The following is a 288,358-nucleotide window of genomic DNA, read 5'->3' on the forward strand; positions in this document are numbered from 1 at the left end:
TTTTGGCCCTGGCAAGATACCAACATCTTGTGTTCTTGTCTCTTTATTTTGGTAGCTATTTGATGAACTAACGAAGACACACTCTAATAATAATCAATAAATATTGGAATAAGAAGGAAAATTGAAAAACACCTCACAATAATTATCATGCTAAGAAGAATTATATTAACTACATTTGCCCTAGATTCTTCAACATTTCCACCATGATATGTTTGTACTTCTACATTTTGAAAACATGTCGGCCTTGCCAACTATGAATAGAGTTCTTCCCTTCCTTCTCCAACTCTCAATGCAAGAGTAAATGGATCTAGTTATGACAATGGAGTGTGGGTGATTAGCCATGCTCAACAGATGCTAGGTGGAGTGTGTCATCACCTCCATGATGCTCACTAATTGACAAACCATCGACCTTAATATTGCATTGTACACCAATCATCAGGATTAGTATTTGTACATTAAAGCCATTATAATATTAAAATATATAAAATGTTAAGATTTATAGAATGCATTAAAATCAACATTATACAATAAAATGGAAATAGAATTATGAGGACCATATGATGTTGGAGAAATAAACTATTAATATTGAAAAGCAAGAGACAGATTATGACCTTTACTACAATATTATATATCTTGGGTTAAAAGTTTGAAGTGTCTTCCAAATCAACTTCCTTTCTCATTTGAGAAAAGATAAGAAAACTAATACACGTTTAAAATAAAATTGAAGAACACATTGAGATTTGTCACAATGTAATCAATCTACAATATTTTATAGGAATGCTATTTTTTTCCTGACTCGCCTTCACCATTGAACACTGTTACTTTATTACGGGTTACTTTAATCGTCATGTAACCTAAAAATGATACTTAATAAATTTCTCAAAACTGAAAAACATATGCATATACATATTGATGATGATCTAAAGTTTTGACAAAGTAGCAAATAATTGACACCACCAAAGATCCATCTTAACCCTAGATCTGTCATACATCAAGAGGATCAAATCCATCAAAATTCAAACATTCTGGAAGCTCTGCTCTCTTTAGAGGTTTGCACTCCAAAATATTTGATCCCTCTCAATGCACAATGAATCCAAATTTAAGATGAATCTACAATGGTGTAAATGTACAATGAAAAAATTTAAGATGAATCTACAATGGTGTAAATGTACAATGAAAAAATTTAAGATGAATCTACAATGGTGTAAATGTACAATGAAAAAATGAAAAAATAATGTTCAACTATATTTTGAGCAAATGGTTACTTAAAGATACAACCTTCTTTGTAAACAGAGTTATATTGAGTAAGAAATAATTTTAAAAAAAGGAGAATACAATTTTTTATTTTTTTTTAAGGAAGAAAATTAAGACATATATAAGGAAAAGTGGGGGATAAGGATCTCCTCCACCTAAGAAAGAAAATTGTGCTTGTCATAAGATATCTAATAAAAAATGATCACAAATAGACCTGACTATAAAATTCTCAGATAGATACCCTACACAATTTACTCAACTTTCATCTTCCCATTTACTGATGGGTATTTCTCCCGAGTCAATAATCTTCACTTTTTTTCTAGGTTTTCCACTGTAGGTTCCAGCTCCCCCCTCTACTGCATAAACGGTATCCATGCCTTGTATAACCCTTCCAAACACAACATGTTGACCATCCAACCTGGTTACACCGAAAATGGGACATTGATAACGGTTATGTTTATAATTTACAATTGAATTTTATGTACTGCAATGAAACACACATGCCTTTAGAGTTTCATATTTACTTGCATAAGGTCTAACATGCTCAATGCTTACCAGCTTGCTTTCACAGTGGTGATGAAAAATTGTGATCCGTTTGAATCTGGCCCTGAGTTTGCCATAGAAACCACACCTGAAATAATCAACACTTTCGTCAGGAATTTACAAATCATTCCCAAAATATTTAATGTCAGGAATTTACAAATCATTCCCAAAATATTTAATAAGTTAACTGTAAAGCTAAAACTGAACTTTTATAACAAGAGCTCTGGTGAGAGCAGTTGTCAAAAAAGAGGCTTCGTAAACAGGAGACAATCCAAAAAGAGATTCATTCTGAGTCAGAAAATGTAAAGATGGTCATTGTCAAGGCCTAAAATATGGTTTTAGAGTTCAAGTGCCACCCAGGCTACATTTCAAACAGTAAGTCAATCTCTTGAGCCAAGTGTTGCATTTATTTTGTGCAAGTGGTTTAGTTGGCTTGTATCAACTCCACAAAATGTGTATGTTTCAGCAAAGGCATTGGACAAATATATCCTCTAACCTCAGCTTCAACATCAGTTGCAAATATTTTTCCTTCCCCCAGTGGGATGATTTGAAAGCCACAACAGATCACACCCTTGGGACCTGTTATCTTATAGGCTCTACAGGCCGACAATACCATTCTTATGACTTTTTTTTCTTATTTGTACTCTGTTTCTCTGCTATTGTATATGTAGGGTTTTCATTTTGTATTTGCAAGAGATGACTTTTGCACTGGTATATTGCTCAATTTTGTGGCAGTTTATATTTTACAGTCCAATTGATCTATCTTGGTTACGACTTTTTATCATGTTTGCACTATATTCCTCTATTACTTTACTACTTCCAGATTTTATATATAGCATTTTTATTTTGAGATTGTATATGTAGGGTTTTCTTTTTGAGATTGCATGTGGGTTTTTCATTTTGAAGTTTTAGAAGATAACTCCTGCATTTGTTTATTATTCAACATTTTTTTTGCAAGTTCTATTTTATAGCCCGTTGGCCTCTTTAGATGTATTTTATTGTCCCCTTAACCTCTTTTAACCAATTGGAGACAAATATATATATATATAAATTCAATTCAATCTTATGTCATTAAAAGAAAAAGACATAAACCGCCTGAAATCCAATTCAAACATTAAATTTCTATCCATTCCAATATTTGCAGATGTTACAATTATTTTACACAAGAAAAGTTCTCAAGTGGGAATAGGCGCGCAAAGGCATGCTAAACGCTTATGTTTGCCTTCAGATGTCAGTTAAACAAACATAAACCCTTTGCATAATACAACTGCAGAATTGAAACACACAACCTGTCGCTAGTGTATATCCGAGAGAAGACAACAGCGAAGCCTTCAAATATGTCAGGTTACAACTTGCAATGGGTTGTTACTCCTACAGAAGACAGAAATTGTAAGCCATTGCTGAAAAGCCTGGTGGATATTAAATTCCTCAGCAAAATTGTTGATTGCAGACTTAAAGTCTATTCTGTTTTCAAGTTCATCATTTCAGAGATCCCCAGAATGTTTCGTGTGATATGTAAAAAGAAAAAATTCACAAAAAAATTATTGTAAAGGTGTGAAGTGAGAAAAATAAAAAATACCTGGAAAGAATTGTTTAATGGGCAAGTTGGAACTCAGAACCACCAATATGGGACATCCAGCAATTAATACGCTTCTTTACAAATTTTTAACATTTCCATACCAAACACAACGCTGATTCGGTGGCAGATAAATTGGAAAATATGGGTGTTAATAACTTAATGTAATGACCCATCAATTAAACGGAGCATAGGGATACTAGCATGCATACGAGGCATGCATATGATAGCTACATATGCATGCATCGTATGTACTGCACTAGTATACATGCTGGCTAATATTGAAAAATGTCTAAGATTGGGGTAATGAGTTGATTATCAAAGCAAATTCCTAACTCACCAGAATATCATGAATATATCAAGTGGGGTACTTGATATGTATACCACCGTCATAAATATATAATTAATGCATTATTCAAAAAATAAAGTAAATGCGATAGGTTATGAACTATGTTGCCAGGAAACGTGGGTGCGGGGACGGGGACGGGGACGGGGACGACATTTTTGGAAACAGGGTGCGTGGGTTCGTCGAGTAATATAATAATATTAAATTTTAATAATTATATTTTATAAATTATAAATTTATAATTAATAATATACATGAAATTTGAATTTGTATATTTTTTCAACTTTAAACAAGAAAACTTTAATGATAATCATTTAAACATGTTTAGTCTCTCCCATATAAAAACACAATTTTTTCATAGGAGATTCTTCTCAACCTAATAGTGGTCTAGACTTTTCTTGATGTCTAATCATCCACCTGCCCCATGCATGGTGTGCTCTGTGGTAAAGAAATCCCAAAAAGTTAAAACAGTGGCAGCCTTACCCTTCCACAAAACACGCTTATTCATTTAGGCATATTTTCCTAGTTTTAATCTTAACATGATGTTATCAAAATGCTATGAGAAATTGGCAGATTTTGATACTTAATTTAGCCATTTTCCAAAATAGCCCTTCGCCATTTAACAGCATCAGCTGATTACAGCTTATGGCTGGTCTCAATCCTACTTTCTATTTGACCGAAAATGTCTGAACCTGTATGTGTGCATTTACAGTTTATAATTTGATGGTTATTAACTTATTTGGCTCGGGAATGAATGTTTCATAAATTCATTCCAAATTGATTTACAAGAATCTGCAGGCTCAAATTACAGAGTAAGAGGTCTCTTTTCCAGTTCTGGTTTCAATGCCATATAATATTAAAGGCATTGAAGATCCACAAATACAGGAGATTCATAATTTACATTGAGACTCTAACAAACCTTGGGCATAAGTTTTGAAATTGTTTTTATAAATTTATAGCATAAGACTAATGGAGAGACTGATCATAAGAGTCTCCTGCGGTAGGAAGGGACTCATGAATATGCAAACAGCTACCCTTTTTTTTCCAACTATGGTCATCGCCTTATTAAATATTTCCACAAAGCTACAGCCAATATGATATGATATTCTGCTTGTGGGATTGTACACCCATAATGTTCCTTTTATAATATTGAGATATCATAATCATATATGATTTCAGAATACTGTTTCGCTCATAAGTTTTGAAAAACTTATCACTGTTGATAAATTTTTACAATGATTCATTACCCTTGAACAGCACGTCATGCCCACAGAGCAATGCTAAGGCATGTGAACAAAGACAGTCTTTGGAAACTGTAATCCTTGGAAATGATGGCAGAAAATTTCCTTGAGAAACATTCAGAAGACCTTACAACCATCTCTGAAGGACAATCCAGACCAATGACCATCAATGACTCCAAAAATGATATCATTCGTTTATGGCATATATTCTATATTCTATGGCATATCATTCGTTTATGGCATATCATTTTTTAAATTTCAATAAAAAAAATTATTTGAAAATTAAATTGTTAATATAGTTTTTTTATGAAGAACCCAAAGAACCCGAAGAACCCAAAGAACCCAACCCGAAGAACCCAAGCACACGAAGAACCCGAAGAACCCAAGAATCCAAGCACCCGAAGAACCCAAGAACCCGTTAAAGGAAAAGAACCCAAATTTTTTTTTTGAAGAACCCGGTTCTTCATGGAAGAACCCGGTTCTTTTGGGTTCGTCTGGGAAGAACCCGTACCCGAATCCGGTACTTGGGTACGGGAACCCGGGACGGGTTCGAGAACCCCACCCCCAGGTGCGGGTACCCGTGCAACATAGGTTATGAATTAAATTGATTTAAAAGTAGTTTATTTAATTTATAAATAAAGTAATTACAATGAAATATGAGTTAAATTAACAAATTATAATAAATGTAAGTTCAAAGTATTAAAGTATTAATAAAACTTGAATCTCCTTAAGAATGCATGGTCTTGTGAACTTAATACAAACCTTTGACAATCACTAATAAAACTTAAATAAATATGACTGCCTCCTTAGAACCTTCGGGATGCCCGGAGATTGACAAAAGACAAGGGAATTGTTTTTTAAATATGGAAGGCGGTGATCCTTGGGAATATAAAGGGGACGAAGAAGGCATAAAGGAGGAGAAAAAAAATGATGAGGGCCTTTCATTTGGATGCAGAGAGGAACTTTGAACCAGCAATTGTTTGAGAGGAACATTGAGCCAGCGATTATTCTTGGAGTTTTGGGAACAGGGGCCAGAAGACCTCAATTTCTAAGTCTTCTGGATCTAGGAACCGGATAGGTTGATCCCAAATAGGCTGGGAGGAAACGGTCGGTTTGGTAGCAAGAGCGGGAGCAACAACAATCCAAAATCACTTTCAAATAGAATTTCCAAGTACTTGCAATTACATTCTCAAATTTACGTTAATTTTTAAATGTCTGGTTAATTCATGTTGTACAAAATTTATGTTGTCTCGGTAACTCCTAAATCTAGGGCATTAAACTTAATACCCATGTCGATATACAATTCATTGAGTTTATGAGCAATAATAAAAAGAAGTCTTCAAACCAAAGAAATGAAGAGCTTGAAAAATTGGGTTAGTTATGCTATTAGGGGTCAATGTATAACTTATCTGCGTTGAGCATGTAGCGAGACACCTTGGCATCTGATTTAGAACTTTCCTAAATACCAGGTTCAACAAAAAATTGTTATGCCTATGGTTGCTTTACTGAAAATACATGAACTTTGTTCATGTTCTGATTATTCTATCCAATTTATGTATAAGAATCATTGTGGCCATACATGGAAATGATTTACAACAGAGATGTGATTTTCAAGTCCTAGATGTTGAAAAGTGTGCAACAAGAAATTCTTGTTGAGATTGCAACAAGATGATGGAGCTTAGTGAAAAGAGTCGCCTTCACTAAGTGGGCCCGCAGGCTATTTTTGGCGCAAGTCTATTTTTAGACTATGTCTATTTTTAGACATATGGATCATGTCTATGTTTATGGATGATTGATCAAGTTGGGAAAAATAGATGGACTTCTATTTTTGATGAAAGTGTGAGCGATCACAGTGTGAGTGATCAAAGTCTATTTTTAGACTGGCTGTCAAAAATAGAAAAGTCAAATATTATTATCTCACAATAATATTTGGACTATAAACTTGATCTTATTCTCTTGGAGCACTTCAGTTTGAGCTACAGAGGTGGCACATGCAGCTGTCAGAAGGAAATACGCTTTTCTTATGAGTCAGTTGAGTTGTTGCATGCATGACTTCAATTAGAACTCAAGTGAGTTGAGTTTAGTGGACTGGAGGTACAGTTGATGGAGTTGTGTTCAGTTTGACTTAGTTAAACTAGTTGTAGTTAGTCTAACTGCAGATAGACTAATGATGAGTTGTTAAACTAATTATTAACTCATAATACAACTAAAGAATACATCAGTTAACTCAGTTGCATGTCAGTGCATGTTCAGTTCAACAGGGACAAGTGGTGGAGAATCAGATTGCTATCAGTTGTGACTATAGTTGTGCATCAGATCTTGCACAATCAAGGGATTGAGTATGCCAATGAGTTTGCTCACGTATTTGGCCCACATTTTAGCCTTTGCTCACATCCACAAAGAGTGAGGGACTATTTTGCAGGTGAAAAACGAGTTTGGGAAGCCATTCTCGTCAGTTCTTGAGCAGGTATTGAGCAGTGGAGGCAAGCAAGCAGTGGAAGAGATTTGGAGATCAGATCTGAGCTGTATTGTGTGTAACAGAGGTGGAGATACTTGTGAGAAGTATTATGCTTTGTAATGTTACATGATTCAATCAATATAATATACAAATAGTGTGGGGTTTTTAGCGAGATGCTTTCCCCGGGATACATACTGTGTTAATGAGTTTGATTGATGCTTCTATGTGCGCCTGTGAATGTTTCTGCTTCTGTAAATTGATGATCAACGTAGAGGAGATTATGTATTATACATGTTCCGCTTATAATTGTATGATCAGGATAATCTCTGTGAATATGTGTCATATTATTCAAAATTTCTACACTAGATGTGTCAATTGTTGGCTTGTGACTCCCCATGCAATCATGAAGTCCCACACCACCTCTATGTATTTCACATAATAGGATATAGTTTTTATTCTATGTATTATTAGATTCTATTTTGTCTCCTAACCTTATCTCTTGATTAGGTGTTGGTGTGAGAGTAAATCTAGTTCCTGAGGTGGTTATATACACATACTATAAATTTGTATCAATCAAGGAATATATTGTTAAGAATGGCTTAACCCTTTCCTGCCAACATACTGTATTTGTGTTTCATTGCATATTCTTCAACTAGTATCAGAGATCCTTATGTTCTTAATGGCCATCACCCAGTTCCGGAGCACATGTTGCTCTTCATATTATGAGAAGGAACCCTTGCATGTCTGAATCCTCACCCTTAAGGGGGTAATCACTATTATACATCATACAAAGCAAACTCTGACCCTTGAGCTACGACTAGTAATACAAAGAAAAATCAAGAAAAAAGTAAAAGGCGCACAAGAAGGGTGGAAAAACAAAGGCTGAGTTGGTACATCATGCATCCACGATTGCTCCCTCCCCACATATATACACTCAAGATGAGAAGCCCATCATAGCTAGTCCCTTTGACCATGGCACTTAGCCATGAAGTCTTTTCCCTGTCGTTCCATCATTATTCACATGACAACTATCAATTGAAGGGTGGATCAGGGACATGTCACTCCCCTTGGGGGCTAGAAACACCTATTAGGGCAGTCTATTAGCCACTCCTACCTAGGGAGGTAACACTCTAATGAATTCAAAGCCCTAATTTTCGAAGAGAAGCCTTCTTTGAAGTGTCATATTGTCCACTACTTGCAAGTTTGGTTCACTTAGATGCAAAAATGAATAAATGTACAAGATGATGTAGATGTTAGCACTAGATATTGTGTGTAATTGTTAGGTGGTTCCACATCCATGGCTTGGGCAACTTAATTGGGGCTCAAGTCCTTTAGAGGAGTGTATTGACACCCACAAGTGAGGCGTTGAGAGCCATGGGTTTCTGAACTGTATAAGAGCATCACACATAGCCATGGGCACCTCCGGCACCCACAATGTCCTAGGACTTTGCCCTACATTGATGACCCTTATGGGATGATGCACCTCGGCCAGGCATGCCCCCAATTAGCGTAGCACTTCATGAGGGATTGGCAGTTGAATTTAGGGCCTAAAGGAGGATAGTCTCACACCTTTAGACATGGGAGGGCTAGCACCACCTTGAGAGCCCTCAGCGTTGGAGCAGAGTTAGGCATTTTGACCACCTGGAGACCCATGAGACCACTTTTGTGCCCCAAAGTGAAAATTGGGGTCCACAGAGGGAGATTGACGAAAACCTAGGGGACAACCCCTAGGAGATGATTTTAGAGGACCCTTACACACATCATGGCAACTTGATCCCTCAACACTTGCCTGAAGCAAGCCTACCCACAAATGACGTCAACATTATCACTCCTACTGTTCACGTGTGTGTGCTAGTTTGAGTTTATTTCAATGGCTACTAGGTTGGCTTGTGACCTAGCTTGTTTCTTGCACATTATTTTATTATTTTAGGGGCTAGTAGGCTAAAATTAGAGTTTGAATCCCTTATATAAGTAGAGGAATCATTCATTTTAACATTCATCATCACATACTTGGGATTTTCGGCCTCTTTAGCTGATTTCGACCTTATTTCTTGTGGAGAATTTGGAATCTATGAATGCATTTTGATATTTGGACCTATTCTATGGAACTATGGATGGAATCTTTGCATGTTATCTTGTATGTGTACCTAAGTGTTGAATATTTATTTTCTGCATGTCTAATGTATGGAATAATGTTGATTCTAGGTTAAGCAAATTGTGCCCTAATTTGTTGAATATGTATTGAATGCTATCTCGATGATCTATTGCATGCGTTGCACATACATAACATGTGAATGAATTTCCTATTGGTGAACTCTTCGTAACTCTCCCATGAAAATTCCATTATCTATTGCATAGGTAAATGCTTGAGGTTTGTTGCTAGGACATCAAATTTTTGGCCTCCTTGGAAACTTTTTAGCTGATTTATCACATCATAAACTCCATGCTCCCAAGGGACAAGGAACTAGTTGATCTTATTGGTGATTAATTCTGCCCCTTCAAGGCCAAGCTTACTAATTAGGGCTTGGTGTGAATCCCTAGGAAAGGTGAATTTGTGGCATTGGAGAGCTTAAACATCAAAGGAATTGCATTTGCCACAAAATCTATCCTTTTGGTGGGCATCCACTTCAATATTTTCCATAAATTTCCTTTCCCTAGTTGTTTTCCCTAAAGGGAACCCTAGTTTAGCCTTGCTTCAACTTAGAGGCTTGTTTGAGGGTTTCATGCACCTTTATTTCGTTGAAAATCTATATTGGAAACCCTTTCCTTACATCTTGACCCTAGGTCTCTCCAATACACAACCAATCAATCAAACCCTAGGTAATATATTGCCTACCCTAGGTCTCTATATAGAAAGTGAATTGTCTCCAGCTGGAGCCTTGAGCCATCATTGTGTCTTTCTTGTAGAGTGCCTATTCAAGTCACCTTATACCCTAACCATTGAATATCTATCTTACGTGACCTTCTCACATAACAGGATTCCTCCCATCAATGAAAATCCATAAAGAGCAGGGGGTTTTGGTTGTGGTGACAGTGGGCCATCACCCCATTTTTGTCACTTAGTCTAGTTGTAGCCTTATAGGGTACCCCTCTCCAAGGCCTGCTAGATTTTGCGGCAACAAACACTAACCCTATATATCCATTGAAATTCCTCTAAGAACATAGTGTGCCAAGACAAAGATAGATAATACAATGAATAGTACACAAGAGAGAGAGAGAGAGAGAGAAATTAGTGTGTGCCACTCCTCACATCTCTAATACAAACAAGTGTGTGATGAAATGAATTAAGGAAATAACTCTCTCCTCCTATTTATATTAGGTAAGGGAAGATGAAAATATAAATTGGACCTAGTCCACTGCAAGCAACCTAACTCTACACAAGTAGGTGCAAATGTGTGAGTGCTCCAACTCCAAGTGACACGTGTCATGATCCAAGATGAACACGTTTAACAAGCAAGGCTCCAAGGCATAAGCGTTCCACCTCGTCAAGGCTCTAAAGCTCCAACGCTCTTCTATGCCATGTGCTCCTCAGGTCCACCCCACCAACATGATCACTCCCTCAATCCCAACATCCTCAAGTTAAAACCAAGCCTCCACACAAGTAACCAAGTGTTCCTATGTCATCTAAGGCTCAACACCCTCCTTCAAGATTCTCGATGCTCCTCCTCCAAAGAAAGTCATTTGTTGGATTTTCCTTAGGCCATAGATCTAGTCCTAGGCTAACCAAGCACACAAACACACTGGGAACCCCCAACTTACAAGCACTTTGCAGAGCGGAAATATACAATAGTGAAATCAATTAAGTACACAAAGATTTGAGCCCAAAGCTCAATTTTTTATTAGTCCATCAATAAAAGAATCATGGGGCTCCTATACCATGGATCATGGCCCTCCAGATCACTAGTACAACTAATATACATAGTATACAAATAGATCAAGGCTTAAGGTCAAATCTGTTAGATCCTCAATCTTCCCACAACATCAAGAACAAAGATACATGACTTACTTGTTATAGGTGCCCATCCCTACCAACCCTTTCTGTCCTCTTGTTATTGGTGTACCTGGCTATCCATTGCCTCCAATAACCATAGAGAAATTGCTCCATTAATTCCTCTATCCAATCAACTGCTCACAATGTATTTAATCCTTCAAGTATATTGCATGTATCAACTCTAAACAGCTCTGCTACTCACAGTGAATTAGTCCTTCTAGATCACTGCATATCATCCCTTAAAATATCAACAACTCACAATGGATTTCGTCCTTCAAAATCATTGTATACTCTTCCCTAAAAACACTCAGTTACTCACAGTGATTTAGGTCCTTAAAGGTGACTGTATGATAAGCTTTCCTGTTGTTCAAGGGTCCCTTTCTTGAACAAACTTCAATAGTCATGCCTCTGCAATTACCTACAACAAAATAGTAGCCCGTATACCCTTCGTTGGCCTCTACTTAGGCCTAAAGCTTCTCAACCCTGTGCCACTAGCCCCCACAAGCCTCTTGGCCCTCTACTACTTTGCATACTTCAACCCACTCTCATTACACAAAACTAACCTCAACCTAGTATCCTTTCTCCACCAGCAAACAAAGATCCAAAAATGTTCCTTTTAGCACAGACCCATCATGTCCAGAAGACATATCTAGAAGGATATTCGACCTCCTTCACAAGACCAAACTCTTCCTTCCTCAAATCTGCGACTTCTTTACTAGGGCTAATATTTATCATAAGATGAATTGTAATGTTTAGCTTTGTTCTTATTCATGGAAACCCTCTTACTTGCCCTCAACCCTCTTCTTCAAACTTTTGTTCACAATCGGCCTCCTTCAAGACTTCAACAACATTGATGGATCTCAATCTGTGGCCTTGATCAGGTCCTAAATCAAACTCGGGCTGATCTCCAGCCCTCAAAAACCTCATTCCTCAACCGATCTTCGACTTGGCCTTCACAAAACAAGAGTTGCGTCTTCTCTCAAGGGTAATCAGCCTCCATGAGCAGAGCTCGGCCCTCCTAAGGCACTCCTTGCACAAGAGAGGTCACATCTCTCTTACACACAATGAGCCTCTTTGGCTCTCATCTATTTATTCTTTCTCTTAGGTCATTTAGGAAACCACAAGAACTTAGGTTTTTAGCCTCTCAACCTTTTATAATTAACAATTAGTTCTTTTCGGTCCTAATCGGTCCCACTACTTTGGGTCCAAAACCCCACTATTGGGTAAATTGCCCAACCAATTCCTTTAGGTGGGTTTTACCTTCTCGGAAATACCTTCCGAGCTACCCAAAATCTAATATCATTCTCACAAGCAAGTAACCAACCTCCATTTGGCCATCGCAAAGAAGTTAGCAAGCTCCATAATCTCCAATGCTCCAAGGGAGAAATCCACTCAAGCACCAAGGTGAGGTCTAGCAATCAAATGAGCAAGTCAGCTCCTAGGGCATTCCTTGCACAAGAGAGTTCATATCTCTCTTTCACACAATGAGCCTCTCCTTTGGCTCTCCTCTGTTTATTCTTTCTCTTGGGTCATTTAGGAAACCACTAGCACTTAGAGTTTTAGCCTCTCAACCCTTTAAAATTAACAATTAGTTATTTTAGGTCCTAAACCCAGTACTTTGGGTCCAAAACCCCACTTTTGGGTAAATAACCCAACCAATTCCTTTAGGTGGGTTTTCCCTTCTCGGAAATACCTTCCGAGCTAACCAAAATCTAAAATCATTCTCACAGGCAAGTAACCAACCTCCATTTGGCCATCACGAAGAAGTTAGCAAGCTCCATAATCTCCAATGCTCCAAGGGAGAAATCTACTCAAGCACCAAGGTGAGGTCTAGCAATCAATGAGCAAGTCAACTCCAACGTGTCTATTCATCATAGAAGAACCAAAGGTCATCCATACACCATGCACCCCTCATTGCATAAAGCACCCCTAAGCATGGTGTAGGCACTTTTAAAGTAACCCTGAAAGCTAATAGAAAGTACATTGTGGAATAAAGTCAATTTATGATTTTAGATTAGATATTTGACTATTATACATAATGGGAAAACAAAGTGAAAAATTTGTTGTTGCACAAACCAGCAGGCCTAGTATATAGGCTAAAGCTAGAGGGCACAACAACACCTTGGGATAGAGTTCCACTGTCACCACAGCCTAAGTCCCCTTCTCTTCTCGGATTTTCACTAACAAGAGGAGTCCCAATATGGAGGAAATCACTTAGGATGACATGATCAATGACGAAATACGAAATTATTTCCAAGGTCCATTCAAGGAGAGGCTTAATTAATGGTTCAAACTTCAATGCTTCAAAGGAAGCTGAAAGGCTCCCCAAGAAAGACCTATGAAGGATAACTAGACCTCGCGCCTAGGAATGTTCAATAATGATGAGTGCCTAAGATCAAGACGTCCAATATTTCTCACTTGTGATTAATATGTCTATACCAAGGTCCAAAGTGAGGCAGGGATGGCTCATTCAATGGAAAGATTCAATCAAAATGTGAGCTTTGGGAGAAGCTAGGATGACTTTCCATGAAAAACCCTTGAGAGAAATACTATAAGAGACCTAGGGTTGAGAGATATATCGAGGTAAAAGCTCATCCAATGGTCAACTATAGTTAAGAGAAAAGGTTTTGAATGATGAACTACAAAGTGAAAACCTTCAAGAAATCCCCAAGTCAAAAGCAGCTTCAAGGGTTCCCACATGGTGAGATAGCTAGGGCATCAATTTATTTGAAATTCCACCATTAGAATTTGTTCAAAACTGGAGGATGCCTAGAGGAGACATAAATGAAGAAATTTATCCGAATGAAATCAAAAAATTTCTCCTCCCTAAAATTTCGCACCAAGTCGTAGAAAATCTCCTTATTCTTAGAGGGACAAAGAAAAGAGGAAGAAAAGAGGTGACATAATAATATTCTCTTGAGTCGATGTGATCACCAAGGATCTAGGACCAATGCCTAGAAATTGGGAGGATTGGAATCAAAATGATCTCGATTCGGCAAACTTCACTCTTCAAGGAGGCCTAGAAGCAACTCCACTGTCTATGGATGCAACGACACGACAACTTTAGACTTTTACACTTTGATGGCAATTATTATGGAGTTTCAAGGATGTAAGTGCAAATTATCCCCTAGGAATATTCATTCATTCTTTGTCCAATGAGTAACAAATGCAAAAACTCTCCACTAGTATCAATGATTCCACTAATTCACAATAATTAGGGCACATTATTTCAACATAAGAAAACAATTCCCTACGTTAGACACCCATTAAAACAAAAATAAAACATTATATTGCACTTACAAGAAAAAGAAGATTATATCCATCCACAATCTTGCCAACAAGAAGCTCCAAGAGAGATAATGAAAATTTTCCATACATCAAAATGCATTTAATCATTCAAATCACTCCACAAAGTGCAGACCGAAATTCTCTAATAGAGAGGTTGAAAATCCCCAAGTTTGATGATCCAATACAAATGAGGCTCTCTTTAATTTATATGAGCCTTTAGAAGTTCAAATTAGCCTAATCGGACTAATTAAGCCCCTAATAACATTCTAATGTGCAAAATACCAATAACTTTGGTGATAATCCCACCAAATAGCTCAAAAGTATAAAATAAGCCTTCCTAATAAGGCCAAAATGATAAAATAATGGTGCAAAGGGTCGTTGGAAGGCTAAGATAAGTCCTCCATGTGCCATGACAAAGAGGGCTCCAAAATGATGATCAAGGGGGTGGCCACTTAATTTTCAAGCAAAACATCTTGTGGTTCTCCCAAGTGGTTGCAGGGGCACAATCAATGATCTCACGGGTCTCCAGTGGCTCAATGACAAGTCAATGCCCCATTAGTGAGGGCTAGAAGATAATTCAAGCCCTCTCATGTCTCTCCGGATAAGACACAACCATCTGGGCCCTAGATCAGCAGCCAAGTGACAAGTCCAAATGTGTGGCTCACTGAGCAACATGGTCCAAGTGCATCATCATCTTTGTATGACTGGGGCACGAACAAGTAATGCGTGGTGTTGAAGAATCTTGTGGCATGGCGATCAATGCTTTGCTGTGGTGGAGGCCCATGGCTCTCAACGCTCATGCTACAAGTGCCATTATGACCCTCTAGGGGGCTTAGACCACGTATAAGGAGACCAAGTCCAAATGGAGACCCACCTACAATCTTGTATAAGATCCAATGCGTCTCCTCACCTTCCAGTACGACAATTCATTAGTGCAATTGTGTAAATAAGCTTGCAAACTAGGGGAAAAGTGGACACTTCACAATGGCATGCCCCTCCAAATGGGCTTTAGAATGTACAGGTGTCACCAAGTTCGACAAGAGAAGTTAATAAAGGACTCTATTAGGTGGTTTCAACCTCTAAGGGAGTGACAGGTCCATGGTACATCCGTCAGATGGCAGGTGGCATGTGAAATAATGATGGAATGGAGTGGGGTAATAGGGAAGGCTCCAAGCCACATGCCATGGTACAAGGGTAGCTATAATGAGGGAAGCCCACACATTGGGTGTATAGATGTAGGAGGGAGCAATCGTGGTACATGAGTTACCCCGACCTTTGTTTTTCCACCCTTCTTCATATGTCTTTTTCCTTTTATTGATTTTTCTTTCTTTTAACTATGCGGGGCTCCAGGGGGTGAGAGCATGATGCGTATGATAAAGCAGTGAATACCCCCTTGAGGTTGGGCGGTTCATCGCCCACCAGGGGTTGGGACAATCATGGGTTCCTCAATGAAGCAAGGGGCACTAATAGGGGCCCTCGGAACGAGAGTGATGGCCATAGTGATAAGGGGTAGAGCTCATGTTTGGCTTTTGCCCACGCGCTAAATTTTTATGTCCCGACTATCTTTTACATTTTGTGGTACATTTCCTGTTGTAAGTGGCCAAATTATGCTTTTAACTTTCTTTTTAACTGTATCAACCTCAGGGGCATTGTTCTAGGCCTGACCCAAAGTGTGGACAAGGGAAGGGGGAGGCTAACTCCCTATGGAACCGAATGGGAAAAGTGTGAAAAAGGGTTAAAAGGAGCGGAGGGGACTGAGATATATGGTATTGGGAAGCAGGACCATGCAACCAAAATCGGGGTTTCCCATGTAGTGCCACTCCTAAAGCTAATAGCCAAAAGAGGAGATCACATGAGACTAGGATACAAGATTGACCACCAAGTTTGGACAAGGTAACAAGCGTACAATCCAAGCCCATTCTTTCTGTCAGATCCCCCCGCTAATCCACGTCCAAATGTGTCCAATAAAAGCAAGCATAAACACCCAATTTCATAAAGAAAAATCATACCTTTGGGGTTGGAAGGCCCACCTTCAAACATACAACCATAAAAGATGAGCAAGGGCACATAATGGCTATCTGAGGTAGCAGAGAATGGTGGCACATCGAGCTATCTGGTGGCCACAAGGGGCTGCTGGCTGCCAACTGAAGACAAACCTAGGAGAATTTCTCCTATAGGGGTCACCCACTGGTGGTGGGTAACACAGCCATTCCCTCATGTACTCAAAAGCATTTTTGAATAATGAATCAGAGGCTATTCAAATGGTTTCTCTCTCAGATATTGTTGTGAATTCTCTGCTATTATTTTATACAAATTACAAACATGCATCCCACATGAGAAAACAAGGTGAACAGCCATTCCCTCATGTACTCAAAAGGTTTTTGAATATTGAATCAGAGGTTATTCAAATGGTTTTTCTCAGATGTAGTTGTGAATTCTCTGCTATTGTTTTATGAAAATTACAAACATGCATCCCACAACTTTGAATGCCCCTCGTGTTTCTATGAATGTATACAAGATATTTTTTCATTGTTGATGCCAACCTATCTCTCTTCGCAGATGAATAAACCCATGAGTCTTCCCATTTCCCTCAGCAGTGAAAGTGTTGGCAACTTGTGAAAGAACTGAAACTACTAATGTCTGCAACTCATGGACATTAGATTCATAACATGAACACCATGAGATTAGTTTGGGGGTGAAATGATATTCACTTGCAAGTGAGTATTGTACTTGTCCACCCTGCTAATAAGCATTTCTGTGATAGTGTTAAACAGCTGTGTCATTCTAGTCCAACTGTCCAACACATGGAATTTTCCCTCGTAACCATCACCCATCATAAGCACATCCATATCACAAAGCCACATTATCTGAGACAACATGCTCAATCACATGTTTTTTGTTCATCCATTTCAAAGCAAAAACTACTCTCAAGAAATATGGCCGTGAAAAAGACATGACCATCTAGTTCACAATGGCCTACTCATTGTATCAATCCCACCTTAAGAATAGAGCTTACTGCAATTGAAGCATGAAACTCAATATTCACTGAATTTCAAAGTGCAGTTGAAATTCAATCAAATTCAACAAACAAGTTCAGCCAGTCAAATTAGTATGAATTGTTGTATGAATTTATTACTACAAGGTAGTTATTTTCATTAAATTTCTTTTGTTAAAAATATTTATAAAAAAATGAAATGAAAAGAAAACCCAAGTACTAAGTCCTAACCTATTAAGTTGCCCAATGCTTCACTTTTCTCTAACCTGATACTCAAAAAATTCTCCAAAACTTCTATTACCCACATCTATCCTGAATCTCAACTCTCGGTCTCACCACAGTGCTCTTACCAGGAAGCACTTGCCATGCTTGACAATCTGGCGATGTTCAACTGTCCAGTGATGCGATTGTCTCAGCCTTCACCAACAGAGCAATGCAACTATCTACGAGACAGTCACACAACATTCTTAGTTCTGCATTTGATTCACAAGTGACTCAAAGACACCACCAGCAGTGAATGAGGTCTGAAACATCAGGAGAGTCAAGGATTATCTTTTTTGCAGCATTATTCTCTCTCCTAGGAAACTTACTCTGGTTCCTCTATATAGAAAATATGTATATATTAATATATATTGATATGAAAAGCCTTACATATATCAGATGGTTATAGAGGCTATAAAATTTAAAACTTATATATTTTAAATCTTAGATATAATTTATATATATTGTGTTGATATATTTATATATAACTAACTGAAATCTCCCCTTTCGAACTTAATGGTGAATTTACCAAATGTTTTAGGCCTGGGTGAATTTCTTCCTAATTACAGTGTTGTCGAACTTGAACATGAACTAGGTGACTATGAGTCCAACCATCCATAATTATAGACAACCCAGTAGTATTCTAATTGAAACGAATCAGTTCCAGCAACCTTTCAACCGTATATTTTTCCCGCAATATGAAGGCGGTGCATAATTTTTCAAAATTGGGTTTTGTAGCATTTAGGTGCTTCATTGATTGCTCAAAACATATGCTGCCAATATGGTCAGAAAATAATATTAAAGCAAATGCTGCACCCCAGGCATACTCCAAATAAAACAAATCAGTTCCTGTAATCTTGCCTGTGTTGGTATCTTTGTAGGAAAAACACTAACATGAAATCTTGTATTGCAAAGATAAAATGTGTCTAGATAAAATTCAGTATACACCCATCCATTCAGCCTTATAAAGCATTTCACTTTTAAGTCACGTAGTTGAGGGTCAGCACATTTGCTAGCCTTTCAATCTTTTCACTGTATACACATGCTCTTACAACTTAGTTACTGTTAAAACCTTGTTGAACCATCCAAGGAGTCAAGGAGTAAGTCACCTTGAATATATGCATTTATGAACTGCAAAAGAGACAATAATATGCATTGACAAAATTTAATACAACTTCTAAATTAATGAAGAAAGGTAAGGTGCCACAAGAGATAGAAACGGTTTACTGACCTGCACTGGAATGCTTCAGCTTGAAATTTTCATCAGGAAAAGTGCTTCCATAAATTGACTCACTACCCCTACCGTCTCCAAATACTATGTCTCCACCTTGAATCATGAAACCAGGTATGATACGATGAAAAGGAGTTCCCTTATAATGCAGATCTTTTGCAGTGGTTCCTTTCCCTTTCTCACCTATAATAAACAGGGCTTCATGAATCCCTTAGACATTGAAAATGATATGTCCCATAATTCATATAACAAGACTACTCTGTAATTAATGCAGAATTTATAAATGCTGAAAATGGATTGATGAAGCACTGTGTCATACTTACCTGTGCAAAGAGCCCGGAAGTTTTCTGCAATAAGAAACATTTTATCTGTCATCAGTAGTAACGTACAAGGGACCACCAAACAACACCTAATTGAACTGGACATATAGAAAACAGGGATTTTGGTTGTCCTAACAAAAAATCATAAGATCCATTCAGCTATGACCTTATTAGCCCTTAACATTCAGACCCAAATATGGCTATATAGCATGTATTAAAAATTATCAATAAACCCGAGGTTTTGATAAAAAAATTTAACAGTAGAATATGTATGAGGAAATGAACAAATACAAGAATCAAAACAGGAAAGTTGAGCCTATTGAATATACAAAGTTTATTGTACGAGTCTTTACCACAAAATGCCTTCTGAATGCATTTAATTAGAAAAGAAGATTAAGTCACTAAACTTAAGACAGTCAAATTTTACTACCATCTTATCTGAAAGGAAACCCATCAAAGACAGCCATATATTAATATAACTCTAGGAAATAGCTACAAGTTAAAGAACTTAATATTCAAAGGCTTTTAGATTGTATGTATCTTTTAGAGACAAATAACTTAATAAGTATCGACATATAACAAAAAAAGCAGTGTACACCATGAAAACATCCACCCCCACATAAATTGCATTTGCCCAAAGCTAACTGAATCAGAGAATCTAGGGCACCAAAGAACCAAATGCATATAAAGACATGACTTCATTCAAAGTCAACCATAGATCAACACTCAGCACCTTTTTAATATCAACTTGACCACAGTCAATCACAAGGTTGAGGTAGGTTCCTAAGGTCCAACATCAGAAAGGAAGTGAAACCAGTGTTGCACGAACCCCCCCCACAACAAGGATCCAAACCAGGAATCGCGTTCCGTAAGGATCCATCGTCGGATCCACGATTCGGAATTTCGGGATTCGGAACCGCGGATCGGGTTGGCGAAGACGGTTCCTAGAAATTCAGAACCGTGCCAACCCGATCTGCGGTTCCGGATTTCCAAATTGCAGATCCAACGACAGGTCCTCCCCTGATCCGCGACGGATCGAGCATGGATCCCAAGCAGATCCAAAGGGAGATGGGCAGTTCCACACGGTTCTAAATATTTTTTTACTTTTTCTTTGACTAAAGTTGGGTTGGGGCTTCTCGGACACTCCCAATGTGCTCCCTTAATGCTTCCTAGATGCTCCCTCATGTTAATGTTAAATTAAGTAAAAGTGACATTCTCATTTATTTTTCATTTTCATCCTTTTACTTAAATTTTTAACATTACCATGAAATGACTCAGGATGTTTGAGAGTGGTTCCAGCCTCTTAGACTTCATATGGAGAAAATAGAATTTCATATCCTATTCAAAATTTAGCAGACTTAACAGTTTTCAAAGATTCAAGATCAAAGGGATTGTGGCATTTCATTAGATTATATCATGTATGAGGGTATGCGATTAGCATTTAATCAAGGGCACCAAGCCCTATATGTACCCTAGTGTTGGTGGTGTTAATTGTTGAACTCCTTTGTCATGCCCTTAGCAAAAAATTACCTTTCAATCAAGTCAAAATCATCAATCAAGCATGTTAAGCTTTTTCTACCATATTTTAAGGCTTGGATTAGGTAGTTTGATAAATTGGGCAATGTTGACTACTATCCCTAGACAATCGAGGTAGAGGAAAAGGCTAAAAAAGAGGAGAAGAATCTAGATTCTAGATGGTTGATGCATCTAAATGGTTGATGCTCAAATAGTTAATCATTAATGTACAATGGATGCCATATCTATCTTGATTTATGTACAAATATGCATGCTTCCACATCTTCTACAACTAATTTGGTATTTTGGACGTTTTTTTAATATAAATGCAAAATATATATATATATATATAGTAGACACTTTCGAGACGCTTCGCTTCTGAGATTTTTGGGAAATGACGCTTCAGTGTCCCCACTTCGTGCAACGTTGGGTGAAACCTCCTTTGAAGTTTATTTCTAATTTTCACACAATAATCATGACCAACAACGGGTCGGAGGAAATTAGCAACGTGGATCGTAAATCCTAACCTGAGGTAAGTTTTGATCATCAATAGAACTTGAAATGGAAATTGAAATTTTATTAATATCACTAGTTGACCAAGCAATCAATGGGACTCGTAGGCATATTGACATTATCATGTAGGGTGCAACCAGTGGGGTATTGCCTAAGTGATATTCCAAGGCTAAAACATCTGACATAAACAAAGAGAAACCAAAATTGAACCTAACTGAATCAGGACATGTAAGGCAATAAAAAACCAAACGCCTATCAAATACATGACTCCATTCAAAGTCAAACAGAGACTACCACTTGCACATTTTAACATCATCTTCACCACACTCAATCACAAGGTTGAGGTAGGTCCCTAAGGACCAATATCAGAAAAGAGGTTGAACCTACCCTAGAATCTATTTCTAATTTTCACACAATAAACAAGACCAACAATAGATTGAACAAAATAAGAAAAAACATGCTAAAGAAAGACCACAATTTGAAATGGAGTAGTGAAGCAAAAGAATGCCTTTGAAGTATCAAACAGAGCAATGTTGAGATAATCGCGATCAGGATTGAATTAGTGAGGGTCCGAAAAAATAAAAAATCGTAAAAATTGGGATAAGATCAGTAAAAATCAGCAAAAAATAAGCAAAATACAAAAAATACGATTTTTTCAAAATGAAAAAATCATTGATTTAATCGTTTCAGGGAAAAACTCGCAATTTGATTTTCAAAACACTGAAACAAAGTTTAGACCAGGCTCCCATTTTGTTTAGTGTTGATTATGGTAGGGATTTTCAAGTCCTTTCTCCTGCTTCTAATGTTACTATGGTTGTTTTGTTATCGCACAAAATTCGGGATGAAAGTGAGCATCTAATCGCTTTCATGAGCAAGGCAATCCAGGGAGCAAAGAGATATCTTACTCCTCCACGGAAAAACAACCATACACCATGGTGAAAGCACCAAATACTTCCATAGTGACTTCTGGAATGCCAAATATTTGGACTACATACCTCATCATATGGTTACAAACATACTCTTGTAGTCTAAATGCAGCGAGATGAGGGGTAGGTGATGTTGATTTCGGGTAGCATCAGATGTGCTCTAGGCCTCAAATTTTGTAGGGAGGCTTGGGCACATGTATTCCAAAGAACCCAGAAGCGTTTTGGGAAATTCCACCCACAGACAATTTTATTAAAATAATTAATATTTTATAATGGGTCCCTAAGTCTAGACTTAGGAAATTAAAAATATTAATGGGTATTAATCTAATTGTGGGTGTAACTTCTAGAAGAAGACAAGGATCAAGCCAAAATGATCTTAACTATTGATTAGTTTTTAATCTAGGTCGTTGAATGTCAACGAGAAGATTATTTTAGGGAGCTTGAGGGTCATTTGGAAAAGACATAGAGAGATCAAGAGATTGAATTTCTGAAGTGAGAAGTTCTCAGGAGGAAATTTTGATCGAGGAGATTTCTTGCAGAGAGGGGCAGTGAGTATCCGGAAGAAGGAAGTTTTCATGGGCCAAACAGTACAAGGCAAAGAGAGGGCAAAACGACATCCAGAGAGAGGCAGACGCTAGCCCATGCAGAGCTGACGCAGTGGCAGCGCAGGCCTTATAGGGAGATCGAAATCCTGCTGAGGAAATCGAGTTTTAGTAGCCGGGAGCCGGGAGGCAGAGATTCAGATTTTCCAACCAGCAGAAGGTCTAGAGAAGGAGCAGCGTGATACCTAGTAGGGGTGATGCAGGAACTGCATAGGAGTGACGCAGTTCTGCGCAGAGGCTCCTGTTCAGCGTGATCAGACTCAGATTTTCCCAGTGACAAGGTGAGTGAAGCAACAAAACTGATAGCTTGTTGGCTTGAATGTAAAAATACACAAGAGTATTTGTAATAATAATTTATTATATATATAAATGTATAAGTGATGGTTCAATGTTACAATGAGGGCCTGCCTTATATACCGAGGCAGGTGTCCCTTTATGAACGGTCATGTCCTCTGGGGACACACCTCTTCACTAAATTTATCACTAATTAATCATTGTTTTGATGTAGTGTTATAATCTATGTTTACATTATTTTATACAATTTATGTTCGTAACATTGTCCATTCCTTCAAAAGCTTTGTCCTCGAAGCTTATTGTTGGCAGTTTCCTTCCCTTTAACCTTGAATAATTGTCTTCGCTTGGTTCACGTCAATTTTGATAACCTCGAATAATTATCTTCACTTGGCTCACATCATTTTTGATAATTGTCTTCTTTGGTGATATTATTTTGGAACTAGGGTTTTTTTTTAATCGTCGATAGTACCACCTTGGGATTAAGGTCATTCCATTTTTATTATATATATATATATATATATATATATATATATATATTTATTATTTTTATTCTTTATTTTTTTAATAAATTTTTTTTAATAAAAATTATTATCATTATTTTTAATTTATATTAATAAATTTATCAAACCATGTTAATGTTATATAGTTTATAGCCAATCAATTTTTTTTTCTCTTTAAAAACAGACGTCAAAATCGGGTTACAGATTTCCCAACCAACGTCACCATTTGATTTCCAAACGCAGTGTTTGATTGTAGTGTTTAATCTCACCGGGATGGTGGAAAGGTGTCGTCAGCTGGGTAGCGGGGAGATTTTGGTGAATAGCCGACAACACTGTCTACATTTTCCTTCCTTGACCAGCAATTGTTTGTTGTCTGCTAGACCCCTGCATTGTCTCTCCTCGACTGGAATCGAATAGCAAAATACGGGTAGCAGTATCGTGATCAAGCAAAGGGAGGAGCCATGACGCAAGGGAACAAAACTCCTTAGGCATACTGTGAGCAGAATTCTGAGGAACATTTGGCATTTCCTCTCTGTAAAGCGGAGAACCCATTTCAGCTAATGACTCCCGCAAGGCATATTTACAATGTTCTATTGGGTATACATCCACCAAACCATATGATGTATCACATAGTGATTGAACAAAATCCAAAGACACATGGTAAGTGCCTTTTCGAATTTGGGATGTAATGGCAAAGGTGGTTTAGTGGATGACCTGTCACTCTGCTGCCTTGGAGATCCTGGCTGGTTCTCCCGTTGCTGTTTTAGACTAATTCATTCAGAATCTTCAACAAATCGATCACGATCCCTAAATAGTCTTTTAAAAAAAATCTCGGTTCCAAGACTATTTTTAGGAGTACTTAAGGAACAATTCTCAATAGAAGTCGACAAGGTCTTCTCATCTTCTGGGTGAATCCTGAATATCCTCTGAAACGACAAGAAATCTGAACCCTCATCCTTATCCCAACTGGTATTTCCCTTATCATCATCCTCACCCTTATCCTGCCCATCTCTCCTTTCACGATCGTCGCTTGTCTTCCTGAAGAACTTGCAAAAAAATCCATCTTTTTTTGTGCCCCTTTCGTCTGTCAAACTTAATTGGAATGACAATTCACTGGGTACAGGACAGCTTGAATGGCCATTGGGTATTGTCTTTCCGTTATCGTTTAACAAGCTCTCAAAATCATCACCTAAAGTGCCATTGCTTATACTTAGTTGATCATTAAGATCTCCCATTTGCACATCTTCACCAGCCTCTACTTTATGACCATTTTCCTTTGCAATGTTCATCTGAGTGAAGGATGGCAAGCTTTTAGTTCGCAGCAAAGGAGCAAAGCAACATCTGAAATTTTTCCTAAAGGTCATCTCCATTGTGAACATCATCCTGCAACCTTGTTATTAGAGGTGTACCAAAAGGTTTCCAATATCCAGTAGTTTGAGTACTGAACTAATCTTCCTCCTTCCGACAATGCATAAATTCCAGCAAGGGTGATTCTTCTTGACAAAGCCTATATGTTGCAAGGTGTTGATAATCCCTTATAGGAGACAGTGGATCAAATGGATCTTCTAAGAAACGAATTATTGTATGATTATATATCTCTGCCATTAAAATCTTCTCATCGTTTCTTAAGGGACAAGCAATGCTTACAACCTTCACAAGATCCATGCATTTTCCCTGCTTGGGAACAGTATCAGTATAAGGTTTAGGTGGGGTAGTACCATTCGTACTAAATACTGTTACTGTCATTGTACGAGTCATGGTTGACGATAATGGCAAGGATAAGTAGATAAGGGGATCAAATGTCATTGAGATTTTATCACACACTGGGTAGACCAATGTTGACTTGAACTGACCTTGGCACAAATCAACAATTACAGAGTCATTGCGAGCTCTATGATTTTCCCAATATTCCTCTTCTTCATCACCACTGTCTTTTTCTGCATCTTCCTCATAGTTATGATATTGTTCATCTTCTCGTTTCTCAAAATAGTCCTCATCCACATCATCTTCATCTGGATCATCATCTTGATCTATATCATTCTCATCGGAATTGTCATCTTGATTGATATCCCTTTTATATTCATCATTATCTATTACATCTTCATTTTCATTATCCTCAATCTGATCACAATATTCTTCTCCTGCTTCACCTTGTTTCGTTTCCACTGTCGCTATCATCTTCTTTATTATCAATTTCCTTTCGACATGCTTTAACTTCTGCAACAGATTTTTCTAAATGCTGAAATGCTTATTGAATTTTACTAAACTGCTCCATGAATTCAGGACGTGAACGTAATGGTATATTGTGCGGCAAACAACATTCAAAGACCCGCATGATTATATTATGCAGCATGGCTCTGATACCACTGAAGCAACAAAACTGATAGCTTGTTCACTTGAATGTAAAAATACACGAGTATTTGTAATAATAATTTATTATATATATAAATGTATAAGTGATGGTTCAATGTTACAATGAGGGTCTGCCTTATATATCTCGGCAAGTGACCCTTTATGAACAGTCATGTCCTTTGGGGACACACCTCTTCACTATTATAATCTATATTTACATTATTTTATACAATTTATGTTCGTAATAGTGAGATCATTTCACCATTCATTTTGTCCAGTTTGTCCTTGTATCATATTGCTAGTTGAGCATCCATGAATTGTACTCAGATTTTCTCCTGCATAATAATAAAACACTCAAATTTGTTGCACCAGTTTTCCCGCATTAGATTTTTCTAGGAACATTTGTCCAAAAATAACGGTGTCAATTGTGTTGTATTTTCTTTCTTGCTCAGTCTCTTGTTTCCGCATAATATTTAATTACGTGAAGGTTGCAGTGTATGTATTATGATATTCGTCGTAGGAAACTACAAGTAATTTGTTTAAAGGAATTTAACAAATAACAGTAATATCATCGGTTGCTGCAATTGGGATTCTGATTGAGCAATTTTCACAGGTGAATCATTAAGATCCAAGAGTTTGACTTGGAACTTAAACCAAATAAATTGGTTCATGGCCAATGATTGGCCAAAGTGATGACTGAGGGTAGCATTTGAACAGTAGAGAAAGCCATCATTGAACATCCACATACAACTAGTCAGGGAAACCCAACATTATCTTCATTAGAGCAACATGTTGATATTCTGGCATTATTTATAATTTGGAAAATGTATCATGTCCTCCTAACTATTGAAAAACTAAGTAGCAATATTTTTGAACAACTGATAATTATTTGTTAATATATTAGGTCTTCTTTCAGTTGGTTCTACTTCATCAAATAATTACACTTTAGAAATTCAATCGATAGAAGTGATGAGAAAGCAGAGATCACAATGCACAATAGCAAGAGACACCAACAATTAGGTCAGAGACCAAGGCAAAACTCCACAAAGGGGGAAACCAAATCAAGCTTTTCCTTAGAGAGATCCTTCAACAAGACATCAAGACATAGATAATAAAGACCAATTAAGATGGCTTCCACAAGTGCTAAGGTCTTCGTCTGCCAACAAGATCACAATTGAGAGATTGATTCTCTCTCCATACCACCAAAATAGAGCTCGAATCCCTTCCTTCTAAGGCTCGGACTTCGAATAGGATACAGATCTAAGTATGCATGAAACTTGGACCAAATCACAGTCTTGAAGTGACTTGAATGTCGAACTAGAGAAAAATTTGAAGTGACCTCAGGCCTTGGCCTAATCACAACCCTGAAATAGTTCAAAACTCAGACTCAGAGAAATAGATCAGAACTCGAACCAATATATATGCCACAAATCTAAGAGAAATATATCAGAACTCGTAATAATATATATGCCACAGATCTCAAAGAAATATATCATAACTCTCAACAATATATATGCCACATATCTCAGAGAAATACATCAAAACTCGGATCTCTCAGATCTTTGCTAGGATCTCAGTCTAACCTTAATTCAATAGCAAGTATGAACATGGACAAGTGTGTGACTTCGAACCACAGAGTGTAAGGCTCAAATTTCACCTCTAGATCTCGATCTAGATGCACCCTTCAACTGTCAACAAATTCCAACCAAAACAGATCATCTCAAACCACAACAACAGGCTTGGTGTAGCCTACTAGTTCTCGGCCTAGTAGCATATCTCAAACAATAGGAATCTCAGACAAGGATCAAACTATATTGCCTCAAGATTTCAGACTTTGGATCCTCCAACAGTAGCACAAAGCTCAGACTTTGAATCATCAACGATAGCCACAGAACTCGGACTAGATCAAGTCTTGCCCTTGAACTCTTCTTTTTAGCCCTTCCCATAGGAGAACATAAGACAAAAGTGAGTAATCAAATTGACTTTCAAGGAGGACGAATGGAACACTTTATAGAGCCATCATGAGATCCGAATGGGTGCCTTTCTAGGCAAACCGACTTGACCATCTAGAAGGGATGATCTGATCTAAATGAGTGAGTTTCTAGGAAAGCCGACTTAGCACATGTGGAGCCACTTGTAATTACAAATAAAATAGTATTTTTCTTTACAAAAATACAATTTTGACCAAAACAAAAATATGAAGAACATGCTAATGACAATAAATAATTTTATGAAGACTGACCATAGCTACAATTTCAACACTCCCTCTTAGCAAAGGAGGTATTCATAATCACAATCAAGATGTCAAACAAGTTGAAAGGTTCTTTAAGGAAGAGTCAAAATTAGATCAGCATCATTAAAAGTTCATCATTACCAGCATCATTAATCATCCAGTACTGAATCACCATGGTACTAACATATCCATGCATGGTCTCCCCAAGAGACATCAATCAACCAGTGTCTCATAATCATGGTACCAATCATATCCATACATAGTTTACAAAAGAGACATTAATCATATCCATGCATGATTTCCATCAATAAGCTCTCCAAGACGAGATTCGACGTAGATGTTGGGAGGCTCATATCCAACCAGATAGCCTCTAAACCCATTTTCCTATAGTGGTCATTGTACTAGACACAGACAACAACCCTATATTGGTCTCAGTACAAGGACAGAGGAAAATTTCCATCTTCCCATATTGGTCAATGTGTTTGACACATGGATAACATCCTTATATTGGTCAAAAGTAGAAGACACAAGAAGATGCTCATTGGACCATTCTCCCTATACTAGTCAAGGTACAAGACACAAAGAGAATGACTATCCACAATGTTGTCTAATCTATCAAATCATTCTTCCTATACTAGTCACACTGACACAAGGATAATGTCCCTATACTGGTCAAGTGACACAAGAAGAATAACATGATCTTGGTCAACCATTGCTCCCTCTCAGCCACAGAGGCATTCTCCACAAGTCCCAGCTTATCTTTGAAATACACGAACTTTCCTTTGGGGAGAGGCTTCGTCAGAATATCGACTGCTTGCTCATTAGTGGAGATGTACTGAAGCTTCATTACTCCCTTCTTCACCACGTCACAAATATAGTGATACTTAATGCCAATATGTTTTGACTTGCCATGGAAAACTGGATTCTCTGACAACTTCATACAACTTTGATTATCACAAAATATTGATGTAGCTTCTAGTATCTAATCAAATAAACCAATAAGCATTTTCCGAAGCCAAATTGCTTCTTGAGTCACAACAAAAGTTGCCATGTATTCAGCTTCAGCAAAAATAAGTGCTACAGAAGACTATTTTTTGCTCATCCAAGAAATCATTACCAAGCCCAAACAAAAACATCCACCAGTTGTACTTTTTCCATCATCAGTACTTCCAGCCCAGTCAGAGTTAGAGAATCCCTGCAACGTGATCTCATCACCTACAGCATACTTTAGACTTCAACAATACCACAAAGATATCTCAGCACATGCTTTGATGCTACCCAATGATCATGCTTGGGCTCCATCTAGAATTGACTCAATGTGTTTAGTATCCCAAACGGGATATTTTGCGGAAATCTAACTCAACCAAAATTACTCCATAAAAATTAACATTTCTTTAACAGAACATTGCCATGTAAAAACATGACCAATAAAATACGACAAATTAACAACAAGGTGAACTAGAACAATCTCAACTTTTATTATAATAGAAAACTAGGGTTTACATGCTGATACAACAAAATCGCTAAAATGAAAAATTGGCCTCAAGAATCTACTCAAATGTTGTGTTGGCACTCCAAAACTGAACTAAAATGCTACTGCTAAGCTCTCTTGTGAATTCTGGATGAATTCACCGATGGGAGATCGGTACTCGTGTTAAATTTTGAGATAACCTATTCTTTGTTTAGATCAGATACTTCCATTAATTCATTAGCATTAACCATTAACTTATGACAGTAACTTATGAAAGAACATTCAACATAAATGTAGAAGACAAGCCAAGATAAGAGAACACACTAACTGGCACAAGCCACGGTAAAACCCTTGAGCAATTCATCTTATTATTATCATCGAATGTTCAACAGAGAGAGAAAGAGTACAATGATTTAGAGTCAGAAAGGCTTGCCAATTTGAAGATCCAAACAAAAGTCCACTAGGGTCTGGATGGAGCTGCCCAAAAACCTTCCTTACTACTGCGACTTCTTTGACAAACATGAAACTGCCCTTCGTTGGTACTGGGGACTAATCTAAATCCATCTTAGGCTTTTCGGTCCATGCTAGTGCAGGCCTGAAATCATATATCTGAAGTGCGGCTACATGAAGGGAGAACTTTCTGAATATAATACTCAAACTCGGCTTCATTTTCTGTTCATGAAGTCAGACCTGTGATGACAAATTTGCCCATACAAAATGCTCAGAGATTTCTTCAAGATCTGCGGCTATCCTTCAAAAGAATCTTGATCCTTAACGCAGAAGAAAGAACCAGAACAAACAGCGATTCGACCTCCTCAAGTGCATGCCTACCTTAGACACAAACTAGAGCTCCTTTGATGTGTAAAATGGGGATGGAGGTTGCCCTTATATATAATTTGACATGACGATTTGTCTTTATGGAGGTGAAGTTGACCTTGACATTTGGAGGCAAATTCAAAATTTAAATTTTCAATTTTTCCCGCCTTGATAGGGTTGTGACTTATGGAATTTAATTTGAAAAAATAAATATTTTTCCTCATCCAAATTTGATGATCTTTAAGTCTAATTTGGTCCTCTCGAAAATAGGAATTCAATGCCACAGTTATCTTCCCCCAAGGAGTTGTCCAAAGTGGAATTTGGCCCTAATTTCCCAGTTTAACACTCCCTCTTAACTAGGGAGAATTCCACCCATCAAACCATCAGCGATCGTCACTGATCATCATGCCATCCTGTCACCATGAACCATCTTTGTGTCTCGTCTCTGCTCTGCTCTGCTCTGCGAAACACTGATGTAATAATGAAGAAGAATTGTGAGAGAGTCACAAGACCTTATCACCCTCCACTAACAAAAGTCAGTCTAGAGGTAAAACCTCAATCAGACTTGATCCCCGATTAAGTTGAAGAACACCATGCATCCTAGTCATAGGGAGTACGACAATACCCAATGCATCCATCGGTAGTGCTATGGTCCCTAACCACTTTTCCCAACTCATTGGCCAGATGAGAGGTACTTCCCATGTGTCCCAGACTACATGGGTAGGATGATACTAAATCAATAGCAGGGAAAGAATGTATCACATCCTGCTCACAACCACATGTAGGGAAAGGACGAACCACATCCTACAATCACACATCACAATCACATGTAGGGAAAGGACAAACCACATCCTACAATCACACATCACAATCACACGTAGGGAAAGGACAAACCACATCCTACAATCACACATCACATGTAGGGAAAGGACGAACCATATCCTACAATTACACAAGGCACAACAATAAATCATAGGAAGGATCCTACACGTGGGGAAAGGATGAACCACGTCCCACCAACATGTCAACCAATAATCGTACGGAATAAGCATCCTACATGTGGGGAAAGGATGAACCACATCCGACTGACATGTCAAGAGATGCCTATATGCATCTCTCACTGAGGTATCAATAGGAGAAGGTGAACCACTCACCCTACACACATGTGTCCGCAATCATAGGGAAAGGTGAACCACTCACCCTACACACATGTCAACCACCACGGGGTATCACAGGGGAAGGTGAACTACTCACCCCATACACAACGCACCACTAGGGGAAGGTGAACCACTCACCCTATGGTCGCTCATAGCTCAATAAGTACTTCAAGCCCCCAAGAGCTCCTAGAGCTCAATGTTTTCATCTTAACCAAAGATCCTTTCGTAAAGGAAATAGTGCCAGGTTGCTCTCTGAAAACCGGGGTTATTTCTGACCGGTTCGTCAATGGGAGCCTCATTGCTCCACCCTGCTGCATATAGATGTATATATGAAGGCACATAGTTAACTTACAATTAGCCATTCTAGCAGCAAAGATCTTAGCAGTGTTTAGCAATCCTCTGATCCTAGCATATCTTGATGAAGAAAATATTTGACTGATCTTACTCCCTCTTACTCAAGGAGACCACAAGCCTAAGCTTGTTTTTGTAAATTGTCTATCAGGCAACCTGTTCATTATGAGATCTATCCACTCAAACATGCCATAAAACAGGAATGACCATTGCTGTACCAAATAAAGTGGTATATGGTATCAACATGAGAAGCAATGGAATCTCTGAATTCTATTCTGCAATATACAACAATATGTTCATAAATGACTGCTGAAGAGTTTCCTTAAATTTATACATTCAGCTTCGATAGTGCTTTAGAGTAACAGACTTCAGACTTTAATTTATTTAGGGAGTAAGGGTGGTCCTCAATACTTAGATGTGTTCTTTTCATTTGATAGATCCACAGCGTCCTTTAGATAATCTGAATGAGTAGCTTATCCAATATATACGGCTAGACCATGTATCAAGATATACCCCAACGTCCTCACACGTAGTCTAAAATAGCTGCTGCATTCTACCAGACTTTTAATGCTTAGAAACAAAGCTAATTTTATATCTTAAAATCATCTGATGGAGATCATCAAGTCTTGATCAGTTTGTACTTCATTATTTATGACTTTATGAATACTAATGAAGGTGAAATTTTAAAACTGCTCTTACTGATAACTGTTGTTGTAGTCTGCCAGAATAATGAGATGATGTAGTTGATTCTGAATCAATACCTTTGGTGTCATTCCACACAACAACTGCGATCTTATTCCTTGCAAAAAGGAGTGCCACTATACTTTTGATTAGCGGGTAATGGTGATAAAGCAGCTGTTGACACGCATCCAAAAATGCAAGATAAATATACTTACTGCCATGCAGACCTTGATGTAACTATAGCTGTTACAGTCATTACTACTGGAGCCTCAAATCAGGACTGAATCTTAAAAGTTGAATACTTCACACAGGTCATAATACTAGCTAACTGATGAGATGATGCCTAGATCCACTGTAGCTGCTTTAAAGCTAAGGAATCCATGATTTACATCTGTCTTGTTCACAGCTTCGATTGTGAACAAGACTGTAACACTGTTATCGATATATAGGGTTGGCATAATGTTGAACAGACCATAAGACATGTTGAGCTGCCATTCATAGAGTATACTGAACCTGGAGTCATAAACAATAGTGAGATTTATGGCTTCAGATCTTCGAACATTTAGGAAAATTTATTTCCTATTGACATAATCACGGCCCTGCCACTTCAAGCTTCTTCTAAGGACAGATTCCATTATAAAAATCAAATGTTGCAGAGAACAAGCTACTTCTAGGTCAGCTCCACAAATTCTCAAAAGGATGTTTCAGGAAAACTTTATACTGGCATAACCCTTGGCTCACAAGAAGTTCAACGCCTTTTCAGTTGCAGTGACTAGCACTGGTTTTGAATTACAACAGTCATTTTAGAATGCTGCCATTCATAGGGTGGTCAAGAAATTTGAGAACAATCAGTGTCAATAATTATTTTTTTTTAATACAACCCTCACATGCAGCTTAAATTCACAAGAAGACTACTTCATGACTTCAACTGTAGGCCATAAGTATCAAAGATGTTGCCAGGAAACGTGGGTTCGGGGACAGGGACGGGTATGTCATTTTTCAAAACAGGGTGCGTGGGTTCGTCAGGGGTATATTATATATATATATATATATATATATATATATATATATATATAATTTTATAAATTATAATATATATGAATTTGTATATTTTTCAACTTTAAACAAGAAAACTAAAATATTTATGATTTAAACTTTAAATATTTAAACATGCACATCATTGAACATTCAACATTCACAATGAAATTTCAAAATTTCTAGTTAGATATCAAGTGCAAATTGGAGTTTACATATTAATAAGAATCATGATATATGTCCATCGTCATACTACATTCAAAATTTGTCTTAAGACATCTCCAAACAAGAACTGGGAAATTTTAAAATACTAAAATAAAAGTATCTAATAGTGAACAATGGCTTCCTCAAGCGATGTCATCAACATCACTCAGATCTTCAGTTAGCATGCTCTCCAGGTAGGGATCACTCTCATCTTGAGGCTCTTGCTCATGCATAGCAATTGGAGGTAGCTCAATAAGGCCATCTGGTTGTATCCACTCATCCACACACATAGCATCGTTTGTGTATTGGTCCCATCTCTTGAAAGGACCCTCGTATCCAGGGTCTTTTCGAGATATGAGATGAAGTGTGCTATGAACGTACACTAAGTTCTCTGCCTTCTTTGAGCCCAACATATTTCTCTTTACTAAATGGATAAAGGCATAAGTACTCCAATTCCTCTCGCAAGATGAAGAACTAGCTACTTAGAATATTGGGGGAAGCCCATTAAATTAATTAAAAAATAAAATATAAAAAACTAAAATGAACCCCAAAGAACCCAAAAGAACCTGATTTTGGGGTTCCAAGTACCCATCATCAAGGTTGTTCGTACCTGTCAAGACAAAATAACCCATTTTTTTTAATGAAGAACCTAGTTCTTCATAGAAGAACCCAGTTCTTATGGGTTCTTCTCAGAAGCACCCGAACCCGAATCCAGTACTTGGGGACGAGAAGCCGGGATGGGTTCGAGAACCCCACCCCTGGGTTCGGGAACCCATGCAACATAGGTTTTTGTCATGTGAATCGATCTTATGTATGATTATATACAGGATGTTCCCTTTAATGCAAATTTTTCTGTGCAGATGAATCTGCCCTGAAATGTTGTCACAGAGTTCTGTCGTATAGTCTCCACTTGATGAAGGTCCAGAAGGAGGCGTTTCTTTAACTAGGGTCACTAACAGGATTGCAGTTCTGCACAGCTGGACAACAGGTCAAGGATTGAATATTTTGAGAACATGCTTCAGAAACTTCCTTCAGAATGAAGACGATAATGGCACTATGAAAACTTCAGATTCAAATGGCAACAAAATAGATCATTATATCTGGACTTACAACACACAATGAGGCTTTTAATGTTGTCACTATTTTAAATGAGGTTCAAGGTTTCAGATCTTGACACCAACAGTCATATCTCCTCATCATTATTCCTTAGAACTGAAATTGCCATTGAGTCGAAACTTTTCAGACTTAAAACCCAAACAATGCCACACTATATCCAAGAGTCGTGCACTCGACAGAAGTCTGCTGCAAGACTGCCAGATATCAGATCACATGATCTCTGATTGAAGAAGCTGCAAATTAACTAGATTTCAGATTTCTGGGACTTATCGAGAAATGCTTGCAACTGCCGGAGAGAAGGTCATCAAATTTTATGTTGTGTCGACGGAAAGACAAATACGCCACCAACGACCAATTGCATGCACCACTTTACAGGCGACATCTGTTACAAAACAAAGTATCCTACCTCTTCGCACTTGGACGGGTTATGTGCTCGAATCACCTTGTTGACCATCTCAAACTCGGATACTGCACGTGGTTTCTTCAGGAATGGGTACTTCCAAGGCGGTTTCCAGGACAGTTTCCAATGCTCCCTCTGCCTTTCTTGCGCACAGAATTAATCCGAGTCATGATCATTCACCGATTTAAGCTGTAATTCTTATATTCTCAAAATCGAAATTTTCTGGTCATTAAAAAAAGAAATTATACGGAGAGAAGGTCTGCAGGAGTGCTCAGCATGGTAGTCTCAGTTTCTCAACAATCTGAAGGAGAACGACTCGAGTGTATGCAGTTGAGATGTGCCGCTGAAATCTGTCAACCAGATCGATTCTCTTCCCTGGCCTTCAATGTATGGAGTTTAATAATTTATTTAATAAGGAAGCCGACTTGAGATAGCATAACCACACACATATATCATTTGGACATTCACACTTACCCTCGATATATAGATGTGAGATAAGAAAATCCTGTAACCTTCAATGCAAGAATAGCAAAATCGATACGTGATTGAAACTGAGTGAATCCAGCAACCATCAATGCGTGAATCTAGCAACCATCGATGTATGACGATAATGAGAGCAAGTCCAGTTCTGTAATTAAAACAAGTTGTTGACGCTGCTCCAAAGGAATTGAACTCGGGTCGTGCAATACTAACCAGATTTGACTGAATATAATAGTTTCATCGTCCTCGAGGAGAGTTTAAATTTTTACAGAATTATATATCAGAAAACCATCGATTTTACGAGAAGAATAAATTTATCAATGGTACCTCATAGCATTAAGATTCGAGAATAACCCCAGATTCAAAACCCTTTAAATTTCAACGAATCGATTAAAAAAAAAACCCAGGAAGCTCAGAATTCGCGAAAGTCAGCCTGAACGAGATAAATTGGCTGGTATGGAGAATTAGTGGTGAATCGAGGGTTCAATCTGCCTTGGACTTGATTCATCAGTGTATGATGCCAGAGAGAATTGTCAATACTCCTTTTGAGATTGCTCAGTACTCTTGGGCTTGTCCTCTCCTAGCTCCAATACCATGTTAAATTTTGAGATAGCCTGTTCTTTGCTTAGATCAAATACATCCATTAATTCATTAGCATTAACCATTAACTTATGACAGTAACTGATGAAAGAACATTCAACATAATTGTAGAAGACAAGCCAAGATAAGAGAACACAGTAATTGGCACAAGCCAAGGTAAAACCCCAAGTTGGGGAAAACCCTTGAGCAATTCATCTTATTATTATCATCGAATGTTCAGCAGAGAGAGAAAGAATACAATGATTTAGAGTCAGAAAGGCTTGCCAATCTGAAGATCCAAACAGAAGTCAACTAGGGTCTGGATGGAGTTGCCCAAAAACCCTCCTTACTACTGCAGCTTCTTTGACAAACATGAAACTGCCCTTCGCTCGTACTGAGGACTGATCTGAATCCATCTTACGCTTTTCGGTCCATGTTGGTGCAGACCTGGAATCATATTTCTGAAGTGTGGCTACATGAAGGGAGAATTTTATGAATATAATACCCAGACTCAGCTTCATTTACTGTTCATGAAGTCAGACCTATAATGACAGATTTGCCCATACAAAATGCTCAGAGATTTCTTCAATACCTGTGGCTATCCTTCAGAAGAATCTTGATCCTTAATGCAGAAGAAAGAACTAGAAAAAACAACCATTCGACCTCCTCAAGTGCATGGCTACCTTAGACACAAACTAGAGCTCCTTTGATGTGTAAAATGACGATGGAGGTTGCCCTTATATATAATTTGACATGATGATTTGCCTTTATGGAGGTGAAGTTGACCTTGACATTTGGACGCAGATTCAAAAGTTAAATTTTCAATTTTTCCCACCTTGATAGGGTTATGACTTTTGGAATTTGTTTTGAATAAATAAATATTTTTCCTCATCAAAATTTGATGATCTTTAGGTCAAATTTGGTCCACTCAAAAAAAGGAATTCAATGCCACAATTACCGTCCCCAAAGGAGCTGTCAAAAGTGGAATTTGGCCCTAGTTGCCAATTTTAACAACTAGCCCAATCTCACTGAACCAACCGAGGGTTTCTGTCCTTGGGCTACTGAAATAAAGAACTGGGTCCTCAAGGCTCAAACCTCTCACACAAGATAATGCTCAAATCCAAGATGTCCTCCAATGGCCTCCTCCTCTTTTAAAAATCTGATGGACCCCTCTGGAACCTCCTATTTTATTATTATTTAATCATTGAGCACATATCCCTATTTTATTTCAATTAAAATATTCTTTTTAATGTAGGAAAGTGGTAAATTGGCTATGTTGCATGAAACTTCTAGGAACCCGACGTTTCGGGATGTACTCGTACTCGAAACTCCGAAACTTGACGAACACTCGACCATTATGTAATCATCTATGAGAGTTAATATAGACTTGGTTTTCCTTCTAAATTGTCATCTATGGGTCTTATTCCCTTTTTTCTTGCAAGATAATGTGTTATTCACTTATTTATAAATTATATATATATATATATATATATAAACATATATGGCATTTCAGCCAAAGTTTCCATTTTTGAGAGGTGACGTTTCTAAACGTACCCGTTTCGGAAACTCCAAAACGTTTCAGCATTTCGTGCAACTTAGTAAATTGGCCACCATAGTTCCTCAAGTCACTGAAAATCACTTCTAACCATCCCATCTTGTAGATCTGCCAGCTGCATGTGCACCTATTTGCACCTGATCCGTGGGTTGGCCCAAAGGTGGATGCACCACCATCTCCAAAATATCCTCCATCTGACCAAAAACTCCAAGCTCCCCCAGTCTACCAACCCCTTGCCAAACTGATCTGTCAGACTCCAACACCCCCTAACGACTAGTGTCTGCAAGAACTACAACCTTGCTGCTTAATTGTGCATTTGTCTTCTCCTCATCGATGGCTACTCCAACAGATAGTTTCTCATCCTCCTCTATCATGGGCTTAACATGAACCCCCAACTGGCTTGTCCCCCTCAGCTGACTCCTGCTCCTCTATGCGTTCTCAATGTTGAATCATCAGTCGTTCACTTGGCAAGTCTGCTCCCCAGACAATACGCTGCTCATCGTACTACATCTCACATGATTGCATACCTGGTCCGCTACCATCATACCCACATGACCACTCATGCTCCTCTGGGTATCCTCAACCTGAAAATCAAAAGGGAACTCCTTCTACTCTACCCCTGTCATCTCCTTAGTGTCACTTAAGCATGAGTGGTTAGGGCCCCAAGGTTCCTTGCAGATGAAGCAAAGACCCTTCCTCCTCAGCTCATTCTCGTTGCATGGTTGGTCACCATACCTGAGCAACTCCTCCCTTGTCAATTGTCTTCTGAACAACCCAATGTTCTGCTCAACCCACCTTTTGGCTAGTTCATAAGCATCAAGTGAGACCAGTTGTTCTCTCCTCAAAATGGTCAACAATCTAGTTTGCAACTCCCTGCAAATGGCATCACGACCTCCCATACATGAAGACAAAATGGACTGCAGATGTGTTATGACCACGTCATAATGATGATTTCTAATGCTGACGAAGCATTGGAACCTTTGGAGAATCAGGTCATCACACTCCAAATCAAACATGATGTCAAAAGATCTAACCAAGGCCATGACTTCTAGAACCTCTAGCCTCTTCCCAAAGGTAGGGCCCTCATTGTTGTCCAAATCTTAAAAGGTCTCCACTATCAATTTGAAGATTCTCCTTATTATGTCAACATTGTAACGAGGTATGGATGCGGTCAACATCATGATACTACAGAGATAAGAGGCAATTAGAAGTTTGATTCCTATACAAGGGCCCTCCAAATACTTGCTTTGTATTATGGCAAGCATGGTTGGTTTTAGAGCCCAAATCAAGCTCTACCCATCTAACTAGTCTACCTGTGAAGCAAGTTCTTCTAGTTTTAGAAGGGATTTTACTGAAACCCCATGATTCTCAAATTTGTCCCCAGTGTAAAGATTGTGTATCCCAACTCATGCTCTTTTTGTGGTTGCTGTTGTTGCAGGATAGTAAGTATCCCTTTTGAAAAGGATCTGTTGATTACTATGAAGGTTCGGTCCATGTTTGCTCAGTTTCTTCCTTTTTTCACTGATCTAAAGGTGTTATTGAAACCAACAATTTGATGATAACTTGTTGTAGTTTCAGCTTTAGTAAATGAATGCAGTGAACCATATGTATCAAAATTATATCTCCCAGTGGTTCAAATGATGTATCTAATGCTTCAACATGTGCCTGTTACACACCACTTGTGGGTAATATGCGCAGGAGAATTTTTTTTTTCTCCTAGATGGTCCTCATCCAGCAACCAGTAGCGCCCAGATAAATCAATGTGCCACTGTCTTCGCCACCTGAGCCAACCATGTGGTCCCTCGACCACTTGTCATGAATGTCTGTTTGAAGATGGGCCTCCCGACCCCAAAGGTATGGTTTTTCATTGGTATAGTGGAGTAATTACTAATTTTCCATACTTGTCATGGGCACTTTTGGGCTTGGATTGGTGGGGGGGTTCGGCGGAAAGAGTGGGTTAGGCTTGTATTCTTGTCTCCACTGCCTGATTAGGTGGTTACCCTTGTATCCTAGTCTCGTGGGATCTCCTTTACTGACCATTAGCTTTAGGGTTGGCACTACACGGGAAATCTCAATTTTGATTGCATAGTCCCGCCTCCTGATACCACCTACATCACTCTCCTTCCACTATTTTTAGCCCCATTCATCTTTGTTCCCATCCGAGTCCACATGTGTCCACTGGGTCCACATAGGGTTAGCCTCCCCCTTCCCTTGACCACACCTTGGGTCGGGCCTCAAACAATGCCTCGGAGGTTGATGCAGCTAAAAAGAACAGAAAAAGCATAATTTGGCCACTCTCAATAGAAAATGTACTACAAAATGCAAAAAATGGTTGGGACACACAAATTTAGCACAGGGGCAAGAGCCAAACATGAGCTCTACCCCTTATCCATGGCCATCACCCTAGTTCCTATGGGCCCTAAATGAGGCCCCTCTATCATTAAGGAACCCATGATTGTCCCATTCCCTGGTGGGCAATGAACCACCCCACCTTAAGGGGGTATCCACTGCTACATATTACATATCATGCTCTCATCCCCTGGAGCCCCGAGCATTTATGAAGAAAAATCAATAAAAGGCAAAAGGCATATGAAGAAGGGTGGTAAAACAAAGGTCGAGGTAACTCATGTACCACGATTTGCTCCCCCTTAGACTCACATACCCAGGTGTGGGCTTCCTTTATTGTAGCTACCCATGAACCATGACATGTGGCCTGGATAATTTCCCCAATCGCCACTCTGCTCCATTATTATATCATTGCCACCCATCATTTGAGAGACGTACCATGGACATGTCACCACCTTTAAAGTTCGAAACCACCTAATAGGGTTCTTGGTTACCCACTTATTGAGCTTGGAGACACTTGTACATACCAAAGCCCACTATGGAAGTGCATGCCACCATGAAGTGCCCCATTGATTCCTTGACTTGTAAGCTCTTTTTCTTGATTATTCTAATGATTCGTTGTATTGGAGGGCACGAAGATGCATTGGATCTTACGCAGGATTGCAGGTGGGTTTCCATTTGGGGCTTGGTCTCTCTATACAGGGTCCTAGCCCTCCAGAGGGCCACATTGGCACTTGTAGGATGAGCGTTGAGAGGGATGGGCCTCCACCATAGCAGAGATTACTTCCTGGATCCCCAGCAGTGATCATTGATTACTCGTGTTCCACCTTTTGGATGAGGATGATGCACCTGGTCTACCATGCCCTACGAGCACCACACTTGCACCACACACTTGGCAGATGTCTCCAACTGCAGAGGGAGGGCTTACATCACCATCCTAGCCCTTACAGAAGGTCTAAGGCATTTTCCATCCACTTGGATACCCATGAGGATGTCCTTGTGCCCCCACACCCACTTAGGAGCACCACAAGTTCCTGCTTGGAAAACAAGGGGCCAACCCCTTGTCCACTATGTTGGGAGTCTATTTCTACATCATGGCACCCCTTGGACTTCATTAGGCCTCCTCAAAGGCCCAACGACTCACTTTATTGATCATTTGACCCTCTTGAGAGGCTTATTCTTGTATTATTGAGCTATTTGGTGGGCTTGTCACCAAAAGTATTGTTATTATGCACATTATTTTATTTTAGGGGCTCAATTAGGCCAATTTAGCTAAATCAAATTCATTAGAGAGTGTATAAATAGAAGTGAGATGATTCATTTTGATCATCATCACTTGGATTGGGTTATCTCCTCTTGTGAGAATTTCACTATCCTTCTTGGAGGACGAGTTTGGATGAATGGATGAATTTTGATGTTTGGATCTCTTTCATTTTGTCTTGGAGCTTCTCTATTGGCATATCTTGATGATTGGATATACTCTTTCTTACATGTAAGTGCTCTTTTAATGCTATTCTTGTTATTTACTTTTGTCACATGCATGTTGCTGGGATTTTTGCTATACTAGGCTGAAATTTATTGTTTTTCTTATGCGAAATTGTGGGAATTTGATCTTTTATAGCGTTGCATCATGTCATGGGCCATGTATGAATGAGTGAATGTTCCTAGAGATAATTTGTGTCAAAATTTATCTTGATAAGTCATCAAATATTGCAAATCGAAGTGTAAATACCTTGAAGCTACTTCGCTCATGCCATGCGAAATCGTTTTCAAGGCCTCCTTGACCAAGTGAATCTATTCCAAACTACAAATTCTCCTTGACTCCTCTCCCAAAGGACAACCCACTATTCCACCATTGGTGATCATTTTCAACGCTTATTCTTTTCACCTCCCTCTTTTTCTAGGCCTAGCCTACATAGGTCACCTATGGTATCAATTATCTCACAATCTAGCCATCCAAACACCTCGATTTTTGGTCCACAATTGCGTTGATGTTTGCTCTAGAGGCCCTCCAAATTTGAAGCAAATCCGACGATGGGATCTCGAGATATAGCAAGCCCTAGCTAAAGGACTATTTCTTGCCCTAGGTTTGCCTTGGCTAGTGACGTCATTTGGATCATTTCATCAAAATCAAAGAAATTTTTCCTTTTGATCCACTTTTCCACCTCAATTAGGTCAAGCACACCCTTGATTGATCAATTCCATCCCCTTGACCTAAGTTTGGGTCCACTTGGTCCCGTGTGATCCCAAACCTATTGAAGTTAATTTCACAAAGACCACTTGGAAACCTAGTTTTCACAAGGGATTTTTGGGACTAGGCATCTTCCTAACAAGTCTTATCCTCAAACCCTAGACCTTGAAATCCCCTTGGTCCTTCCTAGGGAGCCTTATACTTTGCTTCTCAAGCAAGCAAACCATACAATTGAGTCTCTCTTGTGAATAGGCCTTAGGAATCACTCCCCATCCTTTCATTGACTCATTGATCTAGTAATTCCCTTTATATTGGGTCTCCTCCCATCGGTGAAAGTCCGTAAAGAGAAGGGAGCCTTAGTTGAGGTGATAGTGGGATATCGCTCCATTGTTGCCCAACCTAGCAGCTGCCCTTTTAGGATCCCCTCCTAGGACCCCTGCTAGTTTGAGTAGTAGTAGTGCCCACAGAACTCAAAACAATTCTATGCCTCTTATATCAAACCTAGAAAACTACAAATTACTGATATATTGGAAATGGTACTCATAGAGCAGTCCTCTCTCATTTAAATTTTGAATACACAGGAAACAGATAGGAGAGACAGAACCTGATATTAGATAGCAACACAATTGTGTTCCCAATGTGCTCCAAATACACTCTTCAGGTCAATCTAGTGAATAAAATGAAGTAACAACACTTGCTTCTTAATTATGTATCAGTCAAACAATAAGTAACTTGTGACCCTTTTGCCCCATAAACCTTCAACGCAACAGATATGAGTCTGTCTATCCAGCAAGCAACAAAACAGCCTCTTTTTTTCTTAGCTTATAAATTCAACCTTTTAACTCCTGTAGCAGACCAGCGACAATTATATACTCTACTCTAATATCTGAGTGTTATGGTCAACAACTGATATAAAATTCAGCCTCCTATTAGCGCACCGGTAGATATTGTCTCCTTCAGGAAATTCACCATTCTAGCTCAAGCAATGCCAATGTTGACTCTGCCTTTAGGAACACTAAATATTTGTGATCAATAGTTACCTCTGGTCTTGATCTAGCAGTGACCCCGACCATGGAATACAGAGATATGCTCCACCAGAAGATCTCTTATTTCCAGCGATCCGCCCCATTTCTCGACCCAAGGAAATTACACTCGGTACTTGTACCCTAATTGCACCATAGACACTGCAATCTTAACTCGGATCATGCACATCAATGTGAGCACTCAGCCTGGTATGCACAACAAAGAGGAGGTAAAATACCAATGCTCATCAAATGATTCGACTAACTTCACTGCTGACAACAATCCGTTAATGCACATCTCAATGCTTTCAAACAATCTCTGAATCAGTCACCGCTACAGACAAATTCTGGTTTTTTTTATAGAAGCTTGGATTGGCCTACGCCCTTCCGCCGTCAGCAAATTCAGCCCTATGGCCACTCGCAGCCGCTATCTCTACGACCGGTTTGGTCCACACAAAACTTGATTTTCAATTTGCACGGCACTCCTCCATCGTGGCAATGATGGTATGTTCGGGTGACACAGCCGCTAGCCCGCTGCCCAATTCCACCTGCGATTAAGACAAAAATTTATTTCACGTGCTTGCTTAGATCAGTTGTCTAGTTCCTTCAATCAATGGATTCGACAGATAGATCCAACGCATTCCCTTGGGTCGGCGTTTCTCATGTTACATCCTTCAAATTCCCTGGACCTCCACTCGTCTCCCTCGTGGCACTCTTGCATGACGGCTATGTCTCTTTGTTGTGTGCAGCGCTGCATAGGGATCGGGCCCCCACCAATACTCATTGTCTCGCAATGTGCGTAGACATTCACTATGGATCACACCCACGTTGCTTTGTCACTGTCGACTCCACACCCTTCTCGAACCGAATCCCCCAAGTCGTCAAGTGGTTAAAGGCCCACCGTCAATCATGATTGGAAGCACATTCATTGGTCAACCTTCAACAGATCAGCAATTTGACATCCTCTAAGCCGCAATTTTGCAATCGATGACCGATGTACTCGGCCTTGGTGATATCTCGCTCACTAGAATCAGCTCCCAAGCGAAGTCACGAATTTGATTTAGAACGACGATCGCAGCCCAAACTGTGTATACAAATGAGTATTATATGCACTAGATCCGTTGACAACTCGCAAGAAGTCACGCAGTCATTCCACAAATTCGAGTGGTCACCAAGATTGACTTACCTCCCCCACGACTGAACAATAGCTCAGCTCTAAACGATTGGTTGTTGGCTCAAATTTCCACCAAACTGTTCCCCACCTTTGCTACAGTAAACTTGAATTTTCTAGTGGAAGAGTTTGACTGGGTTTTCCCTATATAGGGGTTTTAGCTCTCCCAGAGTGCCTACATCTAGTGTCTCTAATCTTCGTGTTTTGTTTTTGGTAATTGCTTGATGAAACAAAGATAAAGGAATAATATAAGAAAGTTGATAAGAACTCAAAGATATCACAAGTAATTATCAAAATCACAAAATATTTCTGCCTTTCCGATTTTCTAACATTTAAGGGTCAAGTCCTTCAAATTGAATAGTGGAGAAGGTTGTCCTAAATTTCTCTTCAACCAAGTTTATGCTTGGAGGTAGATTTTAAGGATGAAAATTGAATGCAAATGCAATTGCATCAATAAGATTCAACAAGATGCTTCAATAATGGAAATGCTAAATTTCATATAATCAAGGCTTATGATGATGACTTAGAACACAAGATTATTAGCTTACAACATTGATTAAATGAAGCAAGATTAAGACTACCCAAAGAAACAATAGAAATGCAAGAGGTGACAATTAGATTTCAATGTTAGAAACAATTGCTCAAATGCCTTAGGTCAATAGTGCTTCTTTTGATGTTCTTTAATTATATTATGACAGTTAAAACAAGTAAGAATTATATGATGGCAGATGAGATTGCTAATTACTAGAGACAAAATACTTAACAAATGAGATCACAATAGTAATTAGACAATCTAGATTATTTCAAGAGACAAGAATGCAATGCAAATGAAACTAATCAAATAAAAAACCAGTTAGAAAACCAGAACTAATCTAAGTTAGTGAGACAAGAGACCCTCCCTTTAATCCCAAGCTCCCTAGAAGAATAAGATCCTTTTTTTATATTAAGATTACAAGGATAGAGACCCTTTAGACAGTGATAAGGGCTCTTGAAACCTTGAAGAGACAAACAATAAAGACCACCCCTCAAATCACAATGAGATAAAGATAAACTTCAAGGCAAATGTCAATAGGTTCTCCTTGAAATATTTGACTGAAACCTCTTCCAAATGAATTGATTCAGATCCTCTAAGACTACAGACCTTCACTGCCCACGGCCAGTAGAAAAGAAAGCCTAAAATCCTCATGACCTTGTAGAAAAAAAAGGCTAGAAATTTTTTATTAAATTTCAATAAAATTAATTTGTGAAATTTTTAAGCCTTAAATTCCCAAAAACAATTGGTGACTCTCCAAGACAAGGAACTCTTCAAATCTGCAAGTGATAGATGGCCTTCTTGAAGTCTCGGCTAGCAAACATAAGCCTCCAAGGCCTGCGACTTTCTCCAAATGACAGACTCAGAAATAAACCTTTTGAAAGACTAATTCCTTAATGGATCCTTTCTGCAAAAATACCAAGGGTCAATGCATATGAATTAAGAACAAATAACAAACCCCAGAGGGCTTGCGGCTATGAGGATTAATGTCAATATGGCTCACTACCCTCCTAAAAATTGACAATTAATTTTATTTAAGCCACAAAAATAGTAAAACCCTTGCAAATTGCCCAAGGCCTTCCAAGGCTAGTGGCGTCACCAAAGAGAGATTTTGGCTTGCAAAATGACAAACCCCAAGTGAGATCTGATTTATAAAATAAGCCTTGAAAATTTTGTGAATGAGAGCCCTCAAGAAAATTCAATTTAGATGTGAGGGGAAACCCTTAATTCCTTGCAGCCTTGAAAAGAGAAGGCTCCAAACCCTTACAGCCTTCTTCAAAAAATTTGCAAAGAAATTTCATATCTCAAAAAAGGCTTGCGGGTCAGAGAAGGAGGCCTACAAGGCTCTCAGCTTTCCATAGAAACAAAAAAAAAAAAAAAAAAAAAATGGAAAATAAATTTTAAGGGCTCCAGAATGGTATATCTTGCTAGATCCGAGCTCAATCTACTCCAAACCCTAGCAGCTAGGGTTTATGCAGTAGAGGAGAGTTCGATGGGGTTTTAGGACCACAAATAAAATTTGATCTGTCTTCCAAGCTCAAAATATTCACCTGCAATAAACATGAGTTGAGCTTTTTATTTAAAACAATCTTCTTGGAGTATCCTTGTGAGAGCCAAAGAGAATATACAGAATATGTAATACCAGACGAACAAAATTACATATATACAAGGGTAAGATATATACAAGACTATTTACAAATTTACAAAAAAAATAAGCTCTTTAGTGGCAGATTATTCAATAATAACTCTTAAAAGTAAATAATTTTTTATTTAGAGCAAATAGCAACAAAACCCCTTTCTTATTTCAAATGATAAGTCTTCAGATGATCCCATACTATTGGTTCCTCAGCTTCTATGCCCTAAATAGTTGGTTGATTCAACCAAGAATGTCTCCAAGCATTCAAGATCTGATAAACACAATAAACTTCTATACACTTGAAAAGATTTTTGTTAGATCCACAGAGATTTGAATAGCACAATGATAAAGTCTAAGGGTTTAACCAAAAACCAATAGATCTAATCTATCTAAAGTGTTTCTCCAAATCTAAACAACGATGCAAGATAACTATATATTGATGAATCTTCAAGAGGAAACGGATATAACACTATTATAACATTAGTAGAACATGAAGCACAATAGATCAAAAAGATATTACCATATTGATATAACTAAAAAATAACACCATAGCTTTGCCCCCAAAGACTCTACTTTATTGCTCAGAAAAAAATATTACAAAGTAGCAGAGCTTGACTTAGCCAAGAGCTCAAGATTTTTCATGTTACAAATGAGGAGCTTAAGCCTCCTTTTATAGAAAATGAGAGAGATGAGATCCATGGCTTGATCCCTCTAGCAAAAATTTGAACCCTTGATAATATTGCCCAGATCCAGAGGAGAATTAGTTTTCCTTGATTTAGGAGTTGGGTTGACCCAAAAATTAATTTTGGAGAGCCTCTAGACCATGAAAACATATTTATCCTCTTTTTCTAAAAAACTCACATTCAAAATAACCTCCTTGGACTAGAAATTTGAATTTCTTGGGACATTAGTTGCTTCTTTGGTCCAACAAATATTTTTGGGACCAATTTTTTTGGAAATGAGTCCTTCAGATTTATTCTCTCTCGGGAAAGTCCATCTTTTCCAAAGATTCGATTTTCCACTTGGAGAGAATTTGTTATTTTCTCTCTTTTTATTTTTTGACTAATTTCCAACTAAGTATTTTGTCATTTTTTGCGGGAAAATAAAAATAATGACTCTAGAGGAGTTTAAACATATTTTTCCATCCTCAAAGTGTGTCTAGATAGAAAGTTTAGGAGTTGAGGTGTAATTTTGAAGACTCATACCCCTTATAACTTCTATAGACGACAATTTTTACATCTTAATGTTAGATATTAAATAGAAATCTTGTTAGAAGGCGAACTTTGACAAATTAAAAAATGACCTCTAAACACAACCAAATTCTGTGAAATTTCGGACATGTTCTAGTATGATAATTTACATTGAATTTACATTACGAATACAATTTATATAAAAAATAAAATAAATATGGGTGAATAAATAAAAATCATAATTATAGTTAATTAATGATTAGTTAATGAAGAGGCATGTCTTAATGGACATGACCATTCATGAAAGAGCACCTGCCTAGGTATATAAGCAGGCCCTCATTGTAACATTCAATCATCCCTGTACATTTCATATTATTAAAAAAATATTATTTACAATACATTTGTGTATTTACATTTTAAAGCACAATAACTCTTCAGTTTTGTCGCTACAGAGGTATCAGAGCATTCCTTTGAGTATACGAACTTTGTTCGCTACAGTGGTATCAGAGCCATGCGAACCTTAGGACGTTATCTGCCGCACAATATGCCATTAAGTTTATGTCCTGAAATCATGAAATTAAGCAAACCTCATAAATCTATAGTTGAGTAGTTAAGTGAAATTCGAGAATCATTATGCCAAATAAAAAGATCATTTACAGAATCATGAGAGGTTTTCAAAACACTGGATTCAACACCTACAATAGAAGTTGACATTAATGTCAAAGAGGATGAGTTTGAGCCAAGTGCTTTGACAGAGAAAAATATGACAACTAAGGATGAAAGCAGGCAAGAAAAAAATGAATCTACAGAAATTATTCATGACGAATCACTACATTTTGTAAAAGATCAGGAAGAGGTTATGTAAATTTCAGAGTGTGATGAGAATGAAGATGACCTTAAAGATGAAGATGGCTTGGATTACGATAATGATGAAGATGTCAAGATTACTGATTTTTATAATGAACAGGGAGGAAAAATAGTTGACGTTGGCAATGAAAAGAAAGATGTGAATGACATGTTCAATATGGACATGTTTGATTTTGGTCTTAACAAGACAAACTCCGTTCCCTTACTGGACATTGTTGGAGATGTGCCAACAATTCTCACTTCATGGGAGAATGTTAGGGAACGTGAATGCCGGAAATCATACGACTCATCTATTCAAGTATACACAAAAGCATTTGATAAATCAGAACTACTTGAGGTGTGGTCTTTACAAGAAGCACATGATATTGCATTGCAAAAGCTATTCACTGTTTTCAAGAGTATTGCAGTAGGATCAACTGCTGCAAGACGAGAACATAAGAGAATGCTTCACTCTACTTTGAAGAAGCAATTTGAGAAATACAAAGCCAATGTGTTCAAAGAAGCTAGGATGAAGGGCTCAAATGCTTGTGAAATTATTTCCAAGAAGTTGAGGGTTGCTTGTAATATGCCTGAAACAACATTAGAGCAAGTGTTAGAGGTTTTGGGACATGTTTTGGTTGAGTATAAGAACCTGGCTATTGGCCCAACAAAGACAGAGAGACTGACAAGTTTTCTGCAACCAAGCTTGGAGGGTCCTATATGTGACCTCAATCACAAGATGGCAAGTCAAAATGAATCCAAAAAGATTGATCTTCATTTGAAATTTTGATCAACTGAGAGCAAGATAGAATTCCTTGGGCAACAACTTGAGATTCGTAAAAAAAATGGAAATGTCTATCTCAAAAAGTATGAACAAGCAATTTCTGAAAGAAGTAACCTTGCCGATGAATATGTATCCTGTATAGCTAGTATCCAAGACCATTATACCACCGAGGAAAGATGTGACAAGGAATCCTCAGAATGGGAGAGAAAATGTGATCAGTTAGTTGCTACTCAAAAAGTGGAAGCAAAGTCCACTATTTTGGATTCACAGCATGTGAATGATGATTTTAATATGGATGAGTCTAGTGAATTGGTGTTTATAGGGAAGAAGAAATCAAAAGATTTCAGGATGGCTGCAAATCCGGAGAACTGTAAGCTTTTACAAATTAGGAATATTGATGAGAATTTGCAGGAGGAGGGGTTTTTAAATTATTGCCAGAGTTATGGTTCTATGACGAGATACATTTGGCTACCCATTAAGCATGAGGCTCTTGTTGAGATGGAACGCAAGGGTGTAGAGAATTTCATTCAAAGCAATCAAAACTAGAGCAATCTGCAGCCTGAAAGGATCGTGACAATGATAGTTACAGAGGCACAAATCCAGAGTAAGGAGCTGAAGAATTCACTGTTTCATCTATTGACTACAGATACCTCATAGCAATCTGGCCAGTTCAAGCCCAAGGGAAGAGTTCTGAACGTACATGTCTGGGACCGAAAATGCGTGTTACAGCACATTCCATTCAACGAATATTTGAGAGTTTCGGTAAAATCAAGGTCATTGCAATTACAGGACTCAAGCCCTTCAATAAGAAACATGAAGTGATTCCATATTTTGTTCAGAAACGGGAGGAGAATGGTGCTCATATTGTTGAACCTGAGCATGGAGGTGGCACAAGTATGGATATGGATAAGCCAAGCGAGTTAGTGTTCACTGGAAAAAAGAAGAAAAAAATATAAAAAGAGTGCAATTAAAGAGCAAATCAACGTCAACCGCTGGATGCAACGATTCTTAGACGGCACGTACTTTACAGTTCACATGTTTTCTTATATAGCTATGTCTAATCTCAATCCTCGAAAGCAAAGAGGAAGCAGGAGCCCAAGCCCATGCTCAAGCTGAGGCCCAAATATAAATGAAAGCGACCTGAGTTACGATGAAATTCCCCAAAAAGAAATTGTCCCATCTCAGACACATTCATAGTGAATCATGTTCGAATTCCTATGTCCACCCTCACCTACAATTGAGATTCTGTAAAAGACTCGCATAAGCCAAAAGGTTTGAGGCCGGATTTCTGAATGAGAGCTACGAAAGAGGACTGGTTCTCCCACTACGACCTCGACCCTCCCTTCGATCTCATGTCCAACTTAGACTACTGCATGCTAGTCACTAACCCTGTAGTGAAGCGACATAGATAGGACCTCCTTTGTGACCTTGTGATGTCCATTATATCCAAACCCTGGTTAGTGACCAACGAGGGAGGGGGGGTCTGGTGCGTAGCCACGCTCTTATCTTGCACTATTCCCTCCTCCATCCAAATGCAAGACCATGCTTTTCATATGGATGTTCATCGATTTCCAAAGAGGGAAGAAGTGTCAATAAAGACAACTTCTATATTCAAACCTTCAAATTCACTTATGGAGCCTTTGCTTGGGAAAACAGCGATTCCAAAAAGACATATTATGCTTAACCAAGTTAGCAAGGATGAGGGATATTGTGAACGTCTGTTCCAAATTGTCAAGTTCGCAGATTTAACCACGCCGATGAATTTAAAAGGGGACACGACCATAAGAATGACAATATCGGTAGTACATATAAGTAATTTTAATAAACTATAAAGGTGCTTTATGAAAATCATTAAAGTTACTTTATTAAAAATATAAAGTTGCTTTATATTAAATTTTTATAAAGCTACCTTAAAATATATATATATAATAATAAAATGAAATAATGTTAAAATTATACAGAAAAAACAAAACAAAACAAAAAGAGAAGAGAAACAAGTCTAATTCCAAGGTGGCACTGATGATTTACACACATCGAAATGATGTGGACGAAAGAAGAACTTAATAGCGCATTAAGCTTTGAGGACAAAGCCTCTTGAAGAGAGGTGCAATGTTACGAATACAATTTATACAAAAAAATAAAATAAATATGGGTGAATAAATAATAATCATAATTATAGTTAATTAATGATTAGTTAATGAAGAGGCATGTCTTAATGGACATCACCATTTATTAAAGGGCACCTCCCTAGGTATATAAGCAGGCCCTCATTGTAACATTCAATCATCCCTGTACATTTCATATTATTAATAAAATATTATTTACAATACATTTGTGTATTTACATTTTAAAGCACAATAACTCTTAAGTTTTGTCGCTACACTTTATACACTAAGACTCACCTAAGACTTCACCATCGAGCTTCACCCTAGCTTTGGGGCATGCTTGGGAGAAAAACTCAACCAATTATTTGCAGTTAAAAAACATAAATAATTCGCTGAGGAAAAAAAACTCCCTAGCATGAAACTCTTTAGCAAAATTTCTTAGGCTTAACTAGGTGCATTACATGGTTTTATTTGCAGTTAAAAAACATAAATAATTAACTAAGGAAAAAAAATCCCTAGCGTGAAACTCTTTAGCAAAATTTCTTAGGCTTACCTAGGTGTGTTACATGGCTTTATAAACATAGTAGAATCATTTTTATTTAATGGCCCACAGGGATGCAAAATTTGGATTACATGACTTTGACAAATTGTTGAAAGATAATGATAGCCTCTGGATGTTTCACTGCTTTGACCATGATGGAATGCTTGAAAAAAAATGTACTCTGCTATAGGGTTGTTGACACTTTAGTGGTCAATAGGCATCATTCTCAACAAGTTTCTTACCATTTTCATCTGTTGGAGGAGAGGATAGTGCAATGTAACCATTTTCAAAAGCATCCCAAATATCATATCTTTGTGCAAGTATATATGCATGCATCCTTCCACACCATAGTGCATAGTTTTGCCCATTGAACAAAGGAACTCCATTCTTGGTGTGTTCCATGATCTCCCTTCAACGGTTGCACTGATTGCACAGGGCAATGCTCTGATACCAATTGTTGGAAATACTGAGAGGGGAGGTGAATCAGTGTTTCACTTACAATTAGTTAATTTTTCCTTTTCAAATCATATATTAATTTAACCATTGAATTAGAACCATAAATCAATAGTGCACAGAATCAAAAGATAGTAGCCACCAAAATTTTTAGGTGGAAACCATTCAATGAGAAAAACCATCGAGCGCTTCATTAATAATTTATGAGTACATCAATAATTCAGCTCCAACTGAAAGGGAAGCCCCAACTCTCTAGTATTCTAGAAAAGCATTCTAGTTTTATCAGGCAGCTCCAACTCTTGAAAGGATGCTCCTACATCTTGTTTTACCAAAACCCACTGGAAGGACGCTCAAACGCACTGCAACCTCCAACTTTCCCTAGCACCATCCTGCCACCCTAAAGTATTTTCAAACTAGAATCTAAAGGTGACTCCAATCACCTGCCTAGAACCACCCAACCACCCTAAAAATGATAGTAAAAAGGTCACGCAACTGTGGATTCTTGTACCAGAGATAATGACCCACTTACAATGATCTTCAACAAAACGCTTAAATCAATTTATTTCAGATGTACAATGAATCCATTAAAACGACAAAACCCTTACTGCAGAATTTGAACTGAAGATTATGAGACTCTTTCTGTCAGGCAGTTATGGAGTAAAAATGTTGAATGGATGTACCTTTAACAACAGATGCCTTGAAGTAACTCCCTTGATATAGTGAATGCCAAAACGATGAGAATGTTGGAAGGAATGTTACTGTAGATGACATTGTGCTTCTATTCCTTTACTGTTTGAAAGTGAGACCACTAAAAGCTCTGAAACCCTCAACTGTTGTGCACAAACCCTTACTTCAACTAATGAAACCCTTACTTTCTGCTACAGATAATAGAGCATTGACAATGAAGACTCTGTTGTAGCAAACTGATGATATAGCCCAAACTGCTTACTGTCGAAGATATGAAAACCCTAAACACAGACTTCTTCAATGATATAGTGTCACAATAGTAGAAACCCTTACTGCTGATGGTTATCCCTTAATTCCAAACTAGGGCAGCAACAATAAATCTTGCACAAGTTTAGAGCTTCAATACGCTGGAAGGTAAGTTTCAGAATTGTATGTTGATACCTTTGTTCTTGCTTGTAGAAGATTCATATTTAGAAGAGCTCAAAACAAGAGCAATGTATCCAGGGCTACAATACTTCATCAACTGCAAGAATCCAATATAGCTGTGCATGTAACCAAACCTCTGATTTATGAATGATGAGACACTGTTCACTGTGATATGGCCACAAAAGACTACGCCCCTGCCTTTTATGTCTTAAAAACTTCACTTCAGTACTCAGAACCGAACTGAATATTTAGGCCGAAACTTTCAGAGAAGTTGCTTCATCACAGATCATAAGTATGTGTGTGAGACTTAGTACAAAAAGTCGACTTTACATATGGCAAGATAAATGTGTATATATATAGTCAAACATCCTTGTTGGTGCTTGTCATAACTTTGTCGCAGAAGTATAGATGATTAGGCCATAGCTTTAGGCTAAAAGGTCTTTGTGTGAACAACTGCAAATCATGCCCAGATATTTTCACAGGTTCTTAGCTTAGGTCTGCCACAGAGGAATTAGACTTTATTCAACTTTTGTTCTAGGCTGCAACTTCAGAGACTAGGCCGCAAGAGATAACACTACGTCTCTTCCCTATATCAATCTGGATCTTGATCAAACTACTCCTGCTGCTTCGCTGGAATAGAAGGGCCACATAGATTGATGATCGAACCTTTTATGCACGGTGATGATGTCCTTCAATTAGCCTCTTTCTTGATGCTCAAACCGGCTGCAGAGATGGAGACCTTGGTTGCAAAGCTACTTCAGAATAGGCCGCAACTCCTCGTGTCCAACAGACCTCGGTTTTTTGATGTTTGAGCTCAGACTTGATGCCCTAATGAGGGTCGAAGCCTTTCCTCCTATATGAGACAACTCTGAAACCTTGATCCTTGGTCTTTTAAATCCTTCACTAATACTGCAATTAATTATAAACGCTTTGGATAAACCCCAAGCGGAACCCTTAACCAATGCAATCCAGCGTATCAAACATCAGACCAGGCCTCTCGTCCAATCTGGCAATACTCCACAGGGCCAAAGAATTTCAGATCACTCTTGCTTTAATGATGTGCGTTTGAATTGATGCTAAGGAGATGCATTGAGATGCCTTTATATAGTATATGGAGATCTCAAATTAGGGCAGCCAACCTAATAGATTTTAGAAGGGAAAACCTTAATAAAAATTTGAATTTTGAATTTTTTGGAGCCAAATATTTGACTTGATTTTGGGAGGGAAAAACCCCTTTTGAAATTCAACGCCTTTGGTGCCAAAATCCTCTATTTCATTTAAAATTTAAAATAAATTTGAAAACCCCTCCAAAAATATCCTTTGTCATAAGAAGCATTATTTTAATCATTGGAGAGAAGCCTTATTACTGGACCTAGCCAAAGAAGAGCAGCCACATAATTATTCTTTGGGTTTTTGCCCACAAGTGCGGACCTTCATCTTCAAACAGGAATATCTCCCAAACTGTGAGGCCTCTCGTGATGTGCTACATACCACTAGAATTGGCATGACGAGGAGAATCCAATGAAGATGACATTGATAAGAAATACCTTAACTCTCCGTGCCATTTTTGTCCTTAAAGGTGCGGCTCCACTGGTTGTTGCTTGGGTTGACATCAATGAAAACCAGATTTCAACATTCTTATCCCTTCTCTTATGAGATGGTTCATTTAGATAAGTAGCAGAAGCATGATGCTACCCTCTCCTTTTACGATCATCATTCCTTTGATAGTCATCCCTTTGATTCCTTTGAGTACAATGAGCTTGATAATGACCATGCCTAGCAACGAAAACATTGAACATTTGTTAGGTCGTTTCTATCTCTTCTATCTCGAGAGGGAGGACAACCTCTTTGTGGAGCAGATTCCCTTTTTGCAGCAAGTCTTGAATTTGGTCTTCTACCTAAACTTCTTTGAAATCTTCCAAAATTAGGTCTTCTTTTCTTGTTGCTTGTTAAATGAGCTGAAAAAGCTTCTTCATTTGGATCTTCAATCTGTGAAAATTCCTACACTGAAAGAACCCCTTTTGTAGCAAATTTGAATCTACTTCACCTACTTGATTTTTTAAATTACATTCATCAAGTTATTCTTCTGAACGCTGAAGCAAATTACTTATGCAGCCTACACTAAATAAATATTTGATCTCATGAAACAAAAAACAAAGCAAAGAACAAGATACATAGGACACACTTATTTTTGGACACAATAGTCCCTAGAAAAACCCAATGCGGGAAAACCGGTGTAGTAGTTCTGAGGGCTTATTATTATGCAGAGGAAATATCTGAATACAAATCTAGGATGCTCATCTAGCAATCCTTTACAAAGAAAATACTGGACAAAAGGCTGGTGAAATGATCTCACCCTGTCACTGGAGAAATAGTGACTAATCCTTAGCTCTAGGAGGCTCTGCGTCACCCTCTGATGGCCTCTGCGTCACCATGGGTAGCTTTTACGTCACCCCTACTGGGTATTACTGCCTCTCTGCTCTGGATCTTCTACTAGCTGAGAATTCGATTTTCTTGCCTCCAGTCTCATATCCTGGCTCCCGACAACTACAAATCGAATTCCCTCTGCAGAATTTCGACCTCTCCTCAATGACTGTGTTGCCTCTACGTCAGCACTGCGTAGGACAGCGTCAGCCCTCCTCTGGACGTCTTTTTGTCCTTTCTTTGTCGTGTATTCTCCAAAAAATCCTTCTCTCGGATTCTCAATGCCCCTCAGCTGCAAGATCTCCCAAATTGATTTTTCTCCTAACAACTTCTCACCTCAGAAAATCGATTTCCTCAATCTCTCTATGTGTGTTTCCAAATGAACCACAAGCCTCCATTTTACACTTTTCCTGTTGAGTCTTCAACAACCAAGATTAAGTCTCTAATCAACAACTAAGATTAAAACATGACTTGATCCGCCTTCTAGATCATTCTCACCCATATTTTTATTAATACCCATTAATATTTTAATTTCCCTAAGTTTAGACTTAGGAACTCCATTAAAAATATTAATTATTTTAATAAAATACATTCCAGGTGGAATTTCAGCCAAACGGTTTCTAGGTTCTTTAAAACTCATGGGCCTTAGCCTCTCTGCCAATTTTCAACGCTAGAGCACTTCCGATGCTACCAAAAACTAACACTCCCTCTTAGCGAGGAAAGTGCTCTAGCAACAATGTCCACCTGCATGTTGCTCTGTTTCTGAAGCACCTCCTTTCTGCACTGCTACTGCCACCAACATTGTGCTCTTGCTACTACTGTACAGCTCCCTCTCAAATGCTACTAGCACTGCCACTGCTAACACTGCATCCATACCGCAACTCAGCTGCTGAGAGAAGCAACTAAAAAACATCCAAAATTAGTTGAACTTAACTGTGTTCAACATAATACAATGAATGTTGGAATCTGACTGTTGTTGACCCTCTAAATATTCTGCGCTGTTGCTGACCTCTGCACTGTGCCATCTGCACTGCTGCCAACCTTGCTCTGTGCTGATCAGTTTCTGGTTCCAAGTGACTGCATCTGTCCTCCAAACAATCCACTACATCATCTGACACTAAGTCCATCTCGCTACTGCGGAATCTTGGGCTCCTGTAGCAAGGAATTGATCCAAGAGTTGGACTCCTCAAGGATCCTTCCCACATGTAGTCCTCCCGACTACAACTCAATATCACCCCATCTCCCTCCTGGAGATGCGTGGGCACTCATGGCAAACTTATCCTCGTCAATCTTTGCTGAAGCGGCCTTAGGATCATGTTTCTCATCCTTGTCCTTTTTCTTCAAAGGACACTGGGATGCATAGTGGCCCATCTCACCACAACTGAAACATTTCACCTTTGAAATGTCCTCCTTTCGCTTCGGCTTTTGTTTTTCTTTTGATGCTAGAGCTGCGTTTTGCTCCTCCTCCTTCGTCTTTGTGCCACTCCCACTGCTGCCATTGAGGTTGACCTTCACTAGGTCCCTCCTTAACTCCTCCTATTGAAGAGCCACCCACATCTCATCCCGTGAAGGTAGTTTTTCTCTACCCAATATGCTTTGGATGAAAACTTGCCATTCATCTAAGACTCTATTCAGGGTTATCCTCACCATCGCGGTTGGCTGAGGAGTGGACCCCACTGCGACAAGTTGGTCTCTAGTGTCCTGAAGACACTGAAAATAGAGGTTTACCTCTTCTCCTTTCTACATCAAAGTCCGCTGCAACTTCTGCTCTAAATACATCTACCGTTGTTCTAAAGAGCCTTCATACAAAGAAGACAAGGCTTCCCACATCTCTCGGGTTGTATCCTTGCCCTGCAAGTGTGAGACCACATGATCTCAAACTCCATCAAGAATGAGCCTCTTTGCCTTCCCCTGCTCAGCTTTGTACTTCTTCTTTTGATCGTTTTTAGCAGGAACAACTACAACACTTTTGACGTAGGCCTCGAGATCATATTCCTTCAGAACAGCTAAGATTCTGGTCTTCCATATGACATAGTTAGAGGCTTCGTCCAACTTGTCCTAATCTTTGGGCCCATGCGATGCCATCTCACCCAACTGTCGAACTGACTCCTCTAGTCATTGCTTAGCAAGTGAGAAATTCGAACTTTGCTGAGGAGAAAATTTCCCTTCTATGTGTCTTCGTTCTTTTCCAGCAGATTTCTGCCCCGGTAGAAACTGCGCCCTTCAAGCACTGCGCTAAGGCTCTGTGTCACTCCCTCTACCTCTGCAAACTCACGAACTGGAAATCGTACCTCTTTGTCGTCTCACTCAGAGAGAGATTTCCTCGGATCTGCTTCCCGACAAAGACTGCACAATCCCTTCAAGGGGATTCGAATTGCTGCAAAGTGCAGCTTTCGACCTCACTACTCAACACTGGATCTGTTCTTCTTGTTTCAAAATCAATCCTCTGATACCATGTGAAAATTCCTACACTGAAGGAACCCCTTTTGCAGCAAATCTGAATCTACTTCACCTACTTGATTTTTTAAATTACATTCATCAAGTTATTATTTTGAATACTAAAGCAAATTACTTCTGCAGCCTACACTAAATAAATATTTGATCTCATGAAACAAAAAACAGAGCAAAGAACAAGATACATAGGACACACTTATTTTGGACACAATAGTCCTCATAAAAACCCAATATGGGATAACCGATGCAGTAGTTTTGAGGTTTTATTATTATGCAGGAGAAATATCTGAATACAAATCTAGGATGCTCATCTAGCAATCCTTTACAGAAAAAATACTGGACAAAAGGTTGGTGAAATGATCTCACCCTATCACTGGAGAAATAGTGACTGGTCCTCAGCTTTAGGAATCTTTGCGTCACCCTCTAATGGCCTCTGCGTCACCCTGGGCAGCTTCTGCGTCACCCCTACTGGGTATTACGCTGCCTCTCTGCTCTGGATCTTCTACTAGCTAAGAATTCGATTTTCTTGCCTCCAGTCTCACACCCTCGCTCCCAACAACTGCAAATCAAATTCCCTCTGCAGAATTTTGACCTCTCCTTAATGACTACAATGCCTTTGCATCAGCACTGCGTAGGCCAGCGTCAGCCCTCCTCTGGTCGTCTTTCTGTCCTTTCTCTGCCTTGTATTCTCCGGAAAATCCTTATCCCGGATTCTCACTGCCCCTCAACTGCAAGATCTCCCCAATCAATTTTCCTCTTGAGAACTTCTCACCTCATAAAATCGATTTCCTCAATCTCTCTACGTGTGTTTCCAAATGAACCCCAAGCCTCCATTTCATACTTTTCCTGTTGAGTCTTCAACGGCTGAGATTAAGTCTTTAATCAACAGCTAAGATTAAAACATGACTTGATCTGCATTCTAGATCATTCTCACCCATATTTTGATTAATACCCATTAATATTTTAATTTCCCTAAGTTTAGACTTAGGAACTCCATTAAAAATATTAATTATTTTATTAAAATACATTCCGGGTGGAATTTCACCAAACGGTTTCTGGGTTATTTAGAACTCATGTGCCTTAGCCTGTCCACCATTGTCTTGAGTGCACGCAGCCCATAGCTTATCAAAAGTAGGTGCATTTTCTCTTCCACAAACACTTGATGCAAAAGGATACCATGATATAGGCAAACCACCCAAAGCCACAAATATTAATTCTTTGTCCGGTACTTCTTCAATAGCCTTGAGATGATCTCTTATATGAGAAAATTTAACAAAGTATGATGCCACAGTATTATTCTTTATCATCTTGATATTGCGAAGTTGACCACTTAGATTGATGGATAGATTTACATTGTTAATCGGATACAATCTATTAATGGCATCATACATTCCCTTGGAAGTTTGATGATCAGCAATAAAGGGAATTTGATTATCCTTGACAGATTCTATAATGATACTCCTTGCCAAGTGTCGTCTTCCTGAAATTTTTCTTTCCCTGCTTGATCAGTTGGTTCAGTAACTTTACCTGTAACAATGCCCAAAACTTTGTGCCTTGCAAGTATTAGGTCTATCCTAGCCTTCCATGCCCTGTAATTTGTAGCTCCTTCAAGCTTGTTCTCGGTCTTTGTGAAAGAATTCATGATTAAGTTTTCCAACCAAAAACAGAAGGCAGAATCCCAAACTTCTCCAGGTGCTTCTCAATGCTTTTCAAGGTGCTCTTGAGGTGATCTCACAGCTCTTCTCCTTCACCAAAGCTCTCATACCATGTTGATTTTACTAGTTAAGTCAAGATAGTATAGTCTTTCACAATTGATAACTACTAATATATGGTCAGTCTTCTTTTAATATTCCAATCAGTAAGCAGCTATACATGAAAAAATTCAACCATATACATTCATCAATAGAGCAATAGATATCACAGTAGGCAGTAGAACAAGAGACACCAAAATTAGGCTCACAGCCAGGGCAAACCCCACAAGAGGAAAACCCAACTAATCTTTACTTATGAGAGAGAAAAATCTGTTTATCAATAGTACATCAGAATATTCCAACAAGATTCCAAATCTGACCTCAACAAATACCAAGTCAAACCAGTCAAGAAAGAGTCAATTCTGGTCAAAGTCTTATCTGAGACAGAAGGGCTGAATTTCGGTCTGTGGAAGACAGTCAAACCTCAGTCAATGAGCTGAAATCTTCGGTCAAACCCTCAATCAAACCTGCGGTCAACATGCCCATAACAGAGATGAAAGTACAGTCAAACAGAGTCAAAGTCTTCCCGAAATACTCGGCCTCCAAGACAGTCAAAGAGTTCAGTCAAAGCAGAAACAATCTCTCCAAGTCAGCGTTGGTCAAACAGAAGAAGATTGGAAGAACAAATTCTCCTCAGATTCCTTCGCACGTGTGGATGTTCTCCTTGCTATTTCAGAGCAGATGTGATTATGTTATGTGTGTCCAAATGAAGTTCAATGAGCCTCTATTTATATGAGGTTTTGAAGGTGGGTTTTCACACATGTGGGGCCGACTTGGTCAAAGTTGAAAATATGAATTTTCTCCATCATTTGCCAATGAAAATACTGACCATAGCTACCCAATTTTCCAACAATATCTACCACATTAGAAGGGTTTAATGTGAGGAGTTTTTTCTCTCTTAATCTCGATTCTCCTTTGATGTCTTATTCTAAGAGTAATATATTGCAGCTCTCATCTCGTTGAGAGTTGTTGTTGAATTAATGTTTCATTGTAAGGCACACCCTCATATCATATAATTTAAGAGTGGTACCTCTAGGACCCTCCAAATTTATTTCTACAACATTTAACAAGTTACAACATATTGTGGCATGCCTCTAAACGTCTTAATCATTCATAAATTTGCTCTCTTTAGTTCGATCTTTTGACTTCATTTTGCCCAATATTGGATAGGCAGTAGTCCCTTGTCCTACCACCTACTATAATGTTGACCAGAACCTAGCAGTAAATATCTATGGGAATAGAATCATCTGTGGCTGGGAAGACATCATGGATGTTATCTCTTTATAGGACTCCTAGAGAGAACTGTTTCACTGCATACACTAGCATTCCTAGATTTGATCTCTCTATACAACTCCTAGAGGGAACTGTTTCCCACATCTAGAAATGGAAGTGTATGCAGTCTTACATCTAAGAAGATCCTTGCTTCTGCCACTGTAAATCTAATAATTCCATAATATATATCAAGAAATGGAAATGAAGATTCAAATATTGTAATGTTTAACTCTGAGGGTTAAAAACATTAGAGTAATGGTTGATGGCACCACCTGAAAAACAACCTTTGAACAAAGGATATCTGCTTAAAGTCCTTTAGGTGACACTCATTTGAACCAAAAGTTAAAATGGAAAACAGCCAAGATATAGCAGCAATTTTATGGACAATGGCCATGATATAACAGCATCAATTTTTAGTATAGATATATTTAATAGAAGATAGCCCTAGTATTGGTTTCAATGGAAGTGCATTTCTAGTATTGATCCCAAGTAAGCCCAGACAAGTTACCCTAAATTTTGATCTTGGACGATGTCTATAAGCAATGGATGCTGTATTGAATCTAAAAGAAATATATATTGCAGAATGTTGATTGCTTGCACTGAAAAGGAGTTTCACCAACATTGATACTTCGATATGCTGATATGAACTGGTACATACTGAATATTATTAGGCAAAGACAACATGCTTCCTCATCCCACTAATTTACTTCAAAGTGAACAAGCAATGTATAATACAGTGTTTTACCCGAAGTTTCATCAACATGTTACCCATGCTTAGCACTTCATTAATTAGATTCACCTTAACAATGCATTGACATTTTGGTCCAATTCCATGTACTGGATTACAGCCTGTAACAATATTTATCATAGGGCTTTGTTTACAACGTTAAATGAGTATATACTTTGAACTTTAATTGAAGAAAAAGGAAACAATGTTATTGTACATACCCACCGTTTTGGGTACAACCTTGCCAAACAAGCCAATAACAATCCGACCTGCAAGGCACACCAATTATAGATTTTAGGCACAAGTTAGTAAAGTCTCAAAAAGTAAACACATGCATCAATCAAGATTAATTTATAAAAATGTTTCTCTTACTTTGCAAATCTAAATCTCATTAAAATTGAAATTGAAATATTATATTATTCTGTCCATAAATGAACAAAGAAGGTCAATATTCCCCTTCTCTTGTTTATTAGTTGAGCTATTGTCCAGTCCACTATGGTACATTCTTGGTGAACATAGCTTCATTATCATTGATTACAAGAATGGCACTATCCTCTGTTCCTTAGAATTTGTATGCAATTATCAATAATGTTTGCATGCCAAATTATATTTTGATGACATTGCAAAACTTCAAACAAAAGTATGTATCAAATAATACAAGTAACAAGTCAACGGAGATATTATTTCTTGTCAAGTCAAAACCTTGCTTATATTAGTAAATGATAGCTAAGTCACACTTCAAAATCTGGTCTACACTTGAATTTTGGAGCCTACTATGGATCTTGCAATCGTTCGTTCCATAGTCACTTTATGGTCGATCGATGCTTTGTTAACTATTGTAGTCTTCTTCTCAGTTTGTAAGTATCAAAGTCACCTGCTCACACATGCTCAGTCCGCAACAAGTTCATGAGCGCACTCTTTTATGCAAACCTGAACAGGCATAGCACAAGTCCATCAAGACAGTGTCTGTGCAATGTTCAACTTATGTTGATATTCAGTGCACACTTTCAATGACAGCCTCTCACTTTTGGTTGCGATTGTTCTTCTATTTCAGTAAGTTTTTCCAACTGTCACTTTTGCGCACCTTCGCTTTCACAAGTGTCGCTTTCATGTTTATCACTGTCACTTTTGCTTGTTTCACTTTAATAAGTGTTGTTTCCATGCTATTTTCGTTCTTGCATGTGTTGCTTTCAATGTTCACATTTTGCAAGTGTTGTTTGCACTTTCCTCTTATTGTCGCAAGTGTTGTCTTTTGGGCATGGAAAACATTGCATATTGCAAAAATGTAGTTTTGGTTTGTTTCAAGGGGTAATCATGGTGCTAATGAGTCATACTTATTATGAAGACATGTATTACACTCATTCCCAAAATTTCAAGCACTGTCGCACAAGTGTCGTCAATGTCATCGCAAGTGTACCTTTAGTGTCGCACTTGGGGGAAGTTGTCGCATTGTCATCGCATCAAGGGAATTATGTTGTCATGTGTTCTAAGTGATCAGTGTCATGTCATCAACTGTTCTAAGTGTGTGATCATGCTCAAGTTTTGTCCTTGTTCACTTTGGCCATACCGATCTCACACTTAGCCAAATCCAGAAAAGTTCCTTCCCGAGCAACTTGAAATCACTCAACCTCCCTAAATTGCACACTCTGCGGTTTCAACCCTCAAGCTCAAACCTTACCTCTTGGAACTATGCAATGCGCAGTTCCTACCTTCCAGAACCACGCACTGTGTAGTCTCAGTGCTCAGCCTTAATCACCATCTTCTGCACATTACGAAGTCTCAAGCATCAAGCCTCCAGCATGAGCTCTTGAACTGTACAACTGCACAAGCCCTAGGCCTTTGTCCCTCCAGAACTGCACAGTGGGAAACCTCAAGCCTCAAGCTTACCTCCTTGATCCCCTCAACTGCGTAATTGTCTTTCCCTAGCCTGCCTGCACTACGCATTACGCAACCTCAAGGCTTAGTTTTGGCCCCTAACCTCTTAAGTTGTGCAACTACGCAATCCTTGAGCCAGTCTCTCAGCCCAACACTCGGTTCCATCTCAATCAGTGGTTGTCATGAAGCATGTTAGACTAGGGGTTTATCTGACTTATGTCGTCTTCTCATGAGTGGATTTTTGTTGCAAGAATTATATCATGTTATGACATGATGATGATGAAGGAGAAGAAGAAGCATGTTGATTTCTAGTAGCATCGAATGTGCTCTAAGTCTCAAATTTTGCAGAGAGGCTTGGGCACATGTATTCCAAAGAACCCAGAAAGCATTTTGGGAAATTCCACCCGGAGGCAGTTTTATTAAAAAAAAAAATAAAGAGTCCTTAAGTCTAAACTTAGGAAATTAAAATAATTAATGGGTATTAATCTAACTGTGAGTGTAACTTCTAGAAGAAGACAAGGATCAAGCAAAAATGATCTTAGCCATTGATTAGCTTCTAATTTGGGTCATTGAATGTCAACGAGAAGATTATTTAGGGAAGCTTGAGGGTCATTTAGAAAACACACCAAGAGATCAAGAGATCGAATTTTTGAAGTGAGAAGTTCTCAGGAGGAAATTTTGATAGAGTAGATTTCATGTAGTTGAGGGGCAAAGATAGCATCAGGAGAAAGAGAGAGATATTTTCTCCGTTGGAGAATCATCACCAGAGAGAGGCAAAGAGTGATCCAGCAGCTCTCACACAAAGGTTGACACAGGGCCACGCAGAGGCAGCGCAGAGGGTGAGAGTGTGAAATTTTGCAACAGAGTCAGTTTTAGAAGCCAGGAGCCGGGGTGTGAGACCGGGAGGCTGAGAGCAGTGACTCCGGGCAGCATATCGATCATTTGGCTAGATGACGCAGTGCCTAGAGGGTTTGATGCAGGGACTACATGAGGACTACGCAGAGGCAATGCAGGGCCTGCCAGAGGCACCTCATCCAGTGACCGGATTAGCCGGGATTTTCCTCAGTGATTGTGTGAGGTAATCTCACAAATCTTTCTGCCAGTATTTCTCTCTCTGTAATTGAATAACCCTTGAGGTATTCAGAGATGTATTCAGAATTTGCTACTGCTTAATAATAATAAACCCTCAGACCTATTGCACCGTTTTTCCCGCATTGGGTTTTTCTGAGGACATTTGTCCAAAAATAACGTTGTTATTATGTTGTATTTTCTTTCTTACTCAGTGTCTTGTTTCCACATATAAATTAATTAATTGAAGGTTGCAGTGTATGTATTTCAATATTTGTCGTAGGAAACTGCAAATAACTTTTTCATGTAAATCTAACAAGTAGGAGAAATATCATCAGTTGCTGCAATAGGGATTCCGGTTTAGGAATTTCACATGGTATCAGAGCTGCAGGTGGAAGAAGACGAGCAATACCAGAGAAGCCAGTGCTGAGCAGAAGAGGGAAATAGAAAAGCTGCAGGAGGCAGTGGTTTGAAACCCCAGAGGGTTTGCACAATTTTTAGCTGGAGGGTTGAAATTTCGAGGCAGCCTCTCTCTGAGTGAGTCGACGGAGAGAAGGGCTTCCAGATCCAGTTTTTTTCGGGGTAGAGGGAGCAGCGCAGAAGCCTCAATGTGAAGAGAGCTAGTAGGACACAGATTTTTCTGCAGGCAGTTTGCTAGGCAGAAAATTGTCAGAAGAGAGAGGAGAAGCACAGTTGAGGGAATTTCTTCCTAAGAGAATTCCTAGCCAAGGAATTCAAATTCTCTAGAGCTGAGTAGCAGCAAGGGGCAGCAGTTTTACTAGCTCCAGCAGGGACTCCGTAAGCTAGCCCAGCAATAGCACAGAGGAGAGAGGAGATTTTCGACATTTGTGGCAGAAATGGCAACCAATGACTTGAAGGATCAGGACAAGTTGGATGGGGCATCCAACTGCGTCATCTGGAAGGCAAGAATGTCGTTCCCTCTAGAGGAGCATGCCCTCAAGACATACATCGACAGCGTGGTGGTTGTCCCTGCAGATGCAGATCCGTTGAAGAAATACAAGATTGAGATGGCAAAGGCAAAACGAATGATCCTCGACGGAGTGAAGGATCATGTGGTTTGTCACATCGCTAGCAGAGGGACTGCTAAGGAGATGTGTGATGCTTTGTCTACGTTATATTAGGGATCTTCCGAGCAACGGAAGATGTACCTTGAGCAAAAACTGAGATTTTCTTAGATGCCGAAAGGGGAGCGTGTGGATCCATTCCTCACGAAGCCTCAGGAGACCCGTGATAAATTGTTTGTCGTGGGGCATACACCTCAAGATTCAAAGTTGGTTAGACTGGCCCTCAATTCAGTCTCAAATGAGTGGCAAGTCTTTGTCCAGAGTATCCTAGGCAAGGCGACTTTGCTGAATTGGGATGAGATGTGGGCAGCTCTCAAGCAAGAGGAGCTGAGGAGAGACTTGGTCAAGTGTAAACTTGACGAAAGCAACAACAGTGGGTCGAAGCCTAAGGAGGAGGATGAGAATACGGCCCTTGCATCCAAGGGGCAGCAAGAGCAGTGGAAGTGTAAGAAGGACATCTCGAAGATCAAATGCTTTAGATGTGGTGAAATGGGTCACTACACAACACAGTGTCCTCTCAAGAAGAAGGACAAAGATGAGAAGCACGATCTAAAGGTTGCACCCACGAATTCCAGGAGGAGGAGTTCTCCATGACAGCCGAGATACCTCCACGAGGGAGATGGGCTAATTTCGAGCTATAGTTCAAAAGAGCTGCAAATGGGCAAGATCCTTGAGGAACCCAAATCTCGGATCAATTCCTTGCTACGGGAGCCCAGAACAGTAGTAGCAGGATGGACTAAGTGTCAGATGGTGCAGAGGAGTGTTGGAAAGATGGATGCAAATGCTAGAACGCCAAGTCTGAGCAGCGTAGTGCAGAGTTGCAGCGATGCAAGAAGGCACAGTGCAGTAGCAACAGCAGCGCAGTGGCTTTAGAGGGATAGTGTGGGACTAGCAGCAGTCAAATCTTCAGCATCGAGATGCATCTATGTTGAACACTTATTCAGTAATTTTGGGATGTTTTTTCATTGTTGATGCAGTAGCAACAGCAGTTTGCAGTGCAGGGGCAATTGGCAGTGCCAGTGCCAGCGGCAGCACAGATGCAAAAATTTAGAGGGAGTTGTAGTACGGAAGCAATGTTGACAGTGCCAGTGTTAGCAATAGTACAATTGCAGCAGAAGCACAGTAATTGGTGGACAGCATGTCAGACATCAGCAACGCAGAGGACGATGTTATGAAGTTAGGGTGATGCCTCAATGGTAGGCATTGCGAGATCACATTCCTTGCTAAGAGGGAGTGTTGATTTCTGGTAGCATTGGATGTATTCCAAAAAACCTAGAAAAGCATTTTGGGAAATTCCACCCGGAGACAGTTTTACTAAAAAAAAATATATATTTTTAATGGGTCCCTAAGTCTAAACTTAGGAAATTAAAATAATAAATGGGTATTAATCTAACTGTGGGTGTAACTTCTAGAAGAAGACAAGGATCAAGCAGAAATGATCTTAGCCATTGATGAGCTTCTAATCAGGGTCATTGAATGTCAATGAGAAGATTATTTAAAGAAGCTTGAGGGTCATTTGGAAAACACACCGAGAGATCAAGAGATTGAATTTCTGAAATGAGAAGTTCTCAAGAGAAAACTTTGATAGAGTAGATTTCATGTAATTGAGGGGCAGAGATAGCATCCGAAGAGAGAGAGATTTTCTTAGCCAGAGAATCATCAGCAAAGAAAGGCAGAGAGTGATCCAGCAGCTCTCACGCAGAGGCTAATGCAGGGCCACGCAAAGGCAACGCAGAGGGTGAGAGAGAGTCTGAAATTTTGCAGCAGAGTCAGTTTCAGAAGTCGGGAGCTAAGGTGTGAGACCGAGAGGCTGAGAGCAGTGTCTCCGAGTAGCAAATTGATCAGCTGGCTGGGTGACGCAGTGCCTCTAGGGGCTGACGCAAGGACTACATGAGGACTGCGCAAAGGCAAAGCAAGGCCTACCAAAGACACCTCATCCAGTGACCCGATCAGTCGGGATTTTTCTCAGTGATTGTGAGGTAATCTCATAAGTCTTTCTACCAGTATTTCTCTCTCTGTAACTGAATAACCCTTGAGTTATTCAGAGATGTATTTAGAATTTGCTACTGCTTAATAACAATAAACCCTTAGATCTGCAGCACCGGTTTTCTCGCATTGGGTTTTTCCGGGGACATTTGTCCAAAAATAACGGTGTTATTGTGTTGTATTTTCTTTCTTGCTTAGTCTCTAGTTTCCGCATATAAATTAATTAAGTGAAGGTTGCAATGTATGTATTTCAATATTTGTCATGGGAAACAACAAATAACTTGTTCATGTAAATCTAACAAGTAGGAGAAATATCATCAGTTATTGCAATAGGGATTGCGGTTTAGGAATTTTCACAAAGGAGACCCTACTAGAAGACACCTATGTAGCTGCAAAGACAAGTTGATCAATCATGAAAAGACAAAGGGACAGCAAATTGCAACAACAATTAGAGATCAAGATCATAGTGAAGACTCCCTACCTTCAAGCCTTATAGAAGAGGAAGAAAAAGATCATGTACCATCTTTCAAGAAGACATGAAGATAGCAACAGCAAGAATGGCTTGACATTGCCATATCATCATGCAGTCCATGTCATCAATGTCATGTCATGTCTTGTCAAGGTGTCATGTCAAGATGTATATGAGTCATCATTTGCCACATCATTTGTGGATTATGTAATTTCAATGTATGAGAAATGTAATGTAAAGTGGAAGTCCAAGAGTCATCTATAGAATGTGAAAAGTCATGAAGGGATCAAAAGATCATAAAGAAGTTAAACAATCACGAGGGTAGTCCAAGAGTCACAAGGGAGGTGAATGGTCACCCCATTTGATATATATACACCCTCATAGCTCATGTAAGGGACTTTTCACCTTGTCTCCTCCTACCAGGCATTAGAGAGGAAGATAGTTCTTTTGGAGGAGTAAGTGGTTGCTCTAACGCTCCACTATTGGAGCTAGTGGTGTTCATTGTACTGATGTATCTTGGAACTTTTGCTTAATTTTCGAAGCTCGTTGAGCCAGCACACTTTCATGTGTATGTTGTAAATATTGTAAGACTATTCTTTGAATGTTTGCGATGTATGTTGTTTTCATCTATACTAAGGAAATTGAACTATTTCAGTGGCTTTGGTACTTATCTTGTTGAAGGTGTGTTGTATGTGTTTTAACAATCGTTGCTTCTATGTGAACTATTTTGCTAGTTGATCAACGATTCATCTATATGTATATGCTTGTGTGTCTTTACTAGATTAGTACTATTACTCTTCTTTTAAAGGCTCACTCTTATTTCCCCTCTGGTAGAAGAACCTTGATACATTCTGCAACTGAACATTCCACAAGGCATACTCACTTGTTCATCTGAAAGTACATGTGCATTACTCTCTTGTGTTGACCATCGTAGCCAAGGCAAATCTCTAAGAACATATGGCAGTCGGAACTTGTTTCTGGAAGGGCACTCACACCAAATGGTGCGAAGTCTGATTGGGACTTTTCATTGGGGAGACCCCTTGGTTGATGGATTTCCAGCATCGTCAACAAATGGTGCTAGGAGGGCCAGATGACAAGTTGTGCCCGTTGAGCCTGTTTTGAATCTCGTATCTTAAATGTATCATCCCCAAACCATAAACCTAGAATGTTTCTCTAACCTATCCCCTAGCAAAATTTTCATCTTTGCAGAACAACTTAAAGACTTGTCTCAATTTAAGTTTGATAGTGAGGACGATACATCCATTACTGTAAAGTTTTGTAGATGTTCTATGCTAAGAGCAATTTCACTTTTCTCACAGCAATCATACAAGTAGTTAAGCAAAATGCAGATAGAACATATAAGCAGATCTTACAGAAGACAAATCAGAAACAAGAAAAATGTGTGTTCGTTTCGGCGGTCAACAGGATGCTTCAACCAGCAAAGTCTCCTTTGGTCAGCGAGCCCAGATGTGTCACAAGATCCCTCCAACTAGTAGATGAGTCAACCCAAGTCAATTCTACAAAAAGTCAACGATGTCCTGAAAAGTCAACGCAGGGGCAGCAAGCTAAAAGTCAACACAGCAGCAAAACGGTCAACCCTTTGACCTCGATTTTTGTGCCAGATAGTACGGCCTTCAAAAATCGAACTTTCCACCAATTTTCAGCTTGATTGGACCAAGCGTTGACCAAAGTCAACGCTGGTCAAACTTTCTGCGAAACCCTAGCAGCAGAAACCCTAGCAGCAGAAAATCCGTACGGTCTGTCCTCTTCGTCCTTCCCACGTGTGGCTGAAATTCGTCCTCCAGGTAGCGTACTCTCTAAGATGAGAGAGGAAGATGTGAGTTGAGTTGTGATAAAATTCTCTCCAACTTTTCCTGTATATATATCCATCAATGAGGGTGTGTGACACATCTGTTGGGCATGTGAGCCTACATTACAAAACTGGCTGACCTTGCACATATAATTTATTAAGAATAATAAATTCACAATATAAGTTCTGCTCATCGGATTAAGACTATTTTTATATGGATTTTACACCTCTCAGAAAGAGGAATCCAACAAAAATATTAGCCTCTTAATCTGAGCATCAGAACATGGAGTTTGGACCTAGCTGTCCAAATTTAACACTCCCTCTCAACTAGGGAGAACTCCATTTATTAGTGCAATCAACATCATGTTGTCCTATATATCATTGTCACAACACAGCCATATAAATCACTGTCATACAAGAATCACTTCCATACATCAAGAAACATTGTCCAAATATCACTAAAGTCGCTGCCCAAACATTATTGTCATAGGAACAAATATCTCTTCCATATATAATCTCCATTTGTCAAGAGAACAATATCACTGCTATGCATAACTGTTATAAGAGTAAGTGACACTACAATGAGTGCAGAAGATCACTGTCAAAAACTCTGTCATATTGTCATATTTCACTGTCATACGTACAGAAGATGGGGTCTGATAATAAGCCCACTTGACTACCCTTAAGCTCTTCCATATATCCATTTTTGAGACTCCAAATCATCTACCTTCTAACAGCCCTTGTTGTCCTTCTCAAGGGACTATACTTGGAGCTTTACCAAGCATCTTCTTACATCCCATTATACCAGAATTGCAAACTGTCTAATCTGGACCATAGTATCTGGCAAATTCATCATTATAAAAGACAAGCACATACCTGTGATAGACGTCATATTTCTGTCCACAACTACATTTTGACCAATGCACAGGACCCTGAAATTTCGGCCCTGGTTAGGGCTTTCTGTGCCTTCTACGACAGCCCACTATACAGCCTTCAAACCTCTTTAATTCCTACGTTGATGGTCAAGGGTACTGCGGCCTTCTTCCTGCTCCTTGCTGGGCCTCTCGGCCCTCTCAAAACAGACTTTTGTCCCATTGTAAAACTCAAAATCACTCAACGGCCTGTGCATAGAGAATAACCCTTGCATTTATGCTCAAAACTCCTCTTTACAAGCTCAGCTAGCCTCCTTCCTTACTTGGCCAATCAGATCATAAACAAAAGACACAGAAATACTCCTCTTCGCACTTTGGCCAGAGCCTTAAGCCTGCAGATACCTCTTCATCACTACGACTTGACTCTTCATGACTGCAGCCTCATGTCCTTATGACTGCGGCTTCCTTTACTACCTAAACATATCCTCTACAGCTGCGCTGTATATCTTTCCGTTACAACGTATATCATTGATAGCGTATATAATCCTCTATGTACAGCGACACAAAGGCATCCATTGACTTCGATTAGGGCATGATTATTTCGATGATGATTTCTATAGATAGAGTTTGTCTTCACCTCAGCTCCGATACCATGTAAAGTTCTGTAGATGTTCTATGCTAAGAGCAATTTCACTTTTCTCACAGCAATCATACAAGTAGTTAAGCAAAATGCAGATAGAACATATAAGCAGATCTTACAGAAGACAAATCAGAAACAAGAAAAATGTGTGTGTTCGTTTCGGCGGTCAACAAGATGCTTCAACCAGCAAAGTCTCCTTTAGTCAGTGAGCCCAGATGTGTCACAAGATCCCTCCAACTAGTAGATGAGTCAACCCAAGTCAATTCTACAAAAAGTCAACGCTGTCCTGAAAAGTCAACGCAGGGGCAGCAAGCTAAAAGTCAACGCAGCAGCAAAACGGTCAACCCTTTGACCTCGATTTTTGTGCCAGATAGTACGGCCTTCAAAAATCGAACTTTCCACCAATTTTCAGCTTGATTGGACCAAGCGTTGACCAAAGTCAACGCTGGTCAAACTTTCTGCGAAACCCTAGCAGCAGAAAATCCGTACGGTCTGTCCTCTTCGTCCTTCCCACGTGTGGCTGAAATTCGTCCTCCAGGTAGCGTACTCTCTAAGATGAGAGAGGAAGATGTGAGTTGAGTTGTGATAAAATTCTCTCCAACTTTTCCTGTATATATATCCATCAATGAGGGTGTGTGACACATCTGTTGGGCATGTGAGCCTACATTACAAAACTGGCTGACCTTGCACATATAATTTATTAAGAATAATAAATTCACAATATAAGTTCTGCTCATCGGATTAAGACTATTTTTATATGGATTTTACACCTCTCAGAAAGAGGAATCCAACAAAAATATCAGCCTCTTAATCTGAGCATCAGAACATGGAGTTTGGACCTAGTTGTCCAAATTTAACAATTACTGAGCATGCATCTCTTTTTCTTAAGTTCTGTGAACACTATGAAATTGACTGCGAAGATGTGGCTTGTATTCTTTTTTGTCTCACAGTTGAAGGGTGAATTAACCGATGGTGTCATACCCTACCACCCACTTCCATTCATTCTTTTGAACACCTCATCATGGAGCTTCATTTAGCATTTGATAGGTATGATTACTGGGATGACCTTAAAAGAATTAATCAACTAAGAATGAAGCCCAGCGAATCAATTGAGGATTTCTCTAATCGATTCCTTCACCTATGTTATGAATTTCCCGAAGAAGATATGGATTTGGATTTCATTAAACAAAAGTTTGAGCATTTGGTTCATATCTCTCTTCATGGTGAATCTAAAACCCCTGATATCTCTGCTTCCCCGACTTTTGTAAATCATGAGACACCTCTAATTTCAGAGGAACCTACTATTCCTTTTGTTCCTTTTTCAGTTCCAATGTGGGTACCTCCTTGTGATGATGTCAAAGTTGGGAAATCTGAAAATCAAATCATTGATCTGTCTCTTCAACCCTCATCCATTTCTCATGATCCAGATCCGATGGAGGAAACCTTGGAATGGTTCATGGAGCCTAGGGTGAAGGCTAGCCCTTCCACTCCTCAGAATGATACTAGCATTTTTAACCTCAATCTTGAATCTGGTTCACTGAAGGCATTACTTCTTCATGGGACATCTATCATCCTCTATCATCTACATGCCATGACTCTTTGTATCATGATCTGCTTGATCAATCCACTCCACCAACTAGTACTTCACACTCTTTTGATTTTCAAGTTGCTAGTTCAAATTGCAATCAAGTACAAGGCAATCACATTACACAGGTAGAGGAGTAGAAAAGTAAAGATACATTGGATCTCTCTTCCCTCTTTCAAAAACCTCAGTGTCAAGATGTTGTTCCTTCATTCTTAGATGATTTTCAATCTACTAATCTCGATAGTCAACCGAATGAAGCTAATTTGCTTAATCAATCTATAGTCTTGGGCAACCATCGTTCTAATATTGATGACTTCGTTGATGTGTGCGATGATGAATGCCCAAGTTCACTAGCTCATTTTTCGCTTTCTCGAGAAGATTTTGATTTGAAATAATTAGATCTGGAATCTGATCCAGTCAAAGAAGATGTCCTTATGGAAACTTCCTCTTCATCTCACTATCCCTTGTGCTCTATTGTTTGCGACACATCTACTTGCGATGAGGATATTCCATTGTCTTCAAGTTCTTCATCTGATGAGTTAACTCCATAATTGACACAAGGTAGTGAGGTTATCCACGATGAAAAAGGAAACAATCAAATCATTGAGTATCCACTCTACTCCTTGTAATTTTCAATTTTGCATGAAGAAAATTCCTCTCTCTAGGTTACTCATGAAATTTGTCCAGTATATTCATCCTTACATGCGCATGAAGTAGAATCTTTAGACTTAAGTAATTTGGTTGTTGAAGTTGTATCCATTCAAATCAGTGATAGAGATGGCTTCCATCCGATTTGTAGTGGTCCTATTGAAATTACTAGTAGCAATTAACTCCTTAATTGACACAAGGTAGTAAGGTTATCCACGATGAAAAAGGAAACAATCAAATCATTAAGTATGCACTCTACTCCTTGTCATTTTCAATTTTGCATGAAGAAAATTCCTCTCTCCAGGTTACTCATGAAATTTGTCCAGTATATTCATCCTTACATGCGCATGAAAAAAGAATCTTTGGACTAAAGTAATTTGGTTGTTGAAGTTGTATCCGTTCAAATCAGTGATAGAGATGGCTTCCATCCGATTAGTAGTAATCCTATTGAAATTACTGGTAGTAGCGATCCGCACACCATGCATGATCTGATTCAATCTTCAAAGTGTGATTTTACAACCTTTGAAAGTTCCGAGACTTGTTAGGAAGTCAAGGCACTTCAACTTCCGTTGATGGTTATGTCAGAATCTTGTGACTCTAGTAAGATCCCCCAATTAAGTCAGATCTGGTTTTTCTCGCAAAATTATTTTCTTTGCATGGTTTCACTGGATGTAAATTCCTCCTTGAAAGAAGTTAGGTATTTTGGATATACTCTTTCAAACTTTCAAGATTCGATTTCTGATGGGATTCAAGATTTTACTTCAGTTGATTCATCTCCATGCAAGGCTCTTGTACTTAACTCGGTTTTGGAGTGTGTATCTCTCATAGAAGCATAAAACTACAAAGTTGATCATTTCAAATACTATCTTTGGCCAAAGGAATCATGTCTATCATATGCATTTCAGAATAGTCAGCCCCTGGTTTTTTCTTGTGAATGTTATACTAATTTTTTTCTTGATCGCACCTAAAATCCTCTTGAGTGCTAATGAATGCATTAATTATTTGGCAAATCAAATTCTTCTTCACTCATTGTATCTTGACTAGTTTCATATGCTTGCTATATTGGCATTCCTTTTTACTTCTTTCAACCATTACAATGCTAGTGCAGTGTGTAACCAGTTACAAAAAAATGGTTTGTTACATTCGTCATGCGAGGAAGATGATAGTTGTCCAATATCATTTGCTCTTTATGGTTTATCATCTCACCATTCGGATACTTTTCAAGCAATTGAGGCACTTCAGCTCTTGCTGATGATTATGTCATGCCCTCACTATCTTGGCAAGCCATTCGAACACGATCAAATTCATTTTCCCTCACAAGATTCTCATCCTAGTCCCATATCTTTAATGGAAAAATCATCTTTTCAAGGATTTCAAAGTTCTCAAGAGAATTGTTTCGAATTTCATGATCCAATCGCTGAATGGTTGGAGCAATCTTACCTGGCAACCTTCGTCGCAAATAACAAGTTTCGATCTTTTCTCATGATTGCTAAGGAGGGCAATACAGATAAAGATACTTTCATAAGAAGCTTTTGAGGTTTGTTTGATTATGGTTTTCATCGAAAAGGTGAGAGTGCAAGCTGGTTAGAAGTAGTGGCTATGACATATATTTCTGCTGACAAGACAGACCTTCAATTTGTTATGCAAGTTGTTCAAGCTCTTATCTTTTCCATTGCACATTGTTTTATATTTGTTTTAATTGCTTGTATCTTTGTGTATGCAGGTCAGGAGCAATTACGGTGGCTACATTAGAAATTTCATTATACTTGACCCTGACCTTCTAGCTGATTAGGTTAGGAGTAGGTCTAGCTGCATACTAGTCTCCCCTTGCACACTCACCCTGCACTCACTCTCCGTAGCTTTTCTTGTGTTTTCTTACTTTTGTCTCGCATCCTATTTTTGGTTTAGTCTCCATTTGCTTTTTCCTTTTGATTGTGTTTCCTTGTTGTGTCTTGACTCTTGTTTTGTGTTTTGTTTAATAAGACTTTGCATGAAGGATTTTCGAGTTAGCTTGAACGACAATGTGGAAAAATAGAAAAGGGCCTTGTGACACCACAATATTTGGCTAATCTTTGGTCATTCTTCTTCGTCTTGGTTCATACCTTTTGGTCGATGATGTTTTGATGGAAAATATGATCCTTGCATAAGGAGAGCTTTGTGTGAAACCATGACACCTGTATCTATTCTAGGAGCCTCGTTTCTATGCTCGGTTCTTTATGTTTCAATGTTTTCCACGTTGATCCAATCAAGTAGAGAAGGACAAGGGGAAAATCTTAACGAGCAAACTCATATCAGAGGTTTTATATATGCTTCTCTGAAGGAACAACCTCTTCTGCTCTCAATAAGTCGGGATCCCTCTTCCACCCCATGAGATAAATAAGTGTCTTAGCACAGTCCTATAAATATATGAAATAAGTAAAGGGTGAAAGTAAAGAAAGGCTTCCTGTGCAACAAGGTGAAGCAAGTAACTTTGTTAGGGTTTTGTTCAGGGTCGTTGGCAGCGAAGCAATGCTTGTGTTCCTGTAGTGACTCCGTTGGGATACTGTCCAGGCCTGCTAGGAGCGGAGCAACAACAAAGATGAAAACTCATACTTTGAATATCTTAAGCTTGCGTATTACATTACTGTTAAGTTTAGGTATGTTCTGTGCTTAGAGCAATTTATTTCAATTTTCACAGTTAGCTCAATATCTTTTCCAGATTAGCAATCACATCAACATTAAAGTAAACTGCAGATAGAACATAAACATAAATCGCAGAAGACAAGCCAAGACAAGAGGACACAAGATGTGACGCTAGCCAGGGACAAACCCCAATGTGGGGAAACCCTTGATCAATTCTTCTTATATGTTCTTCAATAGTTCAGCAGAGAGAGAGATAGTACATTTACAACAAAAGTCAACACTTTGACTTATCTAGATTAGAGCATATATCATCTCTAAGAAGATGATACATGAGATCAGCTGAAGACAAGTTGCTTCAACTGATTCTCCAAGGTGACTCCTTCACCTATCATCGTGTTGCATCTCGTCATCATGCTGCACCTCACCGTGCTGCACCATGTTGCACCCATCATCACAGTGCTGGACCTAATGACCATGTTGTACACTTCACACTATTGCACCTGTCACTGTGCTACTCCCAATCACTGAGCTGCTCTCATCACTGATCTGCACCCAATGCTGCACTCATCATGTTGCATCCATTGTTGCATCCAATATGCTGCAATCATTTACACTCACCAGTCTTAGCTGCTTGGTATGGCTTATAGCCTAGCAGAGCAGCTAGACTCCTTCAACAAACCCAAAGTGCAGTCAACTAACAGTCACAATGTCTACCTAGATTTGTCTGCAATTGTCCTCTAAGGGAAGGATGTCTCTGCCTTCCAAACTTTTACCAACTCAAAAGATAATCAAGTCTGCTTACATTAACAATGCAATGATAGAATGTTACCAATCCTTCCTTCAATTCATACTGATGATGATATCATTGATATGAAACAAGTCCAAACTTCATTTCTACCACAGACACTGCTTCTTACCATGACTTCAACTTTGCCTTGATGAGATCACAAATTCTGATCTGAGATTGAATGAATTGATCTTCAAGTCAAAACAAAATCTTGTCTTGCTTCCAACAATGATTAGCCTTTCAAAGAAACCTCTGATTAGGGTTGAGATAGAGCATAATGAATATTGAACCCCTGCACAAAATATTTTAGCCACAAAATGTTTGATTTAATTCTTTAAAGAAAATCCCTCTTGTCCTCAATTTTTCTAGTCAATGATAAGTTGCCACATCATCTCAGCATTTGGGAACTTTGACCATATGATGGGGGCACTGATTTTTGCTTGACCATAACTCCTCGACCATGAGGGGTTACAAGACGTGGCATATATCGTTGAATCAACATGACAAGGAGCATCAATTAATGGAGGTCTCAAGAGCAATTTCACTGATCTTCATCCTCAAAACTTCAACAAGTGTGGGGCTCTAGGGTTTCCTTCCTTCCTTCCAAGGCTTTTTGTCTATTGGAGTTTCCAACTGATGTAATCCATGACGTATATTAAGAGTGTTCAAGAATCGATGTTGACATCAATAACAACACCATTCAACAATATCCCCCTTTGTCATTGATGGCAACACACATACTCCCCCTATGATTAATGCTCCCCTAGACTCCATGCCTCCGATCTTCTTTTCCTGATTTATCTTCCCCTTTGACATCAATGTCAAAGGGTTACTCCCTCTGACAAAATATCTTCCCCTGTCTTCCTGCAAAATGCATGTCTCACTATGACTGCTTTTCTCCCCTTGACTTGCTATGCCTCACATGGGTTGCCACAGTTGATTCCACTTGAGTCCTTCTGCAATTTTGTGCATGACTTTGCTTTCCAAACCTACTACTCCACAAAGCTAATTAATCTGCACATAATGTTGATTTTTTCCATCTATCAATCTATCAAAAGATAGATCTTCAAAAGCGCAAACATTGCTACACAGACTCCTCCTCTTCAAAATTCACAGGACAGGGAATCATAAAGCTCATCATTTAGAACGATACATGAATCTGTGTTGTTTCAGGATCATCATCCTGAATCTCGGTGTATTCTTCTTCATCTGTAGATTTATCATGATCTTGTGTCTTTTCAATTCCTGAAAGCATGGCCTATGGGATTTCTTCATTTACTTGTTCTTCTTTCTTTTGTTTTCTTCTCTAAACATGTGTTTTTCCTCAAAGAAGATTTCATCATGCATCTGCAATCACGAGCTATGTGTCCATACTTGTGGCATTTGAAGCATTCTCCATTATGCCTGAATGACAGTGCAACAGACATATTTGGATATCTACCTTGAGTTCATGTGAGCATGCTTCTAGGATTTCGATAATATATTTGATAGTCATTCCTATCATAAGCTCTGCAATCCCTAGCCATGTGCCCAAAGTTAGTACATGAATAACAATAACCAAGAAATATGCTAGAGTGCCTAGATGGAAGCAATCTTCTCGGTGGTATAGCTCTTTTGTAAGATTCATCTTCATTCCTTTCTCTGGCAAGTACCTAATTTCACTTTCTCTTATTTAAAGGCATGGAACCCTTGATGACACTTGCGCATCTTTTCTGCTCTACTTCCTTTCTTGTTGTCATGGAACTTGAACCTTTCTCAAAATAGGAGGGTTTGTATCTTAGTCTAGATTTGTCGTCACCTAGTCTTTAACTGTTAATGATTTCATCCAACATTTTAGAGCTATTCACGAAGTTCTATTGAACATTCTCCCTTTGTACTTCCTTTCGTATGGAGACTATCTCTGCTTCCAAATTTTCTTTTGTCCTGGCATTTTCTTCCAGCTAGCTTTTGAGCGTTTCTTCAATCTTTTTGGCTTCCTCTAACTACACTTTTAGATTGATGATGATTTCCTTTGATTCTTCAAACTTCTTGTTGAGACTTTTAGCATATTCTTTTAGTTGACTCAACTCTTCTTTCAATATCTTGATATTCTTCCTTTCCACTTTTAGATCTTTAAGAACACTAACTAGTTCTCTTTCAAGATCTACATCGCCTTCTTCTTCATCCTCTTCAGAAGATTCTTTTTAATTACGCTTTGCCATGAATAACACTCTTCCTGTGTCATTTTCACTATCGTTGTTGCTTTCCTCATCGAATTAAGAGTTATCTTCCCCTGAGTAGAAACTTTTATTGAAGCCTTTCTTTTGGCCTTGCTTCTTGTATCTTCCTTGATTTTTCTTTGAAATTTGTGAAACATTGTCTACTTGTTGAATAGGGTAGTGGGGTGGTGTAAGGGAGGAGAGTGGAGTCTCCTTCAAGTTGGAGTCAGAGAACATTTGGAGCGACATGGTGATGGTAAGGCAGGTTGGAGCCTGCACAAGGCATTAGAGTGTCCTTCCAGTAGGAGTTGGTAAAGCCAAGGCATTGGAGCGTCCTTCCAATTGGAGCTAGTAAACCAGGGAGTTGGAACGTCCTTCAAGCTGGATCCTGTAAACTAGGGGTTTGGAGCATCCTTCAGTTGAGGCTGAAAATCTTGGAAGTTGGAGCTTCCTATTGATGTAAATTATTAAAGACAAATATTAAGAAGCGTTCAGTGGTTTTTTCCTGGAAGGGTTTCCACCTAAAAATCTCTGGTGTACTGTCTTTATTGTTGTGCATTGTTGAATGGTGTTGATGATTGTTTATGTTTATCTGATGCTAATGATAATTAATGCTCTGTGAAGCTAAAATTAACTAATTGAAGAGAAATATTGATTCACCCCCCTCTCAGTATTTCCAACAATTGGAATCATAGCAGGTTCCTTCACAAGTAGTTTCTTTTTGCCTTGCTTCTTGTATCTTCCTTGATTTTCTTTGCTTTCCTAGGAGCTTCTTCTTCATCATCATTGTATGAGTTCTTTGCATAAGGAAACTTAGGAGCAAAATGACCAATCTCACCACAATTGAAACATTCCAAGGGGAACGAACCGTTGTACTTGCATGTACCTCTTTCCAGCGTCCTTGCAAAGTTTGTTATCTCTTCATCTGAAATTTCGCTACCGCTTCAACTAGGGTTTGCCTTCAATTGTTGTTTGTTTTCCCTGTCTTCTTGGATGTTGTAAAGGTTGCTTGTCTGTTGGATGGATTCTTTTGCTCTGTTCTCATTTCAGAAGTTGTAAGTATTCCATGTAATTCATCCATCTTTAGATTCTCTAGATCAAATATTTCTTCTAGCACTAAAACCTTGGAGTCAAATCTCATGGGAAGTGATAATAGTACCTTTCAAACAACTAACTTGTCCTTTATGGACTCACCTAGCCATCGTATGGCATTTACCACTTCATCAACCTGGAGAAAATAAGCTGCAATGTTTTCTTCTTCATTCATTTCCAGCTGCTCAAATTGACTTATGAAATTTTGGAGCTTGGCTTCCTTGACCTTTTGGTCCACTTCATAGATGTTTTGAAGCTTGTCCCAAATTTCTTTTGCAGATGTACAATGCATTACTTTAACATATACTGACCCCGTTAGACTACTCAAAAGAGCATTTCTAGCTTTAGCATTACTTTCATAAGATTTCTTACCAACATCATCTAAGGGAGGAGTTGAAGATTCTTTGTACTTGGTTATCACAGAGTTCCAGACATCAAATCCCTGAGCTTGAATATATGCCTTCATCCTTCCATTCCAAAACACATAGCTTTGTCCATTGAATAATGGGATTTCATTCTTCGTGCAATCCATGATCTTTTCTTTCAATGGCTAAACTACTTGTGAAGGAACCTACTCTGATACCAAATGTTGGAAATACTGAGAGGGGGGTAAATCAGTATTTCCAACAACGTCCTCACAGTCTAGATTTAATCCACACAAGGCTCTATCTTTGCCTGCAAATTCACGTAGAAGATACCAAGTCTAAGCCCAACAAACCTTCATAGATTTTGGCCTCCTACTCTAGATAGTCATGACTGCCTTGGCCTCAAAATTTCAGAGTAGATAAACACCAAAAAGATAAGCTTTAAATTGGTGCCTTTGAAGGGAACCGAGCTCACATATTTATAGTGGGAGGGGCCATGAAAGAGGTCGATTAGCCTAAAACATCATGAATCCAACCTCAAAATAATTTTTTTTTTTTAACTACGCCGACCTGAGGATAGGAGGGATAAATTCCAAAAATTAGTTCTTTAAAGTGGTCGACCAATAACCATCTTTTGGAGATGATCTTTTCAACAAAAAAATGCTCCTTTAGGGCTGATTTGGTTTCTCATTTTGAGGGTTGATTTGTCAATATATTTATCCAATTTTCTTAAATAATATTCCCAAACTTTTGTTAGAGATTGTAACTAGTTTTAGTCTTCATAATGTAAATTGATCAATGATGTATTTATTACATTTATTAGCGAGTCAAAAAAAAATTATTATGAGTCGAAATAAAATGCATTTGAGTCATGTCCCATTTGGACATTTATAAGAAAGAGAAAATTGAATTTTATGTTGAGTCATAAGTCCACAAGTTGACCAAGTTGGCCCTTCTTGGACAAGTCGGCCTAGTCCTCAAAAAGACACCCATTCAACCTCTTGGACAGTTATATATAAGGGATGAGTTCGACCTTCTTGGAGCTCATTCATTCGACCAATAAGAAGAACATTTGAAGCAAGAAAATGAGCAAGAGAAGACAAGTCAAAGGAGAGAGAGAGAGATCAAGACAAAATCAAAAAGATTATTCATCCGTTGACTGAACTTTGACCTCTGCTATTTGCAAGTGTGAAAAGTCTATTTTTGTGGAAGAAGGCCGAAAATTCTAAGGTGACCAAATGCCGAATTTTGGCCCCTCTATTGCAGATCTGAATTTCTAAAGTTTGACCAGAACTAAAGCAGATTTACCAACGTTGACTTTAACTTTTTGGAGGAGACTTGGAGGTGAGTTTGGACTTGGTCTTGTTGACCACTCCGTGTCAACTACCCTATAGCAATACACATTTTTGCAAAGGAATTCCATCATGTTTGAGCAGTCAAATATCTAGAATTCATCATCATCATTCATCAGTTTACTATAGTTGTAAAACCAAATTCTGCAAGTTTATTGTAAATGATGCTAGTATGATCGTTTACTTATGTAACAACACATAGGTAAGTCTCTAATTTTGGCAAAGGATTTCATCCCAGGAATTTTTTAACCTCACCGAATTATGTGTGTTTCTGAACACAGATAATCGGCAGAGTTTTTCTTCCAACTTAAACCTCAAAGCTAGGGTGGAATTCATTGACAAGGTCTTAGGTGAGTCCTAGTGTTATATCAAATCTTTTGTAAAAGTGTGTTTGGGAATAATTTAAGCACATTTGGCTAAATTATTTTATTACAAACACACTTGGTCTATACTAGATCATATTGTTGTTGGCATTATGATGTATGTGTTGTACTTGTATGATATATGTGTTGTAATTGATGGCAACCCACTTATAGCAGAACAACTCACTTGTATATGTTAACTAGATGAATCTACAGAAGAGATATCAGATGTGACAGAATGCATGACAGTAGTGGTTACAGATGTGATGAAATGCAGGGCAGCGTCAAGGAATCAGTTCAGAAGGCAACTCACTCAGATGAAAGATCACAATATACCAGGTTAACAGCACAGAGTTATAGATCAGACTGCACAGAATGAAGAAAGAGAGGTATACGCAGGTTCACCATTGGCCAAGCCGCGTATACATGCGGGTTCACTGTATACAAGTCGCGTATACGTACACACGCGCTTTCACAAAAGGCAAAGCGCGTATACCTTGGAAATCTAAGTTTTTGGTCCGAAGTATTTGGTCCATGGTATTTTGATCCATGGCATTGGTCCATCATATTTGGTCCGAGGTATTGACTCTAGGTATTTGATCCAAGGTATTGGTCCTTAGTGGTTTTGGTCCATGGTATTGAGAAAGGCCTAAAACTATAAAAGGAAGAGAATATCATTAGGCCAGGACACACAAGCATTGAATATCTGATGAAGTGTGAGATCTAGTATGCAAGTTATTGGGTTATGGTGCATTGTTGGATCTGAACCAAGGAGGAACCTTAGCGTTTGATGAAAGATAAGATCTAATGATGTATCAAGATCTCAAGGCTTGAAGTGAATTATCTTTATGTGATTTGATCTTGTATCTGAATAACTGGCACATGTTGTAGTCTGTAAATATGATGATCTGGGTATGACTGAAGTCTGGAATAGTTGTAATGTTTAAATCATCATTTACAGATCTGTACGCAGGTTCACTTTGAGGAAAGAGCGTATACACGCAAGTTCGACACATGGAAGTAGCGTATACCTTATAAAATATGATTTAGTTACTTCTGTTTGTTGTTGCAATGTTCTGGGTTCTGGCTTGGGTTCTGGTTACTGTACTCTGGTGACAGTGTTCTGAATGATCAAATTGATGGGTTTTCAAAGTGATTGATTGATTCGGTTGTGGTTGGTTCGAAAGGTGATTGTTGATGCAGATATATTTGATATGATGTTATTGATGGATCCAGTCTGAAAATTTATGAAACATGGTCCCTGGGAGAAAAAGGAGAAGGTCGTAGCCTTCTGTAGGTCAACACCTACGTACTATTAAACACATTGGCTAGTACAAGAGCTAAGGGGTTGTAGCTCCCTTCCAGTAGAAACTGGAGAATGAGAGAAGGTTGTAGCCTTCTGCAGGTCACTTTGCCCAACAATTGAAAGGAGAACAAGTTAGTTAAATGCATAGCCTTCACCCAGCCTTGCGGCTAGGGTTTGGAGGATAGCGTTATATCTTTTGGAGACTGTAAAATTTTTTATCTTTTTTAGGGCCGCAGAGATAAATTGATTTGTTTCCGAGGTTTTGAGATTATTGTCAGTGTTAAAAGGGTTCATATCTTAAATTCTTTTTTTTACTCAGATTTCACTAACTAAAATCTCATCAAGCTTTCTCTTGCAAGGCCGCAGAGCTAAGAGGTTTATTTTTATGATTTAGCAGAGATTTGGGGTTTTGTTTTGACTTGCTATAATTTTTGTACACTAACCCTTTGTTTTGCAGTGGAAAGATCAGAGATTTGGAGTCATTTTCTTGAGGACCAAGAGCTTTTAAGCAAGCCCTTCTCTTGCTGGCAAAGTTTATTGATTTCTGGCATAGCCACAGGCATATGAAACTATCTTAACTCCTGGAACAAAATTTTTTCTTAAAAAGAAGGGTTTGAAGTATATAATTTTTGCAGAAAAATTTCCTCCAATTAGTTTTGTTTGCAGGCTCAAAAGGCATATTTAAAGAAGGCTGCAGGTCTTGCCAGTCATCCAAAACCCATAACCAAAAACATATATATATTCTGACAAAGATTTTGAGATTTCTTTTAAAGAAATCCTGTCATTAAATTTTGCTGAGGGATCTAAATTTTAGACTTCAATTTTTGTGGAAATTTTCTATTGAATTGCTTGGTCATAATTGCAGAGGTTTGGAAGTTTGGAAATTCTTCTAACTAAATTGTTTGGCAGAGATCTTCATCAGATTTTGGAAACAAAATTGATTTGCCCTCATCTACTTCACAAATTCTTAAGCTTAGCCACAAGGAATTTTTAGACTTCTTCTGTCTAAGCCGCAAACTTGGGCTTTGTTCCCATCTGACATTATTCGTTTTGCAGCTCGAATTTGAGAGATTTTCCATCTGATTTTACGTACAAATTCACTGATTTAATACTGTTGTCTTACTGATCCAAAAAAGGCCCTTTCTGGAGTGTTATTTCTTTGCAATTTTGTGACAACTTTTATGCATTTAAGGTCTGGTGCAGTCTCAATAATTTTATGAACCTTCAAGAAGACTGTTCCCTTCGCTAAAAAAACTTCAGGAATTCTGAACCTATTCTAAAGCAGTCTTTACCATATTAACTTGGTAAAACCTTGCACCAAAATTTAGTATCCATTTCTGTTAATTTTAGGTATGTTCTATGCTGATAGCAAATTTACTTCAATTTTCCATATTAGCTCAATATCAATTCCAGATTAGCAATCAAATTTAGCATGATAGTAAAATGCAGATAGAACATAAACATAAATCGCAGAAGAAAATCCAAGACAAGAGGACACGAGATGTGGTGCTAGCCAGGGACAAACCCCAATGTGGGGAAACCCTTGATCACTTCTTCTTATATGTTCTTCAATAGTTCAGCAGAGAGAGAGAGAGATAATACATATACATCAGAAGTCAGTATCTTGACTTATCAAAATAAGAGCAGAGATCCTGTCTAAGAAAACAGCATATGAGGTAGCTGATCTGAGGCTTGAGCTGAGTAGAAGGCATACTGCTTCCACTGATCCTAGGTTACTCCATCACCATGCTGCTCCTCACTGTGCTGCTGCCTGTGTCTTTCTCTGACAGATGAGGTATCAATTGCTCTTTGACCCCATCAAGAATAATCATCTACACCTTGACCTCTTTAACCTCATGAAGGTCTAGAGAAATGGGATCTAAACTAGGCGGAACAGTTGTTGTATTAACAAAGTTCCATAGCTTGTTCTCCTTGAGAATTGTTGTGATTCGAACCCTCCACTGAAGATGGTTTGAGGAGCCTTTTAGTTTGTCTTTGTACTAAACATTGGTGGCCATGGCAAAACACCCTAGAAGCTTGTTTGTTGAACTTTGATTGCTTGACCTGTACCCCTATGTCAAATCGCTTGGCTTCATAATACCCTGAACTTATTTTCAACATTGTTGGATATGAACTGTATGAATTCGGCGATGCTTTTTCCAGGCGGCATACGAAATTCCAATTATGAATTGTACGATTTGCACTTCACATTTTGTATTTAAATTAAGTTGATATACGATACAAACAACAAGATAAATAGTGATCGAAACATACGGTAGCGATGCTACGAAATCTGGGAAGCGGCAGCAGCTCAGTGCTTGTCGGCGGCGCAGGATTGAGGCAGCTCAGAAGGATGCGGACAGCGGCGGTGGATGGCTTGCACCAGTGGTCACTGATAAGGCGACTATAGGGTCGAGCAGCGGCATCCAGGCCTGGAATTTCAAATATTTTTTGCCTATCAATTGAAAATTTGAAGACGGGTGTTTGTTTTCCATGCCTGTCAATTAATGTTTTCAGTAAATTTATGACTGTCAATTTCTTTGTGTTACATATTAAAAAAATTAGCAAGAGTTCTTGCAGTTTGACATTCTCCCTGTAAAGAAATCTTCCATCATGCCCACCAGAACACTGAATTTCTTTTTGTTTTGCAGTTTGTGTCTCATGCTCATCGTTACAGTCCCGAGCCCAGCGTTAAGTTGCAGCAGTTGCATCCATCAACCTAAACTTGCCTATTACGCTTACTTGCCAACAATGGTATTGCAGAATCGCTCAGACTAAATTGGAACACTACTTTATCAGTGGTAATAAAATTCGCTCAGACTAAATTGGAACATTATTTTAACAATGCTAATAAAATTATCCTTTCCATGACGTATTTACTTTTTTTGGTATTATTATTGCAGTTGGGGCATGTGCACACGGATCATTTGCAGCAAAACTCTATGGTGGGAATGTGGGAGCTGCTAGTTCTGATCCCTAGAGGAATGGCGATGGGTGTAGCATATTGGGTGCTTTGGCATATTTGCAGTTTGGATGATTTGAGATGTACATTCTCGTATATTAAAATTGTTTAAATCTTGAGTTGCTACGAACTTGTTACAGAGTTAGTGGTAATAATATTTTATAATCAATTAATTTTCAATTCAATAAAAAACCCATCATTGCATTCAAATGATCTTGTGGCAGAAATTTAGTAGGATAGTCGATCAGAGTCTCTGATTTCTTCCATCACATTATCTTCTTATACAGAGTGGCAGGCTGAGAGTCAGGCCGGCAGCGGGGCAGAGTTAAAGAAGAGTTCGTGTGGAATAACCATTAATGGAAGACTCTTGTTTTGTTTTCTAACACTGTTTCTTAATCTAAGCATACAGAGCAAGCCAGCTTGGACCGCATCCACATTTCGACGGATTAGTTCAAAGCCTTTATTTATTTGAATTCCGATAATGCCAGGCTGAATTTACCACGAAAAAGCCACTCCCCTTCACATTAACCCTACCCTTTCACCAATTCTTGGGAAAATTAAAAATTTTAATCCCCCTTCATTAGATTCCCTCCCTTCCATTTAAAGTTCTCCCCCCTCATTATTTTATCACAATAGAAATTCATTAAGCATCTCCCACCTTTAAAATATTTCGGTGCCGCATCTCTCTCATCTCACTTTAACCTTACCCCTCCTCTTTTTCAAGCTTTGTTTTTCAAAGTATTCATCCCAATCATATCTAAACTTTTCCCCTCCCAAAAATTACAACTATCACTAGAGACAGAGGTGCACCACATGCCAGAATGCCCAGTACATGGTGCAAAAAAAATCCCAAGCCACCAAGCATGGGCCAGACTTAATTAATTCATCCAGTGTTTTGTCATATTTACCTTTGTATTCAAAAACTCTACTACAGCCACTACAACAAAAATAAGATGTATTCCATGTTCCAGGTCACATGACCATCTAGAAAGACTAGACACTAACAACCAAAAAAAAACCACCCCTTGCTAGGTCCACACCACTGCAAATTCAATCTTTCTTAATTTTCTTAGCAAACTCTCACCAAACAAGACGAAATCAATGTCGCACTCATCTGCATATTTCAGTTACATGACAAAGTCCTTCCATGTTCACCTCACATGCTAATAAAATTTCAATTAGAATTCTTATTCACAATCTAAAAATTTTCAATTCACATCCAATCTCAAGGTTGAGTTTCAACAGCCATTCTCTTTCTCTTTCCTGACTTACAAGGGGAAAAGTCAAAAGTAGTTCACAAGTAACTGCTACATTAAATCTTAGAAGGTTATATTATTTAATTATCATTAAATTAATTAATTGATTAAGCAAGATGAAGATATTCTTCAAAAATCTAATATGTTTCTTCCTCTGAAACAATAAGTTACTCATGAGTCATGATTATTAAGTCTGGTCAAAATATACAAGTCATGACAGATTTATTCGACAAATTTTACATGAAAAACCTAGCTTGCAACCATAAAAGTTCAAATGAGAATAATGAACGCACCATGTTGTCAAAGATAAAGCAACAACGTGGTTTCCAGTTTACGTCAACGATGAAGGGCATGGTTGAAAGCATCTGTGTTATGAAGAAATCATATAGTTATCAAGAAATCAAACCGGTGTATGTGGAAAGTCCCAGATATTTTTAAAGGAGTCGGTGAATCAAATCTAGGCATGCTCACAAGTCCCAATCCGACACCTTCAATCCGCCATGGAGGACAGAGCCGCATGTCTAGAACTCACTACACTTGATTTGCTGCGAAGCTGCAATAGTTCAGTCTTGCACTGAGGTGATGAACATCAGATACAGCCAAATTCCAAGACAAACCCACCGGCACCAACTTAGCATTCAACATACAACAGCGACATTTAGCTCGATTGGCGAACATGGATGATGGAATAGGTAAACTGTAAGAAACATAAGATTGCAATTCCACGTCTCATCATATTAAATTTGCATATCATTCATATAAATTTGCATATCATTCATATGGGTCGGGTCGCGGATGGTAGCTCGAGAGTTACTCCATTAATGGTAAGTAATAGGGTAGTAGGCAGTGGGACACGGGAACATTTAAATAGCCTTTAAGTTCAAATTGTTTTGTGTACAGCTTTAAATAGGGTATTATAGATTTTTACGTTTTACCTGCGACATTAGACGTCGTTTTGACAGGTTGGAGAGGTATACCACACGTCAAATCTGACGTGCAAAATTTCTCCCCTCCAATCAAATACGTTTTGAAACCAAAAATACATCTTGTAGGACATCAATTTCCAAGTCTGGCGGCATCTATTTGTGCAATCGAGCTATGGTTGCAACAGGTGAATGCTAAGGGGCTGCTTGCGGCGGCCAGTTAAGTTTTTTTAAAGCTTTTTTTATATAACCTTTTTTTTTCCCTTTTTTTTTATTTTTTTCTAATACTCTTTTTTTCAATTTTTTTATTTTATATATATTATTTCTATATGTATAGTCCCCTTTTTTTAATTCTTTTCTTTTTTTCATTTTTTTAAGGGCCTGAATGACAAAACCAGCAGAATGAAGAAACTCCAAAAGCTTTGTAGTGAAATGCTTAAATTGCAGCAACAATGAAGTTGATGGAGGATTGATGGCCAAAGCCCAGATCAGACTGGCTCTGTGCAGTGGTTGAGGGGCCAAAGGATCGAACAGCTTTGATACCAATGTAACAAAAAAAGTTCGTTTACACTCTGATACCAAAGGTTATGAACAAAGTTAATATACACAACAGAATATTCAGAATATCTAAAATATATAAATATCTATGATAGGATATATATATGAATGTTTGAATACAAGTGGTATGAGATGATATGTTTACAAATGAGGGCCTGCTTATATACCTAGGCAGGTTCCCCTTCATGAACTGTCATGTCCTTAGAGACACACCTCTTCAATAACTAATTATTGTTTAATTTAATCAGTCAATGGTTCTTAGCTCAAGTGGTTGAGATTTGACATCCCATCCACCCAAGTTCAAGTCTCCAGCGACACCCATGGCCTGTTATAGTAAGGCTGGAAGGATAGGTGTCCCGTTAAAGTCTGCAATCCCAGGTCTAGTTCTGGTGGTCTCCGGACGTCTCAGTCCTAGGTTGAACTATGAGTTTCTGAAATATGTGGCTTGTAGGCTGTTGCATATATCTAGGGACGTTGCTAGTTCCCCATCAACCATTTTTCTGTTTAAAATTATTGTTTAATTTAATCGTTATTTATGATTATTATTATTTATATAATTTATATTATTTTTATAAATTTTTATTCATAACACCATCCTGATACATGTGACACATGGAATAGCATGCTATCTGTCCACAACAACCAAACGATGCCAGAAATCTAGAATTGACTGACTCGGGGCTCTGTACTTTTTCTTAATATTTCATCTTTCTGTTGAGTTGAGATGCTTATCAACAAAAAGATCAAAAACATCACGTTCTGATAAGGCTGCTAAGATGTCTACAAAGGCAATAGCTTTTGAGACAGATTATTGCCTATTGTATAAAAGGTTAAAATTAATCCTGATGTATTCCATTTGCAGGAACAAGCAGTGGACACATTGACAGGAATGAACCAGATGGGTAGTAGCCACAGCAGCAGCTCGAAGGTTATTTCCTTGCATAAAATGGCAATTGGCAAGTCCCTAACCTCACTGCCAATAACAATTTCGAGTGGTCATGGTAGGTCTTATATGGTTCCATATTCATTAAGTGATAAATTTATTTAAGCAACCACAATATCCGACACACTGAAATTTCAAGTAATGCATATCATGAAATTCAGCAATCTGCAAATTCAAAAGAAGACAAGAAATATTTCAAATTTATGTTGCTTGTAAGGCCATCACCCTGTTGCACACTCGTGAACCTTAAATATTTGCACACACTTATGAAATATTTCAGATTTATGTTGCTTGTAAGGCCGTCGCCCCATTGCACACTTATGAACCCAACACTGCTCAGCATTTAAGAGAACCGATATTAGGTTTACAGATAGGAAGCATATAAGAATCTACGATAACTAAAATACTATGCAATCACTGAAATAACATAAAAGGTTATGTTCAACAAAACATCATGTATGTTTATAGAAGAACATCAATTATTTCACTTCAGAAAGGAACTTGAATAAAATGACTAACTCAGTAACAGTGTTATCCTGTGAGACTTGAAAAACGGTACAAGAGGATGTTACCAGCACGTTGTCCGTCTATTTCAATGTCTAAAAATACTCTGTGCGTAATCTCCTCCAGGCTCTCCCTTTCTCTTCTTGCCTACAGCAAAACAAGTAGCACAGAACTTTAATATATTTTTGACGATGAAGATGATGAAATGAAGTATGTGATTTCATCCATGCAGAACCAAATCTTAGTCTCGGCATGATGAATAAACTGTGCAAAAGCTTGAAAAATAAGAAAATGTCGAATTGATTGGGTACAAGTTCCCAAATATCTCACAACCATTAAAAGTACGACCTTAACCAAATCCAGTCATCATCCTTCTATTATTCTGAGTCCAATCCCTTACTTGATTAATTTGCATTTCCCTAACAGAGAAAAATATTTTTAATAGAAATTATATTTGGATCTCTAGCTTTTCCATTCCTAAGTCTGTCTCATGCCTTGACATAAACAGATTATAAGAAACGAGGCCTATATCTACATTTGCATAAAATAATGGACTCTGCTCTATTATACTCTTAGCTGATAATAAAGTTCTTTACCAACCTTGCACCTACCATGCTATGTCCAGCATGAACATTTTCCTTTCCATATAAGTATGTGCCATCTGCAGTAAATGCAAAGAACAATTATATGTATATAGACTTAACAACTGGGTAATTAGGTAGAAGATTCTCCCCTCTATAGAAATTCTTCGTTAAAGTATTCAGGTTGCTTTTATGCTACATCTGTAGGGATTAATCAGTTGTGCATTCTATTCAACGGAGATGTTGCCTCCTTAACTCAACTAGTCTGCAGCCTTAAGCAGTGTTGCAAAACTCATCAGATGGGATAAAAAATGAATGACTTGGGAAAAACCTTAGAAAAAATCAGCTGACTTGGCAACACAGCGGCAAACAATAACGAATTCATAAAATCTCATTTGTCATAGACTGTTGCCCAATCCACAAACGACTCAAAGCCATGGAAGAAACACCAATTTTTCCATCAAACAGCATGCTGGAATGAAATTCTCACTGGCAGAAGCACAATTGGCAAGTTTGAGTGACCAAGACGAGTGCCAAAATTGAATCCAATAGGAAAAAACTCAGTGACAACAGCAGAATTTTTTCCAAAAAATCATCAGTAACTCACTGGACCCACAAGACTATGACTGAGGTATTGGGAAAAACATGATTTTTTCACTGCAATTTCTTGATTTTGGTTGCAAAACAAGAAATCAGAAATCACCAATTTTTGTCAGCAAGTTTTGCAACACTGCATGGAGAAATGGAAGAAAAAGGGAAAACAAAATTTGATGAATAGTAATTTACCTACAGATCCTTACAGGTTTTGAAACATATTACTTGTCTAGGAGGCAGGAGGGAAATGGAGAGAACGCAGCCTTTATAGTTTCCAAGGCCTCTAGTGTTTCAGTCTAATTTCCCCACTTGTGAGATTGGGTTTTGGATCATATAACACCCTACTTGAACCATTCCCCCATCACAAGTTGTTTGAAATATACTAGATATGCACAGTTGAGCAACAACTATGAACAGTTCCCCTTTATGTCTTAACATTGTTGCACTTTCAGGGTAACTCGCTTAGAGATAAACTCATTGGGGTGTCCTGATTGCTGCTTTGTTGAGGTCCCTACTCATCTTCTCAGATCCAGGCCTGTCTTATCCACTACATTTCACCATACATACACGTGCTATTCAGATTGATCCTATAGTGGTATATCAACACCTGTGCTTCATGATGACTTTCTTTAGTTGGTATTGTTGGAAACATAATCCTTAGGGATTATGTAAATTTGAATTATTCACTTGTGAGGAAGGCAAAAAGCCACAAGTGAACTTGAAGAGTCATAAGGAGTCCAAGAGACCTCTTAGAAGATGAAACCAGGGGTCATAAGAAATTGTATCTATGTGATGATTAAATATTGTATCTCATGCCTATCAAACCTTATCTTCCATTTATGTGAGTCTAACAGTGATATCAGAGCACAGTAGGTCATGCTCAGAAATTTGTCAAATTTGCCTCTCCTGAGCTCGTCAGACCTGTCCTTCTCATGTCTGGCATTCCCCCAGCCCTGTCCGGGTTGTTTCTTTAAGGTGTCAAAACTCTATCTGTTGTAACTTCCCACCAAGATAATTCTGGCAACCCTAATGCAAAGACCATTCTTTGTCAATCTCCTGGTGTGTTATTCTGCCGAGGTAATTTCTATCCATGCCATTCTCCACGTAGACATTTGTGTTGAGTCTCGATTCCTCAACCATTAAGATTCCCTTGGGCTGCACTCTCATGCAAGTCTAAATCCTAACAGATTGTCAATTTGCATTCTTGCACCACTCAGCAAGTTTGTTGACACCTTTACTCTTTAAAAGCCAAGAACCGTAGTCGTTTCATGACTTTTGTTTTCTACATAGTCTAGATTCCTTCACAACTCCTCCTCGTCCTCCAACACCACCAATTTAGTGTGGTCCAACCACTCCAAGGCACCATTCACAGCCTTGTTGATTTGTCCTTGTCCAAGGGATCCAACTTCAACCTGGCCCCACAACAGAATTCATTGCATGGTAATCCTACAACAGTTCGACAACATTTCTACTTCTGACTTAGTTACCGGAGAATCCACAGTAAGAACCATTTTCTGCCAGCGTTTCAAATCCAAACTGGGATTTGAAACATTGGCAGAAAATGGTTCTTACTGTGGATTCTCCGGTAACTAAGTCAGAAGAAATAAACCACAGAGGTCTTAAATCCAGAAACATTTCTACTCCCAGCCACTCAACGGTGCTCTCGCATATTCTGATTATTAAAATCATAGTCTCGAGGTGCCCATTACCCACCAAAAGTGGGTAAGCCCTAGGAGAAAAAAAAAATCCCCCATTGGTCAACCAAACAGCCAGCAGCCCTATGATGATCTACAGATAGCTTTACTTCAGAGCTCTCCACCTACACTCCAGTTAGTGCTGCCCTCCATCTGGCATACTTCTTGAAGGAAGGTGGGTCACTTATCAGAAAGTACACTAACCATTTATGTAATCATGTGCTTTCATTTAATGTTTGGGGCATGCTAATATGGATCACAGGCCAAGTTGGATGATTGACCACTCTTGATTGTACCCTTGTTCCCATGCTTCACCTGGGAGGTTATCCTTTGCCCCTAGTCCAATGTGATCTCCCATGAGGTCCTTCCTTCAAGAGGGGCACTAATAGGAGGCACTACATGATATAGTGTGCCCAAGGTAATCCATACTTGCCCCCTTCCATGTTTTCCTTATCATCCACCTCCATTATTTGAGTTGATTTTCATTGGTCATTGGGATTGGCACTCTATATCCTCATCTCTGAGTCAGAGCCCGAAAATTTTCCCTAAGAGGTTGATGCAATTGATGTTAGGATATTCCGACACATAGGATATAGTTAAGTTCAACTTGGTCTAGTATAGAGTTAGGTTAGAGTTAGGTAAAGTGTGTTTCTTTACCGTTGTACATTTTGTAACTTACAATCCGATGGTCACGATATGTAGTGATCCGACGGTTCACTCTCACCTCGGTATTACCGACACTTGATCCGTGGCTTGACACCCGATTGGTCCATGAGTTCTATTTAAAGCGCATGGAGGGTCATTGTTCGGAAAATCCGTGCATGAGAGAAGCTTATGTAAATTTTCATTCTTTGATTAATAAATTGCCTGTGGTACCCACGTTGGGACAGGCCGTGGACTGTTTCCCTCCTTGCACTTTGAGGGTTTTAACCACGTCAAAAATACTGGTGTATTGATTTGAGATCCGGTTGTGAGCGGTGTCCTTTTGGTATTCTTTCTGAGGAACTTACCCTGTAAATTCCTACATGGTTTCAGAGCTATTTGAGGGCCACGTCCGTTGGTGATCCAAATCTGAAGCCGGTAGAACTGCATGCGGCTGTCATTTCCTAGATCTGTTGTTTCTGACTGCTTTCGGGCCGAGAGGACTGCTCTGTTGCGTTCGGAGCATCTGTTCCAGTGAGGAACCCCTTTCGTTTCACGCGAAAAGGTTTCCGGTAGCCCTAGCTGCGTCATTTTTCAGATCGGGAGGTATACAGTGTTTTTTTGCAGTTTACTGTTATTTTCTCTCTGCCTATTTCGGTCTCAGTTTATTTAGCCTTTTTTATTTATCGGATCTATACCTTTCATTTTTGCGTATGCTCTTTGCCCTGCGACTCTGTGCGATCTGGGCAAATCAGAAACAGAAAGGAAGGATTTTTCTCATGCGTATGCTCTTTTCCCTGCACCTTAGTGTGATCTCGGAAAATCAGAAACATTGAGAAAAATATTTAGTTCTTCGGCTAAAGCTAACTTTGAGATATTTTTTTTAAATTTCTAGTTTTTTTGCTAAAGCTAACTTCGAGCCGCAAGGTTCGTTTTTCTTTGCATATTCGTGTTGGGTTTTGTGTTTTGTGTTTTGTAGGGAAAAAGAGCTTTCTCAAGGCAAGCACACAAACCAAGGCCCCCCCCCTCTCTCTCTCTCTCTCTCAAATTTTTTGTATAGATCAATTGGTTCAAAGCTATTTTAAGAGAGTAGAGGTCTTGGGTTCAAGTCTCCATTTTGTGGGGGCGGATTTTTTTTTCATTCGCGCACTTTGCCGGCAACGTCAACAATTTTTTTTCAAAAAGCCATAACTTCTTCATCCGGAAGCCTTTTTCAGAGCCGTTTTTTTTAAAACCGCCTATTTTTTCGAGATCTATCCATTGGAACACTTACTTTCAGCATCTTCAACTTCAGTTTTTTTAAAAATGGAAAGTCCATGCCAAGTCATTCTTGACAGCACTAACTACTTCCAATGGGTAGCCTACATGGAAGATTTACTTAGAAGTAAAGGTCTCTTCAGAATAGCCACAGACCAAGAGAAGAAACCAAAAGATGAAGACAAGGCGGCAAAATGGGAAAATAGACAAGATCAAGCACGTGGTTTGATAGGGATGTCTATTTCTCCTGATCTTAGTTTCCACATTGCAGAACTTGAGACTCCTCATGAAGCATTAGAAAAACTTGCTAAAGTTTTTGGGATTAAAAATGAAATTAGAGCCCATCAACTTGAAAATGAGCTGCTTACTTTGGATCCTAATAATTTTTCTTGCATTGAAGATTTCTTGTCCAAATTCAAGACCCTTAGATATCTCTTGGAAGGTGTTAAAGTTAAGAAAGAAGATGGTAACCTTATTTATTCCATCCTTACTAAGTTGGGACCAGCCTACTCTGTATTTGTTTCCACTTTCCATTCTACAAGGGAAGCTTTCATTTGTCAAGGACAAGACTACAAGGCCTCTTCCTTTGACTCCTTTTGTGATTCCTTAATAAGAGAACAAGAAAAACTCTTACACCTTGGTCTTCTTAATCTTGGAAACTCTTCCACGAAAGCGTTAGCCACCCAGCAGCAACCAAATTCAAAGAATCCTAAGAAGTCATATCCTCAAAAGAATGGTCCTAAACCATCTCAGCCTCAAAATGAAAGATCATTTCAGCAAAATGATAAGACCAATAAAAACAAATGGAAGAAGACTGATAGACATTGTAACTTTTGTAATCGAGATGGCCACTTAGAATCTAAATGCTTTAAGAAGATGGAAGCCTTGGAAGCCGCAATGAAGAAACATAACATCCATGGAGCCTACTTCAACTTCAACTTCCGGAATGGCTCTTTTTGCATGTCATTGTCAATCATCTCAGTCTGGTTATGCATTAAATGTATCTTCTTCTTCTTCTCATTCTCATGAGTGGCTCATTGATTCTGGAGCCTCTTGTCACATGGCCAAAAACCAAGCCATGTTTTCTTCTTTAAATGATTGTAACACCAAAAATATATATATTGGTGATGATAGATCTCTTAATGTTGTAGGGACTGGAACTGTTCATCTAGACAATGGTCAGTTTAATGATGTATTATGTGTTCCAACCTTATCCTGCAACCTTCTATCTGTCTATCAGATAACTCATTCAGGTGAAGGTAAAATTGTTGAATTTTCACCTCATGATGTTGTAATCAAGGATCTAAAAGATCCTAAACAGATTCTAGCTACTGGTCTTGCTGATGATTCCAAAAGGTTGTATAAGTTTCACAACTTTGGGTCATCAAATCTTCCCTCAGTATTTGTTGCTCATAATGATGAAGTGAGCAAACTTTGGCATGAGCGATTTGGTCACTTAAACTATCGCTCCTTTCAGCATCTATGTAAAGAAAATATGGTGACAGGTCTTCCTATGGTATCTTGCAGAGATGGTGTTTGTTCCGGATGTGTACTCGGAAAACATCATCGGGACAGTTTTGACAAACGTGCCTCTTGGCACGCCTCAGCCCCTTTACAGCTTGTGCACAGTGATTTATGTGGTCCTCTTCCTGTTGCTTCATTCTCTGGCTGCAAGTACTTCTTAACTTTCATTGATGATTTCTCCAGACGCATTTGGGTATACTTCTTAAAACTCAAGAGCGAAGTATTTAACACTTTTTTGGCCTTCAAAGCCTTTGTTGAAAAACAATCTGGACATCAAATTCTTAAGCTAAGAACTGATAATGGTGGAGAATATGTTAAAAACACATTCATCAACTTTTGCACCGAAAATGGAATTCAAATGCAACATACTGTTCCATACACTCCACAACAAAATGGTGTAGCTGAAAGGAAAAATCGCACCTTAAAGGAAATGGCTAATTGTATGATACAATCTAAAGGACTCAGTCTTAGTTTTTGGGCCGAAGCAATTAATTGTCCAAATTATATAATCAATCGCACTCCTACTAAGGTTCTAGAGAATATCACTCCAGAAGAAGCTTGGAGTTCCATTAAACCAGATGTAAGTCACTTTCGTGTGTTTGGAAGTGAAGCATGGACCCATATTCCAGATGAAAAGCATAAAGCTTTAGAACCTAAGAGTGAGAAATGTACTTTTGTTGGATATTCTGAAGATGTAAAAGGTTATAGACTTATTCCATTTAAGTCCAAAAATGTTATCATTAGAAGAGATGTAAAATTTGATGAAAATAAATCGGCCTGCGAGCCTAGTCCGGCAGATGTGCCACCTCTTCCTATCTCTTCTACTTTTGAAAACATTTCTTCTTCAGATGATGAAAGCGAGGATGATAATCCTCCCCCACCTTCTCAGGATCCTCAACTTCCAAGATGGGTTCGTGCTACTCGGGATGCAGCAGGTGATCTTGCTGGTGATCCTACAGATCAGCGACGTACACGTTCTCAGTTTGAAAGAGCCTCTTCTTTACTGGCTCAAGCTCCAGTAAATCATGATCCTGACACTTTTGCAGAAGCTTCAGGCCATCCACATTGGGAAGCAGCTATGAATGAAGAATATCATTCATTGATGACAAATGATACATGGGATCTTGTTCCTCTACCAAAGGGACGCAAACTTGTTAGATGTAAATGGGTTTACAGAACCAAGTATGGACCAGATGGGAAAATTGATAAACATAAAGCTCGTCTCGTTGCTAAGGGCTTTTCACAGGTTGAAGGCATTGACTACACTGAAACCTTCTCCCCTGTTGCCAAAATGAACTCTATCCGCCTTGTTCTTTCCCTTGCTGCCTCTTTAAAATGGGAAGTCCATCAGATGGATGTTAAATCTGCCTTCTTGCATGGGGACTTGCAGGAAGAAATCTATATGGAACAACCCATTGGCTTCATACAAACAGACTCCAGCCTTGTTTGTCGACTTAAGAAATCCCTTTATGGCCTCAAGCAAGCTCCTCGGGCTTGGTATGCCAAAATGGATAGCTTTCTTTTAGAATCTGGCTTTTCTAGGTGTCATTCTGACAATACTGTCTACACCAAGAAAGTGGGCAACTCTCTTATCATCCTTGTTCTTTATGTTGATGATCTTATTTTTACTGGTAGTGATCCCAACCTTATAAACCATGTGAAGTCCAGCCTTAAAAAGAAATTTGAAATGACAGACTTAGGACACTTACACTATTTTCTCGGTCTTCAAGTCCTGCAATCCCAAGAGGGTATTTTCCTTTCCCAGTCCAAGTATGCTTGTGATATTCTTCGTCATTTTCACATGGAAGACTGTAAGCCAGCCCCTTCTCCCTTTCAGTCTGGAGTCAAACTTTCAGTCTCTTGTACTTCTCCTGAAGTTGATGCTACCTTATATCGTCAACTTGTCGGAAAACTCTTGTATTTAACCCATACTCGTCCTGATCTTTCCTTTGATGTTGGCCTTGTTGCTCGTTTTATGCAAAACCCCCGTGAAAGTCATTGGAAAGCAGCTAAAAGAATACTTCGTTATGTTCGAGGTACAGTACAGTTTGGGATTCATTACAGTGCCAAAGCAGCTCCTCTGTTAGTTGGTTTCACTGATTCTGATTGGGCTGGTGACCCTGATGATCGGAAGTCTACTGCCGGTTATGTCTTCACTCTTGGTTCAGGACCTATTACATGGGCTTGTAAGAAACAGGCTGCCATTTCTCTTTCGTCAGCAGAAGCAGAGTATCGTGGTGCCGTGGAAGCTAGTAAGGAAGCCTTGTGGCTTCGTCAAATCCTATCAGAGTTTGGCTTTGAGCAGCAGCATCCAACCACACTTTGGTGTGATAATCAAAGTGCCATTCAGCTATGCAAAGATCCAGTCCAGCATCAACGCAGCAAACACATTGAACTACACATGCACTTCATCAGAAAGCTCATTCATGACCATGTTCTTGAAGTGCAATATTGTCCAACAGATGATCAGGTTGCAAACATCTTCACAAAGGCTCTCACAGAGGCGAAGTTCACTAAACTTCGATATATGCTTGGAGTTCAGGAAGTTGTCACTAAGGGGGGATAGGCTCTAGTGCCTCCTTCCTTCTCCTATTGTGTCATATTTGTAAATCCTTCAATCCTATCCCAAGTTGTTCTTAAGGGGGGATGTTAGGATATTCCGACACATAGGATATAGTTAAGTTCAACTTGGTCTAGTATAGAGTTAGGTTAGAGTTAGGTAAAGTGTGTTTCTTTACCGTTGTACATTTTGTAACTTACAATCCGACGGTCACGATATGTAGTGATCCGACGGTTCACTCTCACCTCGATATTACCGACACTTGATCCGTGGCTTGACACCCGATTGGTCCATGAGTTCTATTTAAAGCGCATGGAGGGTCATTGTTTGGAAAATCCGTGCATGAGAGAAGCTTATGTAAATTTTCATTCTTTGATTAATAAATTGCCTGTAGTACCCACGTTGGGACAGGCCGTGGACTGTTTCCCTCCTTGCACTTTGAGGGTTTTAACCACGTCAAAAATACTGGTGTATTGATTTGAGATCTGGTTGTGAGCGGTGTCCTTTTGGTATTCTTTCTGAGGAACTTACCCTGTAAATTCCTACAATTGAAAGAAAATTAGAAGCAATTGAAGCTACATATAAAGAAAATGAAAAATGCAAAAAATGGTTGGGACATAATAAGTACGTGGGAAAAATCTTAGCATGAGCTCTACCCCCCTCCACTATGATACATGTTGTCGCAAAACCTAGCAGGCCTTGGACAGGGAAACCCTACAAGGTATAAACTAGACCTATAAGCAATAATGTGGTAGTGGCCCACTGTCACCACAGCCAAAGCTTTACGAACTTTCACCGATGGGAGGAGTCCCAGTAGGAAAGAGATCACTTATGATAGGTATTCTAGAGTTTAAGTATCAAATGATCTTCCTAAGAGGTCTTCAAGAAAAACAATTTTGGTTCAAGGCCTCACAAGGAATCAATTAGCTTTCTATGAAGAATGCTAGAAACAAGGGCTCAAGACCTAGGGTTTGATCGATTTGAAAAGTGTTGGAGCAACTCAAGGTCAAGGCAAGGAGAAAATATTTCTTGAAGTGTAGCTTAGCGAAGCCAAGGCTCATGAAACCTTCAAGAAGGCCCTTAAGTTGAGGGAAGAAAAACTAGGGTTTCCCTCTTAGGGCAAACACCTAGGGAAAGAGAATTTATGGATGAAAATGAAGCAGATGCCCACCAAATTGACAGATTTTGTGGCAAACCCTACCCACTTTATGTTTAGGCTCTCCAACCACCAAAATATTCTCTCCTTAGAAATTCACGTCAAGCCCTAGATTCCTTCTAGTCTTGAAAGGACTGAAATTAAGAGAGATAAAGGATGAGATTGATCAACAACAAGTTGGACTAGTGCCTTGTTCCTTGGAATTATGGAGTCTAGGATGATTTAGGTTAGTTAAACTTCTTTTCAATAAGGCCAAATTTTGATGCCCAAGCAAGCAATTTTCAAGCATTTACGCACTCCATGAAAAATGGATTTTTATCAGAGAGCTACAATGAGTTCATCACTAGGACTATTCATTACATGTTATACATGAGTAATGTATACAATATTCGTCTAGATAGCAATTCAATTAATTTTCAACTAACTAGGGCACAATTTTACCATGACCTAGAATCAATGATTCCATACATTAGACATAGAAAAATAGATATTCAACAATTAAAGGCACTTACAAGACAACATGCAAGAATTCCTTTCATTTCCAAAGAATAACTCCAAGAAATATCCAAGAATAAGCCCAAAATGTCAAAATGCATCCATTAGATCCAAATCCTCCACAAAAGAGCAAGTGCGAATTCTTCTATAACGCTGAAATCCCAAGTGTGATGATGATGAGAGATCAAATGAGTGATCTCTCATATATATGTACTCTATCATATCCTATCTTAGCCTACAAGCCCCTCTAATCATAAAATAATGTGCAAATAATGGCCTAGGTCACAAGCCGGCCTAGTAACTTTTGCAAATTCAATTTTATCTCCACAAATTTTAGCCAAAATTTTGACACCATGCTTGCATGGGCTTCTAGGGGTAACATTAAGGCCTTTTGGTGCCATGACAAGTGTAGTAGGCCTCTAAAATTAAGATCTAGGGGTTGGCCCCTGTATCTCGATGCAAATCTTCCTGTGGACCCCAAATGTGGGTTTGGGGCAGTAAACTGGGTCTCATGGGTCTCCAAGTGATTAAATCTTTGTCTCTGCTCCAATGTTGAGGGCACTTAAAATTGTGCTAGCCCTCACATGCCTCAAGGCATTAGACAAACCTCATCTGGGAGCTAGATCAACTGCCACACAATGTATATACTATTAAGCCGACTGGGGGAAAACTGGTCCAGGTGCATCATCCCATGAATAATACAGCAAATGCAAGATCATTGTGGGTGCAGAAGGTGCCCATGGCTATGAATGAGGTTGTACAACTTTCTGGAGTCCCATGGCTGCCGAGTCTCAACGCATCACTTGTGGGTGTCAATATGTTCCTTTGGACGACCTGGACCCCAATTAAGTTGCCCAGACCTATAGATGGAACCACCTGCCAATTACACACAATATTCAATGCTACAACTTTCATCATCGGGCACATTTATCATTATTGCATCTAAGTGAACCAAGCTTGAAAGAAATGGGGAAAATAGCACTTCATATGGGGCTTCTCTTCCAAAATTGGGGCCTTAGTAATGCAATGTTGTTGCCTCCTTAGGTAGCAGTGGTTAATAGATGACCCTATTAGGTGTTCTCAACCCCCAAAGGGAAGTGACATGTCCTTGGTCCACCCTTCAATCGATAGGTGCCATGTGAATAATGATGGAATGGAGGGAAAGGACTCCATAACCAAGTGCCATGGTCAAAGGGACTAGCTATGATGGAATACACCATCCTTGGTGTATAGATGTGAGGAGCAAGCAATCGTGGACACATAAGTTATCTCAGCCTTTGTTTTTCCACCCCCCTATATTGCCTTTTAGTTTCTCTTGATCTTTCCTTGTATTACTGCTCGTAGCTCGAGGAATGAGAGCTTGCTTTGTATGAAGTATAGTAGTTATTACCCCCTTTAGGATGGAGCATTTCATCACCCATCAAGGGTTGGGACATGCAAGGCTTCCTTGTCTTCCAGGAGATAGGGCAACATTGGCCCAGGAACCGAGTAATGGCCATATGAGAGAGGTAGAGCTCCTGCTTGGCTTTTGCCCACGTGCTAATTTATAAGTCCCAACCATCCTTTGCATTTTGTTTTTTCTTTTATTTTTCTTGTGGCAACCATATGCTCTTTCTTTTTCTTTTAGTTGCATCAACCTCATAGGGTGCATTTCTAGGCCCTACCCAAGGTATGAGGATGTATGGATGCCAAATCTCAATGAACCAATTGTCAGTTGACCTGAAGAAGGGAGGCAAGATAAGGGCCCATAATGTAAGATGGAAAGTGGTAAGTATGGAATAGGGTAGATGGGGCTACACTAACTCAATCATGGCTTCCCAGGTAGTCCCCCTTCCTAAAGCCATGGGCCATTAGGGGAGGTCCCACGGGACTAGGATTGAAAATTAACTCCCCCATTTAAGGTGAGGGAACAAGAATATGACCAAGACCCTTATTTCTTCAAATTTACCCCATGCTTCATGTCAAAATGCCCAAATATAAACAAGCATAAGCACCTGATTGCATAATTAATAAAGTACCTTTTGATCAGAAACCCACCTTCCAACATGTACTCTCAACAAATGAGCAAGAAAACATATGACTGATGCAAGTGGTCGAGATATGAATGGCACGTCACATCAGCGACAAAGTAGCTCTCAGGGGTTGTGGGCTACCGGCTGGAAGAGGGGAATAGGAGAAAATCTTCTCGTAGGGGTCACCCACTTTTGGTGGGTAACAACACTTTAATGGTTTTTGTCCTCAATGATGTTGACCTCAATTGACCTTGAGGGCATCTTTCAAGTGGTTCATCATGCATGCAGTAGGGATCCCTTGAGGCATGGCTTGACACCTCTCCAGCGCCATACAGAAGACATCTAGACCAACTTTGAGAGCGCACATATAACATTGCAGTCCCAATGTTGCCCCTCCTGAGATGAGCACTGGGCTTCAAGGAGCCTTCACATGGTTGTATGCCCCTTGCTACACCTCCATATGCTGAAACGATGAGCCAAGAAGCCAAGGTGTTGGCTTGATTAATGATCCTCCCATATTCACGCAGGATGCCCAGGTTGGCCTTGTACTTGTTTCATGCACGTTACCGTGTTCCAGAGCCCATACAATGATGGAGACCACTTGAGATGCTACCTGTTCCAGAGCCCATACAATGATGGAGACCACTTGAGATGCTTTGAGAGGGCTATCACACCTTGTTTTGATGCCAACACATGATCCTAAGGTTGCCACATCACCATGCATGCCTTAGGATGGTGACATGAGCCTACTTGATGATGATATCATGGTGGAAAAGATGTTACTTGGAGATGTACCCATGCACTTTGAAGATGTCCCTTGGAGTGAGGAGCAATATTGGGCTTATTTTTTCACTTGTCTGATGGAGATGCTCATTTTTGGAAGATGGAGTTATGTTGGAGAACCTTTTCTTCTCACGTGTGGAGAATTTATGATGTATTTCTTATGTTTTATCATTTTGTAAAACTATCATAAGGTCGACTTGTGACCTTTGGACCTACTTTAATGCTCCAATCAAACTCTTCAGGTTTTTTTTGTAAATATGTGAAAAGTAACTTATTTACACCACATATAAATAGAGGGAAGTCACTTTCACTCATTCATCATCACACACACTCCTCTCCTCCCTCTTGAGCGAGTGTTCACTAGCCTTGTCATTTTCTATTGGTTGATATGAATGATTGATGGAGCAAATTGTCTTAGGAGGGATATTTTTGCTTGGAGAGGCTATGTTTTAGATGCTAAGAAACTAAGTGCTAGATAGTTTAATGCTTGATTCCTATTACTTGATAATTACTTGTGAATGTTATCTGTCTTCTTATTAATATTATGTTCTCTTTATCAAGTAATTATACAAAACTTCAAAGCATAAAGATCACAAAGAGACAAAGAACATCAGAAATTAGGCTCCAAGCAAGGGCAAAACCACACAACAGGAAAACCCAACAATCCTTCTCTTATAGAATCAAATCAAAATGAGATATCCAATACCTAAGACCAAGACCAACACTGCCACAAAGATCCAAGTCAACCCTCCTCCAAGTCTCCTCCAATCAAGTCAAAGTCAACACTGGTCAAACTCTCTTGAAATCTGGTCAAATCACAGAAAATTTTTGTCCTGCAATAGACGCCGCATTTTGGCCTTGTAATAGCCTCAGAAAATTCACACATATGAGCAGAACTATGGCAAAAAACGCATCTTCTCTCTCCTTTGACTATCTTCTCTCTCCTTTGATTTTGGTTGTCTTTTTCTTGTTTTGCACGGAAATCGATGTGATGTGTGATGAATGAATGAATTCCCAAGAGGTTGAGTTGTCTTGTATTTATAATTGTCCAAGAGGGTTGAATGGCTGCCACATAGGCCGACTTGTCCAAGGAGGGTCAACTTGGTCTTGTGTTGACTCTTTGACTCAAAAATAAAATTATTTTTCTTTTCTTTACAAAAAGTCCAAATGGGACTTGACTCAAATACATTTCTTTTGACTCTTAATAAATTCTTTTTGACTCAATTGACTCTATAAGCATGAAGAACATGCTTTTGACCAAAAATAAAAAATAATAATAATGAATATAATAAATATATCAATGATAAAAATTACATTTTGTTACATTATGAAGACCGACACTAGTTACATTTTTCAACACTCCCTCTTAACTAGGGAGGTATTCATAATGACACAACAAGATATTCTCAAGTTGAAATATTCATATAAGAAACGATATGGATTGATAAGCATCAATGATAATTTACATCATCATAGCCAACATTGTCAAAATAGCAATGCCTTAACTAACATGCTCTATCTCTCCACTAGATCAGAGCACAATGTTGGGAGGCATAAATTTGGACACCACCACCTCCCAAGGCACATACCCCACTAGGGTGTTCCTAAGGTATGACCTTACAGAACCATTTCCTAATCCAAGTAAAAGTACATCCTCTGAACCTTTCTTTACCAAGTCTATGTATCCAACTTAGGATGCTAATCATAGTCAATCACAATACATGACTCAATAATGTATGTCCCTGATGCTTATAAAATCCATCGTTCTCCCTACCAGTGTTCATGCACTAGGCTTACGGCTATTAGTCCTGGCCATAGTACGTGACACATGGAGAACATGGTGTCCACCCTCACTCCCTCTCAACCAAGGAGGAGATATCCACAAGTCCAATCTTGTCTCGTAAATACTCAAGCTTCCTATTAGGAATAGACTTCGTCAATATTTTTGTTGCATGTTCGTCAGTGGAGATGTATTGTAGCTTCACGACTCCATCTTGCACCATGTTTCGAATGTAGTGATACTTGATATTAATGTGCTTCAACCTCGCATGGAAAACCGGGTTCTCTGTTAGTTTTATGTAGCTTTGGTTGTCACAACATATGATGGTCGAATCCAAAGCTCCTTCAAACAAATCAATAAGCAACTTCCGAAGCCAAACTGCTTCACGACTAACTTCACTAGCTGCCATATATTCAACTTCAGCAGTACTCAACGCAACCAAATCTTGTTTTCTGCTCATCCATGAAACCATAACAGATCCCAAACAAAAACAACCACCTGTAGTACCTTTTCCATCTGCATCACTGCCTACCCAATCGAAATCTTTGTAGCCTAATAACTTAACCTTATTGCCTGCAACATATCTCAAACAATGATGTATGGTCCCATGGAGATATCTTAAGATGTGTTTAGTTGCTATCCAATGATCATGTCTAGACCCCATCTGAAACTAGCTAAGTGTATTTATTGTAAAACAAATATCCAGTCGGTTGTTCACGAGGTACATCAGAGAACCTATCAGTTGTCAGTGTAAGATGTTGGATCAACAAAACTTGAATCAAAACTCCTTAGCTTCTTTAAATTGGTGATCATAGGTGTTATCATCGATTTACTATCCATCATCTGAAACTTCTGTAGAATCTTGATAACATATCTTCCTTGACCAAGATTAAACTTGCCAAGTTTCTACCAAACATCAAGTCCTAGGTAATAGTGCATTAGTCCAAGATCTTTCATATCAAATTCATTGGCTAGTTCCTTCTTACATTGATGAATGCGATGTTCCACACCTATTATTAGTAAGTCATCAACATAAAGTAATATGATCACAGGTTCATTCTTTACCACCTTGATGTAGAGGTTTGGATCTACATTACTTTTAATGAAACCAAGTCTTAATAGATAAGCATTCATTTTGGCATACCATGCTCTAGGGGCTTGTTTTAAGCCATAGGCCTTCTTTAACCTGCAAACAGGAGTTTTTCAGGGGTTGTCTTCTTTCCAACAGCTTTCTCTCTTTCAGCAAATTTTTTCACAAGAGGGTCAAAGGTAATGTCTTTAAGATTTCCATTTGCTTGCAATGACTCAAGATAATTGGAGTAAGTAGGATAAAGTGCCTTGAGAAAAGCGATAAGAGGAATATCCAAATCAATTTTAGTGGCTTGGATATCATGCATTATAGACTTTACCTCGAATGCAAGAGCAAGAGGATCATTATTTTGCAATTCAAGAGTGAAGAGCTTAATCATGAGTTGAACAACTTCAAGTGCAGAATGTGAGTCATAGAGTTCTTTCAGTGTTTGTAAGGCTTCGAAAGCAGTTGAAAATGGCGTAATATGGCGACTCACCTCTTCACTTACAAATGCTGCAATTAATGCATAGGCTTTGCTGTTCTTATTTTCCCAAATGGCGAGCTCTTTGTCTAAGGTAGGTTGTTCTGGTTGTTTGTCTCTGTCTCCAATGCACACTCCTTTCCACAACTCATTGAAAATGAGGGTGTGTTTTATCATCCGGGACCACTCAAGATAGTTCTCCTTGCCAGTGAGAACTATTTGCACAATGGATATGATTGAATGCATACTGTAACAAAGACTTATGCTGCAAAATTTTACTCTTAATGGGAAAAAATATAATTCTGATATGACTGGATAGCAAATGTCAATACCCAAGACTACAAAACTGTACAAGAATTAACATGCTTATGTTTTCATCCAAACATAAAATGTTATCTAGCAACTCCTTTTGACTGCATTTAGCATTTTCAATGCATATGGACAGCACTTTGACTGTTAATGGACAGCGCTCTGAGTGTTAAATGTAAGACAGCAATGTAAGACAGCGCAAACATTCACCACAGTGTTAAACAACACATATGGACAGCGCAAAAATAATGCATACTGTAACAAACATTCAATGGACAGCGCATCGGTTTCATCGTTCCTCGTTCCTCGTTTCAACAGACTTTGAAGGCAGGAGCTCAAGTGTATGAGCGTAAATGTATGTATGGAGCAGCGTTTAAGTGTTAAATGTAATACAGTGCAAATATTCAATGTAAATGGACAGCGCATACATAATAATCCGAAGACATTCAAAAGCGAAGACAGCGCTTAAATGTATGGGCAGGTTTCAATGTAAGACAGCGCTTAAACACATTCAACACATTCAAATTCACCGCACCACAGGTTTCAAATTCAACATGCCACAGGTTTCAAATTCAACACATTCAACTCGCATTCATCGAAGCAGCGTTCTTTGTTCCAACGTGGAGGCAACTGATGCGCACCAATCCAAAGCTCGCCACGGTGCCTTACTATCCACAGCAGCGGGATTAGAACCTCAACCTGCCAAACGCAGCCTCAGCACTCCCTCACGCAGCACTCAAGCGCGCATTAGTGAGACAAGGTATAATGAAAAGCGTTCCAGAGAAGAGGGCGCAGAAAATTATTATGGCAGAGAGCCCAGAGAGAATACCAGGTCAGGGGTGTCAGTTCTGAAATACGGGCAAAACAGGAAAATAGGCAAAAAAATGGAGTTACAAAGGCAGGAATACTAAAAATAGGACCTGCTCGGATACCATGTCAAGCCAGGCAGTAACTCCACCAAATCAATTCATTTTATTCCTTCAGGTTGGTCTTTATTATATACATGAGAGAGAGACTGTTCACTTCATCTCCCGATGACTTCATATTCTTTATTATTTATTTACATTACATTCACCCAATCTTGATGATTAGGTGTCAACAGAACAGCACATCATCTCACTCACACCCAGAGCGTCAGAGCGATTAGTTCCATAAAGTTCCTTAGCAAGGTGCCCCCCAACCCCACCAGAACAGCCAGAGACTTATCCAGAGCTTCTTTCCTTTGGCCTTGGATGCTAGGAGTATCCCTCCTTCTTACACCCCCCGAGACAGACACCTCATTGGATCCAAAGGACTTTTATAGTGAGCTAGCATCACTGTCACCCCCATCGTCATCAGCTATTAAACCCAGGCATTCTTGACATCATCGACCTCCAACCCTAGACTTATACATTTAGTCTTCTACATCATCGTGGACCTTTGATCTGGTTATATACATGTCCTTGAGGTTGTTCAATTGTTGTATCCTTCTTTACTTCATTTTATCCTAATTTTAGCTTTGGCATTTTCTAAGATTTACATTTGCACTCCCACATTATACTTGTACTGGATGTATCCCTCAGTCCCATTGACCTACTTTTGTGGTCATTCATTGGACATTAATAAAATTATCTTATCTTATTAATGACTTCTCCAAACACACTTGGATTTACTTCTTTAAGTGTAAAGTTTTTAACGTGTTTTTTGGCTTGCAAAGCCCTTGTAGAAAAACAATTTGGACATCAACGACAAAGCTTAAGAACATATAATGAAGGTGACTATGTTAACAACAAATTCACAACTTACTGCACTACCTAGGGTATTCAGATACAACATATTGGTCCATATACTCCACAGCAAAATGGTGTTGCTGAGAGAAAGAATCACACTTCAAAAGAAATGGCCAATTGTATGATCCAAGCTAAGGGTTTCAGTCTTCATAGGCAGAAGCAACCAATTGTGCAAATTACATAGTAAATCGCTCTCCTGCAAAAGCTTTAAAGAATAAAACACCAGAAGAAGCATGGACAAAAATAAATCCATATATAAGCCACTTCCGTGTAATTGGTAGTGTGGCATGGGCTCACACATTCCTAATGAGAAAAGGAAATCCTTACAGCCTAAAAGTGGAAAGTGTAATTTTGGTGGGTATTTTGAAGATGTAAAAGGTTATAAACTTCTTTGACCTCATTCCAATGAAATAATTATTAGAAGAGATGTTAAACTTGATGAAAATATCTTAGCCTATGAGCTTAACTCAATGTTTATCCCATCTTCAACCTGTGAGCCATCTTCAGCTTTCCTACCGACTTTTGTTCCTATTTTGGTTTCCTCTTTAGATGATAACAGTGCGAATGAAAATCCACCTTCGCCTACTCACCTTCCTCCAGCTAAGTATTGTCGCCTATCCAATTAGCAGCGTCACTAAGGTCTTGGCAAGCCTGCTAGATGGGCATACACATAGCAGGAGCCCACTATCACCTCGACCCAAACCCCCACTGTTTAGACACAACAACCTCCTAAATGGTCAAGGAAACAGTCCCAAATACGACCTCAACTATCCCAAACAAAACCAGTGTTTTATATGGGATTAATTGGAGGTGGAGATGTTAACTTCCAAACAACTATCTAGTTGTTTATAATATAACTGCGCAACAGAAAACTAAATAGTGGATTAATAGATACCAAATCACTGAAAGTATATCGTGTCACTGGTTGTTTTGGTGTACAAAATTTATCCTAACCAAATATGGAATTAGATCTTTGTTTGGACTATTGGTTTAAAAACTATGGGTTAAAACAACTTGCTGTCCTGTAAATCAAATTGTAAAATTGTGCGTAAAACACAAGGAAAGCAACCTGTAGAGCCCAAATTGGCCACCCTACAAGTGCCATAGCACTCCTAGATGTTATGTCTAAGGGTGGGAACGCTTGAAGACTTAATTTGAGGCTTATGAGGCATTTCCCTAACCTATGACAGCTGAAAAAGCAAGTTGGAAATTGTTTTTCCATAAAATGGGTTGACACCTCTTGGGCAAATTACCCAAAAATTCCAGATCCAAAGATAAACTTTAAAATATAGCTAGAAATTGCATAAATTCACCCTAAATGGGTAAAAAAGACAATATTTGGAACAATAGGGTTACTAAAGAGATTTCTTGAGTATGACTTATTTGTAAAGTGTTGGAAATCTCTTGTTTTGTTGCAGATTTACACTGATACGGCCAGCAAAACACACTTAGATATGCAAAATATCAGCTATATAAAAGTGTAAAATGTGCAAAATAAATTATTGTATCTTATCCTTAAATCTAGCAATTTAATTCAAATTCCCCAAGGTAAAGTTTGTTAAATAAACAAGATTAATGAAAAATCAGCAAGCTAAATCATGCATAATGTAATGCTTAAAAGAAAATTTTGAGTTTTTAAAGAAATAAGTGATTGTTGAGCAAATACCTTGTGCCCAACTTTCCTCATCCTTGCTAGGGTGTGAAATGTGCACCTTCTTAAGTTGACCTTGCCAATAAATCAAGGGAATGGGTTTGGTCTCTACGATAAGCCGCCCCCACAATTGACTTAATAACCTCAAAAATGTTTAAACCCAACTAGGAGCAGCACCTTTTGAGTGGCATCTCTGGTTTTCAGATTGAATGTGATGAATATGAGCCCCTACATGAATTGAAGCTCCCCTTCAAAATGGTCTAGTCACTTGGAATGACCCAGATTCCACCTACAAAACAAGAAATCCAAGTGAGGTTTCCCCCTAGTTCGCCCTCTCCAAATGACTAAGTAGCCCCTCAGTGGCTCCACTTGTTAACTGATGCGTAATTTTACTTATTACTGAAATTATTAGATTAATTCACAATAGTAATAAGATCAAGAAAAAAATACAAATAAGATCCACCCCACACAATGTACATAAGGAAACGTGGTCAAAGGTTTGCAAAAACTGAGCTCTTTTATTTAAGTGATGGCATTAATCTCATATGACAACAACTATTAGATGAGGAGAGGTTGGCCTTTTATAGAACAATTCCTAACAACTAGATAACGGCTAGTTGGACTCCTCAAGAGTCAAAACAATATTTTACTAGTCATCCACAAGTTGGACACTTAGTAATTTTTCATAAAATATTTCATTACATTTTTTTATTTGCCCACTCTGGGGTCAACTTAGGTCAGATTTCCCAATTTGGTCCACAATCCCCTTTGTTAATGGCCCAGTATAGTCAAAATAAGAAAACAATACAAGATAGTAATTCAACATTCCACTAGTTACACTTGAAAAAGTTCGACTTGGTCCCTTGGAGGAATATTTCATCTTCAAACAGCTACTTTCTTGGTTCATTGCCCAACTACTTGGTCCATGAGTGCTCCAATGGCTAGTTAGACCTTCTAACAGCTAGTTGACTTGTCCACGACAAGTTAGAATTTTCCCTCTCCCTTTACTAACTCAACTTGGCCACCTTGAACTTGTTTCTCCAACGCCCTTGACTATCTAACAGATCTGGCCCCCCTTGGTTCAGCTAAACCGACCATGCTTTGAACTGGGTCTCTCTTGGAATCTCCAAATCCTGCTTAGCAATGCCACATCATCACATGCTCTGCCATGTCATATGCCACCTGTGCAAGTTTCATAACGCCTTGAGTAATCTTAAAAATCTAACATGTGGGCATTGTTCTTGTCATTATGGTGACCATTTTTACATAATGCATGCATGATTCTACCCAATTTTGCCCCCCCTTCTGCCACTTGGAAACCTGTTTTGACTTATTAACCAAGTTTGACCAAGTTGTACCTAGCCACTGCCACATCCGAATGGAAAACTTAAACGTGGCATGAACTCCTCTCATCACATTGAAGAATCTCAGACCAAGTTGACCTTTTGACCATTTTGAGCACTTTGCCTTGGGAACCATGCTAAACGCCTAGAGAATTTGCCTGAAACGCATATCCTCGTTTCCGAACTATGTTGCAGGGGAGCGCTCCCCCCGCCCCCGCTCCCGCTCCCAATCCGCGCTCCGAGCGGGAGCGACTCGGGAGCAGGTCGGGAGCGCGCTCCCCAAAAAAAATTCGCTCCCTGCCTTTTCAGGAGTGATTTCGGGAGCGTTTTTCCTTTTTTGCAATTTTTTTTTTGTAGTAATGTTTGAAATGCAATTTTTTTTTAAAGAAACAAATAAGTTTTGAGTGGGACAGCTTAATGATCAAGTCTAGGCCCTAGTATTGATACGCTATTCATGGTAATGTTAAATTCTTAAAGTAAAAGTGACATTCTCCTTAATATTCATTTTCATCCTTTTACTTAAATTCTTAACATTACCATGAAATGACTCACGATGTTTGAGAGTGGTTCCGACCTCATTGGATTTCATATGGAGAAAGTAGAATTTTAGATTTCATTCAAAATCCAGCAGACTTATCAGTTTTTCAGGATTTCAAGATTGGGGGATTGCAATGTTTCCATTGAATTTTGTCATGTATTAGGATATGGAACTCGTATTTAATCAAGAGCACCAATCCCTCTATGTACCTTGATGTTAGTGACATTGGTTGTCGAACTCCTCTATCATGACCCTCCTAAAAATGTACGCATCACTCAAACAAAATCTTGACTTGACATGCTATGCTTGTTCTATCTTATGTTAATGCTTAGAGGGTGATATTAATGGCAAAGATCCCTATACAGATACAGAGGTAATGACAAAGATACCTCTGCATATTAATGCTTAGAGGGTGATATTAATGACAAAGACCCTGATTTTCCAACAAGACTAAAAAATTAGACATTTCTCGTGGTGGCAAGAGGCCCAAGCATAAGAAATAGATAATAGATTTACTTCTCTTTTCTAGTTTCTAGTAACTTTTATAACTATTGACTCTTTCATATTTATTATGATATTTTTTTAAACAATATATGACAATTTAAGTTTGAAGTTGGCAATTATAACTCATTAGTAATGAATTATGAATATGATGCTTCATGAAAGTCGAAAGTTGTTTCATTTTATAACATTTCATTTCATGTTAGATATTATTTGTTGTAATGGTTACACTTAGCTTACAAGTACAACTTTGGTGATCAATGATGATAAATGTTATATATTGAATTTTGAAAGCTTGAAACTTTATGAATGATGAATCATGAGACTCAATATGTTGTATGTTACTATGTAACAACTTGTGGACGTGGTTGATGAAGATTATAACTTCTAGATGATTGTTATTGTATGGTTCAATCTATGTTTTTTTTATGTTTTTTATATCTAATTCATTATTCTACATGTTTTTGTTGACATATATGTATCAAAATATAAAAAATATATATATTATATAAAAAACGCTCCGGGATTCGCTCTCAAACCGAGAGCTTCTGAAAATGTCGCTCTCGCTCCCCGCTTCCGCTCCCGCTCCCAAGTAACATTGTTTCTGAAACAGAAACATGTACGATCCTTGTCTAAAACAGTGTCAAAACGTTTTTTGTGTCGTTTCAAAAAATCGGAAACTTCGGATTTGGAATTGGATACATTTCCAAGGGTTTTAAATTTTTTTGGATCCGTTTCCGAAAATCCCAAAACGGATCCATGAAAATAGTGATCGAAATCCACCCTTAAAATGTTAAAAAGCATGAAAACTTGTGTAGCCATCAATAAATAATAAAAGTGAAGAAATCAGATTCGCAAATAAACTCACTATAAACGTAGTCTCATAACGTCTCTTCTAAATCTTTAGAAACAAGCACTCCATATATTTATCAAGGATTCTTACTACTCAGAAAAAGATAGATGTTCAAAAATATAAACAAAAGGGTTTGATGAATGTCTTCGTAAAGAAATTTATTTGAGCGATTAATTTTCAGTTTGGTGAAGGTTTTGCTAACTGTCATTGATTTTTCTCTTGATTTCATAAATCCCTCCAATATAACAAATCTTCTAGCCAATCTTTTGCCCACGTATAGTCAAGAGACCAAGCTGACGTTGAGAAGATTGAAATGTTCAAATAGGTCTTGACAGAATATCCCAATGATCTCATGGGACTTTTAATTGCCATGCAAGGAAGATATATACTATATGCCATGTATGACACTTGCTTTGAAGGTGTTGGACCCAAAAGCATAAAGGTTGTAGCATTTCTGATTACATTACTAATGACGATGACAATATGTTGAATGCTATAATAATCACTAATGATGATGACAATGTTTATGATGAATTCATGATGATGATTTGTTTATGTTGAATTCATGATGATGATTATGTATTTTTATATACAAAATCTAGATTCTAAAAGATGAATGTCGTTTCCTTGTCGTATCGTATTTGGACTTTTTGAAAATTTGTCGTATTCGTTTCAAACCCCATATCCATATCCGTTCCCATCAAGATTTTTTGAAAATTTAGTGTATCCATTTCAAACCCCGTATCCGTTCCAGTGCAACTTAGGAAATGCCTTAGGAAACGTGAAAGTTGTCAAAAAGGAGACAATCATGCATGAGAGTTGTCTGGGGAATACTGCACCAAAGCCAAAGCCACCTATAGACTCTTAAACCATAACCATGTGGGAGATAGGTGCACCTTGATTTGAGCATGATTGGCCCATACACTAGTGATCACTCCTACAAAAGCAAGCTCCCATAAAACCATGAGTCCTCAAGTAAGATCACCTCGCGCTTCCAATCCTATACAAGACAAGAGACACCCGAAGTGAACTACAAGGGACTAGCCATTGTCCGACCGAGACAACAAGATATAGACTCATGAACAAGACACAAACCTAGGATGCCTAATACAAAAGCTCATATGGTTGTTACAATTGCTTTGACTTATGACCTTGGGCTTACAATAGTGGTGATAAAATGCTGCAAAAGTTTTTATGCACCATTGCTCACATGTGAGCTAACAAATGGCTCCAACTACAAGGCACATGTGTTGAAATTTGGTACCGAAGGACAGGTGGTTCCCTTAGGCTTTGATCTTTGGCCTAGGGAAAAGTGCCCAAAAGAATTTTATTTTTCTCCTAAAGTGACTTTATAAGTTTATAAAGTTAAATCTAATTTAAAAGTGACTTTAAGTGATAAAGTTACTAAGTCTAATTTTAAAGTAACTTTTATAAAGTCAATGAAAAATTAGAAAGGAAAAGTGACTTTGGAAATAAATGACTAAGTGGATCTTTATTAAAGTGGGGTGAATTAAAAAATAAAAAGTGAGATTTAAATGAGCATTTAATCTCAACCATTGATCTAAATCTATTTCAGCCATTGAATTTAGAGATCACCCAAAAGTCACTTGGGTCACCCAAAAGTCATTTGGAGTTATATTAAGGGAGGAAAAGGAGGAAAAGATCACATTCGATTCAATTCTTTCATGAGCAGATTGGAAGAAAGAGAGCAAGAGAGATTTCTGAGCAGGGAGGAGAAGAAGACAACAGTTTGGCACACATTCCAAGGCAACAGTTGAGCAGATTTGTACAGCTGATTCAGCACACAGTGAAAGGCAGATTTTGGCACGATTTTCGAGGAGAGATTTGCACAAAAATCGATGAGTAGTTTGTTGGTTTTTCTGCACGCAAAACGAGAGCCATACAGCAGCATTTAATGCTGAAAGTGGGCACGAAAATCGAGGAGACCGTACAACATTTATTGCTGTCCTGTTTGCTGTAATTTCCAGTTTGCTGTGAAGCATGGGAAAAGAGATAAGTTGTAAATTTGCTTGCTGATTTTTTGCTGAAAATTTATCACTGTAAAAGGCAATTTTCAGAAATAAAGAAGAGCTCTCAAACTAGTTTTCCCCAAGAGTTGTAGGGGGTTTTTCCAGGGTCACATTGACCAAAAATCTCAGTGTTTAATTGTGTTTTAATGGCTGTTTATTACTGTTGATTTTTATTTCTGCAATTTCCAGCATTCTGTAAAATTTCCAGAATTTGTGTTTTCAGCAAATTTATTTTTTTCAGCTTGTTAAACGTATGGTTATGGGAAAGGGCATTTAACTATATGGGAGAAATAAGGAGAAACTGAAAACCGGGGTGGGAAAACAGAAATTTCTACAACATGCTCTATGCGAGAAGATGTGAGAACCTTAGGATCTTCTACCCGTCACATGAAAATCTCAACCAATACGATGTAGATTACAAAGAGAGACTCGGACTGAAGTCTTGTCCCTTCATAACACAACAATAAAACCAAAATTATATAACAACTAATCTAGAAAATGAAATAACTAGCATAAATGGAAATGACAAGGCAAAATATATAACCATACTAAAGCATGTAAATAACATCAATCAGTGAAACTAAATCATACAAGCAAATTTTGAAACTATAAAAATATTTAATCCAATATAATGCTCGTGGTAAGAGCTTATTCATCCTATCCTAATCTACTTAAAAGAAGTAAAACATGTTAGGTGAAATCAAATAACCAATGTAACGAACAAATGAATTTATCATTACTATTGATTTTACCTCCATGTTTGGTTGCTAACCAAAACAATGAAACATCAAACCTTTAAAAGGCATATGTCAAAACCTCATTCATGAATAGATCAGCTCCTACAGTGGGATGCTCATCATGTAGAAGAAAGTTGAAGAAGTGCCCAAGTTTATTTGTATTGCTATAGGATTCTTCCATCCACAGATTAATAAGGCCCATGTATTTACTAACCCTAGTGCCAACATTCCACCACTCATCATTGTTATTTGTCAAATCTACAAGCAAGAAGGGTTTTGATGGTGGCTCCAACTGAAACCTTTGCATAGACCATTGCACTTCTTGGTTGCCCCTAAACACATGTACACACAAATGATGAGAAAATTTATGAAAATCCAAAATATAATGGAGATCACAACTTACAGTGGCTTGCTTTGGCCAGGAAGGTTGAGAGCTCATGACAAATGTTCGGAAATGAAAATGATGTGACCTAGCCGCCCTGGCAAGGTTCAAATCCTTCCTATCAAACGAATCTTTGAACACCTGTGAACCATATACCAAGGGCATCCATTGTTAAAGCCTAAAGGGTGTTTCTTGACGTGGAAATCCCCTTTTTACACCTATATGAGTTGATATGGTCATTCACACTATATGGAATGATTTTGTTGATCATGAGGTCAAAATTTTTGCAATTTGACATCCATTGATGTCTGTATCATATATATGATCGATCACTCATGAAGATAAAGTAGCGAAAATCCCATTTACGTCTATCAATCTTGAGGAATGCATCAATAGACCCAAGCTCTTCGTACCCCCCATCCTCTTCAATAATATGCTCATACATTGAATCTTCCTCTATCACTTGATCCTCCCCAACAAGATAGGACTCTTAACTAATATTTTCCTCTTGAGGTGAGACATTCAATTCTATTGTAAGGTTTTCTTGATTTTCTTCCTTCTTGAGATGGATGTCCATGGTCTCTTGATTTCCTTCTTCAATAAGATCTTGTTTATCACTTTTCTCAAGGTCATGCAACAAAGGTTAATGAGGAGGGGAAGAAGGTTGTGCCTTTTGATGGAATCTTCTTTACTAACTTCCCCAAAAAGGACTAGGGCCCTCTCTTAAACCTAATTGTGCCAAATACAATCCTTCTAGTTCTCAGATAATGGGTAGCCAACTCTCTGAATCATAATTTCATCTTGCACAAAATGTTTACAAATATTTTGCAAACGATGGAAACACGCCAGGCTTTCATACCAAATCCATGCAGATCCTTCCAAACTTACTGTGAATTGACTCATCATAACATCCTCATTAAGGAAGTCATTTTTCTTAAAATATTTGATATAAACAGAAATGTGATTTACAGCTGAATCCCCATATCCACAAAACATGGGTTTGTCATGTGATCAGATTTTATAACCATGGGGAAAAACATTCATACCAAAGAAATCAACTGGATCATAAAATGGTGCCATCCAAGGAGGTAGCTCCATGTTTTCGTTAGTCATTAGAATTTGGCAACAAGGCTAAAATAAAAATATAACATGAAAAATATCAATGAAAATATCACAATGGAGTCAGCAATACATACGTTTCCTGTACTGTACCTTTTTATGTTTTGTTGAAGTGGAGTCACTAGGTAAGTTCCTGCAAGTTAACAATAATAATACCAATCTCACCAAGATACAAAACATAAACAATCTTACCAAGATGATGTTGTTGAATGCCAAATTATTTGACCTTATCCCTAGCAATGGTGTCAAAAAATGTTACCTATCCGATTAGCAGGATCATTAAAGTCCTCACAAGCCTATTGGATGGATATGCACAAGGCAAAGACCCACTATCACCCCAACAATCTCCTAAATGGTCAAGGGAGGAGTACCAAATACGACCTCAACTAATCCCAAACAAAAACAATGCCTTATATGCTGTCAATTGGAGGTGGAGGTGTTAACTTCCAGAAAACTATCTAGTTGCTTATGATATAACTGTGCAGCAGAAAACTAGATGATGGATTAATTGACACCAAATCACTGGAAGTATATCATGTGACTAGTTGTTTTTGGTGTACAGAATTTATCCCGACCAAATATGCAATTAGATTTCTGTTTGGACTATTGGGTTAGGACCTATAGGTCAAAACAACTTCTTGTCTTGTAAATCAAACTATAAAAATCTGTGTAAAACATAGGGACAGCAACCTATAGAGCCCAAATCAACTACCCTATAAATGCTACAGCACTCTTAAATGTTATGTCTGAGGATGGGAAGGCCTAAGAACTTAATTTGAGGTGAGACCTCTCTCCAACCTATGACAGCTAAAAAATACAATTTCCAACAAGCTGGAAATTGCTTTTTCAGAAAATGAGTTGAAACCCTCTTAGGAAAATTATCCAAAAATTCTAAGATCTAAAAATAAACTTTAAAATATAGCTGGAAATTGCATAAATACACTCTAAATGGGTAAAGTAGACAATATCTAGCACAATAGTTACTAGAGAGATTTCTTGAGTATGACTTGTAAAGTGCTGAAAATCTCTAGTTTTGTTACAGATTTATGCAGGTACAACCAGCAAAACATGCTCAAATATGCAAAAAATTAGCTATATACAAATGTAAAATGTGCAAAACAAATTATTGTATCTATCATTTGGTTAGATCTAGCAATTTAACTCATATTCCCCATGGTAAAGCTTGTTAATACATAATATCAACGAAAAATTAGCAAAGCTAAATTAATCATAATGTAATGGTTAAAAGAAAAGTTTGAGTTTTTTTAAAAAATAAGTGGTGGTTGTGTGAATACCTTGTGCCCAACTTACCTCACCTTTGCTAGTGTGTAAAATATGCACATTCTTAAGTTGATCGTGCCGATAAATAAAGGGAGTGGGTTTGGTCTCTACAAGAATTTGCCCCCACTATTGACTTAATAACCTCCAAAATGTTCAAACCCAACTAGGAGCAGCCCCTTTGGTGTGGTGTCTCTGGTCTTCAAATTGAATGTGATGCATATGAACCCCTGCACGATTTGAAGCTCCCCTTCAGAATGGTCCAGTCGCTTGGAGTGATCCACATACAAAACAAGAAATCCAAGTGGGGTTTCACCCTAGTTCACCCTCCCCACGTGACTAAGTAGCCCGTCAGTGGCTCAACCTATTAATTGATGTGTAGTTTTACTTATTATTGAGTTTATTAGATTAGATTCATGATAGCAATATGATCAAGAAAAAAATACAAATAAAATCCACCCCGCATAACATACATAAGAAAATATGGGCAAGGGTTTGCAAATAATAAGCTCCTTTATTAAAATGATGGCATTAATCTCATATGACAACAACAACTATTACATGAGGAGAGGCTAGCCTTTTATAAAACAAATCTTAACAGATAGATAATGGCTAGTTAACAGCTAGTTGGACTCCTCAAAATAATATTTTACTAATCATCCACAAGTTGGAGACATAGTAATTTTTTCATAAAATATTTCATTACAATTTTTTATTTGCCCATTGAGGGGCCGGCATGGGTCAAACTTTCCAATTTGGTTTGCAATCCCCTTTGCTAATGGCCTAGTACAGTCAAAGGAAGAAAACAGTACAAGATAGTACTTCAACGTTCCACTAGTTGCCTTTGAAGAAGTTCGACTTGGTCCCCTGGAGGAAGATCTCATCTTGAAATGGCTTACTTTCTCGATTCATTTCCCACCTACTTAGGCCATGAGATCTCCAACGGCTAGTTAGAATTCACTTTCTCCCTCTACTAACTCAACACGGCCACCTTGAACTTGGTTCTCCAACACCCTTGACTATCTAACAGATCTGGCACTTGGGTTTCGCTAAACTAAGCATGCTCTAAACTAGGTCTCTCTTGGCATCTCTAAATCTTGCCTAGCATTGCCACATCATCACTTGCTCTACCATGTCATCTACCACCTACGCAAGTTCCATAATGCCTTGAGGAATCTTCAGAATCTAACACACAAGTATTGTTCCTCTTGTTCTACTAATCATTTTTGACATAACACATGCATGATTTTGCCCAATGTTACCCCCTTTTTGCCCCCTGGAAACCTATTTTGACTTATTGACCAAATTTGACCCAAGTTGTAACTAGCCACTGCCACATCTGATTAGAAAACTGGAACGCGGTAGGGACTCCTCTCATCAAATTGAATAATCTGAGACCAATTGACTTTTTGGCCACTCGAAACATTTTGTATCAGGAACCGTGTATTGCCTTGCAAAACGTAAAAGTTGTCAAAAATGAGTTTGTCATGCATGAGAGTTGTCTAAGGAATACTGCACCAAAGCCAAATCCACCTACAAACTCTATAGACCATAACCATGTGGTCAAAACATAGGTGCACCTTGACAAGGACTGGAATGGCCCACACACTGGTGCACACCACTACAAAAGTAGTTCCCATAAAAACATAAGTCCTCGAGTAAGATCGCCTAAGGCTACCAATCCTGTACAAGAGGAGAGACACCCAAAGTGAACTATAAGGGACCAGCCATGGTACAACTAAGACAACAAGATAAAGACTCAAGAACAAGACACATACCTGGGATGCCTAATACAAAACCTCACATGGTTGTTACAATGCTTTGACTTGTGACCTTGGGCTTACAATGGTGATGATAAAATGTTGCAAAAGTTTTTATGTACCCCTACTGACATGAGGGATAAAATGTACATTGAACATGAACCTGCACCTGCACCACAACTTCCTAAATGAGTTTTTTCAACATGAGAAGCAATTGATGATCTTGTTAGTGATCCTATAGATTAGCACCATACTCATTCATAGTTCCAGCAACAATCCTCTCTTTTGGCTTAAGTTTCGAAGAGTCGTAATTTGAAAACATTTGCAGACACTTCCAACCATCTAGATTTGGATACAACAATGAATGAGATCATTCCTTAATGGCAAATGATACTTGGGAACTTGTCCCTCTTCCAAAAGGAAGAAAATTTGTGAGATGTGAATGGATGTATAGAACTAAATATGCATCAGATCGAAGCATTGAAAGACATGAGGTCCAGTTATTTGCTAAAGGATTCTATCAGGTTCAAGGAATTGACTACAATAAAACTATTGTCGTTGTTGCCAAAATAAATTCCATTTGCCTTGTTCTAGCCCTTGCTAACTCACATGGATGGGCAATCCATTTGATGGATGTTAAATCCACCTTCTTGAATGGAGATCTACAAGAAGATATCTACATGGAATGACCTTTTGGCTATGCTCAGAGGGACTCCAACCTTGTTTATCGCCTTCAAAAATCTACCATTGGTCCTAAACAAACTCCTCAAGCTTAGTATGCAAAAGCAGATAGCTTTTTTCTTGACATTGGTTTCTCTAGATGTCCTTCTAAGTTCTAACCCCAATGTCTACATCAAGAAAGTAAAAAACCATCTCATAATCCTCGTCCTCTATGTTAATGACCTAATCATCTCACTAGTAATGGCCGGAAACTTTTAACCCGTGTGAAATCAAGCCTCAAGAAGAAGTTTAAGTGAAAGACATAGGCTATTTGCATTATTTCATTAACCTCCAAGTATTAAAAACCAAGGAAGGAATTTCTCTTTCCTAATCTAAGTATGCATGTGACCTTCACCACTTCCACATGGAAGATTGGAAACCAACCCCTTCTCCCTTCCAGTCTAGATTCAAACTTGCTACCACCTACACTACACGTTTGTGCAATCAATTAGTTGGTAGCCTCTTGTATTTGACTCACATACCCATCCTGATATTTCCTTTATTGTTGGTCTTGTTGCCCGATATATACAAACATCCCATGAAAGTCATTGGAAAGCAACAAAAGGAATACCTTTGTATATCCAAGGTATAGTTCAAATTACGATACATTACAGTTTTGGGGGGGCTCCTTTGTTGGTTCATTTCATTGATTTTGATTGCGCTGGCACCTTGATCATCGGAGGTCTACTACAGGTTATGTTTTCAATCTTGGTTTGGTTCTTACCACTTGGGCTCGTAAGAACCAACTGGCTATTGCTCATTCTCTAGTAGAAGCAGAGTACCAAGCAGTGGATAATGCAAGTTAAGAAGCCTTGTGATAATTAGAGTGCCAACAAGCTCGCCAAAGATCCAGTTCAACATTAGTTTGGCAAACACATTGAGCTACAAATGTTGTTATGCAACCAACTCACAAAATAGAAGAAAAGATAGACCGACAACTTGAAAAATAGCTTCTTCGAGGGGGCAAACTCCTTTACATCACATAAATGAACAATTCTTGGATGATTCAAATGACAAAACCTCCTTTCTATATATAGGAGTCTAAGAGGTCACAATATAATCAGAGTCTACATAACAATAATAATGTAAGGGCACAATAATAACAATAGTGGGCTTCTATGGGGCACAATAATAAGAATATGGGGACTACATGGGCACACAACAACAACAATAAGGGGGCTACACTAACAATAACAATAAGGGGCTACGCTAGTATTATAGGGACCTAACATGCCCCTCTCCTTCAAAAAAGTGTTTTCCTCAACGCTTGAGTACTTTTGGATGCTTCTATATAAAATTTTCATCCTCCCATGTGGAATCTTCAACGAGCAAGTTCTTTCACTTGATGAGATACTCTGAAATTGATCAATTTTGTAGTTGTCAAGTTCTTGTTTCCGTGACTGCTTTAAGTTCCAATATGATTTTTCCTTCCTCGTCAAGTTCTAGCAATATTGTTTGAACTGGGAGCTTGTCACCTATAACCTTATTTTAAGTATGAAACATGGAAAACTGGGTGCACTCAGGAAGATGCAAGAAGCTCCAATTTGTATGCCATAGTACCAATCTTTTGCAACACCTTGTAAGGACCATAGTACTTTGGTGATAATTTGTTATCCTTCTTAGCTTGCTCGAGGGACATTAGTTTGTATGGTTGTAGCCATAAAATACCCAGTCGCCTACATCAAAACTTCTTTCGCTGCGACGCTGATTTGCCTATTGTTTCATTCGATTCTGTGCCAAAGTGAGGTTATCCTTTAAGAGTTGGAGAAGTTGTTGTTGATGCTCGATGTGATCTTCCACTGCTTGAACCTTAGAATTTTCTCTTAAAGATGATGTGATGGATGGTGGATGATATCCATAAAGTGCCATAAATGGGGTAATTTTCGCTGCAGTATGGAAGGAAGTGTTATACCACCATTCAGCCAGAGGTAACCACTTAACCCATTATGTTTGTTTATCATATACAAAGCAACGAAGATATCCTTCCAAACATTTGTTCACTATCTCAGTTTGCCCATCAGATTGAGGATGATAAGATGAGCTATGAGCTAATTGAGTACCCAGACAAGAAAATAATTTCGTCCAAAATTTTCAAATGAAAATGGGATCTTTGTCGCTTACAATAATCTTTGGGTTTCCATGTAGTTTTTGAATTGTTTCCATAAATGCACTAGCAACTATACTGGCTTTAAATGGATGAGATAATGCATAAAAGTGTGCATACTGGGTAAAACATTAAACTACCACCATGATGACACTCTTTCCTTCGGACTTGGGTAAACCTGTGATAAAATCCATTGAAACCTCCTCCCAACGTTGGCTTGGAATGGATAAAGGTAGTGACAAACCCAGGGTCTTAATTATCTCAACTTTATTTTGTTGGTAAACCAAACATTCCGCAACAAATTTTTAAATATCAGATTTAAGGCTATCCCAAAAAAATTTCCTTCTTGACCTTGTAGTAAGTTTTTAACAATCCTGAGTGCCCTCCTACGGGAGAGGTGTGCAATTCCAAAAAATAATATTTTGTTTGAGTTTGGGAATTCTTACAAAGATATAAGCAATCTTTGTACCATAATGAATCATTTTTTCAGCTAAATGTATCAGATGTACTAGGATCTTGTTGATCCAATTGGATATTGGTGGCCACCCGCCTATTCCACTTGGACCCTCACCATTGTTTTGTCAGCTTTTTTTTTCACTTTCCTTAATTGTAGCACAATTTACTATTTTTGGCAGTTTTTTGGGCCCTGAACTTCCGAAGCCGTTTTGAGGCAAAAAACGTCATTTTTTTTGCAATATTTGCCTAGGCGATTTCATTGAAATCGCATTTTCAGTTGTAGTCCTCGGAGAGATCTTTCCAACGAAGTATCATGCGTGTCAAACGGAGATAATATGACCAAGTTACGACCTTGGGAAGTTGGCTACCCAACTAACCCCAACAAGGCCCATAAACTTTTGGTGTTACATCTCCTCGGGTTAGGGTTTTGGTTGTTTAGGGTTTCTCTTATTGTTCAATAATAAGAAGGCCCTTAAGCCTCATTGTAATTCAATTCAAAGGCATGTAGCCGCCACATCTCTTCTCAGAGATAAGCTACCATCGCCTGAGCTAATCTCATTTCCATTCTGTTTGTAAGCATATTTCATTATTTGATATTAATGAAAGGAAGTGTTTTAGTTTGCAGATTACTGTGGTGTGATTTTTGAAAGGAGTTCGGATTTTCCACAGTGCTCATGTTTAGTAGTCGACGTTTCGAGTCTAAAACTAGACTCATCATCAGGACAAAATGTGAGGAGAAAGAAGAAAATGATAGGTATAAATATGAAGCCCAGGATGCGAAGACCAACAGCCGACTCTTTGTCATATTTGATGATTTAATTAATGTCTTTTAAGTTTTTTACAATTTAATTATTTTAAAAAACTACCCTGCAATTATTTTAATTTAATACTAAATTTTATATTTTGTCTTATTTTCTCATTATGTTATTTCTATTGCATCTCTGTATTTATGGTTATATTTGTAATTTGTTGCGTTCCTGTTTAAATTCGGATCAATGGTATCAGAGCGGTCTGCTCTTTCTCTGTTTTCCTTTGCATGTCCCCAACGAGGTCGGGATATAAGGAGTTAGGGTTCGAACTAGTAGAACCTTTGCAAGACCAGCCTCGTAAATCCCGACAGCCTCCCATGGCGGAAGAAAAAAAAAAGATGAGGGAGCAGGAGATCCTATCAAAATATTGCTCGAGGAGGCCCTCGAGAAACAAAGGAACGCGATGATGGATAACTTTGCCCAAATCCTTCAACGGTTGCCCACCGACAGCGCATCCACATCCAACAGCCACTCTAGAGGCTCCACACCTTTTAAGGTACAAGTAAACTTTGACATTCCCATATTTGAGGGCCAAATAGATGTAAACGTCGTAGAGAAATGGTTGAATCTTCTAGAAGGATATTTTTTCGTTCATGATTTTTCTAGCCGGGAAAAGATTACTTTTGATCTTCTCAAAGTGCCCCCCACGTCAAGGACTGGTGGGAAACCTATTGTGAGCAAAAGGATGAAAGTACAACCTCACTGTTTTCAGATGCTCACACTTGGAATTCCTTCCGGGACGCCATCAAGGAGCAATACTACCCTGTCGAGCGCTTCGAGGACAATTACATAAAGTGGACCACGCTGCGGTAGGGAAGGGAACAAGATGTGCTAGAGTTTACTAGTTTTTTTCATACCCTTCGCACAAAGTTGGGTATCAAGGATTCTGAGAAACATTTGGTACTCAAATACCGCGACTACCTACATAGATACATCCATGACGAGATGGAATTCCTAGACATCTCCTCGCTCAACACAGTGTACCGATACGCCGTCAAGAACAAGCAGAAGTTTAAACAGAAGAAGCGAGACTTTGGATCTGCGAATTCGAAGCAAGGGAAAGGTGCCCCGAAACCACAGAATAAAGGACAAAGCCAAGGCGGGACGGCCCAAGACCACCCACCAAGGCCACAAGCAAAGGACAACACTGCGAAGCCGAAGAAGGACACGAGAAAGTGGTGTGAGTTCCATAAGAGCTCCACCCACAACACAAGTGAGTGTCGGGTCAAGCAGTCACTAATGGCCGAGCTGAAGGCTTCAGAATCAGATGTATGTTCCGACTCTGAGTCAGAACCCAAAAGGGGAATGACAAATGGAAGCAGATTATTGATGCGGATCCCAACGCCACCGTCGCCACCACAAAGATCCAGAAGGAGGAACCCGAAGATCCAGAGGAGGAGGACCGTCTCTTCCACTCCCAGATGTAGGTAAAGGGTTCCCCACTACAATTCATTGTCAACAACGGGAGCCAAAAGAACCTCATTGCAGCAGAGGTCGTGAAGCGGTTGTGCTTACCGACCATAGTACACCCACAACCGTACACCATTGGGTGGCTTCACCAAGGACAAGATCTGCATGTGAGCCAATAATGTAACCTTCCATACAACAACAAGCCCTTCATGGATGAGGTATTATGTGACGTTGCTCCCCTTGATGTTTGTGATGTATTATTAGGCCAACCATACTTGTGGAAGCGACATGTTGTGTATGAGTCAAGGCCTCGTGTTGTTATTGTTACATTGGGAAATAAGTTGTACAGGATACCGAAGGTAGCACCACCTCCCGCCATCTCTCTGGTTACTACAAAACAATGCAGTAAGCTCATTTCCAATCCTGATGATACGCCATCAAGGAAAGAAGAAGATGATGGCCACGACCTCCAAACAGGGCCCCTCCACACGACAACAACATATGGACAAGGTCGTGGAGGAGTACGAAGACATCTTCACCTCCCCCGCAAGGGTGCCTCTGCACTGTCAGATCAAGCACTCCATCGATCTGACCCCAGGTGCGTCATTACCCAATGGACCAATCTATCAGCGCTCCGTTTGGAAAAGCGATGAAATCAAGAGGTAAATTCATGAGTTGTTGTAGAAAGGTCACATTCGGTCGAGTTCATCGCCCTGTGGGAGCCCAATCGTGTTGGTACAGAAGAATGATGGGACTTGGAGACTCTGTATTGACTATTGGGCGCTGAACAAGATCATTGTTCGGAATAGGTACTCGATCCCACGTTAGATGACCTTTTGGACCAATTCAAGGGGGCAAAATATTTCAGCAAGATCAACTTGAAGTCTGGATGTCACTAGGTACCATTCGAACCCTCCAATGTGTGGAAGACTGCCTTCAAAGTCAAGGAGGGCCTTTTCAAATGGTTGGTTATGCCTTTCAGGTTGACGAACGCTCCTGCAACCTTCATGAGGCTGATGGATGACATCTTGCGGCCATTCGCCAACTCATTTGTAGTGATATACTTGGATGACATCCTGAGCTTCAGCCAAAGTTGGGAAGAGACCTCCACATCCGACAGGTTCTCCAAACATTGCGGCAACACAAGTTGTGTGCCAATTTGGAAAAATGCACTTTTGGCATGACCCAGGTTCAGTATCTGGGATACATTATTGATGAACGGGGGGTGCATGTGGATCCAGCCAAGATCCAAGTCATTCGGGATTGGCCAGCCCTAACCACTCTGACAGAGCTCCGGAGATTTCTGGGTCTTGCTAATTTCTACCGCAGATTCGTGTTGGGGTTCTCTCATATCACTTGGCCCTTGAGTCAAGTCACCAAAGGAAGAGCGAAAGCAAAATTCTTTTGGTCTGAATCTCAACAGAAGGTATTCACAGAGTTGAAACATCGTCTCTGCTCTACACCAGTGCTCACATGACCAGACTTGCAACAACCATTTGAGATCGAGACAAATGCCTCTGACTATGCTATTGGGGCAATCCTCACTCAACAGGGGCATCCAGTGGCATATCACAATGAGACTCTTTCAGACACAGTCCGGAAGTATCTCACTTATGACAAAGAAATGTATTCCATTGTGCAGGCCTGCCGACAATGGAAGCATTACATTTTGGGGAAGGAAACGGCCATCCACACAGACCACCGACCCCTGCAGTTCATATAGACGCAAGGAAAGTTGCAAAATGATCGCCATCAGAAGTGGTCCACATACCTGCAACAGTTCCATTTGAATATCAAGTACAAGAAGGGCAGCACAAATAATGTTGCAGACAACCTCAGCCGACCACCGATCATGGCATTAATCACTATGCTCAACTCTTGTGGGCACGAGTTTTCTGATTGGCCACTTCTCTACAAAAGCACCCCAAAATTCGGCCACACATACCATACGCTCTTGGAGGGTCAGCAAGTTCCAGATTTTCACCTCCAGGACACTCTGTTATACCACCTGGGACACCTTTGTGTTCCTGCAAGCGAGCGTGCAAAGATGATTTGGGAAGCGCACTACAGTGGTGCCGCTAGGCATTTCGGGGTCGAGAAAGCGGTGGCAGTACTATAGAAGTATTTCTATTGCCCGAATCTTCGACAAGATGTCCGGAAGTACATCAGATCCTGCACTGCCTACGCCATTACCAAACTGACCATCAAGAAGCAAGGTCTCTATACTCTGTTGCCTACCCCTAGTCGACCTTGGGAATCCATCTCCATGGATTACATGTCAGTTCTTCCTTCTACTAAGCATGGAAACGACTGTGTTCTTGTGGTCGTTGACAGATTCTCGAAGATGGCCATTATGGCGGCCTACAAGAAGAGTATCACAGCAGAAGCCACGGCTAAACTCTTCTTTGAACGAGTGTGGATACACTTTGGGATCCCGCAGTCTATCATCTCAGATCGAGACAGCAGGTTCCTCGTACATTTTGGTTCAATCTCTGTTCAATGTTGGACACCAAGCTCACTAAGTCCACAACTTTCCATCCCCAAACTGATGGCCAGACAGAAGTAGTCAACAAGATGATCGTACACATTATGCACATGTACAACTCAAAGCATCCACGCATATGGGATGAGAGCCACCCCTATGTCCAGCATAGCTACAATCGGACTCTCCACAGCTCGACTGGACCCAACGCTTTTCAGGTGGGCTTGGGATTCCAGCCACTATGTCCCATTGATGTGGCCATACCATTTGCAGCGACTTCGACAAATTCAGCTCATGTCCAATCTGAAGCCGACAAAGCAACTAGCTTCATTGAGCACATTCAACACATCCGCCAACAGGTCCATGACATATTGGACAAAGCCAATGCTAAGTACAAGCAGCGACATGATCAGTATCAAATGCCACACAAGTTCCAGGCAGGTGACAAAGTTTGGCTACATTTGCAAAAGGAGCGCCTGACTAGGCCCCACCGCAAGATTCGCCCGCTTCGATATGGGCCATACACCATCACCAAGCCTATGGGAGATAATGCTTTTGAGCTCAGCGTTCCCCCATTCCTTGGCCTACACCCAATGTTCAATTTGGATCGCCTTCGGCCATACTTTCCACCATTACTGGACACATCCGACATTGTAGAATAGCTCACACCAACAGAGTTAAATCCAGACTACATGGAACAAGCTGCAACTCATCGGATCATGGACAAGCAGATCAAGAAGACTCGCCAGCAGAAGATCCAACTGTATCGAGTTGTCAAAGTCAGCCAACTCCTGCACCAAGGAAAATGGCTCACTAAGGACCAAGTTTAACAGAAGTTTCCTCATCTCATGGAGGATCTCAACGCAATGGAAACCATTGCTTTCTAATGGGGGAGGAATGATCCAGGGGGATATTGGTGGCCACCCATCTATTCCACTTGGACCCTCACCATTGTTTTGTCAGTTTTTTTTTTAGTTTCCTTAATTGTAGCACAATTTATTATTTTTGGCAATTTTTCAGGTCCTGCACTTCCGGAGCCGTTTTGAGGCCCTAAACGAAGCTTGGTGAAGTAAATTGCTCCAAGTAATTCATCTAATAATTCATCAATGACAGGAATGGGAAATTTATCTTCAATAGTGAGCTTGTTGAACTCCCTATAATCCGGACACATGCGCCATGATCCATCCTTCTTGTGCACCAATACTACTGGAGTAGAGAAATAACTTTGACTAGGTTGAATTATACCGGCATCTAGCATTTATGCAACCATACGTTCAATTTCAATCTTTTGGGCATAGGGATATCTGTAAGACCTGATATTTGGAGGAACACTTCCTGGAATCAAATGAATAGCATGATCATGATCACGAATAGGTGGGAGGCCTTTGGGAGTCTCAAATACCTTGGAATGATTGTCCAAGACTTTTTGGAGATCTGGAGAAATAGATGATTTTGATGTTTGAACCTCTACTGAGCATAATTGTGCAATTACGCCCCGTTGTTATTTCTTTAAAAGCTTTGTCATGCCATTAGAGTTTATTACCTTTCCAGGTTTCCCTGCGATACCCCTTAATGCAACTTCCTTAAATTCAAGAAAAGTTCTTGAAAATTAAAAGCTATCGTACCCAAAGATTGTAACCATTGGACTCCTAGTACAACATCAACACCACCCATTGGAATGGAAAGCATTGGACTATTCAATACATTTTCCCCCATGGTTAGCTTGATATTATGGCACTTTCCAAAGCAAATTTATAGTTCCTCCATTTGCAACCATCACTTGACACTCTGGTGCTAGACATAGGAAGCAATTCAATTCCTTGGCTATCTTACAATGAATAAAATTATGGGTACTACCCGAATCAATCAGCACTCCTATATTTTTCTTCTTGATATGCCCTTCTATCTTGAGAGTTTGAGGAGTGGTAATCTGTTAAGATATGGTATGTTCTATGCTTATAATAATTTACTTCTTTTTCTTATTATATTCCACAGATTAGCAATCACATGTACATAAAGTAAAGTGCAGATAGAACATTAAACGATCAACAGAAAACAAGCCAAGACAAGAGACACAAGATGTGGCGGCTAGTCAGGAACAAACCCCACAATGTGTGGGGAAACCCTTTGATCCAATCTTCTTTTATCTTCAATAATTCAGCAGAGAAAAATAGTACAATAAATCTGATTCATATCAGCAGTAGCAAACCCTAGATCAGCAGCATCAGCATTAGCAGCTTCATCATCAAACTAGGGCAGACGATATTTCACAAACCGACCGTCGGATCGACTTGATTCCACCACCAAAAGTTGTGGCTTCCAGAGGAGGTTCAGATGAACCTACAACACAGTTCAGATGAGGAGATCTTCTAGTCCACGCAGGTCAATCTTTACTTCTGCAGTTCCAGCTTTAGTTTCGGCAGTTTCTAGCTTCAAACTAGGACAGTCAATATCTTGCAAACCATCCGTCGGATTGACTTCATTCCACCACCAAAAGTTGTGGCTTTCAAAGGAGATCCAGATGGACCTACAGCGCAGTTCTAAGGAGGAGATCTGATGGTCAACGTTGGTCAAACTTTGGATCTGCAGTTGCAGCTTCAGGTTCAACAGCTTTCGGCTTCACATGTGTGAGAGAGAGACCCTTTTCTGCGCAGTAGAGAAGAGACTCATTTCTGCGCAGTAGAGAGAGAGAGATGTGATGAGATGAGTGAGTCCAAATGAGGAAAAGTCCTCTTATATTTATACACAACGTCGGTGTTTGAATAGATGCAACTGTTAGGATTCTGAGCCTACATGAGTTGTAGGTCGGTTTGATAATAATTCCATAATCAAAATAAATTCATATCTAAATATTATCAGCCATGAATAAAATGACCCACATGAAGTTTTGCCCTAGTTGCCAATTTTAACACTCCCTCTCAACTAGGGAGAACTTCATCTGCAATCTGTCTATCGGTCGTTACTATTCATCCATCAAATGCACTACCCTGTACTGCCTGTCCCTTGCCCTGCTCTGCTTTATTCTGCCTGTTCTACTTTGTCTTGTTCTGCCCTGTACTAATCTGTATTGTTTTGCTCTGTTCTGCTCTGCTCTTGCATTGTTCTGTTCTGCTCTGCTTTTGTCTGAATTATGAAGAAGAAGAAATGATCGAGGATGTATCATATTGACTCAAAGTCAATCTCAAAGTATGTAGCACTGGTCCCAGACCAGTCTCAACCAACCCGAAGTCAGCGTCATAGTGAGTACAACTCCACTGGTCCCAGACCAGTATCATCCTCCACTGAGTCAAAGTCAGTCTCAAAGTGCATACCACTGGTCCCAGACCAGTGTCAACCGACCCGAAGTCAGCGTCATAGTAAGTACCACTGCTACCACTAGTCCCAGACCAGTATCGCAGTCTCAGAGAGTGTACCACTGGTCCCAGACCAGTCTCAACCAACCCGAAGTCAGCGTCATAGTATGTACCACTCTCACTGGTCCCAGTCCAGTACTACACTGACACGAAGTCAGTCTCAGAGTATGTACCACTGGTCCCAGACCAGTCTCAACCGACCCGAAGTCAATGTCATAGCATGGTACAACTCCTACCACTGGTCCCAGACCAGTATCATTGATCCCAGATCAATGGAGGTCATCCTAGCGTACGGAGTACGGTAGATACAACGATGCGTCCATCGGTACTACTATGGTCCCTAAATTCATTTCCCTGCTCATTGATCAGATGAGAGGTACTTCCCATGAGTCCCAGACTGCATGGGTAGGATGCCTCGACAGGAGAACTAATCAATCTTATCCTCACAGGAAAACACATCAATCCTGCTACAATCGCCATGGAGAACACGTCAATCTAGGCTGCCATGGAGAACACATCAATCCAGGCCTCATAGGAGAACACATCAATCCTGCTACAATCGCCATGGAAAACACATCAATCCAGGCCTCACAGGGGAACACATCAATCCTGCTACAATCGCCATGGAGAACACATCAATCCTGCTACAATCGCCACAGAAAACACATCAATCCAGGCCTCACAGGAGAACACATCAATCCTGCTACAATCGCCATGGAGAACACATCAATCCAGGCTTCACAGGAGAACACATCAATCTTACTACAATGTCGCCACGGGGTGTACATGTATACCACCAGGGGATAGTGAATCATCCTGTGGTCATATGCTACTCCAAGAAGCACCCCGCACCCCCCTGGAGCTCCTAGAGCTCAATGCATCATACATGACCCTCATCGGAGGGTCTTTGAACAACTCTAAGTTGTTCTCGGAAAGTCAGAAATTTTACTTTCCCAAGGGGTTTTGTCAGAATGTTGGTGACCTGTTCCTCTGTACCGATATGTTGGAGCCTTATAGCTCCTCGCTGCACCATATCTCGAATATAGTGGTATCTGATATCGATATGCTTGGAGCGATCATGAAATACGGGATTCTCTGACAAACAAATCCCACTCTAGTTGTCACAAAGGATCACAGAGGTATCCAATGAAGTCCAAACAGCTCACTGAAGAGCTTTCGCAACCAAACTACCTCACAAGAGGCCATGCTAGCAGCAATATACTCCGCTTCGGCGGTGCTCAAGGCCACTGACTTCTGCTTCCTACTCATCCAGGATATCGAAACCAGATCCCAAGGAGAAACAACACCCGGAAGTGCTCTTACGGTCCTCCACATTGCCTGCCCAGTCAGCATCTGTGTATCCAAATAGTCTCACATCTCCGGCAGTGTATCTTAACCCATAAGTGATAGTGCCACGAAGATATCTCAACAGATTCTTGGCACCAATCCAATGTATGTGGTGGGGTTCAACCATATGTTGACTCAACATGTTGACTGCGAAGCATATATCTGGACGGGAGTTCACTAAGAACATTAATGCTCCGACGAGTTGCCGATACTCGGTAGCATTTCGTAAAACAGGTCCAGCAACACTACTACTTAACTTCTTGAAGTCAAGCTCCATTAGGGTAGTTACACGCTTGCAGTCCACCATACCGAATCTTTCCAATATCTTCACCACATATTTTCCTTGAGATAAGAAAGTTTCTCCTGGCTTCTGCCACACTTCAAGTCCTAGGAAATACTGCATCAATCCTAGGTCCTTCATTTCAAATTCAGAAGCCAACTCCCTCTTACATTTGAGAATGAGAGGGTCTACACCTGTTAAAAAGAGGTCATCCACACACAACACCAATATGAGAGGTTTATCATCTTCAACCTTAAAGTAAAGGTTAGGGTTGGCTTCACTCCTAGTGAATTCCAGCTTCATCAAGTAGTTGTCGATCCTCTCATACCATGCTCGGGGTGCTTGCTTCAGCCCATAGAGAGCCTTCTTCAACCTGCATACATGAGATTTTCAATCATAAATTTCAAATCCTTCGGGTTGCTCCACGTAGACCTCTTCTTTGATCGAGCCGTGCAAGAACGCAGTCTTGACATCCATCTGATGTAGGTTCCATCCTTGTGAAGCGGCAGGGGCTATGATCGAGTGGATGGTCGTATATCTGGCAACAGGTGCAAATATCTCATCATAGTCTATACCTTCCTTTTGGGAGAAACCACGAGCAACAAAACGAGCCTTATACTTTTCCGTACTTCCATCTGCTGCATGCTTTATCTTGTAAAGCCATTTGGAAGTAACAATTGTCTTGCCCTGGGGTCTAGGAACTACTTCCCAGACATCATTCTTCATGATAGACTCATATTCTTCGGTCATAGCATCCTTCCATACTTGATGCTTGACGGCATCTAACAATGACGAAAGCTCATTTTGTATGATCGTGCTCATGATGGTCAGGTATCCCTGATACCTATTAGGTTTCTTACTTTCACGAAAGGTTTCTCGGGGTGCAGCATGTCCTTCAGCATCATCAAGTAGCCCCCTAAGCCATGAAGGCCTCTTCCTAGAAGAGGAAGGCTCATGTGGAGGAGGATCAATCGGATCCATAGGTTCTTCTACATCAGGCATTGATTCATCATCCTTTTCTTTCGGTTCCCTGGTGTCAGCTTCTTGAGAGCTCCTCAAAGTCGAAAGATTGTTCACCTTACTGAGAGCCATATTTTCGTCAAAGGTGACATCATGACTAATTACAACTTCCCTTTGACCGGCTACATAGATTCTATAGCCTTTAGTATTTTCACCATAGCCCACGAAAATTCCCTTCTTTCCAGATGCACCCAATTTATTTCTTTTCTCTTTCGGCACATGAAAATATACAGGGCTTCCAAAAATTCTAAAATGAGAAACATCAGGTTTCTTACCAGTGAACTTTTCTTCAGGAGTCTTGGAACCCAATGCTTGATGAGGGCATCGATTTTGTACATATACGGCAATGTTTGCAGCTTCAGCCCATAGAAACTTCGGAAGTCTTTGATCATGTAGCATGGCCTGGACAGCTTCCATAATTGTGCGGTTCTTCCTTTCTACCACACCATTCTATTCAGGAGTATATGGTGTAGTAGTCTCCCTCTTGATGCCAGCCTCTTTACAAAAATCATGGAACTCATTAGATTCATATTCAGTCCCATTATCAGTTCTTAAGATCTTGATCTTCTTTTCGGTTTGATTCTCGATTAGGGCTTTGAAGTGTCGAAACCAAGAGAACACTTCATCCTTCTTTTTCAAGAAGTATATCCAGGTCTTTCAAGAATAGTCATCAGTAAAAGTGAGATAATATGAATATCCTCCCAAGGAGTTCACAGGCATCATACCAGATATGTCTGAGTGAACTAGTTGTAATATATCGGAGGTCTTGCTTTGACTTGAAGGGAATGGTCCCCTTTTGAGCTTTCCTTCGGCACATCCCAGACATACACCTTCTTTCTCTACTTGGAATTCGGGCATCCCTGTTACCATCTGTCTTACATCGGGTAGAGCTTTGTAATGAAGGTGGGCAAACCTCTGATGCCAAAGTTCGGACTAAAGAGTTGTGTCACAAGACATGACACCTAGCGGACTTCCACCGACCTGATATAAAGAATCAACTCGAAACCCAAGAGTGAAAGCATCTTTAACATTATTTTTCCATATACGTACCTTGCCATCGCTGAAGGTTACCTTGTAGCCTTTGTCTTCCATTGCCGAGATGGATACCAGGTTCTTTTTGAGATCAAGTACATATAATACATTTTGTAAGTGAATCGTATTACCTTGATTCAATTTGAGAGAAACATTGCCTACACCTTTCACGGGGTATTTCATGTCATCTCCAAGGACAATTTCCAGGTTAGTTTCTTTCTCTACCAGATTATGGAGTACTTCTTTGTAACCAGTGAAGTGTCTTGAGGCACCACTATCAATGAGCCAAATTCCCATTGAGTCCGAAGGAGCGGAGGCAGATAAAGCAGCTGGTAGATAATATTCAGCCTGCTTATTATCAATAGTGTTAGATTCATACCTGGAATTTCTAGCCTTCTTGAATGGTTGCCCTCTTCCTTGATTTCCAGCATTCCTTTTACCTTTGTTGTTGAATTTTCCATTCTTATAACATGATGAGATCCATTCAATAAGGGAACGTGACCATTTTCACTATAAATTAAGTTAATGATCTGTTTAGGCCTTGTAATTACAGCTCACAAAATCATTTCACTAAGGGTTAAAAAAGAAGTTCTGGCACTTTCATTTCATAATACATTTTCACTAGTCGAAGTAAACTGAATGTGTAAATGGTTTAATTAGTGCCACAACAACACTGCAATAACTGAAATCTAATACTTGAATGTTGCTACCAAAGTGGCATTGGTATGCCCTACCTACAAGCTAAATGCTAGAACTAAATTTTTTCTGTGGATATAAGCCGATAAACAATATACATGGACTGTCATGTCGCAAATGATTTAAATATGGTCATGGAATTTTGAATTCTTTAAGGCATCTCAACGAATTTTTCTTAGTGAAGCATCTACAGCACTTTATTCATCTCTTTCTGCAGCAATTTTATATGATGCTGGTCCCCTTGTCCTATGATTTGCATGTGGAATGTTTCAAACAAGGATTACTATGAATTAATTCTTGTCAAATCAACAACTTTCTCTTATTCATCTCTTTCTGCAGCAGTTCTATATGATGTTGGTCCCCTTGTCCTATGCTTTGCATGTGGAATGTTTCAAACTTGGCTTACTATGGATTAATTCTTCTTAAATGAACAACTTTATGTTATATGTACTGTTCATAGGCACACTCTCACAGTAGATTTAAAATTCAAAATCATCTCCACATCTTGTATCGCATACACTTGTGGTCCAACGGAATGACATTTGGTGAAATTAACATTTCTCCTCTTGACATTACAAATCTGCAAACACTCAAATAGCATTCTCGTGGTTGAATGTTTTTTACAGTTTTCATATATGAATACCTTGCTGATATCAAATTCTGAAATCATCACCATTTTTGGCACCCACGTGGTCATTATTATTTGGGGAATTAATGAGGATCATTTTACTCTATTCTCAAGTATTTCACATAAATAAAATTTTCAAATTACATTGGCGTCCATTGGGGGGTTTGGACCTTCACTCTTGGAAATTTTCTTACATTTGATGTTAGATCCTTGAGGGAGCTAGTTGGGTTGAATTCGCTAGTCTTAGACAAATTCCTTCCCTATACCAATGATAGGCTTAGAATTTGCTCAAGGAATTCCCCCCTTGGCTAAGTTTTCCTGCCTAAAGAGTGGAGTGAATCACATCGGTGACAAGTAGTGATCCACTTTATAGTTTCCTTAGGCATCCCCTTGAGTAAGGTTGGACTTTTCCTTTATGGAATATCTAAGTGATAACAAACACCACCCAATTTCCAGAGTAGGCCTACAACAGCTGGACATTCTAGATAGGTTCTTTCTCCTAATGGTTTCAAGTTTTCACCATCTTCTTACATCTTTCATGAATAGCAGAGAGAATACTCTGATTTTCCCCTCTTCAGAGTATCCTATAGAGCTCGGTAAGATACATTAATAGTTTTGGATTATAGATCACCACATTTTCAATGAAGAGAAATAATATTATTGATAATAAGGATTTATTTGCAATTAAAGAAAGAAACTGTGACATCATACACTCACAGGGTATGATAGTCAATGTTGAAAAACTTGCTCCCCAAATATCTAGGCAAGGTCGGAGTGCAAGACTTTGACTCAAACTTGACAAAACTCAGCTTTTCATCTTTTGTATTTATATCTGATGCTGGGAAGTATTTCCATCTGCCTGCGAGCTGGACTCGCTAAGCAGTGATTAATCCACGAGTCACTCATAGGTCAGACGGTAGGCCAACGTCTGACTTGCGTCTGGCCAGTTTGACTCACCAGACAGAGAGCCGGACTCAGGACCAAGTTACTTCAGCTCAGTGACGGGGCCTAGCAAAGTTTAACTTGGGAGTTGTTGAAAGACTCAGTGAATTTTTCAACTATGACGATAATCTTGTTAAGGTCAACTATCCAAACTTTGCCACCATATTCAACCTAATGTAAGTTTTACTGAAATGCCGATCTTTGATTACAGAGTATTCAGAGTCTAATACTCTACCGATCTATAACAGCTTATTCAACTTGCAAAAACAGGATAAGTTATACCGAAATAGGTGAAGTAGGGAGCAGAAGAAACCATTTGTGTCTAAGCATGTTGCACGGTACTAAATGCACCTATCAGACTCGGGATATGTATGCTGGAATTCTATTATATATTTGACATGCTCTACAGACTTTCTGTTTTTTTGAAGGTTGTTTTGAGAAAAACAGCCGGGTGATGCATTTCACAACAAAGAATTCCTCTGGCTTAGGTGCCAGGGTTGAAGGGCATCTATTCCCCAAAAGTCGCCCAGAAGTTACTCTGGCCTCATCCCTTTTTGGCATACTACAGCAGGAACGAAACACTGGTGAACGGCTCAATACTCACTCACTGGTGAATTATGTCCCCTCGATTACATACTTATACTTTAATTATATGAACTTATATGTGCATCGAGACACCAGCAGATTTAAATTCTTTGTTCAAATTTATACTTTGCAAAGACTCGAGGGATCCGACAATGCAATTGGTAACCATAAAGAGAACTCTAGTTTGTCGTCACGTTTACTCTGATGTAAGAGATAAATTAACATATTCAGCTGTTAAAGTTCCCGATTAAAATCAGGGTAACAGCTAAGATATCCAAAACACAGTCTCTACTGAATCCTAAAATTCTTCAATTCAAAACTTGTCCGTCTGTCCTGACATTTTATCTGGCTTTTATGCAAAATGGAATTAATTAAACGCATACATGAGCCAGTGAAAATGCCCTAGTGTAGAAGGATCATTCTGGCCTGGTTCGCCTTTCTGAATCGACGCATGAATGCACTTTAAAAATAAAAATAAATGAAAAAAATACCTGATCGGATGCTAAGGAGACCAAAAGTAAAATGGTGACAGCACATAATGCAAGCAGCACCCATATCCTCATCTCCACTACTCGTCGTGCTGCAGATCTGAATCTTCTTCAATTGTATGGCTTTTCTTTCTTCACAACATTGTACTCGCCGTGGTCGGAGTCCAACATGTTATGTTGTTTTCTGTATTTGATGGAAAAGCTACACTTAGTTTCTTTCCCCCGGGGTTCATCAGTCAGACGCTCTTGCTTGTGTTCTATATTCTTGCAGTTATCTGGTTATTGCAATCGCCTTGGTCTTTTGATGGGATTTTAGCGCCGTTCCCGAGTGAGAGAAAGGGCCAGCCAAGATTTTTACTCTGTGGCATTAATTAAATTTATTTATCCTTTGGATTGCTCTTTCGAGTATTTTATCAATATTGAATAAACCTTTAGCTTAGCTTATGGTAAATATTTAAAATTTTGTGTTTTATTATTTTTATTTTACAATATAAAAAAAAATAGTGATTATTATTTGTTGCTGCTAATTTCTGATATGTGAATCTAAAAGAGAGCAAATTTTGTAAATGTTAGAGATTTATTATAATATTGGATCTTTTTTGAGATTGTTTATAATTAATGGGTGAAGCATATGTTTAGGTTTAAAGTTGAAATTTTTCGCTCCATAATAAAGCAAGTATTTATATATTATTTAGGTAAAAAATTTAATTTGTGATTTACTTATTATTTTCGTTTTGTTTTGGTATACGTTTTGTATTATTGATTTTGCATATTATGTTATACATGTCTCTCGCAACATGCAAATCAAAGGGGATGTTTTCCTAGAATCTTTGCAATATGTTAATGGACGATGTGATTCTCTTGCCAAAACTCACAGAATGGTTCATACAAACAAACCAACTTATCCAATAACTGGTGCAACATTCTCCCACACCCCAAGAGTGTTACTAATTGTATTTACGCTGCATCTTAGGTGTTCTTACTCTCTTACATGCCATCACTTTGTCAAGTTTGAAATTAGAACAATGGTCTAGCTCTCATGTTATCGTCTCTCACACAATTGGACTACATGGATATATCATATCTTCAACCCTCCAACCACTTAAGGATTTCATGTTCGTTAGCTTGATCTTCTCTTGTTGGATCGCTCGGTTGCTTTTGGGTGTCTTCAACTTTAGTCCCATCTCCACATCTTGGTATTCCAACATCACCACCTCAAGGGAGGTTCTAGTGTAGCTTGTGAGAGGTGAAGGTGCCTTCAAACTAGAGGCACCTAAGAGTAAGAGAGCTTTGCACTTAATCTAACTTGTAACCCTAAGCCTCGCAGATTTAGTTATTTAATATTGTAATTTACTTAATGGCATATTCCCCACTATGTCTCCCCTTATGACCTTCCCTCATGTTATCGTCTCTCACATAATTGGACTACATGGATATATCATATCTTCAACCCTCCAACCACTTGAGGATTTCGTATTCATTAGCTTGATCCTCTTGTTGGATCAATTGGTTGCTCTTAGGTGTCTTCAACTTTAGTCCCATCTCCACATCTTGGTCTTGCAACATCACCACCTCAAGGGAGGTTCCAATGTAGCTTGTGAGAGATGAAGGTACCTTCAAACTAAAGGCACCTAAGTGTAAGAGAGCTTTACACTTAAGCTAACTTGTAACCCTAAGCCTCGCAAATTTAATTATTGAATATTTTAATTTACTTAGCAGTCTATTCCCCACTATGTCTCCCCTTATGACCTTCCCTCAGTTGTCCTAGTTTACCCCAAAACCAAAGTGGCGATTGCACTTCCCTTCATAGCATTAGCAAGCTTGGGCCTTCCTCCTTATAGTAGTGTGGAGCCTCACTCTAACCATAAAGGTATGTAACCATCCTAAGCGATTTAGAATGTGTTTACTTCTTTGATAACAATTACATTCTTTTGTGATGGCATAGCTCATAGTTTGTCACACAAGAATATGATAAGTCTCTCATGTAAAATGCCAATGTTAACTAAAATTCTCCTCAATCGAACTCCTTCACATCTACATTTAGTGTTCCCTTATACTCAACTTCGATTGAAGATGAATCAAATATGTTTTTCTTCTTACTGCTCCAACTTGCAACTACTAAAGCAACATGCTATACATATTCAAATGTCAAATTTTCATCATTTCACATATAGTTCAATCATAATCTACAAAACCAATAAGCATTATAGCGTTTTCATTCTAGGAATATTCTAATCCCTAATTCATTATTCCTTTAACATATCTTTAAACCCTTTTGCACTATAATAAACTACCTCTTTAGTGGCAGCTTTCTTCAATGACAGTCCTTTTAAAATTGGAGGAAGCAACCTTCAAGGCGAGCATAGAGCGATGATTTTTTCCTAGGATCATGCTGCTACATATTTCAATGATGTGCTAGCTAAGGCAAGAAGAGAAATTCGCAAGTTGAGAAGCCAAGCTAGGGTGGAGAGGCAATACCACTCGGATTCTAAAATTATCAACAAGATATCTACTGGATTTCAAACCCTAATCATGTTAGGGGACGGAAGAAGCAGTGTTTGAACTTAGTGGCATTGCAATGACGAATGAAAACTCTACTAGGGTTGGTTTCGAAGGATAAAAAGGTTGAGAGATATAATGTATTTACCTCCTTGTAAGACACTAAAGAATGTTGAGGAACTAATGTTTCACCCTGGATAGGCTGGATGCGAGGCTTGCCCATGTGGAGGGACATTTACAATGCAACTTTGACATTGCTGCACCTCCAGGATCGAGTGTCGAAGATCAAGCTCCCTTTTCATCATTTGAGTCTAAATGGTTCTCTTGCCTTTCAGCTTTTTAGTTCTTTGTTATTATGGTTTGGATAACCAAGTAACAAGGGCTTTTGTAATCTCTTTTGTAAGACAAATCTAATTGTATGGCCTATTTTTGGACCAAGGTTTATTTAGGAATGTTTGGGTCTTTGGGAACCTTGGTAGCCCAAGAAATAGACAGAGAAATCCTTCGCTACATAGATGTTACAACCATGTATATCTCAGCATTTTTTGGTAATATAAAGTAATAATTTACCAAAAAAAAACCCTCGCCAAACATTTTTTAAAGGTCACTTTATAAAATTCATCCACAAAAATATCATTAATGACAATTTTTATCAAACCATCAACAATTTCAATCAAATTGTCTTTTATTGATGGTTTTTCACAAACCACCACACAAAATCTAAGCTTTGGGACATTTGGAAGTGATTTGTATAAAATTAGCCATGAAAACTCCAATTTCAAGGACTTTATGGCACATTATACTTTTAGAGCATTTTGATTCAAAATACACTAAAATGTCCTTGAAATTGGAGTTTTAATAGTGATTTTTACAAAATAATTAATATGTTAACATTATTATGGGCCTCCATTGCAAACACTTTTCAATGTTTAATATACTCTTTACCTTTTCTTTTTTGCCAACAACATTTCTTGATTATATAATAAATTGTTGCCACAACCGGTGATAATGTGAGTCAAATTGTGTTTGTTTGTGTTCTAAGATTTTCTCAAATATGGAATGAGACGTAAAATGGTATATGGTTTATTTGAATTTTTTACTACCAATGCTAGTTGTAGGTGTTATGGACTGTGTAGCCAAATAATCATCAAAGGGACCCAACTCAATAAATCAAGTGAAAGATTGGGTGAATAAAAAACATTTTCAAGGGAGAAACCTTCTTTTATAATGTATTAAATGTGATAAGATAATCTTTTGAATGGGTCTCCTTATGAACATAGAGAATACATATAGGGTTAGAAATAAATAATAATAAGTAGACATCCCTATCATTAATGTATCATGATAAATGAGTGCTATGGTTACTACGGACTTAACACACACCTCCCATTCAAACTTGTATTGCCCTCAATGTTGATTAGTGGTAGATACTTCTAAATGAATAACTCATCTTCCCAGTCACATCTCCTATTGACAAGTTTTTCTACTTGATGAGGTGTTCAATAATTGTTTAGTTTCACAGTTGTTTAATCATTACAAAATGATGAATTTGCAACTAAAAAAAAAAAAAAAAACTATTATTTGTGAGAGGTGATTAATGTTACAATTTGTAGGTCATCAACTTGTAATATCTTTGTAACTTAATTATTATTGATTGCCATCAACTTGTAGCATATATAGTCATTTAATTAGTAATTAATTGATAAAATATTTTCTCATTTAATGAGTCATTATCTACAATCAATTTGTAGCATGTTTGTTCATTTAATGAGTCATTAATTGACATGAATTTGTAAGAGATTTACTAGTTTGATGATCCATTAATTAATGTCAATTTGTAGTATATTTAGTCATGATAATTATTATTTCTATATATTTTATTATTACTTTAGTAGTTGCATAATTATTGTATTTAGAAATATATGGATGGGATAATGATGGGTAGTGACGCAATATCCCATGTGTGTCATGCATCTACCACCCTACCTTACCTGAAGCCCATATCATCACCAAGCTTGGCTCAATCCTTGGTTGCTTGTCTGCTGGGAATACAAATAATGGGGGGAAGTGGGAACTCTCCCCCTACCCCACCAATTCAATTCAACAAAATAATGTCTATAGATGGTTCTAAGCGAGGACACCAACAACCAAGGATGATCATGGTTCGATGTTATGGAATAACGGAACGAGGAAAGACCCATTTTAGGCCCTATCATTCTAATGATGTATGGATAAAGGGGGAAGGATTAACCCATTTATGGATGTTATTCATTGATTTTCTTGGCTAGATGTTTGAGTGTGGTCGGTACTCATCTAAGTTTGAGAGGGAAGTGGGAGCAAACTGGAGGCTCCCTAATTAAGTCAATCCTTCTTAGCCACAAGCCTCTTTGGTTAGCTCATGTGGTTCTTTATCATTTGTCTTTGTTTTGTTCCATCTAGCACTATTATTTGGTTGTTGGGTGGTCGGATTTTGGTTATCACTAAGTGTCTTCCCCATTGAGGGTTTTGATCTGGGAGAAGATGAAACTAAGGTTGGGGGGATGTAAGTTGAACCTACCCTACCTGATTCTGGTCTTATTCAGAGGTGTGTCCCATCTAATTTATGTAATATAAAGGTTGATAATTAAGCTAGCATGGCACATGGGGTGGGCCAAGACAGGGGGGGAAGACACACAAAAGGGGTTTGGGTGCTAATCAATCTCTTGTTGCTTCTCACCCCACTCACCCATCTAGGGTTATTAATGAAGCATGGGAAGTAGAGAAATTCTATCATGGCCTCTTCTCAGACGTGGCACAGTTAGAAATAAAACAAATTGAGAAATAGTGGAAGAGAGAATAATGATCCTATCTACAACACATGTTTTGGAGGAAGTTCATGGGTTGGTTTTTCATCTCACTCATTCTTGCACTAGGGAGATTAAATTTTTCAAAATTGCATACATGTTGGATAGTGAAAATCATCATTTCCCAAGCCCTAGAGAAAAATAAGGTGGGCCGCCAGGACATTCTACATACCATTAGAATATTTAGAGGAAAATTTGAAGCCATTTGTAAAAGGGTGTCTGGTGTTGAAATTCCAGTTTCTTGGGTCCCTAAGGGAGCAACCACTGATAAAGAGGGTGGGTTAGTTGGCACCCAACCTAACTCTACCACTTTGGATGGTGAGGACTAGCCCTCATCCACTACTCTAAACCAAGAGAAGGCTACTAAGAATCACATTGATATGGAGTTATAGGAGCAACTTCTACATCACTCTAGTTGATCCAGGCAGGCTATGGCCCTGTCTTTTCATCTTTTCAAGTCTATCTTTATGATTAGTGCTACGCAGCTAGTGGTCATAGATTTTTTTTTTTGTCAAAACAATGAACAAACATGATGAAATTATAATAGGATATATGATTATCAAGCTAGTGGGAGGACTAGTTTCCCTTTAGGCAACCCCCCGCCAGTAACTAGTTATACCTCACTTCTTTCATAATGTGAATATACCTATGTGTTTTTCTTATATATATATATATATATATATATATATATATATAACCATATTAAATTATAAATTTATATGATGTGATTAATATATTAAGCACAATAAAATTTACAATGTTACTGCAATATTTGACCTTCATCTAATATCAATGAAACACACTTATAAAATAAATAAATAAAATTGCATTAAAATGTAAATCAACTAAGTGTCACAACTTGTTTTTAAATAATATTATACATAAATTAAATTGCAATTATATATAATTTGTAAACATACAATAAAATATATAATTAATTGAAGTGTTATTTGCATTGAAGAATATTATATAAGACCCATTTTATAACACATATAAAATCAACTAGATATTACATGTGTGAATGAGAGATAAGAGGTTGAATTATAATTAATAATAAACTCTCATTTAACACTAATATATAGAAAATCAAATATAAACATATGTATGTTGGGAACGGGTTCCCCCAAGGGCACTTTTGGAGCTAAAAGCCCATGTTTTGGGACAATTTTGTAATAAAGTTGTAATGTCTCCGCATTTTGTGGTCGCAGAGCACGAAGGTGTCAAGAGTCATAAAGGGTTGTCCACCCTTATTTTGTAAAGAGTAAAGTCAATTGTAAAGGTATAAAAGGAGCTAAGTAAGCTCGCTCTAGATAGTAAGAAAAAAGGAAGTAAGTGGCAAATTTTAAGTGTTCTCGGGTCTTAGCGTAGGTAGAGGCTCTGTAGCTGAGTGTGTAGAGGCCTAGTGTGGAAGTCCGCAGCTGAGTGCGCGAACCCCTGCAGCTGTGTGCGCAGGGCGGATAGAGTCTATATTAAACTGGAAGATATCAATAAAGAGAAGTATTTTCCAATCATTGTGTATGTAGTTCTTGTTAATGAATTTGCTTATATTGTGTTTTCGGTTTAATTTACAATGTTTATTTGATGCGCGAATATATGTGACTATACCGGTTAATTGAACACAAGTAAGGATATCAGTTTACGCGGCGCTAACTGTGACTGATTAATAAGATAAGTAAAACTCTTGAGATAACTTGGGAACCTATACAATACATTGTCATAGCTGCGCGAAAGTACCTAAACCATGGGTTAGGACTGCGCAAAGGTCAATTGTACACCTTCGCGGAGGTACTGAAGGGTGGAATAAAGGGTAGACTGACAGAGCCCTGAGGCTTAGCGACCTACGCGAAAGTAAGGGTAGAGGGTATAAACCGACATCACGACCATCTCAGGGTGCGAAAACTTGGTTCCAGCATCCCCCCATACTGCTTCGGGTGAGACTTCGGTCCGCACTCCGTGAGCTGATGCCAGAAGGGCCAGTAGTGTAGGGATTTGTTTGGTTAACTAACGTTGAACTTGGGTCAGGGCCCCCAAAGCCAACAAATGGTTCTGTTGCTGGGACCGAAATCTGCGTGAGAGATGTGTGATGTCGTATCACTAGAATCCAACTAAGAAAGAAGTCAAAGACTAGTTGGATAAGAAGATCCATGAATTCACGGCGCAGGAGAACAAAAATCCACAGCTAACAAAGGAACAGTGGCTAGACAGGTACCTGTATACAGAAATCCACGAGATCTTTTTTTGTTCCTTTCTAGTTGAGTTTAACAAGTGGATCGCGAAGCTAATGGATAGCCAAGGAAGGTGGAGGCTTGACGGTCCTATTGTCTAGACCCCAAAGTTAGTACAGAGACTGGAAGCCTTTGAGGATAATATCGCCTGCACTGTCGATCATTAACTCGATCGTATCATAGGGGGATTTGTGACAGAATTCGCAATCGATACCTCAGTCAATTACAACGAGGCGGAGCGACGCTTTTTCAAAGGTCTGTGAGGTAAGTACTTGAAGTCTTTAAATACTTAGATTAAGATGTTATTGTGTGAAAAACGGTTATGCAACTACCTTGATGTTCAGAGCTATGCGAAGTGGAAAGACTTACAGGAATGAACTGTTGGAGCAATCAGTGCGTAGCAAACTAAAAAACAACAACAGCAAATAAACCATACACAGAAGACACAAAGTTTAACGTGGTTCACCCAACCATTCTGGGCTACGTCCACCAAACATAGGCATCGACAATCTTATTATCAAAACAGGAGATTACAAGAGAATCAATTTCCTCTCAAACGCTCACACTCTCACCAATCCGTATGGACACCTGTTTTATAGCCAAGAGAATCTAACTGCCTCATAAATCCTCTTACAACAGATTTAGGTTGCATTAACTCTCTCCCAACAAAATAGAGCTAATATAGTAACTCAATCTTATTGTTGTCACCTACTGAGATTTTTGCCTATTTTACTAAAACCGAAAATCTCAACACGAAGAAAGAAAGGGTCCCGACTATAGCCCACTAATTTCACCTCCTTTGAGTGACGAAGAGGGAGTAGCGTAGGCTTCTCCGCGAAGTGCAGTTCAATTAATAAAACGAGGGTTCTCGCGACTACTACCTCCACCCACACCACCTCCACCTCCACCTTCATGACCATCGCCCCCTACGACTTCACCCACACCACCACCACCTCCACCACAGTTTAACATGGCAAATTCAGTGAAGCTGCCTTTGTTTAAGGGCTTGGGAAATGAGGACCCGGAATAGTTCTGGTTCATCGTAAAAGCTGTATAGGAAGCTCAGGGCATCATAAACGATCACATGAAGAAGGCAACGTTGGTTAGTGCTTTGCAGGATCGCGTGCTAACTTGGTACATCAAGTACTCTAATGATAACCCAAATACTGGATTGGCAGAGATCCAGACCACGCTAAATAAAGAGTTCAGTAGGCCTAAATCTGAAGTGCGGTCGATTGTGGGGTTCAAGGAAATCGCGATGAAACCAGGTGAGACACCTTGGGAATTGGATTAGAGATTGAAGTGTAAGATCCACAAAGCTAATATGAACTTAACAGATGGACAGCATCGCGAGTGGTTCGTGGCTTCGCTCCTGCCTCACCTAAGAGTTTCACTATCACAACAGAAGATTACGACTCAGGTAGAGGCCTTGGAGATTGCATGAAACACCGATGCAAGATCCAAATCTGGGGGTTCAGCAGATCCATGTGCAGTTGCAAAATCTTTGCCTCGAAATGCAAAGTTTGAAGCAAGACATAACAGTTCAACCGGAGGCGCGCGAAGAGATATGGTGCCTGAAATGTAAGGTTCAGGGGCATGACAAAGACCACTGCCCGGTCTTTGCGAACTATATTGCAGGAGGAGGATCGATGCCTTTGAGGCTGGAAGCCCAAGCAGGACCGATGCCTTTGAGGCTGGAAGCCCAAGAAGGACCGAGCACAGGCCTGCGTTGTGGTGCGCTATATGTCAGGTAGCAGGGAAACATACAACTGATAACTGTCATTTGCTACAGAAGTTTGTACAAACACCACAGCAACTGTTCTGCAACTTTTGCAAGTTAGTAGGGCATGATGAGCGCAACTATCAAAGTTATGAATTAATGATGGACAAAACACCCGCCTATAGAGTTCAAGCAGAAACGCAGCCCCCTAACCAAAGCACTGGGATGACGCGAATAGGCTTTCAAGGGCGTGGACAAGGCCGAGGCGGAGGAGGACCTGGCAGAGGTTAGGGACAGCTGATCTATTACAACTGTGGAGAACGGGGACACTATGCCCGTGAATGCACTAACCCAATGCGTCCATCGTGCAAATATTGTACTCAGTTTGATCATGAGACGGAGAACTGTCCTACACTGATAACGAGGATACGCGACAAAGGGGTGCTACCACCGCAACCCACTCAAAACCTGCAGATGATGAGGGCTAAGCCTCACAAAGATGATCCGAATGTGAATATAGTGCTCCGAAGTGGAATTGCAATGGGCGACGATAAGGGGAAACAACTTGAAGATAATGCATGGGTTCACAAAGCTCCGGTGAAGGAGGCTGAATTTGATTTGGAGCGCGTACGCCAAACGTTCATGGAAGCAAAGAAGTTCTTCGTTGAGGCCTCTACCTCAGGGAGTCGGGATAACCCTGTTCAGGAAATGGACCCTTATATGCTTACAACCTTTCTAGAGACCTGCATGAAGTTGTTGCACGATAGCAAGGTTGTGAAGGGATTACAGGAACTTATAAATAGATGCGCCGGAAACGCTCCGGGTGAACCCCGCGTGGTATAGAAGATTGGTAAGCATAAAGCAAGGACAGACCGTGAGATGAGACTCACCGCGTAGATAGGAGAATATGAAATGGATCAAGTTATTCTAGATCTGGGGTCGAACGCGAACGTTTTGCCGAAGCAAACTTGGGAGCGTATGGGGAGACCCGTGCTGTAGTGGTCTCCAATTCAGTTAAGGATGGAAAATCAGCAGAAGATCATCCCCATGGGATGGCTGCAAGGAGATTGTAGATATTGAAGGCGCAGGTGCATTGGCTGATTTTGAAGTAATAGAAATTGTGGATGATAGCAACCCCTACCCTGCACTCCTTGGCATTGATTGGGCTACTAACATGAACGGGGTAATCAACTTAAAAAAGCGAAAGATGATATTTGAAAAGAAATCACTCCGCGTAATAGTATCCCTAGATCCTGCTGAAGGATCGCGCTATACGGAACTAGTCTGTGATTACGAAAGCGATGACGATTTGGATTGCATATATAAGATAACAACGTGAGACCAAGATTGGGTGAATCCAACAACGGATGGACGAATTACATGGGATCACGAGATTTCCTACAACTCAGACTTGGACGAAGAATTAGAGTGTTGGCAGAATCGGCTACATGAAGTAACCACGCTGAGATGTAACATGATGATCCGGTCGTTGCGATGTGTGTTGTTAGAGGTAAGAAATCTGCCCACTTATGATGGCTTGAATGATGTGGATGTGTTTTTGGATGCATTTGAGAGGGAAGTACCAGAGAAGCAGCGTTTCTAGGCTTTGGACTGGGCGCGCTACGCCCGCAAGATGGTGGGGTACGCACAAGGGTAGTTTTGATGATTGGCGCAGTGTAGGAGGATGATGAGAACACGGTTTGGGAAACCGAAGGTACGAGTGACAGATAAGTATGACGGGAAGGATGATCCACGTGCACACTTAGCTAAATGGGCTAAGGCCTATGGAGCGAAGCCCCAACTTGAATGGGTGCACTTTTTCTGTCACACCTTGGATGTCATCACGATGAATTGGTACTTAGAGATAGAGCTCCGCCATGGCACAGGCAAATGGGATAATCTGCGTGCGAAGGACTCCCGAGTGATAGTGTTGCGGGATGGAGCACTGACCACAAAAAACGAAGCTAACAGGCCCGCTATCAGCGCCCTTAAGGGAGTGGGGTTGAACTTGGCAGCGCTTCCTGGCGAAGCTCTCCACCTACTACAGGATGGAGTGATCACGGAGTTGAGGGCCTGCAAACAGTGCGTTGTGCGGGTGATCAATGAACAATAAATCAATAATGTGCAGTTGGCCCTACAACGAGACTCTGCAATCACCATCGTGACCGAGGTAACCGACCAAAACAAACGCATAGTTCAAGTCGTGGAGGAGGCATGTCGAATGGTCCCAGAGTTGGCCATTCTCGAGGAAGAACCGGTCGAGGTGCGTGTTCGCAAGCTTGCTATAGGGGTGTGCGACGCTCGCATAGAGTTGGCTAAGGTTCAGCTGGAGCTGAACCTACAGATTGCATATTTACAGTTGAAGGCCCAACCTTCAACCCCGCCGGAAGTAAAGGAGCAACGCATAACCGTTGTTACAGAGGCGATAGACAGTGCAGTAGCAGACTGCACACGGCTTTTTGAACAGTCATTCGAGATCCTGAAGAGCCTGCAGGAGGATCCTAATGTACAACGAATGGAGATAGAGGAGCAAGAACTGCAACAGCGCTATGATGAAGTAAATGGTACAGCACGCACCGTCGCTCTCACACAGAGACTGGCGAAGCTGCAGGAGGCCAAAACATTGAAGGAACATGTAGATGCAGCGCTGCACAAAGAGGTTGTGCTGAAGGTGCGCTTGAACCCTTGGTTGGACGAAGCTTATTTGGTCACGGCCTCCATTGAAGGCAAGCTTGCTAATCTGCAAGCAACTCAGCAGAAGCTTCAGGTTGACAGTTCAGGACCAGCGACAGAGAAATTGGTTGAAGAAGTGAAGCAGGCGACCGCACAGTGCACCGCCGAGGTTGTCGTCATACAGGTCGAGCTGGGAGGTCTTCGCGCTAAGATCTTCGCGCCCGCAGAGTGACTCGAGGGCAAGTCACCATGTTTGTGTTGGGGGCCTGTTGGGGGCTTGTTGGGAACGGGTTCCCCCAAGGGCAGTTTTGGGGCTAAAAGCCCATGTTTTGGGACAATTTTGTAATAAATTTGTAAAGTCTCTGCATTTTGTGGTTGTGGAGCGCGAAGGTGTCAAGAGTCATAAAGGGTTGTCCACCCTTACTTTGTAAAGTGTAAAGTCGGCTGTAAAGATCCACCCATGGTCCGCAAACCATGGGATTGTACTAAAAGGAGCTAAGTAAGTAAGCTCTAGATAGTAAGAAAAAAGGAAGTAAGTGGCAAAGTCTAAGTGTTCTTGGGTTTTAGCATAGGTAGAGGCTCTGCAGCTGAGTGCGCAGAGGCCTAGGGTGGAAGTTCGTAGCTGAGTGCGCGAACCCTTGTAGCTGTGTGCGCAGGGCAGATAGAGTCTGTATCAAACTAGAAGATATCAATAAAGAGAAGTATTTTACAATTACTGTGTATTTAATTCATGTTAATGCATCTGTTTATATTGCGTTTTCAATTTAATTTACAATGTTTATTTGATGCACGAATATATGTGACTGTATCGGCTAATTGAACGCAAGTAAGGATATCAGTTTACGCGGCGCTAACTATGATTGATTAATAAGATAAGTAAAACTCTTGAGCTAACTTGGAAACCTATACAATACATTGTCATAGTTGTGTGAAAGTACCTGGACCACGGGTTAGGGTTACGCGAAGGTCAATCGTACACCTTCGTGGAGGCATTGAAGGGCGGAATAAAGGGTAGACTGACAGAGCCTTGAGGCTTAGCGACCTGCGCGAAAGTAGGGGTAGAGGGTATAAACTGACATCATGACCATCTCAGGGTTCGGAAACTTGGTTCCAACATCCCCCCATACTGCTTCGTGTGAGACTCCGGCCGGTGCTCTGCGAGTTGATATCGAAAGGGCCAGTAATGTAGGGATTTGTTTGGCTAACTAATGTTGAACCTAGGTCAGGGCCCGCAAAGCCAACAATGTATAACATGAACAAGTTTGTATATGTATATGCTCAAAGGGGTTGGATCCAATGGTAGAAAGCAAGGAGTTTTTCACAATTGGGCAAGGTTCAATTTCCATGAGGAACTAACTTGAAGTCACGGGACATCTTGAGGTAATGGTCGAATATGTGGTTGCACTCAAAGATAATATACTAAATGATCTTGCAGCTCATGCTCACATAAGTGGATCAAATCCCACCTGTCCTTTAATTTTTTTTTGTTAATTAGGTTTATCTTGGTTGGTTGGGAGGAATGATTGTTATCCTCCCCACCTAGGTTCAATTCACACAAGTGACATAATTGGCTTTGTTGTAATGGATTTGAACCTTGTTGTTATAAGTAGTCCCTCGGTGACCAAAAGATGTATATTTCTCGTAAAGAATATGAATATATTACTCATTGAAAAAAAACTCATATATGTATATGTGTGTGTATCTAAAAAGTCAAAGTACAACATCATTAAGTATTTGACTAATAAGAAAAGTCAATGTACATTATTACTAAGTTTCCAACTAATCCACCAATACATGATAAAAGATCCTTGATTCATACATTCAATTAAACATAAAGGGTTGCATTCAATTAAGTTAATGAAAGTTATCAATTGTATCATTTTTTCAAATGTTTTAAAGGTCGTCATGTAAAACATCCTTCCTTCTCTTTCAAATGATTACAACAATCTTGTTTATTATTGTTGGAGAGGTAAATCCCCTCTACGGATAGAGGCGATCCCTACTAGCCCAGAATGGGTCTAGCAACAATCAATCAATGCTACTGTGCAAGTTCCTAATTGCAAATAAAAGAGGGGCAATGAACACCTACTTGGATTCCAACGCTATTGTTTGATGAAGAGATGCCGCTCTCGCTCCTTCGCTCTGGCCGGTCACGATCCTCCACGATCTCCGTGAATAGATACCTGCACACACGAAGAGAAAGACAAACACAAGCGTGAAATCTAATAAAAGCAATTATACATCAGTCAGAAAGGATGTAATTCACATTAACCATTACAAAGACAAATGAGAATGGAACCATAACAGTAGTCATCTATTATTAATCAATAACAGAGAAAGGTACAACCAAAGTTCTGACGCTGAGTCCTTCTCTAGAGGGTCCAGCCAGCAAGTCTCTTAAGCATTCACCCTTGGAGGTAGATTCTCCCAAAACAAAGCTCTCTCTCACGCAAGCAATACTCACAACCTTCCTTAAGCTTCCTCTAGCAAAATCACACTTGTCACACCAACTACCTACTAGCAGCAGCAGTCTAAGCACTATGAATTCCACACTATCAAAAACTAGCTGCTCATGGCAATGGTGGAGGTTTAAATAGGAGAAGGAGTCTCCATGAATGGTGGGAGGATGAGCTTATCTTCAAGGAAGGTGGTTTCAAATGACGAACAGACATGCCATAGAAGGGAGGGCGATACTCACAAGGCCAACAACCAAGTCTGGAATCATCCGGAAGGCTGGCTGTTGGAACAAATTCGCCCAAACTGGATCAGCGCGGGTATATAACTGAACTGTTGCGCTGACAGCGCATCATAATAACGGAGAAGGCTGTGTCAGCGCGACTCAATACTTTCATAGGATGCGCTGGCTCATGAAATTCGACCAGCGCGGAAAACCCGTGTGCTTCCGCGCTGGCAGCGCATCAGTTACATTATCATCCGCCAGTCAGCGCGGTTATTTAAATAACAGTCGCGCTGATGAAATAAACTTTGGCAAAGTGGGTCATTTGGCCAGTTCAAAGAGCATGAGCATGGTGTATTTGATTTCATGACACAGTAGGGAGACTGACAAGGAGACAGTGACAAATTACTGCGTAACAATTATCATAAGGAAAGAGGGTAATACTAGTGAACTTCATTTCTAACTATAGAACTCAATTTCAATCCATAGATTATAAAAAGTTAGTGAATTCATCCACCACTAATAGTAGCACCATTGTGTGGATTTAACAATTTGAATTTATCACCTTATTGGAGTTTATGTTGATCTTTCTACAAAAACGAAAAAATATGCATCAATAAATGTTAGAGAAATGTTACAAGTGCAATTATATTATAAGTATATTATTGGAATAAAATTGAATGCACTCACCAAGTCAACATCTAAAATATCATTGCCCAATGCCAGTACTAATTGGATAGCATCAAGCTCGATGCCATTATTAGTGTCATTTTTTAGTTCTTCATTCGTGATGACATGATCTTTTCCTTTGATGTCATGCATATGGTTTCACCATGCAAAAATAGAATAATTTTTGATAGCAATATTATTAAAACAACATTCAAGGGAGGTAGGTGTGGGGGGTTATCTTTTAGCCCCGGAGGTACAATCAAATGAAACTTTGCTTGGAAACTTGGATCACAAATTAACAATATAGTTGAAGCCTATGTGGTCGTGAAAGGCATCTCTTTAGCTTGACTCTCTTCACCCAAATAAGTTAATAATGTTTGGAGACTCTCGGCTTATAATCAACTACTTGATCAAAGCCACAAATGCAAAAGATATCTGAATCACTTCCATCATCAAGTGAGTATGGTCTCAAGTTTCTCTTCTAGCCTGTTAAATTGAATGACATCACATCAAGAGGTTCCATAACCAATTGGTAGACACTCAAGCAAATCATGCTATCAATTTGGACTAAAATGGGGGTTTTTATTACAAGGGCACATATGACATACATCTCATACCCCAATTTCATGATCCAACAAGTGTCAACTCAATACAATACCATATGGAGTCATCATAATCATCATTGCATCATGAACAACCCTCATCCACCTCCCCTCCTCATTATGAACATAGTGTGTGAGCCCTAGCTAATAATGACCCACATACTTTTCCAAGCTTCGACTATGGGATATCTATGGAAGCACAAATGACATTCATATCATATTTATGGTGCAACTCTTGGATAGATTGTCTGACTGCTCATTTTGTGTGGATAATTGACTTCAACTCTAGTCTATCTTGGTTATCCTCAATTCTTTTTATGGCTCCACCAATGGACATGGATTTTGGGAAGCTATGAGCTACTTGTAGTTCCCTTCATTAACATGCAACAACCATTGAAGAATTTCGCTTTGGAATTGATGTTATTTAATGCAAAATTGAGGCTCTAGAGAACACTCCAATAAAGTAATTGGACATGTCATTGAGCATCCTTCTGCACCTCGAGAGATGGATCGACACTTTAGAAAGCAATGTCAACAATCTAGAAAAAAGGTTGGCATTTGTGGCCCTGGAGGAACATGTAACAACAACTCACATTGAAGACAACTCCAACACCTCCACTCCACTCTAAGCTAGCCTCTTGTCATACTCCATGGAAGCTCATGGTGGTTCATTAGTCCACCCTCCTAAATGAGACTCTCTATTTCCCAGGTTTTGCATTGGTTCTCTTTAATTCGTGGAAGTTTAGTTTGCTCAATGCTCTTTTAGTTCTAGTCACGCTTTAGTTTATGCCATGTAGACTCATTTCACTTTACATTTTTATTCTTTGTTAATTGTAATTATTAAGTATTGTAATGTTGGATGTATTAGGCACTGGTTAGTCTTTCTCTTGTAGACCAGGTCTACTTCTTTCCTATGATTTATGTCATTTGAAGTTTTTTGTGAAGTATAAGAAACCTGACTAAGGAACTCTGATATCAATGTAACCTAAGAACGAAAAATTCCCCTATATTCAGTCATGGAGATTTTATAATGCTTTTGTGAGCTTCAACGACAACTTTTTAAATATAAATATTTACTAACACACACACACATATAACAACATTCAAAATTACACCAATTAACAAAAATGTAGCTAGATTACAAGCTCATACAATGGTCTAAGGGAAACATAATCATAATGTCAGTAAATGGCATTACAAGGCATCAACAACTAACATGATATCAAGACCGCGTTTATGGACACCTAGAAACAAAATGTATAGATATTAAGGGCCAAGGAACAAGTAAAAAACCATTGACATAACCATGTTTAGAATTGTCATTGATTACTATTGGTTATCAAACCCAATGATTATCGAGAAATCATCATAGTTGTAATGAATGTTTATAGTGACCTGAAGGGTATCTTGACGATTATATAGAACAAACTACATTGTGAAACTACCATGTATGTTTTCCATGACTACAAGGCCTCCACAAAATAATATTTCTTAAACTCCATTAATTTTTTTAATATATTGCCTAAATGTTAAAACTTGGCTCTAACTCACAACGACTAGTAATCTTATTCAACATTGCAAATGAATAATGCTCACATCTTAGGAGTGAACACTTTGATGTATAAGTTATACCTATTACTAACATGCACTCCTTGTTTCCACCAACAAATTAAATTATATGTCATATATCATGAAATTACTAATTTAATAGATACACTTGCAAAATGAAAAATGATGATGTAACATGACTTTGCCAAAAATCTCTAACAATCCTCAAATTTATATAATAATTAGATGCCTGCCATAATTGACTAGATCTTACCTATACAAAACTTAGTATATTCATTATGCAAGTATTTTTTTAGTGAATTAAAATAAACTCTTGCAAAGCAATAAACCACAATTAAAAATAAAAAAGTAAAAAGAGCAAACCAATATTAAACCAAATACTTTGACATTGCCCGCTAAAAGTTCAAATAATATAATGAAATATTGATTGAGTACAAGATAACTAGCGCCAAATGACTTTAAGATTGCAAATACAAATACATCGATTTCAAAACGATTATTTATCCACTAGTGCCTAATGACTTTAAGATTGCAAATACAAATATATGGATGTCAAACCACTATGGGTAGTGTATTAGAGAACTCAAGGCTATGGGATTGTAAGAAAGAGAACACAATGAGAATAATAATAAAAATATGAACTATATAGTAATTTGTTTTGATGTGTGTATAACCTAAAATAAACCTATGATTTGTTATATATATATATATATTCACGTTGTATTTGTAAGTTTTTATATATAGATAACACAGGGCTTATATATTAAGATTGTATTTGCATCTTAAATATTACTCTGAAGAGGGATGAATGGTACAAGTTACGAAATTATGCATTTTTTATAATTTTTCTTACAAAAGAATTTGTGAAGTTCCAACTTTTGGCTATAAATTATTTGACAAATTTTAATTCAACTTTATTTAAATCTTTTCTTTTTGTTTTACAATAGAGACTAGAACTTACCATAGTAACTTGCACAAAAGACATGTTATTGCACCCTTTAGAATATCTACTTGTTTAAAATGTGAGGAACTGTTGTTTGATGCCACTTTAAAATGTGTGGAATTGTTGTTTGATGCCACTTCTTAGGATCTATATGGTTTACTCTTTGATTTAGTTAGATATTTTTGTTCATTGAAGTACAAAAAATTTGAATCAATCACAAAAAGAAACTATTAATCTATGTAAGAGGATTGTAAACCAAAATGACTACACACTATATTGGGACCAGATATTATTGACAACATACTCGGATAATTAATGGCCCTATGCATGACTAATCATTTACCAGGAAAAAAAATTAAAAATAAATAAATAAATAAATAAATAATATATATATATATATATATGTATATATATATATGTATATATGTATATATGTATATATATATATATTAACCAAGACTCATATGCTCCTTCATTGAGAAACCCTAACTATCATGTTGATCATCAGGTTGTTTGTCCATGGCTTCATTGCCAAGAGGGGGTTGTCCTCCCCCTCCTGAAGTTGACACTAATGCCAATTCATTTTGCTCTCTCGTTTCTTTTTGGTGAAATCTACTCAGAAGTCTCAACTATCAAAATTTGTCAAGAAAATGGATTAGATCCCTAAGGTCAATCCACCCTCCACTTCATCTCACCACATGACTCTACTCTTATTGAAAGGGGGCTTATAAGGCAATTTATAGGAATTTGGCCTTTTCCCAGATTGATGGACATTTGGATGCAAAAGAACTAGATAGATATGATCACAGGCAAACTAACTTATTATTCCTATGGCAAAGGGTTTTACAACTTCTTATTTAAAGCAAAAGAAGACCAAGATTTGATATTTCAAAATGGGCCCTTTTTTTGGGATCCGGTTGAATGTAACTTAATCACTAGACCTCATACCTTGATCTTAAGCTTGATGTTCCTTTTAGTGTTTGATGTTTCATTTATTGATGTTTTTTTCTTGCAAGACTTGGATCTACTTCTTAAAGACCAAGGATGAGATCTTTAGCACATTGCAAGAGTTCAAAACCTAGTTGAAATGGGGAAGAGTATACCTCCAAGGAATTCAAGGATTTCTACAAGAAAGTAGGAATCAAGAGGGACCTGATAGTCATGTACAACCCACAACAAAATGGGGTTGCATAGCAGAAAAATCAATCTATCGTAGGAGCTATTAAGTCCATGATACATGACAAAGACTTGCATATGTTTCTTTGGGTAAATATATGCATCACAACAATCTACATCCAGAACCAATCTCCTTATAAGATATTGGAAGCTAAGACACTAGCGCATGAATTCATTGGTGTGAAGCAAGAGGCAAGTCATTTTTGCATCTTTGGTTGTCCAATTTATATTGATGTTTATTTATGGGTTACAGTGAAACTTCAAACACTTATAGGGTTTATATTCTAGAGCAGAGGAAGACAATAGTGAGCTAGGTTGTTTAGTTTGAGGAAGACTTTGCAACCAGAAAGTCCCATAAGCCTATTCCAGTGACAGAGGATAAGAAGTGAGAAACCCCAAAGGCTGATTTAGGGTCACCAATGATTTACAAGGTAGTACAATAACATTAAGGTGAAGAGGGGAAGACATGAGCCCCTTCTACTTCTGTCAGGAGACATCAACGGTTCACTCAGACATTGAGGGATGTTTTGGAGCATGTTGAGACTCATAGGAGCAATAAAAAAAGGGCAGAGCTCAGAAAAAGTTTCTATACTATATGACATTTTAATGAACAACATTCTAGATTCTAAGCATTCCAACTTTTAAGAGGTAGTAGACCAATAGGTATGGTGGGATGCTATGATGCAGTACACCTTCATCATGAAAAATGACGTTTGGGACATAATGCTAAAGACCAAAGGGAAAATCAATTGTGAGTTCCAAGTGGCTTTACAAGGTAAAGGATGTTGTAGATGGCAACATTAAGAAGTTCAAAATGAGGTTTGTTACAAGAGGGTTCTACCAAAGAGTGGGAGTGGAAAAAGATGAGAAATTTTATCTAGTGGTTAAGTACACTTCTATTTAATTTGTTATGTCCCAAGTTTTGTTTATGGAATGGAGGATACATAAATGCAACATTTCCTAACAGAATCATTAAGAATGAAGTGTACATGGAGCAACCTTAGGAATTTGAGGTGAATGGGAAAGAATCTCATGTGTCCAGGCTTAAGAAAGCCTTGTGTGGACACAAGCAAACACTGAGAGCATGGTATTCCGAGATTGATGTATATCTGCGAAGTGTGGGCTTCACTAAAAGTGAAGCAGGCTCTAACTTATATTATATATTTGTTCATATTAATCTACTTATTTTGGTTTTGTACGTAGAAGACTTATTTTTAGCAAGTGTAGAGAAGCTCAATGAAGGGTGCAAAGCAAACATGGTAGTTAAGTTCAAGATGAAGGACATCAATATGATGCATTACTTCTTGGGGTTAAAGGTTTTGCATAGACCAAGGGAGATTTCCTTGGACAAGGCAAGTATGCAATTCAGATACTACAGAGGTTTCAAATGAAGAACTGCAAACCTATGGCCACATCCATGATCACTAATCTAAAGACGGCGATAAGGCCAAATTTAGAGTTGGTGGATCCCATGACGTACAACTATTTGATAGGTTCCTTCATGTATTTGGTCAACACCAGACCAAATTCATGTTTTGTAGTGAACACCTCGAGTCAATTCATGATGAAGCCAAACTGGGAGCACTGAGTAGCAACAAAACATACATTGAGGTATTGAATGGACATAGTGGAGTATGGTCTTAGATATCTTGGAGATGGTGAAATCAAGTTGTAGGGTTATTCAAACACAAATTAGGCAAGCAGTGCAACAAACAAGAAGAGCACCTCAAGGTGTTGTTTTAGGTTGGGATCAACGATGGTATCATTGTTAGTTTTGTGTGGCATCGGATGTGTTCTAGCCAAGAAATTTGGTGGAGAGGCTAGAATACATGTATTCTCCAAAACCCATAAATCATTTATGGAAATTCCACCTAGAGACAACTTAATTAAAATAATTAATATTTTTTAATGTTTCCTAAGTCTAAACTTAGGAAATCTGATTAATTAAAAGGTATTAATTAATTCATGGTGAGAATCTTCTAGAAGAAACATGGATCGAGCTCTAGTTAATCTTAGCCATCAATTATGTTTTAATCTTGGTCATTGATGTCTCAACGAGAGATTATAAGAAGAAATTTGATGGGGGTTGGAGAACACACTTTTGAGCCACCAAGAATTCGAATTTACTGGCAGATCAAACTCCAGAGTAGCAGCGTTGAGTTGCCGGAGAGAGAGCTAGTGAGCTCGAAGCAATGAGAGAGTGGCAGGAATAGTGAGGCCGAAGGGAGATTTTCCAGTATGGTGAAGTGCATTGCAGAGAGGAAGTGAGTGCCACAGAGAGGCAACACAGAGGCAGCGCAGTGCTTTAGAGGGGGATTTGTATCTTGCTGGGGAGAAACAATGATGCAGTGCCAGAAGCCGGAGTGGGAGCCTGTAGGCCAGGAGAGTCCATCTTCCAGACAACAGTTGATCAGATAGCAAGAGAGACATAGTTCTGAGTTGTGGGACGCAATATTGTGTAGGCCGACGCAGGGACTGCGCAGAGGCAGCAGAGAGCAACTCATCTTGAGCCAAGGTCAGTGTTAGATCGCCAGTGGGAGTGAGATTTTTCTCACTAGACTTTCTGTCAGTCATTTCTCTATGTGGGTTCCTAGATTTGAGCATCAATAGTTTTGTACTTAGATTTACTACTGCATAATAATTAAAACCCTCAATTGCTGCACCAGTTTTCCTGAGTTGGGTTTTTTCGGGGACTTAGTCCAAAAATAATTATGTATTTGTGTATGTGTGCATCTATTCTTCCAGCATTTTTATTTCTTCCACAGTGTTTATTTTGTGAAGGTTGCAGTGTATTAGTTTCGATATTTGTCGTAGAACATGTTAGCCTTGGAAGCATTTAGCCCAAAAATGGATCCAAATATGCTCTTTAAAGTCTCCATAAGCCAGAAAAATCATGCCAATGGATCCAAATATGCTCTTGAAGTCTTCAAAATCTTCTTAAGGATCATTCAAAATCAAAACCAGCACATGCCAAGAACCCTTAGCATGGCAGAAAATCACTATCGGGAGACAAAAGCAGAGAAAAACAATAAAAAAACCCTTATCGCAGGCTTACACAGTGCAATGCACAACAACGATTAGATCTCGCTGATCAACGGCCCAGATCTAAGCAGCAAATTACAAATCGGCAAAGCAAAGAGGACGACTTAAGGATGGGTGCAAGACACCCTCGATCAGCGATCTCCGATGATTGGATTGGCGGTCGCAATCGGCATAGGCAGGCAGTGGCAATCGACGCAGACCATGGGGCGATGACGATGGCAATCTGCGATTCAACGTGGACTGTTGATCAAGCGCGCAGATTGACGGCCCACGTTACATCGGGGTTTTGCTATCGGGGATTACAAAGCACGCTAGCATGGGCTCGGGGCACTAGCGATATGCGATTACGATCAATCGCATTGGCGGATCGCATCGGGGCAACACCATGGACCGGGGCCTTTGCACAGGTATATGTGCAATGTGGTAACTGGACCCGACGGCATTATACATATTATTTCATAATATTTCAGGTCCGCGGGAAAGCCTTTTTCAATGCATTTTTTTGTGTATTTCGTATTTTAACGAAATACAAAGGGAGCCTTGGGCAACAACTATGCGATAGGACCCGGACCATAAAGGGTTCGGGAAGGGAAATATATATTATTTGAAGTTCGGAGGGGGCCATTTTCAATGTATTTCCCATGTTTTTTAACACATTCAAGAATACGAAGCGAAGCAAGGGAATAGGCCGTGTGCGACTTGCAACAACGACCCTAAGGGCGGACCCGATAGATAAATATGCCCTGTTTAAGGACTTTTGAAGTCTGAAATGATGAGAGCTTGGCAGGATTTCTCACGGTTGCAGTGTTTTCTGTGTTTAATAGAAAACAATCATTCTAAGTATTTAAAGGGAAAACATAGGCCTGAAGACCCATTCCATCACAAAACAGAGTCTGGGAGATAGATTGTCGGGAAACAAAGACCGGAAAGGAAATAACGAGGGCCACATCATGCGCAGCTCATCCCAAACCGACAAGCAGTCATGGAGCAGCACAACGCAACATAGCACGATGTAGCCCGAAAAAAACAATCATGGAGCAGACAACGCTTAGCCAAAAACAACATAACCGATTTTGGGGCATCTCTGGCACGAGAGAGCTCCCAGACAGCGCAGAAAACTACCCCAATACAGTTACTCTTCTGTCAAAAGAAGAAACCTCTGAGCCCACTCCTGCCTAGTCAAGGCATCAGTTAGTTAAGAAGACAACGAGGATAGATTAAGACTCTGAGCCTTTGAGAGCTCAGGAGCATTGTAAAAGGCCTATAAAAGGCTGAAAACTAAATGTAACGAGGGTTCAACTTCTGGAGACTGTTGATACTATGTTCCTTGCAGTTTCTCATCTTCATTCCAGTAATACAAGCTTCTTTTGCTGTTATATGTTCAATGTTCATTTTCTCTTATGTTCTAAGCTTGCACTTGAACAGATTGTTCAAGTTTCTTTTGTGTCTAATGCCAGATAACTGTCATCTTATCTTTGCGTTGATAAATTAGATTTGCAAGCTTCATTTACTGCCTGTAGCTAGTCATTCATATGTGTTTAATATATGCATCTGCCGATATAGTCAGTGTTCTTCATTTACTGCCTGTAGCTAGCCATTCATATGTGTTTTATATATGCATCTGCTGGTATGGTCAGTATTCTCCATCTATTTATTGAATCTACAAACTATTGAGCATTAGTGGTCTAAAGCCTTGTCAAGCTTAAGGTGTTCATGCATGTCTAGAGTGAAAACATAGTCGAAACGGTTATCTGGCTTGATCCAAACCATCATCCATTCCAATAGTTCAAAGAACAATATTGAAGATTATATGTTACCAGGCATCTCCGATCTGCAACCTAGGAGAGTTTCGTGGAGTGATAACATAATTGGCGTCGTTGCCTGGGAGAGGAAACTGAAGCTCAGCTTCCTTGGGAAACGACACAGATCCAGCTTTGATGATAGACAAACTCTGGGCACTTTTTGGTTGTAATCATCTATCTGGCGACTCTACTAAAGGACGAACCTCTTGGTGACTCCATTTCATAGTTTTGGCTCAGTTTGTGAGGCATACTCGGAGAAATTCTCAGAAATCATAAGTTGACCCAATATCTGACCCTGAAAAAATCATCAAAGAAAGAAAGGTATTGCAGAAAGGAGCATCAGGTTCAGGTAAACCTAAACAATCTTCTATATCTCTTCAAGAAAATCCTGAAATAGAACAAATACATGTTGAGAGCATAACATCTAATACTAGAAGTGAAGAAGAACTCTCAGAGATTTATAAAGCTCCTTATTCTTTAGGTTCTCCTTTTGTTGAATGCCCAAAGGAAACCTCACCTCTTATCCATCATATTCCTTTAGTCTTGTCAGTCACTCCTCAGCCCTCTATCATTCAGACTGTCAGTACTCTTATAGCCACCACAGCTATGGCAGACCCACAAGCACCTACCAAAATGGAAAGAATCATAGCTGCTAGGTATGGACCTCTAGTACTGCCCACTCTTTTGAATGCCATGCCTACTGGAGAATATTAGAAATATAGGCATAAGTTCACTGGGACTAAAGATGTTACAGCTGAGGAACATCTTGAGTCATTTTACAGCTATGTTGATAACCTGGACATTAGTGAAGATGATGTGTGGATGAGAGTCTTTGTCCAAAGCCTAGATGGAGAGGCTAGAAAATGGTTCAGAGAACTGACCCCAAGATCTATAGCTGATATTGAGGCTTTAGATGATGCATTCCTAAAGCATTGGGGGGATAAGAAGGATCTCCTCTACTACCACACTGAGTTTTGGAACTTAAAGAAGGAAAATGGTGAGTTGTTGTCTGATTTTAATAAGAGGTTTAGCCACATGTACAGCGAGATACTAGCTGAAGTAAAACCCACCACTACCTCTGCTAAACTCAACTATGCCAGTGCTTTTGATTCTGACTTCTCCCTACTGTTGAGGGAGAGGCGATGTGCTATTTTGACTGACATGCATGATGCAGCCTTGGAAGTAGAATCAAACATCATGGCTGTAGAGAAGCTCAAAGGTAATGTTGATAGAAGGAGACAAAGGGGCGAATCTTCATCTTCTTCAGATCCCAAGATCGATAAAATGACCAAGATGATAGAGTCATTAACCTCTGAAATCTCCAAATTAAAAATTGAGCAGCACTTTGGGAAAGGAAGGGTTCCTAATACATTTCCCCCTAAAGATCCAAACCCATATAGAAGAACCAATGACTAGTTGCAGATTTTGCAAAGAAGCAAAGATGCCAATGAAGACCAAAGGGTGAAGACCCATTTTCAAAATGCAGTCATGGAAGAACAACATTTTGAAGATGATGATGAGATCCATTGTATGGAAGACCAAGGCAGTGCCCCTTTTTTTACCTTAGCTTCCTATGAAAAGTCATTATTCAATGACCAGATCAGCCAAGAGTGGGACGGTGAAGCTATTCTACAAGCTGAAGATCAACGAAGATATAGTCTAAGGTAGAAGATGAATAATGCCAAAAAAACCCCTGTTCAAAGAGTTGTTGTTCCTGCAGAACAGCAAGCTAATAAGCAGAAGCAACCAACAATTGATCCTATCATCCTCAAAGCTCCAGCTCATGAGGTAAGAAGCCTTGAAAAGTCTCATTCTCCTTTCAGTTTTCAATTAGAAATTCAGAAGCTAAGAATACCTATACCTCTGATTGAACTGTGAAGAATGAGTCCTTCAAAAGATGCATTCTCAAGGCCCTTGAGCCTAATGCCATCCAAGCCTCCACTGACTATGCAAATCTGCAAGATGATAAGCCAACTGTTATTCGCAGCCCAATGATTGAAATTTGTGAGTACAGCTCCCCATCATTCTATATCTCTCTGACTATTCATGATAAAATCCTTCACAACTGCCTTTTGGACACTGGAGCCAGCCATAATCTAATGCCTAAGGCTGTCATGGATAAATTGGGTCTTGACATTACCAAGCCTTATCATGACCTATTTTCTTTTGACTCTAGAAAAGTGAAATGTCTGGGATTAATCAAGGACCTAGCCATCACTTTGCCTCAGCTGCCCATGAAGACCATGATGATGGATATTGCGGTAGCAGATGTACCCCCCAAATTTGGCATGTTGATTTCCAGAGGCTGTATCAAGAGATTAGGTGGAACATTGCAAAATGATCTGTCCTATGCTACTGTCCCAGTTTTTGGAGGTGAAAATAGGAGATTGTACAGAGAGGCTCAGTTGGCTTATATTATCAGCGATGAAAGGAATCCCACTAAAAATCCCATCTATGTTGTAGACACTGATTTTGGAGCTTGTTTTCTTCAGATTGAAGAATCTCAGTTGGCCTCCACACAACTTAAGAAACCAATTTTCCAGATCACAGAGGAAGAAGGCCCACAAATTTGGGACATGTTTTCTGATGGAGCTTGCTCTAAGGAAGATGCAGGGGTAGGTGTAGTCCTTATGTCCCCCACACAGGAATGCATTCATTTACCTTTCATATTAACTTTTCAGGTCACAAATGACATAGTAGAGTACAAAGCAGACCTTATCATTCCGCAGGTGAACATAACCTTCCAAGCAAAACATCCAAGGTCGAAAGCATACAGAGATGAGGTGAAATATAGACCATCTCTACTTGACAAAGTCAAATGTTGCAAAGTTTTTGAAGAGGATGATCAAATTAATAGGCTTTTACAAGTTTTTGATGGCCCAGTCAATGGGCGGTTTTTGAAACTTCATTTCATTTAAGGCTTTAAAGTCTTGGTATTGTAAATATGTTTTTTCCAGTTTTTATTTTCATTGCAAAACAGACTACATGCCTAGTGGAACACTAGGAGGAAGGTTTGATGTTGTTTTTACAGGAAAGACATTGATCTGTGATTCCTGAAACCTCAAAGGGAGGATTTCATCCCCAAAGGGAGCCAGTGTTAGCCTTGGAAACATTTGGCCCAAAAATGGATCCAAATACGCTCTTTAAAGTCTCCATAAGCTAGCAAAATCATGCCAATGGATCCAAATATGCTCCTGAAGTCTTAAAAATCTTCTTAAGGATCATTCAAAGTCAAAACCAGCGCATGCTAAGAACCCTTAGCATGGCGGAAAATCACTATCGGGAGGCAAAAACCAGAGAAAAACAGTAAAAAACCATTATCGCAGGCTTACACAGTGCAATGCACAGCACCCGTTAGATCTGGCTGATCAACGGCCCAGATCTAAATAGCGAATCGCAAATCGGCAAAGCAGAGAGGATGACTTAAGGATGGGCGCAAGACACCCCCAATCAGTGATCTCCGATGATCGGATCGGCGGTTGTTGGAAATAATACTGAGAGGGGGGGTGAATCAGTATTATCAGATCAATAAAACCTTTTCAATTTCATACTCAGAAACATATACGCGACTTCAGTTAAGTGAACCCGCGTGTACACGCGACTGTGTCTAAAGCAACTAGCGTATATGCAGATATCTTATGATTCAGTTAATCTTATCTTCAGTAAATGCATCAGAACATTATTAAGCAATTTAGCAGTAAACAGGTGCAGTATAACAGAACAGAACATCACACAAGAGCCACACACATGAACACCATGATATAAGGTGGAAACCCAATGTGGGTGAAAACCACCTGCTGCAATTCGTCTCTTTCTTCTTTAATGAGAAACTTCTTTTACAATATACTGGTGCAGTCCTTTACCAGTATGCAGGCTACAACCTGCAGAGGGCTACAACCCTCTCTCTCGTTTTCCAACTACTTTTGGAAGGGAGCTACAACCCCCTCAGCTCTTGTACTAGCTGATCCATTTACTAGTACGTAGGTGCTGACCCTACAACCTTCAGGGACCACGTTTCATCAATTTTCAGACTGGATCCAAGAGTACAAAGCAAACATTACTGCAATACAATCATCAACTTATACTTGCATCATAATTCATTAAACAACCCAATACCGAATCACTGAAACCCTGTCATCAAGAACACAGAACCCAAACCAGAATCTAGAACTCTGCAACAACCACCAGAATCAGCAACAACCTGAAATATCAACCCTTATCATGCATACGCTACTTCACTGTACCAAAACCGCGTGTATACGCGCTTTCTCCAAAGGCAACCCGCGTGCAGATCTAGAAATGATTACTTCTGCCTTTGCTGTCAGATCCGACCCTTGCCAAGCGTCCCGAACAGATAACCAGCAATACCAGATCCTCTCACTGCGTCAGACACCCACACTCACTTACTCTTTGCCTAGTGATCTTCTCCTTATATAGCCTTAGGCCTTGTTTAATACCAAGAGCCAAAACCATAGAAACACAATACCATCAACTTCAAAACTAGGGATCGACACGCCCGTCGAGATACAATGGTCCGAAACCATAGGCACAACTTCCAAGGACTAACCGCCATGGACCAAAGGTGCTTTTCCACATACACGCGCTTTTTCTGAAGCCAACCTGCGTGTACACGCGACTTGGGCTTAACAAACCTGCGTGTATGAACTTCCTTGGCAAGCTGTACTAGGATCTGTCTTCTGAGTAAGTTGCCATCACCTGAACCAACTTCTGAGTATCTGTACCAACCTCTGAGTGAGTTGCCATCAAGGACAACACTTGAATCATAATGCCAACAATCTCCCCCTTTGGACTTGATGGCAACCACTACACCAAGTCACTCTCCCCCTTTGACATCAAGGGCAAAGGGCGGACCAAGATATTCTCTTCTTTGGTATACCTTCTGCTGTCCATACTGCTGTCCATACTCCCCTGAGTACATGCTGAAATCTCCAAGTGTGCTCCCCCTTTGTGAATGCCAAAGAGTACCAATCTATCCATCCTGCTCTTGCTGAATTGTGCTGTTCATGCTCCCCTTGACTGTAGGCAAGATCTGCAAAAGATGTTCTTCAAGAAGAACAAGGACTTATACATTATAGAAGACCTTCCTATCACCAAAAGACTCAACATACATTCATCATTCATCTTCATAGACTTTATCAACAACTTCTAACCATAATGCCAGCAATGCATTATTTGAAGAATATTCTCCCCCTGAGTGTGAGCCAACCATGTCTGAACCATTTCCTGAGTCTGTTCTGCTCCCCCTGAGCCATATAACCATCTGTTCTGCTGCCCTTTCTCCATATACGCGACTTTGCAGCATGTAACTCGCGTATATACGCGACTTGTCTTCATTATCTCAGCGTATGCAGGATGGAATACTGAATCTCATCACTTTCAGATTCCCCTGTGTCTGTTATGTCAGCTGACTGAGTTGTCCCACACCTTTCTGTCTCTGTCTTCTTCAATTCCTGCAACTGTGATGATGTATGGTCCCCTTGTCTTGAATTTTGAAATCTGCTTCTGCATTCCCTTGCTTTATGCCCATAGTTGTTGCATGTATAACACCTTATATTTTTCATGTTCCTTCTATCACAATCAATTGCTTTGTGTCCATATGCATTACAGGCAAAGCAATACCCTCTGAAATACCTGGGATGAGATGATCTTTCTTGAACCATTCTACTTCTGCATCTGGTTGCAACATGTCCAAGATTATGACATACATAACATTCAACTTTATTCAGCGGAGGAAATAATCGTCTATCACGTCCATAGTTAGGAGTAAAGGATCTTCCTTGAGGAATTTCTTTTCTTGGTTGTTCCTTGAGCATTTCAGATTTTTCATTAGAGTTTCTTGTCTCACCTTGTGAACTAGATTCACCTTCAACATATTCATGAAAACCAAGACCAGTCTTGATAGCAGGAGATCTTTGACTATTAAGAATATCATCCAAGACTTTAGAACTATCTTGAAATCGTAAAAGCTTATCCTTTTCTTCTAGTTTACCTTTCAAGATATTTACCTCAACTTGATGTTGTTCTTCCTTTTTCAGATACTGCTTCCTTAGGTCTTCTTCAACTTTTCTCCCTTCTTCTACTTGTCGCTTTAGTTTGATCACTTCATGTTCTTGATCTTCAAGATCTTCTTTTAGAGAGAGGATCTTTGATTCAAGTCTCTGAATAGTTGTGCTCTGATCTTTTGCTATATCCTGCAATTTCTCCCTTACCCTGGTTTCTGTTTCCAATAGTTCTTTTAATTTGGCAGCTTCTTCAGTTTCTGCATTCTTCTCTTCATGTGCCATGAGACTTTTAATATCCTCGCTATCATTGGATGAAGCATTCTTCTTCTTGTGCGCCATGAGACTTCTAATATCTTCACTATCATTAAATGAACTTTTAATATGGGAATAATAGCTTCTACCATCTTCTTCATATATCCTTTCTTTGTTATGAGGACATCTAGCAGCATAGTGACCAACTCTACCACATAGAAAACATTTGAAAGGTAGCTTATCTTTGAACCGTCCAGTTCCCCGTTCAAGATTCTTGACAAAATTTACCTCATCTTCTTCCTCTGACACTTCGAATGCGGCCTCTGGTGGTACCTCTAGTCGCATTTCAAAAGCAGTTAAGATCCCGTGAAGCTGTGACATGGTAATTTTTCGCACATTCTCCTTTTCTTCTATGGCAGATACTTTAGAATCAAATTTAGTAGACAGAGATCTCAAAACCTTTTGAACTAAGACAACTTCCTCAAATTCTTCACCCAGATCCCTCATACAATTCACAATCTCATCCATACGCAGGAAATAATTAGCTACGCTTTCATTACTTCGCATCTTAAGAGTTTCATACCGGATTCTGAGAGTTTGAAGCTTCGCTATTTTTACCTGATCATCTCCTTCGTAGCTTGTAACGATTTTGTCCCATATTTCCTTAGCTGATTTGAGATGCATGATCTTCATAAATTCTGATTGAGTCAAAGTACTCAATAGGACATTAACTACTTTGGCATTGAGCTCATATTGCTTTTTCTCTGCTGGATCTGTAGGAGTTGCTGATGGGAATTTGTATCCTCCTTCTATGAGTCCCCAAACTTCTGCTCCAAGAGACTGTAGATATGCAGTGGTTCTTATCTTCCAGTGAGTAAAATTGTTCCCGTCAAAGACTGGTGGCCTGATGTGTGCCTCTCTTTCTGGATTAGCCATTTTGATGGATCTTTTCCTTCAAGCGATCAAGCTTCCTCTGAAGGACCTGCTCTGATACCAATTGTTGGAAATAATACTGAGAGGGGGGGTGAATCAGTATTATCAGATCAATAAAACCTTTTCAATTTCATACTCAGAAACATATACGCGACTTCAGTTAAGTGAACCCGCGTGTACACGCGACTGTGTCTAAAGCAACTAGCGTATATGCAGATATCTTATGATTCAGTTAATCTTATCTTCAGTAAATGCATCAGAACATTATTAAGCAATTTAGCAGTAAACAGGTGCAGTATAACAGAACAGAACATCACACAAGAGCCACACACATGAACACCATGATATAAGGTGGAAACCCAATGTGGGTGAAAACCACCTGCTGCAATTCGTCTCTTTCTTCTTTAATGAGAAACTTCTTTTACAATATACTGGTGCAGTCCTTTACCAGTATGCAGGCTACAACCTGCAGAGGGCTACAACCCTCTCTCTCGTTTTCCAACTACTTTTGGAAGGGAGCTACAACCCCCTCAGCTCTTGTACTAGCTGATCCATTTACTAGTACGTAGGTGCTGACCCTACAACCTTCAGGGACCACGTTTCATCAATTTTCAGACTGGATCCAAGAGTACAAAGCAAACATTACTGCAATACAATCATCAACTTATACTTGCATCATAATTCATTAAACAACCCAATACCGAATCACTGAAACCCTGTCATCAAGAACACAGAACCCAAACCAGAATCTAGAACTCTGCAACAACCACCAGAATCAGCAACAACCTGAAATATCAACCCTTATCATGCATACGCTACTTCACTGTACCAAAACCGCGTGTATACGCGCTTTCTCCAAAGGCAACCCGCGTGCAGATCTAGAAATGATTACTTCTGCCTTTGCTGTCAGATCCGACCCTTGCCAAGCGTCCCGAACAGATAACCAGCAATACCAGATCCTCTCACTGCGTCAAACACCCACACTCACTTACTCTTTGCCTAGTGATCTTCTCCTTATATAGCCTTAGGCCTTGTTTAATACCAAGAGCCAAAACCATAGAAACACAATACCATCAACTTCAAAACTAGGGATCGACACGCCCGTCGAGATACAATGGTCCGAAACCATAGGCACAACTTCCAAGGACTAACCGCCATGGACCAAAGGTGCTTTTCCACATACACGCGCTTTTTCTGAAGCCAACCTGCGTGTACACGCGACTTGGGCTTAACAAACCTGCGTGTATGAACTTCCTTGGCAAGCTGTACTAGGATCTGTCTTCTGAGTAAGTTGCCATCACCTGAACCAACTTCTGAGTATCTGTACCAACCTCTGAGTGAGTTGCCATCAAGGACAACACTTGAATCATAATGCCAACAGCGGTCGCAATCGGCACAGGCAGACAGTGGTAATCGGTGCAGACCATGGGGCGATGGCAATGGCGATTCAACGTGGACCGTCGATCAAGCGCGTAGATCGACGGCCCACGTTACATCGGGGTTTTTCTATCGGGGATTACAAAGCGCGCTAGCATGGGCTCGGGGCACAAGCGATATGCGATTGCGATCAATCGCATCGGGGCAACACCATGGACCGGGGCCTTTGCACAGGTATATGTGCGATACAATAACCGGACCCGATGGCATTATTAGTGTTATTTCATAATATTTCAGGTCCATGGGAAAGCCTTTTCCAATGCATTTTTTGTGTATTTCATATTTTAATGAAATAAAAAGGGAGCCTTGGGCAACAAATATGCGATTTCGGGTCCGGGAAAGGAAATATATAATATTTGAAGTCCGGAGGGGGCCATTTTCAATGTATTTCCTGTGTTTTTTAACACATTCCAAAATACGAAGGGAAGCAAGTGAACAGGCGGTGTGCGACTTGCAACAACAACCCTAAGGGCGGACTCGATAGATAAATATGCCATGTTTAAGGACTTTTGAAGTCTGAAATGATGAGAGCTTGGTGGGATTTCTCACAGTTGCAATGTTTTCTGTGTTTAACAGAAAAATAGTCATTCTAAATATTTAGAGGGAAAACAGAGGTCCAAAGACCCATTCCATCACAAAACAGAGTCCGGGAGACAGATTGCCGGGAAGCATAGACCAAAAAGGGAATAACAAGGGCCACAACACGTGCAACTCATCCCAAACCGACAAGCAGTCATGGAGCAGCACAGCACAACACAACACGATGCAGCCTGAAACAAATAATCATGGAGTAGACAACGCTCAGCCAAAAACAACAGAACCGATTGTGGGGCATCTCTGGCATGAGAGAGCTCCAAGACAGTGCAACAAACTACCCCAATACGGTTACTCTTCTGTCAGAAGAAGAAACCTCCGAGCCCACTCTTGCCTAGTCAGGGCATTAGTCAGTTAACAAGACAAGGAGGATAGATTAAGACTCCAAGCCTTTGAGAGCTCAGGAGCATTGTAAAAGGCCTATAAAACGCTGAAAACTAAATGTAATGAGGGTTCAACTTCTGGAGACTGTTGATATTATGTTCCTTGCAGCGTCTCATTTTCATTCCAGTAATACAAGCTTCTTTTGTTGTTATATGTTCAATGTTCATTTTCTCTTCTGTTCTAAGCTTGCACTTGAACAGGTTGTTCAGGTTTCTTTTGTGTCTAATGGCAGATAACTGTCATCTTATCTCTGTGTTGATAAATTAGATTTGCAAGCTTCATTTACTGCCTATAGCTAGTCATTCATATGTGTTTTATATATGCATCTGCAGGTACAATCAATATTCTTCATTTACTGCCTGTAGCTAGCCATTCATATGTGTTTATATATATGCATCTGCTGGTATGGTCAGTATTCTCCATCTATCCATTGAATCTACAAACTATTGAACATTAGTGATCTAAAGCTTTGTCAAGTTGAGGGTGTTCATGCATGTCTAGAGTAAAAACATAGTTGAAACGATTATCTGGCTTGATCCAAACCATCATCCATTCCAATAATTCAGAAAACAATATTGAAGATTATATGTTACCAGGGATCTCCGATCTGCAACCTAGGAGAGTTTCCTGGAGTGATAACAGAACACAGTGAATAATTTGTTCAGTTTATTTAACAAATAGAAGAAACTTAATCAGTTGTTGTAGTAGGATTCGGGGTTTACTGAATTTTCACATGGTATCAAAGAACAAATCGTAAGTCAGAGAGCTCAGTAGTAGAAGGAAAGAGGAATTTCCAAGCTCTGCATAGGTAGCAGTTCAAAACCCTTAGAGGCACCGCAGATCCTTTAGCCAGGAGGGTCGAGTTTTCGAGGAAAGGCCTATTTCTCTGAGAGATTCGATAGATAAATTAGATTTTCTAGATCAAAAAGTACCAGAGTCAGAGGGAGCAACAATATTTTCCTTGCAAAGCAGATCTTCAGCTAGGACACAGTTATTTTGCAACAGTTTTCTAGTGCAAAATAGCATCAAGAGGAAGGAAGAGCACACACTGAGGGAATTCTTTTCACAGGGAACTTCTAATCTAGAAGTTCGAATTTTCCCAGCAGAGCAATAGTATTTATGAGCAGATTTTCCCACTCCATCAGGGAGTGCGCAGAGCCAGCCAACAGTTGCACAGAGAAGAAGAGGAGGAATTCAACTCTTTGAGGAGATGGCATCAGAAGGGCTGAGAGATCAGGATCGGTTGGAGGGAGCCTCCAACTATGTGATCTAGAAGGCAAAAATTATTGTCTTCTAGATGAATACGATCTCAAAACCTACATCGATAGTGTGATAGTTGTACCCGCAGATGCAGATCCGCTAAAGGCCTACAAGAAGGAGATGGCAAAGGCAAAGAAGTTGATTCTCGATGGGGTTCGAGATCACATAGTGTCTCACATAGGCAAAGATGATGTCTGGTATATGTGGGAAGCTCTTGTTACGCTATATGAGGGATCTTCAGAGTAGCGAAATATGTATCTTGAGGAGAAGCTGAGATGCACCAAGATGTAGAGAGGGGAGCGCATAGACCCCTTCCTAAACCCATTCCTCACTAGGCTTCAGGATATCCAAGACCAGTTGTCCGCAGTAGGGTCAGCGCCACAGTCTACAAAATTGGTGTGGTTAGCTCTTAACAGCGTTTCCGAAGAATGGCAGGTCTTCGTCCAGAGTATTATGGGCAGAGAAAAGTTGTCAGATTGGGATCGAATGTGGGTTGATTTGTAGCAGGAGGAGATGATGCGAGATTTGGTGAAGAGCACCATCAGTGGCACCAGCGGCGACAGTGGGACGAAGAAAGTGAAGGAAAAAGAAAATATGGCCCTCGTATCAAAGGGGTAACAGGGGCAGCGCAAAAGGAAGAAGGACATTTCCAAGGTCAAATGCTTCAGATGTGGTGAGCTTGGCCACTACAACACTCAATGTCCTCTCAGAAAGAAGGACAAAAAGGAGAAGCATGATCAACACGCTGCATCCACAAAGATCGACAGGCTGTCCTCCATATTGGAGAAAGAGTTTGCCATGATCACCGATATACCTCCAAGGATGAGGTGGGGTGATTTGGTTTTATAGCTCTAGAGAGCTACAGGTTGGGTAGGATTCTTGAGGAGGTCCACCTCATGAATCAATACCTTGCTACAAGAGCCCATAACATGCAATGGCAGGATGGATCAGTGGAAAATGGTGCAGTAAGATGCCAAAGTGATAGATGCAGTAGCTAGCAACGGTCAGATACTAGGCAATGCAGTGCAGAATTGGTAGCAATGCAGTGGGCACAGAGCAAAGTCAGCAGTAGCGCAGAGGCTTCAGTGACAGAGCAAAGTCTAGCAGCGGTCAAGGCTCAAGTGACAGATGCATCATATTGATCACAGTTGATTCAGTATTTTGGATGCCTTTCAGTTGCAGTTGTTGCAGTTGTTGCAATTGCAGCAACAACATATGGAGAGGGAGTTGCAGTACAGATGCAGTGATGACAACAGTTCAACAGGGCGAGCAACAACACAGATGCAACGTATATCAGAATTGCGCAATAGTTGGTGGGCAGCAGCAGCCAAACATCAGCAGCGTAACAAGAGGTGGTATAAAGACAGGGTGTTGCTTCAATGGATTGCAGCACTATAACACATTCCTCGCTAAGAGGGAGAGTTAGTTTTTTGTAGCATCAAATGTGTTCTAGCCGCAAAATTTGGTGGAGAGGCTAAAATACATGAATTCTCCAAAACCCAGAAATCGTTTCTAAAAATTCCACCTAGAGACGACTTAATTAAAATAATTAATCAGTTTTTAATGTTTCCTAAGTCTAAACTTAGGAAATCTGATTAATTAAAGTGTATTAATTAAGTCATGGTGAGAATCTTCTAGAAGAAGACATGGATTGAGTTCTAGTTAATCTTAGCCATCGATTATGTTTTAATCTTGGTCGTTGATGTCTCAACGAGAGATTATAAGAAGATATTTGATGGGGGTGGAACACACTTTTGAGCACCAACAATTCAAATTTATTGGCAGATCAAACTCCATAGTAGCAGCACTGAGTTGCCAGAGAGAGCTAGTGAGCTCGAAGCAATGAGAGAGGGGCAAGGATAGTAAGGTCGGAGGGAGATTTTCCAGTCCCGTGAAGTGCATTGCAGAGAAGCAGTGAGTGCCACAGAGAGGGAGCACAGAGCCACGTAGAGGCAGCGCAGTGCTTCAGAGGGGAATCTGTATTCTACTAGGGAGAAGCAGTGATTCAATGCCAGAAGCCCAAGTGGGAGTCGGAGGCTAGGAGAGTCCATCTTTTAGACATCAACTGATCAAAGAGTGAGAGAGACACAGTTCCAAGTTGTGGGACGCAATACTACATAGGCTGACGCAGGGACTGCGCAGAGGCAGCAGAGAGCAGCTCATCTTGAGCCAAGGTCAGTGTCGGATCGCCAGTGGGAGTGAGATTTTTCTCACTAGACTTTTTCTCGGTCATTTTTCTGTATGGATTGCTAGATTTGAGCATCCATAGTTTTGTACACAAATTTATTACTGCATAGTAATTAAAACCCTCAATTGTTACACCAGTTTTCTCGAGTTGAGTTTTTTCAAAGACTTAGTCCAAAGATAATTGTGTATTTGTGTATGTGTGCATCTATTCTTCCAGCATTTTTATTTCTTCCACAATATTTATTTGGTGAAGGCTACAGTGTATTAGCTTTGATATTTGTCGTAGAACACAGTAAATAATTTGTTCAGTGTATTTAACAAATAGAATAAATTTAATCAGTTGCTGCAGTAGGATTCGGGGTTTTCCAAATTTTCAAAATCATGGTTTAACAAGAAGCAAAGTTCCATGGCACTTACCTCAATGGAGGCAAAATGCATGGCAACTAGGACCACTAGTTGTGAGGACATTTAGCTTCACAAATTAATTGCAAGATCATTTGATCAAGAGTCAGAACTTATAGTCATTTACTACGATAATTAGAGATGTATCAAAATCTCTAAGAACTCAGTGTTTCATGACAAGTCCAATCATATAGAAATTAGATATCACTTCATACAAGATAGGGTTCGAAAGGGAGCAATGAAATTTCAATGTTTTCCCACCAAGCAGGTGGTAGTTGATATTTTGATCAATTCCTTGGTAAAAGGAAAATTTATAGCATTCATAAACAAACTTGGATTGGTGCAGATTCCTTTTTCACTAAGAAGAGTTGAAAAGTATATCTCAAAACATGAACTTCCATACAGGTTCAGTGTGAGGGTGTGAAAAGTAGTACAAGATAGTTTTGAATAGTAATCTATTTTGTAATTCACTTAAGTAAATCATGAACGTTTTATATTCAACAATTGAGTTTAAAATTGTATCTCATGCACGACTTAGACTACGAGTAATCTCAAAATAGATACTCAACTAAAAGTATAAAGACAGGTCAAGGAAAAGGCTTGCAACACACTTGAACAACTCAGTGAATGAGCTATTGAGGGAGAAAGAGAGCGCAAAGACTTAGACAATCAAATCCAAGCATCGAGCAATGGTCCATACAGGGGATGTACAATTATATGGACAAATCCGTGCAGCCATATACACATGTTGTATAGGATGTACAACATAGAACTTTTTTCTCTTTTTCAGCGGGTGTACCTCTCAAGCAGCTTGTAGAAACTCAAGTTCAAGGTGATTTCAATAACTATGCAATACAATTTTTGTGTAGGTGTAAAATTGATTTTATGCTTCCACTAACTAATTTCTAGCTATATGTATTGATGCCATGGTCTACATTTTTATTTCAGCATTAATTATACTCATTATACTCGATGATCTATTTACTTGATTGAGATCGTGAGAAAATTAATCACCTAGGGCTTCAAATTTTCACAAGCACATGCATCCTCAATTGAACGTGCGGCATGGAACCCAATTCTCGCATTTTAACAAACCCTTTACCATGAATCTCAAGTGGTAACTCTTCATAGTTTGTAATTTCCAAGTGCATCTCTTATTGATTTGACATAAATTAAAGTTGAATATGTCAAGTGATTTGACATTATAATTGAATAATACAAGGATGAATATGTCAAGTTATTAACACTATAATTGAAGAATATGAGGAAATATTTATTATTGTTTTTATAGCTGGCATAAGTGTTTTTCAAATATGTTAATACACATGACAAGATTTTCTAAAGGGTTGAAACTAAATGGAACACAACGGTATATTTTTTGTTGAAGTAACTATGATGATTGAGCTTGTTAACAGTTGAAATACTGTCTATTGTCACTGTTGTTTTATTTGTATTTCACAACAGCCTTAATGTTGAAAATTCACTAGGATTTAATCAGAGAAATCTCTAGTAAAAAGGTGAAATTTATCAATTCCTGGGATAACAAAAAACTCTGCACCTTGGAGTAAAACGGTGAAATTTATCAATTCTTAGTATAACAAAAATTTCTGCTCCTTGGAGTATTTTCTGTGAAATTTATCAATTCTTATGATAATAAAAATTTCTGCTCCTTGGAGTATTTTCTTGTGGCATATTAATTGTTGGTTGGTTCGGTTTGGTCGCATTGTGCTTGTTGGCTTGTGTTTGCTAAAGTCTTGTGGATAAGACAATAAAGACAACGAGACATTGCCATTGTAAGCCTAGGTGTTGTGTGCTTTGTGATTTAAAGGAAATCCAGAGAGCTTTTGAAAGATGTGAAAAAATGGTAGTGGAAGTTTGACGTAGCGTCACCATCTCCAATTCCAGGCAAACTTTAATGCATGTTGAATAGGAATTCAAGCATAGGGAATCCCACTGAGTTCTCTGAACTCTATGGTTTCTCACCTTGTAGCTCATGTAGGGTTGCCACGTGAGCTTTTGGTCTCCCCCACTCCATTTGTCTACAACAACTGCCAGAGGAATCATCCCCTCGATCCTTGTTTGGAAATGCAAAACATCATGAGTTGGAGTTCTCAAGTTGACAGGTTTATGTGAACGCTATGATGTCTGTGCTCCAACTGAATGAAGATAACCAAGGAAGAGGTGAAGACATGAATGTCCATGTCCAGCTTGGGAATGCCGCTGAGGACCATGAGGGTTAGAAATATTAGTCTTATATTTTCTATTTTATGTTAAGCATACTACGGTAGTTCTATTATTATCACTGTATGTAATGCGGTATACATGCCAGGGAGCAGTCACACTGTAGTTGAATAGGCTCTAATACAACATCTGGGCTTGGTTATGTATCGTTTTGTCTATGTTCTGCAGCCAATTTTGAATTTCCGTGCTCACCAGTTCGACTCAAGCAACTTTTAATCCAAAATTATACACTTCACTATTATAAAAACCAACAGTAATGCATTACTTCGTTTTACCCTACAATAAAGAAGTCATTCGTACTCACCACATGGAAACTGACATACTAACCCATCTGCAAAAGGAGTGCAAGAACACCATACCTAATGCCACACCTCTGCAACAACTAGCTCACCTCCTTCCTAGTTCTTATCGCACTATAATGCGGGGATCAAGAATGCACTCAAAGAAAACATTTTCTTGATGTTCCTAATTTTTTGTCTTGAAGAGGGCTTGGCATCAAAAGTATGGTAACGCAATGGCCAGGGGTAGTGGCAAAAGGAGGGGGTAAATTTTCCCTGCATAAAGGGTTTAAGGGCAAAACTCCCAGATAAGCAAGGGAAAATGGTCAATCAGCAATCAAAGTAATGGTGACATCAGGTGCCAAGTTGAGTGTGCTAGCTGTGAGCAGTGTCAAAACCTTGGAAGCGGAACAATAAGGCCCAAGAAATGCATCACCACAGGTCCACTGAAAGAAAAAATTCCAAGCCCACAACTGCCTCTGGCAGTACATTTCGTTGGTTGGATATCACACTCTGAGAGATGACTGTCTAATACAATGAGGTGTACATATATTGTCACAATGGCCCTCACAGTCTGACCCTATAGTTGTGTCCTGTAATATTAATCGTATTATATTATTTAGTTATAAAATTGTGAATATCAGATAATTATTAGTTTGGAATTGCGTCTTTAGTATTTCTGTATACATGAAAACATCCAGGAAAAAATTACTTTTTGTGACTAGTTAATTTCGACCAAATCTAAGTACACAAGAAATTATAGTGCCTTGGTGTTCCTCTAGTGGTAACCCACTCAATGTACCAATTGCTCCCGAGTCCTATGTTGCTTTTGGTGAAATCCTCTTTGATGATGTCCAGTGCCAATGCAATGGACATTTATCCTGGATGCTTTTCTGGGCCAAAGGGTAGCTCCACAAGTAACAACCAAAAAACAGCATCAAATACATTATTGGAGGCCAAAATGCAGTAATTATATGACAAGCCAAGATAGACTGCACGTTAATCATCTTCCCTTCAGTATTGATTAATAATTTCCTTGCATGATCATGTAATAGTAGAGTGTCAAGTAGGGGCATTTAAAGTCAGTTAACAATCAATATAACCTTTCAGTGTTTAATAGTGAATACTTCCTGTTACACAAACAGCAGATCACCAACTTCAATGATAGCAATATAAACACAGCAAAATGAAATTAAAATGGAGTCTAGGAAGTCAAATGCGACTAATCCTGAGTAAAGAAAATACCAAGCCCTTCACATTAGTAAGGCATTCTTAGGCGCTAAAAAGAAAACCATTCGATTGCATTATTTTCCACCTTTTCTCTAATTTCCTTAATTGAGAACACAGAATAATAATAATAATAATAATAAATAAGGTCTCAAAAGCCTGACAAATGCTCGAGTGATTGTCGCAACGATCAAACAGAAAGGCAATCGTTCGATGTGGTGCTTTTAACTCGAGGAAGAGATTGAAGAATATAAAACTCTCATCCCTTGGTCCTTATCAAATTGTAATCCGTGGTTTCCAGTAAAGTAATCACTTTCCCACCAAGATAGTTAAGAAAACACTTTGGAGGGGGGCTTCTAGGACTGGGATAGCAGAAAAGAAATTAACTGGGAGGAAAATGAAGCACTTTAGTGGGTGCTTCAGAATATTTGAAGGCAACTGAAAATGATTTTACACTCCCTCCACATATTTTAAAACAGAAACGCTTCAGCTGTATTCCATTTATTTTCCACCTTTCTGTAATCCGTAATTCTTTAAGCAAGAATAGAGCATTCATAAATATTCTCATGAAAGAGGACTCTTCATAATCCTAATAAGTTGGGCTCTAACAAATCAACAATTTTATGTAGTGAAGAAAGCTTACATGGTAGATCCCAGTACTTGAAATGACAACTTTATTCTTAACCTCATTATAACAAAAACAAATTCAATCCTAACTAGTTGGGATCTAACAAATCAAGAATTTCATTTGAAATGACTGCCTGCATTTTTTTTAAATTTTTTTTCATATACTACTGCTTATGCTTGTAGCAAGAAATATACTTAGAAGAGACCAGCATCCTCCTAATGGGGCTTTTTTATTTCTTTCAGCTCTGCGCATTATGTAAGATAATCAAGGAAAACAAGAACAGCTCATATTCCTTGAGGCAGGTGAAATAGGGCCTACAAAATCAATACCCTTTTGTTGAAAAGAGTCTGGCTATTCCTTGAGGCAAGTGAAATAGGGCCTACAAAATCAATACCCTTTGTTGAAAAGGGTCTGGCTAGAACTAGCTGCAAGGGTGTAGCACCTGTCTTTTGAAAAATTTCCTATTCTCTAGAGATAATTATATGACCATGCATACTTTTCTATAGTTCTGAAAACATATGGCCAACAGTATGCACTTTGTGTGCAGTCCTTTGCGCTGCAAAATGTCTTTCAGAAAGGTCTCCATGGCATATGCTCAAAATGTGATAGATCTCATCCTCTATTTCACATCTCTGCAGAACATAATATCTTTCTTGTACAAGCTCCTGGAAATTCAAGGCAGCACTTTGTTTCACCAATGATCTGTGATCATTTTCAAAAAAGGTTGTGGCAACAACCCACCAACACCAAAGTTATCTATATCAGCAAACCATGGTGTCCTTCTGCTGATTGCAAACATGGTGTTCTTGTGCTGATTGCAAATAGGTGTACACCAGGACCATATCTTCAACAGGTTTCCCTTCTGACTATGACAGATGATCTGCAATTATGTTGTCTTTCTGAGATTATCTTGGATGTCTAAATTAAACTCCTGAAACAGCATTCATCTAGAACTTGATTGTTGAATGTTTGATGAGTAGTCAAAATAAATAAGGAAATATTTTTTGGCTGACTGAGCACCTCTGATCAATAAAATGGAGCAGCAATTGCTTTATTTTGGATATTCAATAAATAAAAAAACCCTGCCATGCTATGAGAGAACCCTTTGGTTAAAACACCAGGAGTGGGGGGGTGTTTATTCTGCCTTACACCTGGGTCTGCCCATTTCTCATAAGAATCTGTATTTGCCTTTGATCTGAAAATGCAATCACACAAAACATACAAGAATATGATAGAAAACCCCTTCGCTTGATATTGAATAAAGTATTCAGCATTTTTTATATATTGTTTGTGATTCAATTTGAAGGTTCAAGGATCATAATAGCTTTCCCCTTGTCCTCGTGGTTCTATCTTTAGAGACCTACAGAGTTACCTATGGGTTCAATTCTCGGCACATATAACCAATCCATAGTGAATTTTGTCAAAATTTTGGCAGATTACATAGTACCACCATTGGAACTATCAAGAATCGATCTTGAAGCAACTATGACAGAGGAGTCAACGGCATATATTAACACCAATCCTTTCTTTGTCAAGTGATCGTTTTCACCAGCAATCCTAAGCTTCCATCCTTATTTCAAATTGACATCTTAAAGTGGTCTTTCAAATTTTGCAGCTTGTTCTAAAGCTGAAAACATCAAACCCTGTCATCAGTGATATTAGTTTCCTAGCTAGTTGTTCTGTAATGAGGTCCCATAAATTGTGATCTCTGTTATTATTTTCCCTGCTTGATTTATCTTTTCAGTTTTTAGTAGTTGTTGCAAAGAGGTCCTATTGCTCGAAGTTGATTTTAATAATAAGTTACTTGTTTTATTGCCAACAGGGTCTTTGTTCAGAATTGGTTCAATTGTAATAGTCTTTCAAACTGGTTTAGGTACTGTTACTGTGACTGGATCAACAACATCAACCTTGGTCTCTGTGACTAAGGGCAATGTACTTGCATCTGAAACTACTGAATAAATCACTGGATCTCGTCAATCTGTAACTAGGTGGTCTACCTCAGCAGCCTATGCCTTTGCTTCTGGGTTATGAGTAACTGGGTTAATCTTTTTGCTGAGCAGACAAGCACGCCAACCTGAGCACCCATCTGAGCGTTAGCCTCCCCTTAATGAAATCAAGGGCCACAAAGGCGCTCAAGCTCTACTTCCAGCTCAAGGCAGGGACTAGCTGCCATGCAGCCTCCCTTGTTGTTTTTATAGCTGGCATAAAGGGTTGAAACGTATTGGAACATAATGGTATATTTTTTGTTGAATTAACTATGATGATTGAGCTTGTTAAGATTTGAAATACTGTCTATTGTCACTGTTGTTTTATTTGTATTTCACAACAGCCTTGAGGTTGAAAATTCACTAAGATTAAGATTAGAGAAACCTTCAGTAAAAAAGTGAAATTTATCAATTCCTAGGATAACAAAAAATTGTGCACATTGGAGTAAAAAGGTAAAATTTATCAATTCTTAGGTAACAAAAATTTCTGCTCCTTGGAGCATTTTCTTGTGGCATATTAATTGTTGGTTGGTTCTGTTTGGTCCCATTGTGCTTGTTGGCTTGTTTGCTAAAGTCTTGGGGATAAGGAAATAAAGACAGTGAGACATTGCCATTGTAAGCCTAGGTGTTGTGTGCTTTATGATTTAAAGGAAATCCAGACAGCTCTTGAGAGATGTGAAAAAACGGTAATGGAAGTTTGATGTAGCGTCACCATCTCCAATTCCAGGGAAACTTCAATGCATCAGCATGTTGAATGGGAATACAAGCACAGGGTTGAAATCAATGTTGCAATTCATTGAAAAAATCTGAAACTGAAATCCCACTGAGTTCTCTGAACTCTATGGTTTCTCAGCTTGTAGCTCATGTAGGGTTGCCACATGAACTTTTGGTCTCCCCACTCCATTTGTCTACAACAATTGCCAGAGGAATCATCCCCTCGATCCTTGTTTGGAAATGCAAAACATCACGAGGAGTGGGAGTTCTCAAGTTGACAGGTTTAGGTGAACGCTCTGATGTCAGTTCTCCAACTGAATGAAGATAACCAAGTGGTGAAGACATGAATGTCCATGTCCAGCTTGGGAATGCCGCTGAGGGCCATGAGGGTTAGAAATATTAGCCTTATATTTTCTATTTTATGTTAAGCATACTAGGGTAGTTCTATTTTTATCACTGTATGTAATGCGGTATACATGCCAGGAGCAGTTACACTGTAGTCGAATAGGCTCTAATACAACATCTGGGCTTGGTTATGTATCTTTTTGTCTATGTGCTGCAGTCAATTTTGAATTTCCGTGCTCACCAGTTCGACTCTAGCAACTTTTAATCCAAAATTATACACTTCACTATTATAAAAACCAACAGTAATGCATTACTTTGTTTTACCCTACAATAAAGAAGTCATCGTACTCACCACATGGAAACTGGCAAAAGGAGTGCAAGAACACCGTACCTAATGCCACACCTCTGCAACGACTAGGTCACCTTCTTCCTAGTTCGCACGATAATGCGGGTATCACGAATGCACCCAGAGAAAACCCTTTCTCGAAGTTCCCAAATTTTTGTCTTGAAGAGGGCTTGGCATCAAATGTATGGTAACACAATGGCCGGGGGTGATGGCGAAAGGAGGAGGTGAATTTTCCCTTCATAAGCGTTTAAGGGCAAAACTCCCAGATAAGCAAGAGAAAATGGTCAATCAGCAATCCAAGTAATGGTGACATCAGGTGCCAAGTTGCGTGTGTTAGCCATGAGCAGTGTCAAAACCTTGGGAGTGGAACAGTAAGGTCCGAGAAATGCATCACCACAGGTCCACTGAAAGAAAAAATTCCAAGCCCACAACTGCCTCTAACAGTACATTTCGTTGGCTGGATATCACACTCTGAGAGATGATTGTCTAATACAATGAGAGGTGAAAATATATTGTCACAATGGCCAGCTCGATATCACACTCTGAGAGATGATTGTCTAATACAATGAGAGGTGTGCATATATTGTCACAATGGCCCTCACAGTCTGACCCTATAGTTGTGTCCCATAATATTAAACATATTATACTATTTAGTTATAAAATTATGAATATCAGATAATTATTAGTTTGAAATTGCGTCTTTAGTATTTCTGTATACATGAAAATATCCGGAAAAAATGTATGTTTTGTGACTAGTTAATTTCGACCAAATCTAAGTACACAAGAAATTATAGTGCCTCGGTGTTCCTCTAGTGGTAATCCGCTCATTGTACCAATTGCTCCCAAGTCCTATGCTGCTTTTGGTGAAGTCCTCTTTGATGGTGTCCAGTGCCAATGCAATGGACATTTATCCTGGATGCTTTTCTGGGCCAAAGGGTAGCTCCACAAGTAACAACCAAAAAACAGCATCAAATACATTATTGGAGGCCAAAATGCAGTAATTATATGACAAGCCAAGATAGACTGCACGTTAATCATCTTCCCTTCAGTATTGATTAATAATTTCCTTGCATGATCATGTAATACTAGAGTGTCAAGTAGGGGCATTTAAAGTCAGTTATCCATCAATATAACCTTTCAGTGTTTAATAGGTAATACTTCCCGTTATGCAAACAGCAGATCACCAACTTCAAGGATAGGAATATAAACACAGCAAAAATGAAATTAAAATGAAGGCTAGGATGTCAAATGCGACTAATCTTGAGTAAAGAAAATACCAAGCCCTTCACATTAGCAAGGCATTCTTAGGCACTAAAAAGAAAACCCTTCGATTGCATTATTTTCCACCTTTTCTCTAATTTCCTTAATTGAGAACACAGATTTCAGGGAAAAAAATAAAAAATAAAATAAAATAAAAATCATTAAAAATGGTCTCAAAAGCCTGACAAATGCTCGAGTGATTGTCGTAACGATTAGACAGAAAGGCAATTGTTCGATGTGGTGCTTTTAACTTGGGGAAGAGATTAAAGAATATTAAGCTCTCTCATCCCTTGGTCCTTATCAAATTGTAATCCATGGGTTCCAGTAAAGTAATCACTTTCCCACCAAGATAGTTAAGAAAACACTTTGGAGGGGGGCTTCTAGAAGGACTGGGATAGCAGAAAAGGAATTAACTGGGAAGAAAATGGAGCACTTTAGTGGGTGATTCAGAGCATTTGAAGGCAACTGAAAATGATTTTACACTCCCTCCACATATTTTAAAACAGAAACCCTTCAACTGTATTACAGAAACCCTTCAGTTGTATTCCATTTATTTTCCACCTTTCTGTAATCTGTAATTCTTTGAGCAAGAATAGAGCATTCATAAATATTCTCATGAAAGAGGACTCTTCATAATCCTAATAAGTTGGGATCTAACAAATCAAGAATTTCATGTAGTAAAGAAAGCTTACATGGTAGATCCCAATTCTTTACAATGACAACTTTATTCTTAATCTCATTACAACAGAGATAAATTCAAGAGTACATACATATTTCCTTACCTGGGACAAACTTTGAAGGCATTCCCAGATTTCATAGAAAATATAATGATATGATTTCCCTGTAGGACACGAGAAAGCTATCTACATCTAGCACCCAACACTAAACAGTAGTGTTATTGAGACACCATCTCATGGCATTAGAATCATGTACATAGATAGTGTTACAGAGAGACCTTGCAACACCTAGCCAACACTGCCTTCAAGCTTCAAACTCATCAATTGATTTACTTCAGCAGCAAATTCTAGTGGAAGCTCATTAAATACAACCCGACAAAAGCCATTAATGATAGCCGCCACTGCCTTCTCTGGATCAATCCCCCTCTGCTGGAAATAGAATAACTGATCTTCCCCAATTTTTGAGGTACTTGCTTCATGTTCAACACGGGCTGTTGGGTTCTTTACCTGAAAAAGGTTGCAAATATTAGAAAGACAATGTAAACAAACATTTAATTCAGGATTGCTCCTAAAGCCTTCTGCATGAATTATGAAACACCGTATACTTAAAAACATGATATATGGTAGTAATAGAAACCTATCCAAGTTCCCACTTCAGAATTCAAAATGTTGCAAATCGGAGATGTCTTAAACAATATCAACAGTTTAATTTGCATAATCACACTAGACTGGACAATCCTTTAAATTGTCTAAAAGTGTGAAAAAATGGAGTTGGCATATTATAATTACGTCAGTGTAGATCTAAGCAATCTGAAAGGTAACTTCTATATAACATTAGAAATAGCCTTTGTCAGTCATTTAAGAGACTAACCTTTGTCATCTTAAGTTAATAACTTAATATTCCACCAAAAGTAGCGATAGTTCTAAATTGGTTCTTCACCAACCAAGGCGAAATTTTAAACCTGTGTGCAAATGCATGCTCATTCCCTGCCCATATTTCTAATATTTTATATGTGTGTGGATCTAAGCTACATGTAATGCAACTTCTACATATTTGACAATTTTATATGTGAAAAATGATCAAGTTATACAATTAACATATGCTGCTATGCACAATATGATACAATATGCATAAGTTTTAAGCAATATCAAGCTTAAATGTGATATTAAGACAAACTTTTTCTTGTCTCATTATCTCTCATCTTATAGTTAGTGATGGATATAGCTTTTTAAAGTTTGAGGCATCCTTGTCATATCTTATATTTAACGATGTATATAGCTTTTAAAAGCATCAGCCCTCTTTGTCATTTTATGTATAGTCAATTGAAATAGAAGTGCTCATAATTTTTGTTCAATATTATATTGTACAACTGGAAATAAAATGATGCGGGGTGGTTTTTCTAGTGAATTTCAAACTTGTTTTAATTACCTAACTTTAGCCTATTTCAAGTAAACATTTGCACTGACCATCTTATCTCCAAGTCAGTAACTTTGCTTAAGGGCGTCTTCATTTTATGATGACATCCTCTGAAAATTATGAAATACTAGTAGCTTGTACTAAACAGACTGCCCTAAACAGACTATGTTCGCATGCAATCTTTTATTGTATTTTTTCAGCCTGTCGCAATTTTGTTTATATTTTATGATTCTTGGTTTCGTTTTCCATATTCAGACTGGATTCATCATGCCTGCTAGGATTTTTAGCTGTGCAAACAGCATATTACTCACTTCTAATTGTATCAAAAACAGAGAGTATGCACAATGACATGCGGTGACCTGTGAGTTTCTATTTTACACAACCATTTGCTTGATTTTTAACCTATTCCAATCCAGCCAGAAAAGACAATAACTGAGGGGCAACAGGGACACAAGCAGGACTGGCAATTAATGAAATCAGAGACTTTAGAATGCAACTCAAATTGTACCTGAATGTAAGGGTAAGTATTTGCAGCTGCCTGGTCACCAATGAGCATCGAATCGCACTGTGAAAAATTCCTTGCATTATGAGCATTTGGTTGAACCTGCACCAATCCTCTGTAGCAGTTCCTCGACTTGCCTGCAGATATACCTTTAGAAACAATCCTACTCCTGCAATTCTTCCCTACATGGATCATCTTTGTCCCTGTATCTGCCTGTTGATAGTTATTTGTCAAGGCAACAGAATAGAACTCTCCAATCGTATCATCGCCTTTCAAAACCACGCTTGGGTATTTCCAGGTGATTGCTGAACCAGTCTCTACTTGGGTCCACGAAATCCTTGATTTGTCTCCATCGCACAAACCTCTTTTCGTAACAAAATTATAAATCCCACCTCTGCCTTCCTCATCCCCGGCATACCAATTCTGTACAGTGGAATACTTAATCTCTGCGCCCTCGGCGCAATAGAGCTCCACGACTGCGGCGTGGAGCTGATTGGTGTCATAGGATGGCGCAGTGCATCCCTCCAGATACCTTACAGAACTCCTCTCATCTGCAACAATAAGAGTCCTCTCAAACTGCCCGGTCTCCATCGCGTTGATCCTGAAATAAGTGGATATGTCCATGGGCGACACAGTGTCCTTGGGGATGTAACAGAAGGAGCCATCACTAAAAACAGCAGAATTCAAGGCAGCATAATAGTTATCAGCAGGGGGCACAACCCTGCCAAGATACTTCTTAACCAGATCAGGATACTCCCGAACTGCCTCCGATATCGAACAAAAGATAACCCCAGCAGCCTGTAGAGTCTTCCTATGCGTGGTAGCAATGGAAACACTGTCAAAAACAGCATCTACGGCAACGTTGGCCAATCTCTTCTGCTCAGTCAGGGGTATGCCCAGCTTCTGAAAAGTCTCAAGCAGGTCAGGGTCCACCTCATCCAGGCTCTTCTTCTGCTCTTTCTGTTTAGGTTCAGAATAATAGCAAAGGTCCTGGAAATTGATGGGTGGGTAAAAGTTATCAGACCACTTGGGTTCTTCCATTTTTAACCACTGTCTGTAAGCACTGAGTCTGAATTGCAAAAGCCATTCAGGTTCCTTCTTTTTAGCTGAAATTAACCTAACGGTTTCCTCAGAAAGCCCTTTGGGAATAGACTCGGATTCAATGTCTGATACAAAGCCATACTGGTACTCCCTTTTCAAGAACTGGTGAACTGGGTCATCGGTATCCTTACCTTTTGTTGGCACGCTGCTCCTTTCGGCCACCGTCGCGTCGAGGGCTTCTGCGCGGACTCCAGCGAAGCGCTGGCGGAGTCTTGTGGGCGAGGCGCCCAGTGATGGATAAAATGATATCCGTTCCCTGACGCCCATTGTTGGCGGAGATCGAAGGCCTAAATTGGCCGTCGCTGTCATCGTGGAGGTCATGGGTTGCCCAAAACTGTGCAGGTTTGCAGAGAAATGGATAGAATTGGAGGAGCAAAATGTTGGATGGTCTGTAAGATAGACAGACAACTTATAATGTATCCATGAATCTCGAAGAGCGGTGGATTAAGCTTGTAGGATATATTCCTCTTATTGGCTCCTTTTAACTTTAGCGGGCAGAGACTTATGTGTATGCTACGAATTGACATGGGCCTGATTTGCACTTTTTAATTACGTTTTTTTGGTTGAACGCTATGCATAGATTGATTGTCCTCGACCATATACTGGTTCAGTTAGTTAAATTTATGTGGGGGAGTGTTGTTACACGTATCTTATTCAGATTTTAAAATTAAGAATGATAAAAATTAAGTAATTTACAATTTTATATAAAAGTGTGGTTAAAATACACCTTGTTTAATTTTTATTATTTAAATTGTTTTTTGAATGCATATATACAATACTTGAATTTATATAGATACAATGCTATGAAAGTTTGTTGTAAACCACACAATTTATACTTGCAATTCTAACTATTTTTTGCTAAATTTAAAAAAAAAAACTTGACTGACAAAAAATACACCTAAAAAAAACTGACTAGTCTTAAGTGCGACTTTTTGGAGAGTTTTTTGGTTCATCTTATGATCTAATTTATTATAATCTAGTAGAGATTCATTGAAATCACAAGTTTGATAGGTGAACTCTTCATAATCTAAGTGCCCCATGAGTTTTTGAGGGAACTGGATTTAAACAACATAAATCAAGATTTGGCCACAAATTTTTCCATCGAATTCCAGCTTGAAATCTTCAAAAATTCCAAAATGTCGCACTTAAAGGCTACTAAAAAAATCAAAATGTAAAATAATGAGAGTATTTGAAATGTTTAAAATGTCCTAAACCTAAGAATTTTTTTCCAATAACTTTATATAATATTAGCATACATGCATAGTTGACATTGAAATATTTTATTTATGAATCACATTATTTTTATTAAAATGTTTTTTGTTATTAATATATCTTTAAATACACATCAATATTACTTGATTTTGCACGCTAAAATATTTCATTTATAACCCACATTGAAATTATTTATTATTAATAATATCTTTTAAATGTGAGGCATGGGGTGATGAGAGGTAAATTTCTGCAGGAATATGACAGAGGACATGAGGATGTGGAGCAAGGAGGACAACACGTATGTCGATAGGCGGCAGCATGCGATGGACAACTAGCATGTACTTGTCACCAGAAGTGAGGGCATCGAGAATTAGGACGGCAGTAAACAGAGGTATAGGGCAACATCGATTCGGGAACGAGGTTTTTCTGTTACTGTTTTTGTGATTGTCTTCTGCCCTCAGTTGCACGCGCCCGACAATGGTCTCAACAGCTATTGTTAACTGTGGAGGTTTCAACCAGCAGACATGGACGGGGTAAAATGGTCAACCAACGAGATTCTATCGATTTGGAACCCAAGCCTGAAGACATCCTGTCGATATGGGGTCTGGATGTCACTGAGTAGAATATAAAGAAGTGTAGAAATTTTAAATAATAAACACTTATTCACAGAGATTATCCCGATTATACGCTATTGCGGAATACATGCATAATACATAACCTCCTCTACGTTGATCATCAATTTAGCAGCATTAAAAACAATGAAACATCAATCGCATGCACACATTAACATAGTATGTAACCCGGGGAAAGCATACAGCTGAAAACCCCACACTATCTGTATATTATAACGATTGAGAACATGTAACAATACATAGTACAATACTCCTCACAAGTACTCAGTACTATCTCCACCTGCTACACACAAAACTAGCTCAGATCCGAACAAGTCACAGGTTCAAATCTCCTCCGCTGCTTTGCTTGCCTCCACTGCACAATCTTGCAAGAGAATCACGTGAGCGCAAGCTACAATTGCCTTAATATTGGCCCACACTGCGCAGTCCTCATTGGCATAACCCAATCCATGCATGTGCAAAATCTCATGCACAACTGATAGTCACAACTCACCCTTTCACTTACCTCTAACACCTGTCTCTGTTGAACTGTCCATGCACTGAGTTAACTGATGTATTCTTTAGTTGCATTATGAGTTAATAATTAGTGAATTAATTAATATTTAATTCACACAACTCATCACTAGTGTATTCTTTAGTTAGACTAAAATACAACTAGTTCAACCAAGTCAAACTGAACACAACTCCATCAACTCCACATCCAACTCCACAGAACTCACATGCATGAGTTCTAACTGAAGTCCTCCATGCAATAGCTCAACTAACACATAAGAAACCACGTGATTCCTTCTATCAGTTGCATGTGCCACATCCGTAGCTCGAACTGAAGTGCTCCAAGAGAATAAGATAATGTTTAGAGTCCAAATATTACTAAGGGCTAATAAAATTTGATTGTTTCTATTTTTAGCCTGGCAGTCTAAAAATAGACTCTGATCACTCCGTTGTGAACCAAAAATAGAATTCCTTCTATTTTTCCCAACATGACCAATCATCCATAAACAACATCCTACAACTCATAGACCATGATCCAGATGTCTAAAAATAGACATAGTCTAAAAATAGACTTTGCGCCAAAAATAGCTTGCGAGCCCACTTAGTGAAGGCGACTCCTTTTCACTAAGCTCCATCATCTTGTTGCATTTTCAACAAGAAGTTTATTCATCTAAGTGGGCTTCCAGCTGGGAAGAGAAGAGGCTCGGTAGCAGGTTGGAGTTAGGAAAGTTGTTTATGGTTTCTGGAGGAGAACCTATGCGGTTCAAAGGAGGGTTTTTGGGTGACTGACAAGGAGTCGGAGGTGAGGCAGGAACAAGCGTTTTTCTCGGCAGGCTGTGCAACGGAGGCAGCGGTGGGAATCCAAGTAAGTGTAAAAAACCCTAGTGTCTTTAATACTTCTGATTTATTTACGGGAGGGTTGGAAGACATAGCTATTAGTTGCGGTTTTAGGGGCAACGAGGGTTTGAAGTCGTTTCTGGTAGAGGATTTGGGACACATGGAACTAGTTAGGGGGAAGAGATTGGATAGTGTTATTGCATGTAGGAGTCCGTTGAACTAGAGGACGGAGATACCATATCCAAACAAGGAAACCCCAACCCGGAGGAGATATCAGAAGAAGCGCCTATCCAGGGTTTCAAGGATACCTAGAAGAGTCAATGGAAGTTTTGGGAGACTTTAGAGAGCAATTTAGAGGAGGAATTTATGCACTTAACTTGGCGAGGCGCGAAGCCGTAAACCGAACTTTCATAAGCTAGGAGGCAAGGAACTTTTCTTTCCTCGCGGGAGAGGCAAGGCAACCCTCGGAAGTCAGAGTTTTAACCTAGAGAAGTCGTATAGTGGAGAGGTGGTTATGACTGCTCTCCGAAGAAGGTATCAATGAGAGGGAGACCAGACGAGAGGCAGGGAAAGCAAGGAGGAACAAGAATTCAGGGGTGAAGAGGAAGAAAGGTAAGCTGATAAAGAAGAAGGAGATAATCCCGAATTTGGTCCTTGGGGTTAACGTTCATATAGACAAAGCAATGGAAGCGGTAGAGGTAACCTTGGTCACGAGAGCCAAGGGAAAAAAACACTCAGCAAATTACATTACTGAATGGACTTCCAAAGCATGGAAGGAGGCCCCAGACCAACAGTTTGAAGTGACCACTCTTGCTAGGGGCTGGTTCATGATAAAATTCAGTAAAAGAGAAACCCTTGAATGGGTTTTGAGACACAACTAGTGTTTTGGTAGAGTGCCAATTTTGTTTAAAAGATGGAACCCCCTATTTGATGCCCAAAGAGAGAAGGTGGCAGAGATGTTAGTCTGGGTGCGTCTCTCGGGACTACCTCCATAGTTCTGGATGGAGGAGGTGTTCAGGGCCATCGGAAATACACTGGGTCTGTTTCTGGAAGCAGACATGTCTTTTCTTGAAACAAGGGACAAGAGACTAGCACAAATTCTTGTAAGATTGAACCCAAGGGGAGGACTAACAGAGGAAATTCACCTCAAATATAAAGAATTATCGTTCACTCAAATCATAGATTATGAACAACTTCCTTTCTGCTGTCACAGATGCCACAATTATGGGCATCTTGTTAGTGATTTCCCATTGGGGTTTAGAAGGAGAAGAAGGCACATAAGAGAAATATGCATTGCAGATCGCCCTCGGAGAGAAGAGGAGGAAAAAAGACAAGCAGAGGAATGGGGGAATAGGGAGGAAGGAAATCAAGGGTAGATGGAATTTGAGGGAACTAAGGAAGTGCAAAGGGAGGAAGTGGCAGAGCAGGAGTAGGAGCAGCTTGGGGAGACGGGTCGGGCATAGCCAATGGAGAGTGGAGAAGTTGTATCTGCGCCACAGTTGGAGGGTATTGTTCTTGATCCCATCCCTTCTATTCATAAATCCTTTATGTCTTTGCTCAATTCAATCCTAAGGCCTAGTCCTTCCAGGCCTCCTCATTTGGAAAATTTGCATGTTGAGTCTGTGTCTGATGCCCTGGACAGTATCATTACCTCCATACCTGAGATTCATCTAAACCATCCCTTGGCCTCTAGCCTTGGGCCCCCTTTTTCTTTAGAAAAAGCTAAAGAGAAATCTCATCATAATCTTCAGTGTTAGGAGAAGAAGGTCATTCCTCTGGGAGTTGTGGGAGGGTTGGGAGTTCATCCGATTTCGGTTGGACCTCGAAAGACTAGAGGAAGGAAGTCCAACATCTCAAAGGCTCAGCAAAGAGAAAAAAATGATATAGAAGACGAGAAACAATTATCACTAACAAGGGTGCTTAGAGCAGGGCAGGCCCCATCCCGAGTGTCCTAATGATTGTGTTGTCTTTTAATTGTCGAGGTTTTGCTAGTGCCTCTAAAAAACTAGCACTAAAGGCTCTGTTTAAATGTTACTGTCCTGATGTTATAATGCTTCAAGAAACCCTTGGATTAGGAGAGGAGATCAAATTGGCAATCAATAAAAGGCTTTCGGGCTAGACATTCATGACTATGGATGCCAAAGGAGGATCTGGGGGATTAGTTGTGGGAGTCAAAGAGGAATCCTGAAGTTATTAAATTCGTGGGGAACAAAGCTGGTATTGGGAGCTGATGTCTATTCCCAAGAGTTATGCTCAAAAATAATTCTTTTGAATATTTATGGGCCTTGTCAAGACAGGGTGTCATTCTGGAATAATATTTTCTCAAAATCTGCTATGAATAACCCAAACTTGGTTGGGGGGGTGGGGTCTGAACTTCTTCTTGGGCCTATCAGAAACATGGGGTCCAACAGCTCAAGTTGATTCTCTAGCAGATTTCTTCCTGAACAAGATCTACTCTGGCAAGATTTTAGATATAAACCCGATAAAATCCAGACTGACTTGGAGGAACAGGAGAGTGGGGGAGGCAAGGGTAGCCAAGAGGCTAGATCGTTTTCTTCTAAAAGAGGACTTCACATCTAGAATCCCTTAATTTAGACACTGGGTGGGGGAAGGAGGAGACTCGGACCACCTTCCTATTCTGTTGGAAATGAAAGGACCTAATAAAAAACCGGGGTCTCCATTCAAATTTAATTTGGCATGGCTCAAGGAAGCCTCATATAATAATTTGGTTAAAGCCACTTGGAGGCTGCTAGTTGGTGAACAAGGGGTGTATCTGGCTCAATCCTTTATGGAGAACTTAAAGCGCGTGAAAAAGGCAACCATAGAATGGGAAAAAGAAAAGAAGATCAAAGAGGAAGTCGATTTAAGCAGGATAGGGGAGGAATTAGATCATCTGGAGAGCCCAGAAGTGGATGGTTATGAGACAATCGAGAAGAGGGAAAGGATCAAACAACTGGAGACAGAATGAAGGAAAATCCTAAATGATAGAGAAGAGCAGTGGAGGCTAAAAAGTAGAGCAATATGGTTGGCAGCAGGGGACGAAAATTCAAAATTCTTTCAGAACTATGCAAAAGGGAGGAAAAATTCAAATACAATATGGGGATTAAAAATGGAGGAAGGAGGTATTGCAAAATCCTTTGCTGAACTAGCCTCAATGGGAAGAAACCACTTCAAAAATCTCTTCAAATCCCCACAAGAGGTATCAATAGACGAGGTGCTCTGGGTCGCACAAATCTTCCCTAAGTATGTTGTGGAGAAGGAAAGTGATCTCTTCATGGCCTCGGTGTTAAGAGGGGAGGTAGAAGGGATTTTAAAGTCAATGCAGAGGGACAAGAGCCCGAGACCAGATGGGTGGACAATGGAATTCTTCCAGCATTTCTTTGATATTATAGGGGATGAACTCACTGGGGTGGTAGAGGAATCTCGGGACAAAGGATCGGTATATGAAGCTTTCAATTCCACTTTCTTGGCTTTAATCCCTAAATTGGAGGACCCCTCATCCTTTGAGGAATTTAGGCATGTCTCTTTATGAAACTACATATATAAAATTATAGCAAAAGTCATTGCAGTCCGCCTGAAGCCTATTCTCTCAAGGAACATATCCAAGGAGCAATTTGGATTTCTGGATGGCAGACAGATCCATGAAGCTATAGGGGTTGCACAGGAGACGTTGCACAGTATCAAGAGGAGTTGGAAAAAAGGTGTGATCATAAAAATTGATCTTTCCAAAGCATATGACAGAATTAGTTGGCTTTACATTAGGATGCTAATGACCCATCTGGGCTTTAGCATTGGTTTTATAAATTGGGTAATGGGATGTATTTCAAATGTTAGTTTTGTTGTCCTGATCAATGGATCAACCACATCTTTCTTCAATAGCCAAAGAGGACTCAGACATGGATGCCCTTTATCTCCCCTCCTTTTTCTATTAGTAGCAGAGGGCCTTAGTCAAATGATCCTAGAAGCAAGGAGAAGAGGAGATATAAAAGGTATTGAAGTGGTTGTAAACCTACATATCACTCATTTATTGTTTGTTGATGATATTCTCCTTTTCAGTGATGGAAGTAGGAGTGATATTCAGCAGATTAAATTGATCCTCGATCTGTTCCTAGTAGCTACAGGTATGTGTATCAATGCTCAAAAATCATCTTTGATTCTAGAGGGGTTCTCAAGGTCTGAAATCATGAGGATTATTGTGGCTCTCCCATTTGAAACAAAGATGATGAAGGACAACTTCAAATACCTGGGGTTCCACCTTAAGCCATATACCTACAGGAAACAAGACTGGTACTGGCTCGTGGAAAAAATTGAAAATTGGGTAAAACACTGGAGTTATAAATGGTTGTCGAGAGCAGGAAGGTTGGTGTTGATTAAGTCGGTTCTTATGGGCATACTAGCTTACTGGATTGCATTAACATAGATTCCTAAAGGAATTCTCTCATAGATAAGGAAATTATGCAACAATTTTATGTGGGTAGGATCAAAGGAGGATTCAGTGTTTCCATGGGTGGTCTAGGAGAAAGTAGCTAAATCAAATGAATGGCGGTGATGGGGCTTAAAAGATCTTAAAACCTTTGCATCCTCACTTGAAACAAAACTGGGATGGAGGCTTATATCAATGGAGAACCTATGGACGACTGTCATCAAAAGAAAATACATTGATTCGACTCCCATGGATGAATGGTTGAGAAACCCTATTAAGAGGTATCCACAAGCCTCAGTTGTTTGGAAGGAAACTCTGGAATCATTTAGGATCATTAAACAAGGGTTAGCCTGGCACGTTGGGAATGGAGAGAATATCAGACTATGTATGGACCCTTGGGTAGGATGCAATGAGGGATATGCCTTATCAAGAGAGGTCATAACTCATTTACACACGCAAGGATTTGTTTTCTTAAACCATATTGAGAAGGAAGGTTAGTCGACGATATGAAAACAAGCATGGAAAACAAATGGAGCCCTAATGGATAGAGGAATGGCATAACTTCATTATAAAACTTCAGAGAACAAATGTCTGACTAAGGGACCGCCCAGACGTGCTAAGATGGGTACATGACCCGATCAGAAAATATTCCCCAAAGTTTGCGTACAGTCACCTAATGACAAGAAGGGAGTGGGGTGTACCAGAGTGGTGGTTCAAACCCCTATGGAAATTAAAAAGTCCTGCAAAAGCAAGATATATATATATATATATATATATATATATAGATATAATTTATTTTTTGGTGTATCTTAAGGAATAAAGTTCCAACATGGGATAATATCCATAAAAGAAATAAGATGGATCCAGGGTGGTGCACCCTTCGCAAAAGAAAGTAGGAATCAATACAACACCTATTCTTAAAGTGTATGTTCAGTGAAAGTACATGGGAAGAAACATTGAGGTTATTGGGAAATAAGTCTAGTAAAGATGGTGGGATGAGACCCAAGAGGAAAATATGAAAAATCTTCCTTTAATAATCTCTTGGGGTATCTAGTTGGCTTAGAATAGGAGTATTTTCAAGGATTTGGCTCTCGCTCATGTACCCATTGTTGTAGAATGTGCCTCAATTTATGGCCTTATCCCATTACCAAATATTGTAAAGAGTATTAGGAAAGTAAGAGAAGAACAGATCAGGGGAGACATATCGTGGGCTTATTTTGACGGTGCATCTGATCCACAGAACATCTGTGGGGCAGGTTTTGTCATTCACATCAACAATAAAAAAAACTTAAAAGCATCGGTGGGCCTTGGCTCAGGATCAAATAATTATGCTGAACTTCAATCCTTAAAATTGTTACTTTGTTGAGTTATTCATATGGGGATGGGATTGGTCCATATTTTTGGAGACTCACAAAATGTTGTAAAATGGTTTAATGGAGAGCATAGATGTCAAAACTACATGTTGATTCCATTATTAGAAGAAGTTTTACTTTTAAAACTCATTTTTAGTTTATCATTGTCAGTCATATTTACAGGGAAAATAACTCAGATGCAGAGATCCTATCTAAGGAGGGTCTACAACAAGCTATGGGTATTTGGTGCATAACAGAAACTGACAAGGACATGATCCGTGTGTCGGGTCAACAACCTTTTTTCCCATGATAAAAATGTTGCTACTGCTCTGAACAAGTTTCAGTTTCTTTTTTGTTTTGTTTTGGATTCTGCCATGTATACACAGGGGTTAAAACTACTTTGTTTGTATAATTTGTATAAAATGCTTGTTCCTGTTTGAGTTGTTTTCCTCAAAAAATAGGAGGCTCAAGAACAACCATCAACTCTCTCTTCCTTTATTGGGTTTGTATAGTACAAGCTTTTACTTTTAGCCAAGAAGAACTACTCTACTTTTACCTGTTGGACATACAATACATCGAATGCTTAAATGCATCTACAAATGTAACTTTTTATTGCCTTAATAGAAAGTTCAATTTTTTCCTTGGAAAAAAAAATATCTCTTAAATGTTACATACCAAGTTTATATTAAGAATGGAATGAATTACACCTTTCTCTCTCCCTCTCTCTCTCTCTTTACACAGTTGGAAAACCTATCATAACTCAGTTGTCAAACTAGTAGTGAAAACAATTATCATTCACTACTATATGCGAATGCAGACTCACTCATTTCAATTATTCAAGGAAAACTACACCCCCTAGAATTACCTGTTGTGGTCCCTAAGGAGGCAAGCTTTGCGAGATACATCTGGGTCTTGGGCCATTAACTTCTTTCCTTATGTTCGAGGAAAAAGAGCTCTTAGCCAAATAGAAGCAGTTTTAGGGCACACTCCAAGCTCAACATCTCCCTCTTATTAAGAAGTCACTATATTTTTTTACTTTTATGTATTTCTTATTTTGGAACACTAAAATATTTTGCTATAATCAATATATATATGAAATATAATTTTTTCTCTATATACATATTTGAGAAGTTCACATTGAAATATATTAGTATATAGATATTCAAACCATTTATTTAAGTCACGTATTGAAATATTTATAAAATGAATATAATATAAATAAATAATATATTCATTTAATTACTTTATCTCTTAAATATTTATAAAAAAAATGTTATTTAACATGAGATTGAAATAAGTTATCTATTTATAGCTCTGAGAGTGAAAATAAAATATTTTCATCACATCTCCATACTCGGTTGTAAAATTAACAACAAACACAAGGAGAGTGGAATTTTTTTACGCTTTATAATACTTTTAATAAAAACTAACGAAATATGTATGTTCATTTCTATTTTTAATATAATCGACATTGTTTTTTATTTAGAGTATATTTATTTTTATTTTAAAAGTGATTATTTCAACTTTAGGTTGAGCAGGAAAGAATCACACCTATCTTTCATATTGGGTTGTAGTGCCCCAATCATAAAAGTAATTAATATATAAGTTAAACATTTATACATTTAAAAAAACATGTAATGTAACAACACCTGGTTGATTTCATATATAAATAAAAATAAAATGAAGGTCATAGGACACGTATTCCAAACTGAATGTTGGGAAAAACATAGTGATGGGTATCACTGGTGATTAATTAATTGTTATGGAAATTGACAAAGGCAAAGAGGCAATACTTGGCATTTTATTTATGAAAATAAAGGAAAATAGGAGGAAAAGGAGATGAAGAGTCACATATTTGCATGAGAGGGAGATTGAAGGAAAATGAGGAAAATAGAGGCCTCAATGATTAAAAGGCTTTTGAGAATCAATTCACAACCTTTTGTTATTTCAGTTTTGGAGCTCTCTTCTATTCTCTCATTCTCTCATACTCTTGCACGCTTAGAGCATTCTTAGAGCACTCTAGTATTCACTTGGATTTGGAGAAAGAAGGCAAAGAAAATTAGGAAAGCGTAAGGGAACAGTTGGATCAGTTGCTACAGTTGGACTGCTTTGTAGGTAACAGGTTGCATGTATGTTTTCCTTTCTAATTTATGGATGCATGGTGTATGCATGTGATTATTTGGTTATGTGTTGTCATTAGCATGGGGGATTGCTTGGATTGACAGTGCTTATAGCCTTGCCTTGTCATTTCCTGAATAGCCACGGTGTTGTGGTTTTTCCCATTTGATTGTTTTCTGGTTGGTGCTCATAATTCCTTATGGCTATGAGTTGGAACAAACGCTTTGGAAGCCCTAGAACAACTTGGGTTGAGTTATTAGTCCTCGAGCCTAGGTTGGGACAAATGCTTTGGATACCTTGGTGGGTTGAGTTACTAATCTTTGAAGCCAGGTTGGACAAATGCTCTGGAGACCTAGAAGGTTATGGGCTGAGTTACTAGTTCCTGGAGCCTTGGAAAACTTGGGTAGAGACTAATCTGGTTGGTGTTAGTCATTTACGGCCATGAGGTGGAATCACTAGTTGAGGGTTGATGTGATTTGGGCCCCTGGAAGCCCTAGTTTGGTTTTGTTTGTTTTATTCCATGAGATCCCACATTCATACTTGGAATATGGCACGAGGGTGATTAGCTGAAAGAGAGATTTGGTCTGCTCAATCTATGGTCAGGTGGTACGTGGAAGTCCCTAACTTGGTTGGTATTTTCATATATTAATAAGAGTTATTCTTCTATTGTGATTCATGCATATTTTTAGCGATTATGTTGGTGATATTATGGCTAAGTTGCCATGGTTCCTGTGTTGGTTATTTGATGGTTACATGTTGTATGTTATTTATGGCTCCTGTCATGAATGGTTTAGCTATTGATTGGTTGATGAATGTATGGACTAATAAGTGTTGTTGCAACTACGTGAAGAGGGCATAGGGCCTTTTCGGTGATTCTCAGATGAATCTCATACTTTAATGATCATATGTGCATTCATGACATGTAGCTTATATGTATGCCATGTGTTTAACAAAATGCCTAGTATGTTTTGGTCAGTCTCGGTCAAGTTCTAAGTTGAGTTTGAATGTTTAGCTTTGTCATTGTGCCAATTATGATTCTTTGGTGAGCTTATTGAATTAATGAACAAAGATATGTTTATAGCCTACGGGTACTATGTACACAAAGTGTTTGTATAAATGAGTAATTCAAACCTCCACTTTCCCGGGGTCATAACTTTGGTATACGATCTCCATTTGACTATCATAATACCTTGTTTCGAAGATCTCCATGAGGAGGCTGAAAACATACCATAAATTGGTTTGCACTTTTCTGTTCTCTCTGATTTCCCTAAAAATGTCGTTTAGGCCCTAAAAATAGTCTCAGATGTTTAGAACCCGAGAAAACTGTAAAAAGTAGAAAGTTCTGTTAAATTTAAAGAGACGAAACTGAAAAGAAATAATGTTGGGCCAAGTTGGGTTGATAACAGTGTGATCATGTGTCATTGGGTGATTGCAGTCAGTTTTGGACTATGGACCTGATTTTCCATTAGTGCATCTTGGCAATCATGTCTCGCATAGTAACGCTCATCTTCATGTTTACCCTAGTGAGCAGGTTAAAGTGAGTAAATATGCAGTGAGGTAGTTACATGGTGGTACTAGAGCTCCCGGGTTCAAACACTTGGACTGGATGGGCTAGGTGTGATTGTTATGCATACATGTTAGTTGTTGATATGTTAGCTATGCATGCATTGTGACAGTCATTGTTGTGGTCTTGTGTCACTATGATGTTGATGTTGAGACAATTGATATGTTGATTCCATTGTATATATATACGTATGTTTGAACATGTTTATATTTGGTTTATCTGACATGGTATGTTTGTAGGAAGAAGATCAAAGATGACAAGCAAGATGGTGTATTACAATTCACGTGATTCTCCTTATAGACCAAATGAGAAACAAAGAGATGAGTACTCTCCTAACATAGCAGATAGTAGAAATCAGAGGTCTATGCAGTGATCCTTCAGAGTTTATTAGATTTGCAGAGACAGGGACAACCACAGTTCAGTTATGCACAAGAGGAAAGGACAAATGGGACATATGGAAGCAAGTCTCATGAGGACACATGCCAGACAAATATGACACAGTCAGAGGTGGAAGATGGATGGATACACCTAATAGGAGAGGTCGTGGTTATGGGTTATATTCCAGTTTTGGATCAAAGAGACAACATGGCCATCACCATTATCATCCTTACAGGAAGAGTGAGAAGCAATACTTGTCGAATGATTTCAAGAAATTCAAGCCTCCTATATTTGATGGATAGTTGAAGAAACTGGAAGATGCAAAAGAATGGTTGTTTGGGATGAAGAAGTTCTTCAAGTTGCATGATTATACAAAGAACATAAAGGCTAGGATAGCTATTTTCAGTCTTAAAGGGAAGGCAGACATCTGGTGGGAAGATGTGAAGCGTGTCAGAGTTATCAAGACAAAGGAGTTGAGTTGGCATGAATTCAAAATACTTTTCAGAATGAAGTACTTGTCAGAGAGATACTATGCCAATAAGGATACGGAGTTCTACGAGTTGAAGATGGGGTCTATGGCAAATGAAGAGTATACGACTAAGTTTATGGAGTTGTTGAGGTATGTGCCATATCTTAAGGATGAGAAGACAAAGGTTCAAATATTCATTAGTGGATTGCCATTAGCATTTAAAGATTGGATTGAGTATGATGAGCCTCGGTCATTGGAGGAAGTCATTGGGAAGTTGAAGCATTGTTATGAGTAGTCTAAGTGTAAGTCGGAACCCAAGCATGGTGGGAAAGATAATGAAAAGACTAAAGGAATGTGGGATAAGAAGCGAGGAAGACCTCATGATTTAGGTAACAAGGAGAATGCAGCGTCGTACAAGAAGTTAAATGTAGTTGACAAAAGATAGGGATTTCAGTTTAAGGAGCAGAACAAGGGTGATGGCAAGAAGCCTTTACAGTGTTGGACTTGTGGCAAGGATCATCGTAGGAGAGATTATCCATAACATCAGGGTGGCAGACCTCAAATTTACAGTGCTCTGGAGGCATAAACAGTTGGGGATGTTGGACAAAGCATTCATGGTATTTATGCAACATTGGATGATAGGCAGGTTGATAATCAAGCATTTATTATCGAGATGGAAGGTAAGATTTGTGATCAAGTTGTTTCTATTTTGATTGATCCTAGATCTAATTATAGTTATTTTAGTCTTGACCTGGTGGATATGTGTGGCCTGAATAAAGAAGTGCACGCAAAATCTTGGTTGGTGCAATTGGCTACAGGGACCAAGAAGAGGGTTCACCATTGGGTGAGATCTTGTGCATTTGAGTTGAATGGTATGCCTACATCAACACATCTGAATGTGATTCCATTGGGATCATACAACATGCTTTTGGGCATGGATTGGTTGTACCTTCATAGGAATAAGGTAGATTGCTATGATAAGATTATTGAGTGCTTGGATGATTATGGAGAGACGAGAATCTTACAGGGTAAGAAGAAGCCTACATCAGCGAGAATAGTTACAGTTATGCAGGCAAAGTGCAATAGTAGGAAAGGATGTTTGTTGTTTTCCATTCATATTTCTAGTGACAAAGTGAAGGATGTTGATGATGATGAAGTCTTGAAAAGGCATCCAGTTTTGCAACAATTTCAAGATGTGTTTCTAGTAGAGATTTCAAAGTTACTGCCTCATAGGGAAGTGGAATTTTCTATTGAGTTGATGTCGGGAGCAATACCAAAATCTAAGGCACCGTACAAGATGAGCACCCTGGAATTAGTGGAACTGAAGTTGAAACTTAAGGAAATGCTTGATAAGGGTTACACTAGGCCAAGTGTATCACCTTGGGGTGCAACAATATTGTTTGTGAAATAGAAGGATGGTACTCTTAAGTTATGTATTGATTACAAGTATTTGAACAAAGTGACGATCAAGAACAAGTATCCTTTACTATGGATTTATGATTTTCTTGATCAACTGAAGGGAGTAGTAGTGTTCTCAAAGATTGACTTAAGATTAGGATATCATCAGGTACGCATCAAAGAAGAGGACATCTACAAAACCACATTTCATACCAGGTATGGGCATTATGAGTTTGTAGTAGTTCCTTTTGGTCTTAATAATGCTCCAACTACTTTCATGTGTTTGATGAATAGTGTGTTGTGTCCTTATCTGGACAAGTTTGTGATAGTATTCATTGATGACATATTGATATATTCTAAGAATGAGGAAGAGCATGCAGAACACCTGGAAACAATATTAAAATTGTTGAGAGAGCATCAGTTGTATGCCAAGCTTAGTAAGTGTAGTTTCTTTCAGACAAAAGTTCATTACTTGGGACATGTTGTTTCCAAGGAAGGTATAGCAGTGGACCCAGAAAAGATCAGAGCTATCATGGAGTGGGAAACTCCTAGAAATGTGGATGAGGTCAGATCATTCATGGGATTAGCAGGTTACTACCGGAGGTTCATCAGGAACTTATCATGAATTTCCTATCCTATTACATCTTTGCATAGGAAAAGAAATAAGTTTGAATGGACTCAGGAGTGTGCAACTAGTTTTGAGCAGTTGAAGCAGTTGCTTACAAATGTTTTGATTTTGAAGATTGCAGTTCCTAACAAAGAGTTTGTGGTATGTACATATGCTTACAAGAGGGGACTTGGTGGAGTCCTGATGCAAGAAGGATAGGTGGTATGCTCTGAGTGAAGGAAGTGGAATGAGCATGAGCAACAATATGTGACTCACGATCTTGAGTTGGAAGCTACATTCATGCCTTGAAAATGTGGAGACATTATCTTCTTGGTAGGCGATTTATTATGATATGCGATCATAGTGGACTGAGATACTTAATTGACCAACCTAATCTAAATGTCAGGCAAGATAGATGGTTGGTTACTCTCAATGAGTTTGATTTCGAGATCAAGGACATCAAGGGAAAGGAGAACAAGGTTGCAGATGTTCTAAGTAGAAGATTGCTGGTGAATCGCATTGCAACAATGAGTTCATATGGGACATACTTGCAGTAGAAGATCTTGTAGGTAGGGCAACATGATGACATCTATCAGCAGTTGAGGCAGAAGCTACTATAGTAGGGTGAAGGTAATAGGGATGAGGAGTATCATCTCACGATAGATGGCTTGGTCAAATTCAGGAACATGATTTATGTACTAGATGACAATGAGCTCAAGAAGCTTATCTTAAGGGCGTTTCATGTCAATCTGTATTCAAGTCACCTGGGATATCAGAAGACTCTAGAAACAGTTAAGAAGTTCTATTAATGGTCAAACTTGAAGAAAGAGGTTTCTGAGTTTGTTGCGAATGTTTGGACTTTCAGCAGGTAAAGGCAGAGTGTAAGCATCTAGGTGGTTTATTGCAGCCGATTCCGATTCCAGAGTGGAAATGGGATGTCATATCCATGGACTTCATTACAGGTTTTTCGAGGACATCGAGAGAACATGATTCCATTATGGTTGTGGTTGACATGTTAAGTAAGGTAGTTCAATTTGTTGCGATTAAGCCTACTAACTCAATTAGTGACATAGCTCATATTTTCGTTAGAGAGATAGTGAGGTTGCATGGCATTCCTACGAATATTGTATCAGACATAGATGCCAAGTTCACTTCTTTGAAGGAGATTTTTGCAGGTTTAGGGACAAAGTTGGATTTCTATACATCTTATCATCTTCCGACAGATGGATAGATAGAGAGGGTTAACATGATTCTTTAGGACATGTTGAGGATGTACGCCATGCATGAACAATAGAAGTGGGAAGAGTATCTTCCACTAGTAGAGTTTTCATAAATAATGGGTATCAGGAGTCCTTGAGAATGAGTTTGTTTGAGGCACTTTATGGGTGAAGTTGTAATACTCCAATCAGTTAGAGTGATCCAGTGAACAAGGTATTTATTGGACCGGATATGTTGGCAGATATGTAATAAGAAATTTAGGTTATTAAAAGGAATTTGAAGGCAACACGGGACAGGTAAAAGAGTTATGCAAATCAACATAGATCATTTAAGGAGTTTCAGGTTGGGAAGCATGTGTACTTACACATCAAGCCCAAGAGAACCTCATTGAGGACTGGATCATGTGCCAAGCTAGCACCTGGGTATTGTATGCCTTTCGAGATCCTTGAGAGGATTGGACTAGTGGTCTACCGACTTACACTGCCTCTGACAGTGAAAGTCCATGATGTTTTCCATGTTTCATTGCTTAAGAAGTATGTCTAGGATGTTGATCATGTGATTGACTGGTCTGTATTACAGGTGGAACCAAAGGGAGAATTCCAACCAGAACCACAATTCATATTGCAGTGGAAACAACTCATGCTCCGGAATAGAGCAATCGAGCAGGTTAAAGTGCAGTGGAAGCACTTTGGGCCCGATGAAGCTACATCAGAGATGGCTGATTAGATGCGGGCTATGTATCCTTTTCTATTCGTTGGTTGATCAAATGTATTTTGATATATGTTCTGATGTTGTGTTTTGGTTATGTCTATGTATATGCATATGTATGTAAATACTGCATCGAGTTTTTCTATAATGTTATACAACCAACTCACAAAAAAGATAGATCAATGACTAAAAAATTACCTCTTCGACGGGAAACCTCCTTTACATTACATAAATGAACAATTATTGGATGATAAAATGATAAGACCTCCTTGGTATATATGGCAGTCTAAGGGGTCACAATATAATTAGAGGTTACATAAAAATAATAATGTAAGGGCGCAACGATAAAAATAGTGGGCTTCTATGGGGAACAACAATAACAATATAGGGAATACATGGGCACAACAATAATAATAGGAGGCTACACTAACAATAACAATAAGGGGGATACACTAGTATTATAAGGAAATAACATGACCATCTCCTTCAAAAAAGGTGTTGTCCTCAACGCTTGAGTAGTTATGCATGCTTCTGTATGAAATTCTCATCCTCCCATGTGGAATCTTCAACGGATAAGTTCTTCCACTTAATGATATACTCTGAAATTAATCAATTCCATAGTTGCGGGTTCTTGTTTTCATGGCTACTTCAAGCTTAAATATGATTTTTCCTTCTTCGTCAAGTTCTGGAAACACTATTTGAATTAGGAGCTTGTCACCGATAATCTTATTTAAGCATGAAACATGGAAAACTGGGTGTACTCGAGAAGATGCATGCAGTTCCAATTTGTATTCCATAGTACCAATATTTTGAAACACCTTATAAGGACCATAGTACTTAGGTGATAATTTATTGTCCTTCTTAGCTTGCTTTGAGGGACATTTGTTTGTATGGTTGTAGTCGTAAAAATACTCAATCTCCTACATCAAAACTTCTTTCACTGTGATGTTGGTTTTCTTGTTGTTTCATTTGATTCTGCGCCAGAGTGAGGTTATCCTTTAACAGTTTGGAGAACTTCTTGTTTTTGCTCGATGTGATCTTCCACTGCTTGAACCTTAGAATTTTCTCTTAAAGATGATGTGATGGATGGTGGATGATATCCATAAAGTGCCATAAACGAGGTCATTTTTGTTGCAGTATGGAAGGAAGTGTTATACCACCATTCAGCTAGAGGTAACCACTTGGCTCATTATGTTTGTTTATCAGATACAAAGCAATGAAGTTAACCTTCCAAACATTTGTTCACTATCTTAGTTTTGTTATTAGATTGAGGATGATAAGATGAGCTATGAGCTAATTGAGTACCCAAAGAAGAAAATAATTTCGTCCAATAATTTCTGGTGAAAATGGGATCTCTGTCACTTACAATAATCTTTGGTATTCCATGTATCTTTTGAATTGTTTCCATAAATCTAGGAGCAACTGTATTGACTTTAAAATGATGAGATAATGCACGAAAGTGTGCATACTTGGTAAGTCTAATGATCTACCACCATGATGACACTCTTTCCTTCAGACTTGGGTAAACCTGTGATAAAATCCATTGAGACCTCTTCCCAATGCTGACTTGGAATGACTAAAGGTTGTAACAGACCTAGGGTCTTAATTGTCTCAACTTTATTTTTTTTATCAAACCAAACATTATGCCAAAACTTTTGAATATCAGATTTAAGGCCATCCCAAAAAAATTCCTTCTTGACCCTGTCCTAAGTTTTTAAAAATCCTGAGTGCCCTCCTAAGGGGGACGTGTGAAATTCCAAAAGAATCTTTTGTTTGAGTTGGGAATTCTTACAAAGATATAATATATCTTTGTACCCCAATGAATCATGTTTCCAGCTAAATGTATCAGATGTACTGGGATCTTGATGCAACTTTTGAATGAGTGTCCACACCTCTTCATCATTCTTTCATTCATCCCTTTATTTGGTTATCCAATCAGGTTGGATAATAAAAATGACAAAAATAAATGATTCCACATCCCCATCCTTTCTTGAGGGTGCATCAACAACAACATTTTGCTTCCACTTTTTGTAGATGATTTCAAAGTCATAAACCAACATCTTTGAAACCCATTTTTGTTTCTCTTCTGAAGATAATATTTGCTCCAAAAAGTATTTAAGACTATAATGATCTGTTTTTACCTTCAAGTGTCTTCCCATTAGGTAAGGTCGCCATTTCTTTAGTACATGTAGTATTGCCAACATTTCCTTCTCATAAATAGGTTTGTGTAAGTACTTTCCTTTGATTTGATGATTTTCAAAAGAAATGGGTCTTCCTTCTTGCATCAAAACAACACCAATTCCATTTCCTGAGGCATCACATTCCATAATAAAGGTCTTTGTGATGTCTGGAGTAGCTAAGGCCGGTGCTTGACACATTGCCTCTTTAAGATGTTCAAAGGCCTTAGTTGCTTCTAGAGTCCAATAAAATGCATCTTTCTTTTTTAATATTGTTATAGGTGCTACTATTATCCCATAATTATTAACAAACTTGTGATAATATCCTGTCAACCCGAGAAATCCTCTAATATGCTTTATGGTTGTGGGGATTTTCCATTCCTTAATGGATTTAAATTTGTTAGGGTCTACCTTAACACCTTCATGAAATACAATATGACCCAAATATTCCACCCCTTGTACTCCAAAGAAACATTTGGAGGTTTTTGCATATAATTGTTTCTCCTCCAATAATTGTAGCACCCTGTCAACATGTTGAACATGATCCTTTCAAGACTTGTTCTAGATTAGTATATCATCAAAAAATATTAACACAAATTTTCTAAGGAAGGGTTTGAAAATGGAATTCATCAAACCTTGAAATGTGGAAGGTGCATTAGTAAGGTCAAAAGGCATAACCAAAAATTCATAATGACCCTCATGAGTTTTGAATGTTGTTTTCAGAATGTCTTCAATCTTCTTTCTAATTTGATGATATCCTGAACGAAGATCTAGCTTGGTGAAGTAAAATTTTCCATGTAATTCATCCAACAATTCATTAATGATAGGAATGGGAAATTTATTTTTAATAGTGAGTTTGTTGGGTTCCTCATAATCTAGACACATGATCCATCCTTCTTGTGCACCAATACTACAGGAGCAAGAAAAAGAACTTTGACTAGGTTGAATGATATTGGCCTTCAACATTTCTGCAACCATACGTTCAATTTCACTTTTTTAAGCATAAGGATATTTCTAAGGCCTTATTTTTGGAGGAACACTTCGTGGAATCAAATGAATAGCATGATCGTGATCACAAATAGGTGGAAGGCCTTTGGGAGTCTCAAATATGTTGGAATGATCGTCCAATACATTTTGTAGATCTTGAGCAATAGATGATTTCAATGTTTGAATCTCTAGTGAGCATAACTGTGAAACTACGCACTGTTGTTCTTTCTTTAGAAGCTTTGTCATGCCATTAGAGTTGATTATCTTTCCTGGTTTCCTTGCAATACCCATTAATTCAAATTCCTTTCCTTCCCAAAAAACTTTCAAGAAAAGGTTTTGAAAATTAAAGGCTATCATCCCCAAATATTGTAACCATTGGACTCCTAGTACAACATGAACACCACCCATTGGAATAGAAAGCATTGGACTATTCAATACATATTCCCCCATGGTTAGCTTGATATTATGACAATTTCTAGAGAAATTTATAGTTCCTCCATGTGCAACCATCATTTGACACTCTGGTACTAGATATAAGAAGCAATTCAATTCCTTGGCTATCTTACAATGAATAAAATTATGGGTACTACCCAAATCAATCAACACTATTACATTTTTCTTCTTGATATATCCTTCTATCTTGAGAGTTTGAGGAGTGGTAATTCCTACCAATGCATTACAAGACATGGTCAGATTCATTTCCTCTTTCTCTGGGGTCGATTTATGGTGTTTATCCTCCCATTTTGATGTTTCTTGTTCATTTTCTTCCTCCTCTTCACAATCTATGTAAAATAATTTATTCTCAACACACTTATGACCTTTAGTGTATTTGTTATCACAACTATAACAAAGCCCTTTTTTTCTTTTTTTCCTCTAATTGTTGTGGTGTCAACCTTGTAGGTCCTGGAAAGTTAGGAGCAAAAACATTTCCATCTTTATGGTTGTTAATTGTAGACTTCCTTGTTGCCATAATTTTGTTTTCAACTTTTCTTGCCACCTCGAATGCCTTCTCCAATGAATTGGGTTCCCAAAGGCGAACCTCGTATTGGATGTTATACTTTAAATTCACTATGAAGACATCAATCCTATGCTCCTATGGAATATCAGTTACCCTGATATTCAATTTTTGGAAGTCCTCAATGTGCTCTACCATTGAACCCTTTTGTTTGAGATTTATCAATTGGCTAAAGAAGGTGTTGCTCTTTGTATCCTCATAATGTGCTATCATTTCCTCCATAAAAATTGACCAAGTGACAAGTGGTTTACGAGAACAAAGCCATCGATACCATACAAACTGATTGGGTTCTAAATATAAAGATGTAATGCGTACCTTTTGTGTGTGTTTCACATCATGGAGATCAAAATATTGCTCCATCTGTAGTATCCATGTTACCAGATCCTTGCCATCAAACTTCCTCATATCGATCTTTGGAATGTGGTTGGTCTTTAACCCAAAGTTAGAGTCTTTAAAGTCATTATTAGCATTCCTTTTATTCTCATCATGAGTTTCATGGAATACCTTGTTGCCATTAGGAATCATTTCTTGTAGCAACTTTGTCAAACCTTCCATCTTAACATTCATGCCATCCTTAAAATCTTCCATGTCTGCTTTTAACTCAAAGATTCCATTTAATTTTTGTTTACTCTTTGCGAGAGCAAAATTTGTTGCACTCGGTCTCATAATTTTGATATATCTGTTGCATTTCTTCCTCTTCTTCATGTGTCATAGTAGAGCTTTCTGGTTGCTTACTAGGTGCGTCCATTTTTTTGCTTCGACGAATTTTGGAATTAAACAAATATATCTATACTTCACTATGCCCTTTGAATCACTTCAAACTAATTTTTCAAAAAAATAAAAATAAAAATAAAAAAAAATACACAGCTTTTTCTTTCTTTTTAGGAGCTCGATATTGCAATTGTTGTATCTTTGTAATTTCGGCTCTCCAAGGTTTGCAATTTTGTACTGTGGTATCCCTATGATTCTTCTTTCCAACCCCACAAGTCATACTAATATTGGATTCTTCAAGAAAGAGTTATGCCCAATCTCCCACGATGACCTGATTATAGACTAGTTTAGTAGAGTGAACTTTTATGGAGTGCTACATATCACTGTTTCAAAATTCGACCTTAAAAATGATACTAAAAAACTAGAGTTTGTGATATTTTAGTCACTTTTTACGAAATTCAAATCCGATGCTCGGAGAGAAATTTATGATGGTTTTCCATAGGTCACCTGTTTCAGATGGAATTCTAAAACTTGGAAAAACCCTAACTTCCTCAGATCATATCTCCGAAAATATAACAAAAAAATATTTGAAATTTGTACACTAAGTTCATCAATATTTCGAATTCAAGTGGTTGCAATTTAAACTTCGGAAGCCTTGTAGAAAAAATGTTATAGCGAAAATCCGAGGATGGCTTGTTTAAAGAAGCAAAACCCTAGAAGCAGTATGATATGATGTAAATGTTGCATCAAGATGTGTTATAAAACTCCATGGGAAACATGTGTTTTTCTGGTTTATAAGTGTCACTGAACACCGAGGATGGTGTTCCCCCAAGGGGGAGGGGTTTGTAACAACCCCTGGTTGATTTCCGATGTAAATAAAAATAGAACCTAGGTCATGGGACATATATTCCAAGCTAAATGTTGGGAAAAACATAGTGATGGGTATCATTGGTGATTAATTAATGGATATGGAAATTTTCAAAGGAAAAGAGGCAGTAATTGACATTTTATTTATGAAAATAAAGGAAAATAAGAGAAAAAGGAGATGAAGGGTTATGAATTTGCATGAGAGGGAAAATGAAGGAAAATGAGGAAAATAGAGGCCTCAATGATAAAAAGGCTTATGAGGATCAGTTCATAACCTTTTGCTAGTTTATTTTTGGAGCTCTCTTTTATTCTCTCATTCTCTCACACAGTTGCACACTTAGATCATTATTGGAGCATGCTTGGAGCACTATAGTATTCAATTAGATTTGGAGAAAGAAGGCAAAAGAAAGCAGAAAAGTGCAAGGGAACAGTTGGATAAATCGCTACAACTGGATTTCTTTGTGGGTAATAGGTTGCATGTGTGTTTCCCTTGCTGATTTATGGATGAATGGTGTGTGCATGTGATTATTTGGTTATGTGTTGTCATTGGCATGGAGGATTGCCTAGATTGACAGTGGTTCTAACCTTGCCTTTCCATTTCCTGAATAACCATGGTGTTGTGGATTTTCCCATTTGATTGTTTTCTGGTTGGTGCTCATAATTCCTTATCATTGTGGGTTGGAACAGATGTTATGGGAGCCTTGGAACAACTTCGGTTGAGTTACGAGTCCTAGAGCCTAGGTTGGGACAAACACTCTGGAGCCCTTGGTGGGTTGAGTTACTACTCCCTGTGTAACAGCTCTGGTGAAAATTTCATGTAATAAAAGTTAATAAAGGCAAAATAAGACCACGGTTAAAGGACACTTATTCCAATCTGAATGTTGGGCAAAGATATCCTAGTGGGATCATTGGATGTGTGTTTTTGGCTAAGGAAATTGGCAAAGGCAAAGGCATTAAAATGCAAAATGGCATTTTTGGCACATTTATTAATAAAAATAAAGGAAATTAAGAGAAAAGTAAAGTGAAAGGTCACAGGTTGCATGTGAGGAGGAAATTGAAGGAAGATAATGGAAAATGAAGAAATTAGAGGCCTCATTCATAAAAAGGCTTCTGAGGATCAATTGGTAACCTTTTGTTAGTTCAAGTTTGGAGCTCTCTCATTATTTTCTCTCTCTCTCTCTCTCTCACTCTCACTCTTGGTCACTTAGAGTTTTGTTGGAGCACTCTAGCTTTGGATCAAGGAAGGAAAAGCAAGCAAGGGAAGGGAAGGAAAGCAAGGATCAAGGAAGGAAAAGCAAGCAAAGGGAAGGAAGGAAAGCAAGGATCAAGGAAGGAAAAGCAAGCAAAGGGAAGGGAAGGAAAGCAAGGATCAAGGAAGAAGAGCAAGATTATGCAGCTTCAACAGGAATACTTGTAGGTAACCTTTTGCATGTGTGTCTTCCTAGCTGGTTTGGACATGCATGGCTTTGCATGCTGGTGTATGGTTCTCTTGTTGTCAGTGGCATGGTTTTTCCAGGTTATGACAATGGTTTTTAGCCTAGCCTTGCCTTTTTCCAGATGTCATGGTATGTTGGGATGTTTATCTCGATTTTGAGCTTTGGTTTGCTGGATGGATTTTGGAATCCGGGGCAAAGGTGGTCTCAAGTTTCATTCCCAAAGGCCTAGGAATCCCTTGACCGGTTTTGGCGGGATACACAATAAATCCCAAGGGAGAAGTCTCAGTTTAGGGCCTAGTGATCTGGGTTTGGATTGTGGTAAAGCCTAAGAGACTGGTCTCAGTTTAGGGCCTAGTGATCCGGGATTGGATTCTGGTAAAGCCTGAGAGACAAGGAGATGGAAAATTCCTCAAGGATAATGATGGATTCTAGATGGCATTCCAAGTTCGGTTTGGTTGTGATCGGAGCACCAATTTTGGTGTGATCACAGTTTGATGAGGGTGGAGGTGTTGTAGCCTCTGGCTTCCCTTGGTTTTTCATGGATTGGTTGTTCTATGAGATCCCATATTCATGCTTGGAATATGGCACGGGGGTGACTAGTTGAAAGAGAGATTTGGTTCAGCCATGTCTATGGTCAAGTGGTAAGTGGAAGCCCTAAACCTGGTCGGATTTGACTATGATTAATAAAATCTAAGTTATGTTACTTTTGCACTGGTTTATATGTGGATTTAATGGCTATCATATCTCTGATATTTATATGGTTTTTTGCTGGTTATAAGCATGGTTAAATTACTGGTTCATGTCATGGTTATTTCATGTATTTACTTGTAATTGTTCAATGGAGAAGGAGGCGATCCTTCATAAGTTCTTTCAGTCATTTATGCTATATCTTGTATCCTAAACATGTAGGTTACATTGATGCCAAGTGTTTGATAGAATGTCAGTCCTAGTTGGGGATGCTCAGGTCCAATCCTGAGGTTGATTTTTGATTTGTTTATATTTTCATTATGTCTTTGATGGATTATGAAGGTTATAACAAGTTCTGGGTAGAGGTAAGGATTTTGGGCTAGAAAAGTGGCTCAAATCCTAAGGATGCTGACACATGTCTACTGGAAAAAGACTAGGGATGTTGGCACACATGCCTGTGAGAGTGACTTTGGCTTTTGGTCAATGTCTTGCCTATAACATGAGAGCAACCAGGGGTTAAAAGGCTTAAATCATTAGTGGGACTCGGGGACAGGATGTCTGAGTGGCTGACATGTCTCATGAGGGTGTTGTTTCTTATGTGGATGGGTTTGTTTGATATGTTCCGTCGGTTCCATTTCCTTAAGGTCACCAAGGAAGTTGAATCCCATATAGTAGCCTCTCTCGTCGCATGTTTATCCCGATTGGCCGGTTTCTCGGGTGGACTTGGGAGGAGGGGGCATTACACCTTGAAGCTGGGTTGGATAAACACTCTCGAGCCCTGGAAAGTTGCGGTTTAATTTACTAGTTCCTAGAGCCCTGGACAACTTGGGTAGAGACTGATTTGGTTAGTGTTAGTGATGTCTAACCATGAGGTGGAATCATTGGTTGAGGGTTGATGTGGTTTGGGCCTATGGAAGCCCTAGTTTGGTTTATTCCATGAGATCCCACATTCATGCTTGGAATATGGCGCGGGGGTGATTCGTTGAAATAGAGATTTTGTTAAGCTCAATCTATGGTCAGGTAGTATGTGGAAGTCCCCGACTTGGTTGGTATTTTCATATATTAATAAAACTTATTCTTCTATTATGATTCATGCATATTTGTAGCGATTATGTTGGTGATATTATGGTTGAGTTCTATGTTTCGTATGTTGGTTATTTGTTGGTTACATGATGTATGTTATTTATGGCTCCTATCATGAAAGGTTTAGCTATTTATTGGCTGATGAATGTATGGAATAATAAGTGTTGTTGCAACTATGTGGAGAGGGCATAGGGCCTTTTCAATGATTCTCAGATGAATCTCATACTTTTATGATCAGATATGCATTCATGTCTTGTAGCTTACATGTATGCCATATGTTTGAAAAAATGCCTAGTATGTTATGGTTAGTCTAGGTCAAGTTCCGAGTTGAGATTGAATGTTTAGCTTTGTCATTGTGTCAATTATGATTCTCTAGTGAGTTTATTGAATTAATGAACACATATGTATTTATAACCTATGGGTACTATGTATAGAAAGTTTTTGAATAAATGAGTAATTCAGACCTCCAACTTCCCGTGGTCATAAATTTGGAATACGATCTCCATTTGACTATCATAATACCTCATTTCAAAGACCTTCATTTTCCGTGAAAATGTCGTTTAGGCCCTCAAAACGACCTCAGAAGATTAGAACCCGAGAAACTTCCAAAAATATAATGTTTTGTTAAATTTAAGGAGACAAAATTGAAAAGAAATAGTGTTGGGTCAAGTTGGGTTGATAACAATGTGATCATGTGTCATTGGGTGGTTGCAGTCTGTTATGGATATATGGACCCAATTTTCCATAAGTGCATCTTGGAAATTCAGTATCGCATAGTACCTCTCATCTTCATGTTTACCCTAGTGAGCAACTTAAATTGGGTAAATATGGGGTGAGGTGGTTACATGTAACAAGATTCTTAACCATGGAGATTTATCTCAACTTCACCATGGCTATTCTTAATCTAACAAATCCTTCTTAAGCACTGAGCTAGCAAGCTTCGAGAGGAATCAAATCTCTTGAGGTGCAAAACTATTTTAGAGTGCAAAACATGAAAAAAGTTTTGCACCAAAAGATTTTTGATCCCTCTCTCCACCATGTGTAATTTTTTATTATTTAACGTGCACCTTTTTTTTCCAAAGGAAAAATCGTAATCTTTCATTATGTAGAAAAAATATATATAGTAGATGCCCCAAGCATATGCATAATTGTTGGCCCTTGGCCAATACTAGGTACATATCAGTAAATAAGTTATGGCGAAAGCCATTTCTTGAAGATAGTAATTGAAAACTATACAAAAATCACCTCACAGAGGTGTTCGAGCTAGTTTAGTCTTATGAGCCATAGATATATGTACATAGATATTTTCAAAAAAAGACAGTTGATATAAATAAACAAGTAGAAACATAATGTTTTAGGGCCTGTCCACCCTATGATATGCTTGATCTATATATGGGCGGTGATAAAATTGGTATTGTTCACCGCCGTCCTGCTCCTGGATCTTCCGCAGGCCTCGGGGTAGTATCGTGGCCTCCTTGGAAAGCCTATCAACACTTTCGTTATATTCCCTGTAAATGTGTTGACATGAAATTGAGTTAAAATTTGCTTTGAAGGTGACAACTTCGTCCAATATATTTCTAAGTGTATGAGTATGACAATGATTTGCATTGTTGAACCAGTTTATAGCGATTTTAGAGTCGCCAAAAATCTGTATGGTTGTGCACTCATGTGCTAATGCAAAATGCAATAGGTGTCTAAGGGTAATTAGTTCAACGAAATTGTTTGTCCCCTCCCCCAAACCAACCTGGACTTTATATGAGTGTTGTTATGATATATGCAAAATGAAACCGCCTCCACAGCCATGGGATTGGGTAGCGCCATCGAAAAATGACCATGGGCAGGATTTGTCGATCGGTCCCGGGGAGAGAGTGTGCCGAGTGGGGGGATGGACAACCTCCGGGATTTCATGGTATGCTGCCACTACCTTCACAATGATAAGAGGCCATCGAGCCACAACTCCATTGAAAATGATATCATTTCGGGTAAGCCAAATGGTCCAACACAGGAGGAGGGGTAAGCAAAGTTTTTTAGTGCCATGGTGAGCAGAAAACCAAGAGTTCCAAGCATGTGTGATAGAGGGTCCCTACCACCTTTCCTGGATGGATAGAGACTGAACAATTGGTCGCCACAGCTGAGAAACAGTAGGGCAGTGTAGGAACAAATGCTCATTTGTTTCAGATTCTTGTTTACACATAACACACCAGTGCGACCCATAGATAGATCTGTGGGTGAGGAATTCTCTCGTGGGTGTTTTGTTGCTAAGTACACTCCACATAAACAGACGGGCCCGAGGAGGTGCTTTCAATTTCCATAGATGGTGCCACCATTCCTGTACTGCCTCTGGCTTGCGGTCCGAAAGGAGAGAGAGGTAGCCAATTTTTGGGGTGTATTTGCCATGTTCAGCTGGAGTCCAAACAAGTTCGTCTGGTCCTTCTTTAATACGGACATGTGCCTCAGATAGAGCATTTAAGTATCCTCCCCAAGATTGATGCCACTGTACAGGGATGCCAATATTGTGAGCTGACAACCATGCTTGCTCGAATAATGAGCTGTGTTCCATGTCTGCTAATTGTGCTACCACCTTGATGTCCCTTTGATGTAGATGGTGTATCAGGTCAGGAGGGAGCTAATATCTATTGCCTCCCTCGATCCATGGATCCATACCAATGCGCACCTGATTGCCATCATTTATTCTCCAAGCCAGGGCTGCTTTGATAAAAGGCATAGTTTGCAGGAATGCCTTCCACACAATAGAAATGCCACTGCGCGGCCAGACTGGCAGTCAGACCCAGTCCATGAGCTACTGTGGCCAGACATATTTGTGGTATGTGACATTGGTCCAAAGATTTTATGTTGTGAGGAGAGTCCAGCCCATCTTTGCTGCTAATGCTTGTGCAAAGAAAACCAGATCCTTGAAACCCCATCCGCCCCATCTTTTTGGTAGAGCAATTTTTTTCCAACTAACCCAAGCAAAAACTTTTCCTTCTTTTTGTCCATTCCAGAGGTATCTGTAGCATATCCTCTGGATATGGGTAAGAATTCCCCGAGGGATCTAGGCCAGTGACATCGAGTACACAGGTGTGGCTTCCAGAATAGATTTGATGAGGACAAGGCGCCCGACTCTGGATAGGAACCTATGGTTCCAATTTGTCAATCTCTTTTCTATTTTGATCACCAACCAGATCCAATCTGCAATCCTGTAGCTATGTGGTTTGATCCAAAACCCCAAATATTTTAGGCCATTTACTAGAGGGTGCAGTTGGTATGGGAAGAATTGAAGGGAAATTTTGTCTTCCTGAGGGGAGGTGTGTGACAGAGTGATAGTGGACTTGGCTTGATTAGCAACCATACCTATGGCATGTGCGAAAAGTGTTAAGATTTCATGGAAAGTGGTGGAGTCTCGGATGCTACCATCAAGAAAGATAAGGACATCATCAACAAATAAGAGGTGAGTGAGATAACAGAGATCGCTCATTTTCAGTCCTTTGAGTCTACCATCCCTTTTTGTTGTTGCCATGAGCCTGCTGAGGCCCTCCATTACAATAAAAAATAGAAGGGGAGACAGAGGGCATCCTTGTTGAAGGCCCTGCTCCGCATGAAAGAAATGTGATGCTGACCAATTTATGAGGACGTTGAAGGACGCTGAGGTGATACAACACATGATCCAATCCGTGAATGATGATGGGAAACCCAAGTGGATAATTATCATCTTTATATAGAGCCAACTAACCCGGTCCAAAGCCTTTGCAAGATCAATCTTTAGGATAATGCCTTTCAAATTTTTGACTTTGATAGAGTGTAATGCCTCCTGAGTCATGCCAATGGCCTCGTCGATTTGTCGATCCTGTAGGAAAGAAAATTGCTTAGGAGATATATGGCGGTGTTGTGCTAAACAACAACCCCCCATTTCTTATAAAATCCTTATATAAAAGTTTAAATAAGAAATGGGTCCCTTTAAATCAACTTAGGTAAGATTTGTGTGTTAATAAATAAAATCGGTATTAACCCATCATAAGAAAAAACCCTTATGAAAAGGCTTAAGGTAAATGGTTATTATAAAAGCCTTTTGAATGAAAATAAAGCGTGACTTTTAAAAATATTATAAAACTCTTCGTTATTGCGATAAAGCGATCAGAAGATCGCATATCGCAATAACAAAGGAAACATATGCAAAAGCCACAAAGTCCCTTATCCATTCTCTCCGATCCGAAAAGGCAATCACAATCGGGAATCGGAGAAGCCAAAAGCCAAGCGCAATATAATCAAGCCCCTTAATTCCTCCGATGCGATAAAGCATATCGCAATCGGCAAATCGGCAATGATAACAACAAGCCAACACATAAACAAAGGAATGCTCAAAACCTCTGATGCGATAAAGCATATCGCAATCGGCAATCGGCGAAATCACAGTGACAAAACAAGAAAGCCCGAGCCCATTCCCGATTGCGATATATTAATTAGGCGCACATCTCGAAAACGTATTTAAAATGGTTTGCATGCCTTATATCACCTTTCGGCAATCGGAGATATTTAAAGCAAATATTAAAGCCTGCCCCTTGACATTCCCGATCGCCGATTTGCGATTTATCATTGATCATCCATCAAAGAAATCTAAGGCACGCTTGAATTAATCATTCAACATATAAACGACATGATGGGCATTTAAAACAGTCTTTACCATGATTGACAGGTTAAACGGCTATTCAATGAAGCAGTTAAGGGTAGATCTTTTCTTTAGATTTCATCCGCGGCAAACTTTAACTATATTCCATTATCACCTGCCAATCGACGTAGCTCTTTTTCATTATCATATTGGTCTATAGCAGCATTTCTCTGTATCATGGTTTTTCAATCACTTGTGCAGAATTCCGCTGAAACCAGAAATCTGAAGAAAATGGGAAAGAAATCCAAGAAGTCTGCAACAGCAGCTCCTCCAGCAAAAGATCCAGGACCGAGTAAAAAAGGATTGATATCAGACACAACATGTCTCGGACTGGGAAACACAAGCTGGGAGAGTATCTATAATTTGATTGAAGTAGAAGAGCCTAAAGAGTTATCCGAAGAAGCCACGGCTGATTCAACTAATAAGTCTAAAGGAACTCTCAAAGAGTTGGCATGCTCCTTTCTTCACAGAATAACAGCACGAGCTAAAGTCCTCCCATATATTGATGTCATGAGATGGGTGGTGGAAAAAATTCCAGTTACAAACAGAACCTTTTGCACAACTGACGGGAGGATATTCGACTCGTTTTAGCCTGATGATCTACGGAAAATGTATCACTTACCTGAGCCAGATAAGCGGTACAACAAAGCATTATTAGAAGCTTCTGTGAAGGAAAACGAGTCAGAATGAGCCCCAATTAAGCAGTGGAGACACTTCCCTGAGAAGCATAAGCATTAATCATCGGGTAAGTACTCCGTAGACTCATTGGCTTCTCCTTACTGTTATGTCGGAGCTATGATGTGTAGAATGTGGGGAATACATGACTCTGCTATGTTTACTATAGAAATGGTCCCTCTAATGGAGGCTGCAATCAATGGTTATGTGATGGATTGCGCCAATATTTTATCTGATAAACTAGCCACAACAATTCTAGAGTATAGGGAAAATGTATATCATACTACTAGGACCATTCCCCCATTCTATTATAGTGCATTCATTATGGACACTATTTGTTTTAATTATGAATTTCCATTGCTCGGGTGGAGATGGACCCCTGCAGACCCCAAACCAATACATATCTATCATGAGCAGTTATGGAAGGCCAACTACAAAAATCACTTGTATAAAATCTACAATGGTTTTATTTTACCTATTTATTACTCCATTTTTGATAAGCATGCTCCCCGGATATCTCCAGAAGCAGAAACAGATTTGACAGCAATGGGCAGTTAGTTTGGGGAGGAAAAATTCACTTATATAAGGCTTTTTGGTAGCAATACAAAACCCCATGTCCTTCCCCTGTATGTGCCCGATAAACTGTTAACTCGGGAATTGGCTTATCAAATAACAGTAGATGGAACATCCAAAACCCTTAAAAATTCCAAGAAACAGGTATGGCCTACATTCCCATTACGGTGCAACATTTTCACTCTCCATGATTATAAGTACGCATAGAAGGTGACAGAGAAATTGCAAACACTAAAGCTTGCCACAATTCCAAATAGACAGTATGATCCCAGAAAGGTGGCCTATAATGTTCTTGACCAAGCCAAGCTTGCCAAATTTGATCATGAAGATGATGTCTTCGATGATCTATTTGCCTCATCTGAATCACTATTCCAAGTTAAATATTTGGCTAAAATCAAATATCAAGATGAAAGACTGGAAGTGTTTAATAGGCTTAGAGAACAGAGGTTGCAAACTCTGCCTTTAGACCTCTTAGTCACAGCTCCTACAGTCTAGTCATCTGCTCAGACTGAACAAATAGTTACTGGTAAGACTTCTGATATCGAAAAAGTCTCCGAAAAGGAAAAGGAATAGGAACAGGAACAGGAATAGGGACAGGGAAAAGACAGTCAATTCACAGATACAAATATTCAGATTGATCCCAAGCTTCTTAAAGAATGGCAGCAGTTCGATTCCATTATATGTAATACTGAGAATTTACAGGAGTTTAGTACACCCGAAGTGACAACTGGTCACAAGATAGCAACTAAAACGGTTCCAACTGAAGGAACCAGCGGCCCACCAATCACTCAAAAGGATATGGAGATAATTCCAGAGAATCCATCCGATGAAATCATCCTGCATGTAGAAGAAATACCACCTTTAGATGTCTTCTACAGCCCCAAGCATAGGGCCGTAGTAAAAAGACAAAGGAAAAAGAGAAAGCTTGATCAACCTTATCTTTTACCTGCGCAAATGGAAATGGCTAATGTGGTATGGAGAGAGGAAGTTAACCCTTCCGAAGACCTCACAAAACTCTCTCAATATGCCGGGGCATACTTGGCAACTACTATAGATAAAGCATCGTAAGTCAGCAATTTACTCAAAGAAAAAGATCAAACAATTGTTTCACTTGAGGCACAGGTATCCGATAGACAACAAATGATAGAGCAGTTAGAGCAGCAATTAGTAGCGCAACAACAATTAAATAACCAGTTAAATGAGCAATTGCTCAAGGAGAAGCAAAGGATAGATCAAAGCGCAGTTCATAAACAAAAAGAATTATCCTCAGCATTGGCTAAGCTAAAGTCAATGAATGAACAATTGAGCAAAACGAAAGATGAACAAATCGCTTAACTCTCACAACAAATAGAAAAGTTCAAGGGCTTTCCTCAAACAGCAGAGTTCAAATCCAAAACGCTCCAGATCAATAAAGCATTGATTAATCAGTTAAATTTTCTATGTCATAATATTTCTCTTAATGAGACCCTCTGTGAGATTTCTTCATCAATGGTTGATAAATCAGTTGAAGCAAGACAGAATTTGGAGCAGGCCGATGAGACATTAACAGACTTTCTTGCTTGGCAAGAAACCAAGGAGGGACAAGCTGCAAATCTGCCTCAAATTCTGGAATCGCACAAGGAAATTCTTTTCTTGGAATGGTAGTCTCAATTGATGAAATCAGAACGGGCAACTTCAAGATGTAGATCAACAACTGGTAATTTGATTGAATTAATCAATGATACACTTTATCTGTCTAATTTGATTTCAGAATGTACTCCAGGTAAACTACCATCAGCTAAAGCATTGGAACAGAAGTGCAAACAGGAATTAGCAAAAAAGAAGAGATTAATCGCAGGCATCCAAAGTTTAACTTGGGACACTTTTTGGTTCTTCTTGGTTAAACCCCATAGTCAGAAGGCATCAATAAAATGTTTAATCAATGCAATCGGTTACATGATTCTTGAAATTAATGATGCTACTTATTCAACCCAACTGTATTCGTGTATGAGTCACCCTCTAGAATTGCAAACAATGCTCGCTATATGCCAGCTCAAGCCAAAGGATAATCAGCCGAAACAGTGAATCGTTATGCTGACTGCAAGCATGTCTATTTCAAGGAGATTTTCATGATTTGGTTATACCACCTCATAGCATTTTTATTTCATAGTTAGTTAGTTAGTAAGTATTTATAGACCCTTTCGAATGTTGCTCGAGCTCGCGCTGATCGGATCACCTGCATAACCCTGCGCCTGAGGCCGTCGCCTCGGCCCTGAGGCCATTTTGGAGGGCTTCCCTCTTTAGCGAGACGCTTCCTCTGCGAGGTGTTCGTCATTCTAATCGGTGGATCGGCCTTTGCTCCTCCCTAGGGCTACTTCTGAGCGGTTCTGGGGGATATGATCGCTGGTTTTGGGTGAGCTCGATTAGATCGAGCCATGACTGCCTCAATGGAGTCCCCCTCGCCCCCTTCTTCTGAAGTCAAGACTTTTTTCAACCTGCTGAACTCTCTTCCAAAGAAGAAAATGGCAGAGGCTACGAAATTTGTAAAGTGCTTGGACGACATCCCTGAGATCTCGCTTCCCCCTGAGAAGCCGATCCAGGTCGCCCTTTCTTTAGCGGAGCAAGCTTTGGTTGGACAGTTCACTGGGCTCTGGCCCTCCCCCAAAACCAGGGAGAGTTGGGTCGCTAGGAACTGGGCGCCGCTCATTAAAAGCAGAGTCACCTCGTACTTTCTGGGGAAGGGTTTCTTCCTGTTTGAGTTTGCTGAAAAAGAAGATAAGGAGCTGATATTCCGCAATGGTCCCTATTTCATGGGCCCTCAGGGGCTGTATCTTAACAAGTGGACGCCTGACTTTGATCCATCAGCTGACGTCCCCTCAGTCGTCCCTATGTGGGTTCGTTTGCCCAATCTTCCAATGCACTGCTGGAACTGGGAATCCCTCAAACACATCGGAAATACCCTAGGCAAATTCATTGACCGCACCAACAGCAGAGATCAATTTGACTGTGCTAGAATCTGCGTTGAAGTTGACCTTGAGGTCGGTCTGCCTGAGGCAATAAAGATTAGGGTTGGAAGCTGGTCACATGTTCAAAAACTGGATTATGAGCAGCTTCCGTTCAAGTGCAGGAAGTGCCATGTCTACGACCATTTTGCTAGGGACTTTCCAAAAAACAGTGAAGCAGAGAAAAGCAAGGGGGAAGGATGGACGCAGGTCAAAAGAACCAAAAACAAAGCCCCAAGAACCAGAAACAACAATGCTAAAGCTCCCTAGACAGGCTCTGGGCTTCAAACTTCTCACATGGAAGAACAAGGCAATAAATTCATCCAGCTAAGCTCAGCAACAGAGGACTCTCAAGGAATAGAGATACAGAATGAAGGATTTCCCCACAAAGAGCCCCCCTCGGAGCCAAAGCAAGTGGAAAACAATGTAGACAGAATGGAAGAGATACCTACAGAAGAGGCTGAGGAAGTGCAAAGCTAGGAGGATTCAGAAGAAGAAGGTGAAATAGCAGGCTCGCAATCCTCGGCCAGAAGATCATTGAGAGGCCGAAAAACAACCCGCAAAAAAAAGGAGCAGGAGACTTACAAGGACAAATTGCAAGGAAGCCAGCCTACCCTTGAGAAACTTTTGGCTAAAACCCCGAAGATGACTAGAAACTAGCACCAGAGCTCTAAAGGAGCTCCCCACTCCAAAAGCAAGTGATGAGGATCGTCTCCTGGAATTGTAGGGGTATGGGAAGCAAAATAAAAGAAGAAGCCACCAAAAGTATGATATGATCCGACTCTCCCGACATACTCCTAATCCAGGAGACTAAAATGGAGGATAAGGTCTTCCCCCATATCGGGAAAAACTTATGGAAAAGAAGTGAAGGACAAGCAGTCTTAGCCAGGGGGGCCTCAGGAGGCCTGGGCACCCTCTAGAATGCAAACAATTCTCAAAGGTTAAAGAGTTCGCCAACCCACATTGGTTGTTCATAAAGCTGAAACATGCAGACTCAATTGAGACCCTCTGTTTCTTTAATGTGTATATTCCAGTTAGCGCAGGAGAGAAAAAGATCTGTTGGGATTCCATCAGAGGACTGGCAGAATCTGAAGATTTAGCAAATATCATCATTGCTGGAGATCTAAACCTCACTTTATCTCTAGCGGAAAAACGTGGAGGAAGCATAGTAAGGGATCCGGCATGCGAATGGGTGGAGGATTTACTTCAGGATTGGGATATGATCGACATCAAACCTTCGTTGGGAAAGTACACCGGGACCAACAGAAGGCTCGGCCCGGGTCACATAGCTGCAAGGTTAGACAGATTTCTTGTTCAAAGTTCCTTTCTTCTTCTTGGTTTAGAATCTAGAATGCATATTCTTCCTTGCAGTGTATCGGACCACAGACCCATTAAACTTGATCTTGTGGCCCACATGGATCAAGGTCCCATTCCTTTTAAATTCAGTTCCCTTTGGGTCAAGGAACAGTCCTTTATGCAATTAGTAAAAGACACTTGGAAGCAACCTGTCAACGGCTCTGCCTTCTTTGTTTGGGAAGAAAAGCTTAGGAGAGTGAAAGCTGCCTTGAAAACTTGGGCAAAATCCCTTCCTAACCCAACAGTGGAAAGGAAAAAGATTCAAGAATGCCTCGAGAACCACCATCTGAAATCGGAAAATGAAGTGATCACAAAAGAAGTCCTTGACAAGGAGGCAGATCTTCAGCAAAAGCTTCTCAAAGCAAGTTCGGCCGAGGAAGAGTATTGGAGGGTCAAATCTCGGAGGCTTTGGCTCAAGGCAGGAGATAAAAACTCTGCCTTCTTCCACAAGCAAGCTCAAGCTCGGAAAAATTTCAACTCCATCTCCGAAATTAAGGTAGAGAACACCAATCACAGTGATCTGCAAAGTATAAAAAATGCTGCCTTCCTCCATTTCAAAAACCTGTATAGTGAGAAAGAGGCCCTGGGGCAGACTTCCACCTTAGTCAATGAGGTGCTCACTCTGATATTGGCTAGAAAGAACCAGTCCTTGGAAGCAGAAGTCACCAACGAAGAAATCAAAATCGCTCTTTTTGCCATGGAGCCTGACAAGGCCCCTGGCCCAGATGGCTTCATTGCCAGATTCCTGCAGAATTGTTGGCAGATTGTGGAAAAAGACTTGTGTAGAATGATCCAGAAATATCAAGCTTGTCAGAAATTAGGGGGTAGCACCAATTTGGCTTTCTTGGCCCTTATCCCTAAGGAAAAAGGAGCCAACACCTTCTCCAGATTCCGCCCCATCTCCCTTTGCAACATAGGCTACAAATTGATAACAAAAATGATTGCCAACAGGCTGAAAACTATTCTTCCTTCCATTATTCCAGAGAATCAGGGAGGTTTTATTCAAGGAAGACAGATAGTGGATAATTATATCCTGGTCCAAGAGGCGATTCACTCAAGCTTGACCCGGAAAGAGAAAGGAATGGTTGTCAAATTAGACCTGGAAAGCGCCTTTGACAGGGTGAGACACAGATTTCTGTTTGATGTTTTGCATAAGTTTGGGTTTGGGGCCAAATTCATCAGTTGGATCAAGGCATGTATCAGTGAGCCATGGATCGCCCCTTTGGTGAATGGGAGGGCCGCTGACTTTTTCAAAGCCTCTAGAGGGCTGAGGCAAGGGTGTCCCCTATCCCCCTTGCTCTTTGTCCTCCAAGCCTCTGTCCTCAGCTTCCTCTTGAATAAAAAGCAGACTGACCAAGAAATATTGGGACTAAACATAGCAAGAGGTGTTAAAAGCATAAATCATGCACTGTTTGCGGATGACTCTCTCCTGCTGGGTGCTGCCTCCTTACCCTTGGCTGTAAGATTCAAAGAAGTGGTGGATGCCTACTGCGAAGATTCAGGAAGCAGCCTCAACAAAGGCAAATGCCACATTTACTGCTAGAATGCAACGATCAGATCGATTCAAGCCATATCTAACTGTTTTGGTTTTGCAGCCTCTTTTACTTGGTCATCCTTCAAGTATCTGGGCCTCCCTGTCTTCCAAAAAAGAGCCCTCAGCAGAGATTGGCTGCCTCTGATGGAAAAATTCAAGTCTAAAATTCGTTCCTGGGGATTCAACTGGCTCAATCTAGCAGGTAAGACAGTGCTTATAAAAGCTGTTCTGAATAGCCTTCCCATTTACCAGGCTACAGTGATGATGGCTCCTATTGGCATCACGAGGAAAATGGAGGAGTATATTAGAAACTTCTTTTGGAAAGGTGGAAAAGCAAATGAGAAGAGAATTCCATTAATAAGCTGGGACACAATCTCCTTGCCCAGAATGGAAGGCGGGCTGCATTTTAAGAATATCAGTAAACAAAATATAGCATTGGGCGCAAAGCTGTTATGGAGGATAATTGCTCCAAACCCGGGTTGGGCTCAGCTTGCGCTTTGGAAAAAATACTTCCGTGGGCAGAGAGCACGCTGCCTGGACAATCCTATTACCTCCACTGGAACTATGATACATAAGCTGTGCGAGAAAGCCTCTGTCTTAATTAAACAACATGTGCATTGGATACCTGGAAACGGAAAGCACATTAATATTTGGGAGGATCGCATTATGAGCTGCGACCCCCTTGCTGAGGATCGATCCCTGATCCAGTTAAAAGAATGGTTGGATAGAGCAGGCGTTAAAATGCTGTGGGATCTATCGCAGTGGGAGAACAACAACTGGCAGAGATGGAGAAATCTGGAGGTGCCATCGCATCTATCCAACGAATACGCCACCCTCCTCATTCACCTAAAAGGCAAAGCCCCATTGAATACCAGGAAAGCAGACACGAGGGGATGGGGTTCGGTCCCGAGCAATTACACAGTCTCACAAGGTTATAACCATCTCTCTCAGAAACCGAATGTGCCGCCAGATCCGAAGCCCTGGCAGGGGATCTGGTCTCAGTCAACGTTTCCCAAGATAGACATCTTTTGCTGGCTCCTCTGCCATCACAAGATATTGACTGAGGACAGGCTTCGTAAAAGAGGCATTATTGGACCCTCTCGCTGCTCACTGTGTGAAGACTACGAAGAAACTGGCACTCACATGATGTTCTCTTGTAGCTGATCTATGGAAGGAAGTGTTAAAGCCTTTAAACTCTGACTTCGCCCCTCCTATTCACTGCTCAGATTTGTTCTCTAAATGGACGCACATGTATCCAGGTGGCTCATCTCAGAACCTGCATATCAAACAAGCCTGGCTCGCTATTCCTAAATTAACCTGCTGGCACATATGGCTGGAAAGAAACCATAGGATCTTCAATGGAAAAATGAGTGACTCCAGGATAATCTGGGTAAAAATCAAAAGTCATTTGAAAGAATGTTTGGGAGACCAGCTAGACAGAGCAGATCTTAGCGATCAAGACGCTGCTTGGGGCGATGCTTTGGGCCTCCAATTCGTTGATAAAGTCAGACCCCCTCATATCCTTAAGCATTGGCAAATCCGTCTCAAGGCTGCAGAGCTCGTTGATCTTTGCAAAAAGAAGGCAAGAAAAACTCTATTCTTCGACGGTGCTGCAAAAGGCAACCCCGGCAGCTCCGGAGCAGGTGGTGTTATTAAAAACGCAGATGGCAGAACCGAATCCAGATATGCTTGGGGAGTGGGTTTCAATTCCAGCATTCAAGCTGAAGCTCTGGCTCTGCTCCAGGGTCTCAAGCTGCTCATCTCTTTGGGTATCAAAGATGCAACTATTTTTGGAGACTCTCAGTCCATTATAAAGGCTATGGTGGATAATTCCTCTCCCTCAGATTTAAGATTATCAAGACTTCTGAGCAGAATCATATTCCTGACAAATACCTTTCAGAATTTGGAGTTTCTTCATATAAAGAGAGACAACAATAAAGAAGCTGATGCTGAAGCCAACAAAGCAGTTCTCCTCCCCCCTGGAGTCCTTCTAAGAGACGGAGACGAAGGCTGGGACCCCATCCCGTAATCGTCTGTTTAAAATGTTTTATTGTCTCTTATTAAAGCAGTTTGTTTGTATCTGTAATTTAGGAAAGATAGACAAAGCTACAAGAACTACAGCTAGCAAAAGTCGCAGGCTCATTAGAAGGGAAGCCACTTGGTGCCCGGTAGATGAGAAATCTGATCTCTGCTCACCCCATTGTAATCTGAATTAAGGCTTTCCAGCCAAGAATCAATATATCAACATAACCGTTTTTGTAAAAAAAAAAAAAAAGTATTTATAGACCCTTTCATGTATTTAGAAGGGGTCCTCAATTTTTGTATCAAAACTTGGATCGGGAGTTACACTATTGGTATTGAACCTACTGACTTACCTTTGCCAAAAAGGAAAAGGGCAAGGAAAACAACTAAAGGATCTTATAGTGAAACAATCTCATCATCATCCTCCATTTCATCTTCTCCATTGCAAAGTCAACCATCCACTCCTCCATTACAAATTATTGTTCAACAGGGAATAGGAACTTCAACATCGGCTTCACAACTCTTTGGAATCTCAACATCTGCCCTTTCCCAACCATCTGGAACTTCATCGGCATTATCATCTACTATCTTCACAATGGTACAAAATCCATGGAGTAGTCCTGGTGCAGTCACTGTGCCTGCACCTTTGCCTCCATTGCCAGCACACCCCGAAAAATGGTTGCCAAAATTTAATCCAGATACAGAAATACCAGAAGACGAACATATTAACAACTTTATGTTATCAGTCAATTTAAAGGGTGTTACAGAGGAAGATGTCATCGTTAGGCTTTTCCCTTATACCCTGCAAGGATCAGCTGGGTCTTGGTATTTTTCTTTACCATTAGGATCCATTACCAGTTAGAATATTTTTCAAGAACAATTCTTGACTAAATACGGTGATGACAGATCTGTAGCAACATTAATCAATGATCTTTCAAATCTTAGGACAAAGTCCAAATAACCTATAAAAGAATTCAGTTCTAGGTTTAGTAAACTCTTGAATAAGATCCCAACTGCCTCCAAACCTAACGAACAAGTTAGAAGTGAATGGTATATAACAACTTTAATTTCAAACATATCTATCTTTGTAGATAGAGCTGGAAAACCTACTCTAGCAGAAAACATGAAAGAGACAGTTGCTGTTGAAAAACGTATCACCGCTTTGGAAAAGAAAGCTACTCTTGAAGACAGAAAATCTAAAAAGGTTTCTTTCAAAGATGATTCAAAGAAGAAAATGGCTAAAGATCCATATGATATGGAGGGTTTTCAAAAAGTTCTCCAAACTATGTCAAATGAAATGGTTGAAAGCAAAAAGCAGGTAGCTGAAACTTCAACAAAAAGGCCATTTAGGAACTTTAAGAAACCTAAATCAAAGCCACCAAATGCTATATCCAATGCAGACTCACATTCGGAAGAAGATGAAGAAGAGGAGACTATCTTATCATCAGAAGAAACTGAAGAAGAAGTAACTGTTGAATGCCATGGGATGTGGGATTTCATTTTACCTAATTCTGATACAGAAAATGAACAAGAAGCTTTCCCAGTTACTACCAGGAGTAAAGGTACTTCCGAACCTGTTCAAATAAATCAAAGGAAAAGAAACATGGGTACTCCTACAAAAGAGAAAACTCCCACAAAGAAATATCCAACCCCACCTTCTCAAAATCAACCATCTGTTTCAAATCCACCTACAACATCTAAAACATTAGTGGTTACAGACTCTATGGACTACAACATTATTGAAGACATGAAGAAAAAAAAAGCAAATATTACCATTTTTGAACTCAGTAAACTCAAACACCAACAAAAGTTACCACTTAAGGAGTTAGATGCAGTACCATCTTCTCCTCTTCCTAATGCTGTATTGTCCAAAGCTGCCAATGAATCAGGTAAACCACCTCCTGGTAGAGTAGAAGCTACTGATGCTGTTTTAATTGGAGATAGATCAAATTCCCATACTCCTCCTTTTCTCTTCACCTACGAGATCTATAATAGAAATCTACACAATTGTTTGATTGACTCAGGGGCTTCTTCGAATATAATGCCAGCTTTGGTTTGTTCCAAACTGAATATAGAACCCCAAAAGTCTACAATTCATATTGTTCAGTTGGATAAAACTAAGGTCCAGGTTTTAGGAGAAATCAACTCAGTTATTATCAGGTTATCAGCTGATCCAAGAGTGGTTCAGAGAATTGATATTTTAATCGCTAATATACCTGAATTCTATGGTTTGATTTTGAGTAGAGACTGGTCTGAGAAACTTCATGGTTATATTTCCACCGATTGGTCTCATATGTGGTTACCTTATAAAGGAAAGCCAAATCAAATAAAGATCGATTGAGAGAAACATATGACTCATACTATTAGTTTGAACAAGAAAATCAACCAATAACATTAAATAATAACATTTTGGGGAATTACTCATCTGAATCATTCTCTGGCAATTTTACTGTTCAACCATCACCCTTCTCAATTAATAATTTCACATCTGAAATTGAAATTTTTTCTCAAACAGATACATCAAGATGTGTTAAAATTGCCGAGGAAACTGTAAATAAAACTGTAGATAAATCTTTGTTTTGGTCATTATATTTTGATGGGTCTAAATCTAGTGAAGGTGCAGGAGCGGGATGTATTTTAGTTAGTCTCGAGAGAGAAAAGACCATGTTATCATGCAGGCTGGAAGTTGAATGCACAAACAATACGACTGAATATGAAGCCTTGATTCAAGGACTTTATAAAGCTATTGGTCTTAAATTTCAATATTTGAAAGTGTTCGGTGATTCAGAGATTGTTATAAGACAAATCAGAAATGCTATTCATTGCCTTTCTAGTCACCTTAAACACTATCAATCCTTGGTACAAGACCTAATATCTCAATTTTTGGCATTTAATATTTCTCCCATCCCTAGATCCTAGAATGTAGCAGCAGATTTGCTAGCTAATGTTGCTTCTAAGCTCCTTCCATATGAAGATTACAGTCTCGATAGATTCTCAGTAGAATTAATTTTTAGGCCATCAATTCCTGATAATGTCACTAACCGGCGAGTGTTCAATCATGATGAAGACATTTTAAATTTCTTAACTTTTGACGAGTCCTACGATGATCAAATTATTGAAAGTGACCATGACCTTCAAATGAAGGAAAATCTTGAAGAAAACTCAATGCCTAGACTAGTGGTCAAGCTTGAAGATCTTTATGACATCAAAAACAAGTTTAAACAGGTTACTAATTCAAAGCTCCAAAGTTCAACTTTGAGATTTGAATTAATAAACCTTGGTACTGAGGACAATCCACAAAACATCAATTTGGGATTAGGACTTTCTTCAAAAGAAAGAATTGCATTCATTAGATTATTGCATAAATATAAAAATGTCTTCGCTTGGAAATATGATGATTTGAAAACATATGATACGTCTATCATACAACATACGATTCCAATGCTTTCTGAACAAAAACCAGTACAACAGAAATTAAGGAAGATTCATCCTAACTTAGAAAGTCAAATAAAAGCTGAATTAAATAAACTCTTGAAAGCTAAGATAATCTTTCATGTCAGACATTCAAATTGGGTGTCCAATATGGTGCTAGTTAGGAAGAAAAATGGTGACATCAAAATCTGTATTGATTTTAGAAATCTTAACAAAGCAAGTCAAAAGGATAACTTCCATATCCCAACAATGGAGCAAACTCTACATTCAGTAGTTGGTTCTGAACTGATGTCCTTCTTAGATGGTTTTTCAGGGTATAACCAAATTTTGGTACACCCTGATGACAGACTTAAGACAATTTTCAGAACTAAGTGGGGAACTTATGCCTACCAAAAAATTCCTTTCGGGTTAATCAATGCTGGAGCCACGTTCCAAAGAGCGATGGACATAGCATTCAAAGGACTGATCAATAAATCAGTAGTTGTCTATTTAGATGATATTATTGTATTCTCTAAGAAAAGATCAAGTCATTTGCATGATCTAAAACAAATCTTTGAACGTTGCAAAAGGTATGGTATTTCACTCAATCCTAAGAAATCCTTTTTCGCTCTTGACCAAGGTAAACTCTTGGGCTTCATTGTTTCAAAAGATGGAATTTATATTGATCCAGATAGAATCAAAGAGATTTCTGATATTCCATTTCCTCATAATAAAAAATCCATGCAGTCATTTTTAGGTCAAATCAACTTTGTAAAAAGATTTGTACCAGATTTTTCACAGATTGTTTTACCATTACAAACCATGATTAAGAAAAATTCAGTGTTTAAATGGGGGCCTGTAGAAAAAGAGGCATTTGATTCTATCAAACAAACAAACATAAATGCCCCTGCTTTAAGTACCCCTAATTTTTCAAATCATTTCATCTTATATACTTTTGCATCTCATTCGTCTTATGCACCAGTACTCACACAAATTAACGATCAAAACTTAGAAGCACCAATCTCATTTTATAGTTCAAACCTTCAAGGTGCTGAACTTAATTACTCGGAAGTTGAAAAACAAGCTTTTGTTGTATATAAAGCCATCAAACACTATAGACCCTTTCTCTTAAAAGCTCACACAAAAGTTATAGTCCCTTTTTCAACAGTAAGACAATTACTAGTTCAAAGGGAATTAGGAGAAAAGAAAGCAAACTGGGTCACAGCCCTGCAAGAATATGATTTGGAAATAAAACCAGCAAAGATTGTCAAAGGCCAAGGTTTTTGCAGGTTGTTGGCAGGAGCTTCTAACATTCAGGAACCTGAAGGTACAAAAGATACTGAGGAAATTAATCAGATAAGTACCTCTAATCTTGAATCCCAATATGCAGATCTAATTTTCTATTTAAAAAATGGATACGTTCCTTCTAATCTTTCCTATAAAAACAAACGTGCTATAAGAATGAAAGCAAAAAACTTCATAATTGTAGATGATGTATTGTTTAGATAGAATTATGATTCAATTTTGTTAAGATGCTTAGAAAAACCTGAAGCACAAAATGTCTTGCAGGAGTTACATGATAGACCAGCAGGAGGACATTTTGGAGCTGATACAACAGCCCACAAAATCATTCGTGCTGGGTATTACTAGCCCACCTTGTTCAGAGATACTCATGAATATGTAAGGAAATGCCAAAGTTGTCAAACTAATAGTGGAAGACAAAGGAAGCCAGCTTTCCCTTTGCAACCAGTCAACATTGAACGTCCTTTTGAACAATGGGGATTGGATATCATTGGAGAAATCATGCCACATTCATCCAAACAACATAGGTATATCCTCGCAGCCACTGATTACTTTACCAAGTGGGTTGAAGCAATTCCTTTAAAGACAACAAACTCTGAGGCAATTATTGAATTCATAGATCAGTTCATCATTACTAGGTTTGGTGTCCCAAATGCCCTTATTTTTGATAATGCATCTTACTTCTCTAGTAATTCTATATTTGACTTTGCAATCAAAAGGGGATTTAAGTTGAGATATTCTGCAAACTACTACCCTCAGGGTAATGGTTTAGCAGAATCTACCAATGAAAATCTCATCAAAATCATTAAGAGAACTATCGAGTAGAATCATAAAAACTGGCACAAGTCTTTGACATTTGCACTATGGGCTGACCAAGTAACACAGAAGGCTTCAATAGGCACTTCTCCATTTAATCTAGTGTATGGAAAGGAAGCTGTTATGCCAACAAATTTAGTACTTCCATCACTAGCCTTAGTGCAGTTTATTGAAGAAACTCCCTCATCTTCTATCCAAGTGAGACATGATCAGATCTTGAAACTAGAGGAAGAAAGGGAGAAACCCTGAATTATACATTCAAAACATCAATAGATTATTAAGTCATCTTTTGATGCAACTTCAACCATTTCAAAACATTTACAAGTTGGTGATCTAGTTTTGGAGTGGGACAAATCCCATGAAGAAAAAGGAAAACACACTAAGTTTCAGAAAATGTGACTTGGACCATTCTAAATCAGCGAGAAGATAGGCCCTTCTACATTCATGTTGCAAGATTTATCAGGAAAGAGAGATTCTCTTCCTGTTAACGGCCTTATTCTGAAAAAATTCTTCAATTGAGGAGGTAACTCCTTCTCCCTTTGTACATATTCAATTTTCAGCAGGATTTGTGTGGATAAATTAGTTTGTTTAAAATCCTAGCAAATAAAGTTGTGAAAAGCCTTCCATTGGTCTTTACTATATTGAAAAAGTTACTCAAAAGAAAATAGTTTTAATATTTACTTTTAAGAAATGGAAGCCATGAAGGAAAAGGAAGATTCTAGGAAATTAGGTATAATTAGATTCTGAAAACCCCATTTTATTTTTGTGAAATCTTCTCAAAGCTTAGAAATACTGTAAATCATTTTAAAGTTTTAGAGGCCTAAAAATGGTTATCAATACAAAACAGAAACTGATTCAATCTTAGCATATTCAACTCTTACCCTGCCATCCATATTCTCTTAAGGAGAAAATTGCTCATCCCATTCATCAAAGTTTATAATTATTAAGAGTGTAATTCTAAAATATATTTGATATAAAAGATAAGGGGTCTTATTACAAGCCTGCTTACCATGATCATGGGGGAATAGTTCAACTGACATTACCAATATTGCATACTAAAACAGGGTAATGGCTTATTATTATAAGACAAGGGGTCTCATCACGAGCCAACTTGTTCAGTTAAATTACAACCAGTGAATGGCATTGTCAACAGCTGGCCACCAAACCAGGACAATGGCTTTTTATCTTACAAAATAAGGAAAAAAGAAAATGCAATACAAAAAATGTGGAAACATATCTTTTGAATTCATTCTTTTTAATTATACTCTGAAATGGATGGAACAATGAATGATCTAATGGTTAAAAGGTAACCCTGCCGAGACTATAGACGTTTGCTGGCAGTAGAGGCTCTATCTATGACAAAGGAGTCATTATAAAAGCTATTTTGGAAAAGTATTTTGTTTTATCATTATCAACCAATAGCGGTGTTGTGCTCTACAACAACCCCCCATTTCATACCATTTTATTCATAAAACTATAACATGAAATGGGTCCCTTTTTATTTTTAATTGGTATCAACTTTGTATTATTCAAAAAGGTCCAAAAAACAAAATGAAAGCATTATAAAAAACCTTTTTGACAAACCAATTATTTGGTCTTATAATATAAATAATTATTCTTTTATCATTGCGATAAAGCGATCGCAAGATCGCATATCGCAATGACAAAGGAGGCATAACTTAAAGGCCCATTGGTTTTCTCCGATGCGATGACATGCAGTAGGCTATCGGATATCGGCAATAATAAGTTCCCATAACAAAAGTGCCTTCCGCTCCGATGCGATGCGATCACGTCCCTTTCGCTCCGATGCGATGCGATATCGCTATCGACGATCGGGGATATACCATGCATGCTTTTTAAAGTGCCCATACTCCCGATGCGATGCGATGCGATATCGCTATCGGCGATCGGGGATTCCAAAAGGTGTCAATATAAAGATTTAAGTTTTCCCAACACCCGATTGCGATAAAGCCAAAAGCGCAAACTTCAAAAAACCCTTAAAGCAGAGGTATTACGATTAATTCGTATTTAAGGCCTTATCTTTCAAACAGTGATTCACCTGCGCTCAACCGCCAAAATGTCCAAGGCACGCCTAAACAAATCATGCGGCCGATAAGAGATATGATGAGCATTTAAAGGATTGGCAGGTTTTAACGGCCATTTAATGAAATAGTAAACTTAAAAAATCTTCTCATAGATTGTATCCGCGACCACTTTAAGTTAATCCCTCGTCATGCATTGATCAATATATCTCACTCGTATTTGGTTTTCGCTACCAATTCTCTGTGTTACGCTTATTTCCACTACTGTGCAGAATTCTTCCGAAGTAATAGATTCAACCAGAATGGGGAAGAAGTATAAGAAAACCGCAATCGCTTCCACTGCACCAGCCACAGGACAAGCCGTCTCTGATCCAGCAACTAAAAAGAAAGGATTAATATCTGATACTACATGTTCAGGACTTGGCAAGACCACTTGGCAAAGTACCTATAATTTGATCGAAGCTGAAGAACCAAAGGTGACGGCAGTACAAGCTACAACGGGTTCCAATAGAAAATCTGATGGTACTTTGAAAGACTTGGCCGACTCTTTCCTTCATTGGATAGTGGCTCGGGAACAAATTCTCCCATATACGGATGTAGTAAAGTGGGCAATTGAGGAAATCCCAATCACTGACAGAACTTTCTGCACCAGAGATGGGAGAATCTTCGGTTCATTCAAGGCTGATGATTTGAGGCAAATGTATCATTTGCCTGAGCTAGAGAAGAAGTACAACAAGGCATTTCTGGAGAAATTCCGAAATGAGAACGAAACTGAATCCGAACCCATTCGGGAATGGAGGCAAAATCCGGCGAAACACAAGCATGAAACTTCCGGTAAGTACTCTGTTGATTCTCTATGTTCTCCGTATTGTTATGATGGGAAAATGATGTGTAGATTGTGGGGGTTACACGATTCCGCTAATTTCACTATAGAAATGGTTCCCTTGATGGAAGCGAAATGTAATAGTGAGATAATGGATTGGGCAACCATACTGTCAGATAAGCTAGCGACAGCAGTTCTTAGTTTTAGAACCAAAACTTCCGTCTCAAAAAGGCTTATTCCCCCATTCTACTACAATGCTTATATACTAGATACCCTGTGTTTTAATTCTGAGTTTCCTGTATTCGGCTGGAGGTGGACTCCACAAGATCCCACGCCTATTCACATATACCATCAGAAATTGTGGAAGACTTCCTATAAGCACCATTTGTACCAAGTCTGCAACGGCTTCATGTTACCCATTCATTATTCTATTTTTAATAAACCTGCTCCCAAAATTTCTTACCAAGCAGGGATTGATTTGACATCAATAGGAAGATGGTTCGGAGAGGAGAAATTTGCTTATGTAAGAATTTTCGGCAGCCAAGCCGAACCTCATGTCCTTCCTTTGTACATACCTGACAAACTACTGGCAAGGGAGATAGCCTATCAGATTATTGCCGAAGGAGTTACACAAACTCTAAAGAAAAATAAGAAGCAGGTCTGGCCCTCCTTTCCTATGAGATGTGGTGTCTACACTTTGCATGATTTTAAACATGCGGAAAAAGAAGCTACGAAGATGAAATCATTAACTCTAGCGACTCTCCCTAACAGGCGATTTGATCCCAACAAAGTCGCCTATAATGCTCTTGAACAGGCCAAATTGACAAAGTTTGATCATAAAGAAGATAAGTTTGATGACCTATTCTCCTGAGCTGAATCAATGTATCAAGTTAGATCATTGGCCATAATGGAATATAAAGATGAAGGGTTAGTTGAATTCAACAAACTTAGAGAACTGAGGTTGCAAACTCTGCCTCTAGATCTGTTAGCAACAACCCCAGCAACAAGACCAAGCGAGCCCGAACATCAACATTCAAAGGAACCGCCGGTTACAACAGAAAAACAGGAAAAAGTGCAAGAGGAAACCCAGACTAAAGAGCAGAAACAGAGCAACCTAGAGGTGAATGTGGATACTCAAATTGATCCCAAATTGCTCCAGGAATGGCAGCAATTTGATTCAATTATCAGTAGTCTTGAATGCTCAAAGGACACCGAAACTTCGAAAGCGGCAGATACACAGGAAACCACTTCAAAACAGGTTCCAAGTGGAACCAGCGGCCTACCCAGTTCAAAGGAAGTAGAAATAATCCCAAAGGACCCCTCCGATCAAATTATTTTGCAGATAGAAGAAATTCCTCCCTTGGATGTCTTCTATAGCCCAAGGCACAAAGTTGTGGTAAAACGACAGAGGAAGAGGAGAAGGACTGATCAACCTTCCCTTTTCCCAGAACAAACGGTCACGAGCAATGTGGTTTGGAAGGAGGAATTTGACCCCTCTGATGACCTAACAAAACTATCACAATATGCTGGAGCCTATTCGGCAGCAACAATAGACAAGGCATCAGAGGTGAGTCTTTACAAAAGACCAGGAAATATTTTTATTGCAAGCACAGCTAACAGAAGCACAGCAGAAAGCGGAGCAGGCAGAATAGCAATTGTTAACACAACAGCAAATAAATAATCAATTAACTCAATAATTGCGGGAAGAGAAACAGAGGATTGATCACAGCGCAATCCAGAAGCAGAAAGAGTTGTCTGAGAACTTGGCACAACTGAGGGCAACAAATGAACAAATGCTGAAGTCAAAAGATGAGCAGATTGCTCAATTATCAGCACACCTTGAGAAGACAAAGGGTCTTCCACAGATAGCCGAATTCAAATTAGAAGCATTACAAATAAATAAGGCATTAATAACACAAATCAAGCTTCTATGTCAACAAATCGCCCAGGCGGAACCACTATGGGATTTGACGGCATCAATAAGTAAACAAGAAGAAAAGGCTAGAACAGACTTGGATCAAGCTGAAGAAACATTAACTGAATTTCTTGACTGGCAAGATACTGATTAGGGACAAGCGGAAAATTTACCAAGAATTTTAGAATCACATAAAGAAATATTGTTTACAGAATGGCAGTCCCAATTAATGAAAGCAGAGAGGGTAATTTCAAGATGCAAATCAACCACAAGTAATCTGGTTGAATTGGTTAATAATACTCTCTACTTGTCAAACATGATTTCCCAATGCACTCCAGGTATATTGACAGCGGTGAAAACATTGGAGCAGTCATGTTATGCAGATCTAGAGGAAAATGGGAGATTAATTGCTGGAATTAACAGTTTAACATGGGACACCTATTGGTTCTTCTTGGTAAAACCACACAGTCAAAGAGCCGCCCTCAAATGCCTTACAGATGCAATCGGGTATATTATCCCCGATATTCAGGATGCCACCTATGCCGCCCAGCTTAACTCTCGCCTCAACAGACCGCCCGAAGTGGAGCCAATGCTTGCGATAAGTCAGCTCAAGTTTAAAGGCAAACAACCTACTTGATGATTCATGCCGCCGACTGCCAGGTTGCTGAGAAGGAGATATTCAAGATCATTTGATACCAATTAAGTAGGATTTCAGTTTCATAGATAGTTAGTTTAATTCAGTATTTATAGACCCTTTCATGTTTTTAGAAAGGGTCGTAAAGTTTTGTACATGACTTAAAGCCTGAAGTTGCACTACTCTACTTCAAGCATATTCTTTTATAAAACTGGACCAATCATTCTGATTTTGGCAAAGAAGCTTTTATGCAAATGTGCACTACTGTCTTTGTTTGAAAGTATTTCTGCGTTAGAGGAAGAATTTCAAATAGCGATTGATATTGGGAGTGACTCGCAGCTCATATGGTACTATTATCTATGTCTGAATCCATTCTTTTTATGTGAATTGTTATTTGATCGCCTTTGCTATTATCAAATATATGTATGTGTTTTAACAACATTTCTTTATTCCCTCCACTATTGGATGTTTATGGTAATGCTTTTCTTTTGATCATATATGTATTGATGATATAAATGATGAGTGTAGCAATATTGCGTTAATCACCTTGTTTAACTATTTAAGCAAAGTAATCATTGAATGAATAAATGTCCATGTTTATTAGATGGAGTCATCTATATGCCTGTTAATAAACATAGATCATCAAGCGCTACACTTCAAAGTACAATAGTTCCCGGGATTAGTAGTAATTCTTTTATTTTGCCGATAAATTAAGTTATTCGCCTATCATTAGATTAGTCAATCAATCATTCATTCATCCTGTTTATTTATTGCTGGGAAACTGGTCCCATTATCCCCAGTCGGAGCCACCATTCCAAACAGAAAAGGAGCTGTATTAAGGTCCGGACCGGGTGGTTATCCCCCAATGTTGATACAACGATTTTTGGGGCATCAACATTTATGGCGCTAGAAGGAGGGCCTCAACTGTGAATTGCAAGCAAACCCAAATGTTCAGGCCATTCTAAGAGTAATTCTCCCTTCGCATCACCTCGTACTTCCTAGTTGCATGCTGGTTCTCCAGTATCCAAACAAGAAGAAGAGGAATCAACTACCACTGCTCAAACCCATCATACTCTAGAACAACTAAGTCTTGAATCCCCTGAAGTCCAGTCTCTTATCCACAAACTTCAGAGCTTCTCGATTTCACCACAGAAATCTGAGGTATCTCAAAGCAGTGCGACTTCGCAGTTTAATTTACCTCACCCTCTCACCAGACTTCAGAGCGGAAAGCTCGGTATTGAACCCACTGAGTTCCCTTTACCCAAAAGGAAAAAGGCAAAGAAAAACACTGAAGGATCTGACAGTGAAGAACTTTCATCCACATCCTCCATCTCACCTTCCCCCGTGCGAAGTCAACCATCCACTCCCTCATCACACATTGTTGTTCATCAGGGATTAGCAACTGCAACATCCCAAACTACGCAATCCTTAATATTAACTCCTTCCCAGACTTCTGTAAGTTCAACAGTAATATCATCCACTACTGCGGTTACAATGGCAGATCCATGGACCAGGCCTGGTGCAGTCAATATGCCTGCTCCATTGCATGCATTACCTGATGCACCTGAAAAATGGCTACCCAAGTTTAACCCAGATGATGGAACACAAGCTGAGGAACATATTAATAACTTCATGTTGGCAGTTAATTTGAAGGGAGTAACAGAGAAAGATGTTGTCGTTAGACTTTTCCCTTATACCTTGCAAGGATCAGCAGGATCCTGGTATTTTTCTTTACCTTCTGGTTCCATTACCAGTTGGACGACTTGCCAAGAACAGTTTCTTACTAAGTATGGTGATGATAGGTCCTTGGCTACACTAATAAATGATCTCTCCAATCTTAGGATAGAGCATAGGGAACCAATTAAGGAATTTAACACGCGATTCAATAAACTCTTGAATAAAATCCCAACGGCCTCCAAACCAAGTGAGAAAATTCGAAGTGAATGGTATATAACTGCCCTACCTGTCAATATAGCTATTTTTGTAGACAGGGTTGGAAAACCTACTTTAGCTGAAAACATGAAAGAAGCACTTGCTGTGGAGAAACGTATTAATGCTCTAGAGAAGAAAGCTGCTCTGGAAGATAGAAAAGCACAAAAAGTTTCTTTTAAAGATGATTCAAAGAAGAAAACCCCGAAATATCCATATGACATGGAGGGTCTACAAAAGGTCCTCAAAACTATGTCAAATGAAATGGTTGAAATCAAAAAACAAGTAGCCGAAACCTCAACCAAAAGACCCTTTAGAAATTATAAGAAAACTGAATCAAAACCACCAAATGTTATATCAAATGCAGATTCAGATCTTGAAGAAGGAGAAGAAGAAACAGCTACACCAACTGATGAAGAAGAAGAAGTTGTTGAATGTCATGGAATGTGGGATTTTATATTACCTAACTCTGACACAGAAAACGAAGAAGAAGCATTTCCTGTCACTACCAGGAGTAGAGGTACCTCCGAACCTGTTCAGACAACTTCGAAGAAAAGAACTGCAGGTGCTGCAACAACAAAAGAAAAGGCCCTCCTGAAAAAGCCACCTGTAACAATTCCACAAAACCAACCTTCAACCTCAACAATTCCATTAACAACTAAGACATTGGTAGTGACTGATTCAATGGATTACAACATTGTTGATGACATGAAAAAGACCAAGGCAAACATTACCATGTTTGAACTTAGTAAATTGAAACATCAGCAAAAATTGCTTCTCAAAGAATTAAATGTTGTTCCTACTTCACCTCTTCCCAGTGCTAAAGCTGCAAACGATACGGGTCAACTACCTTCCGGTATGGTCGAAGCTACTGATGCAGTCCTAATAGGAGATAGATCAAATTCTCATACTCCACCTTTCCTTCTAACCTATGAGATCTACAATAGAAACCTGCACAACTGCTTGATTGACTCAGGGGCATCTTCTAACATAATGCCAGCTTCAGTTTGTTCCAAACTGAACATTGAACCCCAGAAGTCCGCTATTCATATTGTACAGTTGGACAAGACTAAAGTACAGGTTTTGGGAGAGATCAACTCCGTAACTATTAGGTTATCTACTGATCCCAGAATAGTACAAAGGATTGATATATTGATCATCGATATACCTGAATTTTATGGTTTGATCTTGAGTAGGGATTGGTCTAAAAAACTACATGGGTATATTTCTACTGATTGGTCACATATGTGGCTTCCCTATAAGGGTAAGCCAAATCAAATAAGAATCGATCGGGAAAAGCATATGACCCATACAGTTACTGAATTTGAACAAGAAAACCAACCATTAGCATTTAATAACAACATTTTGGGGAATTATTCATCAGAGTCATTCTTTGGCAACTTCGCTGCCCAACCATCCCCTTTCTCAGTAAACCATTTTACATCTCAGATCGAAAATTATTCACAAACAGATAGGTCAAGATGTTTCAATGATACTGAGAAAACTGTAAATAAAATTGTTAATACTTCTTTATTTTGGTCGTTATATTTCGATGGGTCCAAATCTAGTGAGGGCTCAGGAGCAGGATCTATTTTGATTAGCCCGCAAGGAGAAAAAACAATGCTGTCCTGTAGGTTAGAATTTGAATGCACGAATAACACAGCAGAATATGAAGCCTTAGTCCAAGGACTATATAAAGCTATTGGCCTCAAGGTCCAATATTTGAAAGTGTTTGGAGATTATGAAATTATTATCAAATAGGTAAGGAATACAATTCATTGTCTTTCCACCCATCTCAAACATTATCAATCACTGGTACAGGAACTCACCTCCCACTTTTCGGCATTCAATATTTCTTCTATTCCCAGGTCTCAAAATTCGGCAGCTGACCTGCTAGCCAATGTTGCTTCCAAGCTCCTACCTTCCGAAGACTATAGCCCAGATAGATTTTCAGTAGAATTTCTTTTTAGGCCATCAATTCCCGACAATGTAATTAATTGGAGAGTATTCAACCACGATGAAGACATTTTACAGTTTTTAACTTCCAAAAAGTCCTATGATGATCAAATCATTGAGGAAAACGAGCATGACCTTCAAATGAGAGGTAAACCCGAGGAGAATTCAATCCCTAAGCCTATGGTGAGGCTTGAGGATCTTTATGATATTAAAGACAGGTTTAAACCTGTGACCAATACAAAGCTCCAAAGTTCTACCCTAAGGTTTGAATTGATAAACCTTGGCACTGAGCAAACTCCTCAAAACATTAATTTAGGATTAGGACTTTCCTTGGAAGAAAAGGAAGCATTCATTAAACTGTTACGAAAAAATAAACAGGTTTTTGCTTGGAAATATGATGATTTAAAGACATATGATACATCCATCATCCAGCATACCATTCCAATGCTTCCCGAACAGAAACCAATTCAGCAGAAGTTGAGAAAAATACATCCGAACTTAGAGAGTCAAATAAAATCTGAACTGAATAAACTCTTGAGAGCTAAGATTATTTTTCCTGTTCGGCACTCAAACTGGGTCTCCAATATGGTGCCAGTCAGAAAGAAAAATGGCGACATTAGGATTTGTATAGATTTCAGAAATTTGAACAAGGCGAGCTTAAAAGATAATTTCCCATTACCTACTATGGAGCAGATACTCCAATCAGTAGCAGGCTCTGAGTTAATGTCCTTTCTAGACGGTTTCTCAGGATATAACCAAGTTTTGGTCCATCCTGATGACCAACTCAAAACCACATTCAGAACAAAATGGGGAACATATGCGTATCAGAAAATGCCTTTCGGACTTATTAATGCAGGAGCGACGTTCCAAAGAGCGATGGATATAGCTTTTAAAGGGTTGATTAACAGAACAGTAGTCGTCTACCTAGACGATATTACTGTATTTTCTAAAGAGAAGTCCAATCATTTGCATGATTTAAATCAAATCTTTCAACGCTGCAAAAGATATGGTATTTCACTTAACCCTAAAAAATCTTTCTTCGCTCTTGACCAAGGAAAGCTCTTAGGCTTTATTGTGTCTAAAGATGGCATTTATATTGATCCCGATAGGATCAAAGAAATCTTTGAAATCCCTTTCCCTCATAATAAAAAATCCATGCAGTCATTTTTAGGCCAAATCAATTTTGTCAAAAGATTTGTTCCAGACTTTTCTAAAATCATTTTGCCACTTCAAACTATGATTAAGAAAAATTCAGTCTTTAAGTGGGGATCAGCAGAAAAGGAAGCGTTTGATTTAATCAAACAATCAATAATTAATTCCCCCGCCTTAAATACCCTCAATTTTTCTAATCATTTCACACTGTATACTATCGCATCCGATTTATCTTATGCAGCAGTACTCACACAGATTAATGATCACAATTCGGAAGCACCCATTTCATTCTATAGTTCAAATCTTCAGGGTGCTGAATTGAATTACTCCGAGGTAGAAAAACAAGCCTTTGCTGTATATAAAGTTGTCAAACATTACAGACCCTTCCTTTTAAAAGCCCACACAAAAGTTATAGTTCCTTTCCCTGCAGTAAGGCAACTATTAATCCAAAGAGAACTAGGTGAAAAAAGGGCAAACTGGGTTACAACACTTCAAGAATATGATTTAGAAATTAAACCAGCAAAGATTGTTAGAGGCCAAGGTTTTTGCAGGTTATTGGCAGGAGCATCTAACATTCCAGAATCAGGTGATACAGATCAAACCGAAGAAATAAACCAGATAAGTATTACTGATTCGGAATCACAATATGCTGACTTAATCTTTTATTTGAAAAATGGGTATGCACCTCCTAACCTGTCTTACAAAAACAAAAGGGCCATTAGATTAAAAGCAAAAAATTTCACAATTATTGATGATGTGCTTTTTAGGCAAAATTATGATTCAATCTTATTAAGATGCCTAGAAAAACCTGAAGCACAAAAGGTCTTGCAGGAATTACATGATGGACCAGCAGGAGGACATTTTGGAGCTGATACAACAGCCCATAAAATAATTCATGCTGGATATTACTGGCCCACTCTGTTTAGAGATGCTCATGAATATGTAAGGAAATGCCGAAATTGTCAAACTTCTAGTGGAAGGCAAAGAAAACTAGCTTTCCCTTTGCAACCAGTCAACATCGAACAACCATTTGAGCAATGGGGATTGGATATCATTGGGGAAATTACTTCTCATTCTTCCAAACAGCATAAGTATATCCTTACTGCTACTGATTATTTTACTAAATGGGTTGAAGCAATTCCTTTGAAGACAACAAATTCTGAGGCAATCATTGAATTCATAGATCAATTCATCATTACCAGGTTTGGTGTCCCAAATGCTCTTGTTTTTGATAATGCATCTTACTTTTCAGGCAATGCTATGTTTTATTTCGCTATTAAAAGAGGATTTAAATTAAAATATTCTGCTAATTACTATCCCCAGGGTAATGGTTTAGCAGAGTCTACAAATAAAAATCTGATTAAAATTATTAAGCGAACCATCGAACAGAATCATAAAAAATGGCACAAATCCTTAATATTCGCACTATGGGCTGATAGGATAACGCAAAAGGCTTCCATAGGATCTTCCCCGTTCAACCTTGTATATGGAAAAGAAGCAGTACTACCAACAAATCTTGTTCTTCCTTCTCTAGCCCTAGTGCAGTTTATTGAGGAAAGCCCTTCTTCTTCTATTCAACTTAGACATGACCAAATTTTAAAAATTGAAGAGGAAAGAGAAAAAGCCAAGGTTATTCATGCAAAACATCAGCAAATCATCAAGTCATCCTTTGATTTAGTCTCATCCGGTTCAAAACAATTTTAAGTCGGTGATTTGGTCCTGAAATGGGACAAAGCCCATGAGGACAAGGGAAAACACACCAAGTTCCAAAAGATGTGGCTTGGGCCATATCAGATCTGTGAGAAGATAGGCCATTCGACCTTCATATTACAAGATTTATCAGGTTTGAGAGATTCTCTCCCTGTTAATGGCCTTATCTTAAAGAAATTCTTCAATTGAGAAGGTAACCCCTTCTCCCCTTTTTAGAATTTTATAGTTTGTAGGATCATTAGAAAATAAAGTTGTGAGATATCTACCATTGACCTTTGCTGTACTTGAAAGTTACTCAAAACAAGTAGGGTTGATATTTACTTTTAAAGTAATAGAAGTCTTAAACAAGAGGGATAATTCTGGGAAATTAGGTGTAATTGCATTCTGAAACTACACTTCAATTTTTGTGAACGCTTCCCAAAGTTTAGAAATATTGTAAATCATTTTATGTTTATAAATTGGTCACAAAAAGGTTATCAATATCAAAATAGAAACTAATCCAATTTCAGCATCCTTAACTCTTACCTTGTCATCCATTTACTCTTAAGGAGAAAATTGTCCATCCCACTCACCAAAGCTTATGATTACTCAGAGTGTAATTCTAAAATATTTGATATAAAAGATAACAGGTCTTATTACAAGCCTGCTTACCATGATCATAGGGAAATAGTTTAACCGACATTACTAATACTGCATACCAAAACAGGGTAATGGCTTAGAATTATAAGACAAGGGGTCTCATCACGAGCAAGCTTGTTCGGTTAAATTACTACTAGTGAATGGCATTGTCACTAAGCTGGTCACCAAACCAGGACAATGGCTTTTTATCTTACAAAATAACAGAAAAGTGGAAAAGAAATACAAAATATGAAAAGCATGTTTTGAATTCATTCTGTTAATCATACTCTCAAATGAGCAGGACAATGGACAATAGCATGGTTAAAAGGTATCCCTGTCGAAACTATGAACGTTTGCTGGCAGCAGAGGCTCTACCTATGACAAAGGAGTCAATTCTAAAAGCTGATTTGGAAAGGTTTTCTGTTTTATCACTATCAACCATTAACGGCCAATTTAAAACTTAGAATGTATCTAATTTTAAACAAAGGAGGAAGTTAGCAAAGATAGTTTCATTTTATTTGGAATGCATATATACCTAGTTATATTAGAATTTTCCCCTTTGATGAGAACTCTATTTCGAAAAAGTTTAAGTATTTCCATACTTTTCAGAGATAACTGTTTCTTCCAGCGAATCGCCAATTGTTGTGCTCTACAACAACCCCCCATTTCATACCATTTTATTCATAAAACTATAATATGAAATGGGTCCCTTTTTATTTTTAATTGGTATCAACTTTGTATTATTCAAAAAGGTCCAAAAAACAAAATGAAAGCATTATAAAAAACCTTTTTGACAAACTAATTATTTGGTCTTATAATATAAATAATTAATCTTTTATCATTGCGATAAAGCGATCGCAAGATCGCATATTGCAATGAAAAAGGAGGCATAACTTATGTTATCACTTAAGAATTCTAATTTCAAAACCGCTCACATTAGTTTGATGGTAAAAAATTCAGTGCTAGTCTAGTTTTGAGTTTTTGTTTGCCTTAGAGTCTGAGTCTAAGGAGTCCACTATGCATCCTCATTCACCACTAGTCTCATAATTTACACAATTTCCATGTGTCAACTTTGTTCAAAGGTTATTATGTGCTACAAAGCTCTTTAGGTGATTTCGTAGCGCATAAGTCAGTTTTAGGTGTTTTCGCAGCGCAACATGTTTCTGGTGATTTCGTAGCGAAACACGGTCTAAATGATTTTGTGCTGATCCATAGCAAATCTCACCCAGCTGTCATACTTATCAGAATCCGCTGTGTTTTAGATCGTTAGGTGTTGTGGTACTGGCACATGTTGCAGTTGTTGTTGAGAAGGAGACAAAGGGTTCTGTTTACTATCTGAATGCATTTAATGGAAAGTTGCTTGCTGGCATCAATCAAAAGATTCAGTTATACAAATGGGAGCTCCGTGATGATGGTTCAAGAGAATTGCAGTCTAAATGTGGCCATCATGGGTACCATCATGGGTACACTGCAGCAACAGAGGCCATAATATTATTAATGTTAACAATACTTGGATTGGACCGCCTGGGAATAACTGCATCAGGCTTGCGTGCCTCAGAATACAGTTATCTTGACACGAAACAGCCTTCACATAAAGAACGGTTATTTCCTAGCATTGCTCGAAATCAAGGCACAGGACTTCGCAACCGACAAAGCATCATATCAGAAAGTCCACCTAGTAATTCTGTTGGGTTTTTCTTTGGATCAACACCACCAGACAACCATGGGGGAACAATGGCATCCTCAAAGCTTGCATCTTCTCCTCATGGATCATGTCTTGGCAGTGGCAGTTTTGCTGGAAGTAGTTCGCCAGTTGGTTTCATGCCAAAGTCTTTTCCTCCTTTTCAGCATCCAAGTCATGAACTTTTGGAAGATCATGGTTTTAAACAACAGAAATATTTGAAATACTACAGCGTTGCCTGGCAGAGCGCAAGAGAGTTGGTACTGGTTGCAGTGAGGAAATGAATACTCTCTACAGATTTTGGTCATTTTTCCTCAGAAATAATTTCAACCGCTCCATGTATAATGAGTTCCGAAGATTAGCACTGGAAGATGCAGCGACAAAGTATAATTACGGCATGGAGTTCCTTTTTAGGTTCTACAACTATGGATTGGAGAAGAAATTTAAGGAAAGTCTCTATGAGTATTTTGAACAGTTAACCATTGAATTCTACAAGAAGGGGAATCTCTATGGTCTTGAAAAATATTGGGCATTTCATCATTATCGCAAGAAGGATGCCAGGCATTTGAAAAAGCATCAAGAATTGGAAAGTTTACTTACAGAGGAGTTCCGAACAATACACGACTTTCCACCAAAAGATAAATTGCCCAAAGATGTTAATGCAAATGAGAAAGCGAACAATGGTTTATCCTCTATGGATGATGTGAAGACTGGGATATCCATCTGCTGAACAAATCTTGTTGATATTTGAGCCATCAGTTGCATATCTTATCATATATCAGGATTTTTGCTGTGTTATTCAGTGTTCCAGTCTCATTTTCAAGGGCTTCTCCAGGCGTATTTCTTGACAAGAGAAACTCCATTAACCTCAATGTAATTGAAGAATTACCATCACTACATTGACATTTGCTGTTCTGCCTCTTGAAAGGTCGATAATTGGGGTCAAATCTCTGGTTGTGAAGCTATACTTTCACTAGGCTCATGGCCGTTGGAATTTCTTTTTGATACGAGTAATGGCTAGTTAAGGTGGCTGCAAAGTTTGTTATCTAAGTCTTGCAATTTGTTGCTAGCGGCTATAGCAATTAATATTGGCAGGAATCATTTCATAGCTGCCAGCCCTGTTTTTGGTTGCAATCAAGAGGGAACTATATTAGCACATCCCCTTGCACCTGAAGAGAAGATGCCTATACAATTTGCACGTGAGGTACTAACCAGATTCATACAGTTATATTTGGAACAGTGAATGGTGTTATTGGTGTCATTGCATCTTTTCCTCAAGAGAAATATCTGTTTCTTGAAAAGTTGCAAGCAAATCTTGTCAAAATGATCAAGGGAGTAAGGTGCTTAAGCCATGAATAGTGGCGATCATTTAGCTATGAAAGGAAGACTGTGTTTTTGAAATTACACAGCAGTTTCGTAGCGCGCTACGAAACTGCTGTAGCTGCATGTTACAATTGAGTTGATTAATTATGATTGACAAAGCAGCAAATCTTTTTGAAAGCTTGATGCCTTCACACATGAAAAGGGTGGCCAGCACATCATGGACGTGGCAATCTGTTCTATTTGGGTAATCAAAGATAAAAGGCATGCTTCTTTGGATTCGAATATTTTGAGGAAAACTAAAGACCAGTAAACAGGGGTAGTTTCCTATGTTTCAGGGCATTGGAAAACATGTGACATTGAAGACAAACATGGAACCTTGAAGACTCATCACAGCTAAACTAGAAGGAAACTAGATGTCAAAGAACGAGGATGATTATAGACCAAGGCTGTTATGGAATTAGAGTCCTACTTGATTTAGATGTCTAGAAAGGTCTAGTGGAAGTTTGTTACATTAAATAGGCAGTATAGGCAGTTGAAAGCTAAACAGATGCCAGTAATAGAAGTAGTTTTTGAATTCCCCTCATGCTGGAGGAGGAATCTCGATCAGTTAGAATAAGAGCTCTATATATAGCTGAAACAGCAAGGTAATCAGGGTTGGGAAATTTTATGGAAAAGCTTGTATTTGGCCTATTGGTATGGATGTATAATCACTCAGAATTCACTGAATGTGCTCCGATGTGAGACTCATTTTCAGTAATACATGCTTGACTTTACTTCTCAGGATTCATGAAGGATTTTTTATGTTCAAAATATGTGATGTTGTCCTTTTCTTAATTCTTACAGTGGTATGGATGTATAATCACTCAGAATTCACTGAATGTGCCCTGACTTCCTGTATGCATTTATAAACTGTGTGGTCCCATAGGAGTTTATGTTCTGAATGTTTAAATGCTGAATGCCCTGACTTCCATGTAAGGTTGAGTTCATTGTTATATTGAGGTGTTGTTGACTCCATAAGCCCAATGGATAGTTGTTTAATGTGTTCCCACCATTCATATTTTCCACAGTTATTCTATAAGAGTTAGCCATCTTATCTTTAATCAAAATCATTAACCCATCAAGAGAGAGCCCTCTCAGGTTGAGGAGGCTAAGCCTCAGCCTAAAGTCGGTTTGAAATAGTTACTTGAAGTCTTCCTGGTCTGCAGCCTTCCAGGGCCTGATTTTGAGATAACAACTTAAAGGCCCATTGGTTTTCTTCGATGCAATGACATGCAATAGGCTATCGGATATCGGCAATAATAAGTTCCCATAACAAAAGTGCCTCCCGCTTCGATGCGATGCGATCAAATGCTTTTCGCTCCGATGCGATGCGATCACGTCCCTTTCGCTCCGATGCGATGCGATATCGCTATCGGTGATTGGGGATATACCATGCATGCTTTTTAAAGTGCCCATACTCCCGATGCGATGCGATGCGATATCGCTATCGGCGATCGGGGATTCCAAAAGGTGTCAATATAAAGATTTAAGTTTTCCCGACACCCGATTGCGATAAAGCCAAAAGCGCAAACTTCAAAAAACCCTTAAAGCAGAGGTATTACGATTAATTCGTATTTAAGGCCTTATCTTTCAAACAGTGATTCACATGCGCTCAACCGCCAAAACGTCCAAGGCACGCCTAAACAAATCATGCGGCCGATAAGAGATATGATGAGCATTTAAAGGATTGGCAGGTTTTAACGGCCATTTAATGAAATAGTAAACTTAAAAAATCTTCTCATAGATTGTATCCGCGGCCACTTTAAGTTAATCCCTCGTCATGCATTGATCAATATATCTCACTCGTATTTGGTTTTCGCTACCAATTCTCTGTGTTACACTTATTTCCATTACTGTGCAGAATTCTTCTGAAGTAATAGATTCAACCAGAATGGGGAAGAAGTCTAAGAAAACCGTAATCGCTTCCACTGCACCAGCCACAGGACAAGCCGTCTCTGATCCAGCAACTAAAAAGAAAGGATTAATATCTGATACTACATGTTCAGGACTTGGCAAGACCACTTGGCAAAGTACCTATAATTTGATCGAAGCCGAAGAACCAAAGGTGACGGCAGTACAAGCTACAGCGGGTTCCAATAGAAAATCTGATGGTACTTTGAAAGACTTGGCCGACTCTTTCCTTCATCGGATAGCGGCTCGGGAACAAATTCTCCCATATACGGATGTAGTAAAGTGGGCAATTGAGGAAATCCCAATCACTGACAGAACTTTCTGCACCAGAGATGGGAGAATCTTCGGTTCATTCAAGGCTGATGATTTGAGGCAAATGTATCATTTGCCTGAGCCAGAGAAGAAGTACAACAAGGCATTTCTGGAGAAATTCCGAAATGAGAATGAAACTGAATCCGAACCCATTCAGGAATGGAGGCAAAATTCGGCGAAACACAAGCATGAAACTTCCGGTAAGTACTCTGTTGATTCTCTATGTTCTCCGTATTGTTATGCTGGGATAATGATGTGTAGATTGTGGGGGTTGCACGATTCCACTAATTTCATTATAGAAATGGTTCCCTTGATGGAAGCGGCATGTAATAGTGAGATAATGGATTGGGCAACCATACTGTGAGATAAGCTAGCGACAGCAGTTCTTAGTTTTAGAAGTAAAAATTCCGTCTCAGAAAGGCTTATTCCCCCATTCTACTACAGTGCTTATATACTAGATACCCTGTGTTTTAATTCTGAGTTTCCTGTACTCGGTTGGAGGTGGACTCCACAAGATCCCATGCCTATTCACATATACCATCATAAATTGTGGAAGACTTCCTATAAGCACCATTTGTACCAAGTCTGCAACGACTTCATGTTACCCATTCATTATTCTATTTTTAATAAACCTGCTCCCAAAATTTCTTACCAAGCAGGGATTGATTTGACATCAATAGGAAGATGGTTCGGAGAGGAGAAATTTACTTATGTAAGAATTTTCGGCAGCCAAGCCGAACCTCATGTCCTTCCTTTGTACATACCTGACAAACTACTGGCAAGGGAGATAGCCTATCAGATTATTGCCGAAGGAGTTACACAAACTCTAAAGAAAAATAAGAAGCAGGTCTGGCCCTCCTTTCCTCTGAGATGTGGTGTCTACACTTTGCATGATTTTAAACATGCAGAAAAAGAAGCTACGAAGATGAAATCATTAACTCTAGCGACTCTCCCTAACAGGCGATTTGATCCCAACAAAGTCGCCTATAATGCTCTTGAACAGGCCAAATTGACAAAGTTTGATCATATAGAAGATAAGTTTGATGACCTATTCTCCTGAGCTGAATCAAGGTATCAAGTTAGATCGCTGGCCATAATGGAATATAAAGATGAAGGGTTAGTTGAATTCAACAGACTTAGAGAACTGAGGTTGCAAACTCTGCCTCTAGATCTGTTAGCAACAACCCCAACAACAAGACCAAGCGAGCCTGAACAGCAACATTCAAAGGAACCGCCGGTTACAACAAAAAAACAGGAAAAAGTGCAAGAGGAAACCCAGACTAAAGACCAGAAACAGAGCAACCTAGAGGTGAATGTGGATACTCAAATTGATCCCAAATTGCTCCAGGAATGGCAGCAATTTGATTCAATTATCAGTAGTCTTGAATGCTCAAAGGACACCAAAACTTCGAAAGCGGCAGATACACAGGAAACCACTTCAAAATAGGTTCCAAGTGGAACCAGCGGCCTACCCAGTTCAAAGGAAGTAGAAATAATCCCAAAGGACCCCTCCGATCAAATTATTTTGCAGATAGAAGAAATTCCTCCCTTGGATGTCTTCTATAGCCCAAGGCACAAAGCTGTGGTAAAACGACAGAGGAAGAGGAGAAGGACTGATCAACCTTCCCTTTTCCCAGAACAAACGGTCACGGGCAATGTGGTTTGGAAGGAGGAATTTGACCCCTCTGATGACCTAACAAAACTATCACAATATGCTGGAGCCTATTCGGCAGCAACAATAGACAAGGCATCAGAGGTGAGTCTTTTATTAAAAACAAGAGACCAGGAAATCTTTTTATTGCAAGCACAACTAACAGAAGCACAACAGAAAGCGGAGTAGGCAGAACATCAATTTTTTTTTTTTCTGTGTAAAGACTAAGCTATTGTATTAAAAGAAGAAAAAATATTTACAAAGAGGACTTAGCCTCTGAGGATGCATAAGGCCACCCTCTGTCAGAAGAACAAAGCAGGTGCGAGTGGCCACCTGAATTACAAAGAGAGATTCCATGGAAGTGAACATAGGCGAAGCTGTTGCAGGTGGCCACCTGACTTACACAAGAGACCCCATCAAAAGAACAGCAGTAAGCTGAGTTGGCTAACCATTGATTCATAGCTTGTGTCTTGTGGTTTGCTGCTGGTAGCATTGTAACGAAGGAGAGTAAAGAGACCATTATTTCCAGAGTTCTGGAGACACCACGAACTCTGAAAGGTCCCCTACCCAATAACAAAACCTGGGCGCCGCGGATAGAGAAGAATCCCCACCAAAACATGACCATCAAACAAGAGAAGAAGCAGGAATTAAGCCTTCGGAGGCTCACCTTGTGCATTATTATCGACTTCTGGCGGGAGAGGAAGCCAGTCAAACATGGTAGCATCTCCTATATCTTCCAGGCGAATTTCCGGTGGATGAACCGGCTGCGGATGCGTGACCAGTCCAACAACAGGCGCCACAGGATTGATATCATCTGGAGGAGGATCTTCTGCATTACCAACCTCCGCAATCGCCTGGGCATTTCGAGTTTGAACTTGCTCCCCATCGTCCTCCTCCTGGCTAACAGTTTCCTCCTCTTCCTCCGTGGCAATCACTGTTATCATGAAAGAGACAAGCGATTGATTTCGCCTGCACCTGAAGGTGAAGCGGGAGGTATGAACCTGGCTTTCAGAAGGATCCGACTCCTCTGAGGGAGAAGAAGGAGGCGCAACTATGGCAAGCGGAGGAATTGCTCTGGCTTGAGCTTCCTGCCTTCTTCTTATCCCCCACACTCCTCCTCTTCTCGGGACTCCTCTTTGACGCGGGGCCATGAGCATGGGAGATCTCAAGCACTTAATACTGACAGACGAAGTGCCAGGACGTGACCCAGAACCAGTAATCCCTGAGAGGGGAGGCAAAGCCGTGACTCTTTCACACAGAAAATCCTTAAGAGAAGCCGAGACAGAATTATGGTACCTCACTTTCCCCTGCACAGCCGAGAGCGAAGAGAGCGCACTCTGGACAGAGGTGAAACCTCTGCAACTCCTCACAAAGCCAGAATTGGGCACCTTTCCACCATTATCACCAGAATTCATAACAATACTCCACGCTTTCCAAACCTGGAGCCAATGCTCCATTAAATAGACATCCGCTTGGAACTGTCTGGAACCAGACAGAGCATCTCCCGTCGATTCAGAGTACAGGGCGCTTAAATTCGCCATGCTTAAACCCATCTCCCACATTCCTTGCCGTCTCCTCAGCATTTAAAGACTTTAATGCTTAGCAGAACCGTCCTGTCTAGCCACCGGATGATGCCAGCTGCCCGATGCAACTTGTTCAATCGATCCTCAAGCTGCCACCCGCATCCGGGTACAGAACAGCAATTGTTAACACAACAGCAAAAAAATAATCAATTAACTCAATAATTGCGGGAAGAGAAACAGAGGATTGATCACAACGCAATCCAGAAGCAGAAAGAGTTGTCTGAGAACTTGGCACAACTGAGGGCAGCAAATGAACAAATGCTGAAGTCAAAAGATGAGCAGATTGCTCAATTATCAGCACAACTTGAGAAGACAAAGGGTCTTCCACAGATAGCCGAATTCAAATTAGAAGCATTACAAATAAATAAGGCATTAATAACACAAATCAAGCTTCTATGTCAACAAATCGCCCAGGCGGAACCACTATGGGATTTGACGGCATCAATAAGTAAACAAGAAGAAAAGGCTAGAACAGACTTGGATCAAGCTGAAGAAACATTAACTGAATTTCTTGACTGGCAAGATACTGATTAGGGACAAGCGACAAATTTACCAAGAATTTTAGAATCACATAAAGAAATATTGTTTACAGAATGGCAGTCCCAGTTAATGAAAGCAGAGAGGGCAATTTCAAGATGCAAATCAACCACAAGTAATCTGGTTGAATTGGTTAATAATACTCTCTACTTGTCAAACATGATTTCCCAATGCACTCCAGGTAAATTGACAGCGGTGAAAACATTGGAGCAGTCATGTTATGCAGATCTAGAGGAAAATGGGAGATTAATTGCTGGAATTAACAGTTTAACATGGGACACCTATTGGTTCTTCTTGGTAAATCCACACAGTCAAAGAGCTGCCCTTAAATGCCTTACAGATGCAATCGGGTATATTATCCCCGATATTCAGGATGCCACCTATGCCGCCCAGCTTAACTCTTGCCTCAACGGACCGCCCGAAGTGGAGCCAATGCTTGCGATAAGTTAGCTCAAGTTTAAAGGCAAACAACCTACTTGATGATTCATGCCGCCGACTGCCAGGTGGCTGAGAAGGAGATATTCAAGATCATTTGATACCAATTAAGTAGGATTTCAGTTTCATAGATAGTTAGTTTAATTCAGTATTTATAGACCCTTTCATGTTTTTAGAAAGGGTCGTAAAGTTTTGTACATGACTTAAAGCCTGAAGTTGCACTACTGTACTTTAGGCATATTCTTTTATAAAACTGGACCAATCATTCTGATTTTGGCAAAGAAGCTTTTATGCAAATGTGCACTACTGTCTTTGTTTGAAAGTATTTCTGCGTTAGAGGAAGAATTTCAAATAGCGATTGATATTGGGAGTGACTCGCAGCTCATATGGTACTATTATCTATGTCTGAATCCATTCTTTTTATATGAATTGTTATTTGGTCGCCTTTGCTATTATCAAATATATGTATGTGTTTTAATAGCATTTCTTTATTCGCTCCACTATTGGATGTTTATGGTAATGCTTTTCTTTTGATCATATATGTATTGATGATATAAATGATGAGTGTAGCAATATTGTGTTAATCACCTTGTTTAAATATTTAAGCAAAGTAATCCTTGAATGAATAAATGTCCATGTTTATTAGATGGAGTCATCTATATTCCTGTTAATAAACATATATTATCAAGCGCTACACTTCAAAGTACAATAGTTCCCGGGATTAGTAGTAATTCTTTTATTTTGTCGATAAATTAAGTTATTTGCCTATCATTAGATTAGTCAATCAATCATTCATTCATCCCATTTATTTATTGCTGGGAAACTGGTCCCATTATCCCCAGTCGGAGCCACCATTCCAAACGGAAAAGGAGTTGTATTAAGGTCTGGACCGGGTGGTTATCCCCCAATGTTGATACAATGATTTTCGGGGCATCAACAAGCGGTTAATCTAAAGCTTAGAATGTATTTAGTTTTAAGTAGAGAAAGAGATAGCAAAAATAGTTATCATTATGTTCAGAATTTATGATTATCTAGTTATATTAGATTTTCTCTATCAATTAAAGTTTTCAGATCAAGAAAGTTAAAGTATTATATTGCTTTCTCATAGATAACTGTTTCTCCCAGTAAATCGTCAATCGTTGTGCTAAACAACAACCCCCCATTTCTTATAAAATCCTTATATAAAATTTTAAATAAGAAATGGGTCCCTTTAAATCAACTTAGGTAAGATTTGTGTGTTAATAAATAAAATCGGTATTAATCCATCATAAGAAAAAACCCTTATGAAAAGGCTTAAGGTAAATGGTTATTATAAAAGCCTTTTGAATGAAAATAAAGCGTGACTTTTAAAAATATTATAAAACCCTTCGTTATTGCGATAAAGCAATCGAAAGATCACATATCGCAATAACAAAGGAAACATATGCAAAAGCCACAAAATCCCTTATCCATTCTCTCCGATCCAAAAAGGCAATCACAATTGGGAATCGGAGAAGCCAAAAGCCAAGTGCAATATAATCAAGCCCCTTAATTCCTTCGATGCGATAAAGCATATTGCAATCGACAAATCGGCAATGACAACAACAAGCCAACACATAAACAAAGGAAAACTCAAAACCTCCGATGCGATAAAGCATATTGCAATCAACAATCAAGGAAATCACAGTGACAAAACAAGAAAGCCCGAGCCCATACCTGATTGCGATATATTAATTAGGCGAACATCTCGAAAACATATTTAAAATGGTTTGCATGCCTTATATCACCTTTCGGCAATCGGAGATATTTAAAGCAAATATTAAAGCCTGCCCCTTGACATTCCCGATCGCTGATTTGCGATTTATCATTGATCATCCATCAAAGAAATATAAGGCATGCTTGAATTAATCATTCAACATATAAACGACATGATGGGCATTTAAAACAGTCTTTATGACAATTGAGAGGTTAAACGACTATTTAATGAAGCAATTAAGGGTAGATCTTTTCTTTAGATTTCATCTATGGAAAACTTTAACTATATTCCATTATCACTTGCCAATTGACGTAGCTCTTTTTCATTATCATATTGGTCTATAGCAGCATTCCTCTGTATCACGATTTTTCAATCACTTGTGCAGAATTCCGCTGAAACCAGAAATCTGAAGAAAATGGGAAAGAAATCTAAGAAGTCTGCAACAACAGCTCCTCCAGCAAAAGATCCAGGACCGAGTAAAAAAGGATTGATATCAGACACAATGTGTCTTAGACTGGGAAACATAAGCTGGGAGAGTATCTATATTTTGATTGAAGTAGAAGAGCTTGAAGAGTTATTCGAAGAAGCCACAGGTTATTCAACTAATAAGTCTGAAGGAACTCTCAAAGAGTTGGCATGCTCCTTTCTTCACAGAATAGCAGCACGAGCTAAATTCCTCCCATATACTGATGTCGTGAGATGGGTGGTGGAAAAAATTCCAGTTACAAACAGAACCTTTTGCACAACTGACGGGAGGATATTCGACTCGTTTCAGCTGATGATCTATGAAAAATGTATCACTTACCTAAGCCTGAGAAGCGGTACAACAAAGAATTCTTAGAAGCTTTTGCAAAGGAAAACGAGTCAGAATTAGCCCCGATTAAGCAGTGGAGACACTTCCCTAAGAAGCATAAGCATGAATCATCGGGTAAGTACTCCGTAGACTCATTGGCTTCTCCTTATTGTTATGCTGGAGCTATGATGTGTAGAATGTGGGGAATACATGACTCTGATAAGTTTACTATAGGAATGGTCCCTCTAATGGAGGCTAAAATCAATGGCTATGTGATGGATTGGGCCAATATTTTATCTGATAAACTAGCCACATCAATTCTAGAGTACAGGGAAAATGTATATCATACTACTAGGACCATTCCCCCATTCTATTATAGTGCATTCATTATGGACACTATTTGTTTTAATTCTGAATTTCCAATGCTTGGGTGGAGATGGACCCCCGTAGACCCCAAACCAATACATATCTATCATGAACAGTTATGGAAGGCCAATTACAAAAATCACCTGTATAAAATCTGCAATGGTTTTATTTTACCTATTTATTACTCCATTTTTGATAAGCCTGCTCCCCGGATATCTCCAGAAGCAGAAACAGATTTGACAGCAGTGGGCAGTTGGTTTGGGGAGGAAAAATTCACTTATATAAGGCTTTTTGGTAGCAATACAAAACCCCATGTCCTTCCCATGTATGTGCCCGATAAACTGTTAGCTCAGGAAAATGCTTATCAGATAACAGTAGATGGAACATCCAAAACCCTTAAAAATTCCAAGAAACAGGTATGGCCTACATTCCCATTACGGTGTGACATTTTCACTCTCCATGATTATAAGCACACAGAGAAGGAGACAGAGAAATTGCAAACACTAAAGCTTGCCACAATTCCAAATAGACAGTATGATCCCAGAAAGGTGGCCTATAATGTTCTTGACCAAGCCAAGCTTGCCAAATTTGATCATGAAGATGATGTCTTCGATGATCTATTTGCCTCATCTGAATCACTATTCCAAGTTAAAGCTTTGGCTAAAATCAAATATCAAGATGAAAGACTGGAAGTGTTTAATAGGCTTAGAGAACAAAGTTTGCAAACTCTGCCTTTAGACCTCTTAGTCACAACTCCTACAGTCCAGTCATCTGCTCAGACTGAACAAATAGTTACTAGTAAGACTTCTAATATCGAAAAGTCTCCGAAAATGAAAAGGAACAAAAACATGGAACAGGGACAGGGAAAAGATAGTCAATTCACGGATATAGATATTCAGATTGATCCCAAGCTTCTTAAAGAATGGAAGCAGTTCGATTCCATTATAAGTAATACTGAGAATTTACAGGAGTTTAGAACACCCGAAGTGACAACTGGTCACAAGACAACAACTAAAACGGTCCAATTGAAGGAACCACTGGCCCACCAATCACTCAAAAGGATATGGAGGTAATTCCAGAGAATCCATCCGATGAAATCATCCTGCATGTAGAAGAAATACCACCTTTAGATGTCTTCTATAGCCCTAAGCACAAGGCCGTAGTAAAAAAACAAAAGAAAAAGAGAAAGCTTGATCAACCTTCTCTTTTACCTGCACAAATGGAAATGGCTAATGTGGTATGGAGAGAGGAAGTTAACCCTTCCGAAAACCTCACAAAACTCTCTCAATATGCCGGGGCATACTCGACAGCTACTATGGATAAAGCATTAGAAGTCAGCAATTTACTCAAAGAAAAAGATCAAACAATTGTTTCACTTGAGGCACAGGTATCCGACAGACAACAAAGGATAGAGCAGTTAGAGCAGCAATTAGCAGCGCGACAAAAATTAAATAACCAGTTAAACGAGAAACTTCTCAAGGAGAAGCAGAGGATAGACCAAAGCGCAGTTCATAAACAAAAAGAATTATCCTTAGCATTGGCTAAGCTGAAGTCAATGAATGAACAATTGAGCAAAACGAAAGATGAGCAAATCGCTCAACTCTCACAACAAATAGAAAAGTTCAAGGGCTTTCTTCAAACAATAGAGTTCAAATCCAAAGTGCTCCATATCAATAAAGCATTGATTAATAAATTAAATTTACTATGTCATAATATTTCTCTTGCTGAGCCCCTCTGTGAGATTTCTTCATCAATGGTTGATAAATCAGTTGAAGCAAGACAGAATTTGGAGCAGGCCGATGAGACATTAACATACTTTCTTGCTTGGCAAGAAACCAAGGAGGGACAAACTGCAAATCTGCCTCAAATTCTGGAGTCGCACAAGGAAATTCTTTTCCTGGAATGGTAGTGTCAATTGTTGAAAGTAGAGCAGGCAACTTCAAGATGTAGATCAACAATTGGTAATTTGATTGAATTAATCAATGATACACTTTATCTGTCTAATTTGATTTTAGAATGTACTCCAGGTAAACTACCATCAGCTAAAGCATTGGAACAGAAGTGCAAACATGAATTAGCAAAAAAGGAGAGATTAATCACAGGCATCCAAAGTTTAACTTGGGACACCTTTTGGTTCTTCTTGGTTAAACCCCATAGTCAAAAGGCAGCAATAAAATGTTTAACCGATGCAATCGGTTACATGATTCCTGAAATTAATGATGCTATGTATTCAACCCAACTGCATTTGCGTATGAGTCACCCTCCAGAATTGCAACCAATGCTCGCTATATGCCAGCTCAAGCCAAAGGATAATCAGCCGAAACAGTGAATCGTTCTGCTGACTACAAGCATGTCTATTTCAAGGAGATTTTCATGATTTGGTTATACCACCTCATAGCATTTTTATTTCATAGTTAGTTAGTTAGTAAGTATTTATAGACCCTTTCATGTATTTAGAAGGGGTCCTCAATTTTTGTATCAAAACTTGGATCGGGAGTTACACTATTGTGCTTCCGATATATATTTTTTTATGAAGACTGGGCCTATATTCTGAATTTTAATGAAGAATGCTTTGATAAGATATGCACTATTTCTTTTTGTGAGAGTATTTCTAAGTTGAAAGACGGGATCTGAATGTGATTGATATCGGAGAGGATTCAAATTACATATGGTACTATTATCTATGTCTTTGTTCCATTCTTTTATATGAATCAACGTTTATTCAATTATTGCTATCATTAGATATATGTATGCGTTTTAACAGCAGTCCTTTTACTTATCACTATTGAATGTTTAAGGAATGTTATTCTTTCAATCATATTTATGTCAATGATATATGAGGAAAAGTGTAATAATGTTTTAATTATTACTTTGTTCAACTACTTGAATAAAGTAATTATCATATGAATGAATGTCTTTATTTACAAGTGGAGTCATCTATATGCTTATTTGTTCATAAAGATTATCAAAAGTTGCACTAAAGTGGAAATTTCCGGGGATAGATTAGTTGCTTATAATTTTGCATTATAGAATAAATCATCCATCATTATCATTAGATAATAAAAGATGTATCCCTTATCCATCCTATTTACAAACCATTGGGAAACTGGTCCCACTATATCCAGTCGGAGCCACCACACCAAACGGAAAAGGAGCCGCCTTTAAGGTCCGGACCGGGTGGTTTTCCCCGATGTTGATGCAACGATTTTCGAGGCCTCAATAGGTGGGAGAGGAGGGGGCGAAGCCTATTTGCGATGATCTTGGCAATGATTTTATATAGAGAATTGCAGAGAGAGATAGGGCAGAAGTCATTGAATGATGATGGGGAGTCTGATTTAGGGATCAAGGCAATAAAAGTGGAGTTTATGGCCTCATACATTTTACCTGTGATCCTGCATTCTTCAACTACTTTGAGGAGATCTTGTCTTATAAGTTCATAAAAAGCTAGGTAGAATTCAATAGACCATCTGTCCGGTCCAGGGCTTTTATCTTTTTTAAACCATTTCAGTGTCCCTTCAAGTTCTGTAGAGGAGACTGGGGCAGTTATCTCTTCTGTTGTGTCCATATCGACGAAACTAGGAAAATGTCCTGCCAAACGAATTATTTCTGCAATATTTGTAGCAGGTGGTGCTTTATAGAGTTATTGGAAGTGAGAGTTCCCCAGATGTGAAAGATGGTAGAATGTATTAGTAATACCTCCATCAAGCATGGGCATATTCCAGATAGTGTTAGAGACTTTTCGCCCCTTTGCATAATTCTAAAAGAACTTTGTATTCTCATCTCCATCTTGTAGCAAGATCACTCTGCTCTTGAGGTGCCATGATTCCTCCCTTTCATTCAGGATTTTGGATTGCTGATTTTCCAATTCAATAAGGTGGGAATTTGCTTATGCAAATAAGAAGCCCTTATTCCGACCATCCAATAGAGCAGCCAATGATGACTCGACAATGGCGAGGGTGTTTTCATCCTTCAAGGTTTTTTCCTTTTCCCATTGGATAGATAATCTCTTGAGCTGAGAAATGTTGTAGCAGAAACCTTTAGCCAGGGTGCGTCCTCTAGAGGGAGGGTTTGCCAGCCAAAAATCAGTAATTAATTTGGAATAGGTCAGGTCCTCTAGCCAGGTCGAATTGAATTTGCATGGTGCCTTGGGCTGTTTTGGAGGACCAGTGATTTCTAAGAAGATAAGGGAGTGATCAGAGATACCTCTAGAGCCGACCCATTGTCTGTAGAGGGATAATTTTTGTAACAGTGGGATCTTGATCAAAAATCTGTCCAATCTCCTGGCTAAAGCCGCCTCCCCTACTCTCCTATTTCTCCAAGTGGGCATCGATTTACTCATGGGGATATCAATCAATTGGGTGAGTTCCAACAATGCTTCTACAATATCAGAGAGCGGGTCTACCTGTGTAGAAGAACCCTAGGACTCGCCATATCCTAAGGAAAAATTTAGATCTCCTCCAATGATGAGGTTATCTTCCGAGATGATGGAGAGGTTTAAGAGATGATTCCAGAAAGCCTATCTCCCTTGGTAGGGCCCATATACATTGATGACCCGAAGGTCCATACCAAGGTCAACAGAGAAAATGTCTATCCCAATGAAACCCACACCTCCCAAAGTATACTTAACATTAATGGAACGGGGGTTATATCCTAGAGTCAAACCGCCAAATCTCTTGGATGCATCGAGGGAAAGGAAGGTTCAGCCAGGTTTCAGAGTTCCCAGGATACGAGTAATGTGATCCACCTCACCTAGGGTTGCTTGTAGGAATATGATGTCAATGGGCTCAAATTCAAAAAGTCTACGAATTGCTAGCTTTTTATGCCAGCTAGCCATGCCCCTACAGTTGAAAGATAAGCATTTCATGGAGGTAACTGGCCATGGGTGTTCAAAGCTCTAAGAATCCGGTCCAGGGATGTTTGTCTGCCAGAGACCACCTCGGCCCTTGCCTGTAGGATGGCTTTCAAGAGGAAGGATTTACGGACACGGGAGGGTTTGATGGGTAGCGAGGGGGTGGATAGGCCCAATCTAGAGTGGGAGGGGGATGATTCAGATGAGAGGGAGTAGGGTCGAAGATTGTATGAGTGGGGGGGTTCATATGGTGTAGAGGATAGAGGGGGAGGAATAGAGGGGTCTTCCAGAGGGAAAGTTGGGGAGGTTGTAGAGAAAATAGGCTGATGGGAGGTCAGGGGGTAGGGGATGGGAGGAAGGATGGCAGTTTGATCCAATACTGATGCATTGTGCAGATGGAGTGCAGAACATGCAATAGTAGAAGATAAAACAGGGTGGGATAGAAGAGGATTACTCGAGGAGCGTGCAGCCTCTGCTGCTGCCCTAGATCGAGTCATCAATGGAGATGGTGGAGGAGGGGAGTTGACAGGAGCCTGCTGTGCCTGCTGAGCTGTGGTATCCTTCCCGAACGAAGGAAATGTTGTTGGTGGAGTCTTCTTAGGGGTAGCTGCAGTAGTCTTGCCCATCCCTCCATCTGTTCCCACTGGCGAATCGGGAGACTTTCGAATCAAGGGGCATTCTTTGAAAAATGCCCAACTTTGTGACAGCGACAACATCTAAATGGCATGCCCTCGTAGTCTAGGATTTGGATCCTTATGAAGTTCCGCCACTGCAAGGTTATTTTCTCCTCCAAGCCTTCCTGAGTGTCTAGGTGCACCAGGATGCGAGCTAGAGTATAGTTCTTTGACTGTATGAAGGACTTATCATAGTCCAGGTAGGTGCCCAGAGTATTCCCAATATGCACAAAAACCTCTTTAGACCAGTATTGAAGGGGTAAACCAGGCAATCTTACCCAAAGGGGTCCTGCCCCAATCTGCTCTCTTTCTGGATCGAAGAGTGGACTCCATCGTTTTAGCAGGACCGGGGCCATTTCTATGTGCCAATACCCATCCAATGCCATATTTGTGTACTCTTCTAGGGCGAAATGGAGCGCGAACCATCCTCGGGGTAGGATCTACACCTCAGGTAGATCTTTAAAGATTTTTCCCCATATCTCTTTTACCCATAGCCCAAGACGCTCCACAGAATAGGTTCTCTTGCGAACCCTACCCACCAGTACTTTTCATGTCGTGTTTGCTACTTCCCCCATGGTGAGTCCTTCCCCAAATTTGATAGTGAAGTCTTTCCCGGAGGCCTTGATGCACTTGACTTTCATTTTCCCAGTTCTAGGCGTGGTTGGATGGTCCTGCAAACGATCCAAAGGACTCAGATTCTCCTGCTGTGTTTGCTGCGCCGCAGTCCTTACCTAGATGACCGGGGTTTCAAAGCACTCGGATGGAGGGGCAGAAGAGGTCGCCGCCGTGGAACCAATGGGAGGGTCGTGACCCTGGGACTGTGGTGCTGGCTCCATAGGTATGTTGAGGCCTAGGGAGGGGGAAGGGTTTTTCGGGAAGAGGTGGTCCATAGGAGGTGTGGGGTCGAAAGATGGGGACGAGGGCGAGCAGGCGGCCAGGAGGTTTAGGGTCCTGGGAGAGAGCAGGGGGCAATCAAGGGCTGGGGAATCGATGGATAGGGTTGCAATATGGAGAGTGGATGCAGACAACCTGGGGAGGGAGACAACCAGAGATGGGTTTGAACGCGATGGAGCAACAGAAGAAACTAGGGCCGACGTAGGGTTAGGGCGCCAGAAAATAGCTTGATCCGGGTAAGGGTCCGGTGAGTAGTCGACCGTTTCGAGGTCCATGTCTTCCATCCTGTAGCTAGGAACGGAGACCGTAACCATCAGATTGCGGAAGCAGGTGTGTAGGCGGAGGGCAAATGGTAGTGGAGGGAGCTAGCGATGGTCAGCAAGAGGATTACGGATGTCTACAGTTAACCGTAATCGTAAACGCGGCTAGGGTAAAATGCCTGGAGCACCGCCATCCTGCTCCAAGTAGCTTTCTCTTCTTTGTTTTGACATCATTTAAGGTGCACTTTTGCATATATGAATGAATGGATTGAGTGGCTTGAAAATCCCCTTGGGAACTTGGATTGTGTAGATTATACAACTTAAACTTGCTATTCCAACAAATGTTTACTGCATTTCAAACAAAATTGACAAGAAAATATAATTGAAAAGGGACCAAATTGTAGAATAGTATAACTACTTAAAATGTTTTAACCATGATATTTTTTGTTCATATATACATAACTGACATTGTTTATATTAAAACATTTTCAATTACTTATTTTCTTTGAGCTTTGAATATTTTTTTTTCTCCCAATGTGGTGCACAAACCTTTGAGATCATTGACCGCTACATCCACGAAATATTTGTACCAAGAAAATCCACCCAAAGGGATCACTTCATGCCGACTCAACCATAAAGCTTGACCCCGAGAGTGTCGAGAGAATTGAACCCCTAACCTCTCAGTAACAAAGGTGCTTTAACAACAAGGACTCGACCAATTGAACTAACCCTTGGGGCTTAGCATTGAAATATTTTATTATGGTCAATATTAATGTAATTCTTTTAAACTTTCTCCTTCTATATTTACTATATAAAATGGTTTTTTGGTATTGAAATATATTAGTTAATATAGATATTCAAATAATTTATCTAATTTCTATATTGAAATATTTTTAAAAAGTATAAGTTTTTCTTTTAACTAATATATCTCTCTTTATAGTTGATATAAAATTATGTTACTTAACATGGACATAGAAATATTATTTATGGTTGAGAGTGAGAATGAAATATTTTTAGCACATCTCCTTCATAATGGGTTGTAATGTCAGGAATGAATTGAGCAAACATGATAAGAGAAGGATTATTGATTAAAAAAATATATTAATGAACTATAGATATTTACCAATCAATTCCAAAAATCACTATAGGAATTTATTGTTGTTAAATTCTAAGAAATTGTCGCTGTCTAAATAACTATGCATTTTTAAGGCATGGTTCTATCGAAGATCTTAACATCCCTTTCAGAACTACCAAAATTGGTTATGATTCAAAAATTGACATTGAAGTATGAAGAATACATATGAGGATTAATTGTTAATTCTAGATTTCACACCATTGTTCCCATTAGATATTTTAAGGGAAATATTATAGGTAGATTCAAAACTTACTTGAATGAAATGAAGGTCAAGTAACTCCTCAATTACTGTACATATAATTTGGTATATCTATTTTTGAAGCCTCCTAACAACCATGGTCCAATTTTGATGATTGTCTACCTTGAACATTTTTCCCATTCACTATACATAGTCCTTTAATATTCCACCCAATACAAGGTCATAATACTAAAACTAGAACATAGATAGGGCACGAGTAAACTTGAATACACTTTCTTACAGAGAATGCAGACATACTAAGAAAACTATGAATTGAGAAAGTTGTATAAAGGTGATCCAAAAAGCACTTTACTACAAAAGCATAACTTACACTTGATGGCTTGAATTTGTGTTTAGCAGAGAAGCATTGAACCCCTGTAATAAAATATTAGTTCATTCAAAGACATGATGAGCATATTTTTTATTCAAATACATTGAAAATGCCAAACTGACTAACCATACTTTAATCCCAAAATTCGCATAACCTATAACTATAAATGATTGATTGAGTTCAAGAGGAATCAAAGAAGAGGCCTATTATAGGAATCAATGGTTGCAAGTACCAACCAATAGCCATGGTTCCAAAACCCACCAAGTACTTCAACTTCCTTCATAACATGGGTTCTAGTATATCCACAAAATCATGGATTCTCATCTCGTATAGAAAGCTCTCTATTTTCATATGGGCTAGTAAATATTTAATATTTTGGTTGAACTTGAACTCACCTCTACAAAACTGAATATGAAGTGTTCTTGATAATAAAAAAACAGTAGGATGAATGGGGATGTATCTTGCATATCCACCCCAATCCCCATATTCCATAACGAAGATTGCATGGAAAAAAAATATCAGAAACCCAGATCTAATAAAATGAAATTTAAAAGTAGGTTGAAATATCGATGATGTCATGGTTTAACTATAAATACCAAAGCATATCAGGTCACCTACAAGGAAACATGAATAAGTGGTTAGACCATACACAAGTTCTAGGTGATTTAACAGTATATCCAATAATTACACCAAAAAAATTCATACAAAAACAGACTTATCATACATGCATCACCATTCTAGTTGCCCATTTCTAGACCTCAATAGTAAAACTAAAATATAACAAAACACAAAATGCTCACCACCACAACTGACCTGACAACAAAGACTGTCCATGGCGTCATTATCTGATCTTCAATAGCATAATCTTCCCCATATGCATCTTGTAGACCATCTTTGATTGTGGATTTGTTATTAACCACCCACGCATTGGGTTTGTTTCTCACATTTTTCATAGCGATTTGCATTGGAAATCTACATTACAAACCAAAAGGGTTCTAAAATTTCAGAATAGATGATATTCCTTAAAAATAACCTCCTCTTAACAATCCTTGTTGAAAATCCTACAAGCCCTTAGAAAAAACTACCCTACACTTCAAATTCAACAAATCAAAGACAAAAATATTTGTCTCTTTTGAAAATTCCATAATGAAAATCCAAGCAAACCTTGAAATAAGTACCCAACACTTCAAATTCAACAAATCAAACAAATTGATATTGTGACCCAATGCCTCTAATTCTCTACAACCTTCAACACTCCATGTAGGGGCCATCAACCAAGGCTTCTATTATGTGTAATTCTACGGTTTAAACAGGCAACTTTGGTGGTTGAAGATGGCATATGCACAATAAAATCTGGTGTTAGGGTCCTATAATTTATAGGATCAATGATAATTTAGTATTTGCTTTTAGTATTTCGGATTGTAAATAATATAGCTTTCTGCAAATGATTTCCAAAAAAAAGAGATAAAAAATGAAAATAAAAAATGAAAAGAGGGTATAAATACAAAAATAGAAGAAAAGAAAAAGAAAAGAAATGATAAATGAACCCCACAAAAAATGGATAAACATGAAAGTGATGTTAGCTTAAGTGCCACTACTAGCCTTATGGCATTGTAAAAGAATAAATAGATGAAATTGTGTGCAGCTTGTTTAAAATGCTACATTCCCTTTCTGCTTGAGACATACAATTTAATCATGCTCAAGTTGTTTTCAATTTATGTCAATTAGGTTAGAATGAATAACTTAACCAAACAATTTAATCTTGGTTAAGATTAGATAGGTAGAAATAGGTGAATAATGTTAATCCAACTGTTTAATCTGGATTAATTTAGCTCATTAGATTAGTCTAGTGTTTGAAATAAATAGCCTTTATCTCTGAGAATAAAAATTGAAGGAGTTTGCATACCCAAATGCACCCACATTCAGTTTTATAGCATTAGGATAGACAAATGAATATTTCATGTAATAAGGTCTGAAGTATTTCATTATCCAAAGTTTTTCACTTTGTGTTATGTTTCAGACGCCCGAATAGATGTGGCGGGGCCCTCTGGTGCTTAAATCTCCCCTTACTCACCCGTCCCCGATCATTCACAACATTCATCCGATGGCCCATAACAAAGTTCGGACCCCCCGAAGCGACAACGTTTAACGACAGCGGGGGGGGGGGTTCGAAAAGAGGTTTATTGCTCCCCGACGTGGTGCCACCAGGTGAGTTTAGACCCTCCCCTCCATAAACCCGATACCACCGCACCCCCCTTCAGAAAGTGGTATTCCTTTCCTGCCTAACTCGACCACTCCTGCCAATGGTTGCCTCCATGTCCCATCACAACTGCCACTTTTGTCGCACCACCTCACCCTACTCACGTCACTCCCGCCAACGGTTTCGCTCCACTTATCCCCCAATCCCCAGTTGCCACGTCTAAAACTGTTCCAACCTTATTAATCTCCTATCCGTTTACCCACGCTGTTACAGGAGTTAATGCACCAAATAAACCATTAATCTAATGGTTAAGGCATGTTCACTGCAGATAAATATGGAATTTTACACTCTAACTATACTTTCCTTTCATCGTTTGTTAAATAGTGCTCTTGCCCCTCTGTGTTGTAATTTCCCCACAACATTTATATTTTTCTTATCATTCCAAATTTACAGAGTTCTGCCATTCTGAATTCCCGCCATCATTGGGCACACGATAAGTGTCCTACTGTCACAGTCTTTGATTCTCCATCCTACAACCACCATGGCACCTAAATATGCTCCTGTGATCAATCCAATGCTCAATCCTCCTATTGATCTAGACCATATCCCACTTGCAGACCGAGATTATAAAATCATTGAAACATAGTGCGAATTTGACTTGTTTGAATTATCCTGTTGGTTTCGAGACAATTTCCTTGACCAATCTGATGCGATACACCTTTGGAAATCCAGACTCCCTATATTTTCTGTTCCCCAATCTTATCATTTTCCTGAATTTTTCCTGAGATGCCAAGCCTCTTACCTTGCAAGCAAGAGGGCCATTATCTCCCCAAATGGTGAAATTATCTTCACCATCACAACTGAAATCATTAATCAAATGCTGTAGGTGCCCCACTGTGATTCCTTCTGCCCCTTCTCCATTGAAGCTCTCAGAGAAATCTACCAAAATTTAACTTTCCCCCAGAGAACTGCCATCTTTGAAATTTTCCTCCTTGAAGACTCCCAACTCCCTAAGAAAAATCCCCATATCCCTCTTCTTTGTTCCCTCAAAGGACAAGACATATTATTTATGTTTTGCCTTCCATTCTTGGTTACTATTCAGATGAGTGGGTAGATGAGCCTATTCTAGGCTTTCTATCCACCCTTTCTTTAGAAGAAGGACGACTAGTCACCTTTGACTATGGTCTCTTCTTGTCAAATATAATTCAAGAACAATTCCTTCAGTTTTTAACTGAAGGAATGTTCAGATATTCATCTATTCTTATGTATATGTTTATATTTTTCCAAGCATATAAGTTTCCATTCTCAGTGCAGAAATTGGATCAGCAAGGATAGCGACAGTCAGTTGTTTTCTAGACTTCCTTAGTCAGAAAAAAATCACAGGAATTCAACTTTTCAGAGTTTATAGATCAATTTGTATCTCCAACCACTAGTGTGTTAAGTGGCCAACAAGTTCCAAGGATCAGTGAAGAAATTCAGAAGGTTCTGCAACTCAGTGAACATGTTAAAACAGGGGATTGGTACCTTTACCAATCACATAGAGATTAGAGTGTATGGTTCAGAGCTGCCACCATACAAACTGCCCAAATATGTGCAAATGAGGATATTTGCCTTGGAATATATCAGGCAGATAATTCATTCTGACAATATTCATTTTGTGGCAGCAAAGAAGAAATCCTAGTTCAGGATTAAGACACAAGTTGGACCATTTATTTGCAATAGTAGAGCAGCAGGAGAGGAAGTAGACCTCCTGCTGAAACAAATGAACTTTCCTCTCAGCTTCACTTGGTCTTATGAACCCTTTGGGGTAATTTCCAAGTTGAGAGTAGAGCAAAAAACTACACCATATGTGCACACACAGAGGCCTGAAATTGAAAAGTATATGAACCAGCACACTTGGGTGGAAAACACGTTGCAGGAGGCCGAGGAGTAGGTACTTTCAAGGACAGCTTCAGAGACTCCAATACCCAAAGAGAAAACAGATAAGAGAGAAAGAGAGGATGATTCTCTAGTCACCAAAGTCTCAACTAAGGAATTTAAAATATACACTAAGAAGCTCAAATCAGGCTCTGGTTCTAAAATAGAATTTCCATCACTGGAGGATACACAAGGCACTATTGTGCTCTCAGGTTTGAAGACTTTCAAGTTGGACAGTGGAACTACAGAATCTCCATCATCTTCCTCAGTTACAAAATATATTCTAGCTACTGTCCCTCAAACACCTGAAACTTCTACAGAGCAGAGATAGTTGGACATTTTTCAGAGATACAAGGAAATCAAGCAGAGGAATGAGGCCATTCATGACAACATATCAACTCAGTTCAAAAAGAAATCCTCCTCCATTCAGCATAGACTCATCTCAGCATATGATACAGAGAAGGGAAGAATGCATATGGAATTCTTGCAGGCCCAGGTCCCTCAACCAAATTCAGCAACAGATTTCAAAGATACCACTTTTGAATTTGAGGCAAATGATGTCCATCCTTTGGATCAAATAGATATGCATAGGTAGGCATGAGAGATGGTATATTCGACTTTCACTCAGACTGCCATCACTGCCTCAAAACTAAAACTTGCTCTAAATAATGTGCAATCTCAACTCAAATTGGAGAAAATCTCCTCACTTTCCAAAGATAACAGAATCAAATACTTGGAGGAAATGGTGGTCAATGCAGGCCTTGATCCAAACAATGCAAAATCTATAGAAGAAATAATCAGAAAGAAGAATGTTAATATTGTAGCATTAAAGAAGCATTTGAAGCTTCCAGCAACAAAAGAGCCCCAAGCTAAAGAACTTGGAGAGATTGAGCTACAAAAGGAAGAGATGCTAAAGTTGCTAGTGGAGCGAGGTGGCCAGATTAAAGCAATGGAAGCATAAATGGATAAACTTATAAAGGAGAAGGAGTAGAATTCACAGCTTGCAGTTGTTCCTCTTGATGCAGTTCCAATTTCATCTCTTCTATAGAAAGGTATCCCTACAACAACTACTACAGTAGGAACATCATCCTCAACAGTGTTTCCCACGTCAGTCGTGGATGATTTAGTAAAGTTAGCTCAATCTATGGAAAATATGGCTATATAGGAAGAAGAGCTAAAGAATCTGAAGTTGGAGATAAACGTTTTATAGGAGCAGAGTTTAAAGTTTGAAAATGTTTATTTAACAAAAACACAGAAGATCCAGACATTGTCCCAAAGAGTGCAGAAAATGGAAGAAGACTGTGCCATGGTCCAAACATTGGCATAGGTAAAAGAAAATATCTGGAAAACAATTAATGAAGACATGGGAGAAATTTTGCCTTCAATCCAAATCATTTTTGAATAGAAATAACTTTTTGAAAGGTCGAATGAAGCCATTGAGCAGGTTAGAAAGCAGCTAGGAGATAAACCAAATGAATCCACTGAGATTATTAAATTTCTAAATTCCAAGAACAATCAAGAATTGGAAGAATTAGAAATTGAAGACATGATTGAAACAATTCTGGAATTCAGGAAAGTGTTGGCTAAAAGGAACCTGATGAGATAGCTTGAAGAGAAGGGTCAAAACATGAACATAGGTATACAAATGTTCTTTTCCAAGCTGGAGCCTCTCTACAAGAAATGACTTCCAAACCTATTAGTTATTAATGACAAGCTCAGTTCTTGGCCAGATTACAATGCACAAATTATGAGCAAAGTGAGAGACAACTCGAAAGTTACAACCAGAAGACTCAGCATGATAGGAATGGCATTCCTGGAGGCACTATCGATTGATCTTGATATCCAGTATGCAGTTCCAAACTTGTTCATCACCCGTCCAACATTTGCCAGGTATATCGAAGTTGACGAAGTGTACATGAAATTAATGAAGATGAATATCCCAAGCGAGCAGCATTGGTATAAACTCTGTGAATTACTAGAGTAAAAAGTAATTCAGCAGCACAGTTCAACGTTACATCGCATCCAATTTTTCAGCACCAGACAACCAGTTGTTCCTTCATTTCGGTGCCACCACTTCAGATAGTTCGATTTTCCTCATTTCATTGTAATAAGTTAGCTTAATTCAGTCATATAATTTTGTAGATGCATCCTTGTCATCCTAACAGGATATTTTTTGTAAATTAGTTATAAATACTTCAATCGTTGAAGTAGTAGAGGTTGGGATTTGTACGAAGAAACACTATTGTATATCTTTTGTTGAAGCATTAGCTGATTTTCCAAAGTAATACAGAAGCTCTTTCACATGATTCATGTGTCAAATTGGTGGTGAAGTACATCTATCTATTATATGTGTTTATATCTCTCTGTTTATAGCACATAATTGTTTTCTAAAATCTGAATTATTCAATAGATAAATAAAGGGCAGAATTTGTTTAAATCTACACTCTACACCTGGCTACGAATAATTTCTATGTTTTCTTCTGATCTTTGAATATAGAATTCAGGTAACAATGCTTTATATTTTAAAGTGAACCTTATTCTGTTCTTTTTCTCCATTTCACAGACTTTAAAGGATCCAGTTGGTTTGGCTACCTTGCCTTGTGAAATCTATCTGTAGATACTATAGTTAATATGCATTTTCTGTATCAGATTCGATAGCCAAATGGAAATCTAAGTTATCAACCAACCACTCAAATAAAAATCAAACCCCAAACTTCATAACTAGCCTAATACAATCAAAAAAAGTTATATCTTATAGAGAGAGCCCTCTATGAAGCTGGTAGGGCTAGATCCCAACTTCCAAAGTTGGGTTGTGGTTACGTTGGTGATTTTCTTCTGCAACCTCAGAATATTACTGAGTGCTAACACCTGGCACAATCAAGTTTTCAAGCAAACAGTTGTAAAGAGATTTATAAATTGCAACATAGATGATGTGGGGCCTATCACATGCCTTTAACAATAATTACAAAAAATAAAGAAAAAAATGAAAAAATTTATGAAACCAAGGGGCGCAAATGAATTGTTAAACCTAGAAGCTTTTTGAGATGACATCATTATGCTCAATGATATGGCATCTACATGTATACCAACTGTAAATGCGGGGGTCCAACATAAGTTGCCTTGTCTCATTCCCTCCATTGTGATCCCTACCTTTCTCCCTAGGCTCCTCCAACTCAACTCATTCAATATCCCTTTTCCTTTGGTCACTCTGGCTTGGATATTTACATAATCCCCATCATACGAATAAGAATAATTATGTAATAATATCAAAGTCATAAGCAATGTATAACTTTCCAAGGTTGGAATTGCGTTGCCTCCTTACCTTGATATAAGTTGGAAGGAAAATCTAGTAGTTATTTGTCCCTTCCAGACATATAAATATAACATAAAATCTAACTCACAACACTTGAAAGTGAGAGTTTTCCAATGGCTTTCCTCAACATTAACTACTGGTCAGGTACTGGAGAGTGGTTTTCCCCAAAGAGGTCAAGGTTTTATTTCAATGGTTTCATCGTATTATTCATATCGATAATTTTTTTTGTTTTTTGTTTTTTGTTTTTGTTTTGTTTTGCTTCGTTTTGTTTTTTTTTTTGGGTTTTGCATGGGCAACATTGAGGCTTTGCTAGTCCCAACCCACCTAGAAATCCTAGCAAAGCAACCAAGCAATTAAATCTCGACCATTACATGCCAAGCCAAAGAGCTACTGTCTAATAACCTTAACAACCAATGATCTAGTTGCTCCAGTAACATAAGTCATTGATCCAACCATTGATCCAAATCGAATCGATCCTTTTGGTTATGTAGTCAAAGTAAACATTATCATCTCGATATGGACATCTAGCACTAGAATTGAACTTGTTTAGATGTTATGAATGAATATTTAGTTTGTTAAAGGCACATTGAATTTGATCAAACTACTGTTTTTTTCAATGGATTGCGAATATCATTGAGGTTTTATCTTTGCATATTAACATATTTATAAGATGCGAAGGTTGGGATAATGGAATATGAGAGGATACATAGTGATGAAAATTCAATATTTTTTGTTATCTATTTGAGATTGAAGATATTCATTTAAATGAATTTTATATTGTTTTAAGTTTTAAACATTATAAAGGCTTAACAAAAGTTTCACTTGTTAAATTAGTAAGTAAATATTATTAGCATTGCTTGTTGTATGTCATGGAAGCATGCGTGAGATGTAGGGAGCTTAATGGTGTATGTAAAAATGGTGGATTATTAAGAGGATCTCACCTTTGAATTTGAAATCTTCTCAAATAGTCTTGTCAAAGTTCTCATCGTGCAAAGACTGTGGTCTCATGGGTCTAGTTAGGGGGCTAATGAGGTGGATTGTAAAGGGGCCAACTTGGTAGAGATCATTGGTGAAGAAAGGAACTTTAGTACTATCATCATTCATAGTATTGATAATGGTCATAATATTGACTTTAATGAAGAAGATAATAGAGATAAGGGGGATCTAGAGAGTTTCAATATCATTTGGTTGTCTCTTCTCCTTGAGACTTCTCTTCAAAGGTGCTTTTGGTAGTTTATGAAGTGGGTAGTTGTTTTCTGACACAACATGGTAAGACATGAGAAGATCCAATTATAGGTGCTTTGGCCCCATTGGGAGAAGGGAGTGCATATCCCTTATGCAAAGTTTTTTTTTGAGCTAGTGGTTGTGGTTCCATTGGTGGTGGAGGGGAAGAGATGTCTTTCTCAAGCCAAGGGTGTGGTTGGTGATAACAAGCAATGTAGTGGGGATGAGTATGAAAAGATTTAAGTGTTGTGTTCACAAAATATCTTCCTTGATGCATCTTATTTTGGGGGAGTACATTCACATGCGTTAGCTAGTAGGGATGGCTTCAAAAGCAGTTATGGGTCATTTTAGTGACTTGATCTTGAAAGAGTGGCATGTACATTTATGGGAATCAAAGCTTGTGTATAATCCTTTGTATCCTTTGTTGGATTGACACTGGATGACATTCAATCTCGAAGAAGAAGGGAATGTGATTAAAGCAATGGGAAAATAATGATAATGGGACTCGACATCACTCCTACTAAAAGATGGTCCCCTTTTTTTAATACTAGGTTAGAGAAGTCTTTTATCAACCTGATATGTTAAACTCCATGGTTTGCCTATATATTTTTGGTATTTTGTAAGTGTTCAAGGAGATTGGCAACTCAATCAATACATTCATGGACATCAATATGATTTTTCCAAGAAATAGCACGATGACTATTGGAAAAAATATAGTTGGTTGAACCTTTAGGAATGTTTAATAGAAGATATGGTCATTCAAAGAGATCTTATTATACATTCTCAACCTTTGGATTATTGGGGTATATCCTTTAGGTGTGTCCAATGCAATTCGCTTGGTCATCTAATTGTTGAATGTGTGATTCCTTTCACTTGGTAGATTTGGGTAGAAAAAGGTTCTTAGGCAAGCTAAAAGGGCAAGGGTGTAGAGCAAAGGGCATTGTCGAATCCATTGTGTGCATTGAATGGAGATTCAATGGATAGAAAGGGAATTGTGGACAAAGAAAATTGGGCTATCTATAATCATGTATCTCTTTCATCCAATAAAGGTGATTTAGTATCCAAGGAAAATGGTCAATCGATGGAGAAGGCATAAAGATGCAAAAAATGTTTGAAAATATTGTCCAAAATATTGAGAGTAATGTAATGATCATGGGTGAGAAATGTTCTCCATGGTCAAGGTTTATTATCCAAACACCTTGTATACTAGAACAAATGAAGGTTCCTTTTCCTTGGGCGGGAAGAGGGTGTGGATGTTATTGGAGTGGACATGCCTCCTTTGAATCCTTGCATTTTGATTAAGGATGTAATTGCTGTTTCTATTATGTTTGTTGAGAGTGGTAAGGCTTCAAGTTGTTTTGTTGGATATTTCGTAATGCCTCAACAACTAGGCATGTATTTTGTGCCATTAGAGATGTTGAGGGATTTGGGGTCCAATGTTCCTCCAAGCACCATGGCCTCTAAGAGGGGTTGTGAACTTACTATTTTTAGCACTAAGGAAACTTCAAAAAAGGAAGCATTAGTGGGTAAACAATGTTTGATTGATGGGGTAATTAGATCATTGTACACCCTAAGGAAGGGTATCTCATGATGATTATGTATATAACCATTCGAGGTTTGTACCAATCATAAATAAAATGGCTTTAAATAGGTTGGTGGAGAAGCATATTATTGATATTTTTTTATATAAAATACCATGGGAGTTGGTTATGTGGTGATAGGTGAACTCTTTGAATTGTTTGGGGAATGGGAGTTCATGTCTATGATTCATATGGCCAATTTATGGATTTGGTTAATATGTAGGAAGGGGATATTTATCAAATAAATTAATTATGTTTCTTTTGCACGTGGTCTTGGGATGGAGATAAAGGTTCAAGAGACTATTAAGGTATTTACTATGCTTAATATTTATGGCTTGTATTATGATCATGTAGATTCTTGGATAATTTATTCGCAAAAGTTACAAGAGTACATGATTATGGGGGAAACTTAAATTTATCTTTAGGTAGCTTATACATTTGGGGGGATAATTCCATCATCGATCTTCTCTTGGATTATTTTTAGCTAGAAGCTTGAAGAATTAAGCTTGTACAATATTGAGCCAATCACATTGCAAGCAACATGGAGGAATATGTGGGTTCAGAGAGACAATATTGCAAAACACCTTGATCATTTTATTGTTAATGATAGGTTTATGGAGGATGATCATAGAGTGAGGCAATTGATTAATTTGGTGGGTGATTTAGATCATATGGTTATTCAATTTTAAATTCCAAATACTAGTGATAGGCCAAGCAACCCATTTAAATTTAAGTCATATTGGTTTTAATTATAGGATTATGTTTTAAAGGTTAAGGAAGGATGGAACCATGTGAATGAGGCTGCACGTGAATCTACCACCATTCATTCTTGTAGGAATCTTAAGGATATCAAGTAATATTATCATACTAGGCCCATCAGAAAAGGGTGAAAGATGATCAAATTTTGGCAAAGGTGGAGGCCAAATTGGAGTCCTTATATTCTATTGATGAAGGGGAACCTTGGATGAAGCATTCAAATAGGAAGTTAAATCTTTAGAACTTAAGAAAATGAAGCTACTTGATGAAAAATTGGTTGTTTGGAGGCTCAGAAGTTAGGCAATTTGGCTAGAATAGGGTGATAACAATACTAAGTTTTTTCAATAATTTGCAAACCATCACAAGAATATAAATACCATATAGTAAATGCCTATTTGTTATGGTATAATGGTTTCCTCTATCAAAGATATAACTCAAGTAGGTGTTCATAACATCAAATACATTTATTAGAAAAAAGATAGAGTAATTATTACAGAAGTTGTTCATATGACAACATTCCTTTCCAACTTTGCTAATGGTGAGGCAAATAAAATGCTACTAGAAGAGGTTTCCAAGGTTGAGCTACAGGTTGTATGCATAACTTGCAAACGGACGATAGCCTAGATGGTTGGTCAATATAATTATTCAATGGTTTTTATGATAACATGAAGGAGGATATACTAAAGGCAATATATGATTCAAGGGTATTGGGCTATATGTTGGAAACTTTTAATTCCAGTTTCATTGCTTTGATCCTTTAGGTATATGATCTTGTTTTCTTTGACTAGTATAAACCCATCTTTTTGTGCAAAGGTATCTATAAGATAAATTCCAAGGTGATTGCTATGACGATTAAAAGGATTCTATTGGGGCTAATTTTGGCGAGCTATTTGGTTTTTTGTCTAGCAAACAAATTCATGAAGCTATCAACGTAGTGCAAGAGATACTACACATTATTATAACAAAAAAAACACCTATTGTAGTCAAGATTGATCCATACAAAGTTTATGCCCATGTTAGCTTGTTATATTTGAAGTCGATGTTAATTCAATCAGGGTTTAATGTTAAATTTGTGAATTGGGTTATGTGATATGTAAATTGTCGGTCAATTTAATTACTTAAATATTTGACACCAAATTTTCAACTGGGAATTCATAAACTTAGATATGCTACACCATATGTGCAAAGTTCAACGCATTAATAGTCTTACTAACCTATTGTTATGGAAGGAAAATGTCATGTAAAATAATGTAGAAAATCCTGTAGATTCACAAGCTCATGCAATTTACTAAAGCACATGACAAGAATCTATTTCTACTTTCAACCAGCAGAAGCCAATAGATCGATGAAAACAATATGAACAAGAAGAAGATAAGTCAATGGCACATAACACAAGATGTATATGGAGAAAGCCACTACTCAAAACCCCATTATATGTATTACATATATCAGAGATGTGAGTGAAGATACAAAGCTTGTTCTCACTAGAACAATTCCGCACAAGTATGCTCAACTCTATCAACTCACAAGCTAGCTCTTGGCCAACACTTAGCCAATTCTGTAGCTCTCCAAGCTCCTGATCTTTTGCGCAATTCCTAGGATGAATAACACGCATTTAAAGGGAATTCATGCTTCCACAACTGCGCAATCCAAACATAGGATCAATCTCTGATGCATGCATGATAGTTACACTCCAGTAAATAATACCACTGATAGTACATTGTCCCTACACTCTAGTCTTAACTGGGTCTTTCTCTGAACTGACATGCATGAGTTTCTCATGAGGGAATCTTCAGTTAACTAGAGTTGCATTAATGGATGCATTAGTGTAGTAACTGACTGTTAGTCCTCTATTAGTTCCAAAAACAATTTAGAACTAATTTAACTAAACTTAACTCAGTAAACTGAGTGATCTAAATTCCAACTCAATTTAAACTCATCATGGACCCCTAAAACTTAGGGAGAACATATACATGACTACAGAAAGACTTCTAACTCGAAATTCCTAAGCTAATTAAGTTAATTAAACTTAATTAATTATTTACAAGTTGCTATGGTAATAGAATTCAACTTTAATTCTCAGTTTAATTCAAGGACAAATTAAACTGGAATTTCTTGTTGCCATTTCTCAACACTCCCTCTCAACAAGAAAGGGATTATCAGCTACCCCGATCCTGTTTATGTGAAACTTGAATTTACATCTTGACAATGCCTTTGTCAAAATGTCAGCATGTTGCTCCTCCATGGGAATGTACTCTAACAACATAATCCACCTCAATACACAATCTCTGAGATGATGATATTGGATATCAATATGTTTGGACCAAGCATGAAAAACTGGATTTTAAAAGAGTTTGACACAACTCTAATTATTGCAGTAAATCATAGTTGGATCCATCTGCTGACCAAACAAACCAACTAGGATATTCCTCATCCAAATGGCCTCACATGCTGCCTAAATCGCAGCCATGTACTCTGCCTCTGTCGAACTGAGTGTAATCGATCTCTGTTTCCTACTGTACCAAGAAACAGCCGATGACCCAATACTAAAGATCTCTCCTAATGCGTTCTTCTTGTCGGATGGGCTCCTTGCCCAATTTTCATTAGTGAAGCCTTGAAGCTTCACTCCTTCTGTCTATCTATGCCATAATCCATAATGAGAAGTTCCCTTGGGGTATCTCAACACATGATTTTCCGTCTTCCAATATAACTTGGTAGGCCTAACCATCGCTTGACTAAGCTGGTTAACTGCATAGCACATATCCGGTCATGTGTTCAACAAGTACATGAGTGAACCCACAAGCTGCTTATAAATAATAGCTTCCACTACTTCCCCTGCAGTAGCATCCTCCTTCCTCCAATTACATGCTAGAGGAGTCTCCATGGGTTTGTTACTCTCCATGTGGAATCTCCTAAGTATCTCGTTGGCATACTTGCCCTGAGAAACAAACAACTCTACATCTCCTAGCCATACCTCCATGCCAAGAAAGTAATGCATGAGCCCCATGTCCTTAATCTCAAACTCTCTTGCAAGGTCCTCCTTGCAAGAATTGATCAACTGATTATCACTTGTCAGTATGAAATCATCAACATAAAGTACAATGATCAACAATTTACCTTCCACCACTATGTGGTACAGATTCGCATCTGCTTCACTCTTCGTGAAGCCCAACCTGGTGAAGTAGCTATCTATCCCGGTGTACCAAGCACGGGGTGCTTGCTTCAGCACATACAATGCTCTCTTGAGCCATCACACATGCGACTCATGGTCAAAGGTCTCAAAACCTTCAGGCTGCTCTAGGCACACCTCTTCCTCAATCATGCCATTAAGGAAGGCTATATTCACATCCATCTGATGTATCTTCCAACCCATTTGTACTGATAGTGCCAATATAGATCTGATCGACGAGTACCTTGCAACATGAGCAAAGGTCTCATCATAGTCAATCCGCTCTACCTGTGAAAAGCCACAGGCCACAAATCTAGCCTTATTCTTCTCCATGTTATCACTCCTTAAATCCTTTTAGGTTGAGGAAAGGGCCACAGAGGTAACCACAAACCGCTTTGGGCTAGAAAAACTGGCCTTTCTAGCTGGAGGGGGCTCCCTCCACTAATGAAAACTAAATATTTGACTCTATAGCATACAAAGACAAGTTCTGGAAATGTTTGGATTTTGATAATAAAGGTGGTATAGGATTCTACCAAAAACCATTGATGGTAATAACGATCTCCCTATTGTGACATGCTGATGTATTTCCAACCAACTTCATATATGGAGGCTTAATTAGTACAATTTTTGGAATGAATAACGAAAGTGTAGTATAGAAAAGGTAAGAGTATCAAAAATTTTATCAAAAGAGAAGAAATAATAACATTTATCACTGTAGCTCGGATTAATGACCATCAAGAAGAAAAGACAATACTTTTAAAGGCATACATATTTCATTTGCAATTGAAATATACTCGGTTCAGTCAGGTAGGAGCATATAAGATGAATTCAAGTATAATTGTCCCCTACACCTTTAAAACAATATGAAGAAAACAGACAAGAGTATGACACATAAACTAAGAGAGAAAAACTTATTCCAAAAACATTCATGCCATAAGAATCTCCATAAATCGACTGGAACCCCTTCAACATTTAGGTATGTTCATTAAAACCAAATCACAAGCATAACTGCAATAAATCCTCTAACAATCGAGAAACCAACAACAACCTTATTTGTCTTCATTTTATGAAAATATATAGTAGATACATGGATGAAAATAAGTTCAATTTCACTGTATCTACGATCCCATAGAGGATCGATTCACCTAAACATAAAACATAACACATCTTTTTGTCTTTTTGAAAGAAAAAACAACCTATTTAAATACAAATTATCTTAAAAAGGTCTTCAGATTGATCAACATGATTGAAATAGAAAAAAAGCATAAAAGCTGCCTTTCTGACTGCTGAAAATCTTGTGCAGTAGGTGCACAATGCACAAAACTTCATCATTCTAGAACTGACACGTGGCAAGCAGCTGGGGTGGTGAGCTGAACATGATATGTACTCCATGCCAACATCTTCAAAACATGATAGGTGGTCATCATACTGTGTACGTGAGATAGTCAGAGCATGGGTTTTGTAGCGAGTGCGCAACGTTTGCGTAACAAAATTGCTGCAACTGTTCTTTGAATTCCTTTCTTGTCATGACACTATATGCTGATCATATAAACTTCAACATATTAAAACATCAGAAAATTAAAGCAAAACTTGAGAATAAGAAGGAAAGACTAATCATTTTCTTTTCCTCTTACTTGATATTTTACTGCTAGAAGCCTTGATGATGGGAGCCTTGGACTTGGGATCTGGAGTAGTGAGGTCATGTTGTTTCACAGGTGGTGATAAATTAGGTGTGGCTTTGGATTTTGGATCAAATTTAGGCATTTTCATGAGCGGAGGTATTACAAAAACTCCCTCATATCTCTTCAGCAATTTATGTGCCTCCTTTAAATCTTGCCTCATAGCTCTCAGTTGTGCATTTAGGACCAAGTTTCTAACACACAAATTTATGCATTGTTTCCTAACTGGTTGTGACCACTTGAAAAAATGATTGCTCATGTCAAGAGCTTTGGATGCCTCTTTGACTTCATGGTCACAATTTTCGAGAATATGTAGAATGGAATTCTTATACTCCCGATTTTGTTGCCTGAATTGATTGACCTGGTCTTTGCTTTCTTCTAACTCCTCCAGGCACCTTTAATACTCTTTCCATTGACTGAATGGGGGTCTACCAGGGGCTTTAGCTATTTGTTTCATTTGTTGCACATACTTAAACTTTGATTTGAACACCTTGACTACTAGCTCACTAGGCCCCACTACAACATTCTTAGCTTGTTCAACAAAGGCAACATGTTTTTTCTTCCCTTTGGCACTTGCTGAGGGTGACTCTGTCTTGTCTTCTGCTGGTTTAATGGCCTGTTTTATGTCTCTGTTATGCTTCTCCAGAAATGTTATTCTCATATGGTTTTTAAACAATGCCTCTCTCATCTTTATTATCTTAGGGTCCTCTTCTTTGTATTGCACAACACCTGTCTCAAGTGGTGCTATGTCCTCCTCATAATATGATTGCACCATTTCTGGACCCTTGACCTCATCCACTTTGTCATCCACTTGTGTATTTGTATGCTTGTCTTTAGATATTTCCACAATTGCTTGAGGGGCTGCCTCTTCTTGGGTTTTTTAACTCTAGACCTTGTTCTTGGTCTCATCACAAACTCATCTTGGACTGTGTCTTCAATTTTGACCTTAAGTCTGGCTTGTTGAGTTGATGTCACCTATTCTTCTGTTCCTTTGTCTACCTTGTTATCCTCTATGCTTTGCAATTTATTTTTCTTTCTCAACTTCCCTGCAAGTTTATTACTTGGATTGACACCTTCCTTTTCTATGGGTTTCATTTCTAGGACTGAATGAGTGCTATCCTTTTTTGGATTTTCTTGCTTGGGCTCTTCTTTATCTGTCTTGATTGATGGTGACCCAGTTTGTATAATTAACTCAAGGTATCTTTCGACTGACAAACTAACCTACTCCAACACTCCACACTACCATCTGCAGCTTTCTTTACCTTGTAAAGCCAACGGGAGATCACCACTGACT

General features: G+C 39.0%; 3 protein-coding genes across 6 annotated transcripts; 1 reads left to right on the top strand and 2 right to left on the bottom strand.

Moving 5' to 3' along the window:
* Window positions 1-1,224: 1,224 nt before the first annotated feature.
* On the bottom strand, window positions 1,225-141,740 carry LOC149218077 (Cyclophilin-like peptidyl-prolyl cis-trans isomerase family protein). 4 transcript variants are annotated; one of them, XM_089383801.1, is made up of 8 exons: window positions 141,367-141,738; window positions 112,486-112,759; window positions 92,179-92,257; window positions 63,064-63,111; window positions 19,508-19,531; window positions 19,185-19,367; window positions 1,810-1,885; window positions 1,225-1,672 (listed from the first exon to the last, which is right to left on the bottom strand). In XM_089383801.1, exons 2-8 carry the CDS (start codon window positions 112,504-112,506, stop codon window positions 1,510-1,512), a joined length of 594 nt encoding a protein of 197 aa, XP_089239927.1. In that variant the 5' UTR covers window positions 112,507-112,759; window positions 141,367-141,738; the 3' UTR covers window positions 1,225-1,509. The 4 variants fall into 4 exon arrangements, with proteins under 4 accessions (XP_089239927.1, XP_089239928.1, XP_089239925.1 ...); XM_089383802.1 differs by lacking the exon at window positions 63,064-63,111 and having other exon boundaries at window positions 141,367-141,740; XM_089383799.1 differs by lacking the exon at window positions 112,486-112,759 and having other exon boundaries at window positions 141,367-141,734.
* A 47,265-nt stretch (window positions 141,741-189,005) lies between these two features.
* LOC149218078 (uncharacterized) lies at window positions 189,006-192,461 on the bottom strand. Its single transcript, XM_089383803.1, has 2 exons — window positions 190,902-192,461; window positions 189,006-189,483 (listed from the first exon to the last, which is right to left on the bottom strand). Exons 1-2 carry the CDS (start codon window positions 192,315-192,317, stop codon window positions 189,265-189,267), a joined length of 1,635 nt encoding a protein of 544 aa, XP_089239929.1. The 5' UTR covers window positions 192,318-192,461; the 3' UTR covers window positions 189,006-189,264.
* A 34,231-nt stretch (window positions 192,462-226,692) lies between these two features.
* On the top strand, window positions 226,693-231,313 carry LOC149218079 (uncharacterized). Its single transcript, XM_089386470.1, has 3 exons — window positions 226,693-227,431; window positions 228,294-229,817; window positions 230,211-231,313. The coding sequence occupies exons 1-3, from the start codon at window positions 226,693-226,695 to the stop codon at window positions 231,311-231,313; spliced, it is 3,366 nt and encodes a 1,121-aa protein (XP_089242596.1).
* Window positions 231,314-288,358: the final 57,045 nt, after the last annotated feature.

The sequence above is a fragment of the Pinus tabuliformis genome, chromosome Q (assembly GCF_031772625.1).
Source record: "Pinus tabuliformis cultivar Carrire ecotype Pingquan chromosome Q, CPIR1, whole genome shotgun sequence".
Lineage (NCBI taxonomy): Eukaryota > Viridiplantae > Streptophyta > Pinopsida > Pinales > Pinaceae > Pinus > Pinus tabuliformis.

Coding starts and splice junctions, on each gene's coding strand:
- LOC149218077 (XM_089383799.1), bottom strand. CDS start 141,438: ATGAGGATATGGGTGCTGCTTGCATTATGTGCTGTCACCATTTTACTT. Junction 1,886..19,184: donor GCTGAAGCATTCCAGTGCAG/GTCAGTAAACCG, acceptor TGATTATTTCAG/GTGTGGTTTCTATGGCAAAC. Junction 1,673..1,809: donor ACCACTGTGAAAGCAAGCTG/GTAAGCATTGAG, acceptor CGGTGTAACCAG/GTTGGATGGTCAACATGTTG.
- LOC149218078 (XM_089383803.1), bottom strand. CDS start 192,317: ATGACCTCCACGATGACAGCGACGGCCAATTTAGGCCTTCGATCTCCG. Junction 189,484..190,901: donor ATACTTACCCTTACATTCAG/GTACAATTTGAG, acceptor AACCTTTTTCAG/GTAAAGAACCCAACAGCCCG.
- LOC149218079 (XM_089386470.1), top strand. CDS start 226,693: ATGACTGCCTCAATGGAGTCCCCCTCGCCCCCTTCTTCTGAAGTCAAG. Junction 227,432..228,293: donor TAGGGACTTTCCAAAAAACA/GTGAAGCAGAGA, acceptor TGTATATTCCAG/TTAGCGCAGGAGAGAAAAAG. Junction 229,818..230,210: donor TTGGATCAAGGCATGTATCA/GTGAGCCATGGA, acceptor TTGGTTTTGCAG/CCTCTTTTACTTGGTCATCC.